The 288,358-nt window shown below is 46.5% G+C and overlaps 5 protein-coding genes and 2 pseudogenes across 6 annotated transcripts; 3 read left to right on the top strand and 4 right to left on the bottom strand.

Moving 5' to 3' along the window:
- Nucleotides 1-22,777: 22,777 nt before the first annotated feature.
- Pank3 (pantothenate kinase 3) lies at nucleotides 22,778-44,069 on the top strand. The gene is made up of 7 exons (XM_041675966.1): nucleotides 22,778-23,231; nucleotides 27,872-28,224; nucleotides 29,601-29,854; nucleotides 31,966-32,142; nucleotides 34,869-34,992; nucleotides 36,687-36,812; nucleotides 38,266-44,069. The coding sequence occupies exons 1-7, from the start codon at nucleotides 23,204-23,206 to the stop codon at nucleotides 38,314-38,316; spliced, it is 1,113 nt and encodes a 370-aa protein (XP_041531900.1). The 5' UTR covers nucleotides 22,778-23,203; the 3' UTR covers nucleotides 38,317-44,069.
- Nucleotides 44,070-51,047: 6,978 nt separating this feature from the next.
- On the bottom strand, nucleotides 51,048-52,861 carry Fbll1 (fibrillarin like 1). Its single transcript, XM_041675851.1, has one exon. The coding sequence runs from the start codon at nucleotides 52,551-52,553 to the stop codon at nucleotides 51,579-51,581; it is 975 nt and encodes a 324-aa protein (XP_041531785.1). The 5' UTR covers nucleotides 52,554-52,861; the 3' UTR covers nucleotides 51,048-51,578.
- Nucleotides 52,862-75,717: 22,856 nt separating this feature from the next.
- Nucleotides 75,718-103,798, bottom strand: Rars1 (arginyl-tRNA synthetase 1). 2 transcript variants are annotated; one of them, XM_041676627.1, is made up of 15 exons: nucleotides 103,721-103,798; nucleotides 102,386-102,520; nucleotides 96,893-97,084; nucleotides 94,972-95,080; nucleotides 94,185-94,285; nucleotides 93,709-93,830; nucleotides 91,929-92,049; nucleotides 89,446-89,575; nucleotides 87,038-87,142; nucleotides 83,029-83,207; nucleotides 81,878-81,987; nucleotides 80,697-80,802; nucleotides 76,719-76,891; nucleotides 76,244-76,491; nucleotides 75,718-75,900 (listed from the first exon to the last, which is right to left on the bottom strand). In XM_041676627.1, exons 1-15 carry the CDS (start codon nucleotides 103,763-103,765, stop codon nucleotides 75,791-75,793), a joined length of 1,986 nt encoding a protein of 661 aa, XP_041532561.1. In that variant the 5' UTR covers nucleotides 103,766-103,798; the 3' UTR covers nucleotides 75,718-75,790. The 2 variants fall into 2 exon arrangements, with proteins under 2 accessions (XP_041532561.1, XP_041532563.1); XM_041676629.1 differs by lacking the exon at nucleotides 103,721-103,798 and adding an exon at nucleotides 103,247-103,687.
- Nucleotides 103,799-106,222: 2,424 nt separating this feature from the next.
- Wwc1 (WW and C2 domain containing 1) lies at nucleotides 106,223-261,699 on the bottom strand. Its single transcript, XM_041676108.1, has 23 exons — nucleotides 260,987-261,699; nucleotides 188,273-188,382; nucleotides 178,147-178,350; nucleotides 164,834-164,910; nucleotides 163,584-163,663; nucleotides 155,970-156,099; nucleotides 153,707-153,853; nucleotides 152,476-152,549; nucleotides 147,359-147,601; nucleotides 140,641-140,730; nucleotides 139,108-139,643; nucleotides 134,962-135,070; nucleotides 134,042-134,122; nucleotides 132,810-132,896; nucleotides 131,524-131,716; nucleotides 126,110-126,250; nucleotides 124,339-124,430; nucleotides 117,301-117,433; nucleotides 115,956-116,120; nucleotides 110,186-110,278; nucleotides 109,093-109,326; nucleotides 108,149-108,270; nucleotides 106,223-107,026 (listed from the first exon to the last, which is right to left on the bottom strand). The coding sequence occupies exons 1-23, from the start codon at nucleotides 261,103-261,105 to the stop codon at nucleotides 106,960-106,962; spliced, it is 3,327 nt and encodes a 1,108-aa protein (XP_041532042.1). The 5' UTR covers nucleotides 261,106-261,699; the 3' UTR covers nucleotides 106,223-106,959.
- A 6,199-nt stretch (nucleotides 261,700-267,898) lies between these two features.
- Nucleotides 267,899-268,495, top strand: LOC121463715 (annotated as a pseudogene).
- Nucleotides 268,496-276,283: 7,788 nt separating this feature from the next.
- On the top strand, nucleotides 276,284-277,388 carry LOC121463982 (annotated as a pseudogene).
- Nucleotides 277,389-282,693: 5,305 nt separating this feature from the next.
- LOC121463923 (60S ribosomal protein L36a) lies at nucleotides 282,694-283,031 on the bottom strand. Its single transcript, XM_041676490.1, has one exon. It carries the CDS (start codon nucleotides 283,012-283,014, stop codon nucleotides 282,694-282,696), a length of 321 nt encoding a protein of 106 aa, XP_041532424.1. The 5' UTR covers nucleotides 283,015-283,031.
- Nucleotides 283,032-288,358: the final 5,327 nt, after the last annotated feature.

The following is a 288,358-nucleotide window of genomic DNA, read 5'->3' as shown; positions in this document are numbered from 1 at the left end:
GTGGCTCAATTGACCAGCTCAAATGAAATCATTGGAGGTAATTAAGAGGGTGTGGCTGGACTTGGCCTCCAGAAGGAAGGAGGGAGGGAGCTGTACGGATTGTCCTTTGCGCAATTCTTGCATTGCGAAATTGGCACTGATCTCCACTTTCCTCTTCGTGCCATCTAGCTTTGGGAATAAAAACCTAGTAGGAAGTCAGGCATGGTGTACCTCCCGACTGTGATCCCAGTACTCCGGGCTTGGAAGCAGGCCGATCTGGAGTTCAAGGCTATTCTTAATGATAGACCTGTCTGGACTGTGGAGACTATCTTAAAAGCCATAACAACAACAAAGGAGCAGAGACATTGGGTGAGCTAAAATGTTAGGCCTGCAATTGCCTAACACTGGCCTTTTATCTAAATTGGTGATTCCCACAAGCTCGAGGCCTTTTTCATATATGTAGAATCATTTTTTCAGTTGTCACAACTCTGAGTGGGGGAGGGCACTGTTATTGCCATCTATTGGGTACAAGCCAGGGTGTTGTTACATCTTACAAAGCACAGGACAGCTCCCCAGCAGAGAATCCCATAACTCCACATCGTAATTCCTACTGAAAACAGGAAAGAGGAGGGAGAAATGGCTCAGTGGGTAAAAGCACTTCCTATGCAAAGCCTGAGTTTGAACTCCCAGAACCCCATGAAGCAAGGTGCCAGAGTGCTCTCCGTCATCCCACTGAGAGATGGGAAGCAGAGATGGGAGAATCTCCACACACTCGCGAGCCTGCTGGCCTGGTGTGAGCAGAAAATAATGAGGAAAAGACTGAGGTGCTGTAGGAAGACCTGCAGCTTGTGATTACCCGCCTACTGGGGCGTGGCCTCTTATACTATGTACACAGACACAGAACCTGCGTCTGCCCCTTTTTTCCTTCCTCCTTTCCGCCGACTGCTCATTTGGATTATGGGATTCAACCGGTCAAGCACAGGATTCTGATTTGTGAGTTTACCCCTAAATAAATATCTATTTCTCATTTCTGAGCTAGTGTGGGATTTCTTTCAAGCGTCCGTTCATCACTTGGTTTGTTCCACACTGTGTTGAATTGGTGGAAGGTGAAGCAACACCCAAGGTTGTCCTTTGACTTCCGCACGTGTGCCCACGTTCACACAAGTGAAATTGAGAGTGTGGACACATGCATGCACATACGCATCCCCAAGAAACCAGGGAAAAGAAATTCAAGTAATTAAGGCTCTTTCATGTGCCATGGGACACACACATACAGGCATGCACACGCATGCGCGCACATGAGTACCACTCAGTCATCTCTCCAACTCTAAAAAATGATATTTCCCAGCCGGATGGTGGTGGCGCACGCCTTTAATCCCAGCACTCAGGAAGCAGTTGCAAGCAGATCTCTGTGAGTTCGAGGCCAGCCTGCTCTACAAGAGCTAGTTCCAGGACAGGCACCAAAGCTACAGAGAAACCTTGTCTCAAAAAAAAAAAAATGATATTTCCTAGATGAAAAACAAAGCACCAATTAAGTAAGGACTTCACTCAACTAGGAACTGAGTCTAGCTGGTTGGCAAGCTCCATGATGACAAGAACTCATAATTTCAGCCACTCCCATTTGCCCTGTTCATCACAGAAGTTACAGCCTAGAGAACTGGGCCAGATGCATTTGAATTAATCATGGGTTAATAAGTGACCACGAGCCACCGTCCCTGACATCCACACTTGTTTCTCCCATAACACCTCCAGAATATAAAACTCCTCCCAACTTCCTTCAAGGGTTGAATCAAGGCAACGTAGCATGGTAGGAGTAGAAGTCTCATCAGGCCAACTTGAGTCAAAATAGGACTTTATGGTAATGCAGAGTTATTCTAGAAACCAATGGGCTTGAAAGGCCACCCGGCAGGCATCCGAGTGACATATGATCTAAGCAGATCTCAACTGCCCTTTTCCCTCCTAACATGTTACTCACGGCCTAAGAAAGCAGCCCTGGCTTCATTTAGAGTCTGAGGCTTATACGGCCCCTCACCTGCGTGCCTCTCCGCGAACTAAGTCTCAATCTTAGTATATTCTTTATTAGCGTCACAGAATAATCAAGTCTGGGGAGATTTATGAAGAGTAGCGACATATGTAGCTTACGGTTCTCGAGGCTTGAAGCCCAGCATGGGGTGGCTCTATCTGGGCTCTATCTGTTCAAGACCTCACTCTGCATCCAAACGCAATTGGAAAGAAGAGCAGTCAGTGGGTCTTGTTGGATGGAAAAGCCAGACAAGAGGACAGCAATGCTCTGTGACAAACCGATTCTTCAGTAACTGATGCTGCGGGAATTAACCCAGTCCCAGGAGAGAGACTTTAACCCTATTCATGATCTGACTACCTCTAGAAGATTCTTGTTACACTGGGATAAACTTAGAAGGGAAATCTCAGAGAGGCCAACCCACACTCAAACCACAGCAATCTGTCAATATCCAGGTGGTGACTTCCGTTTGACTAAATCTGAAAATGAATTTTTTTCAGCCCCAAACGGTGATGCCACCCCGCAGCCCCAAGCTCAGGCCACGGAAGGGTCTGCTCAAGGTCATCTTTGTCTACCTAGCAAGTTCAAGGTCAGCCTCTGCTTTAAAAGAGGAAAGAAAAAGAGAGTCAGGGAAGGGTAAGGAGGGAGATTTTAAAGTAGTGTTCCGTCTCTTCTATTTTTACATCATTTATTTGTGACAGTACATGTGTGGAGATCGGAGGACAACTTCTGGGATTCAGTACTCTCCTTCTACCCTTGGGTCCCAAGAGTTTAAATTTAGAGCTGGGCAGTAGTGGTGCACGCCCTTAATTCCAACACTTGGGAGGCAGAGGCGGGCAGATCTCTGTGAGTTCAAGACCAACTGGTCTACAGAGTGAGTTCCAGGACAGCCAGGACTACACAGAAAATCTTTGTCTCAAAAAAAAAAAACAAAAAACAAAAAAAAAAGTAGATAGATAGATAGATAGATAGATAGATAGATAAGAGAGAGTTTAAACTTAGGTCATCAACTTTGGTAGCAGGTGTCTTTACCTGCTGAGCTATCCTGCCAACTCAAACAGGATTCCTTTTCTTGTTTTTTTTCTTGGGGGGAGGGTATTGGAACAGGGTCTCTCTATGTAGTTCTGGCTGTCCTAGAGCACTGTGCAGACCAGGCTGTCCTCGAACTCACAGAGATCCACCAACTTCTGTCTCCTGATGCTGGGACTAAAGACATGTACAGCCATGCCTAGTTAGGATTCATTTCTGGATTCTAGAACTTCAGGATGATAATTATGACATTTCATTTTCACTTCATTTTCTAAAATCCAGGGTTGTCTCAGGACATGTTCAGTGTGCAGTGTCAACCCTCTGTCTAAACTTTCGCTGTTCGGAGCATCAAGGAAGACTTCATGGAACAGGGTCAGGGGTTGGGGGTATAGCGGTATATTATTTGTCTTTTAAAAAATAAAGCTTGCCTGAAGATCAGAGGGCAAAGCAGCCACACTAGTCAGTCATATAGGCAAGGAAATGATGGCGCACACCTTTATTCCCAGGATTCCGAAGACAGAGGCAGGAGGAGCTCTGTGAGTTCAAAGACACACTGGAATCTGTCTAAAAGAAACAAAGGCTCATATGTTCCCAGCACGTGGGATCACACACCTTTAATCCCAGCACTGGGGAGGTAGAGATGGGAGCGATATAGCTGGGCAGAGAGAAGAATATAAAGAGGAAGAGACAGGAACTCCTTGGAGTGTGGAGCCTGAGGATTCACAGAGACAGGATCCTGCCCCTTTGGTCTGAAGATTTGGGAGAGGTAAAAGGTCTCTCTAGTGGTTGATTGCTTTGCTTTTCTGATCTTCAAGTTGAATCCCAATATCCGTCTCTGGGTTTTTATTATTCATGTTACATGGCTGGGGTGGAGCGATAGCTCAGCACTTAAGAATACTTATTTCTCTTGCAGAGGACCTGGGTTCATTTCCCAGCACCCATATGTTGAGTCAGCACCATTTACAGCTCCAATTTCAGGAGATTCAACAGGCACAAATGTGGTGCACATAGATGCAGCTAAAACATCCATACATGCCAAATAAAGTAAAATGAGTTCATGGGGTTTTATGGTGGCTTTTGCAGTTTGGTTGCTCATCTGAGGAGGGAGTTTGAAAGTTGTGCCCTATTAGTGTTTGTTTATCTCTGCCCTAAAGCTCCATGATTATGAAAGGGGTTTCTCTTGTGTAACTTTGGAGCCTGTCCTGGAACTGGCTCTTGTAGACCAGGCTCGCCTCAAACTCACAGAGATCCGCCTGCCTCTGCCTCCCAAGTGCTGGGATTAAAGATGTGCACCACTACTGCCCAGTCGCAAAGTGTCTTTTTAAAAGATGAATAGTGTTACCTCACTCAGGATGATTTTTTTTCCAGTTCCATCCATTTGCCTGAAAATTTCAAGATGTCATTTTTGTTTTTTTTTTTTTTTTACCACTGAGTAGTACTCCACTGTGTTAATATACCACATTTTCTTTATCCATTCTTTGTTTGAGGAGTATCTAGGTTGTTTCCAGGTTCTGGCTATTACAAATAATGTTGCTATGAACATAGTTGAGCACATGTCCTTGTGGTATGATTGAGCATCCTTTGGGTACATGCCCAAGAATGGTATTGTTGGATCTTGAGGTAGATTGATTCCCAACAGTTCTGAGAAATCATCATATTGATTTCCAAAGTGGGTGTACAAGTTTGCACTCCCCCTTACTCCATATCCTATCCAACATAAACTGTCATCAGTGTTTTGATCTTAGTGTAAGATGGTATCTCAAAGTCATTTTGATTTGCATTTCCCTGATGATTAAGAATGCTGAGCAGTTCTTTCAGTGCCTTTTGGTCATTTGGTTCTTTTGTTGAGAGTTCTCTGTTTACAACTGTACCCATTTTTAATTGGATTATTTGGTATTTTGATGTCTAGTTTCTTGAGCTCTTTATATATTTTGGAGAGCAGCCCTCTGTCAGATGTGGGGTTAGTGAAGATCTTTTCCCATTCTGTAGACTGTCGATTTGTCTTGTTGACCGTGTCCTTTGCCTTACAGAAGCTTCTCAGTTTCAGGATGTCCCATTTATTAATTGTTGCTTTCAATGTCTGTGCTGCTGGGGTTATATTTAGGAAGTGGTCTCCTGTGCAAATACACTCAAGGCTACTTCTCACTTTCTCTTCTATGGAAGTAGAGGTAGAGATTCACAGCCAAGCACTGGGCCAAGCTCCTGGAGTCCAGAAGAAGAGAGGAAGGAAGGATCATATAAGCAGGGGGGTGGGGGCAAGATCATGTTGGGGAAACCGACAGAGACAGCTGACCTGAACTAGTGGGAGCTCATGAACTCTGGACTGACAGCTAGGGAGCCTGCATGGGACCAAACTAGGCCATCTGCATGTGGGTGACAGTTGTGTGACTTGGTCTGTTTGTGGGACTCCTGGCAGTGGTGCAGGAATTGGCTCTTTGGAACCTATTCCCTATGGTGGGATGCCTTGCTCAGCCTTGCTGCAGTGGGGAGGAACTTAGATCTACCTCAACTGGATATGCCAGGTGTAGTTAACTCCCCATGGGAGGCCGTACCCTCTCTGAAGGAGTGAATTGGTTGTGGTGGAGGGAGGTGGAGGCAACAGGAGAGGAGGGAGGGGGAACTGCGGTTAGTATGTAAAATGAATTTTTTTAAAAAGCTGAATTGTGTTGGCCTGGAAAAAGAGGCAACGTGACATTAGAGATAGCCAGGGATGAGGAAGAGCTCTAGGGGGCACAGGGAATGGAAAGTAATGGGGTTTAAAGTATGGAGCGTACATTAAGAAACTGTCACAGTGAAATCTGCTGTTTTGTGTAATTAACAGGCACTAATAAAAGCACTTCAAAAGAGCGTGTTGAGCCAGACTTTATCCCTTTAATCCCTGGACCGGGGAGACAGAGGCAGGTGGATCTCTGTGAGCTGGCGGTCAGCCTGGTCTTTAAAGCAAGCTCCAGGCCAGTAAAGGGGTACAGAGTGAGATCCTGTCTCAAAAAATAAAATAATAAGTCAGGTAAAATTAAAAGGATAACTTGGGAGAGATGGTTCAAAAGTTAAGAGCACTCACGGCTTTAGCAGAGACCTGAGTTTGGTCTCCAGAACCCACATGGCCACTGACAGCCACTTGTAACTGCACTTTCAGGGGCTCTGGCCTCTTCAAGCTCCTGCGTGCATGCGGAGCACATAAACTCACACAAGCAAAACACGCAGAACATAAATCAAATAATAAATAAAAGGAAAAAAAACCTATTGCACATAGCTACGGAAGGCTAAAATTAGAGAATGCATGTAAGACGCCCAGCCCTGTACCCAATATGTAGTATACAGTAGGTGCTCATTAAATTCCTCTCATCATTGTTAGTTGACCTTTGATATTGATACAGTAGGAAGTGACTGGCAAGGCCTCAGATAATGAACAGGACATCCCCTGTGTAAGAGGAATAAGGCTATTTGGCAGACTAGTACACCTTGTGCAACAGTCTTTGGGTAATTCTGAAAGTAGAAATTCCCAACAGGGCTTAGCCATTTGTTTGGTTCCAGATAGGAATCACTCCAAGTCTGTTGGAAATTCATTCATCTGGAGCACCAGCAGACGAGAAGGTAAAAAGCTAAAAAGCAAACAAGACTAGGAAGCCACAGGTCCACACCAGGGCAGCACTCTGGGTGGACAGTCTAGTTTGCATTTAAGCTGGTCAGTTTGCTAGTTAAATGTTAATTTGAAGCACACTTACACCAACGCCTAACGTCTGTGCTGAAGACGTCACCTAGGGAGGCGATGGGAGCTCCTTAATAAGGAAGCAGGCCGTGGCTGCCGAGATTAATGCAATCATTCTTACTTCACCTGGTCATTCCATCACTACCATGTCTTCTCTCTACTTGGTTCTGATCCTCACTCCTGCCAAGCTGCTGTCTTTACCATACCCAGAGTAAGCTTTCCAGCAATGTACTTTTAGTCCCAGCACCCTTTGAAATATTTGCTGGGTTGCTGTTCCTTGGACAAAGTCCAAAGTCTTTTTATGTGGCTTATACGCGCCTTTACAGTCCACTTAAAACCCTCCAGTGGCTTTGAATTGCTTTTACAATGGAATCTAAGTTCCGCTTGGTATCCTCCTAGGCCCTGCGTGAGCTGGATCCCACCAGCCTCTCTGACTCATCTCCCCTTACTCCCTCCACTCAAGCATACAGGCCAGCTTCCCATTTCTCCCAGCATGCCTCAGGGCCTTGGCCCTTGTTCTCCCCCCAGAAAGATTCTGCTGTGCCCTTTCCACAGTTCTCTCAAACTTCTCAAGTCACTCCCTCTCCCCGTCTCTCTAGCGTGCTGACTTTCTTAGCAGCTTTTATCACCTGCCTTTTCTGCAGGTCCCTTTGAAGCAGAAATCCTACCGGTTCCTAAGCTCACACAATAGCACCTGGCAAGTGATAGGCCCATACTCATAAACAAAAAGACAAATCAAGGCTCAGTAGGTGAGAGTACACACTGCTCTTTCAGAGGACCTGACTTATGACGTTCCTGGCACCCATGTAAGGTGGTTCACACACCTGTGGCCTTTGCAGGCACCTGAACTCATGTTTGTTCACATACACACACACACACACACACACACACACACACACACACACACAAAATTAGACAGACAGACAGACAGACAGACAAAATCGGAATTCCCCTTTGCTAGATTTGGATTGCAAAGCCCAGGCACTTGTTTAAGTAGGAGAGCCCAAAGCCCAGACTCTCGGTGCTCCTGAGAGAGACATGCCAGCCAACCGCTTGTTACGGGCCCAGGCCTCGGGCTGTGACATCCTGGGTCAAAATGTCAACTGATATAAAGCTGCAGTCAATCGAGGAAATCTTGGTCTGCCCAGAACCAGCTGAGCTAGAACCAGTTAGCCTAGAGATGGAGTTGGTAATCGTCCTGACTGGGCCAGCAGCTTTCAGGGATCCAGTAAGTCCTGTGTCCCCCCACATGGGTCAGTGTCATTCTAGCCTGACCGGCATGCTGCCCACTCCTCTACTCAGCTGACAGCCTCCTGAGGGGCCCAGACTTCAGTTCTGGTCCCTTCCTGACTGGCAGGACATAGGTTCTGCCCAGGAGGTAGCAGATGGTTGGGGCATAGTTGGAAAGAATTTTGAAAAGGTGGGGTTTTTTCTTTTTAATATCCTGATTTTTAAAAAAGAAAGGAAGAAAGAAAAGAAAGAAAGCAAGAAAGAAAGAAAGAATGTTTCAGAGTTTTCACAAAGCTCTATGCTCCAGAAAGCCATTCTTGCTGACTGGCTGGTTGACCCAGCTCGCTTTTGCTTTCCAAAGCAGAACTGGGCGAAATATTCTCATTAGCCACTCTGGCCTCCCGACCTCAAGGCCCCTACAATGTCCTCATCTGCTCTCAATTCTCCCTTATCCTTGGGTAGCACGCCCTACCAGCGCCATGCTCCACCACTGTCTTCCAGCTGTTCACATCTGGCATCCCTGACCAAATCCCAGAGCACGTATGCACAGGGACGCCTGCACTCAAAACTCGCACATGTCAGCAAGCGTGCACACACGAGCACACCACGTTCAGCTCTCTGGTGTTGGTGGAGTTGGGAAAGCTTTGCTCGCTTCTCCGTTAATTCTTGCACACGTAATTAAGCTTGAGTTATGTGTATCAGGAACTAGACTGAGAATCAAAGATATCAATGGGGAAGAATAAAGGACAGAGTCCTTGGCCTTTTTTGTTTTGTTTGTTTGTTTGTTTTGTTTAACATATGTCCTGAAACTTGCTCCTGTTGACCAGGCTGGACTGGAACTCGCAGAGATCCACCTGCCTCTGTCTCTGGGATTAAAGGTGTGCATCATCACCACCCAGTTGGGAACTTTCTAAACTGAGGAAAGCAGTCAGACTGAGGCAGGCTAGGAAGACAGGGAAATTGTGAAGGCGTGGGAAGAAAAAGGCGTCTCACTGACGCCACTCTCAGCCGAGAAGCAAGGATTTGTTGTGAAGGTTGGCACAGCAAGATAATATTTCTTCCATATATAGATTTATGTTAAAATAATAATAAATCACAGATCCAACACAATGCCCATCAAAATCCCAGAAAAATTCTTCATAGACCTCAAAAGAATGGTACTCAACTTCATATGGAAAAGCAAAAAACCCAGGATAGCCAAAACAATCCTGTACAATAAAAGAACTTCTGGGGGCATCACAATCCCTGACTTCAAACTCTACTACAGAGCTACAGTACTGAAAACAGCCTGGTATTGGCATAAGAACAGACAGGAGGACCAATAGAACCCAATAGAAGACCCGGATATCAATCCATACATCTTTGAACACCTGATTTTTGATAAAGAAGCAAAAAATATCAAATGGGAAAAAAACATATTTAACAAGTGGTGCTGGCATAAATGGATATCAACATGTAGAAAAATGAAAATAGACCCATATCTATCACCATGCACAAAACTCAAGTCCAAATGGATCAAAGACCTCAACATAAAGCCAGCCACACTGAACCTTATAGAATAGAAAGTGGGAAGTACACTTGGATGAATTGGCACAGGAAACCACTTCCTAAATAGAACCCCAGCAGCACAGACACTGAGAGAAACAATTACTAAATAGGACCTCCTGAAACCAAAAAGCTTCTGTAAAGCAAAGGACATGGTCAACAAGACAAAATGACAGCCTACAGAATGGGATAAGATCTTTACTAACCCCACATCAGACAGAGGTCTAATCTCCAAAATATACAAAGAACTCAAGAAATTGGACACCAAAAGATCACATAATCCAATTAAAAAAAGTGGAGTACAGACCAAAACAGAGAACTCTCAACAGAGGAATCTAAAATGGCTGAAAGACACTTAAGGAAAAGTTCAACATCCTTAGTTATCAGAGAAATGCAAATCAAAACAACTCTGAGATTCCATCATACATCTGAAAGAATGGCCAAGATCAAAAACACTAATGACAACTTATGCTGGAGAGGTTGTAGGGAAAAGGGAACACTTCTGCATTGCTGGTGGGAATGCAAGCTGGTACAACCCCTTTGGATGTCAGTGTGGTGATTTTTCAGAAAATTAGGAAACAACCTTCCTCAAGACCCAATAATACCACTTTTGGGTATATATCCAAAGGATGCTCAATCGTGCCACAAGGCCATGTGCTCAACTATGTTCATAGCAGCTTTGTTTGTCATAGCCAGAACCTGGAAACAACCTAAATGTCCCTCGACTGAAGAATGGATAAGAAAAATGTGGTACATTTACACAGCAGAAAAAAGTAATGACAGTTTGAATTTTGCAAGAAAATGGATGGAACTAGAAAACATTATTTTGAGTGAGGTAACCCAGACACAGAAAGACAATTATCCCATGTACTCACTCATAGGTGGTTTTTAAACATAAAGCAAAGAAAGCCAGTCTACAAACCACAATCCCAGAGAATTTAAACAACAATGCAGACACTAAGAGAGACTTACATAGATCTAATCTACATGGGAAGTAGAAAATAGAAAAAGACAAGATCTCCTGAGTAAATTGGGAGCATGGGGTCCTTGGGGGAGGGTTGGAGGGAGAAGGGGAGAGGCAGGGAGGGGAGCAGAGAAAAATGTAGAGCTCAATAAATATCAAAAACAACAATAACAATAATAATAATAATAAATCAAGATTAATCAACCTGAAGGGATATGACACTGGACATCTTGACTATTTTCTGGTGCCTCAAGGAAGACTGTTAACATGTTTACAGTGAAGTTATCCTGTCTTTCTTAACCCTCACGATCTTATCAACCACTGAGGAACCACTCTGACCTCAAGTTTCTTTGTTTTAGTTTTTCCAGACAGTGTGCTGGGATTAAGGGTACATACTACCACATCTGACTACAGCCTTTCTTCCTTCCTTCCGTCTTCCCTCCTTCTCTTCCTCCCTCCTTCTTTTTCTCCCTCCCTTTCTCCCCCTGTCTTTCTCTCTCTTTGGTTTTTTGAAATAGGGTTTCCTCTGTGTGTGTAGAGCTGACTGTCCTGGAACTCACTGTGTAGACCAGGCTGGATTCAAACTCAGAGATCTGCCTTCCTCTGCCTCCCAAGTGCTGGGATTAAGGTGTTCTACCGCTACTACCAGCTTTGATATCAGGTTTCATAACAACTCTTTAAGGATAATAATTTCAAAATTTACCAAAAACCTCTATAAGATTATTGTACCAACAATGAAATATGACTCTCAGAAAAACTCACACCCATGCTCTTGGGTGTGTGTGTGTCTTTTTTCTCCAAGCACCTCTCATTCTCCTAATCCTTGGTCTTAAAATCTAGGCTAAACTGGGTGGACTGGTGTACACCTTTAATCCCAGCATTCTGGAGGTGGAGACAGGAACTCTGAGTTCCAGGTCAACCAGGACTATAATGAGACTTTGTCTCCAAAAGCAAACAAACAGAAAAAAAAATCTGTGTTAATATATCTAACTCCAAGTTGGCTTAATATTGGCTTATTCCAAAATTCCTTTTTGCCTTGAAGTCAAGAATTTGGTTTTATTGGGAACTCCTTAGGCAGTATGTGGTCTATGCCTCTGTCTCTATCATTACTCACAAGGCTAAAAATACTGCAATGAATACTACAGTTAGAACTATTGAAGTCCTTTGAGATCAAGTAGACACCGTGGGTAATCAGACCTGCTTTTGTGTGGTAGTGCGGTTAGAATTGATATCTAAACTGAGGACTGAACACTAGCATGAAAAGCTGGGTCTGGTGCCACAGGCCATTAATCCCATCACTCAGAGGCAGAGGCAGGAGGATCTCTGTGACTTTGAGGCCAACCCTGATGATATAGAGAGCTCCAGGACAGCTAGGACTACAAAGAGACCCTCTCTCAATTTCTCCCTTGCCCCCTAAAATATATATTTAAAAAAGAAAAAAGAAAGAATATCAACATGAATGCCTTGCCTCCCTTTGTTACCACAAAGGCCATCCTTTCATTCCCGGTGCCAGGTCAAGGTCAAGCATTTACACGCAAGGAGTTATTTCACACACACACACACACACACACACACACACTGGCCATTTTATGCCCACTTTATAGATGAGGAAAGTGAAACACAGAAAGACAAAATCCCCAACTCCAAAACGGCACCAGCCATAAGAGATTGCAACCTAACACGGCTTCTTCGTGTCTAATTCCTAACCATCTTGCTCTAGCCAAACTTAGAGGACGTCTTGACGAACACAAGATGAGGATGAGGCAGCCCAGGCCCAGGAAGAGGGTCAACTGTAACTAGAGTTGCCTGTGATCCAACATGATAGGAGGAACTGGATGCCTCGCGGGTCCCACTCCCTTCAATACCACCCTCGTAAAGCGAAGTGACTCACTGAGATCCGAGGGGCTAACCTGCTTTGGTTGTCATTAATCACTGGTTTCCACAAGCTTTTACAAGGATGAGAGCGCCCAGGTTGCATCTAAGAGACTTGGGCTAAACCTGTTCCACTTCATGACTTGCGAGTCTCTAGTATAGGTTAGACCCTATTTGGGGCATGAAGGCAAACAGAATAAATTACAGTCCCAACCTGGTAGTGAAGGTGACAGACAAGTAAACAGGTTACCATCAGGCAGTGAGTGAGAAGAGAAAGACTCATCATGTTCAGAGAGGCAAAAGGTTAACTTACACATTAAAGAGGAAGTTCGAGAAAGCACGGTGGTGGGGTTGGGGAGTTCTAGGTTAGGTTTTTAAGTAGAAGCACGAGAACCCCCTCTTTTTGTTTATTTGTTTTTTTTGAAACAGGGTTTCTCTGTTTAGCCCTGGCTGTCCTAGAACTCACTCTGTAGACCAGGCTTGCTTCAAACTCATATACATCCACCTGCCTCCGCCACCTGAGTGCTGGGATTAAAGATGGGGACCATCACTGCCTGGTCTTTTACCAGGCTCTCTTTTAGAGCCTTCTACTACAAAGGGGGTAAGGGTACCCCACAGTAGCATGTACCTGTGTGCTAGAAGCGATTCCTGCCCCAGTGGGGCATTGTATGCAGGATAAGTAGAGGCAAGCAAAACAGTGCTGGTTACCCACAGACATCACTCATGGTTGGTTTTAGAGCCTAGCTAAGGGCTTGGATTTCTGTTGAAAACATTGTAGCAGAGAGAGATAAGGTCCTGGGTCCTGGAAAGAAACATTTGACTTGTTTTTGGGAAAGTTCTCCAGCATTAGGGAGTGTGGCTCAGATAGGCAGGAAAGGCCTTACGGAGAATGAATGAGAGAGGTGTTAGCTGGCGCTGTGGTGATAGGATGAGGTTGGGCAATGAGGTTGGAGGAGTGGAGAGACAGATGTGCTAATGGCAGCAAGAGGACTCGGGTCCTGGTGAGTGTGTATTGTGAGGAGCCGGAAGAGTGCGGGTTGACTCCCAACCTCCTGTCTTAGGGCGTGGAGTGGCGGCTGGAACCACTGGTGGAGAAATGGCTTTTAGGACCAAGTAGGTGGCGGGGTGGTGGGACCGGATTTGCTGAGATTGAAGAATCAGGAGGTAGGTGAGACCTGGAAAGAGATTCTTCCCTGTCACATAAGGAAGTATCTCATACCTGATGTGTCACCAGGCTAGAGGCCCGTGAGGTGTTGGAGCAAGTTGACATCTACAGCAAAACACGGATGGTATATCCAGCTTGAGGGAAACAGTGGCTCTGGGGTTCAACAGGGACAATGAGAGCCCTGGATTTCCCACCTTCCCCCCCCCAAACCCAAACCCAAACCCTAAACCTGCCCCTCATGCCTCCCTTCCTTGCCTGTCTGTCTCGTCTAGTTCATCTTCCACAGCCATTTGGCATCAGCATAGGCCTGGTCATTCCTAACCTTCCATCTTTCTTGTTTTCATGGCACTCCACACAGTGTGGAGCAAGGCTATAGACATGCATACTTGTTGCCTGTCTTCTTCAGAATGTAAGCTGCAGGAGGGCGAGCCTTTATCCTGTGCGTGACCACATCCCTACCCCCTGACATCCTAGGAACTCAATAGCATTGGCTAAATGATGTTCTTGATCAAAATGCTTCCTTACCGGATGAGGCTGCCACTGGTTCAAGACCTTACATAATTGGCTGTGCTTCTAGGCCCCCAACTGGGGTGACTGGTTCCATACAAGCAGGATCATGCAGGGGACAACCAGATACATGTCATGGCTCTTCTCCAATCCACATTCTTCACCAAGAAGGAACATTGTCCCCATGCTTGAAACCCTTCAGTGGCCTTCGAGGCCCTGCTTGCTCAGCTGTCTGAATTCACCTTCTACCATTTTGCCCCTTACCCTACACTCCCTGCCCATTGGTTCTTCTAGCACCAGGCACACGCTTCTCCAGCATGTTTCGTGGGTCCCAGTTGAAACCCCACAGCCCCAGATCCTCTCCGGCACACACGGGGTTCCCTTCATGTCATTTATTATCGTCCGTTCTTGTTTGTCGATTTGTTAGCTTGGTTGTTGTTTCTCTTTCTTTTATTTTTCTACCCTGAGGAAATGCCCTACAGTGGCACGTGGTCAAAGCTTGATTAACATTTGGCACTGAAAATATTTGTGCTTTCACTATCAAGATGACTGGAGAGATGGCTCAGTGGTAAAAAAGCCTTGGCTGCTTTTCTAGAGATTCCACGTGAGATTCCCAGCACCCGCATCAGGGCTCACAACTCCAGTTCCAGGGGATCTGATTCTCTCTTCTGGCCTCTGTGGACACCAGACACCGCACTGGTACATAGACATACATGCAAAGCACCCATACACACAAAATAAATTTTAAAAAAAAGTGACACTTGATATCTCTTACACTATGATGATGATTTGAGTTTATGCCTCCAAAGGCTGACTGCAGTATGTTCTTGACCTCAGTTTGATCTAGGCCACCTTGAAGTGTGTGTGTGTGTGTGTGTGTGTGTGTGTGTGTGTGGTGTATGTGTGTGGTGTGTGTGTGTGAGGTGTGTGTGTGTGGTGTGTATGTGTGTGTGTGAGGTGTATGTGTGTGGTGTATGTGTGAGGTGTATGTGTGTGGTGTGTATGTGTGTGTGTGTGTGGTGTATATGTGTGGTGTGTGTGTGTGAGGTGTATGTGTGTGGTGTATGTGTGTGGTGTGTGTGTGTGTGTGAGGTGTATGTGTGTGGTTTATGTGTGTGGTGTGTGTGTGTGTGGTGTGTGTGTGGTGTCTGTGTGTGTGTGTGATGTGATGACTTCATAGTCATCAAAAGTCTAATCCACTGCCTACAAATACCCACTCAGCAGAAGCAAAATGAGGATGTACCATACTTCCTCTCTCTTTTTGCCAGATGGACTAGATTTATTATGGTTCCTAGACAAGAAGCATTGAGACAGGAAAACAATCTCTTGGTCCATTTAGGTGCTCTTCCCAGCTCCCACACTCAGTCTGCTGGGAAGAGTTTCGAGGCCATGCTGGAAAAGAGAAGATGCTGGGGGGAGGGGAGGCATGGGGGCTGAGGAAGGACAGAGAAACCAAAACCTAGATGACAAGTCAGACTCAATGGCACTAGTGACATTTTATTTCTTTCGTCTTTGAGATTATAATAGAGTTACATCATTAACCCCTTGTCTCTCCTCCCTCCAAACTCTTCTATATACCCCTCTTTTCTCTTTTTCAAAGTCATTGCCTCTTTTGTCATGAATTACTATTACATGGATATATGTATATACATATATATTCCTAATATCACCCAGTCCGTCTGTATAATGTATACTAGTATGTCGGTTTTCAGGGCTGAACATTTTGCATTAGCGAACCAATTGATGTGCTTTTCCTAAGGGAAAGACTATTTCTCCTGCTTTCAGCCTTCCTTAGTTGCCTGCAGTTCTTTACGTCCGGTTGAGGCCTTGTGAACTTTTCTCCTGTCCACTTTGCAAGTCCATCGTTGTCCTTGTTCAGGTCACGTTAAGCCGTCATGGTGGTGAGACTTTATGGGTCATCTGACACTCCTAGGAGCGCTAGTAAAATCTTAAAGACTGGCCTGAGTGAATAAGTATTACACTGTTCTGGAAAGGCAAAAGTGCACCCAGGGTGTGGTGGTGCACACCATTAATCCCAAAACACTGGAGGCAGAGACAGGCAGATCTCTCTCTGTGCAAGGCCAGCCTAGTCTACAAGAGCTAGTTCCAGGACAGCTAGGACTGTTAGACAGAGAAACCCTGTCTCAAAAAACAAAGAAAATGAAAGAAAAAAACCTTTAACCCCTCATTTTGTACATGGATAATTTTATGCCCAGAGAAGAGAAAGGACTTTCCAGGGGTCTTACAGCAATTCCATGGCTGATCTAAGACGAGGACTCTCAATATTCAAAGATCAGTACTTCCCTTCCATGGCACAGAGCAGAGCCCATCTGGCTGTCCCATATTTAAACAGAGGACTAGTATTTCACATGGTACATGGTTCAAACCTTTAAGTATGAAGTTGTGGGAGCCACAGGTCCACTGTGTCTAGTCACAGGAGCTGGTACTGCTTCTGTCCCGAAGTTGCCCAGGTTCCCTTGGTTTTTTTGTTCCTAACTTTTTCTCTTTTCCCATGACCCATGGCCATCCTATCACAAGGTTTGTGTATCCTCACTTTCCCCTTGGCTTCCAGGCTGATACTATCAAAGAGGCAGCTGGTCACAGCCCAAAGACCTGGGTGGGTGGAGAATCTGTGACTCAGAGAACCAGCCAGGGAATCCTCTTAGATGGTGATATCCTTTGGAGAATGCCAGATCAGAGATCTTGGCTCTCACTCAATAAAATGGCATAATCCATCTAGTGTTGTGTGGGGGCTGGGGTACCAAGAGAATACAGAAGAGAAAGAAAAGGTTCTGCCTACCATTCAAAGTTCTAAGTTGCCAGTTTTACACCTAGAGGCTTAGGAACCTGATTTACACCCCCCCACACACACACACACACACATAAGTAATAAAACTGTACTGAGAATTCCTCTGATGGGTGGTTATCTTCCACTCTGAGGGTGGTAGCTACAACATAGGAAATCTCTGAGAAATCGCAAACTGTCCTACTCCCCCAGGGCCAATCAGGTAGGAAAGCCATTCCCTTCAGAAAGCTTGGTCTTCAGTATATTAGAAAAAAAAAAGTATCTATAAAAATGTAAATAAAAATGGTCTAAAGATCAAATGCAGAATCTCAGGTGAAAATTATTTCAAAAGAACCTTTTGGAGTGGGGTCCCCTCAAATAGATGCTTTGGACAAGCTGTCTAAATCAGTGGTTCTCAACTTTCCAAATGCTTTGACCCTTTAATACAGTTCCTCACATTGTCGGGATCCCAAACATAAAGTTATTTTTGTTTCTACTTCATAACTGTAATTTGTTACTGTCATGAATCATACTGTAACTATCTGATATATGAGATATTTGACCCAAACAGGTCACGACCCAAAGGTCAAGAATCATTGGTCTAAATACTGCAGCTTCCCTCCCTATTATTGCAATAAGCATAGCAATAGAAGTAGCAGTGTAAGCACTTACTGATCTCTATCTACAGGACAGACCGTGTGTCCAGCACTTTGTTTGGTATGTTCTCCTTCAATCTCATCTCAACCCCAGGAAACATGCGTACTGTTCTTCTCAATGAGAGTCAGATATAAAGCAATCTGCCCATATTTATTACTGTGGAAAATGAGGACATGACCACTCAATGGTAGAGGAAGGTTTTATTGCAGATGTGTGTGAGAGAGAACAGCAAGGAGCACCTGGAAGAGTCCAGAGCAGAGAGATAAAGTGGACTGAACACGGCTAGCAGACTGGACAAGGCCAGGGCTACCCGGGAGAGAGGGGAGCAGAGCAGGGGAAGAAGGAAGAAAAGAGAGAAAATCAAGTGAGAACGGCAGGAGCATAGGGAAGAGTGAGACTAGCTGGGTTATAAGTAGAGTTGAAGTGAAGGAGACTGGCCTTGGGGGGACACTGAAACTATAAACAAGGACTTGTATGTAGGGACTGAGCAAGCCTGGAGGCTAGCATGAACCTTGACATGCTGCTAGGCACCACAGGTATGTGGTATTTAAGAGCCATACGTCCCTTTGCCCTAGGTAAGAGAAATGACTTTTTTTGGTGACAGAACTGGCCGCACAAGTTCCTGAGGAATGCTGGCTTTTATCTAACTGCCAGACATCCTCCTACAGTTTGGGGGAATTTGAGTTTCCTTTGGACCTGACAATTACCAAGTGATGGGAATAAGACTTGAATTCAAGTTAGGGCTTCATCGTGTGCGTGGTAGGTGGACACAGATGTCAGGGGTTCTCTTCCTTCTTCCTGTGAGACAAGACCTGGATTAGGCTGGAGGCCAGCATCAGGCATGCTCCTCCTGTCCATCCCTCCTCCAACCACCTGAAGCTATTAGCCCTAAAGGGTTGCTAAGGAACTTAAAGGCAATCACAAGATTTTGCAGATGTTTTGTGGTTTCTTTCTCTCTTCTGTTCTTGTCTGAAACAGGCTTTCACAGTGTAGTCTAAGATGGTGAGATCACACAAATCTACCAGCCTCTGCCTTTTGAGGGCTGGGATGAAAGGCACGGACCACCATGCCTGGTCCTCTGAGGTGCTTCTGAGGCTGTGAAGAAGTTTAATTCTCAAGAAGGACTTTTGAGTTCATCTGGGCAGGGTGTAAAAGACATTTATCTATTCTGGGAAGGATGAGCAAACGTCAGAAAACGTCCTCCTCCTGCCAGGCGGTGGTGGTGCACGCCTTTAATCCCAGCACTCGGGAGGCAGAGGCAGGTGGATCTCTGTGAGTTCGAGGCCAGCCTGGTCTACAAGAGCTAGTTCCAGGACAGGAACCAAAAAAAGCTACAGAGAAACCCTGTCTCGGAAAATCCAAAAACAAAAACAAAAAACCAGAAAACGTCCTCCACAGAGGAATATTTGAGTAAAATCTAATGGGCAGTCATTTCCTTGGAATGCGCTTGTCCTTCACACTAGGTTAAGGAATGGTGGTGGCTTAATTTTATCTCCTGAGTTATTATAGAGCCTGAGCAGGCCTTCACAACTCTTTAGATTCTGAACTTTATAGTCCTTTCTTCCCCCTCCAAAGACATAAATGACTAGAAGAACTGGCATTGGCGTGTTTTCCCAGGTGACATGACTCATGAAGGTTCTTTAATTTAAAAAAAAAAAAACTCTCATGTATTTACTTATTAATTCTGTGTTGGTGTTTGCTGGGAAGAGCTGTTTGTGTCACAGTGGGACAACCTGGGGGATCAGTTCTCTCCTTCTACCTCGTGGGGCCCAGGGAGTTAAACTTGGGTTATCAGGCCTGGCCTTCCTGCCACTGAGTCATCTCACTGGTCCTCTTAAAGGTGCTTAATAATCTAATTTTCAAAAAAAATTTTTTTTTATTTGGGACAACAGAATCTATATGCTCATTGAGTGGTCCATTTCTTCCTGGTTTTTGTACAAGATGGGCTTACACCTTGCTCTGGGAAAGAGGTTTTGGAGCTAGGTCTGTAGACTCCATGCTGCACAACTGTAACCTATTACTACGCCTAAGCATCCTGACTATCACAGTCTGGGCGTGAGCTGGGTAGTGGTGGCACATGCCTTTAATCCCAGCACTCGGAAGGCAGAGGCAGGTGGATCTCTGTGAGTTGGAGGCCAGCCTGCCTGATCTACAGAGTTAGTTTCAGGACAGGCTCCAAAGCTACAGAGAGAAACCTTGTCTTGAAAAACAAAACAAAACAAAAGTGCAAAATATATGCAAAACACAGTCTAGGTGTGTCTTTCAGCTAAAGACTCCCAGTGTTGCTGGGTGTTTATGGCACAAACCTTTAATCCAAGCACTAAAGAAACAGAGGCAGTCAGACCTCTGGAAGTTTGAGGAACAGCAGCCTCTACGGAGCTAGTTCAAAGGTACAAAGCTGGTTCCAAAGGATAGTCAGGGATACACAGAGAAACCCTGTCATGAAAAACAAACAACAAAACAGGGGCTGGAGAGATGGCTCAGCATTTAAGAGCGCTGGTTGCTCTTCCAGAGGACCTTGGTTCAGTTCTCAGCATCCACATGACAGCTCACAACTGTCTGTAGTTTCAGTTCCAGGGGATCTGACACCCTAACACAAACATACAAATAAGCAAAATACCAATAAAATAAATAAATAATAAAAAAAAGAAGAAAGAATCCCAGTATTGTGTCTTTCTGTTACATATAAAGCAAAACTTTTTGTTGTGTGTTTGACACAGGACTCTCTACATAGCCCTGGCTATTCTGGAACTCACTCTGTAGACCAGGTTGGTCTCACAGACATCTGCCTGCCTCTACCTCCCAAACGCTAGGATTAAAGCATATCCAGCAAGCAAAGTTTTGATTTGTTTTGTTTAGTCAGCAATTTCCAGGGCTAAGAGTAAACAATGGCTTTTCTGGTAAGGTTGTATTCCCACCAAAACTGGTTATCACACAAATTTATTTAAAAAAACAAAACAAAAAGTCCTGGGGTATGAACAAAGGCAGAAAACAAGTTTTCTTTCTTTCTCTTTCTTTCTTTCTTTCTTTCTTTCTTTCTTTCTTTCTTTCTATTAAACTGCCAGGCAGTGGTGGTACATGTTTTTACTCCTACAAAGCAGAGGCACAGGAATCTCTGAATTTGAGGACAGCCTGGTCTACAGAGTGAGTTCCAGGATAGTCAAGGCTACACAGGAAAACACTGTCTCAAAAAACCAAAAATGTTCTTTATTTGTTTGAACCCATTATGTCAGGAGGAACTGGAGGCACCAAAACTCATGAGTGGGGCTTAATTCGGCAGGGCCTCTTGGGCAGCTTCTTTAAGGACAGCTACCAATGGAGCTAAAGGCCTATCCACCAAAGTGAATTTCCTCCTCAGCAAAGGGGCACTGCAGAGGGGTTTCCAGTGCTGGTTTCCCCTAGTTGTGGGAAGCACTAAAAACGTTAAAATCCCGGGACTTCAAGTTTGAGTTTAAATATATTGGTTTTTCAAGACAGGGCTTCTCTGGGTAGCCCGGGCTGCTGTCCTGAAACTCCCTCTGTAGACCAGACTGTCTTTGAACTCACAGAGACCCACTTGTCTTTGCCTCCCAAGGGCCAGGATCCTCCCCCCGCCCCTCCCCTGTTTTATCAATTGTTTCAATCTGCCTTGTGTTGCTCATATCAAAATATTTGAGATTTGGTATGGTGTGTGTATGGGGGGGGGGGGGAGTAGCATACAGCTTTGGAGTCAGGGATGTTCTGACAAAACTTCATGGGAGGTGACACCCATGGGAGAAGAACAAGGGAGGGAATGTGAAGAACCCCAGAGCTAGCTTTTATATCCGTCAGTTCTCAGTCATGAAACCAGACCTGCCAGACCCAAGTCACTCCCGTAAGATCTAGCCCAGTCACATGGGGTGGAATGCAGTTTCTAGAGAAAGGCACTAATCCATTCCTCAGGGTTGTTGTCTCCATTACTCAATCACTTCCCCAAGACCCCACCTGCTCACACTACTGCATTGAGAAACGAAGGCTTAATGCGAGCTGTGGCTTAGAGAAACTGTCCCCAAACCATAGCAATCCAGAGACGGGGCAGTAGAGCTCGCCCATTTAAAAAGCTGCTTGGGGGCTGGAGAGATGGCTCAGTGGTTAAGAGCCCTGGCTGCTCTTCCAGAGAATCCTGATTCAATTCCCAGCACCCACATGGCAGCTCACGACTGTTACTCCAGTTTCATCAGATCCGATACCTTCACAACAATACACTAATGCACATAAAATAAAATTAAATATTTTTTTTAAAAAAGTTGTTTGGAATGCTATCTTCCAGGGCCAGCTCCCCGCAAGCACTCTGAAGTACACAACTCCAGCCATTTCAATGCCTACTCTCAAACCAAACCCTATCTTGTCGATCACTGAATTCCGTGCCATCTAATAGATAAGAGGGGAGGAGAGCCCAGGTCCTCGATGATACCATCTCTTCCTTTCCTGGTGGACAGTCTCAAACCACAAGAGGCACAGAGAAAAGGGTGTCCTGAGTTTATTCTAAGAACTGGTGCATCTAATTCTCTTCTCAGAAAGTCCCTTTCCTCTCTGTAAAAAGTGAACTAGAGAGACCCTGCGAGGAACGTGGAACATGGGCAAAGAGGATGTGCTTTCCAAGTTTTGTTTTTTTCTTTAAAATTTTTTTTTTTTAGAGATAGGGTTTCTCTGTGTAGCCCTAGCTGTCCTGGAATTTGCTTTGTAGACCAGGTTAACCTGGAATTTACAGAGCTCTACCCGCCTCTGCCTCCCTGAGAGTTGGGATTAAGGGCGAGCGCCACCACCGCCCTGCAACTTTTAAGTGTTTCAGCTGCCCCGTTCCTGCTGTAACTTCACAATATATAAGAATTGGATGAGGCTCACTCAGAAGGCTGCAAGACTACAGTAAATAATACTCGTGTAGTAAAATGTCACCATCATAACGACATCATACCAACCCCAATATTCAAAGTGTTCCTTTAGTGGGTTCCCTCGTAAATGACTTTAAGTCATCAAACGCACTCAGTGGTTTGGACCTTTGACTTTTGGCACAATAACCCTCAGAGAGAAAGATCGGAGACTGAATGACAGCCATGACAGCGCCTACAGAGTTCACAGCCCCTCTCTTCAGAGACCAGAGCCCGGGAACTGCCCGGACCGCCCACGGCTACCACCATTGGCAGCCTTCTTGCTGGCGTGACTAAAGCCCCGCCTCCTTCCCGCTGGGACCACTCTGAGGCGATCTCCGGAAGCGGAGGGGGGGGGTTTAGAAAAGGGGGTCCCGAGGCATCCTGGGCTTTGTAGTCTGTCTGCGCATCTGCCGCAGGAGAGTAGAGCCTCACGCTGCAGAGAACTACAACTCCTAGCAACCTCGCGGAGAGTGAGGCGAGGGGGCTTGAGTCACGTGGGCGCTGGGCCTGGGCGGGCTATTTCTTAGTACGGCGGCGGCGGCGGTGGCGGTGGTGGCGGCGGCGGCTCGGGGGACCGGGGCCTTTTGTTTGGAGCGGCTGCGGGGGGCCACGGAGCGGAGAGGCCCGCGGCCTTCCCCAGCTCGCTCGGTCCCGGCCGCCCGTTGCGGGGCCGCCCCGTGGGCCGCCCGTCGCCTCAGGCGCCGCCGCCCCGCCCTAGGCCCGCCCCGCCCGGCCTGAGGGGAGGAACCGGCCGGCCGGGCCTCGCCGCGCGGCCCGACCTGCTCCGGAGTGTTCCCTGGTCTTCGCTGCGCTCTGCACCCGAGGCTACTCCTCGCGCCTTAGGCCGACGCCATGAAGATCAAGGATGCCAAAAAACCCTGTAAGATGGGAGCCGGGACCCGCGGGTTGGGAAGGCGGCCCTGGGAGCCTCGGGCGGAGCGGCCTGCTTTGATCTGGGGGTTGTTCGCGGGCGCCCGCCAGGGAGGGAAGGGAAGGATCGCAGCAGCCCCAGGTTGCAGGCGGCGCGCTTCCCTACCCCCATGCACGCCCGCCTGGAGCTTCTGCCGCCCCCCAGCCCTCTGCTCCCACTTGCTCCTGGAGAGGATCTGGGAGGTGCACGGGAGATTTTTGACTCGGGTTTTACCAAACGGGATTGCACATCGGTCCAGTCTTGGTGTCAAGGCGGAAAGGTGGTCGGGGCTCCCAGTTAGGGGTTGGTACCTTTTCATTTTTTTTTTTTTTCCTGATTTCTGCGCGTGTCCTTGAAGTCCAGGTAGGTTCCTGGGAGTTGTCTTCTGTTGCCATTGGACCTTTTCAACGCCTGTGCGTGTGGTCTCCCAATAGGTAAATTGCCTTGGCAATTAGAATAGCAATTGGTTTGTGTTTTCGAAAGCAGATAAGAAGACTTTTTTAAAAAAAAAAACCTATATTTCAACTACCCAGTTCGAAGCACATTAATGTCGTGGTACATACCTTGAGCTTTTTCTGTAATCGTGCATTCATAGACTGCGAAGGCTCTAACCGTGCTGTCAAAGAGCACCTCAAGTTTCACAAGCTGCCTTTTAAAAGTCTTTAATTTCTGCAGTTGCTTTATTCATTGGTTCGGTCCTTGGGACTGTTGCTCCTTCGGTCTCTGCAAGCTAGGGTGTGGGGATCCGTGCTCTGTCTTAGCCCGAGGTTTTATGGTTTCTAGTGTTCCAGGCTATCCTCCCGACTGCTCCCCCCGCCCAGATCAAGTTAGAAAGCGGGCTCTGAACACCTTCCCTGCCTGCTCCCATTGAGGGGTCCTGTAAACCTCACGGAAGCAGCTTCAAAAGCAGTCTAGAAGAAACAGTTACTGAAATGTGAATTTTTATTGTTTAAAGATGAGGGAGACTGAACTTTTCAGTAACTTTTCAGCATTCTCCACGGAGTCGCTCAAAGTTCAGTGTCGTTTCCATCCCACCTACAGGGCATAGTCTAAATAAATACTTGGGAAACACAAGTTTATTATTGTTTTAATTTTAGATTATCTGCCTATGAAATACATTAACAATTTTTTTTAAAAAAAGGTTTGCGTTAGTTCAAGGGACCTGTGATTCTCAAGAGTTCTGAGGCCAGCCAACCTGGTTTACAAAACAAATTCCAGGCCAGCTGGAGTTACATGATGAAACCCTGTCTCAAAAAAGCAAGAACAGAAAAAGCAAAAAGAAAGCCAGAGAAACGGTGAAGGTTTAGGTTTACATTTTCCCGATTAAACTAATGAGCCCTAGGCTAGCATGGAAAAGCACATTTGTCTTCTCGGTTCTTGTATAGCAGGAGACCCTGCTCCAAAAAACTAGTGCATCTGGGAACACGTGACATCTTTCAGCAAACTCATTTTCTCTGCTTTTTTAGTGGTTGCCAGGCAGTGGTGGCTCATGCCTTTATTAATCTCAGCACACAGGAGGCAGAGGCAGGCAGATCTCTGTGAGTTTGAGGCCAGCCTGGTCTGCAGAACCAGTTCCAGGACAGTCAGGGCTACACAGAGAAACCCTATCTCAAAAAAAACAAAGTAAATAAATAAATAAATAAATAAATTTAAAAGTCATAAGTCATATGGGGAAGGCGAGGTGGGGGTGGGCAGCGATGCGCCACCACCATCTGGCTTATACTTAGGTATTGAAAGTAACCAAAAATCTCTTTGTAGCAGAATAATTGATATATGGTTGTCCCTCCTCTGTACATTACAGTTCTGTTTATTTGAACTCTGAAGTACAAGAAAAAAAATAGTTGTGACTACCATTAAAATAATCCAACCTCCAAAAAGGCCAAAAGACAATTTTTAAAACCATGAAGTACAGAAGAATTTGTTCAAGCACTTGATAATAAATGTCTACTGTCACTATATTGCTTTGGAAGCATTAGTGGAGATGGGACAGGAAAATGACCTGTAACTTTATACATGATTTCCCTCTTTAAGCAGGGCTCTTTAGACCATGAATGAATTTCTCAAAGAAGAAATGCTAGATTTTCTGAACTTAAAGCAGCTCTTAGTGATACCACATTCTTTTTACCTAGGATGACAAACCTCTGACCCTTTTGCTTCTACCTACAGAGTACTGGGATTGCAGGTATGCAACTAGCCAATGCTTTATGCAGCACTGCCAACTGAACTGTGCTTGGGAGCCTACCTGTACCATATACATAAATGGTGCCTGCAGGCCAGAAGCAGGTGTCACATTCCCTGGAGCTGGAGTTACTGGCACTTCTGAGCCCCCTGGAGTGGGTGCTGAGAACTGAACTCGAGTCATCTGGAAGAGTAGCAAACACTCCTAATTGCTGAACCATCTCAGCCCAACACCTTGGAGTGAGAGCCCAGAAACCTGTAATTTTCAAATAATACCTAAATAGTTTTGATTTTCTACTTGCCAGGCACCTTAGTTTTTTAAGTGCTTTTTTTTTTTTTCTTTCGAAATGAGGTTTCCTTGTGTAACCCTGGCTGTCCTAGAATTTATCCTGTAGACCAGGCTGGCCTTGAACTCAGATCCATCTGCTTTTTCTGTTTTGTTTTTATTGTTTCTCGAGATAGGGTTTCTTTGTGTAGCTCTGGCTGTCTTGTAGCTCAGGCTGGCCTTGCAGAGTTCTGCCTCTGCCTCTCAACTGCTAGGATTAAAGGCATGGGCCACCACTGCCCTGCTAGTAAGTGCCTCTTAAACTCTATGTTCTGTATATTGCTACTTTATAAAGCTTTCTGATGTTCAGCCAAACTGTATACTTTCTTGTGGCAAAAATAAATGGCGCCTGAAATAGTCTATAGATTCAAGAGTAAGTTTCTTTCCTTACCATGCAGGTTTTTTGTGCTTGGCTATTTTCTCAGCTTAATTCTTTCTCATAGTTGCCTAACTATATATATTAGGACTTTGCCTTTGGGTAGGCTAATTTTTGTTTTTTAGCATTCTCTACATTGAAAGAAGCATCGCATTTTACTCCCAGAGCCACATAGCCCAGTTAGTTGAAGTCCTAAACCTGAATATTACTCTTAGCACATATGTGCTTGTCCTTATATAGGCAGTCCAGTATAGTTAATCATATGTAACAAAGAAAATTAACATGTTGAATGAGCGAAGAAAAATTTCATTTTATTTGTGTGTGTGTAGACAGTGTTGAGTCTCATGGAACTGGTGTTACAGGTGATTGTGAGCTGCAGAACTCTGGAAAAGTAACAAGTGCTTAATCACTGAGCCATTACTCTATTCCTCCAAAGTTTCAATTTAAGAAGATAGTTTTTCCATTGGTTACCTGATGTGATTGTAGGCCAGTCTTTTGTGGTGTTGGTATTTATTTATTTATTTATTTTTTGGAGACAAGGTTCTCTATGTAGCCTTACCCACTTCAGTTTTTGTGTGTGTGCGTGTATGTATGCGTACATTTGTGTTGTATGAACGTAGGCAAGCATACATGGTCATGTAATGCTAGTCCTTTTGCCTTTCTACCTTACTTTGAGACATGTACTTTTATTTTCTTTGGTTTCTTTCTTTCTTTTTTTTTTTTTTTTTTTTTTTTTTTTTGAATTCTCAAGACAGGGTTTCTCTGTAGCCTTAGAGCCTGTCCTGGAACTCTTGTAGACTGAACTTGAACTCACAGAAATCCACCTGCCTCTGCCTCCCAAGTGCTGGGATTAAAGGCGTGTACTTTTCCTATCTTCCTTTGCCACTGGGCTTACAGGTGCTCAGTCGATGTGCTGTGTCCTGTCTTTTACATCTGTTTTGGGAGTTCTGACATCCTTCTGCTTTTACAGCAAGATCTTTTGGCCACTGAGCCCTCTCCTTAGCCCCTAGTTTTAGTACATTAAAATCTTTATAGAGGGACTGTGCAGGACCCAGTTTCAATTTCCAGCACCCATATGACAGCTCACAACCATCTATCTATCTGTACCAGATGCCCTCTTCTGACTTTCTTGGGTACCAACCACATACAAGCACAAAGGCAAAACACTCATACACATAAAAAAATAACTTTTAAAATCAGAACAATAATTTTCAAATCCTAGTGATAACTGATGGGTTTAAATTCTTCTTGTCACCGGAGTCACATGATAAGTAAGCATTTAATGGGTGAATGGAGTGCATACCAGATAAAGAATTTAAAAGTCTTGGGCAATGTCTCAATATCATGTAAGTTTTTAGAAAGTATACAAATAGCTGGGCAGTGATGGTGATGAACACTTTTAATCCCAGGACTTGGGAGGCAGTGACAGATGAATCTCTGTGAGTTTGAGGCCAGCCTGGTGTACAGAGCTAGTTCCAATACAGGCTCCAAAGCTACAGAGAAACCCTGTCTCAAAAAAAAAGAATGAATCCAAGGGGAACAAAAGTATACAAGTACAACTGAAGGAAAAATGAGTTATATGTGGTAGGTAAGTCTTAGCCATTAAGGTTACTACTTAAAGAGTAAATGAAGTTTGTGGCTAATTAACCATTCTAGTTTCCCCACAATCATTATATATATGTGTGTGTGTGTGTGTCTTTTTTTTTTTTTTTTTTTTTTTTTGATTCACAGCTTTCCCATGGTTTGGCATGGACATTGGGGGAACTCTAGTGAAGCTCTCATATTTTGAGCCTATCGATATCACAGCAGAGGAAGAACAGGAGGAAGTTGAGAGCTTAAAAAGCATTCGGAAATATTTGACTTCTAACGTAGCATATGGATCTACTGGCATTCGGGACGTACACCTTGAACTGAAGGACTTAACACTTTTCGGACGAAGAGGGAACTTGCACTTTATCAGATTTCCAACCCAGGACCTGCCTACTTTTATCCAAATGGGGAGAGATAAAAACTTCTCAACCTTACAAACGGTGCTGAGTGCTACAGGAGGCGGTGCTTACAAGTTTGAGAAAGATTTTCGCACAGTAGGTGTCTATTACTTGAAAACCAAAAATTAATGAGAATATTCAATTGTAAATATAATTCTGGGCTTCTAAACAGTGTTTCTCAACCTTCTCAATGCTGATACCCTTTAATACAGTGTCTCATCCTGTGGTAAACCCCAACCATAAAATCATTTCAATTGTTACTTCATAACGGTAATTTTGCTACTGTTATAATTCATGATATAAATATCTGATATGCAACATGTCTGATTCAATCCTTAAAAGGATTCTTTGACCCCTCCCACAAAGGATGGGCCCCACAGGTTGAGAACTGCTGATCTATGGTGTTCCTTAATTTCATTTTCCCTGAAGCATATGTACATGACTAGATTTTTAATTGGAACATTTTAACAACTATGGGCTGTCTACATTCCCCAAATTTCAGTATGTTGGTGGAATGTGGTACATGAGAAAAGCCCAGTGCATCTGGTAGTCTTACTTTGGCTGTTTTACATTTGTTTTCTTTTTGTTGTTGTTTTTGGGGTCAGGGGCTGGTTTTGTTGTTTTTTGGAGACAGGATTTCTCCGTGTAGATCAGGCTGGCCTCAAACTCTGCCCGGCGTTTTTATATTCATATTAGCTATCTCTTAGCCATCTCCTATAATAAGTTATATTAGTATGCACCTCTTGTCCTTTAGGTTATAGTATATATGGCAAGAGAACTATTGAGGGGATATTGTGTTTCCGTATTTGGAGATTTATCACCTGTAATTCACCTGTAATTCAGTATTTTGGAATGTTGGCCTAGCAAATTAATATATACATTAAAACTATGAACAATACCTTATGTTTGTGTGCATTGATAAATAAAATTAATGTGTGTCAGAATAGTCAAGTAACTCAGAGGTGAGGTGATTTTTGAAGTTTGCATAACTGTCCTGTGTATAACAAATATCTACCATTCCATAACCCTGTCCACTAAATTTTTTTCTTTTTTTAATTTTGTGGTGGTTTGTTTTTATTTTATGTACATGGGTGTTTTGCCTGCATGTAAGTCTATATACCATGTGCATGTCTAGTGACAAAGGTGACCAGAAAAAAGTATCAGAGTCCCTGGAGTTGCCATGTGGGTGCTGGAGTTGAACTCCGGTCATCTAGAAGAGTAGTCAGTGTGTCTCTTTTACTCATGCCTCCACTTCATCCACTGAAATCTAAAATACCCAGGTGATGCTGCCTTCACTGAGAACTAGTAGATTAAGTAAAATCCTTGATAGATTTTTGACCCTAAATAAGGAAAAGCTGCAGTACCTTAAAAAATACTGAAGTTTTATAAAATCTATGAAAACTATTCAATATAGTTAAACCAAGTATATTTGTTTGATTTTAAAAATTCTTGATTTTTGTTTTTTCTTCCAGATTGGAAACCTCCACCTGCACAAACTGGATGAACTTGACTGCCTTGTAAAGGGCTTACTGTATATAGATTCTGTCAGTTTCAATGGACAAGCAGAATGCTATTATTTTGCTAATGCCTCAGAACCTGAGCGATGCCAAAAGATGCCTTTTAACCTGGATGATCCTTATCCACTGCTGGTAGTGAATATTGGCTCAGGAGTCAGTATTTTAGCAGTTCATTCCAAAGACAACTATAAAAGAGTGACTGGAACAAGGTAGAAATCTTTTTGGTCTGATTACATTCTTCGTCATGTTTTATGCATAAAAGTTCTGGGATGTATTTTGTTTTATTTATCTGTCCGTCTATTTATTTTTGGTGCTAGAGATCAAACATAGGCCCTTGTACTGTTGCTAGGTAAGTATGCTACACTGAATTGGGCCCCCAGCTGTATCAGTATATCGCTAGTTCCTTTATTTTACCAGAAAAATAAATAAATACATTTTTGTGCAGCAGCAAAATATATAGGGAGCTGGAGAGATAGCTCAGTTGTTAGGAGACCTTGCTATTGCAGAAGACCCAGGTTCAGTTTCAACACCCACATGGCAGCGCACAGCCTTTTTTAAGTCCAGTTCCAGAGGTTGTAACCTTGGCTGGCACTAGCCATACACATGGTACAGAACATGTGTGCAAGCAAAACACTGAAACACATAAAGTAATGTTTTTAAAAAGATGAATAAATTAAAGTGCTGCAGATCTCTTTTTGTAAGATTTATTTTTGGGTTTTTTGTTTTTTTTCTTTTGTGTTGTTTTGTTTATTTCAAGACAGGGTTTCTCTGTAGTTTTGGAGCCTGTCCTGGAACTCACTCCATAGACTCCATAGACCAGGCTGGCCTTGAATCTATCTGCATTTGCCTTCTGAGTGCTGGGATTAAAGGCATCTGCCACCATGTTTTTTCCTGGGTTTAACAGAACTAGCAGTGGTAGTCAGCATTCTGTTGACTTCAGAATTACATTATCTTTATATTTTTGCTTAATTTCTGTAGCATTTTTCCTTTTTAAAAAAAAATTTCAATTTTTATATTTAAGCATAAAACTTGCCTTGTACTATATAGATTTGCATTTAAACTACAATATTAGGTAGTGGGGTAGCTAATTATTTTGTGCTTATTTTTATTTATATGTATGTGAATTTAATGTGCAAGACATTTGTGCATTTGTCTATAGAGGCCAAAGTTGTCAGATCCCCGAAACTGAGGTACAGGTAGTTGTGAGCAGCCCAAAAGGGATGGTGGGAACTGAGTCGAGGGCCTCTGCAAGAGCAGTTAACCTTGGAGCCTCCTCTTGAGCCCTGTAGTTAATTTTTAGGATGAATTTAATGTGAACTCCTTATAGAATATATTGTTTTTAGGTATACCATAACTTTTTAATAATCTGAAATATGAATGTGAAGGGTTTTACAAGACTTTCTCTTATGTATTTCATTAACTTTTGAGGATAGGTGGCAATGCCTGTTTAACTATGTGAGCAAAAATTTTGAGATATTTTAGATGGGTTTATAAAGGGGGAGTTAATTTTAAAGCAGTAGTGCCGTTGAAATACTTAAGTGCATTAGTACTCTAATAGTGGTAGTCCTTTAAAAGCCTACTTTTGTGCTGTCATTAACCAGTAATTGTACAAAACATTTCTTGTTTTTGTTAACTGAAAAAAATAAGAAATTTAGGAGAGTCTAGCAAGCAAAGATTTTGCATTTAAAGACTAGAACTGCACAATTACATTTCCTGGGCATATCCAAAATGATAAGAGAATAGTACCGAATAAATTTATCATTAATGTGATTATCATCTGGATATATACTTTCTCTCTAAGTATTTGTCTGGTTCATGTTAGACTAGCTGAATTGATTTCAGCCCAGTTGGGCAACTAAGTAAGCCTTCACAGAGTCATTTCTTGAGAATTTAAAGCACAGATTTCCCTCCTTGTTTGATATTTTTAGGACGTAGACATCCTTTTTGAGTCTTTCTGTGTTGGACAGACTGACCCAAAACTCCAGCTCTTGTCTCAGCTTCTTTAGTGCTGACAATTGTAGCATGCATTATCTCACCAGACTATTATTAGTATTTCTTTTAATGCACACACAGTAGTATATTTTTAGCAATTACAAAGCCATTAGATTCCAGGTGGGGTTTTTCTTTCCAGCAGACTTAGCCTTTGAGATGGCAGGTCTGGTCTTCCTAAGTAGTTTTTCTTTTTTATTATGTTTACATTTAGTAATTACCATGTTTTCCATCTGTTTTTATTCAATAAATGAATGTTATCTTTTTACGTTGGAAAAAAAATAACATGTAAATGCAATTTAACAAGATTATCTTATTTTGCTTTATTTAGCCTTGGAGGGGGCACCTTTCTTGGTTTATGCAGTTTATTGACTGGCTGTGAAAGTTTTGAGGAGGCTCTTGAAATGGCATCCAAAGGTGACAGCACCCAAGCTGATAGACTGGTCCGAGATATTTATGGAGGAGATTATGAAAGATTTGGTCTGCCAGGTTGGGCTGTGGCATCTAGGTAAGTTATTCACGTTGTCTATTTAGTTTTTGTAAAATAGTATGTCATGGGGTTTAAGGGTGATTTCTTTGTATAGAGCCTAAGTTTTCAACATTGAAGTAGTTTAAAAATAAAAGACTCAAGCCGGGCAGTAGTGTTGCATGCATCAATCCCAGCACTTCGGAGACAGGTGGATCTCTGAGCTTGAGGTCAGACCGAGTTTCAGGACATTCAGCACTACACAGAGAAACCCTGTCTTGAAAACAAATCGCTGGGTAATGGTTGCACACGCCTTTAATCACAGCACTCAGGAAGCAGAGGCAGGCAGATCTCTGTGAATTCAAAGCCAACCTGATCTACAAGAGCTAGTTCCAGGACAGGCTCCAAAGCCACAGAGAAACCCTGTCTCAAAAAAACCAACCAAACAAATTCATTATGAAGTTTACCCTGTGTGCACCCTGTAAAAAAAACTTTCTTGTGCTGATGATATTTCTCAGTGGAGGAACATTTGCCTAGTATGCCCAAATCAGGGTTTGATTCCCTGAGCTGCAGAACAAAAAGAAACTTCTCATCTGACCATGGTGGCACCTGTTGTTAATACCATCATTTAGGAGGCAGGTGAAACTCTTGAGTTCAAGGCCAACCAAGTTCTACAAAAGAACTTCCAGGCCAGACAGGGCCACACCATGAGACACTATCAAAAAACCAAAAACAGGAAGGGAAAATTTCTTTTTAATTCTGAAACATCTTTAACAAAGCTTCTTTGTTAACTTAGGGCAATGACATCCTTGGGCCAATAAGATGGTTCAGTGGGTAAGGGTGCTTCTGCCGTGCCTGTCTACCTTAGATTGAGCCCCAGAACCTACATAGTAAAAGTAGGGAACTAACTTCCTGCAAGTTGTCTTCTAGTCTGTATGCACACACACAGGGAGAGAATAAATAATGGCTGAAAAATGATACTTTATGATGTTACATCTTTCTGTTAGAAAACTTGCCTGATTAAGGCATTTCTGTGCTTTTCAGACATTTAAAAAGTTATATATTTATATTAATATAAAATTTTTCCAAACAATTTAAAATTTTGTTAGTGTGTACTATTTTACACATAATGGGTTTCATTGTGGTGTTTTCATTTGTAAATATAAATTTTGTTTTGGTTTTTTGAGACAGAATTTCTCTGTATTCCTGGTTATCCTGGAGCTCACTTTGAAAGGCATGTGCCATCACCACTGGCTAATATAATTTATTTTTATCATGTTTACCCCTGATACTCTCTCCTGTCCCATTCCTACTTGTATTGATCCTCTTCTAAGTAGCTAGTCAGAGCTGGGCGGTGCTGATGCTAGTCAGTCCCCTTCTACGTTTTGGGTTTCCTTTCATGACCTAATGAGTTTAGTTAGTGTTGCTCATTGGCACATTGGCAACATAGCAGTGGCTCTGTAACTGAAGAAAATGTGTCATTCTCCTGTCCCCATCAGCTTTTAACTGCCTTTAGATCCTCGAGGGATAGAGCTTCATGAATTCCTCTCTGTGTTTATATGTGATTTGCGTTACGTTGTGATTGACTGTTGCTGTCAGGGTATCCAGTGTCCTCTAGAAGTAATAGTGGACTTTGCCTCCTTAGCACGTCTCTGCACTCTTCACATGTGATGCCGCTTGTGATTTCATACATGTTTCATTATTATTGTGTGACATTTATCTTGGTCATTAACCTTGGTTGCTTCTGTCTGTAATATTCCTTCTACTTCTCTCTTTTTAAAGTGGAAAACCTCAGCTTTTTTTTACCTCAAAACGCAATCTTTATTCTTTTTATTGCTCCCTGTAATTTGGTCTGTCTATCTTGTTACACTTACATGGCTCTGCTATATGATCTTTCTTGTCCATAGGATAGCTTCAACAAGATGTGCACAACAAGCCCTTGGAATGTAGTTAATGCATGCCATATAGTCAGGTGACAGCATTTAGATACATTGGCTTTTTAGTAAGATGAACACTTCTAGTTAATTTTACCTTTATTTTTACCCTTTCAAATATGGCTAATAGATAATGTACTATGTGGCACATATTTTTATTGAACAGTGCTGACCTAAGCAATATACTGCTTGAGGTACCTTTTATGTCTAGCATAATGCTTGGTATGTCATAAATACTTGTGTATTGAATGAAAAGGATTTGACATTAGAGCTGAAATCATCTTTAACAATATTTTGACTTTATTTATTTTTTTTTAAACATTTATTTATTTATTTATTATGTATACAATATTCTGTCTGTGTATATGCCTGAAGGCCAGAAGAGGGCGCCAGACCTCTTTATAGATGGTTTTGAGCCACCATGTGGTTGCTGGGAATTGAACTCAGGACCTTTGGAAGAGCAGGCAATGCTCTTAACCACTGAGCCATCTCTCCAGCTCCCAATATTTTGACTTTAAAAGCAAGTCAGTGCACTTTTTTCTGGCTTCCTAAAATGATTTTAATTTTCTTGTGTATATTGGTCTTAATATATAGATGTAATGAAAGTCTTTGCTTCATAGTAACAAGAAAGTCTGCTTTTTTTTAACTTTTAGTTCTTTTTAAAATGTTGCTTATTCCTCATGGATTTTTGTTTTGAGCTTTTCCATATGTGCTCATGCTCTTTTGACCCTAACTGTATAGACTTATCATAGATACGTAAGCTAATATGTGAATTATTAATTGTTATCAATAGATTTGACTTGTCTGTTCCTTTGGGTTTTTTTTTTTTGACAGTTTTGGAAATATGATTTATAAGGAGAAGCGAGAAACGGTTAGTAAAGAGGATCTGGCGAGAGCTACTTTAGTTACTATCACCAATAACATTGGCTCTGTGGCGAGAATGTGTGCTGTTAATGAGGTAAGGAGGTGTCCAAGATCTTCTAATTTTACAAAAAAAAAAAAAAATCTGGGCATAGTGGTGTATGCCTCTAATCTCAGCACTCAGGAGGCAGAACTCTTGAGTTTGGGGCTTATTCACATAGCTGGTTCCAGGCCATTTGGGGTTAGAGAGACCTTGGTTTTTTTGTTTTATTTTCAAATAAAAATAAATTGATTCCTGTGCTTCTAACAGAACACCTTATTTTCCAGGAAGGCCTCTCAGGTTGAGATCCATTTCTTTACACTCTCGGATAAAATGTCTTGTTTATCTAGTTTACCTAAGGTTTGTTTACTCAGGAGGCATAACCAGGTAGATCTCTTTGAGTTCAAAGGCAATTTGATCAACAAAGAAAGTTCCTGGCCAGCCAAGGCTACACAGTCAACTTCCACTTCAAAATAACCAATAAAAAGAAAGGAAGCACTATGTCAAATAGCATAAGTCCCTTATTGTTCAGTCCCCAGCCCTGTAAGACAAAAACAAGCCAACTTGGGACCAGATATAGGACAGTAAGTACTTACTCTCAAATGAATACACAGTCTAAATCTAAATGGGAGTTAAAGATGAGTATAAAACATTTTGAGATAGCTATTGAAAAAAGCAGATTCTTGTTTATATTTAGTGGAGTATTCAGTTACTGAGATACTGGAAAGTTTCTTACTGCCCTCGGCTTCTTTACAGTGCTGCCTTGTTGCATATGGATCAAGCAGCATTGTACAGGGCTATGAAGGCATTGAGACTTGTTCTTCACATGCTGTCTGAGGGAGCTGTGTTGCTTGCCTTAAGAAAAATATGGAGGGTTGGGGATATGGCTCTGACTACTGTGCAGAGGACCTGAATTTGAATCCCTAGCACCCGTGTAAGAAGTCAGGTGTAACTTTGGGCCTATAACCCCAGCAGGTATGCATGGGGAGACAGGAGGGTCCCTGAGGTTTGCCATCAGTAGCAAATATTTTTTAACCGCTGAGCCAGTTCTCCAGCCTAAACTTTTTTTTTTTAAATTTTATGTGTATGGGTGTTTTTCCTGCACGTGTATATGCACCATTTACGTGCAGTGCCTGTAGAGGACAGAAGAGGGCATTGGATTTCCTGAGGCTAGAATGAACAGCCAAGGTGGTGCTGGGAATAGAACTATGGTCCTCTTTCCTAATCACTGAGACATCTCTCCAGCTCCCAAATTACGTTTTAGTTGGTTTATGCCTCTTGTTCCTCTGCCCCACATGTTCCTCCTCTTTAGCAACTTTTATGTTACTCACCCTTCAGGTTCCTCTTCCCCATTCATTCCTACTGTCCAACTCTGGAAGGCCAGGTCGCATTGTATGGTGCCTGGTTACAACAACTAGATAGTACTTTTTAGATCAATGTTAGGTTTGCAGTAAAACTGAAATAGGAAAGTATAGGCTGTTGTCACACCTCCCATACATCTGTGAAGCCTCCCTCACTCCGCATACTCTGGATCTTGGTATATTTAGTTGTAATCCAAGAACATGTAGGACATGACATCAGCCCTAAAGTCCAGAGTTCACATTTGACATTAGAATTCACTCTTTAACTATCTAATTCATGAATAATCAGAAGTGTAGAACTGTATGCCATGTAAGTAGTAATGAATGACACTAACATTCTTACATAAATATTTTAATGCCTTAAAAGTTACCTTTCTTCTTTTTTTCCAGAAAATAAACAGAGTTGTCTTCGTTGGAAACTTTTTACGTGTCAATACTCTCTCTATGAAACTTCTGGCATATGCTTTGGATTACTGGTCAAAAGGTCAATTGAAAGCATTGTTTCTAGAACATGAGGTATGAAAACATCTGGACTTATAAAGATACACCTGGCTTTTTTATTGGTTTAGGGAATTAAGCTTAGTTCCTTGTATTTGCTGATTGATTTATTTTCCGAGGCCTGGGCTGTGTCATAACAAAGAGATTCTTTTTAATTCCCACCCTGAGAAGTAACTATTGTAAATTATTGAAATCTGTAAGATTTGTTTTTCAGTTCTGCTAACTAACGCTATAGTGTTACTACTAACATATAGGAGTCAGGAAACAGAGGCAAGATGTTTTAGCCTAGGTTTGAAGCCAGTCTACTCTGTATAAATTCCAGGCTAGCCAGGATTACATGTCAAGACCCTGTGTTCAAACAAACAAAAAAACCAAACAGCTCACCTCCCAGTCCTTTTTTTCCTAGTTACAATATCCAGTTAAATTCCAAGCTGTGCAGTTAATAAGTCTCATATAATGAAATCTAATGCTTACATTATTTTGGATTATTAACATTCAAAGTATTGCTACAGTGAGTTTCCCTATCTATTGTTGCAGCTTTCTGTACAAATTAGAGTGGAATGTTCTCACCCTTATACAAGGCATACACTAAGAGTGTCAAAGGAGTTTTTTTTTGTTTATTGACTAAAGGGAGGGAGAGGATACAGGGTTGCTATATTAGTTGTGTAAATATTAATATCTAAAAGCCATAGTTTAAAGATAACTTATTTCAAAAGTATATAGAATGCAGCTTAAAGTTTTTTATTGGAGTCTTAGTAATGACATCCTCTGACCTCTAATTTTTTTAATTTATGTCTTTATCAGATTGACTCAAGTTTGTCAGTCTTACTGACTTTTCCAAGAACCAGCTCTTTGGTTGATTTTTGTTGTTGTTGTTATTTAAATCCCAATTTCATTCATTTCTTCCCTGATAGGATTTCTTGCTGTCTGCTCTGTTGAATAATGGCTGTTTTTCAAGCCTTGGAGGTGCATCATTAAATTGTTTATTTGATATCTCTCAGATTTGTTTGTTTTCTTATGACAGGATTTCTCTGTTTAGCCCTGGCTGTCCTGGAACTTGATCTGTGGACCAGACTGGCCTCAAACTCAGAAATCTACCTGCCTCTACATCTGCCCCTTCCTGGTGCTGGGATTAAAAATATGTCTTAACATACCTGGCTAGTTCTTTTTATTTAATTCAGGCCGTTAGTTTGTGTCTTTTCAGTTGGGGCCATTTATTTACATTTAAGGTTGTTAATTAGCAAGGAGAGGGAGTTGCTATTTTCAGAAACCTAAGTGCTGTTTTAATAGATGATTGTTCTCCTTTCCTTCTGTATTAGTTTTGATGGTTTGCTGGGTTCTGTTGGACTTGATGCTTCTTTTCCTGGGTCTAGTTTGTTTTGTGGAATGTATTCTTTGATGTATTCATGCTATATATATGTGTGTGTTCTTAACAAGTTAATTTATTTAAAAGCTACATTGCCTTATGCAGGGATACTTTGGAGCCGTTGGTGCACTTCTTGGACTGCCAAATTTCAGCTAAAACATCAGATACTCACTAAGAAATGTCATCCAGGAGGAACTGGTCCAGAAACTGCGTTCATTGTTTGTCACTGGGAACCAAAGGATGAAAGAGCTACGCTGTATGTGTTGATTTTAAATGTCAGAATGGTGAGCTCAAGAGCTTTGTTGCCTGGGAAGACCTCTGTAATGGGAAGTATTCCTCATTGATTGTCCCCTTGTGTGTATATATAGCCAGCGTTCCATCTTAAATGCAATACAGCCTCTTGATTGTTGAACTTTTCTCAAAAAATGATTTTCTATTTATTTGATGTAGCCAACATTGTAGTACTGTATGCTCAAACACAAATCTTCAAATCTCAGAAATGTTTGCTAATGCAAAATAATTAATACTAAATATTTGTTTGGAGTCTGTTTTATGTATGTTTGGTTACTAGTGAACAGGAAGTAACATCCTCTGTATCATAATTTATTGTACTGGCAATCAAAGATGATCATTTTCTAAGACTTTAGAAACGTTAAGGCAATATTAAGTATTAACTGTGGTAGTAGTTTTATAACATATCCTCCTCAAAAAAGCATGTGTCTATGACTTTTTTCCCCATAAGTACAGTTTTCTCTCAGTTGATGAGTGGAAATACTGTGTTTAAACACGAACCTGAATTTTTCTTTTGAATCTCTGAAATTTTTGCACATATTTGGTGGTGTTACATTTTTTTTATTTCAAGCATTAATCAGTATATGTGTTAAAGATGTTTTAAAATTAAGGGCATAATCGCCTACTTTGGAATCTGTTGTCTAATTAAGTCCTTGGACTATTCAAATTGAATACAGTTAGAGTGAGTGACATTCTGTTCTCTTTCCTTACCTTGTGTATCTCAGGCCCAGACATACATACTTCTTTCTTCCCATTAAGTCTGAACTGTGAAAACTTATTTAATCCTACAAACCAGAGTGATGGACAGAATCAGATGTTGTCTAAAAGGATGTTGTAAAACTGGGACTCGGAGACAGTATTACTGAGTTACAAATGGATCAATATTCATATTTTTTGGCCATAAAAGCATTGAGGATCCAAAATTGATGTTTCCTTCTGCCTTGGAATTCTTGACTTTGAATTTCTGATTTTTATAAAGTTAAATCTCTCAGATTTTACATTTGCAGTAACATTTTGGAGGCTAGTAGTTCCATAAAGTTGAGTCTGTAAAGGCAATGGTCTTGTATTAATTACCAATATCTCTGGAAATAACATTAAAGAGGTTAGAAATGGTTTACATTTCAAAAAATACTTCAGTATGGTTTCTGAGACCCCAGTGTTGAGTAGTGAGAGCTTTCTACCAAATTGTCAAGAGGTGCTTGATAAGACAGTTTTCCATGTAGTATTCAGATTTTATGTGGAGGTATTTAAAGATACGAACATACAAACAGTATCTGCAGAGGGAAGCATATGAAGATGAGTGTTTGCCGAGTAGACTGCTTGGAACTTGGAAATGAGCCCACTCGAGGTTGTCTTTGTCAGTGTTTGTGTAGAAGTGGCCAGTTCCAGCTGGAATGCCACTGACTTCTTTGTTTAAATGGTTTTGACTCAAGTGTTCATGCAGATAAGAGAATAATTAAATGATAGGAAGTGCAGATGTTCTACCTGTGGAAATTCTATAAATCAGCAACTATAGGTTTAGGACTAAGAAAAGAATAGTGTTCATATTCACTTGATCACTATACTTTGATTAATGTGGAACTAACATTTTATCATTTGGAACTGAAATTACCTACTAAGATCCATGTAACATGAACCAACTAGCTCACTGGTTTACCTTTTTCCAAGTGTAATCTGTAATTATGAATTAATAACACAGAATCATGATTGATACAGGCTGCCAAGATTCTAATCTGCTTTACATTGCTCTTGAGAAATTCCCTATAAACTTGTTGTTATAAATAGGTTTGCTTTTAATATCAGTCAGCCTGATTGAAGGTCTGTGGTTTGGTTTTTGTTGTTTGTTTGTTTGGGTTTTGTTTTTTTTTTTTTTAGGGTTTTTTTTGTGTTCTTTGTTTGTTTGTTTTTGTGTTTTAGTTTTTCAAGACAGGGTTTTTTGTGTAACAGTCCTAGCTGTCCTGGAACTCACTGTGTAAACCAGGCTGGCCTCAAACTCTGATCCACCTCCCTTTGACTCCCGAGTACTAGGATTTGTGTGCCACCACCACCCAACTAAGGTCTGTGTTCTTAAGCAGTGCTGTTTAATAGAAATAAAGTGTAAACCATGTATAATTTTATATTGTTCAGTAACATTAAAAACTAAGAAGAAATAGATTACAGTCATTTTAGTACATGTGGGTTTTATGTTTTTTTTTCTTTTTAACCGATGTATCTAATGTGTTATTTCAGTGTGAAATCAGTGCAAAAAGTATATTGGGAGATATATTTTGACCTCTTGGTTTTTTTTTGTTTTGAATTATTTAGTCTTTGTCGATGTACATTTTAAATGGCACATCTCAATTTGAACTGACTACATTTAAGATTTCATAACCAAATATATAAATAGTGCCCACTGTGTTAGTGTTTTTCTAGAACTTCTGTTTTTATTTTTGAGACAGAGTCTCAGCTAGTCTAGCCCTGGCTGGCCTGGAACTGGCTATGTAGACCAGGTAAACCTTGAATTCAAGAAATCCACCTGCCTCCTGGCTACTGAGATTAAAGGTGTGCTAAAATTACTTAAAAGAGAAGACTGTTGTGTGTCCATGAGAACTTTATTAATATGAGCTTTTAAATGAATGAGATGGGGGGGGTGCTTTTTTAAATATAAAGAAGATCATTTATTTGAGCCAGTTTATTTTGCACAGACAAGCTGTTACTATTCCAAAAATACTATGTGTTGGCATCGTGTCCTCTCTAATATCTGATACTGATAAAACTGCCTGTGATAACCCTAGTAGTTAACAATCTCCAAACTAATGGATTTCCTTCATGGAAGCAAAATTAATTTCAGGGACTTAGTTTCTAAAGTTTCTGAGTTTTGTGCAGTTAGTTGTGAAAGATTACCCAGAAACACTTTTTAACTCATTGCTGTTTTTTATATGTACAGAGAATCTTTATAAAAATTCTGATTAATTTCAAATGCTAAGAGCATTGTCAGCCATGGTTTTGGTGGTAAAATACACATAGAGATCTAAAGCACCACCACTCCTCCAGAGTGTTGCCTTTTAACTAGCCGAATCCCAGGCTTCTAATACACAGGTCACATAGGTTAGCACAACCTTTCCCTCTGTTACTCTAAGTAGGTGGGGAAGTAGTGGGCCCCTCCTTTGGATAAAGTCATTGCCAGGTCAGTAATGTGCATGATAATTGAAAGCCAGCCTCTCGAGGTTCTCATTATTTCCAAAACTTGGACTCTTGAAAAACTCTTAATTGATGTTGCCCCTGAGAATGCATATGGGCTGTGTTTGAGGAACCGTTCCTAAAAGGTAATGCTGTTTGGGGGTTATATTCTTGGGTGAAAAGCTTGGCCTGGCCATAGTTTCCAAATGTCCCCTATAAAACCACTTTGTTAGAAACAAAGTTTTTTCATATTAGTTTATTTGTATCTTTCTTTTGTTGAGCACTTTATCTTTGTTAATGTGTTGCATTTGCGAATATAATTCAGAAATTCTAAGTTATGTTAAAAATTGATGAAGCTTAATGAAAATGAATGTCCATTACTTTGCATTCAACTTTTGTGCTATATGTAAACAAAATAATCAAAATATATTCTTTTTGAAAATACTCTGATTTTAAGATGATTGCTTCAAAATGTCAATGTTTTCTTTTCCCAGCCAAGCCCCTGTTCACTGAGTGTTATGTTCTGACAGTGACGCAGACAGGCTGACTTGTCATTTGTGTCATCAGACAATCTTTGGTTTGGTTTTTCTGGGTTGTGGGGTTTTTGTTGTTTGGTTTTGTTTTGACAGTTTCTCTGTGCAACAGTCCTGGCTGTCCTGGAACTCATTTTGTGCTGGTCTAAAACTCACAAGAGATCCTGTCTTTCTCTGCCTCCCAGGTGCTGGTAAGAAAGGCATATGCCACCACATCTGGCCTGCATCCCATAATCTTACAAAATTACTTTTTGTTAGCAGTTTGTAACAAGAATTATCTTTTCTGGTGAGTCTCATAATGTGATTTTCTTCTTTGAAGATTATGATGCTGATTTAAAACATCAGCGTGAAAAGATATTGTCCCAGGTTTTCTGCTGTCTTATTTCTACTTAACAAAAGGTTAAACTGTTTTGGACAGCAGCTCCCTATTGGCTACACTGTGCTGTCTTGTATCTATATTCAATACATGTGGAATTGAGATCTGATAATGTTTTATGGTGTGCTGGTCATTGGCCCAGCTTTGAATGTCACTGTCTTTATTTGTAAACTGGGAATTCAGTGGCTACTATGGAAATGACATGTCAGGAGCCTGAGAACAACTGCTTCATTCCTGGCAGTGCTTCTTTCTGGCTTTTATTAGTTTGTGCTAATAAGTACTTACAAAACCAGAAAAATACTATTCTCCCCGGTTACCATCTATGATAGCTGTTGGAAAGTGTGTGCATACATTAATCTATGAAGTACCTTGAATTTTTTTACAGTTATCCTAAAAATTATATAGGAATTATTAGTACTTTTCATTTGTACAAGAAGAAACTACACCTTTAAATTCAGAGAGTTAAAGCCCGTCTGAAAGTTTTGTATATGTCCAACGCATAGTTCCCAGCCACATTTACAAAACGAAAAAGGAGTTATGTGCAAGTAAGTTGAGATGGGTGGACCTAATGAGGCAGACAGAAGGCCTAAAATCTCTTTACTGATCTTAGTGCGACAGACCTGTGCCCGGCAGCAATGTCCTTACTTCTAAAAGTCAGTGTGAGTTAATGCTGGAATTTTGCTGCTGGCTTCCAGCACTGTGCTTGGGAATCTGATCTTTATTCACAAACTAGTTTGGGTTTTGGGGAGTGTTTGTTTGTTTGGTTTGGTTTTTCAAGACTGGGAATAAAGGTGTATGTCACCACCGCCTGGCTACTGGTTTGTTCTCTAAACGAAGGTTTTGGTTCTGTATAGCTGAGTGTCATGGTCCTAATCGTGCATGTAAATCACTCCTGCAGTAAGTGAGGTTCAGATACGTGGTCACTCGTGCCTACTGTTTGAGCTAAGCGCATTTCTGTCATTTTAACTGAAGTCGAAAGGCATTCTTTTCAGTTCTGCCCAGTTCTGATGAAATCAATCCTAGGTATTTTCTGTCCCATTTTTGAGTATTTTTAAATTGGGGATTATTTTACTTATACATGTCACTTCAATGTAAGCTGCCTTACTATATTGGTGGCATTATTTTTGTTAGTCCAAGCTTTGTTATGTTTAGATTCTTCTAATATTAAATCTTATGTAAAAATGTATGATGTGCTACAAACTTTATGCATAATAAAAACTAAGTTATAGCCTATTGTAACCTATAAAACATTTCTTGTAAATTACCTAATTTATTTTTCCATTTATGTACAGTATCTTAATGTAAAAATTTAAAATATTTGTTGTGGCCTGCTCTGTAAAAACATTCCCACACTTTTTCCTTTAATGCTTATTTGCATGATAGAATCTTAGATTCTACTTGTTTGTCCCATGTGGCCAGCCATTAAGCCAGCTTCAGGGTGTCTACCTTTTGTGTAGTTTCTAACTTTTTCTAATTTGTTAATATTCTAAATAAATGTTAGAATCATGCTTTTTATACCCTACTTTCCAAATAAATTCTCTTATTTACTACATGTGTCTCTTGGTTGTTTCATCTTGTAGTACTGAGCAGCTGCGTTTCCACTCTGATTCAGCATAAGGTTTGATCTCATGGTGGTTAACTGCTACAGGGTAAACTCCATGGGAATAAGGACATTGTAAAGATTTGTTCACTCCTGTATCTCCAATATCTGGTACTGAGAAAGTAACCAATAAATGATGTTTAATGAACTGACTGTAAAGTGTTCTTGTGTATCTAGACTGCTTGAGTAATTAATGTACTTCAAAGACTCACTCGCAGATATAAAAAACTTTTCTTATTCTGGGGAATGAGACCATTTTTCTATGCCGTGTGTACATTTGACAGGACATCTGATACCTTGGTGACACAATTTGAGAAAGTTTATTCTAAAGTAGATCTTATTTTTTTAAAAAATCTTTAGTTTTATTTTTGTGTACATATTTTGCCTGCATGTAAATTTATGTGTACTGTGTGCATGCCTAATAGCTAGGGAGGCCAGAAACTGTTGGAACCCCTAGAACTGGAATTAGAGGTGGATGTGAGTACTGTGAGCTGAACCCCTTGTCCTGCAAGAGCAGTAACAGATCTTAACCTCCAAACCGTCTCCAGTCCAGCTGCTGTTTAGTAGTCAATGCCTGTTTGAGAGGGAAGAGTACAAACTGATGGCATTGTCTTGACTCCAGGTGTATAGTAACAATGGATATGATGTAAAACAGCTTTCCTCTTAGACTCCTGTGAGCAGGAAGTTGGGTGGGTAAGGATGGTGGGATGTGGATATGCTGCATTTGAGGGATAATTCAGCTTCCACATACAAAGCACAACTTGCATTTGGAAGTAGCTGTTCAACACTTCACTGAAGTGTAATTGCTTTGTTCAAAGTCAGCATTACATCTGGGAAAGAAAGTTGATATTCTGTGGGTGCTGTGTAAGTTGTGGAAACAAGCTGGTTTTTGACATTTCTCAATTGAGGGCAGTGTGTTTTAAGTAACTGCTGATGCCTTATGTTAAATAACTATTCAAACTATGACCCTTAGTAGCCAGCCTCTTCTTCCCTTAGCCTCTAGGCAACAACCTGGAGCTTTTGAGTGTGAGTAGCTACACTTAGGTGACCTGCTGTCAACCTTTTTTAAGACTACAGCATTTCACTAACTTCATATGTACGTGTTATGTATTTGGATCATACTCATCCACCTCACACTTCTCTCCCAACTCCAGTATCCACCCCCACTTGCTGCCTGTTGTCTTGATGTGAGTTCTAGTCTACACTACTGTTTCATTTCAAAAGTTTTCTCCCTGCTTTGCAGTCTAGGGTTTTCATTCTTTTTTTTTTAATATTTATTTATTTATTATGCATACAATATTCTGTCTGTCTGCAGGCCAGAAGAGGGCACCAGACCTCATTCCAGATGGTTGTGAGCCACCATGTGGTTGCCGGGAATTGAACTCAGGACCTCTGGAAGAGCAGGCAGTGCTCTTAACCACTGAACCATCTCTCCAGCCCTAGGGTTTTCATTCTTGAATGATGTCAAGAACCTGGGAACTTCCAGTCTAAACTCCAGCCCCCAAGAGCAGCAAAACCGGGACTGGGGTGTGTTCTTGCTTTGAGCTATAAAACACCAGGCATGTCTGTGAACCTTGTTTTCATTGCATAGCAATCCATCAAGTTCAGTGTTAGTTTTCAGCATTTAAAACTTCTAATTTAAAAATCATACTTTTAAAATTCAAATAGCAGGGTGAGGGTGACAAAGTACTTTAATCCCAGCACTGGGGAGGCAGAGGCAGGACTGGTCTAGAGTTCCAGGCCAGCCTGGTCTACATAGTGAGTTCCAGGACAGTCAGGACTACACAGAAAAACTGGAAATTTTCGAGTTAATGCTTTACTTTGTCCCTGAGATAACAAGCGCATCATGCGAAGAATTTATGGAGGTATTTAAATGCACTCACCAGTGTTTGATGAGCTCAGGACTGGAGAGGAAAGTACCAATTTTATGGACTGGTTTCCCCTAGGCTTTTTCATGACACACAGGCAAGGGCAATGTCATCTCCATTGTCATCACAGTGATGGTAAGGGCCATGTACAGAGCCTTCATTGTTTTGCTTTTCCTTTTGATGCACAGTCCACCTTGTGAGACCCTTTGAGCCGCAGCCTCCAGCCCCCCTCTAGTGCTTGGCACTCGCTGATGCCTGGACTGGCTCCTCTGTGGCTGTAGGTGGAGCAGCTGACTCTGAAACTTAGCAAGTTCTGCCTAGTCCAGCTTGGACCACACTCAATGGAAACCATGCTAAAAAGTTTCCCTACACTCCGAGGCAATCCCTGACACCGAGTTCTCAATATTCTGTCGTGGATCTTACTCTGTAGAACAGGCTGGCCTCGAACTCAGATCCACCTGCTTCTGCCTCCCAGGTGCTGGGAGTAAAGGTGTGCGTTGCCACCCAGCTTTTTGAGCTCTGGTGCTAATCTGCCTTGTTGATTTCATCTGTTGACAGTAGGAAAAGATAAAGGCACACAGCATCAAGCATGCCCCAGCTCCTCGACGGACTTGGTGTCCTCAGCCAATTCTCACAGTGCAGTAAGGATGTCATTTTAGCTGAATGTTCTTCCCTGTTTCTAGCCTTACACATTAAAATGTGTTCCTCCAAGTCTGTAAGACAGTCTGGCTCCCAATGCAACTCCCAATGAGAAAGAACCTCAAGGAGGCAATAACAGATCAAAAAGTTATGAGGGTGGGGCTCTAATTCTGTAAGAAGAGGAAGAAATACCAAAAAAGCTCTCTTACTGTGAGAAACAGTAAGAAGGTGCACCACCCTTAGTGGAGTAGAGCCAAATTTGACACACGGTGCACCTGGATTTGTAGCCTCCGGAACTAATAAAATAAGGACCTGTTTAAGCCACCAGGTCTGTGTGTTATTGCAAACAAAGCTTGTATTCATGACTTTCCTGTAGCTGTGATAAAAACACCATGACCAAAAGTGGCTACATGGAAGGGTTTATTTTGGCTAACAGTTCCAGAGGGAGAGTTCCCATGGGGCAGGGAGTGGGGGTGCAGGGAGGGAGAGGCATGGCAGCAGAGAGCCAGAGCAGGGAGCCAAGAGGTCACATCCTTAGGAAGTAATGCCTCAAGCCTTTAATCCCAGCACTCAGGAGGCAGAGGCAGGCAGATCTCTGTGAGTTCGAGGCCAGCCTGGTCTACAAGAGCTAGTTCCAGGACAGGCTTCAAAGCTACAGAGAAATTCTGTCTCGAATAACCAAAACAAATAAAATAAATAAAGAAGAAAAAGTCACAGCTCAGCCACAAACACCCAGCACAGAGGATGATCTCTGTGGAATGAGGCTAGGAACTCTCAGGACCTGTCCCCAGTGATGCTCTTCTTCCAACAAGATTGGGACATCTCCCTAGACAGTACTCCCAACTGGGGACCAAGCATTTAAATACTATGGGTGCATTTCTCACCCAAACCACAAAGATATCTCCCACTTAGACCCCCAAAACCAGAGGTCAGGCAGTGTGTCAGAAACACTGACCCATCCTAACAAATCTCCCTCTTGGTGTTAAGGAGAGGGATAAAAAAAACCTACAGAAACTCTAGCTTCACCGCTCCTAATTGTCCTAAAACTGATCAAATTGAGGGAGGGGAGGAGATGGCTCAGTGGTTAAGTTTGTACTGCTCTTGCAAGGGATCCTAGTTCAATTCCCAGCATCCTTGGCAAGTACCTCCCAACCTTTTGTAACCCCAGCTCCTCTGACTCCTGTGAGCCCCTGCACTCACGTGCATATAGCGGCATACAGAAACACACACATACATGAGGTTTTAAATCGTTTAAGATTTGTTTGGTTTGGAAATCATATAGCCTGGTGAAACATTATATATAGCTTCTACCTTTTCTGTGTGGGTTATGGTAACAATAACTGGGCTGTCTTTTATGGACTCTGGGTGACTTGCAGAAAACATGAACTCTTCACTTGGGCCCGCAGGTGTCTTGCATGTCTACTGGGATTGGCTGAGAAGGGTTGTCACCTGTCCTCATACTCTGTCCCCTTTGCTGCCTTAAGCTTGGTGTTACAGTCTGCTCAGCTCTGTCTGTGGAGGTGGTGATCATTTGGGAAAACTTACCTTGGCATAGACTTGGCTTGTACTCTCCCCCCTCCCCCATTTTTCTCCCTCCTCTTCTTCCTCCCTACCCCGCAGTCCCATCGAAGCTAAATATACCCACAGCTACTAAGACTCAGGACCAGACCGTGACAAGAGTGAAGAGGTGGCCTCCAAGTCCCTGAGTGGTCCCTGCCCATTCCCAAGGAGTGATGAATGATAACCTCTGTCCTGCCCATGTCTCCTCATCACTTCTACCCTGTATCGGGAGCCCTCCAGCCCTGGGAGCAGAGTCTGGCCACCAAATAAAGCCTTTCTTTATCCCCGACACACATTTCTTTAATGCTGGTTGTCCTAGGCCTGGGTCTTGTGAGTTGAGGTATTTTTGTCAACTATGGCTTGAGTAGAAAAATACACTGAGGGACCCAAACATGACTTTTCTGGAAAAGCAAGTGGATGTAGCTCTGAGTAAATCTGGTGCCAGAGTCTCTGTTACCTCTAGGATGCCTCAGGATTTTACTTCCCACTGGTGTGAGTCTCATCTTGTCCCTGCCCTCCTCCCAAACCTCCTGCCGCCCTCTGTCCTTATTCCTGCGTGTCTCATGGTTCTCACCATGCCCTTCCTTTGAATCACAATCCCTCTGAACTTTGTGAGGATGCTTCTTTTTCTTTTTAGAGACAGTGTCTCCTTCTGTTACCCAAGCTGACCTTGAACTCCTAGATACAAGTGATTCTCCTGCCTCAGCTTTTAGAATAATAGGCTACTGGAGCAAGCCCTCCATCTGGATTCAAAGGGATCCTTGAGAAGATGGTTGTCATGCTCTTTGTTCTCAATGGGCTCCATTTTAGCATCTTCAGATGTAGCCCGTGTGATGGTTTGTCTGGAGTAGGGAAGAACCCACTGTCAGGATGGCAGCTGAGTCCCTGCTCTATGCCCTGTTCTGGGGGAAATGCATGCCCTGTAAGGAACAATCCAGAGTTTATTAGCCAGACTGGGCTGGCTCTGATGAAGGCCGGGCCCGGCAGTCTCTTTCTTTCCTTCCATCTTCCCCGATGCCCTGAGATCCCATTCCCAGCCTCCACACCTTACCCCAGCTACTCATTCCTTGTGGTGGGACTGGAGATGGGGCTTTGCAAAGCAACAGGATCTGCATAGACCTTAGCGGAAATAACATCGATTTGGGAGTCAAGACTGCTAGGGTTTGATTTCAGGCTGTGAGTCTTTTGGGGGGAGAGTAGGAGATGTCTTGAGTGAGATTTCTCACCTGGAACTTCAGCTCTCTCAGCTGATAAGGAGAGGACTAGTCCTATGCCTGTCCCTGGGCTTTAGTGTAGGGATGAGGACATGATGCTTTATCCTTTTGTTGTTCAGGGAGTTGCACCCTGGAGCAGAGCAGGCCAGGCCAGGTCTCTCCCTGAGCACATATTCAAAAGTGTCTTTTTTAAATTACATTTAAAATTTCACTGTATATGTGCTTGCATGTGCCGCGTCCACCCTCGACCAGCAAGGAAAAACGCAACACCCGGAGCTCTTCTTACAGCAGTTTTCAGGACTTTATTCACAGCAATCTATCTCCTTCTCCTTCTCTTTCTCTCTCTCCTCTCTCTCTCTCTGGGCAAACCTCTCCCAGCCCTTAAGTAGGCATGGGCTGCCAACCCCGACTGCCAGGTGGGCACTGCCCATAGATTCACGCATATGCAGGCAGCTGATAATCATTGCATTATCAGGCCCCAGCCAATATTAGGAGCTGATTATCAGGTGTGGCTCCATGCTGCTCGCTACATGCAGGCACATGACCATGCACGCATGTGGAGATCAGAGGGCATTCTGGGGGAGTTGGTTCATGGCTTCTCCCATAGGGGTTCTGGAGACTGATCTCATCATCAGGGTTAAGCAGCAAGCCCCTTTACCTGCTGACCCATTTTGCCAGCCCCACCCTGGACACATTAAGAAGTCAAACCTCTCCAAATGTTGCACACCCAGATTACACACTGATGACTTTGCCAGTTGGCAGTGGGGCTTAGGGTGTGAATGAAAGCATTGAAAGTCTGCTTGGGGCTTGAGAATGGGGTACTAGGCTTTAGGAAATCCTGAGCTCTGCCACTGCTCATTCTCCTGCTCCTTTGTATTTGTCTTTATCTTTGACAAATCTTACTGTGTAACCCAGATTAGCCTTTCTGCTTCAGCCTCCCAAGCCTAGGATGGGTTAGTTCTGAGAGCCAGAGTCCAGTGTGCTGAGCCCAGTGTTACCTTCCGAGAGGAATAGTTCCCGAAACTGTCTTTGCTGGCTGTTCTGTAGACCTTTGGTGATGTCACCTTGGGTGTGTCAGACCCAACACTCTATCTGCTTCCCTGCCTCCCTTTGCTACTGTGAAACCTTAGAAAGGGATAGCCCAAGGACATGGTGAGAGGACACCACAGGCCTCAGAGCCCGGCTTTGTGTGTGCTGGAGGAAAGGGGCAGAGTCAAGACAGCACAGTGGATGCCCAAAGTGGCATCAAGATTTTCCCACCTGCGTAAGTTTGGACAATAGGTATTCACCCATTGCGTCAAATGGAACATGGCATGGAAACCAAGCCAATGGAGCCGCGGGAGACGATGACACGCTACAGTACTGGAAAAAGAGTGAAAAAACGTACGGCTAAAATTCTGTGTTTGGGTTGCCTTTCGTGGTACACTTCTGTAATTCCCATTTGCTCAGGAAGCAGAGGCAGGAGGATTGAAGTGCAAGCTCAGCCAGGGTTACAAAGGAAGATTGTGTTTCAGAAAACACAACACAGCTGGGCCTTTTAATCCCAGCACTCAGGAGGCAGAGGCAGATGGATCTTTGAGTTTGAGGCCAGCATGGTCTACAGACGAGTTCCAGGACAGCGAGGGATACACAGAGAAACCCTGTCTCGAAGAGAGAGAAGGGGGAGGCAACAGATGGTGGGAGGGAGGAGGGAGGGAGAAGAGAGTACGCTCACAGGAAGAGTCTGGATTTGAGTCAGACAGCTTGAATAGGTAGATGAGCCTCCAGTACCCTCCCCTGTAATCAGCCTTGGTCATGTGACCTGACCAGTGGGAACAGACAGTGCCTTCTCACTTCCCTAGGAAATATTTCAAAGATCATCAGCAACCCCAGGCTCTTTTTTTCCTGATCCTATGATTAGAAGATGCGTGTATGAAAATGGGACCCCCAAGGAGCTAAGGTCTGCGGTTATTAGAATAGACACCACTCTCAAGTTTTTCCTTGAAGGGGCCTGTACAATTAGTCCACCAAGACTGGGCCGTGAATTAACGTGCAGCTGCAAACGCCAGCCTGGTCTCACAGTAGTACACTTGGGAATTGTTTATTTCATTTAATAGAAAAGCAACACAATAGGACAGGCACAAAGACACAACTGAGTCTCGTGGCAGTGCAGGGCACCTTCCCTGTCTTCTGTTGCTGCTACTTGCTGCTGCTCTTGGGAGGGGGCCGGTAGACTCCGACGACCACAGCGTGATCCCTCTCATAGGGCTCCAGGGTTAGCTGCTCCTGTGGCTTCAAGTTCTCCTGTTGCAACTTCTTCACCTCGGAAGCAAACACAGCCTCCGCGGACGCTGTGGAGTCGATGCAGTTGGCCTTGATGGAAATGAGAAAGTGGCCTCCGTTGCGCAGAAAGGTGTGGGCGTTCAGCGCCACGATGCGGGACTGGTCCGGCTGGGCCACGTCGGCAAAGATCACGTCTACCATTCCGATGAGCATGCGGTACTTGAGCGGGTGCCGGGCATCTTCCAGTACCGGGATGATGTTGGTGCGTTTCTTGGCCACGTTGACCAGATCTCGGCCGGCGCGGTGGGAAAATTCAACCGCGTAGACCAGGCCGTCTGGGCCTATGATGTCGGAGACGTGAGAGACAGTGGTTCCCGAAGCGGCGCCCAGATACAGTACTTTGGACTTGGGCTTGATGTGAATCTGGTCCACGCCACCCAGGATGGCAGCGGCCAGTTTGGAGCGGAAGGGGTTCCAAGTGCGGTACTCCTGCTTCTCGCCGTTCTCCGTCACGGTGACGCGCTTCTCTCCGTACACCGAGACTCCCGGTACCATGTTCAGGGTGACCAGCGCGTCCTCCGCGCCGCGGTAAATGAACACGCCCTCGTGCCGATGCGGCTCCACCGACACGGCAATGGCCTTCCTGCGGCGGTTCTTGTTCTTGGCCTGCCCGCCGCGCCGCTGCCCGCCGCCGCCGCGGTCCCTGCCGTCGCCGCCGCCACCGCCGCCGCGCCCCCGGCCCCGGCCCCGGCCGCCGCCGCCGAAGCCGCGCGTGCGCGCCCCAAAGCCTCCTTTGCCCCCCGAACCAGAGTCACCTCCCTTGCCGCCTCCCTTGCCGCCTCCCTTGCCGCCACCCCAGCCCCAGCCGCCGCGGCCGCCCGCCGGTGTCATGGCCTCGGCAGATCTCGGAAATTGCCGCGATGGTCGGGGATCGCCAGGGACCCTGGGCGGTTGCTGCGGAGGGGGGACAAGTGGGTGGCGGCGGCCGCCCTCAGGATTAACCGCAGCTGGATGCAGGGGTCTGGGGTGTGCGCATCCTGGGATCCACGCGTTGACGCGGTGACTTGCGTGATTGCATCACAGCCGTTTTGCCGACCCTGTAGCCCCGGAAGCCCCCCTATTCCACCTGTGCGCAGACGCAGCCTTCTCATTTGTAACCCCTTGTCTTCTCTCTTTGCCTGGGTGCTCTGCTCTCCTGGGGACTCTGGGTTCTTCTCCCAGACCCCTCCCCTATACCTCCCACCTCTGCCAGTGGCCTGAGTCTCTGTGGCAGGAGAGCGGAAGCCCGCATTTGATCAGTCCTTGTGTCCCTTGCTTGCCTGCCTATGTGGCTGCAGGAAATTTATCTGGCTCTGAGGATTTGTTTGAATTGGCAAATTTCTTGAACGGTTTGAACCTTGTCATTCCATCTGTAAAAATAGAACCCACCTGTACAGTTCCTCATCCACTTACAGTTTGACACAGCCTCGGCGCTCCTCTATAGACTTAACTTGTTTCCAATTTTATATTGCTCTTGATTAACCTTTATAACGGGAATAAATGCATTAGCTTTTGGTCTCTTTAAAATAAAAGCACTGCGCTGGGCGGTAGTGGCACACTCCTTTAATCCCAGCATTTGGGAGACAGAGTTGGGTCTCTGAGTTTGAGGCCAGCCTGGTCTACAGAGTGAGTGAGTTCCAGGACAGTCAGGACTGTTACATAGAGAAACCCTGTCTCAAAAAAAACAATAAACAAACAAACAAGCAAGTAAGCAAAATAAAATAAAATAAAAGCATTGCCCTTGAACGTCTGCTTTTTGAGATGGCATAGATCTCCAAACTGGTAATATATTATGACAAGGCATTTAAACAGCATACCTATATTCTGGCATAATTATTATATGCCAGAATTATTCCTCTTTGAACAATATCCCAGAGACATAATTCTTTTTTGTTGTTTTTGTTTTTGGAGACAGGGTTTCTTTGTAGCTTTGGAGCCTGTCCTGGAACTAGATCTTGTAGACCAGGCTGGTATTGAACTCACAAAGATCCATCTGCCTCTGCCTCCCAAGTGCTGGGATTAAAGGCGTGTGCCACCACTGCCCGATGAGACATAATTCTTGCACGACACGATGACAATTGGGCACATAGGATGAAATCGGTGACGATGGCCTTTGTGATCACTGTGGAAGTCCTGAAGGAGGTGAGGAGTGGACCAACCCAAGAGATAATTAGAAAACAGAATACATAGGAATTGCTATCATAATTGGCTATTGGAAATTAGAAGGAAAGAATTTTCTGATTGTTATTAATTATTGTTGTGCTATCGTGTGACTAACCTGAGGCCTTTTGAAAGCTAAGCAAGAACTTTCCCTGAACCACACCTCCAACCTGAGAAAAATTTCTATTCTGAGGATTGCCGAAGCATCATCCCCTCCTTGCTGGCTAAGTGCCAGCAAGTGCAAGCTTCAGTAGTTACCTGCTTAGTTTTTCTCTATCAACTGTGTTAAATTTCTTGCACAAGAAAGTGAGTGCTCAGTGTGAATGGGGGCACACAGATCAGAAACCTAAACCTTACAACACTTCAGGGCAAAGGAAACGGCATGTTTACCTTTCATCTTTGCTTCAAAAACCCACTCTTTCAATCAAACCTTGAGGAAAGAGAGGCATCAACGGGCAGCACCAAGGACAGAAACATGCTTGTTGGCACAGGCTTTAGGTTCCAGTCAGCACCAGGGACAGCGATCACAAAGCCAGGAGCTTTGGTGGCTTTGGGGGCACCCCTATGCTGGACTACCCTGTAGGATGTAAACACCCGTCTGGCCTCCCGGTTAGTGGGATTAACCGTCAGCTCCAGAGAAGCGGAGTGTACCTGAGGATCAGAACATGAGCCAGGACGATGTTGAATCTCCAGATGTGCACACCATTAAAGTCTGTCCTTCACCCCCTCCTGTCCTGTCTCACAACCACAGACAGCAATGGCAGGGCTGTTTTGTCCTGAGGGTTGTAAGCCTTCTTGATGGGAACCACAAGTCTACGTTAGGATGCAGATAAGGTGGCAGAAGGAGAAATACACAATTTTTGGTTCACGGAAAACACTTATTACAAAGTGAAGAATATTCTCTAAAATGAGAAGCTGCATTTGTTGTTTTGGTTGTGTTTTCTCCAATCAGACCTCATGGTAATTAATTTCTGTGTCTACTTGACTTGGTCATGCAGTGCCCAAATAATCCAATAATATTAGTCAAATATTATCCTGGGTGTTTCTGAGCTGGTTTTTGGATGAAGTTAACATTAAAATCGGTTGCATGAAACAGTTGTCCTGCATTGTGTGGGTGAGTTTCATTTAATCAGCTGATGGCATGAATAAAATAAAAGGCTGACTCTTCCCAAGGGAGAGAGAATTATGCTACCAAGTAGCCTTTGACCTGGCATATGAGTTCTTCTTCTCCAACAACTGTTGACTGAGGTTTCTGTCCTGCCTGGTTCCTGCAGTCGTTAAGTCCCAAAGAAATCACACAGAGGTCTACATTACTTATAAACTGATTGGCTTAACTCTAATAACTTATATTAACCCATTATTCTTTTTTTTTTTGGATTTTTGAGACAGGGTTTCTCTGTAGCTTTTTTGGTTCCTGTCCTGGAACTAGCTCTTGTAGACCAGGCTGGCCTCAAACTCACAGATATCCTCCTGCCTCTGCCTCCTGAGTGCTGGGATTAAAGGTGTGCGCCACCACTGCCTGGGTCTTAACCCATTATTCTTGTCTATATTAGCCACATGGCTCAGTACCTTATTCGGCAAGGCAGTCACATCTTGCTTCTTCTGTGGCTGGGTCATGACTGCAGACCAAGCTTTATTCTTTCCAGAGTTCTCCTGTCTTGTTGCCCTGCCTCTACTTCCTGCCTGGTTGTCCTGCCTATACTTCCTGCCTTGCTATTGGCCAATCAGCATTTTATTAAAATATGACTGACAGGGTACAAACCACTGTTCCACAGCAAACAACTTTTGAAGAAGGATGTTAATTTTGAAGATTTAGAATTTTTCCAGAACCCATAATTGCATGAAAAATATATTCATGCATGCACACACATTTGTGTGTGTGCACGTGCAGGCATGCGTGTGTGTGTGTGTGTGATTATTTCCCTGCAGATTCTATTTTTCAGAAAAATCTACAGATCCTGAGTGGAAGACTTGAGTCCACACAATCCCAACGGAGGTGATGCCAAGAGGCACACACAGGGCTAGGAGAAAGAAGACAGGGCAGCTAGGAAGAACATACTGATGATAAGCAGATAAACACTGTGGGAGGCTGAGGTCAACTGGTCCTCTTAGGAATGGTGTGGGAAGCATCCATGGAAAGGATGTGCTGGGGGCTGCAGGGCTGGGAGGTTAATCCACCATTTTCCCCTTCCTCTCCTTGGGAGCAGTTTTGGGGCCTTATTTGCCACCCTTCAGATTGATCTCATAGCCTCTGCCTATAAAACTACAATGTACCTCAGGCACTGTCCACCTTGTTTGTCTGACACTCACTGTTTAGTTCAGGTTGACTGGCTCATCAGCCCTGGGTGTCTAATCGTCTCCATCTCCTCAGTCATGGGATTACAAGTGCACACACCATACTTGGCTCTTTGCATGGGCTTGGGGATTGAACTCGGGTCCTACTGCTTGCATGGGCAAGCCCTCATGTCTTCTGCTCAATTAGATTGCAGTCATGTGTTCTTGTTACCATGGCTCTGTAATATAATTTGGGTTTGGGTTTTACACCCCTCCCCCAGCATTGCTCCTTATGCTGAGGACTGCTTTTGATATTCAGAGGTTTTTCTTTTTCTTTGCACTAAATTTAGAATTGGTTTTTCTAGTTTCGTGAAGAATAACATGGGAGTTTGGTGAGGACTGCATTGACTCTGAAGTTTATTTCACAATACTAACATCACTTCCACAAAACTAGTTCTCCCAATTCAATAGCACGGGAGATCGTTCTAGTGTCATCTCCAACTTCTCTCTTCAGTGTCTTAAAGTTGTCACAGTAGAGCTCGTCCACAACATTGATTAGATAATCCTAGGGTATTTGTTGTTTGTGTTTGTTTTTTGAGACAGGGTTTCTCTGTGTCCTGGCTGATCTGGAACTTGTTCTGTAGATTGGACTGGCCTGGAACTCACAGAGATCTGCCTGCCTTTAGCTCCTGAGTGCTGGGATTAAAGGCATATGCCATCATGCTTGGTTATATATAATTGTTATCTTCACTTCCTCCTATGATCCTCTCTTGTCCCCCTCTTGCTATGGCTGCCATATGGCAGCATGGAGTGGGGAAAAATGATCCCCCTCCTGCCCATCACCACCTAAGGCAAGTGGGAGAGTGGACTTTGGGGTAACAAGAGTGGAAGAACAGTCCCTGCCCACCATGGGGTGCAGCACTTGGGAGAGCAGGCCCTGCACCTCACCAGGTCGGCTCAATAGAGCCAACCCAGTTAGCGGAGATGTGGGGGAGCCGACCCTGAAGCTGTGAGCATAGACGAGCTGTCTCCATGACTCATCTGTCTTGTGACAGCACAGGTGAGTGGAAAGATGCCCTCCCCCACTCATCAGTACCTGAGGCGGGTGGGACAACTGGCCCCGAGGTCATCAGAGCAGAAGAACGGGCCTTGCACCCAGCCTGGATAGCACAATAGTGTCAATCCTCTAAGTGCAGGTGGTGGTCAGCTATGTAGTCGTCAGCATGGGAGAGCTGTCTCTGTCACCCATCTGTCTTGTGGCAGCAGGAGCAGGGGAAGTATGCCCTCGCCTTCCTGCCACCAATGCCTTGAGGCAAGGGGGACAACTGGCCCTGAGGTCACCAGAGTGGGAGGGCTGCCCCTGGCCCCCACCAACTCAGGAGAGCAGGCCCTGTAACCTACCTGGACAACATAATAGGGCCAACCCTGTTAGCAGAGGTGTGGGCGAGGCAGCCCTGAAGTTGAGAGTGTGGAAGAGCTGTCCCCACTACTCACCTGTCATGTAGCAGTGGGGGTGGGGAGATAATCTCCCCATATCTGCAACATACCACCTGCAACCGAGAAGAGAGCTGACCTTTCCCCTTGCCAACTGCAGCACTCAGGAAAGCAGGTCCTGCTCTTGGCCTGGGATGCACAGCAGAGCTGACCCTCTTTCCAGAAGTGAGGGTGACCCAGCCCTGATGTTTTGAGCAAGGGAGAGCTGTCCCCGTTACTCATCTAACATGTGGTAATGTGAGCAGAGAAGAGATGCTCTTCCATCCCATCCTCTGCCCATTAATACCTGAGACAGGTGACAGAGCTTGCCCTGGGGTCACATGAGCGGGAGAGCTGTCTGCCCCTCACCATCTACAGCACTTAGGAGAGTGGCCCCTGAACCTCGCCTGGGTAACACGCTAGAACTGGCCCTGATGGTGTAGAGGTGGGGGGGCGACCCTGAGGGTGGGAAGGCAGGAGAACTGGACCCGCCCTTCACTAATTGCTGCAAAGGTGAATTAGCCAAGGCAATGCTACAGAGCTCGCCCTGGTGGTGAGGACAGGGGAGAACTGGAGAGCTCCCCCTCATGGTGAGGACAGGGGAGAACTAGAGAGCTCCCCCTATTGGTGAGGACTGGGGAGAACTGGAGGGCTGACCAACCCTGCAGCTGCCTAGGCCCCAAACCAGGGTTATGAATTGGCCCATTTCAACATCTATCCCATCTATGATCTCCTGGAGCATGTAAGGGGGCCTGACCTACAGACCCAAAGCTGTAGGATCTCCATGACACAGGTAACAACAGGATATCTGAGAGGAGTCTGAGTTAAGGCTCAGCATTAATAGTGTAGCAGACACCAGAGGCCTTGAATCAGACCAATGACTCTTTGCAATAAACATTTGCAAGTAAAGATATATGGACAAAGGGGTTTACTATGCGACTCACTGTGTCACATTACAGCTTCCATGATGAGAATTTTATTTTTTTCCTTTTTTATTTTTTTCTCTTAAATTTTGTTTTATTTTTTGTGGAGGGAGGGCTTGCAGGGGGACAGGGTAGATGCAAAGAGATGGGAAAATGAGTAGAATCAAGATGCATGATATGAAAGATATAAAATAAATAAAAAGTTTTAAAAATATCTTCTGGGGGCTAGAGAGATGTCTCAGAGGTTAAGATGAGTCACAACCAGAAGTCAGTATCCCACAATATGCCACTCTGTCTCCAGTGCTCAAATTGTTTCTGCCCTCTCTTTCATAGTGTTTCCATAGCCTTTGAGGGGGTGATATAAGTGTCCCATTTAGGGCCCAGCATTCAACAGTCACTTATTCTCAATGTTACAAGTCTTTGCAGTAAGGGTCACCCACTGCAAAAAGCAGCTTCTCTGACCAACAGGAATAATAATAAATGGCAACAAAAGTAACTATTTGGAAAACCACAGCAGACAGGAGTAATAATACATGGCAACAAATGTAGCTACTTAAAAAATAGCTTGAGGGACGCATTATGTCCATTTAGAAAACAGCAGTAGCTGCTGTGAAACAAACCTTCCTTTTTAAACAGACAAAAAGGGGGAAATGTTGTGGAACAATCCTTTTGTACACTATGAATATGTATTCCTCTCATTCCCTAATAAAAGCTGATTGGCCAATAGCCAGGCAAAAAGTATAGGCAGGATGATCAAATGAGGATACAGGGAGAAAAAGGGTGGAGTGAGAGAGTCAGCTGGGAGGAGATGCGGGGAAACAAGAAGAATGTGCCATGCTAATAAACGAACCCTGCACGTGGAAGGGTGTAAAAAAGGAATATGGGTTAATTTAAAGTGTAGGAGCTAGTTAGTGAAGCATGATTAAATGAAGCAAGATTAATTTAGGGGCAGAAATTGGGATTCAACCTGAAGATCTGAAAAGCAAAACAGCTAGCCATTGATTCTTAATTCTACCTCAGTCCAAAAATGGCCATCCTGCCTCCAAGAATCTCAGAGACTGTGTGTTGAGAGCTGTTTCCTCCCATTTTATAATCCTCTCTAGGGCTGAGATTAAAGGCATGCATCACTGTGATTTAAAGGCATGCATCACCGATTTCTATGGCAACTAATGTGGCTACTGGGATTAAAGGTACATGTCATTATGCCTACTGGGATTAGTGTGTGTTACCATAACCTGGTCTGTAAGTCTGAACAGTGGGGCTGTTTTACTCTCAAATCTTCAAGCAGTCTTTATTTATTAAAAGGCAATTAAAATTCCACTACAAGTTAGTAATAAGCCTGAGCTATTCGTCAATTATTTACAATTAATGTAAGTCTCTGTATGGTAATTTGGAAGTGGCTCCTGGGATGGGAAAACTCTGCCTACAAGTAGCTTCCCCACTAAGGGCCGGTTACCCTCTACAGTCATGGGTTTTTGATCAGATTAACAGTATCAGATGTGAATTCCCTCCCATGGAGCAGGCATCCAATTCAACCAGAAAACAGTAGGTGACCCGATAACAGACTTGCCACTATTGCACCAGTGGGCGCATTTTGACTCATTGATTGATAGTGTTGTATATAGGCCTTTTCTGCACTGATTGAGATGATTGTATGTTTTCTATTCTTAAGTCTATTTGTGTAGTGAAATAGACATGGATTTGCATATGTTAAACCAACTTTGCTTTCCTAGAATGAAATGAACTTGGTTGTGTATATGTACTTCCTAATATATTCCTGAATTGAATTTATTATTTTTTTTCCAAGATAGGTTTTCTCTGTGTCGCCTGACTGTCTTGGAACTTGCTCTGTAGACCAGGCTGGCCTCAGAGATCTGCTTGGCTGCCTCGAAAGTGCCAGGATTAAAGGCTTGCTTGCACCACTGTCCAGCAAATTGGTAAGATTTACTGGGAAATTTCCCAACTGTTTTCATCCAGGAAATTGTATATAATTGCACTGGATGGTTTTATATCTACTCAACTCAAACTAGCATCATCTCAAGAAGGAAACTTCAGTTGAGAAATTTTTCTCTCTAAGATCAGGTTGTAGGCAAGCCTGTGGGGTATTTTCTTAATTAGTGGTTGATGTGGATGGGTCCAGCCCATTGTGGGTGGTGCCAACCCTGAGCTTGTGGTCCTGGGTGCTATAAGAAAGCAGGCTGAGCAAGCTATGAGGAGCAAGCCAGTAAGCAGCACTTGGCCTCCGCATCAGCTCCTGTCTTCAGGTTCCTGCTGTGTTTGAGTTCCTGCCCTGACTGCCTTTGATGATAGATTATAATGTTTGTTTTTGTCACGGTGTTTCACTAACTAGGAGAGAAATTGGTACCAGGCTCACGATGTCTTACTGTGGCAGACCTGATGTGTATTTTTGGAAGGATTGTGGGAGGACTTTGGAACTTTGGTCTAGAAACTCAGTGGTCCAAACCTCGTGAGCTGTTCTGAGGTTATGGAATATTAGATGAAAATGCTGAATGATAGGCAGAGAACGGAGGCCTGGCTTGTGATGTTTTAGAGGGAAAAAAAGTTTATTTTCAGGGCCGCTTAATATTTTGAATTAAGAAGCTGTGGTTCTGGTTATCTGAGGTTGAAAAATCAGCCACCATTATCAGGAGACCAGCCACCACCAAAGAAAAACCTTTGCTTTGCTGTGACAATGGACATTGGTTGTCTGGGGCTGAAGGACCAGCTGTGGTTAAGAAGACCAGCATCCTTGAGGTGAAATCTGGAAAGTTTGTTCTCAGGGTCAGGACACAGAAGCTGTGTTCCAGAGACGGCCAAGGCCGAACTTGGTACTGTAAGAGTCACCGAGGTGGTACTGGTTTTGAATGCATAAGGGTCTTGGAGGGCAGCTGACAGGCATGTCAGGGCTGGAGTGCCTAAAGAGAGCCCAGGAGAGGCTCTAGAAGAAAATGCAATCTAATTACAGAAGGCCCCAGCATTTGGAGATGCCAGTACCATCAGGAACAGTGGCAGTCACAAGGTGGAGCTAGCCTGAGCCCAGAACGCAAGCTATGGAGGTATGGAGGGTGAAGGTGTTGGAAAGGGTGGATCAAGAGAAGAGACACAATGCTCTTTTGGTCCCTGGTCTCTTTAAGAGACAAGCCACGCCCACTCCCTCCCCCCCCTCCCCTTCAGCTTCCGGCCTGAGCGCTCTCTCTCTCTCTCTCTCTCTCTCTCTCTCTCTCTCTCTCTCTCTCTCGCTCTCTCTCTCGCTCTCTCTCTCGCTCTCTCTCTCGCTCTCTCCCTCTCCCTCTCCCTCTCTCTCTCCCTCTCTCCCTCTCTCCCTCTCTCCCCCTCCCTCCCTCCCTCCCTCCCTCCCTCTCCCTCTCCCCTCTCCCCTCTCTCTCTCCTCTCTCTGTCTCTGTCTGTCTCTGTCTCTCTCTGTCTCTCACATAAAAATGTCTACTTTTATGTCTTCCTACCGTGTCTATATGCCTTTTACCCGCTGCACGTCCACACCCGCCGCGGCTCTCCCAAACGCTCTGGGACCCGCAGCCGTCTCTGCCTTGGGACCGGCTGTTCGCAGAGTCCGCTGCCTGCCTACAGCTGCCGCCTGGGACTTTATAGCATTTAGAAAAAGAACAACACCCAAGCTCTCTGGAGGAGCCCAGACTTGTTTTTTCTTTTTGAGACAGCTGTTTCTCTGTTTTGGAACTCGACTCGCCCTGTAGACCTGCCTCTGCCTCCGGAGTGCTGGGATCAAGGCATGCACCACCAAGACTCATTTACACTGTTAGAGTTGGTTTTGCTTTGTTCAGATTGTGACTGTGCCCTGGCTCTTCCCTCTCGGAACAAGAAAGTTCTTATTTAGCTCATTTTTGATTTTACAGGAGCCCACAGTGGAGAGACTGAATTTTTAAAGAGACTTTGGATTTTTAAGTCTTAGAAAAAAAATTTAAAGACTGTGGGACTTTTAAGTTAGGAATGTTTCATATTGTGATGTTTGTTAATATGTGGTCTTGGGGATGAATAAGAAAGGAAAAGTTTGACTAAATAGTGATGCGTTTGTGTGTCAAATGGACAAGGGGTTAATTGTGTTGGATGATTTTCTGTTAACGTGACACAAGCTAGAATCAGCTGAGGGGAAGGAATCTCAATGAGATATTATCTCTGTAAGACTGCGCCGTAGGCAAGCCTGTAGGGTATTTCCTAATTAGTGTTTGATGCGTGTAAATGTTAACTTGATTCGTGAAGTAAGCAGGCCAGCTTAAAGATAAACAACTATATTTTTACTTATTATAAGGGGAAACTTATGCCATGAGAATGGGAAGTCCAAGCTCCACTGTGTCCCGTAGGAATCACCCAGAGAGTGAGCACCTGGTCCGTCCCACCCTGGGCTGGTGGTCCTGGGTTCTGTAAGAAAGCAGGCTGAGCAATCCATGAGGAGCAAGCCAACCAAGCAGCACCCCTCCATGGCCTCCGTATCAGCTTCTGTCTCCAGGTTCCTGCCCTGACTTGCCTCAGTAAAGGACTGTGATATAGAAGTGTAAGCCACATAAATCCTCTCCTCTCCAACTTGCTTTTGGTCATGGTGCTTCATCACAGTAATAGAAATACAGCTAGGACTGTCACACAGAGAAACCCTGACTAAGAGCAGTTTTCTTCCTTTGTTACTGCCTTGTCTAGTTCTGGTGTCTGGGTCAAACTGCCTTTTCAGAATGACTCTGGTCATGTTCCTTCCATGTCTATTTCATGGAACAGACTGAAGCACACTGGTGTTCACTTTGAAAGTGTGGCAGAGGGACCAGGTGGTGGTAGTGCACGCCTTTAATTTTCAGCACGCGGGAGGCAGAGGAAGGCGGGTTTCTGTGAGTTTGAGGCCAACCTGGTCTTCCAAGACAGATAAGACTGTAACACAGAGAAACCCTGTCTCAAAAAACCAGGGGAAAAAAGTGTGGCAGAACCAGGTGTGGTAGATCAAGTGTGGAAGGACCAGGTGTGGTGGAAGACACCTTTAATATCTGCACTGAGAAGGCAGAGGCAGGTGGAGTTGAAGCCAACCTGATTTACATAGAGGATTATATCTCAAAAATAGTTTGGTGGAATTAGATTGATTGACATTGAATACATCTGGACCTGGACTTGTCTTCTTAAATTATAACTTATACTCATGTTTAATGTGTGTATGTGTGGGTATGTGTTGCAACTCAACAGGGATCGGTGCTGAGGCGTTGAAGTTAAACTCAGTATTCAACAGAATGTGGTTTTTGCTAATTACAAGGTCTAAGGGAGTAGAGTTCACACTGTAGGACAGACTAGGAAAGTCTATATATATGTAGGTCACTTATATGTTTGCACTTATGTGCCTCGGCATGCAAGTTGAGTAATAGATCAACTTGTGGGAGCCAGTTGTTTCCTTGCCTTCTCTGGGTTCTGGGATCCAACTCTGGTCATCAGACTTGGATGCTAGGAACCTCCTGCCTCTGAGCCATGTCTACAGGCCCGGGGCTTTTCTTTGTTAGAAAACATTTTATTGCTGTTTCAATCTTACTGGTTTTCTTGTTTTTGTTTTGAGAGTCGGAGTCTCACTATGTAGTTTGGCTGTTCTGGAACTCACCATTTAGGGATCCAGCCGCCTCTGTCTCCCAAGTGCTGGAATTAAAGGTCTGAGGCAATCTTTCCTGACTTGTTATTATTTTTTAATTTGTTTTTAATTTTATCTTTTAATGAGTACTAGTGTTTTGCTTCATACTGGTTTGCCTGGTGCTCATGGAGGCCAGAAGAGGGTGTTGGATCCCATAGAAATGAAGTTAAAAACAGTAGTGAGCTGGTGGGACTCAAATCCAGACCCTCTGGAAGAGCAGCTTGTGCTCTTAACCACTGAGATTTAGTTTCATTGCTTGTTGGGAATGCTTGCTATTTTAATCTTCTTGATTTTAGGGATAAAGTATCTAAAAGTTTATCCATTTCTACTAGATTGACCAGGTTTTTGAAATTTAAGTTCTCAAACTACTCTCTAATGATTCTCTGTAGCTATTGGAATAGGATGCAATGCTTCCCTGCTTCCCACACTTTTCTTTTCTTTCTTTATTTTTGAGAACAGGTTTCTCTGTAGCCTTGGAGTAGTGTAGGAGTTCCTTCTGTTTGTGTGTTTCATTGGTTAATGAATAAAGAAACTGCCTTGGCCTAGTTGGTAGGGCAGAACTTAGGTAGGCGGGGAAGACAGAACTGAATGCTGGAAGAAAGGTGGAGTATGAGAAAGACACCATGGAGCTGCCAGAAACAGACATGCCGAATCTTTCCCAGTAAGCCACTGCCACGTGGAGACACACAGATGAATAGAAATGGGTTAAACTGAGATTTAAGAGTTTAACAAGCTAGAGCTAATGGGCCAAGCCCTGTTTTAATTAATACAGTTTCTGTGTGGTTATTTCAGGTGTAAGCTAGCTGGGTGGCCAGGATGAACAAGTGGCCTAGCTCCCTCCTTACAACATTGGAGTGTTGGACTCTAGTGTCCAAACACTGGGGAGGAGTCGCCCCCAGAGACCACCTCACACACCACAGCCGATGCAAAAGCATGAGGATTTTGTTAATTCTGACATGACAGGGTCCCCCAGCATTTGGGAAGCCGAGGGACCTCGAATAGCTGGTACAGTCTACTTTTAAAGGGGCCACAGAAGCAAGGGGGGTTGTTCTTTGACTATTCTGATTGGCTTATTTAAAAGGGCTATTACCAATAATTGACTGGAGAGCTGTTGCCAGATCAGATGAGGTAAGAGGTCATTTTGACCCTGTTTCCTAGAGGACAGAACCAAAACAAACTCAGTTCAGGAACTGAGTACGTGCGAGTGTAGCTGTTAGGTCCTTGGTTCCCAGGGGAGGAGGGGAAGCACTATGGCACAGAGGCTGAGAGGATTCAGAATTGTCAAAAATGGCTTCAGGATTGTCTTAAAGTCTTACAGGAGCCTGTTCTAGAACTCACTCTGTAGACCAGGCTGGCCTCAAACTCAGAGATCCACCTGCCTCTGCCTCCCGAGTGCTGGGAGTAAAGGCATGTGCCACCCTCGCTGGCTATCCCACACTGTTCACATCTAATTTTATCCATTTTGATCTTACTTCCTTTCAGTTATTTTGGTTAGGAATTGTCAATCTTGTTCATTTATTCAAAGAGCCAAACTTTGATTGGTATCTATGTGTATTATTCTTTTTTCTCTAGTTCATTCATTTCTACCCTGGTCTTTATTATTTCCTGCCATTTGCTGCTCTGGAGTTGCTTTTCAGGACCCTGAAATGCATTGTGGCGGGCGAGTGTGTACTCGTGGCTGCAAACCTTCCTCTTAGAACGGTTTCATCCTTATCCCAAAGGTTCCTGTAGGTCACGCTTGCATTTTCGTCCAATTCTAGGAACTTTTACATCTCCCCCAACCTGCCCCTGGTTTTTGTGGACTGCAGGGCATCAGACCATATTGTTTAGGCTCTGTGTTTGTATAGTTCCTGTAGGGTTGGTTTATTTATTTTTTATTATTGATTTCCATTTATGTTATGGTCTCATAAGATAGATAAGATCATTTCCATTTTTTTCCCCTCGAGGCAGGGTTCCTAGTAGCCTTGGCTATCCTGGAACTCACTATATAGACCATGCTGGCCTTGAACTCACAAAGATCTGCCTGCCTCTGCCTCCCCAGTGCTGGGATTAAAGGTGTGTGTCACCACGACCTGGCCCCAGCCCCAATTCTTTTATACTTGGTAAGATTTGATTTGTAGCCTAGAATATGACTTGTTTTAGAGACGATTTCCATGGTCTCTTGCCTATTCAGCAACAACATCAAAGCATACAAGATGTGGACATGCACTGAGAATCAGTTATAGCCCCTTGATATGCCACCATGGATCACACAACCAAGAACAGCCAAACTGTTGAGGAATGAACTATAAACTTAAAAATTACTTAGGTTCCCTATGAAAATTGTAAATGGGCGAGATAATGGAAGAAGGCAGGAAAGAGGAGGAGGAGTTGGAGCAGAGACATGAGGAGGAAGGAGGGGGTAGAGGATGAGAGGAGGAGGAGTTGGAGCAGAGACATGAGGAGGAAGGAGGGGGTAGAGGATGAGAGGTGGAGGAGTTGGAGCAGAGACATGAGGAGGAAGGAGGGGGTAGAGGATGAGAGGAGGAGGAGTTGGAGCAGAGACATGAGGAGGAAGGAGGGGGTAGAGGATGAGAGGAGGAGGAGTTGGAGCAGAGACATGAGGAGGAAGGAGGGGGTAGAGGATGAGAGGAGGAGGAGTTGGAGCAGAGACATGAGGAGGAAGGAGGGGGTAGAGGATGAGAGGAGGAGGAGTTGGAGCAGAGACATGAGGAGGAAGGAGGGGGTAGAGGATGAGAGGAGGAGGAGTTGGAGCAGAGACATGAGGAGGAAGGAGGGGGTAGAGGATGAGAGGAGGAGGAGTTGGAGCAGAGACATGAGGAGGAAGGAGGGGGTAGAGGATGAGAGGAGGAGGAGTTGGAGCAGAGACATGAGGAGGAAGGAGGGGGTAGAGGATGAGAGGAGGAGGAGCAAGAGACTAGAAAGCAGGACAAAAGAAAACCAACCAAAGGGCCTTCCTGCAGGGGAAAAGCTTCCAAAAACTTCAGACAAATGTAAGGGAATAAAAAATACAAGATTTTAAAGCTAGTCAGACATGGTGGCACACGGTTTTAACGTCAGCACTCTCGGGAGGCAGAGGCAGGCGGATCTTTGTGAATTCAAGGCCAACCTGGACTACCGAGAGTGAGCGAGTGAGTACCGGGGTGGCCAGGACTACACAGTGAAACCCTGTTCTGAAAAAAGTTAACTTAATAAAGCAGAGTAAGCACACTGCTAACACTGTGGGGTGACGTGGAGGAAACATGGGGGCAAAAGGGACTCGAGGAAAAACCGTTACCCCTGCGCACAAGATTACATTAACCACACTGGATGAGTGCATGAAAGGGAACAACAAAAACGTTGATGAGTTTTAAGAGCTATGGTGATTAGGTGCTAGAAAAACTTCCTGGATTCCCCAAACTTGCAGACTGCTAGTTGCATGCACGAAGTGGGAGGAACTAGTTGAGCTGTGGAGCCTTCTTAGTGGATGCTGATGCTGAATCCGCAGTCGGCAGCCAGATGTCCGATTCTTTCAGGCCTGGCTTCACAGGGCTCTCTTTTGTTCTCTGCACATCAGGGCCTCTCCTGGGCACCCTTGTGTGGTGTGGGCAGACTCTCACTCTGCAGAGACTCCTTGAGCATACCCCTTGGGGTGGCCACTTTCGCTGTGGGCTGTCTCTCAAGTGCTGGGAGTATGGGAAGCGATCACTGTAGGGAGATCAGTAGCATGAAGACCATGAAGACCGATCTGCCTCTGTCTTCCCAAGTCTCCTGAGGACTAGTCCCCTTGCTGGAGGTATGAAGCTGTGGGTGTCAAGGGAGCCTCTAGCTCACTGTTACCAGGTTCTGCAGCAACGAAAGGCAGCTCGGCTGTCCCAGGGTCTGATCCATGCTCCATCTTGGGCTTAGAGCTCTCAGACTCCAGTGCACTTCTCAGTTGCTGAGATCTGCTTCCGGCCATTGAAAGTGAAGTTCTCTAAGCTCTCATCAGCCTGAGCCAGGTTCTGGTTGCCTGCACCCTTGATCCCACCAAGGTCCAGCCTTCCTGCTCTCCACAACAGCTTCTCTGGGCCTTCCATCACCAAGGGGCTATGGCAGGCCAAATTGAGGCTCCCCAGCCTGGGAATGTTCCCCTCCTCTCATCCCCCTGTGGCAGCTTAGAGTTTGGTTTTATTTTCAAGTTTTTGCTTTGCTTACAAGATAACAAGTTTCTTAGAGTCCATACTTACTGGTTTAATTGACCTTTCCTCACCCCACCCCTAGCATCTCCCCATCTCCTCCCCACTTAAACCCTTCCTCCTCCAATGTTCCTCCCTCTACTTTCATGTGATATGTGTTGTGTGTTCTTTTCTACTCCATTTTCTGAAAGTTTCCCTACCTCCATGGGCACTTCTCTAGTTTCCTGGCTATTTCACACACCCACTTCTTCATAAACACACATAACCAAAGTTAGACTCTAGGATCCTCATATGAGACAGAGCGTGCAGTTTTCGTCTCTCTGAGCCTGGATTACCTTGTTACAATAGCTTCCAGTCCCATTCATTTTTCTGTAGGTTTTATTTTTCTTTATGACTAAATAACATTCAGGATGTGTCTAGCCACATTTTCATTATCCGTTCAACATCTGGGCTGGTTCTGTTTCCTTGTACGTGCAGCACTAAACACGAATGAGCAAGTGTGTCTGTGGCAGAATGAGGTCCTCTGGGCATCTGGTCTGGAACCCTGCTTACAAGAGATGCTCTTTCATGATGGTGTCTTGCTTCTACTGTCAAGTGATGCAGTGTGACGAGACAGGATTCCTCGCTACCACAAACCTGTCCTTTGGAGACTGTCTCAGCAAAACCTGCCACTGGATTTGAGGCTCATGAGGGCTATAGCTTGTTCTGAGGATAGGACTGCCCAGGTTTCCTAAGGGCCTCCTATTGATTGATTATATGTATATATGCACATACATATATGCACATATGTTTGTTTTGTTTTTTTGAGACAGGGGTTCTCTCTGTAACCCTAGCTGTCCTGGAACTAGCTCTTGTAGACCAGGCTGGCCTCAAACTCACAGAGACTCGCCTGCCTCTGCCTCCCAAGTGCTGGGATTAAAGACGTGCACCACCACCACTCGACTTGGCTATGGTTTTTACATCCCCTGACCCTACTAAGAACTGTTGGTCTGAGGCTGTGCTTGTATGTGGTGGTGCCTCTTTCCTATTCTTCCTTCATGGGTTTCTGGGAACTTCCTCTGCTTTTTTATTTTTTAGGGTAAGATTTTACTTTTAGGAGTCTGTTTGCCTACATGCCATGTACCATGTGCATGCAGTGCTTGCTCAACGAGGTCAGAAAGTGTCAGGGCCCTTCGCACCAGAGTTATGGAGGGTTGGAAGCTGCCCTGTAAGTGCTGGGACTTGAACTCCTGTGCTCCGAAGAGCAGCCAGTGCTCTTAACTGCTGAGCCATCTCACCAGCCCTTTCATTGTAGGATCAAGACAGGGTCTCACTATGTAGCCCTGGCTAGCCTGAGATTCCCTATGTAAACCAGGCTTGCTCTTTAGTCAGAGGTCTGCCTGCCTCTGCTACTCATGGGATTAAAGGCATGTACCACCACACTTTTTGTTCCTTATGTCTATTTTTTCCTAATATTTCTTTTTAAAAATATTTATTTATTTATTATGTATACAATGTTCTGTCTCTGTGTACGCCTGAAGGCCAGAAGAGGGCACAAGACCTCATTACAGATGGTTGTGAGCCACCATGTGGATGCCGGGAATTGAACTCGGGACCTTTGGAAGAGCAGGCAGTGCTCTTAACCACTGAGCCATCTCTCCAGCACCTTTTCATAATATTTCTGTCACAAATCTCACAGAAGCAGCCTCTAGCCTGCCATCTGATACCACTAATCAATGTCTATCGAAGTACCTGTATATGCAAATAGATTTAGATTACGTATTGACCAGCTAATGAAAATGAGGCTCACAGGGATGTGACCTTGTAGATCATCATGGAGAATTATTACAACATCCATTAGCTGGGCATTCATAATGACCTTATGGCCTCATAGCTATGTGGCTGACGATGAACAGCTTTGTAACAGTTATGAACTTCTCTAAGTCTGCTACACCCTCAAAATACACAAAGCAAAGCTGCTCACAGCTAAACGGAGAACAGCCAAACTTGAGAAGCCCAGTGAGAAAACTTGATGCACTTCTTCCACCACCTGGATGAAAGTCGGACAGAACACAGTGTGACATGCGAGAATAGAAAAGATATTAAAGGTCAGTGAAAAATTCCCACAGTGGACATTTGGCTCGTTGCTGGTCCATTGTGGGTAGGGCAGCTGCGGTCGGGTGCTCTGGGCTCTCCTCCTCCTCCCTTAGGCTTATTCATTTATTTGCAGCGCTGTGTGGCACCTGTGATTGCCATCTCAGTACCTGTGAGAAGGCATTCCCATCTCCACTCCAGCTGCCCCAGGACTGATAAAAGCGTCTTTCCTTGTGCTTATTGGTAATGCCTGCATCTTGTCTGGAAATGTTATTCTTCAAGCCCTTTGTGTGTGTGTGTGTGGGGGGGGGGGAGTGAAGGCGTGGGGTTCAGGTTCCAAAGAGGGATGTGTGGAGTGGGGGAGAGGGGAAGGAGATGGACGAGATGGACACGAACTGAATTGGGGGGACTGCCAGGGACTCACTGCCCCTTGTAGCCTGGGACTTGCTGCCGTTACTACCTGCCTAGGACCTGCTGGCCCTCATGGTCTGCAGGCCACTTGGGGGCTCCCTGCCTGGAAGGGTTGCCTTTATGGCCTGCCATGGTCTTGTGCCCACTGGCCACTGCCACCGCTTGGGGACCTGTGGTGTTTTACTTTTACCATTACTCATACAAATTTTCTCAGAAGGAAAGGCATTAATATTGAGAATCATTAAAAATGAAAGTAACAAGGTTCTGGAGGACTGTGGTCTGCAGTGTGGAAATACTACAACTTTGTCAAGCAGCAATGGTCGCCATGCGGTTCACACCATAAAATATCAAAGATTCACACTTAAATTTCTCCCTAATGGTTCAAACTTTTAGATTTTCTTTATTTCTTCAATGCAGGGTCTCATCATACAGCTCTGGCTGTCCTGGAACTTGCTCTGTAGACCAGGCTGGCTTTGAACTTACAGAGATCCCCCTTCTTTTCCCTCCTGAGTGCTAGGATTAAAGACTTGCCAAATATATTTTGAAAGATCCAACTTCAACCTCAGAGATCCTTCTCAATCTAGTCTGTGGTTGAGGCTTCCAACTATATTTTTGATTTACTGAGGTCTTCTTTTAATTGTGTGTGCATGCGCAGAGCGTATGTGGGTGTGTATGAGTCTGCACATCTGGAGGTCACAACAGCTATCACTGCCTTAATGCCTCGAGAGTCAGTCTCTCACTGAATACTTGTCATTTCAGCTGGGCTGTGATGCAGATATTAGGATGCTCCTAGGCTAAGCTTCTTGACTGTAGCTAAGTCACCAGATCTGTGGTGATGGACTTGCTAAGAACCCTCAGTTACACAGGGAGCCAAGGTCACAGTTGTCAGTGGGCTTTTGTTTGTGGTTTCAGCTGGCAGGTGATTTCCAGAAGACAGTGTTTCCCAGCACACCTCCCTGTCCTAGACTCTGAACTCTTAATGACCCTCCTCTGAGAAGCTCCCTGTGTATTTATGGGGGACATTGATTCTTTTCTGTTTTGGTGCTTCAGGCTTTAATAAACAAGGAACTAATGGGCTTCAGAAATTAAGTTGTTAAATAACCTGCCTGGAGTATGTGTGTGCTGGGGATTGAACCCAGGGAACTATGCCAATGAGCCATGTCAAATAGGCTAGTTGTTAAAAGCCGAAAAAGCCATCAGGGAATCCATTTAATTCTGGACATATTCCTTATGAATTCCTCTTGCAAGAAACTTGAGTTTTTTTGAGCAATAATTCAATTCTTTGTTATGTAGATCAGTTTTGGTAGTTTTATGTTTCTAGGATTCTGTTCATTTGTTCTAGAATGTCATTCTTATTTTTGTAAACATTTGTTTAGGCTATTTCTGAAAAGTCCCCACTTTTTCAGTCTTTTCCCTTCTTGGCTTAAGTATTTGTCAATTAGATCTTTTTAGGGAAAGAACTTTTAGTTTGATTTTTAATGTTATATAACCTGTACTTCACTCATATCTCAACTTTTTTATTCCCTTTTGTAAAAAAGGTAGTATTTGAGTGCGCACACTCGGGGTTTTAGAACAGTGGATTGTAAAAGAGTCATGTGCTCAACCTTAAGTCGCCAGCCCCTTAACAAGAATTGGTCTTGTCTTTTGAAGACATTGCTGACCTTCTTCTGCAATGGAACACCAAGGTTATTTTTTTATTTTTATTTTTTTTTGGTTTTTTGAGACAGGGAAGGTTATTTTTTTATACTAAAGTTTTTCCTGCATCTGTTTACCTAATCCCACGAAGGCCAGAAGAATGTGTCAAACGCTGAGACTAGAGTCCCAGTGGACTGTGAGCTGCCATGTGGGTGCTCGGAATCGAACCCTGGCCCTCTGGAAGGCCAGTCAGTGCTGAACCATCTCTCCAGTCCCTAGGGCTATTTTGTGTACATCAAAAGCAAAACAAAAACAAACAAAACAAACCCCCATGGTTGACTAGGTGGTGCATGCCTGTCTCAGCACTTGGGAAGTAGAGGCAGGAGGATTAGTACTTCAGAGCCACCTTTGGTTACATGAAACCGTTTAAGAGGATGTACTGTGTGAAACTGGCCTCCTAATAGTTCTCCACAGATCCCTATGCTGTGGATTCATTTTTAAGAAAAAATTTCCAATGGGAACGGATGGCCCAGATGATCCAAATTTTCATAGTACCTCTGTTGCAGTTTCTTCTGAGTTCTGCAACCAGAACAGCTTCAACGCTGCTGGCTGAGATGATCAACCCTCACAGAATACTCCAGTCAGAACTTGAAGATAATCCTAAATCTCACTCTGTAGACCAGGATGGCCTCAAATTCAGAGATCCACCTGCCTCTGCCTTCCAAGTGCTTGGATTTAAGACGTGCACCACCACACAATACTTGATAGTTGACTGTTTCTGTGTAACTTCAAAAATACTGCACTAGCATCACATCTTGGAATTAAGGGGGATCTGGCTCGTACTGGGCTTTGTCTTAGTACAGCTGGGTTGGATCTTTACACATCAATGATGGGGTTATTGGCTTCCTCTCCATTTGGGTTCAGTGGTCTTAGCACTTTTAATTTCCAACTCTTCCTTTGCATTTAAAACATAAATGCTGCTTGGAATCATGTGGGCCTATTTTGGTTTCCAATATGCTTTTCTCACCAAGTGTAAACATCTTCAGGTATTGTTTAGAGTGAGACATGCAACAATCCCTTTCCCTTAAACAAGTACGACCCACTGTAGACTGTTAGCTGTCTTTGTCAATTCTGTTCAGGGAATAGTGAGGCCCAGAGACCGTTCTCACAGATGGGCAATAGCTGGTCTGTTGGTGGGGATGTCAGAACACAGGCTGATCACGCAAGTCTGTTATAGCACACAGACATGGTTGTGGTACCCTAATTACAACTATCAATACTAAAGATGATGGATACCATCACAGATTAGGTCTGAATAGTTAATTCCCAGCTGGTGGGACTGTTAGGGAAGGACTGGGTGTGTGTGTATTTGGAGGTCTCACTGTGGTGCTCTGAGGTTTCAAGACTGTGCCCTTCCCAGCAGTCTTTCTCACCATCCCACTTTCCGTCGACTTCCTGGCCTGTGAGGACCAGGACGTCAGCTCGATCTGTGAGTTCAAGGCCCAGTCTACATAGTGAGTTCTAGGACAGCCAAAGATACAGGGGGGAAAAAAAGTCTTGAAAAGCAGAAAAAATGTGTTCTGTCTACCATCATAGATGCTAACCCTCTGGAGATATAAGCTCAATTAAATTCTTTCTTGTATAAGTTGCCTTGCCCTTGGTGCTATTTATTTATTTATTTATTTATTTATTTATTTATTTCATTTCACGGTGTTTAGCAAGCATATGTGCCTAGTTAAGTTCTTTCTTGTATAAGTTGCCTTGACCTTAGTGTCTTTTATTTGTTTATTTATTTATTATGTATACACTGTTTCACAAGCATGTGTACCTACAGGCCAGAAGAGAGCACCAGATCTCATTACGGATGGTTGTGAGCCACCATATGGTTGCTGGGGATTGAACTCAGGACCTCTGGAAGAAGAGTCAGTGCTCTTAACCACTGAGCCATCAATCCAGTCCCAATCATGGTGTCTTATCACTAATAGAAACCAATATAGAAGCATTAATTATGAGAACTACCAAAATGTGACATGCAGAAGTGCAAACACAACATGATATTTATCTTTAATGAATGTTGCAAAAAGGGGAAGGGGGATGGGATGGGAGTGAATCCCGTAAGAAGTGCCCTGAAGTATGTGATACCTATACTATAACCACCTATAAGGCAGAGGTTAAGCTTAGTGTCACAGAGATAATTTTGTTAGGATTCATGGGATTTCTTTTTCTGTTATCCAATGAGGATAAAATCACACAATGGCCTTTATGTTTAAATGCCAAAGCTTAAAGCTTTTTTTGAAGGCAATATGGTATTGTTGTCTCCAAGACTAGTCAGTGTACTAAAAACAGGCTAGCTCGAGTTTTACTGCTTAAGGAAAATCATGTGAACTAATGTTTGCATTTCTCTAAGCTGTGCTACAGTATCTAGCAAAGCTGAACATAGTTGTTTGGGAAATGCAAAGACTAGCCTGCATCTAAAGTGACTATGCTGGCTAAATCCACACTCCTGTACTGCTCCCCCTATGTGCCACTGAATGAAGAGCCGAGGTCTGCACTTGAGGGCCAGAATGGCTGTTCATCAGCATACTAAGAAAACTGCAAGGCTGCCCCATGGTTCCTGGAGAAACAGCTGCTGTCTCCATCATTCAAGTTCTTTTGAACTTGAAACTCTTAGTCTTGACAGTAACATTTACCAAGCCTTGGCATGTTACTGGCCCACATGTCATGGCAATGGTCCTCCCCTGACTGTCCTCCTCTGACTGTCCTCCTTACCACCACTACCAGTCTCTACTTGTTTTGCTAAAAGAACTTCAATGTTATTCCATAGAAAATAATGCTGAGCCCAGGGACGACTTTTTCTTACATTGAACACTAGACAAATGGGACATTTGGAGTTGATCTGGGGCCAACTGTTGTCACCTTAACCAAGATCTGTTGTACCAATGCCATCTTTTACTAACACGGAATTTGAGGATGAGCCATCCATAGTGTTGTTCTAGAACAATCTGAACAACTTATTGACCTCTGCGGAGCCTCAGTTTTATAACATGTAAAATTGAGGTAAATGTCAATCAAAGAAGAGTGGGAACAGATAGGATAAGTCCTGAGGGCTCAATAACCTTGTCTAACAAAAATTATTGAAAACACATCTCTGTCAAACCACTTTCTCTCCAACTCTGGTACCTGACGATTTCTACACCATGTTAGTTTAATGCTCAAACAAAATTTATCAAAGTAATTTTCTTTTTAGAATCAATTCTGTTAGAGACAAAGAAACCCAGTTTGTTGTATAGATAATTGTGAAAATTTCTTTACTGTGAAGTTGTGTTCTCATGATTAGTAAACAGTCTCCAAACCTAAGGATTACATCCTTTGGACGGCTTTTAGTCCCAGTATCTCGAACCCTTTGGCCATGACAGCAGCTACTGCTTCACACAGGAGCATCCGCCACATGTTCACCTTCACTACTTTCCCTGAGAAAGACAAGACAGCACATTTCCACAGTGGTTTCTAGAAAACCTGACAATTCCCAGTGCTTTCCTAAGCCCCCATGAAATAATTACACACCACAGTGGGGAGGGACACCACCCCATAGACTGATTCTGTTCTCAGGCTTGCCTCGATTAACACACAGCCATCAATGATATTGGCTGCTTCCAATACCAACCAACACGACTTAGACCCATTTTCTGCTTTGATTGGCCCCATCTCAAACTGTTACATATGCCACAGCTTCTGTGAGATTTCTTAGTTTCTGTGCACATGTCCTGGTGGTACCCTTCCCTAAGATGGATAGCGGATGGATGAGACACTTACCTGTCTGCCGATCTTTCTCCACACAGTAACAGCTATCGTAAAACTCTGTGAAAGTAGTTGCCAGCTCATATATATAGTCGCAGAGAGTATGGAGAAATAAGTCATCTAAAATCTTTTGTAAAATCTCAGGGAATCGTAAGATGCACCGGCCAAGTTTCCATTCCTTCTCATGGTCTAAAACAATCTTGGTTTCCCGAGCAGCTTTCTGAAGCATCTCATCATCGATATTGGCCAGACGTGCAATAGACCTGAAATACAGAAGTACCTTTAGGTCAGGCACAGGCTCTTTCACAGAAGAACGTCATCTAGTATGACCAGGGTAAATTAGAAAACATTAGCAATTAGAACAGCCCCAGGGCTGTAGAGCCGACCTGTAGCCTCAGCACTTGAGAGGCAGACGATCAGAAACTAGCCTGGGACACGGACACACATACCACATGATCCAGACCCTGATTCCCTGAGTCTGAGTAGTTACCTGATCCTAGTGAAGGCATACAGTAAGTACGCAGCGGTGTTTCCTCTGTCATCCAGCATCTTGTCAAAGGAGAAGATGTAGTCATTCAACCGGTTATGGGACAGGTCGGCGTATTTGATACAGCCATACGCAACAGATCTCTGAGCAGCTGTCAGCTCCTCCTCGGTTAAGACCTTTTTGGGAAAACAAACACTTCAGAGCTTGCTCACTACTGTCTCAGCCCTGTGGCCTCACCCATGGAGTTATTGTTTTCTGTTTTTCAAGATAGGGTTTCTTGTAGCCCTGGATGTTATGGAACTTCATCTGTAGGTCAGGCTGGCCTTGAATTCAGAGATTTGCCCGCCTCTACCTCCTGAGTTCTGGGCATTTTAATTTATAAAAAGATAATTTTGAATACTACCTAATCATAACTGATCGACATGAAATACCTAAAAATAAATTAACTAATATGCCAATTTTATTATTGTTTAAACAGGACTTCAAGTAACTCAGGTTTATTCGAGAGTCATGTGATCTTGAACTCATCCTACTGCTTCTAGTGACTAAATGCTGGGGGACTGCAGGTATGTGCCATGTGGTATTGGGGATCACACCCAGGGATTCACTCATGCTAGACAAGCAATCTATTGACAGAATCATATCTGTGTTTTCTTTAAACACTGTGTCTAAGGAAGGAATAAAAACCAGTGGGAAGCCGGGCGGTGGTGGCCCACGCCTTTAATCCCAGCACTTGGGAGGCAGAAGCAGGCGGATCTCTGTGAGTTTGAGGCCAGCCTGGTCTACAAGAGCTAGTTCCAGGACAGGCTCCAAAACCACAGAGAAACCCTGTCTCGAAAAACCAAAAACCAAAAACAACAACAAAAAAAAAAAACAAAAACAAACAAAAAAAAAACAGTGGGAAGGAGCTAGCGTGAGGAAGGATTTCAATGTGGTAGAAACAAATTATTGGATAGTTTAAACGTTTAAGCAAGCTACAAAGGACCTGAATAAACTGAACAAGGCACAGAAAGGATGTCTGTTCCCCTCCTATCTTTTGAAATAAGCTATGTACATAGACCTGGTATGTCTCCAACTGCTGTAATCCTCTTGCCTCCCACAGTTACAGCTAATGTCCCACCATGACTGACAGATTCTAAGAAAAATCTACATCAAGGAAGGAATAACTGAAATGCTGGTAGAGTTCTGAGACAGAATCATCCTATGTAGCTCAGGCCAGCCTTGAAATCAAGGTCCTCAGGCTCCTGAATGTTAGACTTACAGATGTAGGCTCCCACACCCAGCCTGAGATGTCTTTACCTCTGCTGCATAATCACAAGCTGAGTCCAGGTTACCCAAACAGCCCTCCTTTCCATTTCCATAAGGAAAGTGCCTACTGACATGTATGCCTTTATTTGGTTTACTTAGGAACAGACTTCAAAGACTTAGAAAGTGAAATGTTTTAAAACTAAAACCTTCCAATTGCTTCTAACTCTGCCTAACAGATGACTATTACTTCTCAATGGTTGGTCTATGATCAGATTTTAATCAAGTATTTTATATGGCAAGCTTATTCAAAAGAATCCCCTTTCTTGTACCAATAAGAGCCTAATAAAGTTGAGTTCAATTCCCAGCAACCTCATGGTAGCTCACAACCACGCATAATGAGATCTGGTGCCCTCTTCTGGCCTGCAGGGATATATGCAGGCAGGACACTATACATAATGCCTATCTTAAGAATTTTGATGTGTCTTTAACTCTTAATAGAATATTCTTGTTTGTTGCTGAACTCTCATCAAAAAAATCTGAACCAAGTCTTCATATTTCTTAATCAATGGAAGTAAATTTGCAGACCTTAATAACAATTTGGGGGCTGCAGAGATGGGTCAGTGGGAGAGATGGGTCAGTGGTTAAGAGCATTAACCAAAGGTCCCGAGTTCAATTCCCAGCAACCACATGGTGGCTCACAACCATCTGTAATGAGGTCTGGTGCCCTCTTCTGGCTTGCAGGCATACACACAGACAGACACATAATAAATAAAAAAAAATTAAAAATAACAATATGGTATATTCTTCTACATTAAAACCCATGGAACTGCAGTTCAGCTGGTGCTTGTCTAGTGCACAGAGGGCCCTGGGTTTCATCACTATAGCACTGTATAAACTGGGAGTGGTGGCACAGGACTATTGAGGATCAGGAGTTTGTCGCCAGCCTAGGTCACATAAAAGGCTACCTCATAGTTTTGCTTTGTTTCTTTAGTCTATGCTCTTATTATGTAAATTAGGCTGGCTTCCAACCTGTGCTTTGCTGCCTCAGCCTCCTGAGCAAGTGCTGGGGATTATAGGCCTATGCATGGATACTTCGCTAAAAATATTAATACTTCTGTTCACATATTGAGCAAGATCCTGACTTCTTTAACAGCCTATGCTCATACACACTGAGTTCACAGCCTGTTTGGGCTACAGAGCAGGCTTCTGCTTCAGAAGACAAGCTATGCGTGGGATGCCTGCTTTACAGTGACATTAGCTACAGCTGCAAGAAAGACTATGTAGCTGTCACTGTCCCATTGCTCTTACACTATACAAACAAGCTAGTATATAACTCAAACACAATTCATTTGTATGATGAGTCATGCCTGTAACCTTCAGAGTTCAAGGCCTGTCTAGGTTACAGTGAGCCCCACCTCACCTTCCCCAGCAAACAAAACCCTGAAATACACACACTATGTGTGTGGAGAAGGATCTCACCATTGCCTAGATGGGTTTTGAACTCCTACACCAACTCTATTACTTCCACCTCCTGAGCATTGGTATTACAGGTGTACATATCACATCTCGCTTTGCTTACTGTTTTATCCACCATTATCGCATCCTAAATTCTTCTGTGTTCATCCAATCTAAAGTTTCACAGTAAACAACAAATGTTTAAGTTGGACAACACAATAAAGACCTATCTAAAGAGACAAGTCTCATGACACCTAGAGGGGCAACCCAGACATTCAAACTGCAAGAACACTGTAAGACACCAGAGTCACACTGCAGACGCACACGAACCTCATGTCAGAGCAGCATTCTACATCATAAGACTCATGCCAGAGCCTTCCACACTGTACTTAATTTCAATGCAGTTGTGGGATGCAAAATGCTAACCACTATAATAAACATGTTTCTGCTAACATAAGATCAGTTGTGTCAGTGAAGTTAGGAATGCAGACATTGCTAGCTTACAAAATTCCCAAAGACACAGAGCTAGCTGCCTCAAGTCTGCCCCTCAGCATTGCCTTCACACCTACACTCAAGAGCCCTGCACCGCCTTGTGCAGAACCTCCGACAGAATTCACATTCTACAGGGGCTCAACCTAATTATCTGAAACCACTTACAAGAGTCACAAAAACAAGCCTAAGGATGATTACATGAAGAAGTAAAAGGGTGGCTGTGGCAGTTTATGGTCAGCGTCAGTTCGTGTTAACAAAACTACAAATGCAAAGGTCTTCAGAGACGCAAGGGCTTGCCTACCACGCCAAAACTGACACTGATGAATGAAACCAAAAGACACCGTATGTTATAGATTATGACAAAAGGTCCATTGTAGCTAGAGGAGCATACACCAATAAAGCCAGTGCTTGGGAAACAGGCTGAACATGAGGTTTAGGGTGAATCTTGGCTAACAAGGGAGAACCTGTTGCAAAACCTCAACAAACCCACACTACTGTCTGGAGAGCAAAGGAGGAGGAAGTGGTGGAGAGAGGGCCTGAAAAACTGAGTGCTGGACATTACTTTATAAATGGATCTTGATAAGGTCTTGAACACTGTGAGATAGTCTTAATACATAGCATGAAAACATACACACCTATAATCCAGTGTTTGGGAGGCAGGAGCAGGAACACCAGGAGTTGGCTATATGAGACCTCATCTCACAAGTCACACGGCTTCTGTACTTTCATAAAAGCAGAGCCACACGCGACATTACACAAAGGGGGACCTAAGAACTCCTGTCCTACCTTGTCTCTCTCCTTCTCCTTTAACTTGTCCATGGACCGTTTCAGTCCTTCTTCTAGCAGGTCCACAAGGCGCACAGTTTCACCTGAACGTGTTTTAAACTTCTTCCTAAAAGACATTTAAAGTCCTGTAAAAAATTCTGAATTAGACTGTTCAATTTAAAAAATCCTTGAAAGCGAAGGTTTGAGGGGTCCAGTCACATACGGCGACCTATGCCAAGGTAACACAGCCATAGTCCAGCGGCTACCAGGGATGAGCACCAAAAAAACCAGTTTTCCAGTGTCTCTCAACTCAACATATTTTTGTTTTTAAGCCCCTGGAACTCTATCCTTGCTACATTTTAACAGTGAAATAAAGAATAGCATCCACAGGGCTGGAGTCCCCTCACATTGATGGCACTGGCTACTCTTCCAGAGCTCGGTTCCTAGCACTCGTGTGGGCAGCACACAACTAACCACCTGTAGCCACAGCTCCACCCTACTCTGGACTTCCCAGGTACCTGAACGTACAAAACAAAAAGCCTAATAAACTCACTTTCCTAGAATCCAAGATGCTGTTTAAATGTTTTGCCCTTTCAAAAAAATAACTAAATCAAAAAATCCACTGCACTTGCACTACACTGGACTAACAATAAAATCCTACCTGACAGGAAGAAAGCCCACCACATTAAGTTCAAGTTGGTAAATACCGAATATAAACATCCCATTATATTTACCTTTTGTCTCAAAGACTGAACAGAACAGAGGGAGATGATGGGGAAACAGAAAAAGTGAAAGCATGAACACCATTAATTTAGAACTGATAAGCTTCATACTTTGTACAAAAATGAAAGGAGTGAATCTTAAATTCAACTGGACTCTCAATAACTCACACTTTCTCAATATTGTAACCAAAGGTAAATGCACCAAGGGCTTTGAGTATGCTGCCAAGCATGCTGTGTGAAATGGGCACAGTCTAGATGGGGATGTGCGAAGGCGGTCCAGTGCTCTTTCCACAGCATACGCATCCTTAGGCTGCATCCTCTGCAAGCGCTAACTCACAGGAGAAGCGGCTTTGCTGAGTTTCCACGACAGTGTAGTAGACGCTCAATTTCTCAGTGCTACTGGGGACTCAGGAACAGGAAGCCTTTTCTGAAGCTCTGGGGACCGGAGCCATCATTGCCAGCTCCTGCCTGTCCACTTACTTGTCTTCTCCTAGCACCACGCCAAATCCAACATGTGCCACTTGAGTTACTTTCGGGTCATACCAGCCAATCATTTGAGCAGCAGCAAAAATTGTCTGGAAATGTACAGCCTGCGAAGAGCAGAAGCAGACAGTGCTTGTTAGTTTTCTAATACTAATTAAAAAAGACACAACTGAGCTGGTCAGTAGTGGCGCACGCCTTTAATACCAGCACTCGGGAGGCGGAGGCAGAGGCCAGCCTGATTTACAAGAGCTAGTTTCAGGACAGGGTGCTCAGAGATCACATGACAGTCTCATTAGGCAAACATCATTGTAAAGTTCTACTCTCCAGATGTGATCACCAAAACAAACAAACAAGCAAGCAAGACTACAACGACATTTTCTACACTCAGGTCTTAAAAGAGGCCAGGCAGTTGATGCCTGCCTGTGATCTCAGTGCCTCAGAGCTGGAGAATCGGGACTTAAGGGCATATTCAGCTGTGCAGCCAGTGTTGAGACCAACAAGACTCATAAAACAAAACATGTTTAAAGAGCAATGCGGAGAGTGGGGATACCGCTCAGTGTCCTAGCACTCGCTACCACATACAGAGCACAGGCTCTGATCCTCACCACAGCAAAGACAAAGTGACTAAGGACAAATTCACAAAATGGTTTCTTCCTACTAAATCTTAAGTTTTCATCCAGAAAGGTAGGATTTCAAATTTGAGGACAAATGGGTTACTTGAGACTTTATCCCACAACAAAAGTCACATGGCTTTTCCATGAAGTAAAATTTCTATGTGTCTATATGTTAAAATTAATTTTAAGTAAAAGCAGAGTCACAATGCCACATTAACAAAGGGGAAACCTATGGCTTTTTGTAATAACCAAAAATAAAATATTACACAGAAGGACCTGTTTGCAAAAACAAAACCAAATATTAGGCTGCACCACCATCACCCTGTGTAGCCATGGCTGTCCTGAATTTCGAATCTACCTGCCTCTGCCTCCCCAGGCTAGGAATAATCTGTATGTTCAGAAAGTAGCTACAAAGCATGCTCCAACCCATTTCTTTCTCCAGTGATGCACCAGTGTTCCAAACTGTACGTTTCTAGTAAATTTTAAAAAATTTTTAAGTGTCAAATGCAAGCAGGCCCGGCAAATTCAACTTACTTGTCCATTGTCCACCACATAGATAAGCTTATCTGCTTTCTCCTCAAATAGTCTCTGTTTGATAGCAGCTAGGTCAGATGTATCATAAGTAAAGCCACCATCTGACTTCACTATGGTTAACGGTATGGAACACCCAGGCACAAAGACAATTTTTCTGCCATCATCCACTTGTACAAATCCTAGCAAAAAAGGAGAAAAAAAAACCACATAAAAATAAAATTAAAAAAGCCTTCGTCATTGATGTGGGAATCTCCTCTGTTATGTGAATGTTTTATTACCATTGGTTAATAAAGAAGCTTCTTTGGCCTATGGCAGGGCAGAATATAGCAAAGTGGGAAATCCAAGCAGAGATAAGGGAGGAAAGAAGGTGGAGTCAGGGAGATGCCACGTAGCAAGAGGTAAACCACAAGCCTTGTGGTAAAATATAAAATAACAGAAATAGGCTAATTCAAGATATAAGAGTTAGTTGATAAGAAGCCTGAGCTAATAGGCCAAACAATGTTGTAATTAATATAGTTTCTGTGTGATTATTCGGGTCTGGGTGGCTGGGAATGAAAAAGCAGTCTCTGTCTACACATTACCAAAGCTAGAAGAGCCCTCCTGAAACCAGAACCCTAGTTTATTCTAGGACCACCATAAATACTTGGCCATTATATGAACATTGTAATTTTAAAAAGTAAGCTTCTATTTTTGTGTGTGTCAGAAAATGAGGGTGTGAGTGTGGAGGTCAGAAGACACCTTCTGGGAACTGGTACCCTCCTCCTCCTCCTGTGTGGGTCTCAGGACACCAGGCTTGGGCAGCAATTCCTCTCTACCTGCAGAACTCTCTCACCAGCCCTGAGTATTTTAAAAGGCGATGATAGAGCTGAGGAATGAATGATTACTCCCACATGATCTACTGCCGAGACTGATGTCAGGGCTCTGCACCCACAGCACACCTGGTCAAACTCTGCCACCACACCCTGTGGAAGCATGCACTCAGCAGACAAAATATGAACATATGTGCTTTCTTTTCTGGGTGGAATCATGACCTTCCTCTGGATATGTTCGAACACAGCAAGATTTGGAATCTAGAATATGGAGCAGGAAGAAATAAAACTGTGTACAGTTATATAAAAAAGCAATGTTCTCAGACCCAAGAAAAGACAGGAATAGGAATGAACTTTCTAACAGCTATATTTGATTTATGTCATTTATAATATTGAGTCCCAAATTTATTGTTTATAGTAGCTACAGTCACTATGCAGATTATGTTACGGTACTACTTACAGTTTAGGAAACAGACTCATAGGTAGGGTTAAAACTACAGTCCATGAAGGAAGACTGCCTGTGTGTAAATATTAGGTTCGTTGCTTTTGGGCCCTGACTTCTCTGTGCTGATCAGGCTGAGCACAGAACTAGGAGTTATGTATGACAGCCTATCTAGGGCTGGAGAGACAGCTTAGTGATTAAGAGCACTGCCTGCTCTTCTAGAGGGCCTGAGTTCAATTCCCAGCAACCACATGGTGGCTCACAACCATCTGTAATGAGATCTGGCCTTCAGGTCTACACACAGCCAACAGAACACTGTGCACATAATAAATAAGTAAATCTTAAAAAAAAAAAAAAGACAGCATATCTAAGACCCTCTGTTCAATCTTTAGTTCCACAATGCCAACAAAACCCCACGAATATTGTTTTATTATCTTCAAAGTGTGGTTCCAAGTCTCCACTTCTACATTCAGGCTTCAGGGCTGAAGGATTGAAGGATGGCTCAGTGGTTAAGTTAAGAACACTTGTTCTCTTGCAGAAGACTGACCTGGGCTCAGTAACTTACAGTCACAGGACAGACAACTCACAACTGACTCTAACCCTAGTTCCAGGGAATCTGATGCCCTCTTCTGGCCTCCATGGGTGTGCACATAGTGTGCACTCTCGCTCACAATCACGTGCAGGTAAACACACTCATGAATATAAAATAAAGCTATATACATTTTTTATTTATCAAGACAGGGTTTTTCTGTGTAGCCCTGGATGTCCTGGAACTCAGAGATCTGCTTGTCTCCCAAGTGCTGGGATTAAAGGTCAGCACCACTATGCCTGGCAAAATATATAAGCCTTTAAAGAAAAGATCATGAACCATGGTAAATTTGAGACCAGACTGGAGTATGCAGTGAAACCCTGTCACAAAACTCCGAAATCATGGGGCAAACTTTTGCACAGAATTCCAGTTAAAAAACGGAGAGGGAATGATAACATACGACCAAAGTCACAGTCATCAACAGCTATTGAAACTACAGGGCAAAGTGTGACAGATGTACAGTTGACCCAGAGTGAGTCAGTCACAGTATCTAAACCAAGACAACTAGACATTGCTTGTATTCTTGAAAGAAAAAGCAAACCAGACTGAATGAATCCTCTTTAAAAATAAAGGCAGATGCTGGGTGGTGGTGCGCATGCCTTTAAGCTCAGGCAGAGAGAGGAGGTTCTGAGTTCAAGGCCAGCCTGATCTACCGAACGAGTTCCTGGACAGCCAGGACTGTTACACAGAGAAATAGAGGCAGAGGCAGGCGGATCTCTGTGAGTTCGAGGCCAGCCTGGTCTACAGAGCTAGTTCCGGGACCGGCACCAAAGCTACAGAGAAACCCTGTCTCGAAAAACCAAAAAAAAAAAAAAAAAAAAAAAGAGAAATACTATCTCAAAAAACAATAAAACTCAGATAGAACCAAGTATTGTGGTTCATGCCTGTAATCCCAGCATTTAGGAAGCTGAGGCAAGAGAATCATTAAGTTGAGGCCAGCCTGGTGTACAAAGTGAGACTGTTATGACAACAGGATGAATTCTATAAGCCCTCTTTCTTTAACAATAAAAGAAATACATCCAGGCATAGTACTGCAATGCCTGCAATCCCAGTACTCTGGAGGCAGAAAGGGGAGGAGTGCCACAAATTTGAGGTCAGCGCGGTCTATAAAGCAAGTTCCAGACAAGCCAGGGTTCCTTACAAAGCAAGAAAAAAAAGTACACAGGAAAAGGAGGGCTACTATGTATTAACAGACCACAAATAAATGTACTATTCAGACTCTGAGAAAAAACCCTATGATTAAAAAATTATAAAGCTGGACATAGTTCAAACATACATTTGGGAAGCTGAGGTAGTGAATTCTAAGCCAGCTTGTGGATTCAGAGAGACCCTGCATTTGAATATCAAATTAAAATAAGTCCCATTGGGACATCTGAATTGCCTACTGAATGGCATTAAGACATTATTGCCGTGCGGTGGTGGCGCATGCCTTTAATCTCTGCACTCGGGAGGCAGAGGCAGGTGGACCTCTGTGAGTTCGAGGCCAGCCTGGTCTACAAGAGCTAGTTCCAGGACAAGCTTCAAAGCTACAGAGAAAGCTTGTCTTGAAAAACCAAAAACAAACAAACCAACAAACAAACAAAAAACCCCCAAAAACCCAACAACAACAACAGCAACAACAAAAAACCATTCTTGCCCAGACTGATGCACAGCAGCACAAGCTTGCCTAGCATGCACACGTCTTTGGGGTCCATCAGATTGGGGACGAGAAATTATTACCAAACATAAAGGTTTACACTTGTCATCTCAGCATGGGGAGACAGAGGCAGAACAATTTTTGAGTTCAAGGTCACCTTATTTAATTTGAAGCCTCCATCACACACAGAGAAGAAAATTTAGGGAGATAACGACACCAGAGTTTTAGGAGGAGTAGACACAAAGCGGTAGACGGAATGGTGTAAAAGTGTGTGGGTAGAACAGGGTGTGGTCTAGCTTTACTATTTATAACTTGACATTGTGTTTGTCTTCAGTAATCATAAATTTCATTCTGTTTTTGTCTGCTTGCAAGTTCCAGTGATAATGAAGGACCCAGGATCGATACCCAGCACCCACAATGGTTAGCAACCATCCACAGCTCCAGTACTAAAAAATCTGGCTGCTCTCATCTGACCTTTGCTCATATACATGCACACAAAATAAATCTAAAATGTAAAAGGATGTAATGCCTACCTTTATCTTCAAATTCCTTTACAATATCATTCATCCTATCTTGATAGAAGGATTCTCCTCTCTCTATTAAAGTGATGTCCAATGCATCATAGATCTTCTGAAACTCTAGAAAATATCAATATAGTAAGTGAATACACATTTAAGCAAAGGGGGGAAAACCCACACCATTTAGAAAGCTTTATAACTGGATGTAACACAAACAGAAATTAGTAACACTGAATATGTACAACACAGAAGAGTATATGTGTGCCACCACTGGGGAAGAGAACATGGTGCCATATATGAAAACACTAGGCCGTAGATACAGCTCAGAGGCTCAGCACGGGCTTAGCCAGCAGGAGACCCTGGGTTTGATATGTAGCAGCCAGCCCCTCACCCAAAACATCATTACTAATTTTTTTTTTTTCTGTCTACCTATAAGAAAAACACCCTTTCTAAAAATTTAAGTGAGGGTTACAGGTGCAGCATTTATGGGGCTCTGGTTCAATCTTCAGAACCAAATAAAGAAGCGTGCTTAAACATGCCCATGATCCTAGCCCAGATAAAGGGAGAAAGAAGACCAGAGCAGCTATTTTGAAGACAGGCTGGACTATATGAGAACACTTCTCTAAATAGATAAGAACTCAAATATGGTATTCTGGATTTCCAGCCCAACTAAGGAAATCTAGTAGAGGGATGTTTCAGGCCAGGAATTCAAGATTATCTTTGACAAACCAGGAAGACCCTATTTCAAAATCAACCTGGACACAGTAGAATACTCTCATAATTCTAGCATTAAGCAGGAGGACGGTGAGCTCAAGGTGAGCTTAGGCTATACAGAAAATACCTACTCAGAAGCAAAAGACAACAATAGTATATATTTAAAAAAGAAAAACCAGGCTACACATAGTAGCGCATGCCTTTAATCCCAGCACTCAGGAGGTAGAGGCAGGCTGATTACTGTGAGTTCAAGGCCAACCTGGTAGTGAGTTCCAGGACAGTCAGGGTTATGCAAAGAGAAGACCTCAAAACAAACATCACCTAGCTGGTGATGAAAACATTTATTCATCTTTCTGTTTGGTACCCCTGACTAGTTGGTAAAGAAAACATTTATTCAGTTTTCTGTTTGGTATTCTGACTTGTTTCTCATTTATCAACGACACAGCATTTCCTAAGTGCAACACTTTCATACCTTAAAATCTAGGTTACAAAGCAATCATCAATAATCTTTACAAAAGGCCTGATGGCGATATTCATTCATTTACCACTCAAAGTGGTCTTTTAAATTGATTTTGCGAAACCAAACATGGTGGCAAATGCCTGCAATCTAAAGTACACGAGAGGCAGAGGTGCTGTGAATTCAAAGCCAGCCTGGGATTGAACTAAGACAAAGACATAGACAACCTTGTCTCAAAGACTGGCATTTGATTTTGATCTTTGGAACCCATGTGATGGAGAAGCCTTGTTAGCCAATCATCTTTAAGAGGTGGGTTCAAGTTAAGGCGCCCCACCCCATGATTTCTTTGGGGCACAGCTGAGCTTGGACTTCTCATTCCTGTTTCATGAGTTTTCCCCTTATAATAAATAAAAATATAATTGTTTTATCCTTTAGCTAGCCTGGTTATTTCCTGAATCAAGCTAGTTTCTACACCCATGTAAAAACCTGGATGTATGGGCTGAGATGGCTTAGCAACTAAGAGTATATATTGCTTTTGTAGGACCTAAGCTCAGTTCCCAACACCCATGTCAGTAGATTCACAATGACCTGTACCCCAGTTCCCAGGGATCCAACACCTTCCTGTGGTTACTACAGCCACCAACACTAATGGGCACAAACACATCCATAATTTAAAATAAATTGTATGCTGGGAATGGTGGCATATACTTTTAATTCCAGCATTCTGGAGGAAGATGGGTCTCTGAGTTTGAGGTCAGCGGGTGTATACAGTAAATTCTTAGATGTGATGGTATGCATCTATAATCCCAGTATCCTACAATGAGATGGATTTGGATTTGTTTTTCAGGGTTTCTCTGTGTAACTGCCTTGGATGTCCTGGAACTCACTTGTAGACCAAACTGGCCTGGAATACAGAGATCTACCTGACTCTGCCTCCCAAGTGCACCACCACCACCTGGCTTGCTACAATGATATAGGATAATTGAGGACATGATAGCCTGGAGCATAGCATGAAGCACAGCAGAAACAATACAATAAATCCTGCCCCTATAAAGAATAAGGAAAACAGATTCCCCAAAGTAGCCCTTGTCCTCTGATTGTCAGGTGGGCTATGTGTCAAAGCACACACCCGAATTCACACAATTAATTCAGAGAAGTATATAGGAGGTTTGAAGAAACAGGCAAACAAGCAAAAACACACAAAGACCCCAATTACAAAAACCTAATATCAACCCTGAATAAAAACACTCACCTGCACGGGAGACATCACAGATGAGGTTCCAGGCCTTTATGAAATCTGGGTTTTTACTCTGCAGTGAAACAACACATTGATAGGCTCGCTTCTTAAATTCCTCCTCAGTATCAAACCTCTTCTTAGATTCCTGTTAAGAGATTTGTAAGATCCAATCATGTTGCTCAAGATAAAGAATGTACTCATTTCTGTACATACGCACCAAAAGAAATAGACAGCTGAGAATATAAGTGCTCTACACCAAAGACAAGAAGAATACGAGTTCCTAAAAACAAATACGAAAACCAAAATAAACCAGAGTGGCCAAGTGTGGTGGAGCACTTTTAATCCTAGCACTAAGGGGTTCGAGGCAGGTGGACCTCTATGCAGTAGGTTCCAGAGAGGTAGGGACACAGTTGTTCTCTAAAACAAAACACCCAAGCCAACCAACAGAAAAGCACATCCTGCAAGGAGTTCAAGAATTGGCAACAGCTGAACTGGGAAGATGCCCTAACCTCGAGAGAACAATAGTTCCATCTCCAAAATCTAAGTACAGCTGTGCCGTCTTGACAGCCACCTATAATTCTGGCAGGGATTGGTGTGTGTATGTGTGTGTGTGTGTGGGGGGGGGTAGCTAGACTAGACAGAACTCAAGAGATCCCGATCTTACTAAAAAGTGATCAAGAAAGATACCAGATGTTAACTCAAGCCCACACACACTCAAGTGTGCATGACAAATAGCCTACCTTTTTTTAACAATGAAATTATTTTTTTCTTAAATATACAAAACTCAGCTGAGCATGTGGCTCCTGCTTTGTAACCCTAACATTCAAGAGGCAGCCAGAACACCAACTTTACAGGCCAGTCTAGTCTCAAACTGTCTCAAAATCAAACCCACATGTTTCATTTTTATTTTGGTAGCACAGCTTTCTCATTTTAGGGTATGCTTCCTAGTGTTTCTCTGCAAATTGTTCAAGAACAACTGGGGCTGCTAAGCTGGTTTAGTTCTAAAGGTGCTTGCTGCCCAGCCTAAGTACGTGAATTCAATTCCCAGGACCCACATGGTAGGAGAAAACTGACTCTCCTGAGCTGTCTTTTGGCATCAGTGCTCACTCTAGGCATTCAAACAAAACAAAACAAAAAACAAAAACAAACTAAGAAACACTGGAAAACTGATTCATTACCAAATCAGTAAATTTTAGTAATGTACTGCAAAATCATTTATATTAGCAAATCTGTTTCACTATATCCAAAAGCAATTTAACATGATTAGTTATTTTTAAATTTTTACTAGAAAACATCAAAACTCAAGTGTTTGCTTTTTAATCCATTAGTCTAATTCTTGGTTCATTTATCACAAGAAAAATGATTTTGAAAATACAAGACTGTATGTACAATACTGCTTTGTGAGAAAGAGTCACTGAAAACTTTCAGTAGATGAATAAAAACTGCAGTGTGCCAATTCAGAACGCTGACCAAAGTCACCACACAATTAAGATAGGGCTGGACTCACTGTTACAGCTGAGGTTAATTTTGAACTCTAGATCCTCCTGTTCCCACCTCCCGGTGCGGAGATTACAGGCATTTGCCCCCACACCCAGGCATATGTTTGTCTTTTAAAAACTACTCTGGAAGATGGCACAGTGGATCAAGGTGCTTGGCTGATGAGTCAGACAGAGTTCAAGCCTAGGACCCACAGGGTGAGAACTGATTCTTACAGGGTGTGCCTGGACCTCCACACACTGACAGTGATGTACAACCTACCCTAAGATACAAGTACAATAAAATCAAAATACTCAAAAACACTACCACCACTTGGTTTCAGCCAGGTGTATAGTCAAGCTCCGGAGAGGCTGAGGCAGGAAAATGCCATGAGGCTAAGGGAGTGAGGGAGTCAGGTCCCTGGAAGAACAGCTGAGCCATCTCTCTAGCCTATCAAATTTAATATAGATCAATAAACAAAACAAAGACACACAATGGGGTGTAGGGCAGCTATTTCTATGATTACACCCAAAAGTAAATGGATGTTAGTGTGGTTGTTTCTAAGCACAGAAGTTATCTATGAGTGAAAAATGAATTCGGGTTTTCAAGTAAGTGAACTTCATGAATCAGCTTTTACCTTCACCCAGGCAATGCAGCGTTACCAAGTATGTGGTACCACTGTATGTGGAAAGTATTATTGGTAAGCATTTGTCTTTTCTTTAGAAATTATATGTGTGTTCCTGTGTGGGGGTTGTGCACCTGAGGGCAGTGCCACTGGAAGCCACAGAAGGCACCAGGTGCCTACAGCTAGAGTCACAGAAGCAATTCTGAGCCACCTGCTGTGGGTGTTGGGAACAGATCTCAGGTCTAAACACGAAACCATCTCTCCAGCCCCATCTCTTAAATAACATTTGACCAGGTTCCACCTTATTCTTTTCAGTATACAGTAACTTCCACTATGGTTCTGAACTTCCTTTGGGAAAAGGGTAGCAGACATACAATTATACAACAATCGTGCAAACCTTATAAAAGGCCTGAAGATCCCCAATAGGAGGTGAAACCGTCAGATAATCTGGAAACTGATCCTGTAGGTGAGCGATGAGCATGCCAAACTGGGTCCCCCAGTCTCCTACATGGTTTATCCTAATACCAACCAGAAAACAAGAAGTTAAAAAACCAAAAAAAAAAAAAAAAAAAAAAAAAACCAACCTAGCAATTAAATGAAACGTATACTCCATCAGACGTCATGACATCTAAGTGTCAATCTGCCACTCTAGTAAGAGTTGTTTGCGTAGCTGTTTCTTCAGTGGGGTTGCTAACTGCCAGCTCGTGGAACTAGGAACAGCTGAATAGGGTGAGAATTAGGATTTACTGATTTATAACTAATGGGCTATAAACTGCGTATTATGTAGCTAGCTAGAACATTACAGCCAAGGCTAGTCACTGCCACTTAAGGAGGCAACCAACTCTCATAAGTTGCTTGCTGACCTTTTTAGGTATCATTCCCCCAAAAAGAAATGTGTAATAAAAGAAAAAAAGGAAGAAAATGTAACTTCTAATTAATTACTGTAGGGGACTTAAAATAAATGGCTCCAAAATGCCAAAAGGTAACATCCTTCCATTTCTGCCTTTAGCAACTGCTCAATCACGTTTCCTTACTCACCTGCTTCTTTTAGCGCCAGAGCAATCTTTGGGATCACATGGTTCTAGTTAGAACAGAATCCCAGTTATACCATGGCCTACAGCGCTCAATACATAGACTTCTGGACCACCAGGAGGTGAGCTCTTGTTATGTATGAGGCACTCAAGAAGTATCTGGGAAGGCTGGAGAGATGGCTCGGCAGTTAAGAGCACCCACTGCTCTTGCAGGGGACCTGATTTGGTTCCCAGCTGCCTTTTTCTATAGTGCCAGGTAAATACAATGCCCTCTTCTGGCCTCTATGGGTTCTGCATGCACAAGGTATACAAACTAATGCAGGGACATAGACATAATTTTTTTTAAATAATTTATTCTTATAATTTTATATGTATTTGTGTTCTGCCTGTGTATATCTGTATGAGAGTATCAGATCTTGGAGTTGCAGACAGTGGTGAGCTGCCATGTGGGTGCTAGGAATTGAACCCAGGTCCTCTGGAAGAGCAGTCAGTGCTCTTAATCATTTAATCATTGAGCCATCTCTCCAGGCTCACATAAATTTTAAATAAATAAATAATAAAATCAGTGGAATGAATGAATGCATATACCCTTGGTTCCATAGGAAGTCTACAAAAAGGATGTACAAAGTTCAGACACGGGATAGGGACCAGGATATTTATAAGATTAAGATGTGTTTTTATTTATGTATATGATATTGAGTCTGTATATACGCAGGCAAGCCCCCTGAAAGCCAGGAAAAAACATTGGTTCCCTGGCGCAGGAGTTACAGGCAATTGTGAGCCACATGATGTGGACATTAGGAACTGAGCTTGGGTTCTCAGAAAGAGGAATGTCTCTCAGAAAGAGCTGTCTCCCCTGCTTAAAAGATTACTTGGTGGGCTGGAGTGATGGCTCAGAGGTTAAGATCACTGACTGTTCTTCCAAAGGTCCTGAGTTCAATTCCCAGCAACCACATGGTGGCTCACAACCATCTGCAATGAGATCTGATGCCCTCTTTGGCTTGCAGTTGTACATGCAGACAGAATACTGTATACTTAATAAATAATAAAGAAAACATTAAAAAAAATCATTACTTGGCAAGTGAGTACAAAACAGAATTGAGCTTTTAAGGCTGGGTGTCAAAGATACTTAGCAAGAGAACACACCTTAGCACATCATATCCAGCAAATTCAAAGAGCCGGCTTGTACTTTCACCTATGATAGTCGACCTGAGGTGGCCAACATGCATCTCTTTAGCTATGTTAGGAGACGAAAAGTCAATGACAACCTGAAACAGAAACAAGATTTTAAAAGGGGGCACAAGTATTTTATCATGCTACCATCTAAAATTAAGTCTTAACTATTATTCTAGATTCTAATTCATGCATATTTGATTATCTGTGGCTCTAATTGCATATTAACTGATAAAGAATCCAATTAACTTATACAAATTACTATTCAACAATACTGTATTCAGCAATAGTTGCATTAAGTTCCAGTTATAAATCTTAAATGCCTATGGAATGAGACTAAAAAATTATAAAACACCAGAAACCTACTTCCCAATTACACTCATGATCTCAATATAAAGTGACGGCATTCGCCAAGCAAGTCTAAAATACCGAAGGATTAGCACACATACCTTCTTTCTCTCTCCAAGAACAGGCAGTTGAACTCCATTTATTAGGAGACTGGTCAACTGTTCTGACACAAAATCCTTCCTCAGGTGGACATTAATGAAACCTAAAAGAGTAGTAAAAAATGATCAGTCTTCCATTTTGGACGACTGTGTACTCTGAAGGGTTTTCTCCATTTCACTTATGCTGGCTCCAGAAAGAGCTGTGGCAAAACTCTTCGGAGTCTAACAGCAGTCAAGACAATCACCCAAGCCCTGAAAACACCCGTCTCGGCATCTACTTCCAACCATCACCCCTTGTCCCCTCCAAACTGCTGCATATTACACCAGCCCATCCACGTTCACAAATGGTTGGCTCATCTGAGCAAACAGAAAAGGCCCTTCTGCTGCAGGTTAAGCCGTTCCCTAGCCCTTTGCTGAGGAAAACTTGACTCAGTGGAAGGCAAAGTAACCCAACCAAGACAGTTACCAAAATGGTAGCTCTTAATTTATAATCCAGGTTATTTTAACCAGCTGGCTCACAACATATTAAATGCCTGGGACGGCCTGTACGTATCATGCTGCCTCCTGAGTAGATGTGATCACAGGCATGTGCTACCATGCCTGGCAACTTTTTTTTTTTTTTAAATTTTGGTGGCCACACTAAGGTAAAGCTCAAAGATCTTGTTATACATGTTAGGAAAGCACTTTACTACTGACTTACATCCCCAGACCCAGCGTTCAAACTTTAACCCTTTTCAAAGCTCAAAAAGCACTCATCAATACAGTAATTAAGAAAGCTAGCATATCATACCAGGACCCGCAATTTCAACTTTGTCAATATAGTCATTGTTCGGCAGGTGTTTGGTAATGTTTTCTGCAATTTCTCTAGGGTTTACTTTCTGCTCCTTTGCTTTGAGCATCTACAACACAATGTGAGACAATTCATTAGCACCAGGGAGCAAGTTCCTAGGGAATGTGCTGACCAAGCATGAGCTATATTTGTAAAACACTCAGGAAGCAGAAGCAAAGCCCAACCACCTGTGAATGGATAAACTAGAGCATCACCAGTGCCCAGAGGAACCAACATACCCAAACCATACGTCTGAACTAAAGCCAGCTCCCTGCCTCCCACCTCTTAAAGACACAACAAAGTCTAGAGTCACAAAGCCTGAGCCAGCAAATCTACACCCCTTTTCTTTCTTTCTTTCTTTCTTTCTTTCTTTCTTTCTTTCTTTCGTTTTTCGAGACAGGGTTGTTTGTCTGTAGTTTTGGAGCCTGTCCTGGAACCAGCTCTTGGTAGAGCGGACTGGCCTCGAACTCAGAGAGATCTGTCTGCCTCTGCCTCCCAAGTGCTGGCATTAAAAGCACACACCATCATTTACACTCTTAATTCCAAGTCATGAAACTGTCCACTATTGGTGTGGGAGGTCCTTCTGTCTATGTGTTACTTGCATTGGTTAATGAATAAAGAAACTGCCTTGGCCTGATTGGGCAAAACTTAGGAAGGCAGGGAAAACTGACTGAATGCTGGGAGGAAGAAGGCGGAGTGAGGGGATGCTATGGATCCACCACCGGAGATAGACATGCTGGACCTTTGCTGGTAGGCCACAACCTTATGGTGATACACAGATTAATGGAGATGGGTTAAATTAATTTGTAAGAGTTAGCCAATAAGAAGTTAGAGCTAATACGCCATGCAGTGATACAGTTTCTGTGTGATTATTTTGGTTCTGGGTGGCCGGGACAGACAAGCAGCTCCTTCCCTTGCAACACACTATTCAAAGCAGCACTTTTGGGCTGGGAATGTGGCTGAGTGGTGGTGACTCTCTGGGTTGGAAGCCCAGCATCAAAAAGAAAGTTAGAAAAAGCTCACAGTAGTATTAGAGAAAAGTCTGCTCAAGAGCAAACCCTTTCCAACCAACACAGAAAGTGAAGGAAACAGACACAGGTCATGTGTAGTTAGATAATGTAGCTACTGCAAATAAAGAATTCCTCAGCTTAAAAATGAATGTGGCCGTTCGGAGCAGCACACGCCAGAAATCCCAGTACCTGAGGACTGAGGCAAAGAGATCTGGCAAAGTGACCGTGTCTCAAGAAACCAAAACAGAAAAGGAAACCAGGTGGTGGTGGCACACAACTTTATTCCCAGCACTTGGGAGGCAGAGGCAGGTGGATCTCTGTGAGCTCGAGGCCAGCCTGGTCTACAAAGCAAGTTCCAGGACAGCCAAAGCTACAAAGAGAAAATCTGCCTCAAAAACCAAAACAAACAAAAAGAAAAACAGTCTATAAAGTCTGCTTTTAAACATCCTAGCTCTAACAAGTAATTGATGGTGGTGATCTTCAGTCATATGCTCCTTTAAAAACAAACAAACAAACAAAAAACCCAGGGTCATCTGTGAAACCTAGACTGCCCTTTACTTGCAGCAAGTCTCCTGCCCCAGCCCCTGGAGTGCTGAGATCACAGGCATCTGTCACCATGCCCAGCAATAATGTGCTAACTTTATTTCACTTTCCAAATGTCATTAGCCACACACACACACCAATCCAGAACACAGCAAGAAACACCAAAACAATACAAATATGGCTCTCTCTGAGCTACACCCTGGTCCCATGTGGAAGTGTCCCTTTTCTTGAAGATAAAAGAGTTTACTGTTATTTATGTTCATAGGCATGATGATGATATATAAGAGAATCAAGTCAACCAAAGCCAGGCAAAACAAATGATACTTCACCTGAGAAATACCCATTGCGCTATTGCACTGATAGTCTCCAAACTTGGGCTGCTGACTCGGGGTTACGACCAGAGGAGGGTTGTCCAGGTCTGGATACGCAGCCTTAATGGCATAGCCAAAGACATCCTGCAGGCAGCTATTGATGTTAATCATATTTTTAGTTGGTCTTCTTTTCCTTTCTGACTGAAGACTCTGCAGGCAAAGAACAGCAGTGTCTTAATGAGGTAGTATAACATCACACAAAACTCCAAATACGTTGAGAAAAGCCAGGATGGGAATGCTCAGACTGGAAGAGGGTTCTAAGAAATTTCATGAGAATCAAAGCTGTCCAATCTGTATGCCTTAACAAAACACAAACAATAAAAAGCAGTGATCGAATATAGAAGAGAAGCTGGGCAGTGATGGCACACGCCTTTAATCCCAGCACTTGGGAGGCAGAGACAGGCAGATCTCTGTGAATCTGAGGCCAGCCTGGTCTACAAGAGCCAGTTCCAGGACAGGTTCCGAAGCTATAAAGAAACCCTGTCTCAAAAAACCAAAACCCAAACCAAACAACAAAAAAGAATATAGAAGAGAAGTGAGGCCCAGCATCAGAAGGCAGAGACAGGCAGGCCTCTGTGAGTCGAGGCAAAGCTGGTCTACACAGTGAGTTCCAGGACAGCCAGGGCTCTGCAGAGAGACTCTTGCCCAAAGAAAAAGAAAACAGAAGTGAGTCATAAGCTGCCTCACCCCAACACTGGAAGGGAAAACTCAATGGGCAAAACAACTGCCAGATCTCCAGAAACAGCCTCTCAGGACAAGAGAGGAGCCAGAGCGACAGCTTTGCCCACTATAAATAACCCCTGGGTCAAGTCCTATTTGTTCTTTCTCAACAACTTTTAAGTGGGGCATATTCATTTAAGATAGACTATAATTACTCCTATCATCACTCATTACACAGCCACAGAATTGTCTACAAGGAGACAGCTGAATGCAGAGAAGTACTTCGTCCACAGTGCGATCCGGTATGCCCACATCACACCTGCCATATAAGATGTTATCAAAACAGATGACAGAACAGACTCCAGAAAGTCAAAGGCCAGCTTGAGCTACCTACTAATCACCAGGCCAACTAGGGCTACACAATGAAACCTCATCTCAAAAAAGGGAAAAGGGCAGGCTGTGACCTGTCAGCAGAGCACTGGCCTAGCAGAGGCCTGGATTCGACCTCTAGAGCCCTCTCCACAGGAGCAGGTAAACATGCTTTCCGTGGAGCATGACGAAAACGCTTCTAAGATGTGAACCTAGGGCCTCAAGTGTTCTACCACTGAGCCACTCATAGTCCAACTATAACTTACAGTACTCAGCCAGGCGGTGGTGGCGCACACCTTTAATCCCAGCACCTGGGAGGCAGAGGCAGGTAGATCTGTGAGTTCATGGCCAGCTTGGACTACAGAGCGAGTTCCAGGACAGGTTCCATGGCTGAGAAACCTTTTCTTGAAAAAAAAAAAAAAAAAAATCAAAGCGAGGCCCAGAAGATCACATCTAAAATCCCAGCAGTTAGGAGGTAGAGACAGGAGGAGCAGTCAGCTTGGGCTACATAGTAATAACCTGTCTCAAAATAACAACGGAAACACTAACAGTGTAAATATTAGTGGCAACAGTAGGATATAAATAGTGCTAAATTCTGTACGATGTGTTTTGTTTGCATGCTTTTCTTTTTACTTTACATATCAAAAGTTATTGCTACTATCATTACTGTCACAAGGACTAGTGATTGACAGATTACAAAGCAGGTAGTCAGGAATTGAGAGGTCAAGTTTACCCTCCCCATGACTGCTACCAAATGAAAAATTTCATACAGGCACTATCTTTTTCTTTCTTTTTGAGAAAGGGTCACTTTGTAGCCCAGGCTAGCTTCAAACTTGAAACAATCTTCCTCCTTCAATCTACCAAGTTATATCCCCCCCCCCCCCCCCCCGGGTTTCTATTTGTAGCTCTGATTGTCCAGGAACTCTTTGTTGACCAGGTTATGGTCTGATTGTCTCTTTCTCCACAGTGATAGGATTAAACTCGTGAAAAAAAACACACCTGGCAATGTTGTATTCTTAAAATCATCAAAAAGTCTTTTGATAAATAGGGTGGTGGCGGCACACAACTTTAATCCCAGCACTAGGGAGGCAGAGGCAGGTGGATCTCTGTGAGTTCCAGGAAAGCCAGTACTAGGACTGCACAGAGGAATTTTGCTAAGATGTTAGGTCAAACACTGAAAAGGGGAAGGAATGACTGATTATTAAAGGGCTCACAGTGGCCTGAGATAAACTGCAATTGTGTTCTGCACTCGCAACACCCCAATCTCTTCCCAAAAGTCTAATCGGTCAATCAGCCTTGAAGAAGGCTCAATCTAAGGTGTGGGTCTTTCTGGGAACATTTGTTCTCAATAGTATAATTCCATCCATGTTTACAAAAACACTGATAACATACAGAGGCAAAATAACTTTGTAAAAATAAAGCTTGTACTTTGGCTGACATCTTCCATACTAGAAAATTAAAACTATTAACTCAGGAAACAAATAAACAAGAGCTGGTTTAAGGCTTTTCCCCTCTTCAGTTCGTTGTAACAGAGTCAGGCTACTGAAGCTGGCTTAGAAATCCTGATCCTCCAACCTCAAGTGCTGGGATAAAGATATCAGCTCCCAAACTAGACCAACTTTAAGTTTTTACGAATACTCTTAGGTTCCCAAAATCAGTAATGCTAACTTTTTTTAAACTGTAAAGATATTGGTATGTATCTTTTGTATTAAGCATTTACACATAAACATAAAATCCACTGTACTTGATCTCATCCAAATTAATATGTATGTATAATCAATTTTAAACACTTTCACTTTCTCCTCCCTGCTCCTCCTGCCTCCACTACTACCAAGTGCTGGAATTATGGGCATGCACCACCACACCCAATTTTATCTGGTGCCAGGGACTGAATCCAGGGCCTTGACCTGTACTAAGCAATCTAGCAGTGAGCTTCATAGCACTTTTTTGGTTTTGAGACAGGGTCTTGTTCCATAGCCCTAGAACTCCTGCCCTTGCCTTTCACAAGAGAGCATCACAGAGGTGAGCCAGCACATCAAGATCATCTTCCTTGCTGGCCATGGTGCCATACGCCTTTAATTCCAGCTCTTGGGAGGCTGGAAGCAGGAGGATTGCCACAAGTCTGAGGGAGATAGGCTGCACACCACATACGAGGACAGTCAGGACTATATAAGGCCAAGACCCCAAATCAAATAAAACCAAAAGAAACACATCTTAGTACAATCACCTTTTACTGTAGCTTGATTGTATGCATTTTGTAAAACCTCATGTTATGCAAATTAGTAAAAAACGCTCTTGAGAAAATTAAGATTATGAGATTTCTGAAAGTCTATGGGATTCTCTAATAGGAGTACTATCATACTATAGCAATCTTAAAACTGCCAGTGTGAAAAGCTTTCTGTGAATACCTAATTAATAAGTACTATGCAGCCAGACTCTGGAGGTGGAGGCAGAGAGGCAGGTGGATGTATATGAGTTCAAGACCAGCTTAGTCTACATAAAGACCCTATCTCAAAAAAAAAAAAAAAAAAAAGTACTAAGTAACTAGGTTTTTGTCTCTGAAACACATAAAGACAAGCCGGGCGATGGTGGCGCACGCCTTTAATCCCAGCACTCGGGAGGCAGAGGCAGGCGGATCTCTGTGAGTTCGAGACCAGCCTGGTCTACAGAGCTAGTTCCAGGACAGGCTCCAAAGCCACAGAGAAACCCTGTCTCGAAAAAAAAAAAAAATGAAATACATAAAGACAATTTAATGAAAAGGAGTAAGAGAAAACTGAGACTGTCTTGCTCGTGAGAATAAGGGTACAATCCCTTGCAGCTAGAACCATCTGGTATGTGCTTTCAAGTTGGGAGTATGTAGCCGCCAAAAGAGGAACAGGCAGGATGAATGGCTACTGTAGGCAATACTTTATCCCTGTGGTTTTTCTCTCTTCTCTCTTTTTTCAAGACAGGGTTTCTCTGTGTAGCCCTGATGGTACTGAGACTGGCTTTGTAGACCAGGCTGGCCTCAACTCAGATCTGCCTTCCTCTGCCTCCCAGTGCTGGGGTTAGAAGCACCACCTCCATGCTCCCTCGTTAGCCTTTGTGTTACCTCCCGAGTGCTGGGGTTAGAAGCACCACCTCCATGCTCCCTCGTTAGTCTTTGTGTTATCTCCTTTACTGCCCTTAGCAGCACGGAAGCATTGAAAAATGCATCTGAATTTTAAAAAGTAAACACAACAGAGAATTCAGTATAGATAAATGCAGACCAAATGCATTTAACAAACCAAACTGTATTTCTTTAGTGAGGCATCCACGAAAAAGGAATTCTGGGTTAGAAGACATAAATACAAAGTAATTTGAGAACAGCTGATCCCAAACAGGTAATAAAAACTCCCAGGGAATGGCTCGGGCGGCCTAAGGAGTCAATGAAGTACCGCAGGGCAATCCAAAGAGTAGCACGCACCGTGGAGAACAGCTATGAATGAGAATGATGTAATACTCTGGGCTGTGTCATCAGCAAACCGGAAAGGCAGGCCAAAAGACTGAAGGTAAGCTCTTTCTCTCCTACACTGATAACCATCGCTGGACTACACTGCCATTAAAATGGGGGCATGGCAGTACACGCCTGTAAACCCATCACTAGAGACACAGAGCAGAAAGACACTGCAAGATGGAGGTGAGCCTGGAAGCCCATCTGGGCTGTAGTGAGACACTTTAGAGAAAGGGGGGATGGAAGGATAGAGACAGAAAGTTTCGCAACATTAAATAAAAAGAAAGCTAAGAGATGCTATAAAACGTAATGAAATTGTGGAATAGCCAACTCAATAGCATAGAAGTTATGTATGAGTGCGTCTATTTTAAAACATCCCCCCTAGTTTGTTCCTAGACTTCAGTACCAAACCAAATAAACGAAAATTTTTTTTTCTGATAGTGGTAATGATTCTTCAAAAACCATTTCTTTGAAAGCATGGGTATAACCCACAGAAGAAATCTCAACTCCCAAGTCAGTCTTTTTTTTTATGGTTTTTTTTTGGGGTTTTTTTTTGTTTTGTTTTGTTTTGTTTTTTTTTTTTTTTGGTTTTTTGAGACAGGGTTTCTCTGTGGCTTTGGAGCCTGTCCTGGCACTAGCTCTTGTAGACCAGGCTGGTCTCGAACTCACAGAGATCCGCCTGCCTCTGCCTCCCGAGTGCTGGGATTAAAGGCGTGCCCCACCACCGCCCGGCTCCAAGTCAGTCTTTAAGCCTGCATGATGAACCACTGCCAAGGGTTCTGGAAGCCACAGGCCTCACCAATTTCTCCATCATGAGCTGAATGAGTCTTAATTTGCCTTAGGCAGGAAAACAGATTTTTAAGTAAACCCCTCTTTTCAGTTTCTGTAGTGCATACTTTTAGAATCTTCAATAACAAAACATTTTATTTGAAGATACCCAGAGTACTCACCCTTTGAAGAATATTCAGTCTGTACTTCAATTTTAAATTTTCTTCTCGTAACTGTTCCAAACTTGGAGAATCTTCTAAGTGACCACAGTTCTTCAGCCGGTCGATCTCAGCAGTCAGGGACTTGATCTCCTTTTCCTGTAAAGGGAAGGGCACTTTCCCAGTCAGCTCAAAGGAACACTCCCAAGATAATGGCAAACTGGACCGGAGACTCACTTCCTCATTTCAGTTCTCCACAATTTGTGCCTCAGGTGGTGAGAACGGGGCTTTCCTTTTGAGGTCAGTGGTTTGACTAATATCAGCAATCATCCTTTATAAAGGAAACGTGTGTCTAATGAGTGCTGGAATAAGGGGCAGCAGCGCTGAGAAAATAACCCGAGAAAGTGTGCACTGCAGCACGCACCTAAGTCCTAGCACTTGGGAGGCTGAAGCAGGAGGGACCAGTCTACCACAGATATAGCAAGACCCTTGCTCAAACACATTAGTTTCTCCCTCAGCTCAACAATGTACCCGACATCGTCAGAGTACAGGGTTCTGGCTTTACAAATTGTCTACGCTCCCAAATTTTACGTCTAGGACTACAAAAAAAGCCAAACAAACAAAAATTAAAAAAAAAATACCAACAACAAAAAACAAAGCGGTGAGAGCCAGGGAACCTATCTCAGCGGTGCTTGCCTACCATAGGAATGGCACTGGGTTAGATCCCCAGAGGGACAAAAGGTGACAGCATCCATATTCAAACCACTCAAGTGTCTTTGCTTTTTCTAGGTCAAAGAAAAATTCCCACATATTCCCCCCCTATCTCCAGTAGCGTATACTATAAACAGCTCTCAGCAGTAAAGCGCTTGCCCCTTTAACTTGTACCTTGGAGCTGCGGATTTGCACAGAGCAGTTGCTGTTGCAGGGCAGGTTTAGGCAAACGGTGTCCCTACTACAATCAGGCCCGGAAAAGAAATGAAGTTGGTCCCACTTTCGCTTTCTAAAGATGTGACGTTGTCCTGGACCAAGGCTGGCGGCTTCTTGGGAAGTTTCTGGCCGGGTTCCCGCAGCACACGTCGGTCCCACCTGGCCTTGGCCACAGCCTGCACACGTGCGCGGGCTGAAGGGTGAGCCTGGCTCTCCACACGCTAGGCCCTGCGACACCCTCTCATCTCCGTGTGACGGTCGCACGACCCAGCCAATGATGGCATTTTCTTCTCCCAGCTAAGAGAAAACGGCCGCCAGGGAAGCGTGAGCCACGCAAGCCCCTGCGGACGTCGCCACCGCCTACGGAAGCCACTGTTGACCCGGCACCGCTTCCGCCGGGTCCGAGCCCTCCGGCCCACCCAGAGGACTAACCTGCTGCAGCAGCCTCGCTGAGCACTGAGCAACCAGCCCGTCCATCCTCAAGTCCGCGACTCACACGCCAAGTGTCCGGAAGCGGAAGTGGCTAGTGATGGCCGGAAACGGAAATTCCTACCCGGGTACTTTCCTATTTCCAGTCCTTCAGAGTGCGCGCTCCGCTGCCCCCAGGCGGGATCCAGGAGGCACTGCGAGAGAGGCGGGAGCTGTGTGCTCCACTACTAGACCAGGGAGGATGACTTATAGGAGCCTGCATTAGTCAGGGTGCTGTAGAGTCACCGAACTAACAGAATGAATCAATCTTTCTCTCTCTTTCTCTGTCTGCCTCTCTCTCTCTCCGCACGCATGCACACACACAAACACACAAATTTATTGGAATGACTTACAGGCTACAGTCCCACAAGGGCTAGTTGTGAATCTAATAGAAAGTCCAAGAATCTAGTAGCTGCTTGATCCCAAGCGGATGGATGTGTCAGCTGGAATGGATGTGCTGACAAGGCAAGGGCAGACAGGCAACAAACAAACTTTTCCTTCTTCCATTATACTTATATAGACTTCCAGTAGAAGGTGTAGCCTTCTTTTAATCTAAAAGTGTGCCTTCCTGGCTCAAGGTCTGGATTGAAGGCATGTGTATTCCTGTAGCAGGAGGCCGCTAGTTCGTTCCTGTCCGCTTAGCCCCGAAATAATCACACAGAAACTGTATTAATTAAATCACTGCTTGGCCCATTAGCTCTAGTTTCTTATTGGCTAACTCTTACATATTAATCAATTCAAACCATTTCTAGTAATCTGTGTATTGCCACAAGGCTGTAAAGTTCAGGTGTCTGTCTCTGGTGGGGATACATGGCATCTCTCTGACCCCACCTCCTTTCTCTCAGCATTCACTTTAGTTTCCCTCCCTCCCTCCCTCCCTTCCTTCCTTCCTTCCTTCCTTTCTTCCTTTTTGTGTGTGTTTTTCAAGACAGGGTTTCTCTGTAGCTTTAGAGTCTGTCCTGGAACTAGCTCTTGTAGACCAGGCTGGCCTCGAACTCAGAGATAAGCCTGCCTCTGCTTCCCTAATGTTGAGATTAAAGGCATGCGCCACCACCATCCAGTGATTCTCCATTTCTTTACTTAGGATATATTTTAGCCATAGAAGTATGCATAGCACAAAGTATTATCTGCTTGCTTACCATTAGCTAATTGCTAATGAACTCTCTTGACAGAAACCTGGCTCAAAGACACAGAGCCCAGTACTTTCTCCTTAACCTTTTGTTTATGGAGGTCAGCAGTCAAGGATGGGTTTTGACCCTTTTTCTCCCTAGGTGCCTAAGACATGGACTTGCATGAATTAGAATGCATGTTCCAAAGACAGGTAAGACAGAAATGGAAAAGTGTTCATCCCAAGGCAGACGCTATCATCTGTCCTGTTGCAGAAGCACAGGCTTTATAAAACTTAATAAAAATTCCCTCCCGATACTATCCTATATGTTTCTGCATTTTATTATTTTCATTTGCATCTTCATATTCTTTACTATATTTCTAAATTATCATGCCTCTACTCTGGAGAAAGGTATTTTTGTCGAGGCTGGCCCCCGACAGTTCACCAGTCTTCAGTCTTCTGTGAAGAGCAGCAAGCATTCTTAACTGCTGGGCCATCTCTCCAGCCCCATTAATCATTTATTTATTTTGGGTGTATGGGTGTTATATGTGCATGTATGTCTGTGCACCATGCACATGCTTGGTGTGCCTAGAGACCAGAAGAGGGTGTCAAGTCCCTGGTACTGGAGTTACATATATTGTGAGCCACCGTGTGGGTGCTGGGAATCAAACATTGGTCACCTGGAAGAGCTTGAACTCCTGCCTCTATTCCTCAGGTGCTGGGACCACAGGCATATACCACCAGACCTTAGGTTCCCAAAGAGCTGAGCAGCCATATTAATCTAGTGAAGAAATGAATGGAACTGAAAGACCCAGATAAATCCAGACCCCTCTAGCAGGAAAAATAGAGCCAAAAATTCTAGCAGGAAGAGAAGAGCCAAAAATCTAGGTTAGCCGGTTCAGTGTGACTCTGTTTCAGGAAGTAGCTGAATAGAAAGTTAGATTATAATCTTGAGAAACAGGGAGTTACCCCCTTGTGATTATCACTGATATTTTCAGAATTTTTCAGTGATCACTGGTATTTTCGGAATTTTCCAATGACGCCCTCCCTATCCCCTTTGGATTACTGGGTTGTGGTTTCTTCCCCTAAATACCCCTTCTCCCAGCTACTTGGGGTCGAACTCTCTACCCCTATGTGGGAAATGAGCTTTGGCACCAGTGCACTGGCTCCTGTCCTGTCAATAAACCTTGTGTGATTGCAGCAAGGACAGTCTCTCATGAGTTCCTGGGGGGTCGTGTTATCCCGAGACTTGAGTGAGGGTCTCCCCGCTCCAGAGGTAACAAACACTGCAGGATTGGGACGTGAGTGAAGCCAGAGGGATACACGTGAAGGATGCCGGGAAACAAGGGACAAGGAGCTCTTCAAAGGCCACTTTATTGATAGAAATGAATCGAAATGCCGATCTCCGCAGCCCTCCCCTCACTCCGTTAGCGGCTTCACTGGGCGTCCGAGTTGGGTGTAGCCTGTCACCGGTTTGGGCTGGCCTTACACAGCCAGCTTCACGCAGCCTGCTTCAGGTCAGGCGGCCACATTCAAAAACACATCACAGCTCACAAAGATCCGTGGACAATCTTGGAATCCCCCCGACGGTTTCTGTACACCCTCCTCTTTGTAATATTGTACAAAATACGTTAACTAGGGCAGGTTAGCTGTGCTGTGCTGGCTGCAGCACTTCTTGAGGATCACCGTTCCTCAAACATGACCTTTTATTGCAGGGAAATCTCTAAAAGTTGTTGCTGTACAAAAAGAAAACTCTAGACAATTTGAAGAGGAGCAGTCGCTTAACACTGCTTCAGTTCATTTAAATTTTCTTTCCCAAAAATACATTCCTAAATATACAAACTATACAATCTTGTCATTTTAATGCTGGTTTTTTTGTTTTTGTTTGGTTTTGTTGTTGTTGTTGTTATGGTTGCTTTGTCATTGTTTAAATATAACAAGAAAACCTGAACTAAAAAGTCTGTCAGTCTTCAAACCAACAAGAGCGCTCGGGGACTTGTGACTGGGTACCTTCATATACTGCCTCATAAATAACTGTAGCCACAGTCAACCTTCACAGCATGGTCCGTGCAACAAAGAAATACTTTTCTGGTGGTTAGACGTCATCTGCAGAGAGAGCTGGGATGTTCATCCGGGGCCGGGTGAAAAATGCCATCTTCTCTCTGTGACGGAGAACAGGTATCTCAAGCTCACTTGGAATATACATGGACAGGAGACTTTCTGCTTTGGGTCTGAAACTCAGAGCATCATATATGCCAAGCATACAGTCTGCTGCTGAGCCAGTCCCTGGGCTGGGCCATTCTTTGTTTAGATACTGTAGGATATTTAGTGACAACCCTGACTACGAGTAAATGCTCTTAGCATGTCTGAATTCTGGCTGTGAAATCTGAAACCCAGCACTTGGGAGGCAGAGACAGGTAGATACCTGTGAGTTCGAGGCCAGCCTGGTCTACACAGCGAGTTCTAGGACAGGCTCCAAAAAACTATAAAGTCAAAACAAAAACAAAACAAACAAAAAAGCAAAAACAAAACGAAAAAAGAGAATACATTTAAATAATTGAATACATAAATAAATGACTCAATCAATCAATCACCAATCAATCAAAAATCTGTGGACTCTAAGCATGGTGGTACATGTCTCTGGTCCCAGGAACATGAGAGGATGATGGAGAAACATATCTTGAGTTCATGATTTTGAGGTCTTAGCCACATAGACCCATCTTAAAAAAAAATTAAAAAAAAAATCAACATTGTCAAAAAACCCAGGTTGGCCTTGAACTCACAATGTGGTGGACGGAGAGTGACTCTAAACGCCTTTGTTTTGGGAGGCCCAGGCCAGATGGCATTTGTGACCCTCCTCTGACATGTGTGGGCCCAGCAAGGCAAGGACGCAGCTGTGATCCTATCAGGCAGGCAGGCAGGCAGGCAAAGCCAGGAAATTAGGTGAGCATCCATAGCACTCCACTCTCCCCAGTTGCTTTATCACCAGCCAGGCCTCTGCAATTACCAGTACTGGAAAGGCTAAGATGAAAGGATGAAGCAGGTGGCTCATTCATTAAACAACAGGATCTCACAAATTAGGCTGAGTTGTGCGGGGACCGGTAATGGCAGCACAGTGGTCACAGCACTAAGGGAGCCTGGCAGAGACGGAACAGCTGTTCCAGCACAGGCTACAGCTCTATTAGCAACAGAGGCAGTGCCCGGAGCAGGGCCTAGGAAGGGAGAGGCAGCAAAGACGGGCTGGCTGGGGAGAGGAAGCCATCCGTCTAGGATCATCGGCTCACCTGAAAGACTGCACTTCTGGTGGCTCCTTGCAGCTCTGGCCGCGAAGCCTGTGCACGTCCTTGGCAGCCGCCCTCATCATCTTGTCTGTTTGCAGCTCGCTCTTGTGCTCTGCACGATCCACCTGTGAGGCAAAGCAGACAAGGGTTGGGCACGGGAGAGCGTCCTCTGGTCTGTAGGGCTTCCTACTGGCCAACGGAGACAGGACCGTGGGATCTGCTTAATGGAGAAGGATAACGGGCTGTGCTCACATTATCTGCCTATGAGGCCCTGATGAGGGGCCAGGGAACAGAGTCCTGTGTGTGCCTGCAGGAAATGAGATGAGAGATGCCCAGTGTAGTGTACTTTGGTACCTACTCCTCAGGCGTCTGGAAGGGGAGATTTTACAGTTGTTTCAGTTTTACAGACCAAGTCTCAGATTGGGTTGTTTGTCTTGGAGGCAGGGTTTCACTTTAGCTTAGTCTCGACTAGAACTCACTATATGGTCTAGGAAGGTGTTGAACTCCTAGTCATTTTTCTTCTGTTAAGTGCATGGCCCACCTGGATGAGGTACTTGCAACATCCGATGATGTTGGATTAATGGTGAGGGGTACTGAATCATAAGCACTCACACAAAAACGTCGATTATAGGGATGGAGAGATGGCTAAGTGGTTAGGAGCACTGGGCTGCCCTTCCAGAGGGCCTGAGTTCGATTCCCAGCACTCACATGTCACACGGCAGCTCTCAGCTGTCCGTAACTTACTGTTCAAAGGGATCCGGCACCCTCACACAGACAAAACACCAATGCATGTAAAGTAAAATAAATAAATCTTAAAAAACAAACAAAACATCAAGGGTAAACACCTGTAGAGCCAAGTCAAGGGCTTCCTGGTTCCCTGAATCCCCTCAGGGGGCCTGCAGAGGCATCACAGGGCTGTGTAAAGGCCGCCATCCAGTGGCACTTACCCTCTTCTCCAGCATCCTCAGCAGCAGGCGGAAGCGCTCGTCCCCACGCAACCATTGTGGTAGCTCCTTCTCCCCGTGGTTCTTGGCTTGCTCCAAATGCTCCTTTAGCTCCTTCAGCACTGAGATCTCCTGAGTCAGCTGGCTATGCCAGGTCCTCGTTGCCTGTAGGTCTAGTTCCAGGTCCAGCGAGGTGCGGATCAGGCGCTCTGTGCGCACGGACTTGACAGATGAAGGCTGCAGGGGTGGAGATGATGCCCACATCCACCAGAGGGCTCAGCCCAGAAATCCCACAGATCCTCGTCCCCTGGTCCCCAAGATCCACCTTCCTTTATGTGAAGGCACGCCCGTCTTACAGGACATACTCTCACAGTCATACAGCCTGCGTCTGATGTATAAGGTACGCTACTTCAGTTACCCCGTTTCACAACAGCCCTCCGAGGGCCTAGTTGTTACTGTCTCTTACCTACTGAGTCATTTCCCCATCCCCACCCCCAAGCAGAAAACAGTTGAATAAAGAAGTTCTAGAAATAACTACTCAAGCTTGGAAGAATCAAACACAATGTCATCTTCTACCTGGTCCACAGCCTAAGCAGAAAACATTGGTGAAGCCAAGTGGATCAGCCCTTTTTAAAGTGACGCAATGAACGGGGTGGGGGAAATTTTGGGATACGTTCATAATAATGAAGGTAAAAATCATTTCTATTAAAAATGATCTCAATATCTGGAGAGGATGGTGATTGAAAAAAAAAGTTCTAGAATATTCTTCCAGATTGAATACCTGTCTACCTGTCTTGCTATTATGGTGCATGTGCAGGCGCACCCAAGGATGCATGTATGTGTTCACATGGTGCACATGTAGAGGTGAAAGGACAATTTTGTGAAGTTGGTTCTCTCCTTAGTCATCACACGGGTTCCCAGGATTGAACTCAGTCATCACATGGAGTCGTGCCACAAGCACCTTTACATGCAGACCCATTCCGCCCACCCTGGCCCACGCCCTCTCCTTTCCTCCTGACACGCCAGTCCTCGGCTACCCACAGACTTTCCAGAAACGAAGAGCACCAGGCACACAGAGCTCCAAGGTGAATCTTACCCGCTTCATCCGGACGCTTCGACGCTCCAGGGAGTTCCGAACAAAAGGTGGCTTCTTGGATAGAGTGGAACTATCACTGTCGCTTCGATTCAGCTGCAAGAGAGAAACCAAACCAGGCGTGGTAACAGGGTGCTCTGGAAGGTTCAGCAGGAGCAGGAAGGGGATCATCTTCTTAAACTCGAGCCGGGGTCATTGAGCTTCCTATTCCAGACTGTGATTTGAACTTCCCAACCTTTTAGAGTGACCGGTCACTAAACACACACTAGGTTTGGAGTGTGTTGTTCTAGCTCACAGTTGTCGCTACATGGTACTAAACGAGATGGGACATCTTGTTGCATCCTCATAGCGCCGTGTGGGGACTGTCCCCATGTTCCACACAGGGCACAGAAGCTCACGAGTTCTGGAAGCCCTCCAAAGCTGTTAAGGAGCTGCTCAGCAGAGTTTGATGATAGAATGTCACCAGAGCATATACTGTCCCTCTGTCCTACCATACGAAGGGATGCTTACAGCCACTACTCCTTGTCACCCAGAGAGCCTACCTTTAGTGTCTCAAATAGAACCACTTTTGAGACAGGTACTTGAGCCAGAGATGTAGCTCAGTGGTACAGCACGTGTTTAGCATATGCCAGGTCTGCAGTACTGCAAGCGAAGGGATGCAGGGGGAGAAAGAGGATGCTCCAAGGCCAAGGAGCCACATCTTTACAGAGAAGGCACGTATAGGCTCTGCAAGCGTTGAGCTCAGCCGTTCTCCCCATTCAAATCCCTCTAAGGGCACATTTTTCAAGCTTCCCCAGAGGACCCCATTCTTATCTATGACAGTCTTTCTTTCCCCATCCGGTGAGGACAGGGTGATTTCTTGATTGGGACTTATTTCCTAAAGGGGCAAGGTTGACATGGGCCCCACCACTGCACCGGCCCGGCAGCTGTCAGTTCACCGCGGTGGGACTCTACAGAGAAGCTATTAGTGTCATTATTTTCGTGACTATTTATCATGATTAAAGATAATGACATTAACAGTCCCGTGCCAGGCAGAGACTGAACCATACCAGGAACGGGGGGGACAGTGATGCAAGCGGTGACCACATGGGTGGAGCCCCTGCCTCCATGTTTGGCACCTTAGTAATTGTTTTATTCAAACATTACAGAGAGGAAAAGATGGTTTCACAGTTCACAAGCAGAGATCCCAAATGGAGACATCAAGGTCCAGTGTGTTACTACAGGCCCAGGCTGTGCATTGTGCTGTGAAATTAATGCAGAGGAACCTACCAGTGGCAGGAGAGGCCAGAAGAGGGCCTCACACTTTATTGTTTCTACTAAAGGTGGCTTTCTTAAAAAAAAAAAAAGTGTCACAGTCTACCCCCTCTCCCCCCAGTTATCAGAACAATTGATCCTTAAGACCTGGATGCTTTTCTGTTATTAGATAGCAGGAGAAAGAACATTCTTGAACTTCACTTTTTGTTTGTTTTTATTTTTGGAGATGGTCTCATGCAGCCCATGTTGGCCCTGCACCCTCTATGCAGCTGAAGCTGGGCTTGAATCTTCTACCTCCGCCTCCTAAATGCTGGGATTACATGACTACACTACCAAACCAGTTTTGACATCACTTCCTCCTATTTCCAAACAGCCCAATAGGTTTAATCTCACACATGAAAGAGAATCATGACTTTATTACTGCTTCTATTTAACAAACTAGAAGAAATGAGGCAGAGAGCATAGTAATTTCATGTCCCAGGAAACATGTGTCCCTGTAAGCCCGGGGCTCTTGGACATAGAGACAGGAGAATTACTGCGAGCCTAGCTCTAGGTTCAGTCAGAGACTTCGTCTCAAGGGAACGGGGTGAAGAGTGATAGAATGAATGTCCTCCTCTGGCTTCTGCGTGTGTGCCCGGAAGCATGGTGTGTGCTATGCACACACACACGGGTGCACATGCATCCCAACTATACACACATACGTTCACACACTCACAAACACATCAAATCCCAACTACACACACGCACGCTCACGCACTCACAAATACATCATATTCCAACCACACACATGCACATCCACTCACTCACACACCGAAAAATAAAAATAATGAAAATTATTAAAAAAACAAAACAAAACAAAATAAAAAACCCCCAAAATAAAAAAAAAACCAAAAAACAAAAACCATTTCGTTCTGTTGTAGCTGAAGGTGCAAGCCCACCACAGGACAGAAAAACCCCATTTTGTGAAACTTGGTCAGAAACAATGCCCATCTCCTGGTATGGAAGCTGATGGGCCTTGTGTCTCACTTTCCTGGCCCTCCTTACAGCTAGGGTCAGGTCATCAGGTCAGGACTAGGCTGTCAATTGCGTCCGATTGTCCTAGGCTTTGAATCCCAATCCAACTCAGCTTTCTACTACTAGGTCTTCACATTCAGGCCTGCTACTCACCGTGCTGCACGAATGTACCACGTTTGCCCATATCTCAGAGAGAAGCTACCAATGAACGGCAAGCGGAGCAAACAGCAGTAGCAACCAGATTTTATACGGCCAATGGTGGCATGAAGCTGTTAGAGGCACCAGTGTAGCAGTGCCCTTGCAAGACACAGCTCCATATGGCATCAGATGCCTGAAGCCACAGATGGCACCTACCCGAGTTACGAGTTTCCTCTATGCACACATATAAAATAATGTTTTGATTCATAAAATAAACACAATTAGAGACTGACAATAACTTCTTATAGATCTTAGAAATTCTGCATATGATAGGTTTTCTTTCCTCAAGTCAGAACGTTTGCCTTTTCACCGAGGAAAGACTTACAGCTTCTGAGGCGCATCTCAACGGCAGGCTTCCCTGCTCTTGTTCTTTGCGTCACTATTAAGTAAAATAAAGATTACTGAACATAAGCATTTTGATAGCATGAAAGTCAGTCTGATAACAGATGGCTGTTGTGCCTGGATGGATGGGTCAGTAGTTAAGAGCAATTGCTGTTCCTGCAGAGGACCCAAGTTCGGTTCTGAGCACCCACAGTAGGGAGCTCACAGCTCCAGGAGATCCAATAGCCCGTCTGGCTTCCGCAGACACCTGCACTCAGGTGGTACACACTCACACAGATACGTACATGTCCATTAAAGGAGAGCTGGCTACTAAGACTGCTGGTCTGGCTGCATGAATGAGTAACACTTCTCTGATGTGTTGATGCATTCCATCTTAACAAAATCACTACTGTACTCTAATCCTGATGGAAAATGAGTCGATCAGTCATTTCCCCTGCCATAGCCAGCCACCGATTTCCCTTGGTGTAACTTCTGATGAGTGGTACCATTTATTTGTATTTGATTTTCACTGCACGTTCAAATCAGTCTGCAAAAACTGAGGTCTTAGCTGTTACCCTAAAGCCTTCTCTAAATCGCCCTGGTTGGGTTTGCCTCTCTACAGTCGTGAGCTGACTTAACTGTAGCACCCTTCAGTGGAAGGCAGGGTCTCCCACATCAGTATCCTGTGACTTCAGGAAATCCCACATCTCCTACAAGCTTTGTGCCCCATATGAGCTTGGCCTGCATTACTCCCACAGATGCTGATCCGCCTGAGTGATTAGCTTGAGACATTAATCCAGAAGAGAAAGAAAGTCTCCATTTTCACTGGGAAGGGCTTTGGGAAGGTTTTCTGGGGGAAACAAAACTGAGAGGCACCCAGTGAGTTGAATTTGTGTAGTTTGAAATAATGAGAAGATGAACTTCTCTCATTCGGTCTCATAACTTTAGGCCTTGAAGATGGGCTTCTGGGACCCCGAGAAATTCCCTTTCTCTCTCCATAAGCTAGGGTAAGTGGCAGAATCAGAGTGTGGTGGCTTCTCAATTAGAAGAATAGGCAGGAAGGCTGTGTTTTCTGATCCTCATGACTCTATGGGTCTGCAAGGTTCCAGACAGGGGAAGGTACTGCAAGCATTACAGAACTCAGGGCAGGCACACACTTGTCTTAGATGCGCTACCCTCATGGCTAGATGGGAGCAGCCGCTGGTTCCAGAGCCCAAGCAACCAGAATGACCCCTGGGACTTGGTAGGTGCTCAGACCCTCAATGCACAGCCGCATGAAAGAAAGTAGGCTCCTCCAGACAGGATTCAAAGAGTTGGATAACCAGGAAAGAGGTGAGAACCCTATCACCGGGGGGCAGCCAGAAGAGAGAGAGCGGGGGAAGTGACCAGCAAAGCCCAGCCCTAGGCCATCTGCTGCCATCAGAGAACGTGTGGCCTGGGGGTCCCCCAGAGTCTCTTCTTCCACTTTTTCCACCTCCACCAAAGAACTGGAATTTAATGTCAAACTTTATTGCTTTTTAATTTCTTAAACTAAAATGCTAGCAAGAGGCTCAAGAGCAGCCTGAAACTGGACTGAAGTAGAGCTGTTGCCTAGCATGGGAGCGGCCTAGGTTCAGCCTTAGTAACTCAAAACTACAACAGCCGGTGGTCGAGCACCTGGAGAGGTCTGTGCGGGATTCTGAGAGATTCTAAAGTGCTGACATTTTAACTCCTTCTATGGGCTGCAGAAATGGTCCAGTGGTTAAGAGCACTAGCTGTTCTTACAGAGGACCTAGGTGACACCCAGCACCCTTCTGACAGCTCACACCTGTCTCTGACTCCAGTCCCAGATGATCTGATACCTCCTTTGACCTCTCTAGGCCCCAGACATGCATGTGATGTATAGACACACAGGCAGGCAAAACATTCATAGATGTTGGATTAAAAGCAAAACAAAACAAAACAATCAAAAAGAATGAAAAACATCCTTCTAGGACCTTTGGTTTGTTTAAAAATAAATCAGGCCGGGTGGTTGTGGTGCACACCTTTAATCCCAGCACTTGGGAGGCAGAGGCAGGAGGATCTCTGTGAGTTTGAGGCCAGCCTGGTCTACAAGAACTAGTTCCAGGACAGGCTCCAAAACCACAGAGAAATCCTGTCTTGAAAAACAAAAACAAACAAACAAACAAACAGATCACACTGAAAAATCTATACTAAAGAAAAGGGAAGAATATTGGACAACCAAAAGTGAAGGAAATCCTGCACATATCTTGGTAAAGTTGCTTCCAGTGTTTGCTTTTACACAGTTTCTCTAGGAAAGCCTAGGCTGACCTTGAACTCTCAAACTCTGGGTCCTCCTGCCCTAGCCACCCGGATGATGAGATCACAGCTGTGCTGGGTTGTGATTTTTAAATCATAACCCTCTTCCTTTTGACTGCAACTACATTGTTTCATGGCATAGTCTTTTTTCTTTAAGAAGCGTACTTTCTATGTATGTGGTATTGAATAGGTGCACATGGAGGCTAGAGGATTATACGCGGTGTCTTCCTTTCCCACCCTGTGTTTTATTCCCTTGAGACAAGGTCTTTTCATTGAACCCAAAGCTTTGGCTAGGTTGACTGGTATCGAGGTCCTGGGATCCAAGTGTTTCCGGGCGCTAAAGCTGAGGCGGTAGGCCCATGTGGCCATGTCTGGCTTTCACATGCTGCTAGGGGATTCTAACTCAAGTTCACATGACTGTCCAGCAAGGGTTCATACCCACTAAGCCCCGCGTGCAGCTTAGTATCTTATATCAATCAATCAATCAATCAATGAAGAGTAAAAGTATCCCATGAAGTGGGTCCGTGTGCTCCACATGAGGGAAACTGAGGTCCACGGAGTTAAACCTACCAGAGATGCCTACGACACACTGTGAGAGTCAGGCTATGAGAGGGACACCTATTTATATCTAAGCCGGATCAGAGCCTCACTGCTCCCAGGGGAGAGGAAGGCACCATCGCTTGCTTACCCGGCACACATACTGGCTCTGGGGTCCAGGTGAGAAGGTCTTGGAGCGGATGATGGTGTTCCCTCGAAGAAATGGCCCTGCGGAAGGGGCACCCACCCGCCGGTCCTTGGGCCGCACCACTGTGGGGGATGGGGCCACGCTCTCGGTATTGGTCTCTCTGTCCACCTGAGGAAGAAGTCAGTCTTGACACGAGCGTCCACTGAGTCTCTGGGCCCTCTCTTGGTCTACTTGGCAACTCCCACTTCTGGTGCCTTACTTTTGGCTACAGGCCAAACTTCTTTGGCTTTCACCATGCTGGCTTAGTCAGCTGAGCCTACCAGAAAGGCAACCCAGGCCAGAGCTCCTGTTCTCCTGTTCCCACTCTTCTACTGCATGTACTGCTGGGAGCTTGAGCAGGCACCAGCTCCTGTAAGCCATGGTGGCACTCAGGTTCTGGTGTGCTGACCATCCACCCCACGTACTGAAGCTACAAACAAGACCTTCAAGGTCCTAGTCATAACTCGAATGTTTTCTTCTGAAATCATGGAGGCAACTAGCAAACCTCCTTTTGGTTACAAGACTATGATAGAGCCAAGCATGGTAGTATACGCTAAAAATCCCTGCACTAAGAAAACTGAGTTCAAGGCCAGCCTAGGTTATATAGTGAGACGCCATCACAAATCAAAAAAGTAAAAGAGCAAACTAACACTACCACCACCCCAGACCATCATTTTCTCTACCTGCACACATCAGTCACCAGCAAAAGATGGACATAGACACTAACTTAGCCCAGAAACTCTTAGCAGAAACTCTCAGTACCTGTTCAAGTGTGACAAGAGCGCCCCCTGGTGGGGGAAACTGCAGAGACACTCCTTGGTGTATACAAGGCAGAAAAAAAAGTCCTTGGGTTTTGCTCTAGGACTCTCTCCTTCGCCAGGCTCTGGAGACTCTGTCCCAGGGCTCTGTTCAAGAACACCATGTGCCTTAGCCACAGCATCCTGTGGACTCTGAGATAAGAGATCTCCATTCCAGGCCTATGAGCAAGGCTCGTGTTCCCATGTGAATTTAAAGATGAAGAAATGGAGGCTGGGTGGGAATGAAGTCATCCACCCAAGACTACACAGGGAGGGGCAGAACTAAGACCATGTGACTGCAAGGCTTGAGATCTGGTTAGAGAAATAGGGAAGCCACAAAGGGCAGAAGAAAAGATCGGGACCCATCAGTCCCTTCTGGTGCACTGTGTCTCCAAATACGATTCAAAGTGCAGGGACACACTATCCACTTAGCTATCCCTGACACTGAGAGCCTTTTCTGATGGCCCAGACATTGTGATGGAATATTATCTCCCCAGACCAGTTCTTTTTACCTTTAGTGTTGGGTGCTCCTCTGCCTCTGGGGAGACCTTTTCAGCGAAGACATCTTCCTCTCCCTCCTCCTCCCCTCTCTCTTCCTCCTCCTCAGCTACTGCTTCATTTTCGCTGGTCTCTTCCTCATACGTCCTGTGGTGACATAATGCTGTGGTCAGTCCCTCAGACACCGTTCCATCTTCACTCACCTGCTCCAGAGTGAATCCAGGCAGGGCTCCTGAGACTTATGATGGTAAGGGTATTTATCAAAAGGACCTCAGTATAGGGCTGGGCTGTGGCTCAGAAGCACAGTATGTTCCTGGAATGTCTGATGGCCCAGATTCCACCTCTAGAACCCCAACAAAACCAATTTTCCCTCCCTCCCTCCCTCCCTCCCTCCCTCCCTTCCTTCCTCCCTGTGTGTCTGAATGTGCATCATAAGGATGGAAGTCCCCATGAAAGCCAGAAGGGGGCATCAAGATCCAGAATATTCTACATCAGAAAGGGGCTACCCTTTCCACTCAGTCTCCCTGGTGGCTAGCAGTGAAGCTTTCCGGTGTAACAGACCAAATTTGATTTCTCTCGAGTTTCATATAAGCAGTCAAACAGTACATGCTCCTGCATCTTTGGCTTCTGTTAGTATGCTTTTGAAGTTCAGCCAGGTCCTACAGGCACCAGTAGCTCACTTCCTTTTTATTACTGAGTAGTATTCCCCAGGATGTAGTGTGTTCAGCACTTCATCCATCCGTGTGCTCTGAACTGCAACCATCTCACCAAACGGTCACCGTGACTGACGTTTCTATGAACCCAGGGACAAGTCTTTGCTATGGAGCCGGGGGTCACTTCTGTTAGATATTGTGTTATTGGTTGAGGCCACCAAAGTGAAATACCACAGAACTATATTTCCCACAGTTCTGGAGGCTGGCATCCAAGACCGAGGTTCCAATACATAGCTTTCTCCTGAGGCTCCTGTCCTTGGCTTGCAGGTGGCTCCTTGCTGCTGTCCGTGCTTCATCTTTCCCATAAGTGCTTGGTGTCTCTGTGCGTGTCACAATTCTCTCTTTTTATAAAGATACCTATCAGGCTGGATCAGGTCCGCCCTACTTTAATTGCCACTGCAAGGCACCATCTCCTGAGGCAGTCACATTCTGAGGTACAGGCCCTCAGTACGGTTTCACCATAAGAATTTGGAGGGGGCTGGAGAGATGGCTCTGCAGGTAAGAGCACTGGTTGCTCTTTCAGAGGTCCTGAGTTCAGTTCTCAGTAACCACATGGTGGCTCACAACCATCTGTAGTGAGATCTGGCGCCCTCTTCTGGCCTGCAGGCACACATACAGCAGAACAACGTATACATAATAAATAAATAAATTTTTTTTTTTTAAAGAATCTGGAGGGGTGTACAATTCAGCTCATAGAATTCAGGGATTTACTGAATTAATGACTATACATTTGCCTTTTAATAGAACCGGCAGAGTGAGTCTCTGGAGTCATGCCGTCACTACGGTTCCAGCAGCAACACAGCAAGTGAGCGTTCCAGCTCCCTGGCGACACTCGCGACTGGCAGCCATTGCATTGGGAACAGCCTTGCATCTTATTGTGGATTTTTTTTTAATTATTATTTTTGAGACAGGGCTTCATGTAGCTGAGGCTGCTCTGAACTCCTGGTTGACGCCTGCCTTATTCCAGCTCTAGTTGGGGCTTTTTGTGTCCTAGGAAGCCTTTGTAAAACATTTCCCGTACACTTATTTATTATTTATTTGTCCATGGCTATCCTGGGGATGGAATTCAGGACCTCATGCACACTTAGGCAACCGCTCTCTGACCGAGCTGTGTCACAGATAACGGAATTTCCTATATTCTCAGCTAAAGCTTTATCCTTTCAGTTTTGATGTTTTTAGCTCTATGATCCAAAACAGATTCATTTCTGATTGAGGGGAAATATGAATAAAAATTAATTTTTCCATACGTATAGCTAACTGTCCCAGCACCATTTCCTGAACAGCCTCTGCCCTGTTGCTCTCTGTCCCCTGGGCTCCAGGGCTGGAAGGACTCGTGAGGCTAATAGATTACACATGTTGGGTGTAATTTACATCTTGACTTCTCAAAGATGTTCACTGCTGCCAGGCCATGGCCTGTGTGAAACACTGTCACCATGCTGAGCCACCAGAAACCCAGCCAAAGCAGAGCCTGTGACACAGAATTTTCTGTGAGGCACTGTGGGGGAAACGCAGCGTCTCCCTGAGGGTTCCCCAATGGGGAGAGACAACCCCCGTTTCTCATCACAGCCCTGCGACGGAGACTCCTCTCCACTGTGAGGGAGTTTGCGATAAGGGGAGTCTTGTTCTCCTCTGTAGCCCCAGACACACAGACCCACAGTTGTGTGGACACAGAGCAATCTGTAGGATTCACTCACCAGCCCTGCTGGGCTGCTTCAGAAAGTCAACAGTACTGAGGGAGGGCGTGCTCACTTCACAGGTTCAGTGTGAGGCGTGCAGGCTGATAGCCTCATCCACTATCACAGGGGAGCTAAGTGGCTTAGCCTAACAGAGCGCTTGACCACTGGGCTGGTCTCTGATATTTCACTGTAAATCTGATTGGAATGTCCCAGGACAGGAAAAAAGACCCCACTCGATCTCAATGGTGCAGAGAAACAAAACACACATGGCATCCTTCACCCAATGCAGCTCAAACAAAGCAACCAACACAAAATGCCAGCTGATGTTATCCCGTGTTGGTGAAGGGCTGGAAAACAGACACGTCCCCGTGCAGAGCGAGGATGTGAGCAAGCGATGCTCGCTTTGTATGCAGGTTGATTAGTGGTAGTATCTGTCAGATCATAAACAGGGACTTCATCAGTTTCTATTTCAGCCATGCTGGAGACTGAACTCTGGACCTCTTTCATGCTAGGCAAGCACTATATCCCCAGCCCTAAATGTACATATTCTAGGTCAGTGTAGTCGTTCAGTGAAGTGTTGGAGAGTAAGTATAGTTTTAGGGTATTTTAGTCACTGTTGGTGACAGTGTTTCTGGCTAACAATCCTACCCAAGAAACACGTTGCCTTGTGTGTTGAGATGTGACATGCTCAGGCTCAGGGACACAGCAGTGCCACCTGTAGCCATCACCCCAGACAGACACACATCAGGGCCTCTCCCTTGTGTGTGTATGATGAATGCAGGTGAGTGAGGGCGTTAGGAGGCCATGGCATACACATGGGGGTCGGGGGTCAGAGGTCAGAGGACAACTTTCAGGAGTTGGTTCTCTCCCTCTACTGTGTGAGTCCTGGGATTGCACTCAAGTCTTGGTGGCAAGTGTCTTTGCATACTGAGATAGTTCACTGGCTCCTCTATGTTTCCTAATAACCAGGGTCTTGTTTTGCTCGTGACCCTTCAGCGGAATGAATGCATTTTTCTCCTGAGGTGTGGACGTCCTCTGTGCTTGGGAGGCAGAGGACGGAACTGAGAATTTGAGGCCAGTGTTGCTACAGAACAGAGCAAGAGAGAGAAATGTTCCTCTGATACTTGCAGTAGAGGCATCAAAATATTTTGAAAAAAGAAAAGGGGGGGGGGGATAGCTGAGATCCATTGGGCCTTAATACTGTAGGTCAGTGCCCGAGTGCTGGGGGCTGGTCTCGCTCTGAAGCTGAGCAGGTGCACCGAAGCTAGTGACCGCCCGACGATCAAAAGCCACCTTCAGGCCTGGGGGAGGGGGTTGCAGCTCTGAGAGGCCTGGCCCTTTTTGTAAGCTGGCATCTGGGAAGTGTGAATGGCAGGGGGTGGGGAGAGAGGGGGCCACAAGGGGAGCAAGAACAGAGGTGGTTGCTAGGAGACGGTTTGAAAAGTTTCAGCACTAGCTTGGAATTCAGTAGCAACCACTGATCTCATGCCAGGCTGTGGGGAGAGGGGACCTGGGCTGATTCTGGCATCAGACCTGAGCCTGGGTGACTGTCAGTATCAGGGTTGCCAGGGACAGGGAGCGGGAGATAGACACTGTGACCAACTGAGAAACAAAGGAATACAGAATTCCAGGGGTCCGGTACGCTCTTCATCACATGGAAAGATGGTTAAAGAGGAGTGTGTATGTCAGCAACTATTTCCAGTGGGCTCCATCCAGCCTGCTGCCTTGTTTCTTTTTGGTTGCTGTTGTTGGTTTTGTTTTTTTTTTTATTCCCCTGGGGATTTTAAGCTGAGAAATGCTTTTCCATTTATATTTATTTTCATGTGGAGACAGGGTCTCAAAGTATCCCAGGCTAGCCTTGCACTCACTATGTAGCCAGCTGGAAATCTGATTCCCCTGCCTCCACCTCCAGAGTACAATGACCGGAATCACAGGCAATGTGGCATCACAGCCGGTTTAGGGAGTGCTGGGGAATTGAACCCAGGACTTTGTGCATGCTAGGCAAGTAAGTACCAATTGAGCTACACCCTCAGCCCATTATTAAATGACTGAAAATAAATAAATAAATTAAATAAATGGCGGTGATCATTGTGGCAGGTACAAATGCTAAGAAATGTCAATTCCAGTGTCCACACATGGCGTGTCAATGGAACACAGACGTAGCCACTGGTTACTCATGGCCCACGCTGCGTTCACACTGTAGAGGCAACTTGAGGAGACGTAGCGGAAGCTGTGTGGCCACAGCAGATGGTATCTGCCATCTGTTCCTGACCAGGAAACATATGGTGACCCCAGGAGTCAAAGACTGTAATGGAAGGCTCCCTCCACGAGCAATTACAGAATCTGGGACTACAACAATGGTAATACAAAAGAGTTATTGAGCGTGTCCTCTAGGTTGGTGACTGCAATAGAAAGGCTGGTCTCTCTCCTCTCTCTCTCTGTGCACTGCAGTTCTGTTCCCAGCAGCCAAGGTATGGGGGGGGCGGGGGGAGCCAAGCGTCCACCAGCAAGCATGGTCTGTGTATACGGCACGCGAGTCAGCCATAGTAGCTGTCACCTGTGACAACACAGAAGGACCTGAAGGACATTAGGCTAAGGGAAAGGAGCCAGGCACAGAAAGACACACACTGCCCAGTCTCCCTTATGTGTGGAATAAAGAAGTTGACCTCACAGCAAGGAGGCTAGAGTCAGGAGGGGAAGAAAGGTCTCGCGGTGAGTACCACGGGACTCAGAGAGGAGACCGCGTTCTGCCTTGCTACAGCACACTTTGGCTACAGTTCAGAGCAGGTTATGTGAAAGAATGGCTAGAAGAAACTGGACCTAGGGCAGGCTGGGGCTAGAGGATTATGCATGAATTTGAGGCTAGCCTGGTCTGCGTGGTGACTGTCAGGCTAGCCAGGGCTCCATGGCCAGACCCCATCTGAGACAAAACAGCAGAACCAGCCAACAGCCAACAGAATGGCAGACGAGCAGAGTCTGCATGGTGCTCTTTGACAGTGGCTCTTGGCCTTCCTAGCACTGTGACCCTCTGGTACAGTTCCTCATCTTGGGGTGGCCCCCAACCACACAGTTGTTTTCATTACTACTTCATAACTGTAATTTTGCTACTGTTATGAATTGTAGTTTAAATATATGTGCTTTTTGAGGGTCTGAGGTGACTCCTACGAAATTGACATTTGACCTCCACAGGAGTCACAACCCACAAATACAAAATATACTGGTGTATGAAGTAGATATGTCAGCCATTAATTAGCATCTGTGACCACGACACACTGCATAGCTACCTACATATGATTCTGTCACCTGTATGAGTCCAATTGACTACGCGTCAATTTTTTTAAAAAGTATAAGTGCGTAGTGGCACACCTTTAATCCCAGCACTCTGAAGGCAGAGGCAGGTGGGTCTCTGGGAGTTCAAGGCCAGCCTGGCCTACAGTGTGAGATCTGGGAGAGCAAGTGAGACCCTGTCTCAAACAACAACAAACAACAAACAGGAAGAACTAGCTTGCTGAGGTTACAGAGACAGGACTGACACCCTAGCAGAGGTCACGGCTGCTGAAGTGTGTACTGCTATCCTGTTGTCCGCGGGAAAGAATCCAGTGCAAAGCTGTGTCCCGTGCTCTTGTCTAGACATTCTGATTGGCTCAGCAAGAAGGCCTCCCTTCCTGTCCGGAGTAAGTCTTCAGCATTGCTGGACAGCTCTGTCCTTCTTTTATATATGGGGAGACGGCTGGCTGAGCCAGCAGTTTTGAAGCTCGCTACCCTCGAAGGCAGAGAGAGTTCACTTGACTCAGATCCATTCCGACCTCTTGGCTTCAGAGGCAGAAACTTGATTTTCCCAGCTAAGCAATAGTGCTCACTCCTCAATCTCCCTCTCAGGGGGAGCGGGATAGGCAAGGAGAAGCAAGAGGAAGCTGCTGAATGTGACTTGAAGAAGAATTCCTGGCTGTGAGATACACAAGCATATTCATCTCTAATCCTTCCGGATGGACGGTTGCCTCAATGGTGAGGTCTCAGTAAAGACAGCAAACCAGAGAGAGAGAGAAGGAGCCTGAGTTTCCAGTAACACCATGGAGTTTGGGGATTGGATTTTTTCCTCCTGTTCTTAAGCAACAAAGGGACAACTTCAACAATTTCCTCTTCCTCCTTCTTGTCATGCTGGGAATTGAACTTAGGACCTGTGTGTGCTTGGCAAACCAGGACTTTCTCATTCCTATCATTTCTTCCATCTCTTCCTAGTAACAAAGTGCAATTCTTACTGTACAATACACAATTTATAGCAAATGATTCAAATTTAAAATCTATAGTAGGGCTTAAATTTTTTTTTCTCTGTAACTTAGACTTTCCTCGAACTCACAGCAGTCCTTCTAGCATCCCAAGTGCTGGGATCACAGATGTGAGCCACCATGCCTAGTTTTAATTTTTTTTTTTAGCCCAAATACATGTCAGCACACCAAAACAAACAATAACATCAGGCAGGAACAACGCATGGGAGATTTATGGAACATAAACTGTGAAAGGGTTTTAGGTACCACTGTGCCAAATGAGCCTTGTTGCCTGCAGAGACTGTAAGCACAGGTCCTTGATGCTCCCAGCGGGACCTTCGCTCGACTGCCCTGAGATCAGGGATCTCCGTACTAACCCCGAGGGTGCATTCACTTACCAGCTGCCCTCCAGGGTCTGGGAGCCACTTCTCCCCTCCTGCCTCTTCTCCAGCTCCACAGCTGTCTGTTCCAGCAAGGCAGACACAGTATCCTGAGAGACAGAGGCCACCAGGTCAGCAGGGGCTCCGGGTGCCACCTTACCTACCTCTCAGACATGTACCCCTCCTAGAGAACACAGGGTAAAGCCCGAAGGTTGGAGCAGTCAAGCATCTGGCCCATGGTCACCCACACGTGGGAACTATTGTTTTGGTTTCACTGGCCAGTCTGCGTCTCTCTCTGTGTGTGGATCTACTTAGCAGAATTAGCTTAGCAGTGAAGGGAAAACATTAGGGCTCTGATTGGAGGAGATCAGAAAGCTGTGTGCCAGAGTCTTTGTGTCCCATGAACCATCAATGACACAGCAGTGCAGTAAGGGTCTAGAGAGAGGTAAGCACTGTGTGCTGTGTGTCTGGGGACAATGACTCAGTGGCAAATGGGAGACTGAAGACGTGGAGGGCTTCCAGGAGAAGGAACTGAGTGGTGCCATTACTGAGGAGGAGGGTGTGACTTGAGAGAATTATCGAATCTCTCCGGCCCTCATTTTCTCCCAGCGAGCACTAGGAAAGTCTTTATGGAGATCATTTCTGATGATCTAGGCACAGAAGAGTCGCCTAGCAAACAGTATTCAGTAGACAGCCCCTGACATCTGAGCAAAGACAAGCCGTGGCTTTCTGATCACATGGTTAATTTACCACCATCCTCAGCCAGGGGTCGGGGTGGAGGTCGCAAGGCTAGAAAACTCCTGATGAGTTCTTTGGGGAAGGAAAGAAAGAGCTAAAGGCAAGGACCATGGCAGGTGGTTTGCTCACATATAGCAGCTCACTGAACCACACAGCCGTCACGCTCTGCAGAGAGAAGCCAGGAGCTGGGGGCGGCTTTTTGGATGCATGTCTTTTTTTGGTTTTGGTTTAGAGACAGGGTCTCTTTGCATAACCCTGGTTGGCCTAGAACCTGCTTTGTAGAGCAGGCTGGCCTCAAACTTTCAATGATCTTCCTGTTTCTGCCTCCTCATGCTGGATTATAGGCATGCCAGAGATGGTATAGGGATGTTTTCCAACAATTAGCGCTAAAACATATTTTCAAACCAAAGCAAGGAGAACATTTTCAAGTAACTCAAAACCAGCTGCCATTTACCCAGCCCTTGCAAGAAGCACTCACTAGGTCCATTTCTTTAAAGTTTCTCAACAACCTATCTCAAACTCCTTATTAGACACAACAAAACAAAACAAAACAAAACAGACAAACAAAATGGAGGCTCAAAGAGGTGATGTGCTATCGCCCAGCCGGAAAGAGCCAATTCTGAACAGCCTTCCTTAAACTTCCTCCGGTCTCAGGTTCTCCAGAAAGAACTATGGTCTCAATCTCCCAGCTTTCTCCTTCCTTCTGTATTTCTTTTATTCAGGATCTCACTTGTGTTAGTCTGGCCTCATCACTGAACCACAAACCACTCATATAGCCCTCTACATCACTTTGAAAAAACTTCAAGTTTTGTTGTTGTTTTTTAAATCAGAGAAGCAATATAAGGCAAAGCAGAATATAGAAGAAGAAAATAAAAGCCCTCAAGGAACTGGGTCGTGACCACTCAGGGAAGATCGTTCCTGGATGGTCATCTCTTCCCCCTGTTTCTATTTCCTCCTACCCAGGGCTCCTCTCCTCCACCACTGCAAGCTGGGATCTGGTTCATCAGGCGCTGCAGGGGTGGGGCTGGAAGTGCCCACTTAGCCCACTCACCATGTGGTCAGGCCCTGTAGCTCCTGCTGGTTGAGGTTCCCTGCACTGTTTCTTCAAGTATTTGTAGCTCAGTAGGTTGTACCAGCGTGTTGACCTCTCCCCAGACCGGCAGACCTCAGCCAGGCTGATCTGAGCGCCTCCCTGTTAGGGACAAACAATGAGAAACGTATGAATATGCCAGCTAGTGGAGACAACACGGAAAACAGCAGTCCCTGTGAGATAGGGGCGGAGCCTCCTAACAGGATTTCACTATGCTGCCCCGGCAGGTCTCATGTGAACTTAAACCCCTCACATAGCTGGGACTAGGGGTATGTCACCATACCTATTTATACATCCCATCCCCTCCCTTTTTAAGAGACCTTGAATTCACTTCGTCCCCTACCCTAGTCCTGAACTCAGCCTCCTGAGTGCTAATTTTACAGCCACTATGCCACCACATTCAGCTTCTATGAATGTATATATCTAATGTCTTCTGACACACTCTTCACATGGCCGAGGCTGGCCTCAAACTTGCTGTACAGCTCAAGATGACTTTGAACTTCTGATCCTTCTGTCTCCACACCCCCTAGAGTTGGGACTATGGGTATGTGCTACCAGACTCACACGCGGCCCATTTTTAAAAACTGGTTATTTCAATTTTGATTGTTGATCCTTCTCCCGCCCTGAGCTGGGTTAGGTTCTGGCTTGAATACTAAGGATGACGAGGGCCCCTACACAGCCCCATTTCCTAGCAGTTAAGAGTCCCAAGGAGCAAAACACTGAACAGTCAATTACAAAAGAGGTTGTTTTACAATCCTTATGGGAGGACTTTGCCAGCATCTCGCAAAATATGGATACATTTTACCCCGCGGCTTGGGAATCACACGTGTAGACATCTATCATGTACTAAACGACCCATGAACAGAAACCTTCATTTTGGCTTTCTTTGTAAGAGTACAAAAAGTTGCTATGTAGTTGAGACTGGCCTTGAATTACTAATCCTCCTGACCCCAACTTTCTGGGATTATAGGTGCTCATACAGATGCAAAACCAACCAACCAACCACACACACACACACACACACACACACACACACACACACACACAGATTTGCACTATGTCTGAGGTACAAAAGGTGGAATAACAAATCTAAACGGCTACTGAAAGAAGGTACATGGTAAGATGGGGTCGGTGACAAAGAGTGGCAGCTTTTCCTGCACCCTTCTTTGAAACACACAAATGCCCTCCTTAAGTGAAAAATGAAGAGCAGTACACTGACCTACCTCGCCAAGAAGGGACCTGTTCAAGTCCAGCACCCTCCGATACAGCCCCAACCGGAAGCCCTGCAGGCTAACCATACTCTTCCTTAGGCGTTTAAGAGTTCTACCCAGCCCTCTTCAGAAGAGCTCAGGACAGGTTTGGGGTTCGGCTCGCCCCCTTTCCCCTTTGTCTTCACATAGCAGTAGCTGGGTCAACGGATGGCAGGTGTATCGGAAGCCAGCATGTAAAGCAGGCCTCTAGTGGGGAGTGGGCTCACCTGACCTAGAGGCTCGTCAACCCACCTGAGAGCCCATTTCTCCTTCTACAGGATGGGCAGCTCTAATGCCAACCTGAGCACAAAGACTGAGCACCAATGGGATGCCACAGGTAAAAAATGCCATGCCATACCTTTTCCTCATGCACAAAGTTACTTAAAATATTCTATAATTACCTTCAGGCTAGGAATACAAGGTATATCTGAAACAAACAAATTTCCTATTTAGACTTCAATTCCAGCTCCAGAATATCTCATTATATATGAAAATATTATAAACAAGTAAAACAAACAAACAAACAAATACCCAAATAAACACCCCCCCCCCCCTCCCCAAATCTGAAACCGTTCTGGTCATGTGTTTCTGACAGGCAGGGATATTCAACCTAAAAGAGGAGGAACCAGATCATGGCGCAGACTGCTAAGCCTGGGTGACCAACAGCAGCTTCTGGGAAAAGAGTGTTGTGTAGGGAGAGGAAGTAAGCAGGCACTTTGCTATTTTGACATCAGTCTCCTCAGTAGGGGAACGAGGAGAATCGTTGCTCTATGCAGGGCTAGGGGGCGGTGGGTTATTTCAGGAGTTAAGTGGCTGGCACGCTCCAGGCACCAGAATAAATGTAAGTATATACAAGAATATGTATATTACTCCTTTATTCATTCAACAAGTATTCCCTGCAGCCAGAGAAGTGTCTAGAACACGATTCCTCCCCAAGGGATGACAGTTTCCTGGGGAGACATACAAACATACTGGATATTGCAGTTCGGAACATGACAGGCTGTGTCTGAGGGACAAGCTGGGGAGGGATCGTGAGAACGGCTGGGAAGCGTGACACTTTCATCAGGTTATTCTAAATTGATAACGAGATGTGCTGCCTGCCGGCCTAGGCTCACAGGCATGAATATCCCTCACCTTCCCAAGCTGGAAGCATTTGGAGGGCATTTACACACTCACGGATTCAATAGACACGATTTACTGAATAGCCTGTAAGCGCTGGCGTTTGCAAACCCTCCAAGCAGCCAGACTGTGGGGGTGAGGGGCACTCGGGGTTTGGGGGAAACCAGTGATGGGCGGTAACTTCAAAGGATGCCACACGGCACAGCTTAGGTGTATTTTCTGTCCGGTCGCACATCAGCAGAGATAGGCTTTGCCAGGCCAGTGACATCAAGTGAAAAAGGAACAAGGACTCTATTGTAAGGGCCACACACTGGCGTCTGCCCTGGCAGGACCCGAACTGAGGGACACTGGCCTTAGTGGCTGGGTGGAGGCAGTGTGATACCACACTAGCACAGGAGGTAGCAGTACCGAAGACAATCTTAGCGAAGGCAGGCTATGTGTTCCCCTAAACCTGGGGTGCGTGGAGGTGAGAGTCTCTAGTCACCCTGAAATGTAACACGGTGTGTGACAGGAACATATAAAGAAGGTGAGCGTGTTCATGCCGGTCCTCGGTCATTTCACTGGATGAAGTGGTCAGGTAACTTAGTCTGTTTGAGTCTTGCTCATTCCCTAAAACGAAGATCACCCGGATACCTCTTCCTGGGGCTGTGCTGAAGGTTAAATAAGGGGTTCTTGGCCCAGTGACGAACTCGCAGATGCTGCTTGTAAGACTGAAGAACTGAACACAGGCTGGCGATTCCGCAGCCCCGGCAAGACAGGGAAACACCTAGTAGAACAGAGAAGCTCTTTCCCCCTTCTGTCTCATGGCTTGTCCTCCTCAGCCACCCAAACCAACACTTCATGTTCCTAAAGTAGCCAGGCAAGGAGGTTTCCCATTGGTCATGGGCAGCAATAAGCCACTGTAAGATCAGCGGGGGTTTTTTTTTTTCTTTTTTGGCTGTAGACTTCAATTAGGAAGGTAGAATAAAAGGCACCCACTTAGGAGAAGAAAACAGGATTTAGTTTCTTCCCAGGGCTGAGGGAAAGACTCGCCAGAGGAGCCTGGGTCTGGAAATGCTTCTCAGTATCCACCATGTTCCTGAAACCATTTTTGCCACCATTTGTGGTCTTCAGGGAGCCCTGAACTAGCTAAAAAAGGACACTGAAGGGCTCAAATGTACACCCTGCAGAGAAGGGGCCCAAATAGAGCTCTGCTACTGTGTTAACTCTGTGACCCAAAGCAAGATCTTCATCTCTGTGACTCAGTTTCCCACTGGTACAAATTACCTATTTTTATAAGACAAATGAAATCAATGGTGTCTGTCAGAAAATGTCACCCAACTGAGATTCACTGCTGTATTTGTGTCCATGGTAACATCATCATAAGAGGTGTGTGTGTGTTTTTTTTTAAAGATTTATTTTTTATTTATTTTTACAGTATTCTGTCTGCATGTATGCCTGCAGGCCAGCAGAGGGCACCAGATTTCATTAAAGATGGTTGTGAGCCATCATGTGGTTGCTGGGAATTGAACTCAGGACCTCTGGAAGAACAACCAGTGCTCTTAACCTCTGAGCCATCTCTCCAGCCCCAAGAGGTATGGTTTCTGTCGTGGGCCGAGTAGAAAAATGGCTGAGGCTCATGCACACTGAGTACTTAGCAGGTTCCCAAATTTGCTGAATCTCTATCTACTGTTGGACCAGAGCACCAGGTGACACAACACTTACCACGGGCACTGAGTGGGGGCAGCACTGCAGGGATGCTTCATTGGACACGAGACCAGACGGGATGGTTGGCAGTAAGGGCCACATTATAGATTTGGGAACTGAGCCTGGCATTGGAGACTCTCGGATGGCGGGGCTGGGAAGGGCCAGCTGGGTGACTTGTCCTTATATCCTGAGGGGGCGGTCCCTAAATTCCCCAGCACAAAGGATTCTCCACCACAAGCAGATCCAAGTGAAGCTGGATAGCTAAGAGTCTCCCACTCTGGGCAAAGACCCACTGCTGCCACCAGGAGAAAGAGCAGCCTGCAGGCGAGGCAGCAACTGCCACGGTTACTTTCTCAGCTTCCAGACGTGGATGCAGAGAGAAGGCTCAGTGCCATGGACAAATCCCTGGCCTATCCTCTACACAAGTTCCACATTTTCTTCTGCCACTTGAATCCATCTACTTCCAAAACAACCCGCACCGCAGTTCGTCTGTGTGTTAGCTGCCTTGTGTAGGGGGCTCTGTCGCCAGATCTGCAGTGCCCAACACAGGCGCAATCGCCTAATAGGCTCCCAGCAGAGACCAGGGGGAGCAGAGCTCTCTTTTAACTCTAAAGCCCACACTGATTTAAAGACACTGGAGCTGTCATTTAAACACTCAGAAATGGCACCAGAGTTAAGAAAGTCTTTCATTTGGTTCAGTTCATTTTATCCCTGAAGCCCCTGGGGAGGGGTTATTCAAGGTTGAACACCCGTACTCTGCTTGTATTTAAGTGCATGGCTTTCACAGGGCTGTAGCATCTCCAGTCCCGGCTCCCGTCAATGCAGGGAGGGGGAGGAAGCTGGAGGAGCAGGAGAGGGTCCATTAACTGAGAACCTGTGTCAGACTCATTGGTAGGTGCTTTGTATGCACGCTTGCAAACCTCAAGACACTCCCCAGTGGGCAATCAGGGGGCATTTTGTAGACAAAGAAAGTGAAAAGCGGAGGTGTTTAGGAACTTGCCCATGATCCCTCAGCTCAGGGGGTAAAGGTGGGATTTGAACGTCAGGCTGTTTTTGCGACTCAGTGCTTCTTGTCTGATCTCTATGCTGCACGGTGAAGCTGAGGCCGAAGGCATGCACTTCCAGGTCCTCTCAGGCCTGCTGCTCCCCTCACACCAAGGGGCTCTCACACACCACAAGACTGAGACCACGCTTCTCTGGGGAGGCATCTCTGCCTGAAATCCAGGCCGTATATGACACATACCCAACCTGTTATGACCTTCATGCCCTAAGGACTGAAGGTCAGGTGGACAGACAGACAGAGACAGACTCAGCTCTCACCAGGCACTCCTCTGCATGGCTCCTGTCTGTGGTACAGACATCTACGCGTAAGGTCTTCTGGTGAAGGGCTGGGTAGGACATGGACACCCAGAATGCCTCATTGAACACGAGGGTATCCGCAGAGTCCAGAGGCCGGGTTCGGAACAGGCAGGTGCTGCTTTCAGAGCAAGGCAGGATGGCTACACGGATGTTCCTGGGGGAGACAGAACCGTCAGAGAGCTGGGTCAGCTGTGTGGGGGTGACGTACTGCAGAAATCCCCAGGGAGACAGCTGTCAAGGAGAGAATGCAGAATGTCTTATGTGAGGGATCCAGGAAGGGCTCTGGGGTACCAACTGCTCTTCCTGCCATGGGTCTCCAAATTCCTAAGGGTCCCAAAGGCTGTGGAGGCTGAGGTAAACTGGGTGCAAGCACTTGATAGGCAGCAATTCCCTAGAACTGAGCAATGGTGGGAACAGGGGCGCTCATGCACTGAAGGCAGATGCTCGAATCTCTGCAGGCAGGAGTTGAACATTCTGTTTGGTGCGTGCACGTGAGTCGAGGCCAGAGGTCAACCTTGTGTGTCAGTCCTCACATGCCTTTTAGCTTGGCTTTTAAAACAGAGTCTCTCATTGGCTTGGAGCTTGCCAAATAGGCTAGGCTGGCTGGCAACCAAGCCCCAGGGTTTTGCCTATCTATGCCTCCCCATTTCTGGCCCTGGCATTGTCTGAGGGGCAGAAAGGAGACAATCTAGAGCTCTGGTCTGTGCTAGATTTCTCTTCTCCTCCCACATCCTATCCCAGGACACTGTCTGAATACAGTAACAGTTGTCTCCAGGCCTTGTGGTCTAGTTATGGGAGGAAATGTCTAGGTAGATGAATACAATGTAACATACACCCAGGCTACAGCAAGAATGCATGCAGACAGTGCAGGTGCCTGCTCTTGCAACCTCTAAGGTAACACACCAGTCACGTCTAGAACCAGAGAGTTGTTTCTGCACAGAGAAGACAACAAGGACCTGACTGTTCTCATGAGGTCACAGACCAGGAGATTTCCATGCAGGAAGGACCGGCTTGACCAGCATTCCTTGAGCAGTGGGTGGTGGGCATCCAGGCTGTACCAGGAAGTGGGGAAGCTGTCTACTGTGCCAGTCTCCAAAGCCGGTAAATGTACCATTGTGTGTGGGGGGACACAGGCAGCACTAGCATGCTCGCTTGCATTAAATGCCTGCAGTGGTCTCTGCAGTTAGAGCTTTCCCAGGAGAGCGCAGGTGAGAGAGAGACACACAAATGCAGGGCTCCGTACTCACACTTTCTGCTCTTGTTGCAGTAACAGAGCGGAGAGGTTACTCAGCTGGATTACTAATATTGCAAATTGCCTGTTCTTCTCATCATACCTGAAATGAAGGGGTGGGTAGAACACCAATCAGCAAATCATTTATTTCCTCCCCCCCCCGTCCTTTCTACTCCCCCCTCCCATCTTTCAAACAGGGTTTCACTACTTAGCCATGGGTAGCCTATGTAGTAGACCGGACTGGCCTTGAACTCACGGAAATCCTTCGGCTTCTGTTTCCCCCGTGTCAGGAGTAAGGGTATGTGCCACCATGCCCAACCTTTTCATTCTTAAGAGTCATTAGTCAGGGCTGCTGGCTGCTCTGTCCAGTGCGATAAGCTGAAAGCACTCACCCTCAGCTTTGCTGCCACGACCAGATACAGGTCCAGAACTGGCAGCCATCTGATTTTTCATTTGTTTGTTTGTTTGTTATTGAAACATAGCCTGGAACTTGCTATGTAGACCAGGCTGGTCTCCAACTCAGAGAGATCCACCTGCCTCTGACTCCTCAGTGCTGGGATTAAAGATGTGCACTGCCGTGCCTGGTTCTGGGGACTGAACTCAGGCTTTCACGGTAAGTATCTTCACTGGGTAAGCCATCCAACTGGCCCATTCATTTCAATTTTAAAGAGTTACCAGAAGTATTGAGGACCGGCCTCAACAAAATCACCTCTTACCAGTGTAGGGGCGTGGGAACTGAAGACAGAAACCACAAGACAGTATCGGGAGGGAGTTTCATGGATTACTCAGATCCTGAAATCACCTGCTTTTATTTTTCCGTGGCTTTTATACCCAACGTAGACTGGGGTATGAAATTATCTGTTATTAACATTTTTGCATAAGAAGACGTGGAAGTCATTCCCCAGGAAGAGAAGGCAGCAGCAACAGCAGTGCTGTGCTCTCCAGGGTCAACAACCCTGAGTTAGGATCGTTGGAACCTGGATGGGGATGCAAAGGCAACCACCATAAGAGCAGATACTCAGCAAGCAGAAAGTCTGTGTGCTCAGCCTCTGTCCACATCTGTACCAGTCACAAGAAGCTTGGCATTGCTCATCTATGGTGAAGGGGCCAGTACTCAGGAACCCACTAAGGCTGGTGGGTCCTGCTTCTTCCGTGGATAGCCATGGAGGTACAATATTGTCAATGAAGAGGCCCTATATAAACCCTTCTTCTGTCCTTGTCCCCCCCGCCCCGCCCCCCATCACTTACTTCAGGGCAATTTGAACCCGGGTGGCTCCCATGGCTTCTGATTCTTCACTGTCGAATGTAGCAACTTCAGAAGTGCCCAGTCTATTATAAGACACCAGGGGAAGGGGTTAGTGTCCCATAGCTGCCCACGAACAAAAGCCTTTTCTGGACTCAGGGTCCCTGCTGTGAGACTAGACTGCTGGCTGTGTGCTCAGTGTGTCCCTGGACCCTCATTTTCCCAGGGGCTTAGAACCCTTCTCCAGAATATACTTCCTTTCTCTAGCTAGCATCTCTTTCCCTAGCACACACTTTACAGCTGTCACCCCAGAACCCACATTTTGCCCCTAGCCTTGGATACCACCTGCATCTCTGCTGCCTGCGTGTTGGGTGCGGCTCCAAAAAGGGCTACCTGGGGAAAGGCTAGATTGTAGTAATTGGAGCGGCGGGTCTGCGTCCCCAGCACCCCGGCTGCCTGCTCGGCTAGCTTATGCCCCGAAATAACAACACACAAACTGTATTCATTTAATCACTGCTTGGCTCTTTAGCTCTAGCCCTTACTGGCTAATTCTGATATCCCGATCAACCCATCTCTAATAATCTGTGAGAACCGGTCTTACCGGGAAGATTCTAGCCTAGTCCATCCTGGGTCGAGCTTCATGGCGTGTGTCTGCCTGGGAGCTGGGAGTATGGCGTCTCTCTCAGGCGTCTGCTCCAGAGAGCAGAGCTGTGGAGACTGAGCTCACTTCCTCTTCCTCCCAGCGTCCTGTTCTGCCTACTCCTCCCACCTATCTTCCAACCAATAAAATGGGCCAAGGCAGTTCCTTTATTAGCCAATGACCTTCCTCCATCACTAGATGACCGGAAATGCCCTTCTGCAGCTCCACCACATCCTTTGGAGGCTCCCACGCTCCCCAGGAATGGAACAACAGCCAGGGACCCACCTCTGCGCAGAAGGCTCGTACACACCACTGTCCCCAGCCACAGACTCATCAGACACTGCAGCCGATACACAGGCCACTTTCAGGCCACACCCCGGGGTCACACCTGCAGCTGTTTGAAAGAAGGGGAAGAAGAAAGAAAGTCAAGTTCAGAAATCACACAATTTTGACCCGCTCTCCAGTGAACTCGAATACACCTCTGAACACTCTAGTAAGGTCCTTCTTGACTTGGGACAAGGGAAGGGGTCATATGTGATTTCATGGCTGTGATGGCTATTTTTGCTTGTCAACTTGACCACATCTAGAATTAACTAAAACTCAAATAGCTGGGCACATATATGAGGGACTTTTTACCTTAATTAAATTATTTGACATGAAAGATCCATTTTAAATCCAGATCTTTGGGGTGGACAGATCCACCTTTAATCTGGGCCATACCTTCTGCGGGAAGCCTATATAAGGACACGGGAGAAGGAAACTTGCTCTTTCTTTGCCTGTTTGTTTTTGCTTTTGGTGGCAAGTTCATTCCCCATGCCTGGCATTAGAGCCTACTTATTTGTCATTTTGGGGAATACTGAAGACCAGTTGAGACATCCAGCGTCGTGGAGTGAACAACCGCTGGATTTTAGGAACCGCTGGTCATAGGCAGCCATATTGGATTAGTTGGACCACAGCTTGTAAGTCATTCTAATACATCCTCTCTCTCTCTCTCTCTCTCTCTCTCTCTCTCTCTCTCTCCACACACACACACACACACACACACACACACACACACACACACACACACACACCACACATCCAGGGGATCTGCCTCCCTCTTCTGACTTTCAAAGGTATGGGCACAAATGTGGTGCATATAAGTACAAGCAGGCTAAACACTCATTCACGTAAGATATAAAACTGCCTGGTTTTAAACACGGTTCTACCATAGGCTGCTTTATGACCATGGGACACTGACTGAACCCCAGTAAGTCCCAGGTTCCGCCTACTTTATAGGCTTCTGGGGGGACTGAATGTGGGAACGTCCATAGTAATGGAGACTTCAGTTCCTCTGTATGAGGTTTAGGGTGTGTGTGTGTGGGGGGGGGTGTGCATGCGTGCACACACAAGTGTATAGGTGCTTGTGTGATGTCTACATACATGTTCAGTCCAGAGGTCAACTCAAGTGCTATTGCTCAGGAGCCACACCCCTTGTTTCTTTGAGACAGGGTCTCCCTGTCCAAGGCTCACCATTAGGATGGAGTAGCTGGCTAGTAAGCCCCAGGGATCCCCATCTCTGCTTCTAGTGCCAGGATTATAAGCACACACTACCAATACTGGCTTCTTATCACCTTTTAAACATGAATTCTGGGGGTTTAACTCAGGCCCTCATGTTTGTGAAGCAAACACTTGACTAGCTCTCCGGACCTGACAGGTGTGGGTTTTTAAGACTGGATTTTAGGATGTATCCAAGGCTAGCTTCAAACTCCTGATCTTTCCGCCCAAACCTCCTCAGTGCTGGGATTACAAGACAGAGTCATCCTGCGCAGAGAGTGGTATTGTTTTATAGGTCTTCCCTACAGACCCGGGACAAATTAACAACCCTTTGCCTATTAAAGGAAAGCAAGGGAGGATGCATTCATAGTCAGCTCCTCCTTCTCTCCCCCTCTCTCCCCTTAGCAGAAGTCTCTGGCTGGGGTCATAACTGGGCTCTTTGTATATGGTCCACATTTCCTCCAGGCCCAAATAATGGCGCGCAGGACCCACTGCCAGGCCCTGAGCTACAGATGGGAAGAAATTGTCCATGAAGGCTAGCTCCAGGTATTTCACCCTACAGCCAAATGCTCCTATAAGCACCAGTGCAAGCCCAGCCCTGGGGTAGACAGAGACACCCCAGGGGCTGGATGTATGGTGGTGCACTGAGATTGGGGTTTTAGCAGGCTGGGGAAACAAGCCATTTTGGTGAGGAGAGCCTGGGACGCATCTGGTGCTGGAGATGCAGGAAAAAAGCTTTTCCAGCCTTGTGCCACACCTGCTGAGCCCTGGGGGAGACTTCCCACCTTCAGCCCCGCTCTCTGCTCTCCGCTAAACCACTTAAGGAGATTAATTTGTCTGCTGACTGAACAGCAGCACTAATCGCATAACCTGCTTAATGGCTGAGCCCTGCCTGGCACAGCTCACAGCAGGGCAAGGTTGCTGGAGATGGCGTGAAAGAAACAGGTTGTCACCTAGCTGTCTCTATACCACTGTTGGGAGGGGGATGGAGAGGGTCTCTTTCCAGGACCAGGTTGGAGTCTGAATGTCCTGATGTGGCCCTGCATCCTGAACAAAGACTTCTTAAGCCAAGGAAGAGCTTTTACCCACACCCCCTTCTCCCTGGGGATCAATTTGCTGAGGCTTGCCACCTGCAATAGGAGGCTTGTTTTTATTTTTGTTCGAGAGAACTCAGCGAGATTCCCTTCCTGATGAGGGAACCCCAGGGATCTCTCAGTCCCTCTTTAAAGAAATGGCTGACACCAGGAGCCTTCAGTTAACTGCGAAACCTCACTCCCCCGCTACTGACTCCTATGCACAGACTGGCAGCTCCAGGCATAGCAGCCATGCTACTGCCCATTCTAAAAAAGACAATGCACACTTCGCAGAGGGATGAGGCTTAAATGAATAGACACATGCTCCCAGACCTGAGTGAGCCTTGTATGCCTCGACCCAAGCACAAAAGCCAATACTGTGGGTGCAAGGTGGGGCCCGCAGATGAGCTTACTGGGCACTCTGCTGCGTCATGTCCAGGTGGGGCAAGTACCAAGAGAGTCACACATCTGTGGGACACTGAGCCCATCCAGGGATTGGGCTCTGAGATCAGAAAGACCTAGCTTCCTCATTTGCTGCTAGGACAACCCTGGCCAACAGATGTTACCTCTTTGAACCTCAGCTTCCTCATCTATGAAATGGGCAGAGAAGAAACAACCCATTTTCCTCCCTCCTCCTCTCTCTCTCTCTCTCTCTCTCTCTCTCTCTCTCTCTCTCTCTCCCCCTCTCTCTCCAGTACATCTCAATCTCTGATAAGAGAACTGCAGTTCATTCTGTGGCAGCGGCTACGGTTTTCCTTCTCTCTAAACCTAGGCCATCAATTTCACCAGCAGCATCTAATCTGAAGATTCCCATCTGACTCCTAATCAGAATGTTCTCTTTGATTTCATGAAGAAATGCAAGACATTCCCAGGGTTCCCAAGGTCCTTGCTATAATTGGTATACAATCCACATCCCACTACCAGGTCCTGTGTGATCAGGACGCTGCCACTGACCATAGCTTTTCTCGGTCCCAAGTTATGAGCACTGCTGTGGCCCCAGAGATTTTACTCACTCCTTCCTTTCTCTCCCCCCTCCTTTTAAATTAAATTTATTATCATTGTGTATATTTATGTGCATGTGTGCACATACGGAGGTCAGAGGACAACTTTTGGGAGTCAGCGCTCCTTTTACCATGGGTTCCGGGTATTGAACTCAGGCTGTCAAGCTTGTGCAGCCAGCACCTCTACCCATTGCTTTTGTATTTTGAGATACGATTTCAAAGCTTCCAACTGAAGAGGCCACATAGTGGAGGATGACTTTGTGCTCCTAATCCTCACACCCCTTCCTCCTAAATTCTGGGATTAGAGTTGAATGCTACCACACTTTCTTATACCCTGGCCCCCAACCAAGCCCTTCTCATCGTTTAAGCCTCTATCCATTCTGAACCAGCCACCTCACCCCCACCCAAAGGCTTTCCCACATGCCCTGCTGGGTTTACTTCACATGCTTTTGTCTGGTGCACGTGGCTCCAGATGAACCTGGGCTTTTTAAGAGCGGTGTCTGTCATCTACACGGGTCCTTAGCAACTAAGTTTGCCATATGACATGTCTGTGGAAAGCTTAGCTGAATTAATCCAAGTATATTCAATTAGCCCAGGATCTGAGATTCATGTTGGTAGGTGCTAAATAGCTATTGAATGAAATCTGCCAAAACAAAGCAAAACCCTAGCCCAGGACCTAGCACATTCTGCATTTGTCAGTATCTACTGAATAAATAAACAGCCACAGAAAGACCCAGCCATCGACAGTAGTCAGGAATTATCACAGGAACCCCCTGCCTCCTGGTTCCAAATAAGCCCCAGCCTCCCCCCGTGCTCCGTACCTTGGCCCAGTGGCTTGCCCTCAGGTCCTGGTTCCTCTAGCTGGTATCTTTCCCGGGTGCTGCTGCCGAGGCTCAGCTCACAGAGAGCCATACTCAGCTCTGCGTCTTCAAACTCCAGCGGGGTCAGAAAGGCATCTCCAGCAAGGAGGGGATCAGCGATGAGAGGGGAACAGGGAGGGGATGGGGAGGAGAGAGAGGAGCGTGGTGACAGGGAAGTCATGGACTTTGGAGTGCCAGACAGGGAGCGTAAGGCCTGCAGGCGGCTGCCTCCCTCTGCCTTCTGAGTCTTGGCCACCTCATCCTCGTGGATGGTGGTGATGCAGCCCGAGGGCCGGAAGCCTGTGCTGCCCTCCAGGAACAGCAGTTCCACCTTGCTCTGGAGCTCCGGGTCGAGCTGCTCGAACGGGTCATAATAGAGGTCAGTGAAGCTGGCTGAGGTGGAGGAGTCCAGGCTGGAGGCAGCCAGGGAGCCCCGGCTGGATGTGAGTGACCCAGGGCTGCTGCCTGAAGACAGGGACTGCATGCTACTTGAGAGGCTAGGGGCAGGGAGAGGAAGAGATAGACGGCGATGCAGTGAGTCGGCTTCAGGGAACTCCACCAGGTCTGGGAAACACTAAGGGTACTGGGTACGCATCTGTCTTCCTAGCCTACTTGACAACGTAAGCTGGGCCATGTACCCGATTCCACTCAGAAAAAAATAAGAGATCCTGAGAAAGTCATGTACCCAAAGTAGCAGAGCTGGGCTGTGGGCCCAAGTTCAGACTCTTGCTTTGTAGGTCAGGCTGGCTTCAAACTTATGATGCCCTTGTTTGCAGCTCTGAGTGCTGGGATGATAGTCGGAAGTCACACACGTGACTTCCACAGTTTCCTTCTACCCCTCTTTCCTATTGCTCACATTGAAACTTTATTGAAGTATTTTTGCTTCTTCATTTTTTTTTATTTATTGGTTGATTGAGATGGGGTTTCACTGTGTAGCTCTGGCAGGCCTAAAATTTGCTATGTAGACCAGGCTGGCCTCAGAAATCCAAAGGCCGTACCTCCCGAGTCTGGGATTAAAGGCGCGGGACACCATGCCCAGTCCCAACTCACTTTTTTTAATATGTTCAAATATTTAACTTAAAAGGAGACCTCACATCCTAAATGTCAACTGAAAAGCAGTATCTATTGATAAAAACAGGAAGAAACCACTTTTGCTGGGGAGGGAGAGAAACTTGACAAAAAGCTACTATGAGATTCCAGTAATATACTTCAGCCCTTGAGGCCTGAGATTATGGAAGCCTACTATATGCTGAAAAAGTGGGCTGGCAGGCGGAAGTGACAGGCTTTCACACACATGGGCATCTTCTTGGGGCCATCTCTGTGTGTATAGTCCCAAGGGATGAAGGACAACAGCCAGCCATCCTGGCCAAGCTCCTATCTGCTAGAATAACCTCCTTCTCTGCGTCTCATAGTTAAGGGGGATCGTGAAGGGCATCACGGAGCTGGGCCACCTCCCGGCCATCCCTATGGGGACAGTCACCACCCACCACTCACCTTTTCAGCTGCGAGTGCAGAGAGGCGACCTGCCGAGTGGCTTCCTCCAGTTCTCTCACCAGCTGGTTCCTCTTGCTGTTTAACTTCAACCTGAAGGAAGAGAAGGCATGACGATGATGCCCCAAAGGGATGCCGTGCTCCAGGTCCCCTCTGGATCTCCGAAAAAGAAAATGAGGTCTGTGCCCTGACAGATGGACATGACAACCGCACAGGGACGACTGTAAAAACATCTCACTAGGGTGTTGTGAAGACATACAGTCAATTCATACACAAATTCTGTCGGAATCGTGTTGCTACCTGCCATACCTTACGGACTACACTAGGAACCTAAAGACAATGCACTGATTTGTTTTATGATATGTGCGCGTGAAGAGTGGTCTTTAACCATTTTACAGATGAGGAAATTGAGGCTCTTGGTTACATAGTTTACTCAAAACTATGGATGTAGTGGGGGAATTAGGATTCCACCAAAGTGCCATTCCCTCCCTCTCTTCCTTCCATCTCTCTCTTCCCTTCCTCTCTTTCAACTGCTCTCTCCTCTCCTGCCCTCCCTTCTTCTTTCCATCAACCACGATTTGTTGAGTGCCCAGGTTACCCTAGATGCTGTCCCTGGGAAAGAGAACTCGCTGCCACTCTTACAGAGCACGGAGGGTGGAGGACAATGGGCATCTAATTAGAGGAGGGTGTGGCAAGGTCCAGAAGAATTGAAAAGAGCAGAGGATGGGATCCTTAATTTAGACTTTGAGCAAATGGCTTTGTGGCCAGATTTCTGGCACCCACTCTTGCCTGTGTCCTGGGTTCCCAGGCTCAACGTTAGATCACTTTCCCAGGCTCTCTTATAACTGGCTGAGACGCGCGAACAACTTCTAGACAACAAGATCTGGGCAGATGGCACGAGTATCAGCCTGAAGTGTTTAAGGGAAGTGTCTTCCTCAGATCCTTGTGGCCTTAAAGGAGAGGCAGAAAGGCTGTGGGCTCTTCAGTGACAAGGGAGGCTGGCAGTTACTGGGAATATTAAGATATTATATGGGTAAGAATCAAACCTCAAGAGTGTTTATCCACAAGATCTGGGATTATTTCTTACAGTCGGCTATCCCCTACTAATAGGGAAATCGAAGTGGCTCTGTAGACAGGAGGTAGGGAGGAAGGGGGGGGTCACTCTTTTCCAGGCGAAACGGCTGAGTTCATTCACTCTACTGTGGGGTCTGGATGATAAATTTCCATGTCAAGGTGACTCACTCCTACTCCCTGCCACTCTGCTAGAGAAGGAGCTTGACTGGCCCTTGCTCTCTGGTCCCAGGAAGGCACCAAGAGCTCAGTGCCTGAGGATAAGGGCTAGTTTCACACAAAATCAAACCAAGCCAGGCCATCTCTCTACCACAACATGAGACCGGAGGTGGCCCTTGACACAAGCCTGCAGAAGCTGTGCTTGCTCCTGGGCAAGAGAACCTGTGAAATCACTGACAAGACAGAACAGTAAGCCAACGGTAGGCTGACTGGCCTTGGCATCAGTCTTGGCCAACTCAATCTCCAGAGCTTTCCTCCCAGATTCTTGCCTGGTCTGATGGGGACAGAGAAGAGGCTGGCAGATGGGGCCTTTAATGAACAAATCCCAGATTTCTCAAGGGAATGAATGAGGCTGTGCAATATTCCGACCCTCTAAGAGCAAAGCTCACAAAGGAGAATACGTCTGAGGTCAAGAAGTGGAGCTCGCGGTTTCTATAGCGCAAGCCTGAGTATGCTGGGAGCAAATGCAGGTCCCCACTGGAGCCTGAGCAGGACAGTGAAGGAACTGTCCTCAGGCTGACTTGACTTCCTGAGCAGGCAAGGACAGCCACAGACAGTAACACACAGGTGCTGCGGTCCCCTCCCAGCGGCAGCAGGCTTAGCAGGCCAGATGGTGCTGTGAGTGATGTGCACATGCTGGGAGGCCGTGAATACATCAATTGTGGAAACAGGCAGAAGATCCAGGGGGTGGGGCCTGAATACCCACAAGCTGTAACTAGGCACCTGGGGTGCTGGTTAAAAATGCAATCGCCTGGGCTGCATCTCAGGCCTGAAGAACTGGTCCCCGGGGTGGGGCTGTGGTGCCCATGATCTAACAAGCATCCTGTGTGACCACACACTGGCTCTGATGCATGCATGATGCATGGTTCGCAGAGAGAGTGAATCACAGGGAATGCAAAGAATGTGAAGACAGACCTGAAGGAGAAAGAAAAGGCGGGAGGTGGGGAGGAATGCAAAAAGGGCACTGGGGGCGCTAAAGGGAAGAGAACAGAGAAAAAGGGACACAGAGGGGGAGAGAGGAGGGAGAGACTTACAGAAAAAGAAAGCAGGAAGCTAGAGGCCCAGCACTGAATACAGACAACAGGGATCAGAATCAAGTGGACTGAGATCCATCAGCACTTTCCCTGCCATTCCCTTGGCTTCTCTCTTCAGAACTTTCTTAGGGCACAGAGGCATCTTGCCCTGTGCCCACTGCCTTCCTGACTGCTGCATGCACCCAGGGACCTTGTCCTCCAGAACCCTCGTGTGGCCCAATCAGCGGAGGAGTGGAGAGTCTTGATTCCCTAGACTGGCTGTGTGGATTCACTGTTCCACTGGAGCTCCTGGACCTTCGACAGATGGGGTTGAAAGCAATATTGAAAGGCCTTCTGAGCAGGCAGCTGCCTAAATGAAGTAGGTGCTTGAACTGCAAGCCTGGACCCAGCTCTGTCACTTGGTGATGTCAAGTGAGTCTCAATTTCCTCATTTGTAAAGCATGCTCTCAAGTTACTAGACAAAACATAGGGTCTGGCCCATGACCAGTGCACCTTTGGGGTGCCTGAAGGATCTTCTAGTTCTAACTTCAGGAAACGAAAACTTTCACGGCAATGAAATATCTCCGTTCACAATCTGGTCCAAAATGCCTGCTCGTAGACTTCCGGTACTTGGTGTCTGTGCCTTCTTTTTTTCTCTATGAGGCAAATGACCTCATATTGGTCAATAGTGAGGGTTAACAGATCAGCAAGATTCAAGTAGGGCTGTGATCAGTGTGTCCTCTCCAGCTTCTGGCAGAAAAGATTGATGGCCGACCAACAGCTCCCAGGGACAGTCACTGGGTCTAGTACTAGGCGAAAGCCCAGGCACTGGCACAAAGGTCCAGTAAGCCCCTGCCCGGGCCTCCCATCCATTTATACTTTCAATAAACACAAAAGGCACAGGGCATATGACAGAACCCTTATCATCACAGGATATGGTTCCCGGAAAACCAGCATGGTGCCCTCAGGCAAGTGCCGGTGTGGACTATAAAACACCAGCTATTTAAGGTTTGCTGTTCTCCTTATAGTAAAATTGCTGATGGGTCAAAGCTGGCCAGCCATTCCTGCCAGCAGAGGATAGAAGGGAAGGTGATAGACTTTGGATGTCTCAGTTAGTAGTTCTGAGAATCTGCTTGGTTGGAAAGATTGGTCCAGTTCGCAATCAAGGGATCCTTGGCCCCCAGGGTCAGGGCAGGGCCTGGATGAGCATCAGATGCTAGTGAAAACAGAGCTTACTCAGTTGCTAGGATGCTGCTGTGAGCTGGGTGTTTTAGAGATGAAGGGCTACGGGCCGTGTATATGCAGAATACATACAGATACACACAGGTGCCCGGACTTCCCAGACTGCTCCCCATGAGGTGCATGCATGTTCCTCTGCTTTACAAACTAGACGTACGCCTGGCATTGCTGGGAAAACGAATCCCCTCGCTTATTCCTGAGCAATTACACACATTTGAAAATCACAGTGTGGCTGTGTGTGTGGGTGTATATCTGCTTGTGCAAATATTATTAAATCATAAAAAAGAGAATGAAATACTGTCATTTGGAGTAAGATAGATGGATCTGGAAGACGCTTTGTTAAATGAAATAAACCGAGTACAGATAAACACTGCATGTTTCTCATTTTAGAAGATACAGAAATCAATCTCCTAGGAGCAGAGAAGAACCATGGTCACTGGGAAGGCTAGAGGGAGGTCGGATAATGAGTTCTGAAATACATTCTCATGGGAGAAATTAGTTCTGGGGCTCTGCGTTGCGGTCTCATAGTGGCAGTGGACAGGTTATTTCAAAACAGCAAGAAGATTCTGAAAGCTCCGAAAACAGAAACGAGAAATGTTGACAATGGGAACGCCAATTATCCTGGTGTCGTCATTATTCAGGGTGGACATATGCTGAAATAGCACCCTGCTTTGTAAATACTTACAAGCACTGTCTATGTTAATATAAAAAAATTAAAACGAAAAATCCCTAGCTTCAATTCTGCATCCCTTCAGTGGTAGGCGGGGAGATGTTGCTCCAAATCTGCTACGGACAGAATGAAAAGAGCCAGAAGAGACTTGCAGGTTATTAGAACAACGCTCCACTCTTCCGCGTTGTGTGCTCAATCTATCCTGCTTTGTGTCTCACACACACATACACACAATCCTAGAAACTGGGAGGCCTGAGGTCCTGTTTCCAGCAGATCTGGTTGCTATGGAGGAATCCCTTTGTGACTGTGGCAGCTTGTATGAGCATGTCCTCCATAGGTTCATCTATCTGGATATTTGGTCCCCAACTGGTAGAGCTATCTGGGGACATTTAGGAGGTATGGCCTCACTAGAGGAAGTATATCACCGGGGACAGGATTTGAGAGCTCCAGGCCTTGCCCTATTTGTAGTTTGCTCTCTCTCTCTCTCTCCACTCTCTGCTTGTGTTTAAGATATGACCCCTCAGTCTGTTGCTCCGTTGCTTGCTGCCACACTCCCCTGCCAGGATCAACTCCAACCCTCTTGAACCATAAGCCAAAATAAACTCTTCTTCTTGAAGTTGCCTTGGTCACACTGCTTCCTTACAGCAACAAAGAGTAACCAATACACTGATTCACCGACAGCAGGCTTCTCACTTTGACCTCAGATAACAGTCCTCTTAACTTCTGAATGCTCCAGATTGCCACACACAGATGTCATGCTACAGGACAGCCTTTGCAGAGTGAATGACGGTGGGTATGACTGAGTGAGTGACTGGATGGACGGGTGAATGTCTGCGAACTATAAGACCTCCTTTAAGCACAATTCTCTATTGTTTTTTGATTTGCTTTTCAAGACAGAGTTTCTCTGTGTTGCTTTGGAGCCCATCCTGTAACTACTTCTTGTAGACCAGGCTGGCCTCAAACTCACAGAGATCCACCCGCCTCTGCCTCCTGAGTGCTGGGATTAAAGGCATGTGCCACCACTGCTCAGCAATAATTTTCTATTTTCTAATTTGGGAGAAGGGGTTGCAAGGAGCACCAAAGGAAATACAGAGTCTGAAACAGGTCTCAACGTCCCAGATGAGGCTGGCTCATAGTCTTTACAGTTTACATTAATTGTCAGTATTTGAAAATTAAAAATCCAGCTGATAACCCTTTAAAGTTCCACTGTGGTGTACAGTTCAGTAGTAGAGCACTTGCCTAGCATGTGTGAGGCCCTGGGTTGCATCCCTAAGCGCTACAAAAAAGGAACATAAGGACCACGGGCCACACAGAGCCCTAGAGCCTGCTCACTGGATCTAGGAGGCAGTGCCCACATCAGACAAGCAGGGTCAAAGTCCCCCAGACTGATGGGTCTACAGCTAGGTGCGCCGTAAGCATCTCCATCACATGCTTAGCCCGTAAGCATTTCAGTCTGCAACCCCTAGGCCACTGGCCTTCAAACATCGGCCCCTCGGGACATGCTGAAAACAGTACAGTGGGTCGTGAAGAAAAAAAGAAGATAATGGCATATTCTGGCTACGACACCAAATACCCCCATCAGTAACAAAGCATACAGATATTTCAGACTGCTTATAACTAAAACCATGTCTGTATACATATTCTCCTGTATGATTTATTATTATTTTAGTGTGTGTGTGTATGTGTGTCTGTGTGTACACTTGTGCACAGTTTTTCCTCTCCTTCCCCCATGTAGATCCTAGGAATTAAACTTGGGTTGTCAGGCTGGGTGGCAACCACCTTTACCTAGTAAGTCATCTCAGCTGCCCTCCTGTATGCTTTAAATCATCTCTATACAGTGCATCCCAATACAGTGCAAGTACTACAAATTAGTTGTTAAGATAATACATCAAATATTTGTATTTTTTGTTATATTAATTTTTAATCTACTTTTCAAACATTTTCAATCTGTGATTGATTTCCAGGATCAGGAACCCTTGAGTACCAAGGGCTGACTGTCTAACAGAAGAGAGGAAACATCAGAGGACATCCCCTGCCCCAGACACCCACACAGTGAATCCAAAGGTGTGTATGTGTTTAGGAGCAGAAATAAGCAAGGGAAATCATTTCCCCGGCGACACCAGGTACAAGCCTAGTTGGTAAAGCAGAGATGTTCACTGTGTGAAACCTGCGAATTTCCTGTCACCTAAGAGACCGAGAGTCACCGTTACAACACTGGAAAGCCACTCTCCCAGGTGATCAGGTGCTATGGGGCTTGCTTCAGGGAGCAGACACCCTCCTGAGAGCCTCCTGTGTGAAGTACTAGGCTCCTGGTGCACAGGAACATAAGCCATCATTTCTGATGTACCACTCCGGAAGGCTAACAACTCTACATGAGAGCACTCACCAGTCTACTCAGGCATCCCCACTATGACCCTGACTCCTGGCTCCTATAGGGCTGCCAGGCCAGATTGGCATGTTTTCCTTTTCCCCTGAGCCCCTGGGCCCCATCTGCTCAGCCCAGACCCACCTCTCGGTCAGTGCCTTGCTCTGGGTGTCCCGGGCTGCCTGCAGGTCCTTCTCCAGTCGCCTCCGGGCCATCTCTAGCTGTTCCACCTCTCCCTGGGTCCACTTCCGGGGGCTGATGAAGCGCATCTCCTTCAGCAGTTCCTCCTTCTCGTTGATAAGGATCAGTCGGTCCCTCTCTGAGTCTAGCACCCCAGGCCAGGCCTCACTGTCAAGTTTGGCCAGCTGGATTTTGAGGTTGGCGATCCTGGGGATTGAGAAGGTGAGTATGATAGATGAACAATGACGTTATAGAAACTGGAACATGGGTGGTTCTTCTAAGGACATGAAGTACCAGGATCCAGGATGTCCTCAGAGCAGAAAGCTACTGTTTCCTTTTTTGCTCAGCTCCCAGGCCGGTGCAGTAGAGTTGGACACCATGGCAGACAACAGTTTCTTACCAGGAGCTCTGGGACCCTGGGTGAGGTGCTTACATCTCTGAAGGGAATTATAAGAACTCCTTCCCAGGGTGGTGGCACATGCATGCACACACATAGACACACTCAAAGCACAGTATTTGGCATATAGTAAGCCCTCAATAAATGTTTCTATGCTACTGCCGTCACGGGTTGGACCACTAGTATTAGTTATGTAACACTGGGAAGATGTCCTGAGCCTTGGAGATGAGACAAGCAATAACTCATCCTCCAGAGTGGGTATGAAAACCAGTGATGACGTACACAGTGTATGAACAGGGCTGAGTCATCGGCAAGGGGAACCACTGGGCTGTGGCTACCTGTGTGCTCTCAGTTCTGAGTGTAGTAATGGTGAAAACAGTCATGAACTTGAGCTTCAGAGACCTGAGTTAGGAGTTCTGACCTTGAGTTTTATGATGGAAAGAATCGTCTCTTGGGGAAAAATCATTTGAGGGGCTGGGAACATTTGGGGCCTCTGTGCTTTCACCTACACACGACCTTGGGTTCGATTCCCAGAAGCAACAAGGAAAATCGTTTTGGTATCATAGCTTCTAGCACAAAGCCTGGTCAATTGTAGGCAGTTATTGAATACTAAGGAAAGCAGCCAGTAGCCCTGAATCTTCACTTTTCTAAGACCTAGCATCCTCCACTGTAAGGTGGGGACAATGATGGTAACCAAAGAGACAGCCCATGAGCACCACATGGAAAATTGGCAACAAGAACTCTACATATTGTCAGGCATTGTACAGACAATGGCAATTATTCCCATGCTACTTAAAGAGTATTGTTATAAACACCCAAGAGCAAGCACACCACTATCTTTTAGGATCTGGCCTCTGCAAAGTGCTCTGGGGTCTTGGGCCCTAGTGTTACTGCATCGCTAAGGGGCAGACACAAAAGACTCACTGATCTCATTGGACAGGCAGGCACTCTATGGCTCATTTGAGATCAAAAATTACCACACATGGCCAGTCCTTGTAGTGAGCCCAGACCTATGGACTTGACATTCCAGCTCACTTACGTGAAATGTGACCAAACTTTCTTTACCAAATACTGTTGGATTTGAGATGCCTTGTGATATGTAGCCAAGGTTCTATATAGACAAATCCATCTAATTCTTTCTCCAACCAAGAGTCCTAGCAGGAATTCTTTTTTTTTAATTTTTTTAAAAAATTTATTTATTTATTAAAGATTTCTGTCTCTTCCCCGCCACTGCCTCCCATTTCCTTCCCCCTCCCCCAATCAAGACCCCCTCCCTCGTCAGCCCAAAGAGCAATCAGGGTTCCCTGCCCTGTGGGAAGTCCAAGGACCACCCACCTCCATCCAGGTCTAGTAAGGTGAGCATCCAAACTGCCTAGGCTCCCACAAAGCCAGTACGTGCAGGAGGATCAAAAACCCATTGCCATTGTTCTTGAGTTCTCAGTAGTCCTCATTGTCCGCTATGTTCAGCGAGTCCGGTTTTATCCCAGGCTTTTTCAGACCCAGGCCAGCTGGCCTTGGTGAGCAGGAATTCTAAGTGAATTATTTGATTTTGTATTCATGTACACAGCAATGGATGAATATGCCTGTGGTTGCTGACTCCCAGTGCTCAAAGGCTAGAATGGTACGATAAGCGCTGGTGGGACTTAGCTACAAGCAGGACATCGAGGAGTGACTGATGTCTTCCTGTGTGTACTTTCCAGGGTGGCTTTCCCATGCCACTGTATTTTAACCTTTAGGTCGTTCATCCTTTGGAGAATCAGATGTAACTACTAGTCCCCCTCTCAGGCATGCACAGGGGACAAAACCTGGAAGGCGCCAGCCAGCCAAGGGAGGTCTCCATGAACTACTGCTCCGTCTCTCCCCTTCTTTAAGACCTGCGCTCTGTTTCTCCATCCCATAAAGAGCTGTCTTCTCTCTCAAATCCAGCTTTCGGTGGTAGTGAGACATTTAATGTCTCAGTCCCGGGGGGGGGGGGGGTACAGTTCACTCCTCCAGTCTCTGTAGGACTGGTTATCTAAGATATAGGCATTGCCTCCCACAGGTAGGAAGACATCAGAAGGTCAAGGATGGGAGGCACAAATACACAACTGTTGCTGACTTGCTAAGCCCCTAGGGGGAGCTGAAACAGTGCACACAAAAGAAAACTCTTCCCACCAGATCATCATCCAATTCCTTCCTTGTTATTAGCTCAGCTTCTCCTGAGAAAATGATAGGTCCTCAAGTTACTTGGTGAGCTGACCTCAATCCTCATCCCAGCATGAGCACAAGACCCATGCCTAGATCTTCTGGCATTCCCTTATCCTCTAGCCCTGCAACAACGACAGGCCATTCAAATCTACCAGTGACTCTCTCTCAGACCCAATATTTATCAAACCGATTAGGAACACGGCTTGGGAGGACAATAATATCGAGACCAACCTGGGAGTCATAGCAAGACCCTGTCTCAAAAACAGAGAACACAGTTATACACCAACCCCAAATCAGACAAACAAGAGTCCCTAGTAAAAGATCCATCTGTTGGGAAAGAAAGGTGGTCTATCTGTGGAGGCTGGAAACCTGGAGGTAGGTAAGCATAATAGACCTGCTGGATATCCATCTTGCTGTTTTGATGAGGAAAGCCTGCTTGAGGATGAAGCCAACACAGACGGCAAGTCAACAAGCAGGACAGAGAAGAAATGAAATTTAAGCTGTACCATCCGAACCCTGGATCTAGCTGAGCCTGATGCCAAAAATCCCCCTGCTGGGGGAGGGGTGGGTTAGCCTGCTGAATTCTGTTTTCTTTCATTCCTTTTGTTTCTACTCAATTTCTGACGCTATTGCCAGGAGCTATGCTGCTCAGTGGGAATGGGCAGAGCCTCAGGCTGGGCAACATCCTAGCTGGCTCCATGGAGATGCTTCACAGACCGGAGAGTTGGTCTAGAAAGCAATGAATGCCACTAAGTTTAGTCACCACCAAAATGGCCAGTTAGTTCTTTCCAATAAGGCTGGTACATCATGTAGAAAGAATACCATGAACTCAAAGCCGAAACATCCAGGGTTCAGTCAAATACTGTATGTATCACCTGGGAGAGTCACGGAACATCCTGGGTCAAACTTTTCTCCCCTTTAACAGATAGATAGCAAGATAGGAACTCCTTCCTTCCTCCTTTCTTCCTTCCTTCCTTCCTTCCTTCCTTTCTTTTTTCCTTCCTTCCTTTTTAGTTTTATGAGCCAGGGTTTCTCTGTGTAGCTTTGGAGCCTTCCTGGAACTCCCTTTGTAGACTAGGTTGGCCTTTAAGTCCATCCACCTCTGCCTCCTGAGTGCTGGAATTGAAGACATGCACCACCACCACTCTGGCTTTTTATTTTCTTAAGTTACCGCATTTTGTGTGTTTGTTTATGCAGGTGTGTGGGGTTGCATGCTATGACACATGCCACATGTGTACGGAGATCAGAGAATAACTTGCCGGAGTCACTTCTCTCTCCCGCATGGATCCCTGGGATTGAACTCAGGTTGTTAGGCTCGTTAGCAAGCGCCCTTACCCAGTAAGCCATCTCCTCAGCTCTGCTGGAAGTTTTTAAAACTGGATAAGCCGGTCAGTGCACAACTCTTTTTAGTACAATACGCAATCTTCCTATGCTTTTCCACAAATGCAGTAGAAACCCTGGCTTTATGATGCTATCATTGGAATGGCGAAACCCAGCTGCTTACGAGTCCATGCAGCCACAGAACATCCGAATCCCCAGAGCCCGAGCTGCTGAAAAGCACCAGCTATTGAAGCAGGAGGTGCTACTTCCGGATTTTAAGACTGATTTCATAATTAAGTTCATTTTCATTCACAAGGACATCTGTGGGGCTGGTGAAATGGCTCAGCAGGTAGAGGCAATTGCCACTCAGGGATCTGAATTTAGTCCCCAGAACCCACCTTAGTATGGAAGGAGTGAAGAGACTCCACAAAGTTGTCCTCGGACGTGTGCACAGTAACATGTGTGCATCCCTACACTGTCCCTGCACACACATCATAATGCATAATAACAAGCAGTCAGGTAGGAGTCCTGGCTCATTAGTAGAATATAAGTGCCTACCATGGACAAGGCCCTGGATTCAATCCCCAGGACCCCACCCTGACCCCCAAAAGTTTAAAAAGCCTGAACTACGGATCAGTTCAGGGTCAGTCGGCCTGGATAACATGGGGAAACCTTGTCTAAAAACAAACAAGCAACATATCTAGAGAAACAACTGGAGATGCAGTTGTTGCACCTGCTTGGCACGCACAGGGCCCTGGGTTCAATCCCCGTTATAACAACACTAAAGATGACCACAAATAACGTGTGTTCTTTGTGAAGTGAGAAATGCCCGTAGTCTTCTTTCTCCTGTTGCTGAGCCAAATCAAACAAATATACTGCTCCTTCAAACCAAGCTGATTCCAAGACTATCAGAAAGCATGGACTATCGAATCCAAGCCAGGTAAATAGAAAAATTACTAGGCTCTGACCTAGTAATCTAAACAGACCTGGTTTCAAATGTAGTTCAACTCTGTCTAGCACAGCATCCTGGGCCAGTCGTTTCCTCTCCAAAACATAAAAGGATGCTCGCACCTATCTTTATAATCTATGTGAAGATTAAGCAGGAGGCATGTCCACAGGGCCCTCACCACCCATGGGAGTTACAAATACGACCTTCCCAGCTCTGGCCCTGATTTACCTTCTCTTGGCCTCTTCGTACCGCAGGCGCAATCTGACCTTCTCCGCCAACTGGTTGTTGCTGCTGGTGCCGAACTAGAGGAACAAGATAAGAACAGAGACGGGGATTACATAGTTACCACAGCGAGGCCACTGCTGAGCGAGGTTTCCATAGCTCATGCGAGACATGACAGCCTCGTGGGTAGAGCCAAGAATAGTTCCAGTCACTGGGCTGGCTGTGTGGACTGTGGAGGAAGACAGCTAAACAAAAACACTTTTCTTCCTTCGGGCCATAAGAATCGTCTCAAACTTAAGCACTTTGGGAAAAGAAACAAAACCCCCCTCCTCCCATACCATCTTACAGGAAAAAAATAAATCAGGGCCAAGGCGGATAAGAAGCGCAGACTGTAAGTGAGAGGAGTAGGAACAGATAATACATAAGAACCAACCTGGGCACAGCCGAAAACTCAGAGAGGCTACAGTGAGATCAGAAGCCAGGCAGAGTCAGAAAAAAAGACCCAGAGAGCAGAAAGCACACCTAGTCTGGCTCTCGGGGTGGGGGCCTGTGGCTGGATGAATGACTGGAACAGGGAAGGGGGAATAGCCTGTTTCTACACTTGCCTATCGAAAACAAAACTTCAGGCTCACAGAACTACACTTGGACAGAGTGTCCCCTCATTAGAGGGGAAAGAGTTACAGAACTCAGTCGGGGACAGCATTTCACCAGAGGAGGCTAGGGGGTGGTCACCCAGTGTTCTGTGCTCCCGGAGAGGATAGCAAAGGCTCTCTGAAGACCACACTCACTGTGGGTTGGTCCTACTTGGCCACTTTCATGACTGGCAGCATTTTCACTACCCACGGCTGGGACCAGGCTGAACCTTGGCACCAAGGGTCAGCAGCTGTCTGAGAGCTGTAAGCATTGTGTGGAGAATAATGAGACAAAGACACTCTGCTTTCCAGATGGAAAGAGATCCAGAATGGAGCTACAAAACAGTATGAAAGAAACGGGACGAAGGCGCTTCACCCGTTAAAAACACATTGCATGCAGGGCCTACAGGCATACGCTCTTGGCCAGGCAGTACTTAGGACGGTGGAAGCCAACACCAGGCTTTTTTCATATCATCATGCCACTTTTGGGGTTCACTGAGCTCCACCAGGCTGAGTTAACAGCCACAGATCAGCTCCTCTGATGATGAAGGATAAGCAGTTACCCTGCTAGGGCGGCTACCCAGATACCACCCTGGGCTACTCACACTCCCAGAGATGTCCGTCTGTGAGCTCACGTCCAGGAACTGCTTTGGCATCGGGAAGCTGGAACTTTCCAGGGAGCTGCTGCTGGACCACAGGTCAGAGTGAGACCCTCTGTCTGTGCGGAAGCCATCCTTCAGCATGGCAAGGCTCTGCAGTGTAGGGAGGAGTGGGGGGAGCAGTGAGTGTTGTGGCTCCTTGGCAGTGCCCTCAGACTCCGGAGAAGGACATTGAAGCCCCTGCTACTGGAGATATGGGTGGTTGTAAGCCACCACATGAATGCTGAGAATTGAACACAGGACCCCTGGAGAAGAGTCAGTGCTCTTAACAGCTGAGCCATCTCTCCAGGCCCCTAAGGTGGAACTCTTGCTGTTTCTTTATCACGGCATGATCTGAGATAGCTGATTACCTCCCTAGGCATCCACCTACTTTTCTGTGAAGTGGGAAAATTCCAGTCCTTACTGTGTTGGCTAATTTTGTGTCAACCTGACACAAGCTAGAACCATCTGACAGGAGGGAGCCTCAGTAAAGACACTGCCTCCAGAAGGCAAGCCTATAGGTCCTTTCTTAATTGGTGATTGATGGGGGAGGGCCCAGCTAGGGTCCACCCACTGAGGGTCATGCCACTCTTGCTGGTGGTCCTGGGTTCTATAAGAAAGCAGGCTGAGGATGGCATGAGGAGCAAGCCAGTAAGCACTACTCCTCCATGGCCTCTGCATCAGCTCCTGCCTCCAGGTTCCTGCCCCGTTTGAGTTCCTGTCTGACTTCCGTCAGTGGAGGACTAGAGGTAGAAATACAAGCAGAATAAACCCTTTCCTCCCCAATTTGCTTTTGGTAATGCAGTTTCATCTTATCGATTGTAACCCTAGGACAATTATTTTACAGGCGTGTCAATTAAAGGTGTAATCAAATAAAAGACAATGCAATGTGATGCCAACACTCACCAGCACTGCAAATTTACTGCATCAAACAGGTTCTCTGAGAAATCTTTCAATGGTCTTCACTGTACCAATGAGAAGCTGGGAGTGACAGCTCAGGGCTCTTAGCCACTAATCACAAGCAGGACTACCCTTTGCTATCCACGCACGCCCTTGTGCTCACTGGACCACAGCTGTCTTGTTAATCAATGTTTCCTCCCGTAGTTAGCAGTGGCAATTCTCAGTCTTGGCCTCCTGAAGTGTCAGTGAAGCAAGGGGAAGGTGTCTTCAGGGTTAGGTGGTTCTGGCAGGGATTACATTCAGTAGTGAAGCAATGGGCTTGTGAATCACGTATTCTAGGGTCTGATTGATGGCTCTGCCACTTACTGCCTGAGCCAGACTGTCCTTATCTGTAGAATGGAGATAACCTGAGCCACATAGGCAGAGCCCTTAGCCCCATCACCATGTTGTGGAATCGATCTCCGTGGTTCAGTTCCCAGCACAGAGAACACAGGAGAGTGATTCAAAGACGATGTTCAGGGTTAAATGGCTCCATCATTTGGTCCATTAAAAAAACAAGCTAAAGGGGGCTGGAGAGATGGCTCAGGGGTTAAGAGCACTGGCTGCCTTCCAGAGGTCCTGAGTTCAATTCCCAGCAACCACATGGTGGCTCACAACCACCTACGATGAGATCTGGTGCCCTCTTCTATTGTGCAGGCAGAACACTTAATGGATAATAAATAAGTCTTTAAAAAAAAACCAATCAAACAAACAGAAAAACAAACAAACCAAGATGTGTAGTAAGAGCTAGTGGTAGGGACCTGACTATGGCGGTGCCACCAGGCAAAGCTTCCATTCTAGCTTTGCCACTGGCAGAGACCATATGGCCTTTGGCAAGTAACTCAGTGCTTCTGAGCCTCCATTCTCCCCTTTATAAAAGGGGAGGGGAGTAGACAATCTCAAGAAGCCTGCTAGAGGGTAAATCTACCTCATTCTAAATGCCTGTGATTCTTTCTTTTTAATTTTGGTCTATTGGCATTACATAATAAATTATGTTAGGGAATGGGACCAAAGTCTAAATGCAAAACTGATGTTTCATGCACACAGCAAAAAGGTATCTTGATATTTTTGATGCACCCATATTGTGTCTGTGTCTGTGCCTGCCACACAAAGTCAGGTATAGAATTTTCCATGGAAGTATCATGTGAATGCTCAAAACAAATATTTGGACTAGGGAAGCTCATCCTGTCATGAGAACTGAGAGGTCTGTGTGGTGTGTGAAAGTAGCCAGTGTGAAGTCCTTATACACACACAGGGTACCGGGGACTCGCATCCCTGGGGCCCTCATCACCTTGATCAGGTCCTGCTTCTCTTTTTCTCCGCAGGTGATGGCTCTCTTGATTGCTTTGGTTTCCCTCAACACAGCCTGGGCCTCATCCAGTTTGTAGCCACCCTGAGCATCGGACATTTTCTTGTCAATCCTAGGGGTCAGGAAACGAGAGCCATCAGACGTGAGAGGAGGGGGAAAGCACGGGCGCTCTTAAGTGTCCCGTCTCCATCCTTCACAGCCGTGTCCAGGCCCTGCTGGGGGTGGGGGTGGGGACAGAAGGACCATGTCAAGCTGCAGAATGTGTGTGACTGCAGAATGGAGAAGCACTAGGCTTTTCTAAGTATGAACTCTTAGTGAAAATCTTCCATGATTCCCTCCTGAGTCCGCCAGGCTGGGGAGGGGTTTCTCTGCAACATGTCTCTAAGAGCTGAGCAACTTCGCTTGTGCTGTGACCATCCCTAACTTAGATTCTAACTGTGGTATCCTGGGAACAGAGCTGAACATGAATGGTATTAGAATCTGGCATAGGCTGCAAGAGTCGGGGGCGAGGAGATGGTGTGTCTCCTGTCCTATGTCACAGGCTGCTTAGCAGTGTCCCCGACGCTGATCCACAAATTGTTAATAATACCCCAGTCTTGAGTTGTGACCGCTTCCTGCCAGGTGTGATGGCCCGTGCCTTTAAATCCCAGCACTGGGAGTCAGAGGCAGGCAGACCTCTGTGTGTTCCAGGTTGCTAAGGCTACACAGTCTCAAAAATAAAAAAAGTTTCTATATATTGTCCAAATAGACGGTACCAAATCACCCTTGGTGGAGAATCACTGTGTCTAACTTTGTGGGGTTCTCTTTTTCATCTCTCTGTGGGTTCTGGGGGTTGAACTCAGGTTCATGCCTGGCAAGCACTTTTACCCGGTGAGCCATCTCACCGCCTGAGAACCCTGTCGGCAACAAACACGTGCAGAATTACAGGACACAATGAGGGCAAGGTGAGAAGGACAAAAGACTCTCAGCTGTCACAATGATCTGCTGTGCAGCCTCAGACATAGCTCATAACCACACACACCTTGGTGTTCTAACTAAGCTACTGCTCAGCCTCGGACATGGCCCACAAAAAACACACATCCTTGGTGTTTTAACCAAACTACTCCATAACCTCAGACATGGCTCCCAAAGCACACACATCCTCGATGTTCTAACAACGCTACTGCGCAGCCTCAGACACGGCTACCAACCACACACATCCTCAGTGTTCTAACGAAGCCTAGATTGTGGTATTTGCCTGGCCCTGTTCAGAGTTGTTCTCGCCGTCAACTGGGATAAAGAACTTAAACCCTATGGCGAACTAGGAAGTAGTGTATAAATGTAAGGGATTAAACACCGCTAGCCTGGAGATTATTGGCTTATCCAGGCCCTATGTATAGGTCTGTTTTGATGAAAGGAAAGGTTGAAGGAAAAAAGCAAAGTGTCTCCCTGCTCGTTTCAGAAGTGCTGACATCACATTAGGGCTGTACCCACGGGTGGCAAGCCCTCCGCCACTGAGCTATGACTTAAGGAACCAGAGACGGCTGAGGGGTGGGGACCCTTGGAGGACTAGGCTGTGGAGGAGGTTCTGAGAGCCAATACACTTAGGACTCCATGCTTTCATCAAAGGCTGGCCCGAGGCATCCATGGAGGGTGGAAAAAGGGAACTTTAACAGTCAAGGGAAACCCGTTATTCCAGGACAGAAACCCTCACAGGCATTCCTCTTTGGCTTCCTGCTACAGCCCAAACTGTGCCACGCTAAATCACTTGGAAAGGAGGAAAGGGGAAATAGGAGCAGGTTCCCACCCTGCCCTGGCTCCGGAGGAGGGGAAAGGACAGAAGGGAGGGGTCCCCACGCTGCTGACCCCTGAAGTTACTTCAGCTTCCGTGGAGACAAAACAAAGCCCCAATTGTGTTTCCACTAAAAATAGCCCGTCTATCCTTAGGCCTGGGCAAGCCTGCCAGGTTGGCTATTATCTCTCTCAGAGTTAGTCTGAAAACGTCTGCATCGCTTCATAGTTCTATAGGTGATATTCCAGAGAAACACCCCCAGAGTTCGGGTAGGATGTGAGTCCCCCCCCCCCCCCGCCAAACTATTGGGGGATAGTGCGTGCAGGGGAGAGCTGTATGCCTCAACAGGTCTGAAGGCTGGGCAGCACTCTCCTCTGCCAACAGGGCAAGAATGGTTTTACATCCCCAGAAGGGTAGACAGAGCTGTTTGTGTGCTGGGCTGCAAAGAGCTTTTACTTGATTTCTCCAGGCCCTTACCGACCTGGGCTCTAGAACTGGGCTGCAGAGAGCAGCTCTGAGCAGAACACTTGGAATAGAGCTAGATGGAGCCAGAGGGGTCGGGGAGAACAAAGGGTCACCATTATATACCCAATAAAAGAATTTCTTGGGGTAGGGGGTGAAAGGAAAGAAACGTATGTGTCGGGCAGTAGAGAGATGTGTTTTAGGATTCCCAAATTATGCAGCTGTTCTTTCCGGCACGCCTTTCGGGACTCAGAAGCCAGGCATAGCCTCTGACAGTAGCTGGTTCATCCCGTCTTGTCCAGACAACTCTGGCACAGGGGCTCTGTGGAGTGCAGAAAGAGCTCCTGCCATGCCCTTCCCCTGCTAAAGCAACAGCCTCTCAACTCCCTCCGGCTCACAAGGGGTCAAGCCAAAGCCCCACACTCTGGTTTTGACTTTTCTTTTTCCTTGCCCTTGAGGTTTTCTTTAGTCTTCATCTACCTTCCTCTTTCCTTTTCTTTCTAATTTAAACAAAACAGAACAGAACAGAAACTCTTGTTGCTGACTATGGATCAAGCTCATGAGTGCTTAGACATAGCTGCTCAACAACTCTTGGCTGGTGTCATGGAGGCAAACACATAAGCTCTTGGGAAGCAGAACTTCATGTTGGTCTCTCACAGTGATCCTGACATGTCATCAAAGTCCCTCTGGAAACTCCCTAAATTACTCCTGAAGAATGAGGTTCCCAGGCTCTGCAAACATGGGAGGCTGCAGGAATGCTTGAGTTGTCTCCCACTACACAAAAGCAATTCCAAGGGAGCTTGAAGGGGCCGTATACTTTTTGGGTCTGGGGAGAGGGTTATCTGGGCAGTGTCTAGAGAGGACTAAGAAGTAAACTTCAAAATCCTGTAAGTCTCCAAGCATCTCAGTAATAATAATTGATAGTAACCCCACAGTTCTAGACTGGAAGTGTAGTGGAACAGACTGTGTGCTTACCATTGATGGGGTTCGATTCTTGGGTACCTGATGGAGGAAGGTCATTGGCTAATAAAGGCACTGCCCTGGCCCATTTTATTGGTTAGAGGATAGGTGGGAGGAGTAAACAGAACAAAACGCTGGGAGAAAGAGGAAGTGAGCTCAGAGACTCCACAGCTCTCTCGGGAGCAGACGCCTCAGAGAGAGACGCCATGCCCCGCTCCCGGGATGAAGCTCCGACCCAGGATGGACTAGGCTAGAATCTCCCCGGTAAGCGCACCTTGGGGTGCTACACACAGATGATTAGAAATGGGCTAAATTAATATGTGAGAATTAGCCTAGAAGAGAATGGGCCAAGCAGTGTTTAAATGAATACAGTTTCCGTGTAATTATTTCGGGGCATAAGCTAGCCGAGCAGGCAGCCGGGGTGCTGGGGACGCAGTCCCACCGCCCTTATTACTTCAGGTACCACCCCCAAAACAAGCAAGCAAGCAAGCAAACAAACAAACAGAAAAGCAAGGAACAAGACAAAGGCTAGATGTCTCTCACTGGCCAGAATGCATGTCCAGCATGTGGAAGGCCCTTGGGTTTCCATCCCTAGTCCCAAAACAACAAATAAGTAAATAACAGAAATGAACAGTGTTAGGTCCCAGGTAGTCCATCCATCTCTCTAGAAATGAGCTCAAGCTGGAACATAGGAGGATTTCTGATAGATAAAACCAGCCTTCCTCGGGCACTTGTGAAACCAGTTCTCATCTGCCAAAAGGAATCATTTCCCTTCCCTGTGGCAGCAGGGACACAGGTTACCCCTGGGGTCCACCAGCATATGGAAGCTCACATTACCACTGGCCTCCAGGCTCCCTCAGTATCACAAGTACCTGTCCTATATCAGGCTCTTTCTTTCCCCAGCGACCCATGCCCCCTACCATCCACATGATTTGTCCGCCCACTTTGTCTCTCTCTAGTTATCCTCTCTATTTCTTGCACCCTGTCTGTCTGTCTATTCTATATTTCTGACTATCTATCCTCTTGCTCTTTTACCATCTCTTGTTATCTTGCCATCTCAACTGTCCTCCCCCTGTGTCTGGCTTCCCTAGCCCTAGCCGTGTCCACGCTTTTCTTTCTCGCTACTCTCAGCTTTTCCAGGTGCTTCCGGATGCTCTCTCTCTTATTCATAAGAGAAACCTTCCCCTAAGAATGGAGAGGTCATGTCAGCAGTTTCTTTCCTCTGCCCCCTTGCATACAAATACGAAGCCCCAAAAGTTCTTGGGTTCCAGTCCTAGTTCTGATCCTTGCTGGTTGAGTGGCCTTGGACTTTTTTTCCCTACGTTTTCATTAGCAACATGGGGCACAACAAAAACTCTTCTGAATGAGGTAAAGAGCATGGCATGAGGCAGCTGATATAACAGGGCTCTCCAGCAAGCAGCAAGCTCAGGTTAGATGGAGAGTCTCTCTTCCCATAACTAACTAATGGTCCGCTCCCATCCCCCTCATTGAGCGCCTAATCTGCACCAGGCTCTGTTACATCCTAGACAGGGATTTTTCTAGCTCAGTCTTGACAACCATGGACTTTTCATACAGAGACATCAAAACTTAGAAGGATAGGTTATTTTTCCAGAGTCCCAGGTCCGCTGCCTCGTAAAGTTACATTCCTAAACCACTCTGTGTGTTAGGACTGATATCTTTCTCCACCCTCGTCTACTTCTAACTGAGGACTGTGAGAGCCAGGGCTGCAAAGGAATCTCATCTGGGCCAGCTATCAACCTGGGAGGAGAGGGGGAGGGAGGGCAGGGTTGTCTTAGGGTTTCATTGTCAGTTTGCCAAAGGACAAGGATTTTCAATGCTGTTACAGGGTGACAATGTGGTAAAACAGGTTTGTGGAGGTCCTGAGAATAATGGGAAGTGTTTTAAGTCTAGCTCTTGAGGTGGGGAATAAGCCTTAAACCATGCTTCAAAGCTTCTGGAGCCACATGCAGAGAATGGAGCTTTCACAAGTCAAATTAGGAACATCTGCGCTCACACTGGTGCTCTGAATTGTCTCTGATGTTCACTAAAAATTACCAAGGAGCATAAAGCACAACCCTTGGCAGGAATGAAGTTAGAATCTGGTTTGAAAGATATGATTGACATATATACATATGTAACTTATGTAAATTACACATATAAAACATAAAAAGCTATAAAAGCCAAAATTTTAAATTAAAAAAGAAAAACATTCCACACAATCTAATATATATCTATATTAATATATATCTGTATATCTAATATATCTATAATCTATATCTAATATATCTATATATCTATATTAATATATATATATAATATATATCTATAATCTAAATCCCCCCACCCCAGGACTAGGGGCTGAATTTAAGGCAGTGGTGGTCCTCAGACTTCCTTGTGCTGCGACCCTTTAATACAGTTCTTCATGGTGTGGTGACCCCACCAACCATAAAATTATTTTTCTCGCACTTCATAACTGCACATTTGCTACTGTTATGAATGGTAATGTAAATACATCTGATATGTAGATGGTCTTGGGGGTCCCCAAAGGGGTGGAGACCCACAGCTAGGAGGTACTCTCCATTGAGCTACACCCTCAGGCGGGTTATATTTTTCTTTTGTTGTTGCTTGATTTTGAGACAGGTCTTGCTGTGTAGCCAGCCTGGCTTTGAACTCTTCACCTTCCTGTCTCAGTCTAGCATTGGGATTATAGGTGAGTGCCACCCTCTGCAGCTCACACTTGCTGAGATCATGTGTTGTGCTGTATTCCTGGAGGCTCCCTTAGGTGGTGATGGCTTGTGGGATAAAGGCTGATAGAGGAGAACCAACGTCTGGGTACGGTGACACAAGCCTTTAATCCCAGCACTGGGGAGGCAGAGGTAGGTGGGTCTCTGTGAGTTCCAGGCCAGCCTGGTCTACATAATGAGTTCCAGGACACTCAGAGGTATATAATAGAGAAACTTTCAATGAAGAAAAAGAAGAGGAGGAGGAGGAGGAGGAGCAACAACCATCACCAACTGGCCCTCAACTAGGGGTTACATACGTAACTATGTTATCTACATAACACTTTGAACTACAGTGACAACAGGACTCACTGATATATCCCAGGATTCGGTACTCAGGGAATGATGAAGATAGACTTGAGGCTTACGGGTATGTGTGGGGGGTGGTGGGGTGGGGTGGCAGATTATGAAATGGTATGGGGTGGGGTTGGGGGTGGGGAGAGAAAGCAAATGACTATCAGAATAGCTGTCCATACACGCACAGCCTCCTCAAGGCTGAAAGTCTCTGGAAGCTAGGAATCCTGGTAACCTGCCTGGTGTTTCTGTGAGGGTTGCTAGGTTACCTGTGCAGTGCTCACCATGGGAGCCACCAGATAGGCTGAACACAATTTAGTAAACAAGGAGCCGTAGCAACCCATCTAATTCCAGTGCTTGAGAGTCTCAGGTAGGAGGACGGCTATGAGTCTGAGGCCAACATGAGCAAAATGAGAACCAATTTCAAAAAACAAAGCAAACAACCCCTCCCCGAGCATGACAAAAAGCCTGTTACATGTGTGTAACAATAGGCTGATATTTACTGAGCATTTAGTCTGTGACTCGGTTTCCTCAACTATATAATGGGGTTATAGCTAAAGACAAAACAAAACAAACCATTCATTTGGGATTGCCACAAGGACCAGATGAACACCCTCATGCAGGAACACTTGAAGGCGTTTCCCGGCACACTGCAAAAGCTCTCCAAATCTTCATGGCCATAGTCAATAAGACAACCGTAAACACAGTGTAACACAGTGCATAAGAAAAAAAGAAGCTGTATCCCTTACTTAGCTGTAAGCCCACTTCTGCACAGCGAAATGACATCTATCTGTTTATTGTGGAAGCTCTTTGTGCCACCCACAGGGAACTCTGCACGTAGTCCGGTGCATGATTCTCTAGGAATGCGCTCAATGCTGGACGAGACTGTTAGCGCAGTGGGGAGGCAGAGAAGTGGCAGCTTACTTTAGGGGCCATAGGGCTAAAGGGTTTGCTTGGTCTGTGACTGACAGTCTAGCTGTCAATTAGCAGAGCCAAGATGTGCACAAAAATGCTTGCAACTTGCTTCTAGGACTGTGGAGTAAGAAGACTTCGCTTGACACTTGCTTCTAGGACTGCAGAATAAGACTCTGCTGACCTTAACGGGCTTACAAGTTCAGAGGCCAACAACAGCTCCATGGTTTGAAATGACTGTTTATCTCCACCCCTGAGTGATGACATCTTCAGTGAGTGACAGGGGGAAAGAAGTTAAGTAGAATTCTGAGAGGCATCTTGAGAAGGGAGGAAAAGGACTAATGGAGAGAGGGGCAGAGAGGGCAGAGGGGACCCATGGTGGAGGCTGCCCCTTGCCATCCACTGCGGGATACTTACTTCTTCAGGGTCTGAAAGCCACGCTCTTTGAACTGTAGTTCATGCTGCAGGTGGACCATCTCTCTCTTCAACTTGTTGACCTGAATGGCAGAGGACCACACAGAAGATGGGGTCAGAGGCGGATGTGGAGGTGTAGGCTGGGAAGGGGAGCCCAGAAGCTCCTGATGATGATACTGCTGTTGCCTAAAAGGCCACCCACATCCCTTGGGCACCATATGTTATAGCACCCTCCCTTCACCAGTGTGGGTCTGGGAGTCAGCCTCCCAGGCAGTGTCTCTGTCGGTCCTGCCAGGCAGTCTCTACATTGGGGAAACAGGAAGAAATCAGACACTGACTGGGATAGTCAGGCCTCCCCATATCTTTGTTATGGGATACCTCTTGTAGGACCCCATCTCACCTCTTCTTGCCTGTTGTGATGAGTGGGGGCGATAGCAATTACCTGGGCCACACACAGTTTAAAGCTGGGGATGGTCTGAGAGCAATTTGCACGGAGGTGGTGGCGAGACACCACCAAAAGCTAGATCCTCCTTAGGCCTGCAGAGTTCTGCAGCCTTCCAGTGAGAGCTTCTGATTAAGTTCTAAGAGACTTCATGCACTAAACCCTGACATACAATTCTTTCCAAAAAATGCCTGACATCTAAAAACACAGGGCTCGCCTTCCAGTATGGGCGTGGTGTTCTAGAACTAAACTTTAGCCACTCAGACAAGGTACACCAGACTATTAGCCCCCAGCATTTTATCCTCAGGCCACTTCCCCTATTTATGTTTTCGTATGTGGAAATCATTCAGATCTAAATGAAACCAGTGTTCAAAAGACCCAGTGTACTGCGAACAAGCCACTTAACCACTCTGCCTTAGTTTCCAACAGTAAAATGGGGGTAACAACACTACCCTCCTAAAGTCATCAAGAATGAAGAGGATGTAAAGCGGGGGACAGCTAGGAGGAGGAAGAGGACACCAAACTCCAGTGAGGACTCTGGTTTCCTCAGGCCAGGTTCTTGGTCTCTGCTTACTCATCTTTAAAGTGCAGAAGATGGCAGGAACTACTCTCAAGGGCTGAAGCAATGGCACAAGATGAAGTATCCAATACTACACCGGGTACAAGGTGAACGCCTCTGAATAGCAACTGTGGTACCATTGTTAATACAACAACCACAGCTACTATTATCTCGGGGCCTTGCTAGCCCCGGCTGTCATGGCCTGGAGGATTGGCCAGTGAGGGGCAGAGAGGATGCCGTGAAGATCCTTACCCGGGATTTTGCAGTGGCAATTTCGGCTTTCAGGATCTCAGGGTCATACTTGGAGCTGGATGACGATCCAGAGACCACTGCAGGGAAGAAAGAAGAGAATCTCAGTCGAGGAAACACAGCAAAAGTGGCTTATCTAGTCATCTAAATGAACCCAGAAGGAAAAGAACTAAAAACATGAACAACCTACAAGTCCAACAAAGGGGGATTCGTTAAATAAATATGGTACACAGAAAATGAAGATGCTGTTGTTAAGGAAAATGAAGATGCTGTTGCTAGGTCTCCAACTCCAAAGGGTGGTGCATGTGTGCAGAAACGACAGTCTCGGCTCCGCTCATATTGGACTGAGGATGCTAGTGGCTGCTCACAGCTTTTCCTCAGGAACCTGTGAAATGGTAAGGCCCACTCCCCTCTCTTCCCTTCCTTTGGCATCTGGCTCCTTCTCTACACATACCTATGGCGTATACCAAGCCAACACTAGCCTCCAGACTCCTCCTTCCTATCCTCATGTACTCATTCTGTATCTCTTTTTTTGTTTGTTTTATTTATTTATTTATTAAAGATTTGTCTCTTCCCTGCCACCACCTCCCATTTCCCTCCCCCTCCCCCAATCAAGTCCCCCTCCCTCATCAGCCCAAAGAGCAATCAGGGTTCCCTGCCCTGTGGGAAGTCCAAGGACCACCCACCTCCATCCAGGTCTAGTAAGGTGAGCATCCAAACTGCCTAGGCTCCCACAAAGCCAGTACGTGCAGTAGGATCAAAAACCCATTGCCATTGTTCTTGAGTTCTCAGTAGTCCTCATTGTCCGCTATGTTCAGCGAGTCCGGTTTTATCCCAGGCTTTTTCAGACCCAGGCCAGCTGGCCTTGGTGAGTTCCCGATAGAACATCCCCATTGTCTCAGTGTGTGCCCTCGCTAGCCTCCTGGTCCTTCTCACTTCCTGCGCTAGCTTCCAGGCGGTTCCAGATTGCAGCTTATGTCCCATTCTCTTTATAACAGCAAGGCTTTCCCCTTGCCCTTGCTGTTCTCTCTCTTGCTATTCTCGCTTCTCTCCTAGAGAACCCTGGCCGTGTCCAGTCTAGTTCTTTTTTTCCCCCTGGACTCTTTCAGATGCTTCTGGATGATCTCTCTCTCTTATCTACAATAAAAAACCTTCCTCCCAACACATGGAGTGTCCATCTTGCTGGTTTCTTTACCGCACCCTCGCTTACAGATATAACTTGCACGATTTAAAACCACGATGTAGAAAACTGCAGAGGGAAATGAGAAAATGTCTGACACCTACGGTTTCATGATACCCAGCTGAGAAAATGTATAGAAAAGCTAAATGAGGGAAATGTAGTTTGTAAACTGATACACACACATGCCTCTACAAAGACTGCACGCTGGGGGCATAGGTCAGCTGCTTGCCTGGCCTGGGTGAGACCCTCGGTTAACACTGCTATCTAGAGGGGTGGATGATAAATGAGACTAATTTTCACCTTTGCATGTTTTGGTCTTTTTCATATTTTCTAACATGAACATCTACTTTCCTAATAAGGATGCTAAAAAGTTCATTTTTTATACTAATGTACATTTGAGAAGAAAATAAAGTACCCATAGCTATACCACCCTACAACAATTATCTTTGTCCTAAGTCATCTCCTACTGCGTAGCTATAGTTCTTTGACATTAAAATTTCATTGCCTTTTAATAGCATTTATGCCGTTGTTGCTTATGGAAATGAACGCAATACAGTGTGAAATATTTCAAGGAAGAAAACGAGACAAAGGGAAACCAGCACTGGCCACAGGCTCCCTAGCTGAACCAGAGTCACCACTGACCTGGCTCTGAGCATCCAGGCTGGGGAGGTGAAAAGGGAAATGTGTCTAGATATGAGACTCAATCATGTCCTAAATCAACACTCTCTCCCATCGTTGAACAGGGTTTCGTGGTAAGGAAGGTATTTCTCCAGTGTCCTGAATCATCCCGGATGGGTCAGCTCATCTTCCCTCCTACTCTTGGTGGCCTGAACACTGCGGTGAGAACCAAAGCTGCGATCAGGCTTTCCCGGAAGACGTCAATGGTATCGCTGCTAATTTTCAGCATCTGACCGTGACATTGGGAGAAGCTGCTGTTTGGGCTTAGTTAAAATAGTTTAGCGGGTTTTGAATTATGCACAAAGAAGGTTCAAGTTTGGGGAATAAGAAAAACTACTCCATATAATGGCAGATGAGGCACCAGTGGGGAGCAGAGTATTTCAGCAAAGCTCATGGTGATGACCAGGGTGACGAGGTCCGGGCTTTACCAGAAGAGACAAGCAGGGTCAGAGTGGGGACAAGAGGGCTTCGCAGCCTTTGTCTGGAGCATGGGACAAGGACTCCGGTGCTCAGGGCGTTTCACTGACAGTGTGAGGTTGTCAACTCCTGCTTTCTAATTCTTCTAGTCATCAGTGTGGTGAGCGTCTCTGGGATAAACCTGGCTGGATACAGAGCTGGAACATGGCTTAAGCGTATTCTCCAAAGAAGCACTTTCGGGCATTTTAAAGTGGTTCACACAGTCTGTTACCCATGGTGGATGGTAAGAACATGATGAGAAGCCTAGAGAAGTTGTCAGTGTGGGAAATAAAATAGAGATGTATGCGGAAAGGTCACCATCTCCTGCCACTCCCCACCCCCCTGCCACAGATCATGGACCAGTGATGCTGAGAACAGCACTTCCCTATGGGGGAGACATTAAGGAGAGTGGGAATGGCCTTCAGACCTGTCAGGAGTGATTTCTAACCCAGGCTGGGTAAAGATTCTGGAGTAAGTCCTTGTGAGATGCATGAGCACTCCTTGGGCATGCTCAGAAATTCTGGAAGCAAAGGAAGCCAGAAAAAGAACATATTCCTACCAATGGGGCTGTCAGAGACTTGAATTCCTACTCATTGGAGAATTCTTGGGAAATGCACGATTTATACACAAAGCTGCTGAAAGAGAATACAGCCGGGTGCATATTTTTTAGGGAAACTTTTTACTGAAGTTTTTTTTTTTATTTTTTTTTGCATCAGTGTTTTGCCTGCCCGATGTGTTCATGAGGGCGTCAGATCTTAGAGTTACAGACAGCTGTGAGCTGCCTGTGGGTGCTGGGAACTGAACCCAGGTCCTCTGGAAGAGCAGTTAGTGCTCTTAACCACTGAGCCATCTCTCCAGCCCCTAAAGTTTCTTTTTCTTTTTCTTTTTAAAAGAAACTTCTAGGTGAACTCCAAGGGAGCAGGAGCACATCCAGACCAGGGACATTTGCGGAGGCAGGACTGAGCCAGTGACCTACGCCAGAACTGGCTCGAGACAGTGACTCCGTGTGAATGGGAGCAGAAAATTAGGAAACAACCTTCCTCAGGACCCAGCAATACCACTTGGGCATATATCCAAAGGATGCTCAATCGTGCCACAAGGACATGTGCTCAACTATGTTCATAGCAGCATTGTTTGTCATAGCCAGAAGCTGGAAACAAACTAATGCCCCTCGACCAAAGAATGGACAAGGATGATGTGGTACATTTGCACAATGGAGTACAGTAGAAAAAAATAACAACATTTTGAAATTTGCAGACAAATGGATGGAGCTAGAAAACACCATATATTGAGTGAGGTAACCCAGACCCAGAAAGACAGTTATCATATGTATTCACTCATAAGTGGTTTTTAAACATAAAGCAAAGAAAACCAGCCTAGAAATCACAATCCCAGCGAACCTAGACAACAATGAGGACCCTAAGAGAGAGTTACATAGACCTAATCTACATGAGACATAAAAAAAAAAGACAAGATCTCCTGAGTAAATTAGAAGCATGGGGACCTTGGGAGAGGGTTGAAGGGGAGGGGAGAGGTAGGGAAGGAAGCAGAGAAAAATGTAGAGCTCAATAAAAATCAATTTAAAAAACAGGAAGTAAAAAAAAAAAAGAAAAGAAACTTCTATAAACCAGGTATGGTAAAAACCTATATAATCTCAGCACTCAGGAGGCTAAGGCAAGAGAACTTTGAGAGTTCAGGGCCATCCTGAGCTATATTCTGCATTCTCCAAACCCTTTGCCAAACCCTTTGCTCGGAGTACAGGTACTATACTTTCTGCCAGTAAGCAATTCTGCTTCCTTGGGACCTGGGAGGGGGTGCGCACAGTCAGCACCCGCTTCATGCTACTCCAGCCTTCCTCACTTCGTTCCATTCTCCCTCATTTCAGGTCTTTCTGCGCCACCCCCATTATGTTGCTAGAACTTCACTTCTAGTGGCTTCCTGGGAAAGGAGACGGGAAGGAAGCAAAACTTTTGAAATCCCACCTGTCTCGGAATATCTTTGTTCTATGCTATACTTAAAGATAGCCTCACAGTGATGGAGTTTAAGGCCGGAGCTGACTTTTCAGAGAAAGGAAAAGGCATTGCGACAGTCTAGTTCTGTGTGACCGGTGACAAGTCTGGAGTATGCAGAGTCCTGACCATTTCCACGTGACCTGGTCTTGTTCTCTGAATGCCTACAGGATGCTGCCTTGGTCCCAGGGTTTGAAACTTCCCAATGGTGGATACATGTATGTTGACTTTTATTCGCCGTGTTGAGCACTTGGTGAAGCTTTCCAGTGTAAACCCCTCCCCGCTCCGATTCTGGGAAACTCTGCTGAGATTTTTCATGGAGCCTTCTTCCTGTTTCCTCAGTTTCCTCGCTCTGTTTTGATCTGGAAGAGGCTGTCTGCACCATTGCTCTGTTTTCCCCTCTCGCTGCCAATCTCACTGTATCTTGGCTCTGCTTCCTAGAAGGTTTCCTTGGTTATATCTTCCAATCTTCCGATATAACTGTTATTTCACATGTTTTGATTTCTGAGACATCACGTGGTGGCTTGGAAGTCTCCTTGGTTTGGCATCTAGCTCACTAGGCTTGTCTCGTGGCTGTGTAGCCTCTGCCGAGATTTTCTTCTCATGAATACTTTCTACCCCCAAGCCTCTCCATGTGGGGGCAGTCTCTCTTACAGGATACCTGGAGTCTCAGCGGCTGCGTGTGCAAAGGATAGAAGCCAATCCACTTGCTTGTGACCTGCGTGGTCGGTGATTTTGTTGGCTGTCTCACTCAGGAGCCCTCGATGTCTATGTCTTTTAATTTTTTTTTTCTCTTTACTTCTCACTTCTGCCCAGGTCTCCCAGAGACCCAGCCTGGTGGGTGATGACCTGCCACCAAATGAAACATGAGGGCTGAATTCTCCAAAGCCTGTGCCCATGTTCAATTAATAATTATGCTTTAGCAGGGCATGTCCTGGCTTTGAACTCGCCTGGTATCTCTAATCTTCTGGTCCTGAGACTCCAGCACAGATCTTTAGTCTTTTGCCAGGTTAGAGATGGGTAATCACTTGGCTGGACCAATATGGGATGTGGTCTGTTCAGCCTGGGATAATCCTTTGAGATACTCTTCTCTTCATTTCAGAGAGAGCTGCTGCTGTGCCAAAGCTATAACCAACCTAAGTGTAGAGCTACCAGCTTCCCTGTTTTCTGTCCATTTTTTTCTTTTCTGAGGCTTTCCAAGTAGGTGTCCATTTGCCTTGTAGCCTCCAGCTCTTATTGTGGCAGTTACAAAACGAAACAAAACCAAACCATAACAAAACCTACCATGACGGAGAAACCTGGGGAAGAAAACACTTGCTTCCTCTCACAACTTAGAAGGCATCCAGCAAAGTCAGGACTGGAGCACAAGGGCTGATGCAGAGGCCACGGAGAAAGGATCCTTTCTGCCTTGCTCCTCAAGGCTTGCTCAGCCTGCTTTCTTGCAGAACCTGGGACCACCAGCCCAGGGTGGCACTAACCACTCATTAGAGAAATGCCCTACAGGCTTGCCTGCAGCCTGATCTTAAGGAGGCATTTTCTCAAGTGAGGCTCCCTCCTCTCAGCTGACTCTAGCTCGTGTCAGGTTGACATAAAACTACCAGGCACACTCAGCCTGTTAAGCACGGCAGCAGGTACTTTTACATGTGGAGGCCTCTCAGCCCGCCTGCTGGTATTCTTTTTTAAACCACAGGGTGCCAATGATTTTATTTTTCAGTTGGGACATCAAAGTCTGGAGAGGGGATGGAGCATAGCAAGGCTCCAAAGGACCCAGATCTTCCGAGTCTTCACCTGTTTCAAGCGGGGAGGAACCAGATGTAGGCCAGGAACTTTGACATGTGACTTGTCAACTTGGAGTCAATGAAGGGAATAAAGGTTTTGAGATCAGAGCTGCCTGGGTATCAAGGCACCTGCTATTTTTTCAGGGCTGTGATTCAGGAGGAGGCCTCTTGCCATCCTGGGGACTTGGATTCCTTGCCTGTAGAACAGTAACAACATTGTCTTATAGGAGGGTGTGGGTAAGTGGGTAACTGCTATAGAGGGGCTAACGTACTGCTCTGTAGGCATACAGTAGGTGCACATTAAATGTTGGTTTCTTTCTCCTTCCCATGGGATGAGAGACTATACCAGAGAGTTCATGTTAAAGTCTACCCCAGGGTATAGCCCCACCTGTGACTGGTTCTCACAACAGTCAAGGTCAAATGACGAAATCCTCACAAGCCCCAGCAGGCCATCTGAGCTAGAGGACAGGCATGTGGCCTCGCTACTCTGTCACCCAAGAAAAGTGGACTTGGAAAGCACACTTGGCTCCCCACACCGAAAAGAATATCAAGAGGAGGCCTTGGCCACTCCCCCTTTAACTGGGCTTCTGAATCTCAATTCTAGTTGCCTGCCTGACCCCATGGAGGTGGCCTGAGGCTGATGCAGCTTGTGGGGATTGGTGAAAGATACATTAAGGGCTGAAGAGCTGCGCCGCATATTTCCCGTCCTTTGCCGAGTATTTACAGACAGAGCATCCCTATTTGAAATGAGTGGCGCTGGCTCAGTTTCAGGTTTTCGGCATTTTTGAATTTTGAAATGCTTGTATATACATAATGAGGTATCTTGGGGATAGGGCTCAAGGCAAAAAATAGGAAATTTATTCATGTTTGATATGAACTCAAAGTAACTTCATTTATTTACTTATTTTGAGTTAGAGTCTCACTATGTAACTTAGACTGACCTGAAGTTCACTATGTGGACCAGGCTGGCCTTAAAACCACAGAGATGCACCTGCCTCCGCCTATGTGCTAGGACTGAAGGCATGGGCCATAACACCGTGCTTGAAAGTAATGCAGACAGTATTTTAACTACCTGCGTGCATGCCAGCATCTCTCACCTATGGCATCGCAATGCCACTTAAACAATTCTAGATTTTGGGCTGGAGAGATGGCTCAGTGGTTAAGAGCATTGCCTGCTCTTCCAAAGGTCCTGAGTTCAATTCCCTGCAACCACATGGTGGCTCACAACCATCTGTAATGAGGTCTGGTGCCCTCTTCTGGCCTGCAGACATACACACAGACAGAATATTGTATACATAATAAATAAATAAATAAATATAATTTTTAAGGATCCATGGCCTCTTTTTCTTTAACAATTCTAGATTTTGAAACATTTTAGATTTCATGGTTTTGTAGATTAGGGAAGCTCAGCTTATATTCTTGGTGCCAGGGATCTGTTAAAATTCTTTCAAAATACCAATAAATACTAATAATTTTACTGATAGATGAACAATGTGATATGTATCATTCCATGCCCTCATTGACCAGTTTAAATCTCATAAAGACCCACAAGAGGCAGATTTAATGCTATTATTAGATCAATTTTGTACACATACAAAAAAATAAGACCAAGAAGTTACAACATTACAACATTACATAGCTGGCAGACCACATATCATGCATTTGAAGCCAGCACCGACTCTGAAAACATTATATAGGCTCACGCCTTTAATCCTAGCAGAAACAGCTATATCTCTGTGAGGCAGAGACCAGCCTGGTCTACACAGTGAGTTCCAGGCTAGCCAGGGCTACATAGTGAGAGCATGTCTTTAAACACATATAAAACACATCTCATATAATAGGTGTGCATATAATAGGCTAGACATCCCTTGGGCTGGAGAGATGGCTCAGCAGTTAAGAGAACTGGCTATTCTCCTAGAGGACCCAAGTTCAATTCCCAGCATCCACATGGCAGCTTGCAACTGTCTGTATCTTTAAGATCTGACACCCTCACACAGACATACATGTATACCAATGCACATAAAAATAAAAATCAATAAATTATTTTAAAAAAATAAGCTAGGGGATGGAGAGATGGCTCAGAGGTTAAGAGCACTGGCTGCTCTCCCAAAGGTCCTGAGTTCAATTCCCAGCAACCACATGGTGGCTCACAACAAACTATAATGAGATCTCTTGCCATCTTCTGGCATGCAGGCAGAACACTGTATACATAATAAATAAATAATTTTTTTTAAAAAAATAAGCTAGCCAGCCCACAAATGTCTGTAACTCCAGCTCTGAGGTATCTAAAGCCCTCTTCTGGCTTCTGCACACACAGGCATACCCCTTCCCCTGTTCACACACATGCATACACTTTCATGGACACATACAGACAAATTAATTGGCTTTAAAAAAAAATGCTAGCTATCTGGGCAGATAAAATGGCCTGGCAGATAAAGACACTTGCTGTCAAGTCTGTTGAGCTGTTCTTTGGCCCTCAGGGTGCACCGCGGCACATGGGTATCCATACTTCACATGTACATAAATAAGTGAATCTTCTCAAACTAGCTTGGGACTTCAAGTGAAGTCTCATTTTAACTATGGAGTTCTATGTCAACGAGGACGTTTACTTACCCATTAACATGTTCCTAATGAAATTGTGCTAGGTGCTTTCCCTAGACCAGTGGCTTTTGATTGGAGCCAATTTTGTCTTCTATGGCACCCTGAAATGTCTGGAAACATTTGTTTGTTGCAGCTTGCAGGGAAGGGACACTGATGGTAGCAGCTGAACGGAGACCAGAAGGATGTGGAACATCCTTCCATATGCAGGGCATCCTCAGTGCTTCTCTGAATGTCAATGACCCTGCGACTAAAGGTCTTGATGTGGATTATCAGAAAAATGCACTGTTAACTTCTTCACAGTGAGATGTAAGAATCTGAGTCTGGTTCTCCCGTGGTCAGTGTTGTGGCGACAGGCATGCACCCAGGCCTTCTGAGAACAGCTTCCCATGGCTGCCATCACCACAGTTTTTCTCATGAGACCCTTTAGTCTTACTGCATTTGACTCTTTTTCCCATATGACCTTTAATTGTATCAAGCTTCTATCCACAAATTCAAGAATGAGGCGATAGATACTGATACGTCCTTTACCTGTATCACCCAGGGTTTTGTCTATTTTGTAATACTGGGGATGGAACCTAGGACTCACACATTAGACAAGCACTCTTTCAATGAGTTCTATGTATCCCTACTCTTCCTTTAAAAATTAGTTCTGGCTGGAGCTATGGCTCAGCAGATATGAGCACTGGCTTCTCTACCAGAGGTCCTGAGTTCAATTCCCAGTACCCACATGGTGGCTCACAACCTTCTAGAATAGGATCTGAGGCCCTCTTCCGGCCTGCAGGTGTACATGCAGAGCACAGATACTTAAAATATAAATAAATAAAAATTAGTTCTTAGAAAGAAAGGAAAAAAGAAAGAAAGAAAGAAAGAAAGAAAGAAAGGAAGGAAGGAAGGAAGAAAGAAAGAATTATTTGAGGCCCAGACCAGCCTCAAACTTGCAATCCCTAGCTTAGCCTTTGGAGTACCTAGGGTCCTGGGCATGCTCCGCCATCTGTGACTAGATCCTCCTAACACTTCCTCACTCCTTCTGCCTGCTTATGAGTGTCCTTGGTTTACACAAACTCTTCAACACTGCTAGGGATGCAGAATGTGTCTACAGTACACATGGACCGAGGTTTGATCCCCAGCACCCCTCAGCCCCACTCCCACTCCCCTAAAAGATAACAAAAAAGAATTCAACAAATGATGTTTAGAAACACTAGCAAAAGCTGAAACACACACACACACACACACACACACACACACACACACACCCCAATGTCATCAATAGCTATTGACAGTCTGCTTGACACCATAGTTTTTTTCCACGCCTTCTTGCCCACTCCAAGCAGCTTCTTTGGCCTTTTAAAATCTGGACCAATTACCTTGCAGACTAGTCTACATTATGGGCTTATCTGGCTGTGTTCATGATTAGCGAAATTTGGATGAAATATTATTGTGCAGGAACCTCTATGAAGCACCCACCTCATAGGGCTTTTGAGGCAAACTGGCAATTTACTGGTAATGTTAATTCCATCTCATACAGAAAGGCCTCAAAGATCTCCAATAAAAAGGATCATTTGACAGTCTAAAATTACCAAGTGATTTGTGGGTTATTATTCTGGTACCATATAAGCATCCTACCTTCCCCACTCCCAAAGAGAAAAGTATATTTGCCATCTTTCAAACTATGGAGCTTTAGAGAGAGGAAAAACATCAACTTCACCTTCTCCAGCCTGAGTTTCACCAGCAGCAATAGTATCTCCATTTTAGGACTGTGGCAACGATAGTGCCAAACCCCCAAATTCCTATATAAAACTCTAACCTACAAAATGATGGGGGTCTGGAGGCAGGACCTTTGGAAGGTAAGCAAGCTTAAGTGAGGCGCTGAGAACTGGGCTACTGAGCTGGGATTAGGGATGCTAGAGACAAGGCAGCAGCCTCTCTCTGCCGTGTGTAAGTCAAGAGTGCTCGCACTGGCACCTGCGGTAGCACGCCATCTCTGATGTCCAGCCTCCACAACTGTGGGAGAACACGGTGGAAGAAGCCATCTAGTCTATGGTACTACACTGGCTCCCACCGACTAACTAAATCAGACTCGGGGTTAGAAGTTCTTTTAAAAGATTCTAGCCCATCATTGGGTCCATAGATGGTAGAGATCTTGGGGGAGCTCCTGAGTGGCTAAGGAGGACAGGACTGAGATATTAGGTGGTCCAGCAGGGCTGATTCCAGCCTTCTAGATGAATGAACCTCACAATCAAGGGCATCACAACCAAGCCACAGATGCCCAGACACCATGATCACATGCTTATTCCCACTGTCTAGCCCATGCTCAAAAGTGGCAGAGATGACAGATGGGTTTGCATGTTACAATTGTCTCTCACCAGCTGTAAGACCGTGGGCACATTATTGATTCTGAACCTTAGTTTCCTTATCTGTTAAGGTGGCTATTAACAGTTGAGTTGAACAGAAGTGCCATGGGGATTGTTGGAAATACCATATACAGACTGTAAAAATGTTTAATAAACACAGGGAAGATTTGGTTAAATATAAAGGAGTTGCATACCAGATGTGATAGCATAGATCTATAATCCCAGGAATTAGGAATTAGAAGCAGGAGGACTCCAGTTCAAGACTAGCTTGGACTTTATCCCTCAACAACAACAGCTTGGTTTGCTCCTGTGACATCAGGGTAAACAAGAAAGGAAGGAGCCCTGCCTATATGAATCTATAGATACCACTAAGCTATAGGGTAACCAGATGTGTTGTGAAATGTGCAGTGACAAACATCTACAGAGCGGAGGCTGGGGCCAAAGCTGGGGAAGGGGCTTCTGACAGAGCCGCAGAGCAGACCTTTGGTGGTGACGGCCCAAGAGATAAGGCTTGAAGGATGAGGTATTTGTCTCGAATGCAAGAAGTATGACTACAAAGGTCCTATGGTAGGAAATTGAGGGGAGAGCTGGAGAATGGGGTGGGAGAGACACGAGATGAGGCAAGGGTAGCCTGCAGGGACTGGTCACACAGAGCTCTGAAGACCTCACAGAGAGTGACAGGAAGCTTTTGAAGGTTGCTGACTCATTTCAAGGCTGTAGTAAGATGTGTATAACACAGGGCTGGAGATAGCTCACCTGGTAGAATGATTTCTCAGCACACACGAAGCCCTGGGTCTATCCTTAGCACCATATTGATCAGGCATAGAAACGGCGCACACAGCCAGTGGTGGTGGCACACACCCATAATCCCTTATATTCTTGGGAAGTAGAAGCAGAAGGCTGAGGAGTTCAAGGCAAGTCTTGGCTACGGAGTCAATTAGAGGCCACTCTCTGTTACAGAGGCCACCCACTCTGTCTCAAAATGGTGAAGGCCACTAGCAAGATTGTTCAGCAGGTGAAGATGCCTGCTACCAAGCCTGATAGCCTGATTTCGATCCTTGAGATTCGCATGGTGGAAAGAGAGAGCCATGTTTTATAAATTGTCCTCTGACTTCCCCACACAAATCATAGCATGTGTGTGCTTACATACATACACATACACAATATAAAATATAATTTTAAACCATACATATGCCAAGCGTGGTGGTGTATGCCTTTAATACCAGGGGGCAGTGGCAGAGCTCTGTGAGTTGAAGGGCAGTCTGGTCTATATAGCGAGTTCCAGGCCAGCCTGGCTTACATAATGAGACCCTGTTCCAAAACCAAATAGAGAGACGGCTTAGTAGTTAAGAGCACTTGCTGCTCTTTCAGAGAACCCAGGTTTATTCTCAGTACCCATTTGGTGGATCACAACTATCTGTAACTCCAGTTCCTGGGTATTCGATGCCCTCTTTTGACCTCTGCAGGCACCAGGCATACATGTGGGGCACAAACATACATGCAAGCTAAACACTCACATACACAAAAACAAACTTTAAAGAAGAAAACAGAAACTTTAAAATAACAACAATAGAAACAAAAAGCCACAAACACACAACCTAAGATTACGATTATAATTATTTCAAGGCATACTGTTCACAGTATCAAGTAAATTCTTGCTGTTGTGAAGGCGTTATTGCCCATCATTATCAGCCATTTCTAGGACTTTTTTTTCCTCCCCCAAGAAAAATTTATACCCGTTAAACAACTTCCTGCTCCCCATAGCCATGGATCAGTTTAAACGAAGAGATATGGAATCTGGTCAACATTCCAACATGATTATAAATGAACTGGAATGAAACAAGGTGTAAGAATACTTGCTGTGCAATCATGAGGACCTGAGTTCGGATCCTCAGCACTCATGTAAAAAGCCAGGGACGGATGTGTGTAGCTGTGTATAACTACAACAATGTGGGCGTGAAGGGAAGGAAGACAGGAAGATCTCTGGGGCTTTCTGGCCACCAGCCTAACTCTAGTGAGAGACCCAGCATCCTCCTCTGGCCTCCACACCTACGCATGGGCACAAGCATCAGTGGCACACATGTGCACACAATGCACACATGAGCACACATGTAGAGAACAAAAGGAAGAAAAAAGTAACAGGAAGAACAACAGAGAGTATGGTGGTTTGTACAAGGAATGGAGGAGGAGAGAGGACAGATTTAAGCACTAAAGTTACTGTAGCACTCAGCGGACAGCAGCCCCAGCAGTGGGAGGTACTCACAGCTGACCTGGGAGCCCAGCTTATGCTCCCAGACGGCGTGTAATTGCTGATACTCCTGCTGTGCCAGCTCCAGGCGCTGCTGCTTCACCTGGTAGATCTCCTTTTGTGCACTGAGAGCCTCCTGGGCCACTACCAGGTAATCCTTCAGCATGTGCTCTTGCTCCCGCCGCCATTGCACCCTCGGATCCTCGATCTGAGTGGTTTCTGAAACAGAACCCAAGGCAGTATGTCAGCACTGTACAGGTATTTACTGGCTCGGTTGGTGGACTAAAGGATCCACCACTGGAAATCAAAAGCACGATGTGCAGAACTCCTAATAAATGTAAATGGGTTAAACTTACTACATGGAAATGCAGTTCCACCTGAATTAGTCACACAACCAAAAAATAAATCAAGAGCAGGTTTTAACTGAACTTCAAGTTCTGCCTGATAACAACCAAGAAGGAATTGGTTACAAACATAATAGAGGTTCAAGGTCATCTGCTATGACTCAGTATAATCAGTGTTAAAGGATATGAATAGGTACCCTGTACTGTTCGCAACATAGACTACAATAGTATAATAATATAAATTAGAAGGAGCCTTAAAATATGGATACCCATGACCAATAGTTCCTCCTATAGTAATTTATCATGAAAATAATATTTAAAATTCAGGGGGAGATAGATTACAAAAAACCATGATAAAGAGCAGGCAAATATTAAATGTTTATTCTGAGCCAATAGCTGCTCTAGGTACTTTATATGTACTCAATTCTTCAGCGTTTGCATTAACTTTACACAGTAGATTCTGATCCTACTTTCATTGTGCATAATATAGAATTAAGACACAGAAAGGTTAAGCAACTGCTTCAAGGTCACACAGGAAGTTTTTTGCCTGAAAATAATATGCATTTAAATCCATATTCTTATCTGCTGGCTTTTAAAGATTTATTTTTAGTGACACATATGTGTGTATATCTATGCGTGGGTCCATGCACATTCGTGTGAAAATCTGCACAGATCAGAGGTGTAAGATCCCCTGAAGCTGGAGTTATAAGTAGTCATGAGTCACTTGGTTCATAATGAGTGCTGGAAACCAAGTTTAGATTCTCTGCAAGAGCAGAACATGCTCTTAGTGGCTCGGCCATCTTTCTAGCTGTTGTTGGGCTTCTTGGGTCCTTGATACATTCTGAATGTGGGTGCTGTGCAAGTATTTTCCCCTTTTCTCTGGTGTGTGAGTTTCAAAACCTTTCAGATTTTCTCCCACTTCATTCTTCCTCCCTTTCTCCCCAACCCTGCAATTGGTCTTGAGTTCCTGGTCTCAAGCTATTCCCTGTCTAGTGTCTCTAGTGTGAAACTCTTACTTTAGCTAAGATCAAGAAGAGTATCTAGTGCTGAGACCAGACGTCTGCTATCATGCCAGGCTCAGGTTTTTGCCTGTGTTTTCTTTTAGGTGTTCTCTAATTTTAGCTTTTAGGTTTAGGGCTGTGGCCCATTTAGAATTTGCTTTCCCGTATCGGGTGAAGTAAGGATAGAGATAAAGAGTGCTCTCCCTTACCACATGTCCGTATGGAAAGCAATTATACCAGCAACTCTTGAGGTCTACTCTTCGTGGCACCAGGTACTCAGAAGATTCCTTGAGGGAATCATGTTAAACGTTGTTGGTTCTGAACTGGTCACTCTGTACAGTGGCTTTCCCACACCCCAGGCCTCCTGCTGCCCTGGTTGTGTCTCACAATGCTGTCCTCCTGGGGCAGGCTCTGCAAGATCATCTTGGCTGGCTAATTTTCTCAGTTCTTGTTGTCACTAAAGTTAGACATGTTGATGACATGTATAAAGTTATGACATAGTTGGACAGTTAAGCATGCTACAGTGTGTGCAACTGAAAACATCAACCCCTGTCCTCTCTTCTACACACACCTCCCCACAGGAAGGTAGCCACCTCACCAATCTTTCAGTGTATTGCAGTCATCATGAGGACCCCTCACTCCCACTGCATACATTCCAGATCTCTATCTATAAACACATTCTCTATGCAAGGGTATACAACTACTGCACTCAGGAACTTTGCATAGCCTCTTCTCTCCTCGCCTCCCCACTTTTAATTGTAGGCAGATTTGCAGTACACGCCCACCACCGACCTTGAACTCACTATGCAAATCAGGCTAGCCTGGAACACAGAGATTCTCCCACCTCTGCCTCCAGAGTGGTTGGACCTAAGGTGTACGCTGCCACACTCATTCTCTCCTGTTTCTTGTTTTTTTTTGTTTTTTTTTTTTTTTTATGTTTTTCGAGACAGGGTTTCTCTGTAGTTTTTGGTGCCTGTCCTGGAACTAGCTCTTATAGACCAGGCTGGCCTCGAACTCACAGAGATCCGCCTGCCTCAGCCTCCCGAGTGCTGGGATTAAAGGCGTGCGCCACCACCTCCCGGCTTCTCTCCTGTTTCTTATACACACACCACACACCTGCTTTCCACACACAACAAACACATCCGCAATGTTAACAACATAGTATTTCCTTATTGCGTAACAACATAAAGAGCACTAAAAACAGTTGAATACGTGGGGAATATGTAACAGTTATGATGCAAAGAACTACCAAATTAAAACCAACCAAGTAATAGTCTAAACTTTTGTAAGCAGCAGACTGTGTGTTGTGCTTTCCTGTCACTTTAAGGGACAGGCCACGCCCACTCCCATTACCTCTGACCTGCCCGCCGCCATCTTGGGCCCTTCCTTTTCTGCTTCCTTGATGTGCGTGCTTTTTATTATAAGGAAGACCTGGGAATGTTATGGTTTTGGTCCCTTTAAGAGACAAGCCACACCCACTCCCCTCCCCATCCGATGAGGCAGGCTGATCTTCAGCTTCCAGCCTGAGCTCGCTCTCTTTTCCATCTTCCTCTCACTTCTCTGCTTCCCCACTTCTCTGTCTCTGTCTCTTTCTCCTCTTCTCTCTCTCTCTCTCTCTCTCTTTCTCTCTCTGTCCCCCCCTTCACCCTTCCTCCTCCATAACCCCCTGAATAAACATTCAACCTCACCCTGCATGTCGTGTCTATCCATGTTTCTGTCTTCTGCCCGCCTGCCATGTGTCTCCCTGCCTGCAACCAGCCATTGCTCGGGGACCAGCAGCCTACTCTGCCTGGGTCCCACTGCCTGCTGCCACATGGCCCGCCACCACCGCTCAGGCCACCGCTCTGGGACCGGCAGCCATTTCTGCCTGGGACTGGCTGCTCCCAGAGCCCGCTGCCTGCCACCACATGGCCTGCTACCACCATTTGGGACCTACAGCATTTCTGCTGCCTACTACCGCAGGGATCTTGCAGCATTTTTAAAAAAGAACAACACTGTGCTTTTATTCCCGGGTGCCCAGACCCGAATAGTCACACAGAAACTATATTAATTACAATACTGTTTGGCCAATAGCTTAGGCGTATTCCTAGTTAGCTCTTACATCTTAAATTAGCCCATTTTTATTAATCTGTGTATCACCACAAGGCCGTGGCCTACTGGTATAAGATCCCGGCGTCTTTCTCCTTTGGCAGCTATATGGCGTCTGCATTCTTTCTCCTTGTATTCAGTTTAGTTTTCCTGCCTGGCTTTACTCTGCTAAACCATTGGCCAAAACAGCTGTATTCATTAGCCAATAAAAGCAACACAGATACAGAAGGACATCCTACATCAAACCTATGAAAAATGAACTAAAAAAAAAAAAATAAGACGTCTGAGCTGGATTGACTTGAATGTGCTCTCCCTGAGGACTAGCTTTAATGGTACCAGAAGGCACACTAGAGCTTCCAGGAGGGAGGCGATCAACAGTCCTACCCAGCAACGACGCCTATGAAGCACATCAATGGCCAGCATAGCATGATAACCCTGAGGGTGTAGTAGTGGCACATACCTGTGGTAACCAACAGCTCTCTAATGGCTTTAAGACCCAATCAACAAGATAGAAACCACAGCCAACTACTTCATGCTAACGAAATCATGGTTACCTGAGGAGAATCTACCATCACGAATTCACTAAACCAGCACAATCCTTCACAACAATGTATAAGTGTTTGTCTTTATACCTGAAGAAAAGTGTAGTCTTCACTCCTTATAGAGGAAATTTCTCTTTGCAACACTACAGAAGACCACAGCTGTTGGGGAATATTATTTTAAGATGTGTTGCTTTTGTTTATGCTGCGTTTATTTAAACTCTCTGAAGCTGTGATTCTTTGCCTGTCTAAAACACCTGATGGTCTAAAAAGAGCTGAACAGCCAATAGCAAGGCAGGAACAAGAATGGGGTGGGGGCTGGCAGGCAGAGAGGATAAATAGAAGGAGAAACAAGGAGAGAAGGACATCAGGGGCCACCCACCCAGCTACACAGTTAGCCATGAAAAAGAAGTAAAGAAAGGTATACAGAAATAGAGAGAGATTAAAAACCCAGACGCAAAAGGTAGTTGGGATAATTTAAGATAGTAAAGCTGACAAGAAACAAGCCAAGCTTAAGACTGGGCATTCAAAACTAAGAATAAGCCTCCAAGTGTGATTTATTTGGGAGCTGGGTGGTGAGCTCCCCCGAAAAGAGTAAAAGAGTAAAACATTGCACAACACACACCAATCAAAATATAGAGTTGTGGAGCCCAATCCCAATGAATCTACAAAACACTCCTGCACCTAAGGCTCAGATGCAGGGAACATTGGGGAAGAGGGGGTGGAAAGACTGTAAAAGGCAGAGAGAAGGTCAGGGAATAGTTTACTGTGAGATTGTGTCTCCTAGTATGAGAAGTCACATCCATAAAGTCTTGCCAACGTGACTGGCCAGACGTGCGCTGTACAAAGATGGTACCAATGAATATGCAAATAGGAAGAAGAGAAGGCCTCAACCCTATACAAACAACTACAGGCAACGAGGAATGCCGGGTGTGGAAGGCGTGGTCTTCTCCAGAGCACACTAACTGGATGTCCAGTACCAAACGGTCAACCTTGAAAACATACAAAGAACAGGATATGGGCTGAACAGATTATATTTAAGTGTATGTATATATCTAAACATACACACACACACACACACACACACACACACACACATATGCAATTAACAATTAGTCAAAAAGAGGCCTTGAAATTGAAGGAGAATGGGGAGGGTACATAGGAGGGCTTGAAGGTAGGAAAGAAAAGAGGAAAATGATATAATTAAATTATAATTTCAAAAAAAGGAAAAGAAAAAGAAACAAAATAGCCTTATAGTGCAGAAGGATGAAGAAAAGAGGACCTAATGGCTGGTGGAAAAATAGATTGATATAGACCTTTGAGGATACTTATCAATCTAATAATATACACCTAAAGTTCCCAAAGGGTTTTTAATCTTTTAAAAAATGCTTCTATTTAATGTGTTTTGCCTGCATGTATGACTGTGCACCACATGTGTGCAATGCTCAAGGAGGCCAGAAGAGGGTGCCAGATGCCCTGCAATTGGAGTTATCTGATTGTGAGCTGCCATGGGGATGCTGGGAATTGAACATGTGTCCTCTGGAAGAGCAGCCAGTACTCAACCACTGAGCCATCCTTCAGTCCCCGTTTCCATTTCACAATGTCATATAGTTTATGTCTAGGTATTCATGAGAAGTGCTCCTCAAATGACCCATAAATGCAAAATCTACTGATGTCCAAGTCCCTTATACGACATAACATTTATGATTCTCATGTGCTCGAAATCATCTCTAGATGGCCCATAACACCTAACCAGCACCTATCCTCTGCCAAAAGTTGTTATCATGTGTTGTGTAGGGAATGGCAAAGGAAAAGCCACGCCATTCATTATGTATACAATCTTCTCCGAATATTTTCAACTTGAGTTTGGTTGAATCCATGGATGTAGGATTCATGGGTACAGTGCTGATGCCAGTAAGACACAGATACCTTTAGAAAATTATCACAGAGAAAAGCAAATAATGAGTCTCCCTCTGTGTACAATACAAATAAGTAGGGGGAAAGCCCAAAGGGTTAGCAACAGGGGTATTGCGATACCTTTGTCTTATGTGTTAGGATGTATTATATGTCGTCGTAGAATGTACTGGTATATTTAAAATGGTTGGTGTGAGCATCCTTCAAATACTCAGGAGAGACTGAAGAGGAAACATCAAAGACTGTAACTTGATCCCAGATTCTAATCGCCTAGGCAGGATGTACATAGTCAGAGGGAGACCCAGTGCTGACACAAAACAATTTGGAGTTCCTTGCTCCTTATGTTCAATTTCTCCATCTTCTCTCAGACCAAATCTAGTCAGGCTTTTGTCCCAATTGTTATCCAAAGTTGTTCTCCAAAGTCAAGGTCACCTGTAGCACCTGAATAGCCAAATCCATCAGCCGATTCCCAGTTCTCTGTGTGTGACACCACCGGGAGCTTTTTCTGTAAGCTGTCTCCCCGGACTTCTCTTGGTTTTCCCTCCCACTTTGTGGCCACTCCCTAGTCAATCCTGATTGTTCTCTCCCCACCCTGCAGCCTGCAGCCCCCATGTCATTCTGTGGTCCTTCCCTTTCACGATCTCATCTGTCCTCATGCCTTGCCCACTATCTATATGCCGACATCTCCCAAATGGTCATCTTTATCTTCGGCCCATGTCCTTTTCCTAGAGTGCAGGTTGCTACACTAAACTGCTGATCCACCTACTCCGGGTGTGTGAAGGTACCCGAGGGCTCATTATTTCCAAATGAAGCCTTTTCTTCCTTTCTAAACTGACTCCACCTTGCCGCCCTGCAGTCAGTGGATGGCAACTGTATCCCTTCCTGGTTCAGGTCCGAGGAGGGTCCTTCCAACCTTTTTCTTTCCACTCTATATGTAAGCAATCAGGAAGTTCTGACTACTTCCTATTATCTCTGCCCTGGTCTGGAGCTCTGGCTTGTTCCAAGCACTTGCACAGGGCTCTCCACTTTGATGCTTGCTTCAGGAAGGTCTGTTTTCTAAGAGCAGTCAGACTGGCCCTTGATGACATAAGTCACCTCAAGCAGGTCCCATGTTGACAGCTCCATCGGCTCCCACCTCAAGGGTCAGCTTTTCAGTCACACCTGCCTCCCGCTGCTCCCCACCTCCTTCCCTTCCTCATTCTTTGTGCTCTGGGCATTCCTAGTGCTTTGTCACCCCCTCCCCCACCCCGAACAAATGGATCGAATGTGATCAGGCCTCATAGGTTTTGTTCTCTGTGCCCTCTGAAACAGTTCCTTCCCATCCCTCAAATCTTATGTTGCCCATAAGATAGCCTTCCCTGAAGACTGGTTTTATGACGGTCATCATCATTGTCCTTCCCTAACTCTCTGAGATCTGTCCCAGCATGCCTCAGTTCCCAAAGTCTGCTCTTCCCCCATGGGACAGAACATTTTCTCACATACAACATCATCTACCAATGATGTTTACTTTCTGTCTCTCTTGCCTGCATGAAATTTCCGTAAGGGCAAAGAGCTCAGTCAGTTTGCGCTCTTGGGTTTCCTCAGCTCCCAGAACAGGCAGTCGATAAATGTTTCTGAAGGAATGCAAGCTGGATTGTGAGTGATGAGCAAACTGCTCAGCTATATGGAGTCTATAATTCTTTGCTGTTGTCTTTTGCTTGTTGGAGGCAGGGTCTTTGATGCATTGCTGGCTGGCTTCAGCCCCGAGACCCTCCTGTCTCAGCTTCCCTTGTCTGGGCTTACAGGCACGTAGCATTATGTCAGTCTCACGACTCTGTGTTGGTTTGGTTTATGACAACTTAACACAGACTGTAGTCATCTGGGAAGAAGGAACCTCACTTGAGGAATTGCTTCCATGGATTAACCTATGGGTATTTTCTTGATAAAGGATTGATGTGTAAGGGTCCAAGTCACTGTGAGTGGTACCATCCCTGGGCAGGTGGTCCTATGTTGTATAAGCAATTCTCCGAACGAGCCATGAGAAACAAGCCAGTAAACAGTATTCCTTCATGGCCTCTGCCTTAGGTCCTGCCTTGAGTTCCTTTTCTGGTTTCACTTCACAAGGCACTTGTAGGCTATCAGCTGCAATACCCTCTGCCCTGCAAGTTGGTTTCAGTAGTGGTATTTGTCACAATAACAGAAAGCAAACTAAGACAGACTTGGAGAAGAACTTTGCCCAAGAATGACATATACAAGCAAATTTGCTCCCATTCCACGGCTCTGAATAATTAAGCCTCCGTAGTCACCCGCCACCCTCATATTTGTCTCGATTTTGCCCTCTACAGATAGGGTATCTTCCATTCAACAAGACTACTTCCAAACCATAGGGAAACCCATAGTCTGTCAGCTGGTTGAATGCCCAGATAACATTTTTCCTGCTTGGTACCCTTTTATTGCCCCTTTGTGTGTGTGCGTGTGTGTGCGTACGTGTGTGTGCGCGCACACACACACACACCCCACACAACTTGTCTTCATCCCCTGGAGAATTAAGTCTGCCACAGCCTGTTAGTCCCTCCTCCCTTCTGTTCTTCCAGCAGTTCCCAGAAGAAGCACCTTAAAGATCTCACTCCTACCATGAGATTTTAATGAGGGGGACGCTCTCAGCAATTAGAAAGAGGAAAGGACTGATTAGGGCTCCAGCACATCGCCGTTTAACCCAGCGTCTGATACGGCCCTCCAAGCATTAACCTCATTCTCCATACACACTCAATTAGGCATATTTACTTCTCATTATCCAGTGCGCAATCATGAGTGCTAATAAAAACCTTTGCTATCCCCAACAATGCCATTAATGCCATTAGCTGTCTCTCCAATACTCTCCTACGCTTTGTTGCCAACAACAAGCTGTTCATTCATCCAGCTACTCATGCATTCATGCACAAACACACCCTTCTCTACTTAGCAAGGGTTAAGTGCACACCTACTGCGTACCTTGGTGGGCAAAGGCTTGGAACGAGATAGAATTAGACACAGTAACTTCCCCAGAAGACATAGCAGTAACAGGCAAAGAGCATTTAGAAGAGGAAGTGGATGGATAGGAGTACGACTCCATCCTTCGGTGTCAGTTCAAATCCCAGCTCAACCGTGTTTACTCCTTTCCCCCTTGCTTGACATGGGTCCAAGGCTGTCCTGGAAAAAAAACCTCTGTGTAGTCCAATTGGCCTCAAATCCACAATCTTCTTGCTCAACCTCCCTAGTGCTGGGATTAGAGGTATCACCATCATGCTCACCTTTGGCCCTGTTTCATCTCTGAGTACTGAGCCTCCAATTGCTATCTCTACATCTCCATGAGATGAAGATAGTCACTGTAATACCCCTCAGGGTCCTGGGAACACTGAGTAGGACACGGCCTATTGAGCATCTGCCACAGCACATGGAACAGAATGCATAACCAAAATGCAGGGGCAGTTGGTTGCCCTGATCTCAGCCTCCAGAGGTTGCCAGGCATATCCCAATCCCTGTCATCTTTCTCTGGTCTGAAAGGATAAGAGGATCTTACGGTTCTAAAAACATACTAAGAGGAAAGCCCTGTCCCTCTGCACACTATTTCAGAGGACAGGGATTGTCTTGGCTAAGAGAGTGCACACACCACTGTGCTGTGTGCATCTCTTGTCTTCCTCCACTTGATAGACAACATGCTTTTTCCCAAATAGTTCCTCTATCATGGTCCCAGAAGGAGAGAGAGGCAGTAGGTATATTCATCTTGGATCAGAATACTGTGGTCACAAGAAACAAGAGTGGGCTAATCTACTAAGGACATATGTGCGTCTACATTGCTAGAGGCTCGGTAGGACTTCAGATGCTTGAATATGACAATGTGCATTTATTTTTTAATGGGAAGGCAGCCATCCATGAACATACACATATGAAAAAAATGTGCATACAGACACATATGCAAACACATGATTGGAAATATTTGAAATGATACAGAGGAAATCGTCAGCAATATTGCCTCTAAAATCAGGGAACTGGATGGTGCTGGATCGTGGTAGAAGTTTCAGATTCTATTAAAAACCCTCTGAACTGTTGTTTTCACATGAGCATACATTATCTATCTATAACCACACTGACATCTCTAAATCTACATTAAACAAAACACAATCTGCCTTCAAGACTCTACTGGGGCTTCTTCCAGACTGTGGGGGTGGGCATGAGAAACGGAGGGAATAGGCACAGGGGTGGGGTCTCGGGACGGGAAGAGCAACAAAGAACTTACTGGTATTGTGGTCTATGAAGTAATCGCCAACCTGTGGGTCATATGCTTCTTCCCATCCTAGCGGCAACTCATTGCTAATGCAGTCAGCAAAGGTAAGTGGCTTGGTGTACCTGGCAAGGAAGACAAGAAACACATTCTGTCAGCCTACGGTCCCCAACACTCCTGCAATGTGCCGCTTCTTCTGGACTCCCTGCTTCTCCTGACTGTTCAACAGGTCCGGACATTTTACACTATAGCATTACACCTGCTGGGCCCCGAGCCCCTGGGAAGGTGAAGGCATCCTGCAGTAGCATCCATGTAAGGCTACCCCAGGAGGGAGGCAAAGAACGTATTCTGGTCCTAACACTGCGCCTAGCTTGTTACTGACTTCAGAAAGTCATCTCTCTGTCTGGGCCTTGGGTTTTTGCATCTCCAACTGATAGTTGCCACAACAGCTCTAAGGCCAAGCCTTGGCTTCATGACTTGGATTCCAGCCCCCTCTGGCTTTTCCACCTGCGGTTGGCTGGCCCACCCCACTCTGGTCTTTGTCCTGGCTCTGTCTTGTATTTGTCATGCCCATTTGTCCTTCGAAAAGCTGGCCTCCTGCAGGCTCTAGAGGAACAGACGCCCCAGCCCCAGGAGTCTGGCCAGAGAGCCATATTTATTTGCTGATTGAGTTGGTTCCCAAACGCCTGCACCCACTGCTGGCTCTTCCCAGCCGGTCCTGGCCAAACTGATTATTTGGCAATAATAACCCCCTAAGGCCCCATCTCGCAGGGTGTGAACTGGCGGTAATCACCGAGTCTTAGTGGCTAAATCAGACAGATAAACAAATCATGTCAAGGCTGGAAAACTGCATATGCACCATTTGTCCAGGGTTTCATCCAGAGAAGAGGAAGCCAGGAAACTAACACGTGGGGCCAGTGGTTCCCCAAGACAGTCACTTCCAAGTAGTCCCATTGCAGTCTTTGTCTAGGATAACCACACGCTATCATGCCCATGTGGAGGTCAGAGGACAACTTTGGGTTGTCGGTTCTAGTCTAAGACAGGGTCTTTCTTGTTTTCTGCTACTGTGTGACCCTCCTGTCTCTGCCTCCCAACTTGCAGTAGGGGATTGCAGATTTGTGCCACTCCTGGATTCCAGAGAAAGAACTCAGGCCATTGGTGTGCAGCTAGCACTTTCCATGGAGCCATCTTTCTGACCCTCAGACACTCATTCTAATATTCCTTTGTTGGGAAATATTATTTTAAGGTGTGTAACTTTTGTTTATGCTGCATTTGTTTAACTCTGTGAAGCTGTGATTCTTTGCCTGTCTAAAACACCTGATGATCCTAATAAAGAGCTGACTAACAGCCCAGTCTAAACCAGTCTTAAAACGATATGGGGACAAAAAGACACTGAGACATTGGAAAAGCTCCTGGCTGTCAGCACAGTGATGTGCTCACCTGCCTGCTTCATACTCAAGGCTTCAGAGGCCGTGAATTGTATCTACATTGGCTTTGGTTAATAATTCACTGCTGCATTGTGGGAGACTGTGGTTCGGTGAGACTGGGGCCAGGGGTATGTTTTTATACGCAACAAACTAAGAACTAGCAAATAAGAATCCAATAAGCATTGTTCTTTAGTTGAGTGAGCTGGACAAGAACTTAATCTCCCGGAGCCTCAGAATTTTTCATCTGTGAAGTAGAGCCTAATATAACTCTTTGAGATGCTGAGTAGATTAAACATGATCATGTTTGGAGCTAAAATATGTAGTCCAAAGGCTGTTGGGGGGGCAGCATAGCAGTTAAAGCATTTGCAAGATGATCAGAGTTTAGCTAACCAGAACCCACAAAATGCAAGGTAGGGGAGGCAGTCTACCAATAATTTCAGCTTTGGAAGGTGGAGGCAGGGGATTCCTGGAGCTAGACAGCTAGTAAGACCATCTATACTGGCAAATTTTGGATTTGATTGACAGTCTCTCTCAAAGAATAAGGTAGAAGAGTGATCGAGGACAAGTCCTGCTATCAGTCAACCTTGGACAGGTGTACGCATGTGTGCCCATACACATGTGAACACACAGAAAGGGACAGGGTTTAAAAGGTTATACTAATCTGTTCTTTATTGTTTGTTTGTGTGTTTTGATACAGGGCTCACTATGTAACCCAGGCTGGCCTCAAACTCTTGGTATCTCTGCCCCCAGCCTCCTGAGTGCTAAGATTATAGGTTTACAACAGTACTTCTGGTTAGAAGGCTATAATGATCTCAAGAGAGCTGGAAAGGAAGAGGAAGAGAGAAGAGGGAAAGGAAGTGGGGTAGTTTGAATGTAATTGGTCTTCATAATCTCAGGGATTGGCACTATTATGAGGTGTGGCTTTGTTGGAGTGGGTGTGGCCTTGCTGAAGGAAGTGAGACCCTGTGGGGGCGGGCTTTGAGGTTTCCTATGCTCAGGGTATCAGTGTATCAGTCAACTTCCTGTTCCTTGCAAGCCAAGATGCAGCCAGCACCACGTCTGCCTGCCAACACCATGTCTGCCTGCATACCGCCATGCTCTCTGCCATGACGATAATGGACTGAACCTCTGAAACTGTAAGCAAGCCACCTCAATTAAATGTTTTCCTTTGTAAGAGTTGCTGTGGTCATAGTGTCTTGTCACAGCAATAAAAACCCTAATTAAGTCAGGAAGAAAGAGAAGAGGAGAGGAGAGGAGAGGAGAGGAGAGGAGAGGAGAGAGGAGAATCTGAAAGATATGAGTTAAAATATCTTGAGATTAGAGATTTAACTTGGTAGGTAGAGGACTTGCGTAGTAGGCTTAAAGCTCTAAGTCCGACCCCTAGCACCACATAAAACTGAGTCTGGGTACACACATCTGTAATTCCAGAAGTGAAGGCAGGAAGAGCTAAAGTTCAAGGCCAAGCTTGGCTATTCTGCAAGTTGGGAGCTAGCCTAGGCTACATGAGACTGGAGTTATAAAAAAAAAAAGCTAGTCAGGTGTGGTAGCACACGCCTTTAATGCCAGCACTCAGGAGACAGAGGCAGAGCTCTGTAGGTTTAAGGCCAACCTGGTAACCTGGTCTACATCATAAGTTCCAGGCCAGCCATGGCTACAAAGTAGTAACCTAACTTAAAACAAATAAAAACTAGGTATATGAACTTTAATATAGTGTCAGTTTCCTTTTTCTTTCATTTTAAACTAAGCTTGCTGTAACAGTTCTATAGTAAGCATAATTAAATATTGAACAATGATCCTATCTGAGCCTACGACGTGTGCTATGAAAATCATGTTCCCTCTCTGGGTAGTAGGTGTTCTTGTTCGATTTTACAAATGAAAGCATATTCTTAACAATGCATAGTTAATACACCAGAGGCTCAGTCTCCGGAGGCTCCCAGGGCTAGATCCCAGAGATGAAGCCTCGGCAATGAAAATTAACAAGACCCAGCGGGTCTCAAAACAATGTGGAGCTGAGCTAGGAGTACTGGAGAGGAGACTGAATACGGAGGTGCAGTGCAGACAAGAGGCACTGGGGTTTCATGGGCTGACTGCTTTTGGTCCTTGGGGTCTTGGTACCAAGCTGCTCAGTAACCCTAGAAAGTCCGCGGCTCCTACACACAAGGATGGTTAAACGTTTCCAAGCCACCAGCACAAATTCAGGCTGTCAAGGTAACAGGGATGGGAATGTGGATAGGAGAACAGGACCCAAACTTCATGAAGTTTCCAGAAACTCGTGAACTCCACATACTACTCCACCCTTGCAGGAAGAAGGTGAAGCTCTCTGGTTATTAGCTGTAGCATCAATGATGTGATGGACATGGGAGAAAAGATACTGATTCCTACGGGCAGTGACTGCAGACATTTTACCCACCAGGAAGGAATGCACAGCAAGAGGGCTCACCCAAAAGAGCAGCCAGAAGAGGAAAGAAAGGCTTTGGGCTTTGTATTTGGGTTCCCCCTGGATGCAGCCATGGGGGAGCAGCCAGCTGATGCTCAGTGCGCTTCTATGGGAAGCAGGAAAGTTGCTATGGGGAAGCACTATACAACTTACAGAAATCTGGACAGAAAGTTCTCTGGCACAAATGCCAAGAGGGAGATGAATTATTCAGTGTGCAGAGAGGTGTCATTCAGAGAATCAGTATGAAGAGAAGTGTTTTAGCGTTGCAGACACACACACACACACACACACACACACACACACACACACACACAGAGAGAGAGAGAGAGAGAGAGAGAGAGAGACATACACATACGCACGTCCCCAGTGAGAGGCAGAGCTGTCTGTGGACCCTGTTTATCCCCCAGGAGCTGTGGTGCTCCCTGGCCTTCCATGTTAACCTTGGGAAGGGGTGCCTGCTTTCGGATGAGGCCAGGATCTGGAACTCCCAGCCACAACCCCTCCAGCCCCGGTGTCTTGGGCTGCCTGAAACCCCCAGTCACACAGTCAGATGACCCAGCTGCTGGAGGAGCAGGAGGGAAGCAGGGCGAGGTGCCAGGCGAGAGCCAGTTCCGCCCCCTTTTAATGACAAATCGCTGAATGAGCGCAGACATTCCTGAATGTTTCACAACTGGCCTTCCTGGAAAAGCAACCCAGATGTGTTGCCGTGGAGACAGGTAAGGTTCTGCCAGGTGCACTCTACAAGGGGGGCATGGGCACACCTGTCAAGAAACATGGCAAGCAGCTGGAGAGCACCAACAGGTCCCTCACTTTCCCCACACAGCAAGCTGTAGCTTTCCTAGAGGATAAGGTCCGGGGGGTGGGGGGGAGCGCATGGTCAAAGCTACACTGGGTATTCTGCGTCTTTTCTAGGGAGGCAGGAAGCAGGGGGAGCGGGCAACGTTTTGCCAAGTGTTAACACTGGGTTGTGATTCTCTGGGGATGAAATTCAGAATGGGTAAGTAATCTTCCACATTCCCTGTGACGCCTAGCAAGGCCCATGACCATCCAGGAGAACACTGCCCTCTCTACTCTGGCTCTCTCCTTCCAAGGGCTAGTGGGAGGGGTCACAGTCTAGAGCCCCTATCCCTGCCCCAAGCCAAGAACAATCTATCCTCAGCAGTAGCTCTCTCCCCTCCACCCTGGCATGATGGCCAGGCTGGTTTTTCCTGCCCCGGGCCATTTCACATACATAGTTTTCATTTCGTAGTTTAGCCGGCTAGGCTCCTGAAAACACTCTCCCCTCTAGCCAGTTGCTCAGCAGGCTCTGCCCTCAACTTTGAAAGTCTTCCTCCTCCCTTTCCTTAATTTGGTTCAGTGCTGACACCTTTTCTGATTCCTCTAAGAAACACAGGGATGGCAAAAATAGGCATTTCACAAAACTCGCTAAGAAAGCTAAGTGTGGCTGTTGGAAGGACACTGTCCTTCTAGAGTATGGTAGAAGACACTCCAATCGTAAGCAAAGTTTCAGGGATGAACAGCATTCAGAAAAAAAAATCAAGGTGCTGGTTTGGAGAATAAAGAGCAGCTGGTGGTCATAGGAAGCCTCTGAGAAGGTGACTTTCTCAGGAGCTCAGGGGGTAGGAGCAGCAGAGGTAGCCAGAATCTGAGGGAAAGGCATAGATAGGAATAGCAAACTCCGAGGCTGTGCGTAAAGATGGTGCTGGCGCATTGATGAGCACCAGAGCCCACTGGGGGGCTCCGGGCTGCTGGTGGGGACATCGGCTCACACCCCTCTGCTCTCTGCCCGTGCGTTAAGCTCCCCCTCTCATTTCAGCAACCTCCCCCCCCCCCCCCCCGCAAGCAAGAGAAGGCCCCAACAGTCCATTGCCAGTGGCGAGGCAAAATGAAGAAGGCTTGTTTCTGTTCTCCAGAGAATTGTGTGGCTATGGAGACAGATAAGGTTGACACTTCAAATGGGGAACGATCCCCTGTGACATTCCACCACAGGCGATGTGGCTGCAAGGCTCCCTAAGACCGTGAACCACAGGTAACTAAAGGATGTGGGGGATACAGGGCAAGGTAAAGCCAGAAAGATGTGAGAAGCCAAACAGTTGGGGGACAGACGGTAATAGGGTGTGAACGGGAGTGGGGGTGGGGGGCAGAGGACCAAGTAGAGAACGGGAAAGGACAAAGACAGGCAGCTTCATGGTCTAGGAGGATTCAAGGTAGGTGTCACCCACGGAGGGTCAAGAATTAAACCGCTGGCCCGAACCCAGGTTCCACCTCGCTAAAGCAGCAGCCGTGTTGGGTAACCTTGTGAAAAGGTATTTCCTTTTATGCAACACATGACAAGCCCTTGGAAACGTGGTGTGGCCGTACAATAAGACAATCCGTAGAAAAAGTGCTGAGTACAGGCTTTGCAGGTAACAGGCCCTAGATTGTGTACATTGCTGATGCGCTCCCTGGAGACCTGTGCACGGTGGGAATTATGTCACCCGGCAGCTTGCATCCTTAACTCACGAGCCTCCACCATCACCGCCCTACCGACATTCTTCGTTCCTTCCCTGGGTGATCTGCAGCAACACTTAAAACCCCGACAACGGCCGCCCGGGTTCTACACCTGTCTGCACAGGCGTCAGCTCACACCTCCTGACTTTGCTCCCTTTTGCACTTGAGGAGGCTGCTCAGAGCAGTGATCTCTATAGAGAAGGCTGTGTCTCGCACACGAACACTCTCAGCTTCTGTGCGTTGGCTTATATACCCTGATTCCCACTATGGCAAAATAACTGCTCAGGCTTAAACGGCTATAAGAAGCCTCGTAGAGCACCCCAGGGCCTTCCTTCCTGGGGACTGGGGACTGAAAAGTCTCCTTGATACCCTTAATTAAAAGGGCTGGCAAAACCGTACTGCGGGCACAAGCACTTGCACACAGTTCTGATGACCCGAGATTGATTCCTGGATCCCACAAGGTGGCAGGAGAGAACCGACTCCTGGGAATTACACTCTGACCTCTGCACACTGCAGGATCTACACATGCTGTCTCCCCCCATCTCACCCCCTTCATAGAAATTAAAGCAGACAAGCTGGGAGTTGGCAGGTGTTCGGACTCGGCGCTCTGTATTTGCTCTCTGAAGGTGATGACATTTGCTCTGGGAAGACTGGGGTCCCTGCTTCTCTGAAACACCCCTCTCCCTTTCTCCTGCTCTCTACTCTCCAAACACCTGTGTCCACATTCGTCTTCCCGCACCCCAGAGTCTCCCAGGGGTCCTGCTTTGGTTTGGCTGGTTTATCCAGGCGCCTCTTGGTTCCGTCACTCCCACACCTGAAGTTCTTTGCGAGGATAGCAAGAGGAAAAAGAGCTCCGGAGTCCAGGCTGTCCTTCCACCATTCTGCCTCTGACTTCAGACTGGACCCCCACAAACTACTGGCTCACCTCCTGCCAAATCAACCCCGCTCTGCCCAGCCTAGTTCCCTAAATCCCATGGGGATTCCCTTCCTTCTCCACCATGTCCATGTTAATCCGGCTGCGTTCCTTTCTGGGTGCCCTACAAAGCGACAGGTGAATCTGGGCATGGATCCTTTCTGTGTATCCTCTGCTGGAACTTCAGACTACAGTTGTGGCAATCAGGAGTGACAAGAGGCATGGACCACATGGGAGCCCAATACCACCTGCAGGTTATGACTTCACTATGGTACTGTGTCTTAAATATGGGAGCAGCAAGCTGTGGGGAGCAGGTACTTCTGCGGTCCTCGGTCCCCCCCACTGCTATTCTTTAACGCATTGATCAAGCATCTTAACATATCAAGAAACACGGTAAAAAGTCAGCTAAGAACACAGGACTCTGAACCCGCACTCCCTGGGTTTGAATCCCCAGGCTGTCATTTTCTAGCTCTCTGACCGTGGGCAAAACACGTAAAAGCATATCAGCAGTATAAGAGAGAAAAATGCATTTACCGAACCCTCGCTGTGCACCAGCAGCTGCTAAGCACTTCATAGGCACTTCCTCATTTCCATAACGACCCTTGTAGGTAAGTGCCATTCAGAACTACACAGGGGGTCTTCATGGGCCAAACAGACAGCGAATCCAACAGCATTTGAGTGCACAGCGAGTGGTCAATAAATGTGAGTTATTTGCTTTTTATTTATCCCACTGATGTCTAAGTTAGGTCACCGAAGTAGCCTTATTAGAGAAAGTTAGAACTGAAATGGATTTGACAGATGAATGGCCCAGCTTTTACTAAAAACCAGGGAGAGAGAGAGAGAGAGAGAGAGAGAGAGAGAGAGAGAGAGATTTCCCCAGAGCCACCCAAAGGTCCAGAGGCAGAACTGAGATTAACACTCATCACACCCATGACACGAAGAGACCAAGCTTGGTGCTGTGTTCGGCTTCAGCACAGTTTCCAGGAAATGGTGCTAGCAGGATTTTCCTAGTCACTCTGACACGTACACAGAGGGAAGACCTGTGGCTGGCTGGGAACCAAAAGGAAATTTTAGCCAAATCTCTTTGGGGAATCGCCTCCTGAAGGCCCCACTGACGCCAAAGCAGACTGTGATCCTGACACCCCTGCCCTGTTGGCCCTCACAGCTGGATCCTCATCCTCAGTTGGGGAGTTAGGTTACAGAAGTTCTATACAGAACCACCCAGGCTCATCCTCCCCTGCTGTGTAATCTTGGTCCATTTCGTCCCCACCTTGGAGCCTCAGTACCCACAAAGCTATATAGTTCAATCTAGAAAACTTGCTTCTCATAATAATTTCACTCCCGGATATGACTCACCAGAGCACCTGATGTTACAGCCCCCGGCACGACCTGCCATCACCTTCTTTTCTGAACAAAAAATTCAAGGACACTTGGCTCCCATTTTTGATGATTTGGGTGCCATGTACTCAGTTTCTAAGGATCCAGCTATCCAGATCTCCCCCCCCCCCCCCCCGCCAGCGGTAAGAGCAGAGCCCCTACCCTAGCCCTCCATTAGTCCCTGAAATAGAGCCACTCCAGAATCTTATCAGATTGCTAGCTCACTCTAGCATCACCACCTGGGAAACAGATCCTCTATGAAGAAAACTGGTCCCTGCTTCCCTCCCTGGGACCCATCTGCCCAGGGCCTCTCTCATGCTGGTGTGACTCAGATGGAGCCCTGGGAGAGGAGTGACATCTGAATCCGAATCCTGTCTTTAGTCAAACACCCACTTTTTCTGGGCAGTGAGGAAGCTGGAATGTGACATCTCTATGGCCCTCTTTGTGGGCATCAGCTCTAACGCTAGTAACTGCCTCTCCCAAAGGTCGAGGGCATTGTGAGGCAGAAAAGGAGTAAGCTATAATTAAAACATTTTAAGGCCTGGTGTGGTGGTGCATTCCTGTAGTTCCAGTATTTGGGAGGTTGAGGCAGGAGGATTGACATAAATTCTAGGCCAACATGTGCTGCACAGTTACGACCCTACTTCCAAGTGAGAACAAGGGCTGGAGAGATGGTTGCATGGGTAAGAACGCTTTCTGAGCGAGCATGAGAACCTGCGTGTGTGTCCCCATGGCTCATGTGGCTGCACAGGCCTGTAAGAACTCAGTGTTGAGGGAGAGGGCAAACAGGAGGAGCTATTGCCGGGACTTGGGGCTGAGTGGCTGTCAGCCTAGCTATGAAATGGTTAGCTCCAGGTGAGGCGAGAGACGCTAACTAGCTCAAGAGAAAAAGACAGCGAGTAACAGAAGAGGGGATCTTTTATCCCTCCTCCATCAGGAGCTCATACCTGCACATGCACATGTACACACATGCACCCTCCCCCCCCACACACACCTGACCACAACGTATTCTCAAGGCCAATTAAGTCCAAACATTGGACTGTATACAGTGTACAGAAAGCAAATCATGTCCTTCATCTTCATGGTGATTTGATGAGCCAGACACCTGCCCCCCTGCATATTAGCCAATGGGAAAGCAGTGAAAAGACGAGCTGAATTTCATAAAGTTCATTAAGGACCAGGCCTTGCCCATGGTCCGTCCACAGTCTTCCATGTCATTGACTCTGAGATGCCCATGTTAAAGCACGTCCAGCATCTCTGGAACTGCGTATGACTAACGCTGGCACCGCGCCACCACTGTCACCCAGGCTGCACCCTCAAAGAAACACCCGCCCGTGTGAGCACAGGTACCATGACACCAGCGTAGCCCCTGGTGGAATGGATGTCACAGGCTTGGGATAACATGCCACAGGTAAGAGTGGAGCTCTTTCAACTCCCAGGAGCCGCGTGCTGGGAGAGGGCGGAGGAGGCAGTGAGCAGACCTGTCAAGCGACATTCCTAACGCTGGCCTGAAAGTAGGTTAACACCCCACAAGTGCCAAGCAGCCACTGGAACCCAGCAGCCGGAGCTCAAGTTCCTGTAAGGGGCCAGATAACAAGGCCGTGCCAGTACCACAAAGGACAAGGTCAAAAGCACAGATATCAGCAACTCAGTGAAAAGATCAGCGAAAAGAATCGGTTCTGAACATGTCTTAGGGCCACGGGAGCTTGATTTCACACATGTGTTCCTTTGTGTTTCTCTACATATTGGTGTGTTAATTAAAACAAACACCTCAGTTTAACTCCACACAGTTGCACATACCTGTAACCCCAGGACTTAGGAGGCTACCCTCTGCTACACAGCGAGTTCAAGGCTAGCCTGGAGGACATGAGACCCTACACCCCCTCCTCCTCCCCTTAAATAATAAATATCCAAGTTTGAAAGGTTTCGTTCTTCTCCTTCTTTTAGCAAGTATGATACAAACAGGGTGATTAATCTAAAAACAGTGGTTCATAGCTTTATGGTTGCAATGTAAGTACTGCCTTATATACTCTATACTGTACTGTGTATTCTGTGTGTAAATACCGAGTTCCCAATAGGACTCATAAGCATCTGTTCTTTGTCTTTTCCTGTTGCTATGGTAAAATATCCCAACGAAAGCAACTTAAAGGAGAAAGGGCATATTTAGCTCACGACTCCAGGTTCCTATGCATCATGGTAGCAAAATCACAGCGGCAGAAGCTTGAGAGAGCTGATCACGTGACCCCCTCAGAGCAGACAGCTGTGAGTTAAAGCACGCTTGCTGGTATTCAGCTGGCTCTCCCTTTCACCGGTCCAGCCACCAGCCCAGGAAATGGTGCTGCCTGTGTTCAGGGCGGGTCTTTTCACTTCATGAAGAGAATTAAGAAAATGGCGGCTGGAGAACAGCTCAGAGCACACATATCGCTCTTCCAGAGGACCCAAGTTTTATTCCTGGCACCCATATTCGACAGCTCAAAACCACCTGTAACTCCAGCTCCATGGAGATCCAATACCTCTGGCCTTTCAGGGTACCTGTTCTCGTGTGCACATACCCACCCCTTACCCCATAAACTCTCATAATTACAAAAAATAAAAAATATTTTGATAAAAGGAAATTCCTCATAAAGCACCCATACAGGACAACCTAATCTAAACAACTCCTCATTGAGAGGCTCTTCTCAAGAGTGTCAATACACAGTATCAAGTTGGCAATTAAAACTATTTAATTGGTGGTGGTGGTGACATGTTGCCGCTCCCAATGCCACTAGGATGATTGAAGAGGTGTTGGAAAGAGGGAGGAGAGAGGTAATTTTTTTTTTGCTTAGTTTTTAATTAACTTTGGGGGGGCATGCTGCCGGGATGAGAGGAAGATATAGAGGGGCTAGGAGGTGAGCAGAATTGGGGTGCAAGATAAAAATTCCCCAAAAATATCAATAAAGAATTATGTAAAAAAGAAAGAAAAACCAAAAACAAACAAAAAGTAGCTACCACAACTCCATCTTTTGTTAACTTGACACTCAAACCCATCAATTTAAAGCCATAGCCTTCTGTTCATTGTCCCCAAAGTCTCAGGCTTATCTCATAACATAAACTACAATCCAACTTTAAAAGTTCCCAAATCCATTGACAGTTCTGACTTTAAAAGGGCAAAGTCTCTTAACTGTGAACTATAAAACCTATAAAATCAGAACTAAGTGACACACTTCTAACATACAATGGCACAGAGTAAGCATTCCTAATCCAAAAGGGAAGGATCAGGGAATACAATAATCACACAGTTCTGTTTGCTTCTTTGTTGCTATGATAAAACGCTAACCAAAAGCAACTTGAGGGATGGGTTTATTTGGCTTACACTTCCAGGTCACAAGTCATCAACGATGAAAGTGAGAACAGGAACTCAAGGTAGAAACCTAGCAGCAGGAACCTTTGGAGGAATCCTGCTTACTGGCTTGCTCACTGATGTATGTTCAACCTGCTTTCTTATATATCCCAGACCCACCGGCCTAAGGATGGTGACACCAACAGTGGGCTGGGCCAACCCACATCAATCATCAATCAAGCTAATCTTTCACAGACGTGGTCACAGTCCAGTCTGATCTGGGCAATTCTTCAATTGAGGTTCCCTCTTCTCATGAGACTCTGACAATTAAACCTAGCCAGGACATACTAAAGCAAAACCAAAATCCATCAGGGAGACATCAAACCCTGCAGTACCATGTCTGGCACCTGGAGCTTGTAATGTAATCTACTGGGCTCCCAAAGGCTTAGATAGCCCCACTCTCCTAGCTCTGCCTCTTACAGCACACATGGCTCCTCTCATGGGCTTGAGCCAGCTCCAGTGGGAAAAAAACAGTAGTCTGTAGATTCCCAAGTGTTTGCTGACCACACCACAGAGCATAGACTGATGGGGGCCAGGAAATCTATATGACCTACCTATCCAGTTCCTTCTTAATTAATTTTTAGGACCATAGAGGTCAATGGGAACAGGTTAAAGAGGAGATTAACAGAACAATCGAAAAGAAAATGGTTTTTCCTTCTAAAAAGTATGATTTTAATTCCCCCATCATTTCTTTCTAAAGAAGAAAATGAATAGGAGGTTACTTCCGAAGGGAAGCCTGACCGACCGTTAAGTCAACATGAAACACCAAAGTGTTCTGAGCTGAAGGCAACTCCATTAAAGTCAGCAGCGCAGCACATGAACAATTAAAATGGCTATTTTGGGAAGCCCTGGAAAGAGGTAGATACAGTATGAATTATTCATTCTCACTGCAAGGATGACTTTAGGGCATTGTCCTCTCGGTGGGTGCTTGCTCAAGCGCAGACAGGGAACACAATACCCTGGCCTGTGCACTCATGAGTGCACGTACACACACGCACATGCACACGACCACAAGGAAGGCAGGATGCCACTCCAGATGGTGAGCCCCACGGAAAAAAAGACCTGCACACGGTTGGCAGACTCATATAGCTCCAGTGCCAGGAGAGAATGTCTGCATTTCCAATTGGCCTAGGAAGGGCAGGGGGAAGAAAGAGGGAGACCACACAATGGCTGTGGAGATCTCGAATACACAGGAGAGACCGCATGGCATTTCTCATATTCCATGAGCTTCCAGCTGGGATTCATTTGGGTAGGACAGAGACCAGCTGATCCCAGTGTTCCCTCTGAGATCTCCTGAGCATGGCAGAGGCACCATGGAGCCATCTGTGAACCTACCTAGGGTCTGGGCATGATAGGGTATGTCTGACAGGCTTGATGCAGGCATGCAATCCCAAGTCTCAAACACTGCCCTTTACTAATGATGGGAGCGGCACTGTGACATGATTGCTTGTCTTCACCTAGGAGACCTTGGTCCGGTCCTTCCCCCAGGACAGGTATTCACGATGTCCTTTTGTCATATGCAATCATGGAGAGTTGGCTTCCATGTTTCTTTCTCCTTGGGGACACAGACACAGCACTAACAGTTGCTCAGGACTTTATATGTGCTGTGCTGTGAAGTTCATGCGACAGTCTTGTCCCACGGTTCCTTTTACAGTTGCCTGGTACAGATGGCGCCTTCCTGAAGCCGTGTTAGGCTGATTGAGGTCACTTGGCTATTTAGAGGCGATTGCAGATTTGAATTTGGGTCTTCGCGGCTGCTCAGAGAGTGAATGGAACAGCTGACTCGATAGAACGGGGTGACCAGAAAGAGGGGGTTTGTAAAATACCATGCAATTAGGAATAATTCCTCGAAGGGGCCTCCCTTTATAATGTCTGGAAAGAAGGAAAAATAAAGGGGTGACTTTTGCAGGGAAGGGAGCTGGCTGAGGGAGACTAGAAAGCAGGAAAAGTTCATTAGCTAAGTAGGAGACGCTCAGTTTCAAAAGCCAACTTAGGAGTAGCACTCACTACTGATGACCAATAAAAGAAAAGTCAGAGAAGGATCTAGAAGGGGTGGGTTCTAAAGAACCTCACTTGCATCAGTGAATTGCTATTGAGATATGGTTCAGGGATAGAAGCCTTGCCTAGCATGCATGAGGTCCTGGGTTCAATTCTCAGTTATACATTCCCCCCCCCGTACTTTCTTACTACTTAGGTGGAAAGATTTATATACACACAAAAAAAAATTCAACATAACATTACTTATCATAGGAACAGGGTCTGGGGATACCGCTCAGTGGTAGAGAATTGCCTGGCATGGGTGAGGCCCAAGATTCAGTTCCAGCTGCAAACCTGCCCTTCCAAGCCTTACATTTTATCATGGGGAGATAATGAAACCAGCCTCAATATTTAGAGAACGTAGGGTTGATAATGGCTATTATCAGACATTTGACTGTTTGGAATAAGGTTTTCTGAGTGGCATAGGAAACCCTTACAGTATAGGATTTTACAAGAAACTTAAGAAACAGGAGACAAGTGATCAGACCTTCCTGCCAGAAAAATGCCCCAAATGCTGATGGTTTAGAAGCAAAAACGTCAACATGCTGATTAGATTTGCTTTTCAGTGAGTGGGGATAAGATTTAGGGGTTTTGTTTGCTTGCTTTTGTGTATGTGCGTTTATAACCAGAATTATGAAAAATAAATAAACTTGAAAAGGTTGAAAATAGTTCTCTACCCAATTTTAGTCCTTCTATTCAGAATCTCTTACTGTAATCTCTTCATGCAAAAAAATCATTCCAGGGGCTGAAGAGCTGGCTCGATTAAGAGCATGGGCTGCCTGAGTTCAGTTCCCAGCGCCCACACCGGGCAGCTCAACCACCTGAAAAATCTAATCCAAGGGTATATGATATCCTCTATTGTCCCCTACAAGTACCTTCAGACATGTGGTACACGTGAACACACACACAAATAAACAAAATTTTAAAATTCATTCAATTTTTTTTCCACAAAAATCCACCCATAATTGAGAGGTTGGAAAGAAACCAAAATCTGCAGCTAATTCTTTTCTTCTTTCCACCAAAACAGGGGCTTGCTATCATAGCCCAGACTATCCTTGTAACTCTATATTGTCTTTCCTCAGTTTCCCCCGGTGCTGGGATCACAGGTGTGTGCCTCTGTACCTGGCTGAAACTTGTTGACCATCAACATGACACCAAACACTGAAAAAAATCCACTCCCGGCCTTATGTGGCAAGTTGGGGTCTAAAGGAGTTATAATAAAAATACCAAGCAAGGTTCTGCTCTTCCTGGACATGTAAAGAGCACAGGAAACATGTAAATTTTATATTTAGGCTTGTTCTAAATCGAAAATCCCTGGTCCTCAGGCTGCTCATTAATGTGTATACAAATATTTACAGATCTACAAAAATCTAAAATTTGGAACACTTCTGGTATCAAATATTTTAGGAAAGCACTAACTCTACTTAAGTAGGAAAGAAGAAACGGTAGAAGTACTGTGGCGGTTTGAATAAGAAATATTCCCTCTAGGCTCGGGTACTTGGTTCCCAGTTGGCGGTACTGTTTGGGGTGCATTGCTGGAGGAAGCACATCACTGAGGGGTGGCCTTTGGGGGTTTATATCCTGACCCCACTTTCGGTTTTGCTCTTTGCTTCCTGTTTGTGGCCGAGATGTGATTGCTCAGCTTCCTGCTCCACGTGCTCCTACCTATATGGATTGTCCCTCTGGAACCATAAACCAAAATAAACCTTATCCTCCATAAGTTGCTTTCGGCCGTGGTGTTTTATTACAGTAAAAAAACAGTAACTAATTCAACCATGGTGAAAATAAACTTTATTTCAGAGAAAGAACTACCTCCTGAACAATAGTTACTTGGCCCTGCCGAGAAGGGGTCACCAGGCAGCGGGAACCCTGGTGTTGCTCCTGCTCTCCTACCCTGCAGCATGCCTGGCCTGATGGGAGAGGAAACCTGGGAATCATTTCTGCATGCTTTTCCTTGGACACCTGCGTGTAAAGAACATAGAAAATAGACAAAGAAACCAATAGCAATGTCCCCAGATCACGAACCGTCTGGCTCTGCTGGGAGAGAGCTGGGGGAGGGAAACACAGTGGGAGCAGCCAGCCTGTATGACTGTGTGTCAAACAGCTGACAAAGATCTGCTCAGCCTGTGACAATAATAATTGGTGAGGCCATGGCTAGGAATATGTGGTATTGGGGACATTTGCACCCACTCGCATGAACCACTCAGCCCTTGGAATAATGGTGACTCAGGACAGCTCAAATTTATCTTGATGTCCAGATACCCTTTCTTTCCCTGCCTGGACACCTGTTTACTTGGGTTTGGAAGGCTTTTTTCTTTTCTTTTCTTCTTTTTTTTTTTAGGGGGGGGGGTTGAGACAGGGTTTCTCTGTGTAACAGTCTTGGCTGTTCTGGAATTCACTTTGTAGACCAGGCTGGCATTGAACTCACAGAGATCCACCTGCCTCTGTCTCCTGAGTGCTGGGATTAAAGGTGTGTGCCACCACGGCCCAGCTGAATATTTATTTTCTTGATATTTAGATTTTTGTTCTTCTTTTGTTCTTTTCTCCTACATTACACCCTGAAATCTCCCCTCCCTCTACTCTCTCCACTCTTTCTGGTCCTCTCCACACCTCCCCTCTTCCCCAGACCCATTCTTCTTATGTTTCTCTTCGAAGAAGAAGAAGAGGAGGAGGAGGAGGAGGAGGAGGAGGAGGAGGAGGAAGAAGAGAGAGAGAGAGAGAGAGAGAGAGAAAGAAAGAAAGGAAAAGAAAAAGAACAGGCCTCCTAGGAATATGAACCGATCACAGTGTAACAAGTTATAATAGAACTAGGCAAAACTCATCAGATCAAGGCTGGATAAGACAATCCAGTAGGAGGAAAAGGGTCCCAAGAACAGGCAAACGAGTCAGACACCACCCCAACTCTCACTGTTAGAAGTCCCACAAGATCACCCAGCTACAACCATAACATATATGCAGAGGACCTAGGTCAGACAGACCAAGTATGGACAGGGTCTGTGGTTGTTGTTTTATCAGAGAGGTGTCCTTCAGCAACTGATGGGAGCAGATGCAGAGACCCACAGCCAAAAGCCAGGCGGAGCCAGGGGAGCCATGCAGAAGAGGGGTGAGGAAGGATGGCAGGAACCAGAGGATCAAGGACACCAGAAGAACACTGCTCACACAATCAACTCAGCAGGGCTCAGCGGGTCCCAGAGACTAAAGGAAAGTGAATTTTTTACAACACATTTGCTTCGCTTTTACTGTCTGCCCATATGTTGTCAACTCCAGAAGATTCTCATGACACAACCTAAGTATCTGAGCATCTGCTGAGGGAATAAATAAATTCTTAAAGAAAGTAAGAGACATTTCATTGGAACTCCCAGCAATGTTCTCAGGTCCTAACAAAGGCAAGTCCAAGTGTTTCTGCCTTCTATCATTATCTGATTCTCAAATAATCATCACGGCAGCCACATTGTGACCCTCCTTATCATCTCTCCATCTTGCAGACAGCCAAGAGACATCCAGAGACCCTCCTATGCGACATGGCTCCTGGCTGCCTGTTTTGTACCAGGGTTGGATGTGGGTCGCTTGAACTCTGGCCCTACTGCTCAGTCCCCTCCCAATCTCCTTCCCCATGAATTATCCCCAAGGGCCTCTCCCCCTTTCCCAGCTGGTAACTAGAGAAGCATGCTTCCCCCAGGAGCCACTAGCCCCTAGGGAGCTTACAGAGCTTCTGTCTGTCCTCCTGTTTCATTTGCATCAGTGAAATCATCCTCGGGCAGAAGTAACAAACCCATCTTGGCACCTGGTCTCTAGCCCTTGGATGGCTGTGCTCAAGCGTCTTGAGGGAAGGGGCGGGATGTGGAAAGGATCCTGGAGATTGAATGTAGGTGTCAATTACATTGGAGTCAAGGCTGATTCTGCCCCCACATGGGATCCTTGGATTGGCATAGGATGTGGGGCAGGGAGCTCATGCAGCCTGGCTGACTTGGGTGACCCTCACCTGACACTGATGTCCCTGGCTCCTCTCCTGGACACCCACAACACACAAGAGCCCAGAGGCCAGGGGAACAAGTGTAGGTTTTGGAACCACAGGGCCCTGCTTCCCCAGCTTGGGTCAGGCCCGTTGCCTACACAGCACATCCCTGCAAAGAACAGCCCTGGCTCAAGCAATGTGCAAGACTTTCTCTCCATGCCTAAGGTAGAGCACACATGCAAGATTTCACGGTGGAAAAGAAGAAATCTGATATAGTGCCAGTGTATGGGTCCACAGTCTCCCTCTGCTCCTGCTCCTTCTGCCCTGCTCCCCTCCCCCACCTCTTCATCCTACAGGGGTGCAGGACCAATCCCTGTGCTCCCTTTTCTAGACTTCACCTGGACTGTCACCTAGCGGATTCTCAAGAGCACCCTAGATTGTCTTCACGGGTTCCTTCCCCCAAGAGCACCTTTGACACCTGTCTCCCCCTGCTCACTCTGCCCCCAGCCCCTAGCTGTTGATATTTTCCAGATCTTCCACTCCCTTCATCCTGTTCGCTCCCTCTGCCCTCTCCACAATAAAGAAAACCAGGTAACTACTCTATCTTGGCATCATCTCGCTCTCCATCCTTCGATGTTTTCCCGCCCATACTAGATGAGACTCAAGATTCCTTGCTTGGGTCTGTGCCGTCTCCCTGCCTAAGCCTTTCCTCCCCTCCTAGGACACGCCCCTCACTTCTCAGACCACAGTAAGAACACTTGAAACTCTCAGCTTTCACTCACACAGGTCTCCACGCACTGGGTGCTGCTGTGGACTGTCCACGAATTCATCCACCTTTTACAAGAGCCTTTCCTTCTGCTCGTTAGCTCACAGCTGAAAGGCCTCTTCCTACAAGGCCTTCGCTAGGCAGCCCCTAAGTGGGCCTCCCCTTTCCTTTGGCTGTCTGTCTGTCATCGTGTTTATTGCTATATTGACTGTCTTTCCCTCGGAGGCACATCTATATTTCACCACAGCCTTAGTGTGGTCCAGCTTAAGTCCCGGCATGGAGCTTGCCCACTGACAGGCATGAGCAGAGAAACAGCAGAAGACATGCGTGCATCCTTCTCCAAGAGGGAAATCTTAGACTTCAGGGGCTCCACTTTCTCTCTTTTCTCTTCAAATATCTCACACTTGTAGGATCATTTCTACAGAGGCTTCCAGAGACATGAAGGACACAGCTTCACTCCTGGGCCTGCTACAGGCCACAGAATGGTTCACTCTGGAATCTCATTCTTCTCCATGTCCCCCAGCAAACTGGAAAACACCTGCCCTTTGCAAAGACTGTCAGGGGAAGGGTGGCAGCCAATGGAGTAAGGCTGGAGTCTAGGGGCATAGTCCTGCAGCAGCCTGACCCAGGGGCAGGGCTGTGGGCTGTTGTTTGCCCATAGGAGAGTCTTGTTTCTTTACTTAGGAACCTTCACTTGCAAAGGGCAAGAATTACCTCAGGGTCACAGGGCCTCTCAGAAAACATGTAAGTGCGTGTATGTGTGCGTGCGTGTGTGTGTGTGTGGTCTGGGAGGTCAAGGATAAGAAGCATCAGCATGAGAAGAATGTCCTGGGCCCCTGGACGGGGTCTCAGAGCCACGGAGGCTGCCAATGAAAAGAACGTAGGCTTCGGGACACGGAGGTCTGGCTTCAAGTTTCAGTTCACTCAATTGCTTGTGAGATGGTGACTTCACTTGACCGGTCAGGTGACAGCAAAGCTTCCTCCTGGACGGCATCACCATGTGCTACTATACATCCTGACTCATGTTCACCATCATCCCTGTGAGAAGACACCAGCCTGCATGACTAAACATCATCCACATGGCAGATACACAGGGCACTCCAGCTGGAACAGGGCAGAGCTGGGGTGGGCATCCGTCAGGTAGCTTCTGAAACACTGTGTGTGGGTCACATAGTGAAACAGGAATCAATGCAAACACATTCCAAGACCCCAGGGGATGCCTAAAACCAACAGTAAAGAACCCCACATATGCTGCTATACACACACACACACACACACACACGTAAGTGCACACACACATATGCACAATGTAGTCTAGGATGACTTCAAACTCCTGATCCTCCTGTCTCCACTCCTGAGAAGTGAGTCTCTGAAATCTGGACCCAAATCTGCCTGACTCCAGAACTCCAGCTCCTTCTTCCACAGTCGCCTCTGTGGAAGTCACTCACTGCACAGAGTGTGGGAGCTCGGCAGAGTGTCTCAAGGGCCAGGCCAGGTCACTGCGCACACAGATTTTATAGCTGGGCACAATTACCAAACAGCAGTAATAAGATTTAGGTATACATAGGCTAGGGAGAGTGGGCCGGTGGGACTGGGCACAGAAACAGTGCAGACGCTCTGCACGTTGGGGTGCAGAAAAACAGAACACTGCTAAAAAGCTGTGAAGAGACACCAACTTTTGCACATTCCTTGAATCCCAGAAGACTACATAGACAAAGTGGACCAGTACAGCAGCAGGCAGAGAGAAGAGAGGGAGAAAGGAGGGTGCTCTTGGAGATAGTAACAGAATCCTGCTTTAAAGTGATGTCTCTTAGACTTGTCCAGGGTGTGAACCAATGTACTCCTCTAGCATTTAATATCCTCCTTGGCTGAGGCTCCTGTATGAGATTTCAGAGGAAGGACCTGGGCTTGGGTGGTGAATCAGGTGGAGGAGAGCAGGCATCTGGGGGGCCCAGGAAAGTATGTCTGTCTGGATCACCATCCTGTCTGCCGGACAAAAGACTACTTTGAGGTAACCAAAAGCTACCAAGGATGATGGCCACAGACTTGGGACTGATGGTCCAGGCTAACCCTTGCAAAAATAAAAGCAGCAGTGAAGTTTGCCGCTAGCCTTGCTCTTCCTCCTCCTGAAGACACAACAAGACAGAATGAAATGGGCCAATGAGACAGCTCAGCGGAAATGTCTGCCACACGCACATGACGACCTGAGTTCAGATTCCCAGTGCCCAGAAAGCTGGGCCTGGGTCTGAGAATCCCTGAAGCTGGCAAATGAGCTGACCTGATACCAGCAACCAGAAACTGTTAGCTATCTGGTCTCAAACAAGGGAGAAGGTGGGTACCGAAACCTGTGCTTGCCCACTGACCTGCACGTGTGTGCAATGGTATGCTCACATTCACAGTCTAACCTGCACGTATACACACACACACACACACACACACACACACACACACACACAGCAAAGGGCGGGGGGGGGGTTGAAACAAAGAGACTGAGGTTCAAATAAGAAGAGCCGCGTCAGGGTTCTGAAAAGGAAGACAGTGGTGGTCCTACAATGTGTTGCAAAGCAGACTAGGTAGAAGTCTCAGCCTGGTACCCTCTCTCACAGTGTGTCCTTGGGCAATCCTTGCCAGGTGGTGAGAACTTTAAGTGTCACTAAGGCAACCGGGCAGGGCTGAGTTCAAGGAGAGGCCAAGGCTGTGTAGCCATCTGCTGGGACACAGTTGTGAAAACCTAGTACTGACAAGGCTTTTAGAAAGAAGTGTCAATCATCCCACTGTGGACAGCGCCAGCATGAACAATTCTAGAGCCTTGGGCGTATCAGTAAACCCCGCTTTGCTTCATTTTCTCCTAGGTAGAATGGGAATACTAACAGCGTGGCAGGGAGGTATAGGACGGCATGCAATACCAGCTGGGACAACTGGCACATGCAGCAATCCAGGTAGATTAGCAGGGCATTTTCACACCACTCAGCAATTTCATCTCCGGGAGAGAAAACCCCTTCTTCACATTTCCCCCAAGCAAAAGATCCAGACCACAGTTTTGGGGGCTTGCTACCTTAAGCCCCACCCCAACCAAATTCCTGCTAGGCCACATTCAGGAAGAGCTTTCCTGGGTTGATCATTTTCTCCTTTGTGTTTCTCCAGCGGACCCTGACCAGACAGCTACACTTCGGACCTCCTCATCCCAGCCCTCCGGATGGAGCCTTTGTATTTCCTCCTTGGAGAAGCTCTTGTTTGTGATGGCCATCACCCCCAGCTGGCAAGATGTGTAGGTCTCGTCTGGCTTGTTGAAGTGGCATAATGGCTGGCCTGTGTTTGCAGCCAAGCTCCCGCCCCAACCCGGAACTTCTTGAGAGGTGTGCTTCAGTGAAAGGGACAATGATGTGTGGCCCTTCTCTCTGCCAGCAGCAGTCCCCATCCGGCTGTGGATTAAAGAAGCCTGGGTAACTGCCCAGGCGGAATAAGCCTGCAAACATCCTGGGGATATGCCCCTCGCTGGGAGGAAGACAGGAGAGGGGGTTAGGGTGATGGCCTTGATCTATGAGCTTTTGCTACCCAGTCTTATATCCATATACACACACATTCACATGCACGAGCAAGTGCGCACGCACGTGCACACACACACACACATGCATGTCATGTCCTAAACACAGAAGCCAGGGCTGCCACTTGCCAGCTGTGTGTCCTGTGTACTGTGGCGGAGTGACCTCAGGGACGGGAAGAATATGACAGTTCAAGACTCTTGGGGATTTGCGTAGCATTTGCATGAAGTGGTATTCAGTGCTCCTTTACGTGGTAGATATATTTGTTGAACAATTAAATGGCTGTCACCTGATCAAGACACCACTGCCCACCCAGATCCAGTTAGGACTCATGTTCGTATGTAAAGGCAGAGATTAAGACCAGACACTGCCATGCCCGCCACTGGCCAGTGGCCAGAATTATTCTTGATCTATAATAAGGATAGCAAGTACATACGGTGTGGTGGTACATGCCTGTCATCCCAGCGTTAGGAGGTTGATGTTGGAAATAGCAAATTCCAAGACAGTCTGATGTACAGGGTGAGACTCTGTCTCAGAGAATGAAAAACGCTTAGAACAAACGTCACCAGATATCCCCAGGCTGGTAATGAAACAGCCCTGACACCAACAGCTGCAGAGGGAAAAGAGAAGGCTCACGGGGCATGAGCTACCTGAATGGTAAAGGAGGGATGTGGCGCTACTTCAGTGGGCGACCCAAAGACAGTCCCCAAGGGAAGGAGCAAACCTCACTCTCGATGGCATATCGGAGGAGGTGCAACAAGATGCTGGGGCTGCCAAGCTCCATATTCCAGCGTGGTTGAGTGGAGCGTGGGGAACACTGGGATATGGACCTCTCCTAGTCTGTTGGGTAAACTGAGGAGCAGCCCCAGAGGAGCTCTGTATTACTTTCCATATTTCCACAACAAAATACTCCCACAAAAGCAACAAGGGAGAAAAGGTTTACTTTGGTTTATGTCTGGAGGGGCCATAGTGGTAAGGGAGGCATGGCGGCAGGAGCAGAAGGTTAGCTAGTCGCGGGCAGGAAGCTAGTAGTGTTCAACTTGCTTTCACCTTTTATTTAGTCCAGGGCCCCAGTTAAGGAGGGTCTCCCACCTCAGTGAACCAAGTCTCAATAAGTCATACAGGTACAGCCAGAGGTTTGTATCCCAGGCGATCCTAAATTCTGTCAAGCTGATATTAACCACAAAAGCCCTTCCTTCTGCGGTTGACCCAGGAGGGCCAGTGATCTTACTCCACTAAGTCAAGAGCTCCAGCTGTCTACAATAGCATAGCTGCAGCACACCAACATCAGTGTAGTTGACCTGGACAGACCCTGACCTTGGCTTCTGGGGAGGATCTGGTGCTCAGTGGGTAGGGTTTGGCCGATGCCTGGAGGTGGTTTCCAAGGACCACACCCTGAACCCCCATGCCAGGAGAAGGAGGTAGAGTCCAGACTGCATGCAAATCCAGTGTCAGACTTAGATTAACTTTGTGGGGATAAGGGAAACCACGACTGTCAAAGGAGAACCTATCCCCTCTGCTTTACTCCGCTCTTCCTACCTGCCTGGTCCCTGAGACTGAAATTATCTCTAGAATGTCTGCCTGGTGCTCCCGTGTCCAAGAGGAAGAACCTTGGGAGATGATTAGATGAAACACAGGACCTGGCACAAACCAAGCAGCATACCTCAAAATACATAGAACCAAATGTCTGTGTCACCTTACAAAGGCACAGCCAACAATCACTTCTAAGCTGCCACCCATCTCACTGGGACAGCATACCAAACTTGAGCCCCGGGAGGTCACTGATTTTTACTCTTTAACTAATGCTAATTCTTTGGAGAGGTTTCTCCACAGTGGCTTGTTGGAATTTCTCAGCTCAGAGCCAAACAGGATATTCAGACACATCAGGCATCTGCCATATGTTTGATCTCCAGGTAAGCATTTCAGGGGAGCCTACTAAGTGCAGGGTGTGTGCAAGTATCTTGTTACCAGGTTTTTCTACCTGCAAAATTCAGATTCTTAGCCCAGCACATCTGAAGGAGCCTGCCCCTCCCACATCCTTCTCCTTTGTCCTTTTTATATCAGATGCACGGTCCTAATACAGGAGCAGTGGCTGCAGGTGGCAAAATAGCCAGGACCGTGGCATTCCCAACATACCTGCAGGCTAGCTCATCATCTGTGTGGTTGCCACGAGACAGGGCTATCATTCCCCCCTGCACACCGGATCCTGGAGAGACAGGGCCTCTCAACACACAGTACTCTAATCATGGCTGTAGTATGGTCTTCAATCCCTTCTACCTGCTGTACAAATCTTAGTCTACAAAATACTACAGAATTCACGAACTGCAGCACCACAGAAAAACTGGGCCACACATAAGTCCTTTTTGTTTTGCTTTAATTAGGAATGACCATATTTAGCCTTTGTGGGAAGTGTGCATGAAGATCAGGTGAAATTCGTTGCAACTACTTCATAGACCCTTTATGGAAACTCCCCACATTAGTGAACAACACTGTTCCCTTTATTCAGGTGGCTAATTGAAGCTATCTTATCAAGAACTACTGATATTATGTAAATAGAGGCTTAGGTTCAAATCTAGACTGTTCCCATCATGAGGAACTTGGAAACTGGTTATTTGGGTTTTTGATATTGTTGTTTGTTTGTTTCACCCCCATACTTAGAAGATTACTTGGTAAAGTGATAGTCATCAAAATATGAAAGTTTGACCCATAAAACGTGAGCTTATGAAGCCAGTGCCTGTTCAAGCATCGTTCCCCCTCTGACAACACTGTCTGGACCATCAGCAGTGCCAGCCGAAGCCCGTACAGGTTAGCCAGATGTCTAAGCAGTGCAAATACAGTGTACATCACTGGTACTCGGAGAGCCGGGGTTTCACAAAGTTGCTGAAAGGGAAGTTGAAGAACTACTCAAATCACATCCAAGGAGAGAGGAGGTTAACAGTTGAGGAGATGAAGCCAGCATGCTGAGATAACAGGTCCGTATGAATGGAAGGGTATCAGTGACACTAAAGGGTTAAAAGAGGCTATCAGGAAAACAGTGGTCCCTTCTAATATTTCACAAAGGAAAGCAGTCTTCCCTAGGAGCTACTGAAAAGTCAAATGAGAAGAGCTGTCAGGTTTTGCCCTTGTGTCAAAATACTTCTGCAGTAAATAAACACTGCCGTAGGCCTTATCAATAATCAGATCATAGGGCTGGAGAGATGGCTCAGAGGTTAAGAGCATTGCCTGCTCTTCCAAAGGTCCTGAGTTCAATTCCCAGCAACAACATGGTGGCTCACAACCATCTGTAATGGGGTCTGGTGCCCTCTTCTGGCCTGCAGGCATACACACAGACAGAGTATTGTATACATAATAAATAAATATTTAAAAAAAAATCAGATCATAGCTGCAACCTCCACTTCAGTTCTGCTCAATATAGCCGTGTGCTGTGTGGCATCGCTACAGTCAGCGAGGGGCTGGACCCATTCCTACACAGACGGCCTTGCAGCCATGCCACACAGCCGTGTGACACACCCCTCAGGTGTCTGTGGGCTACAATATTTGGTCATGCCAATAAGCAGCTCTGACCGGTTTACGAGCTGACCGCACTGCAGTACTGTATTATAGAGCTTACACATTCTTTCTTTTGAATAAGAAAGTTTACTGTAAAACAGTAGATCACGTCACAAGGGCGGCAGTCCCATCTCACTGTTTACTGTGTCTCTTGGACACAAGAGGCCATGTCAAGTGACTGCCTTGGACTGTCTACGCAGAAGAGCATACTGTGGCGCTCACACAATGATGACATTGTCTTACAATGCACTTTTCGTAATGTATCCCTCCATGAAGGAAACACCTGCTATATTACTCTGACCTATAGGCCAATTGTGCAGGACATAAGCCACCCTCATAATTTACAGATGAGAAAATCAAAGTTCAGATGACATAGCCCAGCAAGGCTTCTTAACCCACCAGTGAACATTTTAGGGATAGAACCTAGAATTTTTCCCCCACCTACAGTTTCCTTCCTTTGGGATTTTACTTGACATATAGTAATTGTACAAATTCACTGGGTACCATGTGAAATCAATGCATATATAGGATATAGTGTAATGTAAATAACATAAGACCAGAGTGATTGGCATGCCTCTTGCTTTATGTATATTGTCCCTTTGTTGAACTCAGACTTTGTTGTTTGCTAAGAAACAAGGTCTTGGGATGAAGCCAGGTTGGCCTTGAACTTGAGACCTTCCCACTCCAGCGTCTGGAATGCTGGCATTATAGACGCGATCCCATTTTAACCAACGATTCTTCCCCTTGGGATACCCACCTCTCTCAAGATTGGGGAAGACAACTCAAAAAGTTTTGAAGACTAGTAGTGTATTTTCAGATGGATGCATTCTTTTTTAAAAAGTTAGATGCAAAGCTACCTCCAGCTATTCAACACATCTCCTTTGCTGACACAGAAAACCCGAGAGAGAGACAATGAGAACATTGTCACCACTGCCCTATTGCGGCCACTCTAGGTGGAAAATAAGTCTAGGAAGAGTTCTGTTTAAACAATCAGAAGGACAGGCCTCACGAGCTGCCCTTTGCTGGGTTGTGTAAGAGCCAGGAGTTAGTTACAGGGGGTGGGGGTGGGGAGAACCATACCGAGCAGGGTTCTTTAATGCCTAGCTGGGCAAGGAAGCAGAGCATGAACTATTAAGAAATTCCATCCATGAATGACTGGGTGGGGGGAGAGCTTCTAAGAGACTAAGTCCCTGAGAACCAGGAAATAATGCCCGTGGAAAGAAGCATTCAACCCTTGAAGTGTAAGTCAGTGACTCTTTTGCCATCTACACTGCCGCTGGCAAGCGGGGAGAGGGTGGTGGAGGAAGAGGTATTCTAGAGTCAGGGGGGTCTGCGCTCTGTGACCCTGTGAAGTTACCCTCTCTTGGTGGGGCTCAGTGTTCCTCATCTGTAAAATGGGTGATGATCATGTTTGTTATGAAAGTATATAGGGAAATGGGGGGCACAGCAGAAAGCCTGTTTCATGGTTAACATTCAGATCAGCAGGGGTGTCACAAATCTTCAAGGGCAGACATGTGGTAACATCCAATCAAATGAGGTCCCTTCATTCCGCCCCTGAAACAAAGGAACTCACGACTTTCAAAACAATGACTATCATTCACGTCAGTGGAAAGGGAAGGAAAGTCGGGTAAATTCTGGGTAGGGGGCTCAATCTGTACAATGGAAATAAATGCTGAACCCTGGGGTCTTAGGGTTGGGGTGGTAGTCCCAGGGTTGAACCCCAAGGTTTCAGGAGCCTAAGCGTTTTGGGAAGGCAATTGCAGAAAGAACGCCTCTTGCTCGCTGCTGGTGCTGACGTTGGCACTGGTGGTGGACACATGGTCAAGCCCCACTGCCCTGTGGGTGGAAATGCCTAGAGGCTTTACCCAGGGCCCTCAGTCATGTCCAGTATGAGCCTCCAGTACTTTCCTAAGCTCGATTTTTACTCAGGAATCTGTGAGGAGGGGTTAGAGAGATGGCAGAAGACTCAGGTTCGATTCCCAGTAGACACATGATGGCCCACAACTACCTGTAGCTCCAGTTCTGGGGGACTGATGGCCTCTTCTGACTTCCAAGGGTACCAGAAACACATATAGTGCACATACATTCATATAGGCAGTCATTCATACCCATAAAATAAAAATAAATAAACCCTTTAAAAGAAAGAATGAATCCAGAATGGTTTCCTTCTCTGAACCTCTCGGGCTCTCCTCCTTTACTCTTTGGGGATTCTCTCTCCGCAGGAACCCCATCTGTCATGTAGTGTGTCTTGTCTACTCACTGTGTCCCGCTCCACCTTGATGTATGTCTACGAGAGTCTTCTGAAAGCATTTAACCCACTCCGAATTGGTCCATTTCGCCTTTCTTGGCCCTAGTATTCATTCTGTTTGACTTTTGCTGGTGTGCACTCAATCCAATGTCACTGCTTACAGCTCCTGGGGATGCTTCCCTGAGTGAACTCCTAGATGGGGCGCATGTCCCATAATTCCTTTATTCACCCACAGCATGCAACACATAACAAAACCTGGATCTTCTATTGGCCCTCCTCTGTTTGGCTCCATCGGCTTCTAGAGTTTCCATTGACCCGGGGCTGTGTGTCTCTCCTCCACCTTCCTGTCTGCACACAACTCAGAATCAAAGGTCTTAGCTGCTCAGGAGCTGGGGAGAATCTTTCCCACACCTGGAAACAGGTCCAGAAGTGCCAGCACCGCTCCGCATCTGTGCACACCGGGGTTCCCCACGACGGAACATCTCACTGTCTGCTGAAGCATTCTATCCCAGTATCCTACACCATCACACCCCACATGATGGCCCTGGAGTTGACGGGGAGCAAGTGCAGCATGAGCCTAAGCCTTAGAGTCTAAGGGGACAGGTGATCCCAGTAGCTCTGTACCTAATACAGACCTGCTCCAGGATGAGGATGGCTTTTACGGCTGGAACCAAGGCTTCCTTCTACTGACCTTCAATGAGCCACCAAGTCCTCTGTATGGCTCAGAAGGGGATAAGGAAGGGCCATTTGCCAAAACAGCAGCCAGTTTTGCATCTGATGACTGAAACCTTTACTTTTTCCAAAATACATTTAAAAAAAAAAAAAAAACAGCAAAAGACACCCACAATCCCTCTGAAGTGCAGCAGATCTTCCTCACCATTTGAAAGGCCAAGTGCCCAGAGGGCAGGAGATGAAAAGCACCAGCCCGGTTCTGATCTGAAGCATGCCAGCCTTTTGATGTTAAAGATGAGAAGAAGGATCAAAACCCGTTTTTCTGACAGAAAATGGCAATGCCCAACAGTCAGATATATTCCTGCCTGGAGCCTGAACTGGAGAGACTTTTCTCAGGCAGCCTGTGCCCGAGATGGGGGCTAAGGAAGTGCTTGGCTTCTCAAAGGACAGAGGCCATCCAGCCCTTCTCCCAAGGGCTTGAGCCCCATTGAGGGGGCTGTTTTCCTTCACTTCATCTCTGCCTGGGTAACAGGAATCCTGCAGATCTCCTCCCCTGAAAGGCCCACAACCCCCATCCCCCGGTCTTATCTGACGATGACAAGCTCCAGACCCCACCTGTTGAATCTTGGAACTCTCCACTGTCCTCACCCTTCATACAGTTGTCTTTGAGTACTGCATCCTAGAAGCTTAGCCACGCAGGGGCATGTCTGCCCTGACTTCCCTGGTCTGTCTGGCCCCCGGCATGATAACTGCTGGGTAGAAAGTGCCCAAGAGGGCACACAGAAGAAGGGCACATGCTGAACAGTGTGTTCCTATAACCTCGGTAATGCAGGATAGAATATGGACGGATCTTGGGCTCTGCCTGGCCCGACAGTCTAACCAATCTGTGAGCTCCAGGTCAGTAAGAGACCCTGTCTTAAAATGTAAGGTCAGCTGGACCTGGAGTGATATCTCACTTGCTGTTCTTGCAAAGGGACCAAGGTTCAGTTCCCAGCACCTACACTATGACTCACATCGACCGATAACTCCAGGTCTAGGGAATCTAATGTCTTCTCTCATCTGAGTTCAAAGGCACTAGACATCCATGTGGGCAAAACACTCATACCCATAGAAGAAGTGAATACTTTTTACAAGGCCATCAAGATGGCTCAGAATGCAAAGGTGCTTACTGAACAACCCTGACTGTCTAAATTCAATCCCCATAAGCTCCACAGGGAGAGAAGTGACTCCCAAAATTTGTTCTTTGACTTCTACATGTGTGCCACGGCATGTGCATGCCTACACACACACAGACACACACACACACACACACACAGAGAGAGAGAGAGAGAGAGAGAGAGAGAGAGAGAGAGATCTAAAAAAGTTAAATTGGAAAGAATTAGGGGAAGACTCTCTAGCCTCTTCATGTACACACACACACACGTACACACAAACACACACATATACCATACTCCAAAACAAGAAATAAAATTTAAGAAAACAAAACAGAAATGCATATGAATGAGCTTTTAGAAAGGAAGAAGAAGAGAAGTTCAGAAGAGGAAATGTCCAGTAGCAGACAGTGGGTTATCACTTGCCCACGGCTAGGCAGGAGAACCTGGAGATAAAAACTAAGGAATGCAGGCTTCCCAAGGTAAGTGTCAAGATGGTTGCAGAATGCTGTGAACATACTAAAAGTCACTGGACTATGAGATTGAAATGAATGAATTAACAATACCGATGACTAAAAACAGAAAGACTCCAGGGTGGGGATATAGCTCTATGACACACACACACACTGGCTGTTTTAGTTTGGGTATCTATTGCAGTGAAGAGACACCATGACCACCGCAACTCATATAAAAGAAAACCATTTAATTGGGGTGGCTTATAGTTTCAGAGGTTTAGTCCATTATCATCATGGCGGGAAACATGGTGGCATGCAGGCAGACATGGTGCTGAAGAAGGAACTGAGGGTTCTACCTCTTGATCCGCAGGCAGCAGAAGGACCCTGACTGTGTGCCACACTGGCTGTAGCTTGAACATTTGAGACCTCAAAGCCTGCAAGAAGGCTACACCTACTCCAACCAGCCACACCTCCTGACAGCGCCACTCCCTGTGGATCAAACATTCAAACACATGAGTCTATAGGGGCCATACCTATTCAAACCACCACACTGACCTAGTGTGGGCAGGGCCTCAGTTCCATGTCCAGCATAGGAAAAAAAAGAAAGTCCTTGATAGAGCTGTTTAAGAATTCAGTTAAACGTGCTAGCGTCTGTTACCTAGGCTAACGACACCATGAGGTATGCCCCCATGTTCCTGATGGGTAACTCGAAATAGCATCTCCAACACAAAATGGGATTCTATTTTTCCCACTCTATAGAAGAAGAAGCTAAGGTGACATACATTCCCTAAGGTGACACAGCTAATAAGCAGCAGAACCAGGCAAGTCACTAGCTACCCTGAGCCTTCACATCCACAGAACAAGGTCTCCAACACAGAGGACCCAGGACTTGAAGCAGGAACTACTTAGCAAAACCACAAACCAAATAACAGTCTCTTGAACCTCAAATGACCTCCTTACCCAGGTCCTCCAAACTGTCTGCCCGCTTTCTCTCTTCCTATGCAACCAGCAGTGCGGCAGCTCCACCACCACCCTCTCCCCGTCTCAGGACGCTCCCACAGACAGAGGTTATAACTGGTTTTCATGAAGGGCACAGTTGATAAGTTCTAGTTATATCATTCTAGCTGTCCCCACACCTTCTAAGGAGCCAATGGCTTCCCTGGTGCTTCTAATGTCTAGGCCTGGTTTCCTAACACCTCCTAGCATGTTCTCCCTCCCTTTTTGGTTGTTGTTTGAGACAGCATCTCGCTATATAGCCTTTAGTGTTCTGGAACTTGCTATGTAGACCAGGTTGGCCTCAAACTCACAGAATTCTGCCTGCCTCTGCTTCCGAATGTCTGACTTTATGCTAGCCCCCTGCCACCACTGAAACAGGGGTTCTCTGTGTAACACAGCCCTAACTCACAGAGATACACCTGCCTCTGGAGCGCTGGGATTAACAGTGTGTGCCACCACAGTCTGGTTATCCTAGCATTTTTAATATTGTAAAATCCCTTCTAATTCATAATATCCTTGTCTTTGCTTCCCCAGTCCATGTGTGTGTGTGTATGTGTGTGTGTGTGTGTGTGTGTGTGTGTACACACGCGCGTGCGTGCGCTATCTGTTTTTCTTTGAAACTGGGCTACTGTGTTCTGAAATTGGGTGCTCTTCTCAAACTCAGCCCCATCCTGCCTGTCTCTGAAGTGCTGAGATCAGAGGCAAGCACTACCACACACCCTCTTTCTCTCTAGCCTGGTTAACTCCAGAGCTCTGGGATCCCAGGTTAAGGGTCAAGTTCTTATCTGAATGAGCCATCTTAATTGGTCCCTAGTTCCTTCCCACTATGACATCATTTACTTCCTTCATGAACTTGTGACAATTGGCAATTGTTATTTCTTTGTTTCCCTGACCCAGTAATTCACTTAAGTATTCATCATGCCCTCTAGACTTCACAAGATCCACACAAGCCAAGTCTATCCCGTTGATCACTGTGCGTCTGGGCAGAGGGTACTCGGCCTGTATCTCAGGGCTTTTCGAACTTGGTCTTCATCATGAAACATTATTGACCATAGACCTGGATCTATTTGTTGTGGGGGGGCTGCCCTATGCACAGTAGGACTGCCCTATGCACAATAGGGTGTTTATCCTCATTCCTTGCCTTTAATCAAGGCGAACCACCTGGTTATGACAACAAAAGATGTTTCCAGACAATGCTACCTGTGCCAGATGGAGGAGGGGTACAGGGGAGAAAATGGCAGTTTCTTTAGATAAAAGGCACCGAGGGTTGTTCAAAGGTTGAGTAGAAGACTTCGTCCTGAGGTCCCTCACAGCCTAAGAGAGAAGAAACACAACGATATTTCTTCCTTCAACTGTGGGGCTGGGCTCAGGAAACCAGGACAGCGTGGGAAGAGCTGTCCATCAGCAGTGGGTACAGATGGCCAGAGTGGCCAGGGCAGCCAGAGGGAGGAACATGAGGCCACCTTCCTACCTTAGGAGGCCACTCTAGTTACTCTGTTTAACCCAGGGCTGGTCAATTCAGTGTTCTTTTTTAGCTGTGGCCGTATGTGAAAGACCACAGATTCTCCACAATCAAGGTTAACACGAGGATTCTTGTATTCTGAAATTCTTGAGACCAAAGGTGTTTCAGATTTCACAACCATCTTAGGGAATGAACCCAGGTCTAAGCTTAAAATGAATCTTATGTTTCACAGAAAAAAAAAATCCTCTATTCGGTCAGTGATGCAGCTCAGCAGGTAAAGGTGTTTGTGGTATAAACCTGGTGACCTCGGTTTGATCTCCAGAACCTAAATAAAGATACAAAGAGAAAAATATCTCTGTAGGGTTTTAGATTCTGACCTCCATATGTGTGCCCCTACGTCATGCACACACATACACCAATAAACAAATAAGTCTATTTCATGTATACCTTCTATATATAGCTTACACGTAATTTTATATATATTATATTTATATTAATATAGAGATATTAATCTCTAGTGCCTGTGTTTCTCCTATTACCCTCTTTGTCACATGAAGTCACCTGTAGAAGTTGCAACTTGAGATCATGTATTGGTGTTCAAAAAATTTTGCGTTTTGGATCATTCTGGATTTCAGATGCTATTGATATCTGTAGCAGGTTTTCTTTCTCTTTTTCCTTTTCTGCACAACTCTCATTATATAGCCCCAGCTGACCCTAGAGTTGGTATTCTTCTGCCTCAACCTCCCACGTACTGAGATGACTGACAGGTGCCTTAGCGAGGCTGGTGGAAAGAGTAGAAGAGCTAGTGTTGGGGGCTGGAGAATTGCTCCCAGTTAACAAGTACTGTTCTTGCAGAGGACCTGGATTTCAGTTCCCCGCACCCTTGTCAGGCAGCTCAGAACTGCCTGTAACTCCAGCTCCAGGGGATCCACACCCTCTTTCTGGTTTCCTCGGGTGTTACACTCACATGTGAACATAAGTGTGCACATGTACTCAGATAAACACCTAAACATATAAGCAAATAATGAAACAACTATTTTTTTTTCTTAATAGCTAGTATCTTTCTCATTGAAAACTGGGATCTGGGGCTGGAGAAATGGCTCAGTGGTTAAGAGCAGCACTGGTTGCTCTTCCAGAGGACCTAGGTTCAATTCCCAACAACCACATGGCAGCTCACAAATGTCTATAACTCCAGTTCCAGGGGATCTGACACCCTCATAAAGACATCCATGCAAGCAAAACAGCCAATGCACATAAAACAAGAACAAATAAGACATTAAAGAAAAAGGAAAGAAAGCTGGGGTCTGAGGTAGTCATCACTACTCTTCCCACATGGGAGAAACAAAGGCACAGCCAGGCTGGGTATCCCGCCCAGCTATAGGGTGCAGAGCCAAGACACAGAGATGTGAAGAATGGGGCTTAGCAGTAGCTCTGCTCCACCAACTACTAACTCATAGAGATATCCTGTACATCAGAACACCAACGTGTGTTCTGCACACGTGAAATGATGTGTCCCTTCTGGGTTCAGGAAATGTCCTCCACACATAAGAAGCTTGGATCCTTCTGTTGGGGTCCTGAAGAGGCCAGAGTTCACCAGATAACTATGTTTTGCTTCTGTTGATGTTTTGTGGGGGTTATGATTTTGTTGAAATAATGCCCCCCCCCCTTTTTTAGCCCAGGCTGGCGTGTAATTTACTTCGGCACTTAGGCTAGCATTAACTTCCCAGTGATCCTACTGCCCCGGCCTCAGGTATCACAGGATTACAGACATGCATGACCATACATGGGATTACAGATGTACGTGACCACACAAGGCTAGTGCTATGCTTAAAAGTGACAACACACATACTCCTTGGCTCCTTCACTGGACCGAGAAATAACAGAAACAAAGAGAGCCGCTCCGGTGGCCAATTTTCCTCATTGGTTTGACTGAATGTAGAGTTACCTCTTCCCAAGGCTTTGGTGGTCAGACCTAGACTGGGTGTGAGTGGTGTCATTCCCTGGGCTGGGGTCTTAGACTGAATAAAAAGGACAGGACAAAGAGCACTCATGTCTGTCAGTCTGTCTGTCTGCAGATACAGTGTGACCAGCCACCATATGCTCCTGCCCCCATGCCTTCCTTACCTACTATGAGTCCCACTGGGAGCCAAATACACCCTTCCTTCCTTAAGTTGTTTTTAATCGCGTATTTTGTCAGACAAGCGACCGACAGAGCTGCTCACACGGGGCAGGCTTTGGGAAGTCACAGACAGCTGAGACGCACAAATGGGATCCACCCACTTCCCAAGGTGGGCTGAGGCAGCAGGGACCAGGAATCAGGAGCATGCGCGGCTGGCATGCTGCGTTCAGCACGGATCCCAACTGAAGACACAGCTCTGAACCCATCCGCGAGTCAGCGCCTTCATTCAACAGACAAGGAGATAGAGGGGCAGAGAGGAAAGCGATCTGTCCCGGGCAACACAGGCTTCCCTCTTCCCAGAGGCAGGAAAGCTGATGGCTGCCTGCGGGTAGATGGAGCTGTGGCTGAACTCGGTCCTGCTGTAAGACGCATTGCTCTAAACATCAGTCGTGCATTAGCAAGAACCAGACTAACCCTCTCTTCCTCAACGGGCTTTATACACAAAAGTGGGCCAAAGAGCATGAAGTCCAGAAAGACGAAAAGTAACTGTGCTGCTTGGCCAGGTAAGTAGTACAGATGGGGAAGGTCGCCCAGTGGTTAGAGCTGAGGCTTGGGTGTTGTGCGAGGGATCCCAGTTCAAACACCAGCGCTTCCACCCCGAGCCGTGTGACAGCAATTCTTTGAGCTCTAATTCCCCCTTTGTCTAACGGCATAATAATTCCTTGTATACAAGGATGCTGGGAGGTCCAGAATGTCTGCGACTAGTAAAGGGGACAGTTAACACTCCCATCTTCTAACCATCCCATTATAGGACCTGTCTGGGAAGGCTCCTACAAGAGCTTCGGAAACATCCACCAGGAACCTCTGCATCTCCTTGGAGGTCAGAGACAGAGTGTCTTGAGGCTGCTGCCCTGCACCAGCAAGAGGAGGACCGGGATGACAGTGGAGTGGTGTGACTGGGAACCAGCTGCTAGGCCCCCCACTCAAAGAATGTGTTGTGCGATTACACCCTTTATCTTGATTTTTCTTTTCTTTTCAAGTGGGGGTGGAGAATAAAGGCAAGAACTTCAAGGTCAGGTTCACTTCCCTTCAGTCTCCTTCAAGGCTGCAGGGAAATTTCAAGAATGCAGCCTCTCGGCCCAGTTTACATTCCCACCCTCTCAGTATCCAGGATACCAGAGGGACCTGCGGCATTCCATCTTGCCAATCAGCCTCCTTGCTGGTCTGGTGGTCTGGGTCTCAGAAGCTTTCAACGCCAGCCTAAGCCAGCCGCCCTCCTACAGAGTAGGGTCTGCCCCTGGTTCATGGGAAAAAGCATCAATGCTTGCCAGCAGGGTCATTCATTCATTCACTGGCCCAACACACATGCTCCAGGCTCCCTGATGCAAAGCATGCTGCACTGGGGAAAACGGACACAACAGTAAGCCGAGTGATGCTGCGAGGTGGCAGCACGCAGTGGCATGATGTGGGGTGGTGATGTTCAAGATGAAGGACGGCTTCCCCAGAAAGAGAGGCTGTTAAACGCTGACTGAAGGATGTGTAGGCAGACACAGGTGGAGGGGAGAGGAAGAAGATTCAAGATGGAGGGACCAGCATTTGCAAGGCTCTCTATATGGCAAAGGTTGCCACGCTGGTGCCTTGGCAGACCCCTGGCCAGCCTGGGGTAGAGACTGAAGACAGGAGCAGAGATAGGCTTCCATGAGAATCCTGTGCACACGGGCATGATCGTCATTATACCAGGAGCCACAGCAGAGGGTTGAAAGCATTGTATGCAAAGGGACTATTTCTGTAAGAATTTCCTAATAATAGAGAGATGGCCCAGTGGTTAAGAGTGCTTGCTTCTCTAACAGAGGATGCAAATTCTGTTCCTAGCACCCACATCAGGTAGCTCACAACTGCCTGTAACTTCAGTTCCAGGGCATCGGATGCTGTCTTCTGGCCTCTCTAAACACTTGTACACTTGTGGGGGTGCATACCACACACACACACACACACACACACACACACACATACACACACACAGAGAGAGAGAGAGAGAGAGAGCAAATATACATTCACACACTCACTAAGAAAGCATCACATATGCACAATATTATATGCACAACTAAAAAAGAAAACATTGCAGCACTCTATAAACTCAATGATTTAAAACACGCACACGCCCTTTTGCTACATACTTATTTATATTTAGTGTGTGTGTATACCAGGGTTTATGTGTGGAATTCACAGAACAACTTGCAGAACTCACTTCTCTCCTTCCACCATGAGAGTCCCGGGCCTCAAACTCAGGTCAGGCGGGGAGTGAGAGCTTTACCCACTGAGCCATCTTGCCACCCCCTCGATGCTCTCTTTATGATACTGTATTTTTGTGTACTCAAGAGATAAAGACACAAACCAAGCAAGCTGAAGTACTGATCTCTGTGTCATAGCGGTAAAGTGTCACGCTAGCACCTGCAAAGCCTGGGGTCCATCCTCACATCCTCAGCTCTGGACAAAGTCCCCAGCCACCAGAGACTGTGCGGTTCAGTGGTACAGAGACTGAAGCACTTCTTTCTCTCTTTGTTCCTCTTTTGTTTGCTTGTTTGGTTTTGGAGATAGGATCTCTAAGGCCAGAGATGGTCTAGCGGTTGAGAGCACGTGCTGTTCTTGCAGAGGACCTGAGTTCAATTCCCAGCCCCCCACATTAGGCAGCTCACAACTGCCTGTAACGCCTTTCCAGGGGACCTGAGAAAAGATCTCTAGCCCACTTTCTTCCAAGCCACTGAAAACTACTTTGAGCTTGAATTCAGGAGTTTGATTTTACTAGGAAATATAGAAGAACTATTACCCCGCCCTAAACCCCTCCCCAAGTACCTACACTAGTGGAGATTGCCCTATACATGATACCTACGTCTTCTACCACTGACCTGCATTTCAATCCCATAAATAAATAAATAAATAAATAAATAAATAATAAGCATTTATTTTAGGCAAAGTCTCATTAAGTTGTTCATGCCGGTCTTCAACCTGCAAATCCTCCTGCCTCCATTTCCTGGGGAGCTGGCACTACAGGGCCACCAGGCCCAGGAGAAAGGTGTTCCAACAAGAGGTTTGTCTGCAATGATCTTGAAGTGAATCTTCCCGGAGAACGGAAGAGCTACGGCTCTCTGGATTCATCACAAGCACAGTGGAATTCATCCATGTGAAGTTAGTAACGACAGCCAGTGGGCATTTGTGAGACTCACCCTGATACAAAAACGTTCACGGACTAGAAGAAAAGCTAATCTTGAAACTGATGGACGGCACCATAGTGCACATGCACTTTCCTGGCTGCGGATGTAGCTCAGTTGGTAAGAGTGCCTGCTTAAGGAGAGATAGAGCCCTGCTTTCAGTCAGAAGTTCAAGGTCATCCTTGGCTACACACCAGGTTTGAGGCCAGTCCGGGATACATGAAACCTTGTCTCCAAACAAACACAAAACTCCAGGGTCTCAGCTGACTTAGAGTGCAAATTCAAATCCGGGCATGAGCCAAGGAAGCAGAGTGCAGTAGCAGAGCGGGCCATGCTGATCAGGACCCGCGCTGGGTCAGGCTGGGCCAGCAGCACTGTGGGCCAAGCATTACTGTGAACTTGCTAAGTCTTGTTCTAGCAGAGCTCTCTCTCTCTCTCTCTCTCTCTCTCTCTCTCTCTCTCTCTCTTTCTCTCCCCTCCCCCAAGAGCATTTTAAAATTTCTTTCCTTTAGCATTTAGCATATTATTCTCAGGCCTGCCAGGTCTTGGAACTCTTAGTATTTTGCCTCACCATTCAGTTGTGCTTGAGTAGCCCAGACTATCCTTGAAGCCTCATATTGCTCAGGCTAGCCTGAAGTCTTTATCCTCCTGCCTCTGCTTCCTGAAGGTCATTGAATGCACACACCAGGCCGAGCTCGCCTCACACTTGTCAACTTCGAACCTCCACAGCACATTCTCACGCAACCTCTCAGCCTCCAGTGGGAGAGGTGCAGGCTGGCTGCTGGCTTCCCTGCTCTCAAATGCTGAGGTCGCAAAAAAGCTGTAGTTCTGAGTCAGAACTCCCATGGACGGGCAAGGTGCACGCTGTGATGGCCCCAAATTGGAGAAAGGCTGGAGTCACCCAGCTACTTCTTGGCCCTCTGTCTCATGAGTGAGGCCTCAGGAGAGGTGAGGAGGGAGTGGTGGCATGAACTCAAATGGTATTAGCTGTTATCCACAGAAGATAACGATAGTGAAGGGGAACTAACTCCTCCACATAACATAGAGCCTTAGGACTCCCAAACCCTGCTGCTCCTGCCAGTGGCCCCAGACAACTACATTGCACCCCTTCGCTTGTACCCTGCACTTCTCCTCTCTGTCTCCCCAGCTCCTTCCAGGTGAACAGAGGAAAGAGAAAAGTCAGAGAGGCTTCTGTGAATGTGGGGGGCCAGAAGACAGGCTTAGTGTTTATCCGAGGGTCACTTCCTAGGCTCTCATTCTCTGGCACTTCCCATGCTGAGTGCCATACGGTGGGACCAACAAGACTGACCTCATAAACAATGGCCGAACTCTGTGCTGAGTGAACACAAGAAATAATACTAATTTCTGAAGGTGCTGGTGTTCACTCCGGTTTATTAATGAGAAACCCGAGCCTTGGAGAAGGTCAAGGGTACAGCCTGTCAGTGGCCTCCCTCCAAAGAATGTCTGACTTGCTCTTGGATTCTTTCCAAGGGGTGTCTTGCAGGCCCTCTTCTGAAGTTCACCGTATTTCTTTCTGCAAGCCTGGGCCCTAAGCAGTAGCCGGGGTCCTCTACTCTCCGGGCTGCCCTGGGCCATTCTGAGTGCCGCGGGGCCTGGAACCTTTCTTGCACTCCTTCAGAAAATGGACATTTTCGGCGGCCCTGCGCTTGTGATCGGCGTTATTTCACTTTCCCTTTGTTTACCTTTCCACCCTTTCAACGACTGGCAGGCTCTGGTCCTCCCACTTTCCACGGACTGACTTCCCCGCCGAGGGAGGAAGCAAAGGGGGCAGTCTGCTTCTCCAGGGGCCCAAGAAGCTGCGGAGCATGCTGGGAAGATCCAACTCCAGGTGCACTGGCTGAGTTATAAACACCGTGCGCTCCTCCTCCCAGCCCTCTCCCCAAACATCCCAAACAGCAGATTAAGTTTTAACTCTGGCTGACAGAACACCTGCTTTTGAAATCTCTCCTCCCCACCCCTACCCTCGGAGGGTTTACAACACGCAGGTAAACATTGACACTGGTTAAGAGTTACTGAAAGGAACCAGGGCCTGGAATGCTGCTGGCTCTGAAGGCCCTATCCAAAGAGGTGAGAGTCCTCTCCAAACACCCAAAACGAGAAAACAAGGGCTGCAGAGAGCACTAGCAGGGGACGGGACCAGGCAGGTGGCTCATAAACACCTGTAACTCCAGCTCCAGGGGCTCTAAAGCCTAAACAGTCACACAAACACATGTGGATGGACACACACACACACACACACACACACACACCACACACACACACACACACACACACACGTATATACATAAATAATAAAATTAAATAGAGAAAGAGAAGAAGCTCAGGGTGGAAGAAGAGACTTCTTAGTCTTGGTGCTGCTCAGCCAGGTTCAGCATAATCAAGGCTTTTAGGCCAGTGGACAGGAAACCGAAGGTCTCTGCCCCAGGTAAATAAGGTTATCCGTCAACAGCGCATTCAAAGAGCCTCCTGGAAACTCTTACAGAAGAACTTTTTTCTTGGTTGAGATCCTCCTGAGGGAGGGAGGCAGGAGCATGCTACAAAGGGGACCCAAAGCGTTAGACCAACTCACTCGTGGGGGGAAAAAAAGCCCGGTATCTGTCCATCTGCTCATGCCAGACAAAGCTAGTCCTCTCAACAACAAGGCATGGGTGTTTGAGTAGCAGTGACGTGGTGGGGGCACAACCGGCGCACGGTGCAGGCTGACACGACAGAGTGACAGATGTCACACAGATGGAGTCACCATCTGAGGGGGTGTAAGTGCTTTACTGCGGGAAGATGAAAGGTGTGGTGAAAGGTGACCGTCAAGCAAGCGCTCTACTGAGAGCCTTGTTCAGGTGGGCTGAGTGGGCTTAGCCATAAGGACTTCCAGGAAACAGTGTCGCTTATAGCCAACCTCGTTCTAGGTCCCTGCTGACGCTGGAGGAGCTGGGTGAGGGAGACTAACCCAGCCACGGCTGCGAGGCTGCCCAAGCCTAGGCTCTTTCCACCGTCCCTTTCAGATGAAGATGCTCATCAGAGCAGTCAGCATGTCTGTGGTTCCAAGCGCTGGAGCTGAGGTCTCTTATTGTGAGACCCAGCTCAGTCTTGAGACACCGAGTCTCACCGAGCAAATCATTTTGCCCTCTGCAGCGGCATTGATCCTACTTCTGTCTTCGGTAGCTGCGTCTCATGGACTGCCCACTGTGGGAAGTCGTCTGAGTCCACCCATTTGCTCTGACTTCAAGGGCAGTCGAACACCCTGGGTCGATCAGCCTGACCACAGCATGTTTTGATTGGAGCTTCCCTACTTCCTGGGTTCTTTAGAAAGTGACAGGCATCTTCTTCATAGCCTGGCGGAATCATTACATACTCTGGAGCCGGGAAAAGCTGCCAACTTAAGGCTCTCCCAGCATCATTTCCACACTTAAGGCCAAGCCCTGTTTTCTTTATGCAAATATCTAAAGCTCTGGCTGTTCATTCTTCAGCCAATCCCAGGCTCCTAAGCCATCCCCCTCATTGATAAAAAGAAGCAGCAGATGCTCTGAACATTGATCCCTGCCACCTCCAGCTCCCTGAGATCTCAGAGAAACTGCTTCGGAATTCAACAGAAGGACAAGATCACAAACCCATTTCTCTAAAGTTCTGAAGTGCAGTTCGCTAGGTTGTCAGCCGGGGAAAGGAGGACTCACCTTGCTAGGATTTGGGTAGCAATGAGGAGAGGCTCGATGGAGGAGTCAGGGGTGAGCCTTCCTTATGCTCTGGGCCCTGAAGTACAGAGCCGGTAAGAAACACGCATGTCAGAGTGGATTCAAACACACAGAACCAGGGGAAGCAAATAATCCAACTGCAGAGTGAAGGCACTGACTGAAGGGATGGGGAGGGGTCCGGAAGGCCAATGGCCACTCTGAGTTATGTGACCATCTACAAGGGCTTTCTATGTATACTGGAGAACAAGGTTTTTCTGGGAAGGGCAGCAACTTGCTCTTGAATTCCTGGAAGAAAATTCCAAAAGTAGGGGCTGGGGATGTAGCTCAGTTTGTAGAGCATTTGCCTAGCGTGTTCAAAGCCCTGGGTTCGATTCCTAGCACTTCATAAATCAGGTGTGGTGGGATACACCTGTAATCGCAGCACCCAGAGGATGGAAGCAGGAGGCTATCCTTGGCTATGTAGTAAGCAAGCTCAGGTTATCCTCGGCTACATAGTAAACTTGACACCAGTCTTGGATTAGGTAGTGAGACCATCTCAAGGAAGAAAATTCCAGAAGCAGTCTGCTCCCCGTGCCGGCTAATGATCACTGCAGCTGAAACAAATAATGACAGCCCAGCCAGTGACCATGGCCAGAAAGTGAATCGGGTCAAAAGACCACAACCATTCCATGTCTGTCAGTCCGTATCCTTAGAACTGCAGATGCACAGGATAAACTTGACCAGTAAGCTGCTATTGCATCAACAAACATGACATAAAAACCATCACACCCCAGCAATCTAAACACTAATTCCCATCTCATTGAAAGGACGAAAGAAAGAAATCTGCCCACATCATGATCATAATACTATACCAGCATTGATTGCAATAGCCAAAAGATGGAAGTAACCCAAGTGTGTCCATCAATACATGAATGGAAAACCACAATGGACTCCGACTGTACTCTAGAAGTATAGTCAGCCTTAAAATGGAAGGAAATTCTGACACAGGCTGAACCCTAAGGACACTGTGTGAAGTGAAGTAAGCCAGTCACAGAATAGATGGATGTGGTGCAATTCCACCCTGTACCTCGAGCCGCAGGTTTGCGGAGCTGGAAAGTAGAGTGGTTGTGGTTACAAACGGGGAGGGGATGAAGAACGGGGAGTTGACGATCTGGTAGGTACAGCATTTCAGCGTCCCCAGATGACTAGAGACAGATGGCAGGGTGATGGCAATAGGTGTACAATGTGAAGGTACTTGACGCCACTAGAATAACTAAAAATGGTCAAAATTAATAAACCCTATTATTATATGTAATTAAATAAAAATACTTAAAATGCAAACAGTTAAAATGGTAAGTTACAGCTCCAGTTCCATTCTGACCAAAAGCAGCTAAGGGAGGGAAAACGCCTTCTAGCTCCCAGTCCATCTCAGAGGGGAGTCAGGGCAGGAACCTAAACAGGAACTTGAAGCTCATGCTTGGCTTGCTTTCTTACACAGCCCAAAGGAATGGTGCCACCCAGGGTGGGCTAGACCCTCCTACATCATCCCAGAGGCCAAGCGGATCCCAGCACTTCCTCAATGAAGACTCACTTCTCAGCCAACTCTGGCTATGTCAAGCTGATGGTGAAAGCTCACTCGTGCATGTGCTATGCATAGCAGCTATTATTTTGTTTTAAGGAAGGAAAGGAGGAGATAAAGAGAGAAAGGACAGGAAGGAAGAAGTAAAAAGGAGAGAGGGGGGAAGAAGGGAAGGTAGGCAGGCGGGCACACAGACTTGGCCAGCATGGTTCACAGGGCTTGTGGGCACACAGGGTTGCCTGAAGCACAGTGCTCTCTGCCAGACACACTTTCTCCCTGGGAAGCTCCTCTTCCTCTTCCAGAACCTCTTCGTTATTACTGAAAAGTCCCCTTACCTTCTCTTGCTCTACCTAGGCTCCCTTCAACATCTTAAATATGAAAAACCAAGGGTGCCCGTCACTTCCCTCTCTGATGTTGTAGGTCCTCCGCTCAGAGTTCCTGATGGCCATGATGCCACCTGCCACTCCAGCACCCCACCTAGCTTTCTCCAACACCAACAGATATGGTCCTAGGTCCCAGCTGGCATCCCATGTGAGCTTGGAAGTTTCTAGAAAACTGTTCATGGCAAGAAAGGCTAGGGGTGGAATATCCTTAGTTGTTATTTAGGGCAGGCCTCCTATCGGGGCCTATCTGTTACAAAACAGCTGGTCTTCATGCTGAGCACAGAATGAAGCCTCTGAGTTGGGCTCTTCTACCCACTTCTGTCCTTTTCATGGCTCACGAAGTCCATGACTGGAATGAGGAAGTGGATCCATGGGTCCATCTTCTGCTCAGAGCCACCAAACTTGCTCTACCGGATCCCTCTTCATGCATTTGAACTCAGCTATCAGGTATTTGAACAAGTGGCCCTGCCTTGTCTTCTTGATGGATCTGTCTGTAATTAGTAAAACTCCATTTGGAGCCTGCTGATGGCAGTTCTAGCTCTTGTCTCGTAACTGTGATATAGCATTCCCGTCCTCTTTTAACCTGCCACTGACCTGAGTTAGCGTGAATCTCCCGTAGGCAGCCTATACAGTTGAGTCCTACCTTTCTTCCCAACCTGATAGTTATTTCCCTTTGATTTCTTTCATTTTTATTACAGTGCTGGAGATTGAAGCAGGGCATTTACACATCTTAGGCAAATCCCCTAACACTAAGCTATAGCCCCAGCCCAAAGGCCACTTTTAAATTGAAGTGTTCTATCTATTAATTGATTGATTATTTGAGACAGGGTCTTACTATATAAACTAGGTTGGCCTTGAACTCAGAGATCCACCTGCCTCTGCCTCAGAGTACCAGGGTTAGAGGTGTGCACCACTATGCTTACCCAGTCCATATTTAGATTTTTACTTATTTTTATTTGTTTGTTTGTTTGCTTGTGACAGGGTTTCTCTGTGTAGCCCAGACTGTCCTGGAACTCACTTTGTAGACTAGGCTGGCCTCAGACTCAGAAATCTGCCTGCCTCTGCCTCCGGATGCTGGGATTAAAAGCGTGAGTTACCACGTCCTGGGCAAGACCATTTATTTTTAATGAATCACTGACATGGTTAGCTTTAAGTCAAGCTTCTTCCTCTTTGTTTTATATGTTTCTCATCTCTGCCTTGATTTCTTGTACCTACTTTTCAGCTTTTAAGGACTTTATCCACAATGCATCATTATGTGTGTGCTTTAGTTTAAATAGTTAAATCTCTTAAAGAAATAAAGAAAAATTTAAGTCTTTTAAAGCTGGGCAGGCTGGTGCCAATGGGGGGAACTGAGGCAGGAGGTGGGAAGACTGCAAGTTCAAGGACAGCCTAGACTACATTGTGAGACTCTAACTTAAAACCAAAGCCAAACAACCCTCCCTGTGTTTCTGGCGCCCTTAATCTCTTGTACAGCCAAGCTTGTCTGCTAAGAATTTAACATCTTCTCTTACATAGCTCTACTGGTGGTAGAGCGTATACTCAACCTTATTCTTCCTTTGAAAATGTCTGCATTTTTGGCTCATTTCTAAAAGGATATTGCTCCATAGGTCATGGAAGTATAGGCTGGCATTCCTTTCCTGTGTCAGCGCCTTCAGAACTTAGCTCCATCATCCGCTGACTAGCATTGCCCTCATCTAGATGTCAGCAGCATTTCCTACTGTTCTCCACTGGCCAACCCTTCTTATTTTCCTGCATGTTATTCTCCAGAATCTATCAGATTCTTACCCGCTTCCCGGTTTTCCTCAGTTCAAATCGATGTATCTAGATGTGTTTCTGCCCATGTGTCTAGATGTGATTGCCCATGCTGCCTGGACTCCGTTGTGTTTTTTGGGTCTTTGGATTGGTATTTTTATCAATTTTGGAAGCTTTTGGTCTTTATGCCCCACAAACATTCTTCTACTTTTCCTTTATGAATCCTAATACACATTTCTTTTTACGATTTATTGCTTTAAATGTGTGTATACGTATGTGTATATGTGTGCTGTGCTTGGGTAGGGATGGGGGTACCCTCTGAGGCCAAGGGTGTCAGATCCTTAGGAATTAAATAGTTACAAAAGCAGTTGTGAGCTGCCTGGCCTAGATGCTAGGAACCAAACTCTAGTCCATTGCCAAAGAGTGAGGGTTCTTAACCACGGAACCATCCCTCCAGCCCCTAGACATACGTTCTCTTTCTTTCTTTTCTCTTGAAGTTTTTTGAGACAGGGTCTATGTAGCTTTGCCTGGTCATGTTCAGCAAATACACATTTCTTAACTGCTTTAAAATGCTCTATATACCACTAAGGTTCTAACTACCCCTCCCCTCCAGCTTTCTTCTTATTCCATTCTAGTCTGACACTTTCCTAGTCCTCATTCATGCTCCCTAGTCTTTTCCCTACAAAATCTAGTTTAGCAGAGTTAAATTCCTCTAGCACATTTCCTGTTGTGGAATATTAATTTAAAATGTGTTACATTTGTTTATGCTGTGGAACGTTTGTTTTAATGATGCAAAGGATGTGCTGCATTCTTTTGTGTCGCAATTGTTTAACTCTGGGAAGCTGTGTCACTTTGCCTGTCTAAATTACCTAACTTACTTAATAAAGAGCTGAATGTCTAATAGCTAGGCAGGAGAAAGGGGTAGGTGGGGCGGGAGGACAGAGAGAATCAATAGGAGGAGAAATCTGAGAGGAGAGGATCTAGGAGTGAGAGGAGGAGGATGCCGGGGGGGCCTCACAACTACCCAGCAAGCCAGAGAGTAAGAAGTAAAGAAAGTTGTACAGATACAGGGTAAAGATAAAAGCCCAGCGGCAAAAGGTAGACAGGATAATTTAAGAAAAGCTGGCTAGAAACAAGCCAAGCTAAGGCCAGGCATTCGTAAGAAAGAATATGAACTCCATGTGATTTATTTGGGAGCTGGGTATCGGGCCCCCAAAGAGTAAATGAGCAAAGAGTGAAAAAACAACCAACAATTTCCCATTTCAGATACGGCAGTTTCTTCCGGACCTCTTATGGATTTCATCTGTCTTGACTTCCTCTCCTCTGAAACGTCAAGCCTACCTATGACAATTGTTTTTAAAGTCATTTCCAGCTAATTCGGCCATGCCTGGCATCTCTGTCTATTGCCATCCTTGCAAACCAATTGCTTTCCCATTATACATTGCATATGAGGAATGCCCAGTTGGGGTTTAAAGAGTGTCACTTTTTTCTGGTGCATGATTAATTGACTAACTTGTCAGTGAGGCTTGTTGTCAAACTAAGGGATAAGTTTAAGGATTTAAAAGAACGACAATATAGAGTAGAATGGCCTAGGCAGCTTGGATCTCTGAAGACAATATAGAGTAGAATGGCATAGATAGCTTGGGTCTCTGATGAAAACACAGGGCCAGTATCCCAGCCCTAATTGGCTGAAGGTCATAGGGAAGGGGAGAAGATTACAATGTAGCTCTGGCTGCCCTCAATCTTCAGATCCCCCTCGCAATGTGCTACAATTACAGGTATATTCTATCATCTTCATCTTTTTAAAAATATAACAAGAAAGCCAACATCTATTTTTGAGAGTGAGACACTATTTGACCTATACCATGAGCAACTAAACCACTGTTTCTACTGGAATTATTGGCATTCACTAAGTAAATGACAGACAGGGCTCCCGCTCTCTTCAGAAAACGGGTGGCAAAGCATCGCCTGCAGGCCAAATCTGCCATTATTGCTGAGACACAACCCTGCCTCTTTGTTCACATCCTGTCTTTAGCTGCTCTGAGGCTTCACGACTGAATATTTAAGACAAAGATGGTGTTGAACACAAAGCATCAAAGATTGACAGCCTGGGTTTTGATTGAAAGACTCCTCCCAGGCAAAGATGGTGTTGTACACAAAGCATCAAAGATTGACAGTCTGGGTTTTTATTGAAAGACTCCTCCCAGTCCTCATCAAATACAACAGCTCTTGAACCTTCTGGTCTCAGGACCCCTTCACATTCTTCAATGAAGGCCCCAAGAACTGTTGCTCATGAAGATTTTTACTGATAATAGTTATCATATCAGAAATGAAGACTGAAGGCTAGAGAGGTAGCTACAGTTAAGAGCACTTCCTGCTCTTCCAGAGGATGTGAGTTTGGTTCCCAGCACCCACAATGGGTGGCTTACACCCCACCTGTAACTCCAGTTCCAGAGGATCTGGCATCCCCTTCTGGTATCCACACACGTGTTGCATACACTCACTCACACATATGCACACAAAATAAATAAATCTTGAAACAAATAAAAATCCCCCAAACTGGAACCACTTAAATATATTCCCTGGGCTGCAAGATGGCATAGTGGGAAAAGACACATGCAGCTAAAGCTAATGACCTGAGTTCCATCCCTGGGACCCATATACTGGAAGAGAACAGACTGCTGAAGGCAAGACTACATGGCTGCTCATGCAAGCACATATGCATATGTATACACACAGACACACACAAATAAATGTCATAAAAAACAAAAAACCAAAAACAGAGTAGGTGGTGCACGCCTTTAATCCCAGCACTTGGGAGGCAGAGGCAGGTGGATCTCTGTGAGTTTGAGGTCAGTCTGGTTTACAGAGTGAGTCCAGGACAGCCAAGGCTATACAAAGAAACCCTGTCTCAAAAACACAGGAAAAAAAAAAGTTTTTTTAGGCTGACATGACAAGGAAACAACATGAGCTATCAACCAGTTGCAAGTAAATACTTGATTGAGGGGGAAAAGTACTGTCAGTGAGAGCACGTCTCTCCAACCGTGGCTCCATTCGGAAGCTCCCTGCCCCACCCTGTTCTGGGACATCAGATGGGCACTAAGAGGAGAGACTCAGGAGGCGTGGCATGTGGCCAGGGTCACAGTACCCAATGAAAACACGTTGCTTTTCATATCCGTGAGCACCAACTCCCTAGCTGGTAGTGTTACTGTCTGAAAGGACATGGCAGCTAGTGTCCCACTTCACTCTCAGACGTCCTCCTGGCAGCTGCCCGCTCTACACATGCTCGCTCAGGCACCGCCCATCCAGGAGGCCTCCAGGATTCTCCCCGGGGTGTGCTCACCCTATCAGGTTCTAGCTCTCATCTCACTTCTTCCAAGCGAGGCCTTTCCCGCCCTTGAAAAAGACAAGGTGGAGAAGAAAGCATGCCCAGGTGGTGGAAGGCAGCTGTTGGCGCTCTGTTCAGGCCCAGCACTCAGAGAACACATGCATTGCCGTATGGCAGGCTTTCTTAAACGTCTGCTTGCTGGGGCTGTGGAAATGGCTCAGCCGTTAAAAATGCATACTGTACTCGGGAGGCAGAGGCAGGTGGATCTCTGGAGTTCGAGGTCAGCATGGTCTCCAGAGTGAGTTCCAGGAAAGCCAGAGCTACACAGAGAAACCCTGTCTTGGGGGAAGGGGAGGAAAATGTATATTGCTCTTGCAGAGGATCTGAGTTCATCTTCCAACATCCGTGTCACACAACTCACAGCTCCAGGGGAGTCTAATGCACCCAAAAACACGTGTGCATACCTACACACAGATACACAGATACACACCTACATATAATAAAAATAAGTCTAATGGCACATGCCTTTAATCCCATCACTTGGGATTGTGTGCTTGTGTCCAACCTGGTCTACAGAGCGAGTTCCAGGACAGCCAGGGGTACACAAAGAAACCCTGTCTTGAAAAATCAAACAATAACAAAATTTTTTCACTTATAGCCCCTTTTTGCTTTATAAAGTTTTATAAGACCATGGCATATAAGTAACAGACATATAAAACCAAACGCTTTTTGATAATAAATCACAAACAATTATTTTAGGTATGGAGAGGTGGCTTCAGCGGTTAAGGGCAGTTGCTGCTCTTGCAGAGAACCAGGATTCAGTTCTCAGCACGCACACGACTATGCCTTTTCCTACAGTTTTCCTGTGTAGCCTATTTCGCAGATGGGAAGGTAGAGAGAGCGGCAAATGACCCAGCAGAGAATAGCAGGCGAATGACTCAAAGAACAAACTGAGGAACGGAGCCGGGATGAACACCAGATATCATGGCTAAGAGTCTACCACCCGAGCATTTTTCACAAAACATCTCTGTCATCATTGTAGACATAATCCAAGTCAAAACCACAAGGAGACACCACCTTACACCCATCAGGATGGCTGCTAAAACCGCAGGGCGTAAGTGTTGGCAGGGTCCTGAAGAAACAGGGTCCTGATGGTGACTGCTGGCAGGAGCACGGAATGATGCAGACCCTCGGGGAAAGCCCCCAAAAAGCAAACATAAAGTGAACATGGGGGTCCCGGCTTCTACTTCCGAGTCTATGCCCACAGCAACCAACAGCACAGCCCCGGCAGGTATTAGACCCATGTGAGCAGCACAGCATTAGTCATAATGACTAGAAGGAGAAAGCAACCCAGGGCCACAAACGAGCGCACAAACACAATGTGGTTGGTGTACAGGTGAAAGGGAATTCGACACAGCCCACTAGCTGGGCGTATTTTGAGGGCAGTATGCTACGTGAAACAGCCAGGCCCAGAGACAGATGCTGTGTGTCCACTTATACGACATCTATCGAGAAAGTTCACAGAGGCAAAAGGTTTGGAATGGTAGCTGCCATGGACGGCGGGGAGTGGGGATAGGGATTGCCATTTAATGGGTGAACAGTTTAGGAGTTAGGGTGGTCAATCCTAGAACCTCCCTAGGGCTAAGTGGACACTCTGCCTCTGATCGTAGCTCCCTGCTTCCAACCTCAGAGTGGCAGCTTTGCGGGATGAAGACTGTCCTGGAGTTGTGCAATAGTGAGGATGTCTTCATGCTACTCAGTTGTGCAACTTTAAATGGTTAAAATAGGGGCTGGAGGGGTGGCGCAGCGCTTGCCAGCACACTCTGCTCTTGCAGAGGACAGAGGTTCACTTCTCAGCGCCCACGTCAGGTGGCTCACAAAGGCCTGTAACCTCTGCTTCAAGGGATCCAATGCTTCTGCTGGTCTCCAAGGGCACACACACGCACGCACACAAATATTTAAAAAACAAATCATTAAAATCATTAAAATGACAAACTTTCTATTATATTTTTTTTTTCCAAGACAGGGTTTCTCTGTATTGTCCTGGCTGTACTGGAACTCACTCTGTAGACCAGGCTGGCCTCGAACTCACAGAGATCCTCCTGCCTCTGCTTCCTGAGTGCTAGGATTAAAAGCGTGCACCACCACTACCCAGTCTATCTATCTTTAAAGTAAAGGATAATTTAGTTTGAAGACTGGTGATGTAGCTCAGTTGGTAGGAATGCTTGCCTAGAATGCAGGAGACACCACATACATCAGGCAAGGAAGTACAGGCCTGAAATGCCATCACTCAACCCTGAGAGGCAGGAGGACCAGAAATTCAAGGTCATTCATGGCTATGCGGTAAGTCTGAGGTCAGCTGGTGAACCCTAAGACCTGGCTTTGTTTTCAATATGATAATAACCAAGTTTCCCTTAATGTAAACTATAAAAGCTTTTACATAATAAGGCTGAGGACCTTTATCCGTAATTATGGTCAGGATCATCCTGAGTAACAATCTAATAAAAAATATAATGGGCTGATTCCTCTTCTGAACTTTGGGGACTGAGAAAACACTGTGAATAGATCAAATACTGTGGACTTCTCGGGATCTATATGACAATTTAAAGCAGTGAAGAACAGTCAGTCTACTGATTCATTGACTCATTTGTTCGTCCATCCATCCATCCATCCATCCATCCATCCCTTTAATTTTTTTTATTTTTAAATTTGAGACAGGATCCTCAAGGCTGGCCTCACACCTGCAGTGATCTTGTCTCTGCCTCCGAAGTGCTGGATTTAGGGTGTGAGTCACCAGGTCCATCTTAACTACAGATTTTTAATCGGATTCTAAAAACCATCTTTTGACAAAGGGAACAGTAACAAGGCTGGTCGGCCTAGGGGTTGTTCCGTGAAAGCTGGCTTCCACAGAGCACAGGGCCTAAAGAGGCATTTTCACGAGTGGGGAATTTTTTCACATCACCTGGTCACCGCCTTGCAGAATGGCCTCTGGATGAAGATGGGGACATCTGAGAGGACCGCTTCCCTGAGCTGCCATCAGAGCTGTCAGCAGCACCGGCTTTTCCTCCCCAAGCATCCTGTCTGACAGTAGGAAGCAAGGAAGGAGACTCTGCACGCTTACTCATTCCCACACAGCTAGAGACCAAGCAGGTAGGAGGCACAAAGGGACTTGTGGCAAGTGGCCTGAACAGAGGAAGCCCAAGGTCCATCTCTGCCACCTACTACACTGCCTGCCTCTGGGCCCCTCTTGTCCTCAGAGCAGGATCTGTGGACTCCAGGAATGAGGCAAGAACTTCCTACAAGACCCAAACTCCAGCCACTGCACCCCTGGAGAGTGTGAGGGCTGAACTAATTCTCTGGTTAGAACATGCGGAGGAAGGTTCTGTGAAATGGCAGCAAACTCCCGCGCCAACAACCTGAAGAGGCAATGCAGTGTGGGCAGGGACAGAAACCCCAGCATTCTTGCCAACTTGCTGTGTGACTGTAGAAAGTTTCTATACCTCTCTGGACCTCAGCCGCCAGTCTGGCCTGCTCTAAAAGATGCGGACAAGAGAAAAGTCAAGGTATAGATGATCCCAATAAATGGTACTCCTGCCAGGAGTCAGGAAAGTTTATTTTTCCTTTGCTATTTGTATGAATTTTTAAAGTAACTTATTTTTATGTACATTTGTGTTTTGCCTGCATGCATGTCTGTGTGAGGGTGTCAGATCCCCTGGAAGAGGTGGTACAGACAGTTCTGAGCTGCCATTTGGTTGCTGGGAATTGAACCCGGGTCCTCTGGAAAAACAGCCAGTGCTCTTAACTGGCCATCTCTCCAGATATATATATATATATACACATATATACATATATACATATATACATATATACATATATACGTACGTATATACATACATATATATATATACATATATATATATTATAATATATAGCCTTGACTCACCAGCTCCATTCTTAAAGCATTCACTCCTGGGGCCCTTAGTAACCCTGAGGCCCTTCAGCCAATTTTCTCCTCCTTTCAAGGCAGTTCTAAGCCTGCTACAGAGGGGGGCCCCTTCCCCCAACCTCCTGGCTGTGGTCAGCATGCTGAGCCTCCCTAGGTCAGACATGCCCTTTCCAAGTCTGTCTACCATGAGCCAGCTCAGAGGAGGCAGGCACCAGGACTGGTAAGGCAGGTTTGAGATGGGGGGGAGGGGGTGGTCAAGCATCAAAGAACAAGGAGAGAATTTTGTTTTTCAGAACTGGGTGACAGACACCAATCTTGGATCCCAGGAACCTAGCTCTCCCCACAACCAACACAACAGAGACAGCCAGTCTAGGGCACTGGCAGCTTAGTCTGGTGTCTGTTGATTGGGATAACAGTTATTGGACTGGGCCAATAGTAATGATGAACCTCTCAGGCAGACCACGCCAGTGAGCTCTAAGAGAGCTGTGGGAAACTCTGAGCTTCATGAGTTTTCACTCCTCCCATCTAAAATAAAGGAGAGCAGGGGGCCTGAGCACTGCACTCAGGCAAGGCGTAGACTCTGGCCTGGTGCTAGAATGTGACAGGGTCCCCCCCCCCCCCACACACACACACACAGCAGAAAGACTTTCGGACAACTGCATCTTCCCCAGACACAGACTGAAGAGCCAGGGGTGGTGGCACACTCCTATAATATTAGCGTTTCGGAGAGAGAAACATGAAGACTAGCCTCACTACATAAAGCAGTCTCAACACACACACACACACACACACACACACACACACACACACACGGGCTAGCCATGAAGCTCATTTGCTAGAGCGCTTATTAGCATGCATGAAGCCTTGAGGGGGGGATCCCCAGCAGGGCATAAGCCCAGCATGGTGTGTATACCTGCAATCCCCGTACCCGAAGGGAGAGGTAGAAGGATCAGAAATTTACGGTCATCTTCAGTTACTCACTTCAAAGCAAATTTGAGGTTTTGCTAGACTACAGGAGACCCTGTCTCACACACACACACACTCACATATGCACACATATGTGCCCCCCCACACATATACAGGCATGCACGTGCACACAAGGCTGTCCCCTCAGCTCCCAACAGGTAAGCAAGGCCTCCTGCCAGTCTCAGCTTGGACTCTCCTTGGCTCTAGTGCTCAGGCCTTTGGCAGGAGGCAGAAGACAGACTGTGGATAGGAAACAGTGTTCCTGGCCCCACTCTGCAGGGATCCCCAGCCTGCCAGCCCCCCTTCACAGGCATCCTCTCTCACTGAGGAATGCCAAACCTTAACCAAGCCTGGGGAGACCCCGTAGGAATATTTCACCACTGAGTGGAGCAGTCAGGAGACAGTGGAAGCGATGGGGGAAGGTTCTCAATAGGAGAACACAGGTGGGCGCCACACAAGCAGGTCAAATGGGGCACCTTCTAGGGAAAGACAGCCACACCGGACCTGAGAGTGATGTCTCACGGCAGCCAGACTTGAACCAATTAGGAAGCATATTGGAAATGCAGATTCCCTGGGGGGGGCGGGGAGGGCTGGGAGGAGTGGAGGGAGGGGAACTGTAGTCTGAATGTAATGTATGAGAGGAAGAAAGAAAGACGGGAGGAAGGAAGGGAGAAAGAAGGGAAGGAAGAAGAGAGAGGAGGGGGAGGAAATGTAAACCCCCAGGAGTTCTGAGATTTTTTTCTACTCAGCTCACACAGCTGTGTGGGGGTGGCTAACACAGCAGGTCTGGGGACCACACTCTAAGAAATCCTGCTTTGAAGGGACGGAAGGGGGAAAAGCTCTTCGCAGCTTTGACAGAATATTGGTTTATTTTCCTGGGATGTTCCTAAGGGGTCTTTGGGCAGATTGCTAATGGCTCATTCTTTGGTCATTGACACAGACGCACATCAATGTGAATCACACTGGAAATGAACCCAGGAAGGGTGTCAGTCTCTCTCCCACACACTACAGGATTTCTAGGGAGGTGGAGGGGAAGGCAGTGGCAGGGCCTTGGCATATTATCTCAGGAATGTGTGGGGCAAGGTCCTTGCTCACCCCGAAATACAGTTCACAGGTGAGCCCTGCCAGGAAGGGCAGTGTCCCAATCTGGAATGGAGAAACTTCTGGAATCTGGCCACACTTCCTTGCCACCTTCATGCTAGAAGCCAACCAGCACTCTGCTGCCTGTGGCTAGTTCTTTACCCTCTGGTTGAAATCCCCAGAGTAGGAGCCAACCTGTGGAGCCTCAGGCTCAGGCCAGGGTTCACACGTAGAGCCCTGGCTTGGTCAATCCAAGCCTTGGCCACCTTCATGTCTACTTCCTGTTAGTCCCTTGTTCCCGGGAAACTGGCCCACATGTTCCTGCCTGGGAAGCTTTCTGGGAACCTCAGTGCCTTCTCATCTTGCCCCTGCCCATGGTCTGCAATCCTGCCTCTGTGATGTGTTAGGTACCTCAGCATCTCCTCATGCCCAACAGCCAATAAACACAACGCTCCCGTGAGGATCATGTCACTGGCCCTGTGTTCCCCAGACACGGAGTTCTACGGCTTGGCCTGATCCACTCTAACCTTTGGCACCCAGCCCTGCCGGTCACTATCATGTGGCCTCATGGCCTTGCATTTTCTTAGCAGGTGTGAACCCCTAATCAGGGGAGCTCCACCACCCCACCGCACCCTGCTTCAATACCTTAGCCCATGCTGGGCTTTGAGAATAGCCAAGAAGGTCCTTTCTGATAGCATTTATAGCTGGCTGTAAAAGTGACACCAGACCGTGCGGCACATCCCAGATCGGAGCTCACAGGAGGCTCTGGCTGCACAACCTGGAATGCTCAACACTCAAGACCCGTGCGTGCATCCCATGCACTGCTGGGACCTGCTAAAAGTGCAGACTGTTCCACAGCACACGCATGTCACTGAAACCCCTCGCTGCAGCAGTAAATAACGTACAATGAATATGTCACTTAAACATTTTTTAAATATTGATGCAGATGCTGATTCAGTGGGTGCCTATCAAAATCTCTGAGGCGCTTGTCCTGAGCTGGCCTAGAGCTCACACCCTCAGGAAGAAGAGTGGAAGATACAGAGAAATAGGAGTTTGCCATGAGGGATGATATGGAACAAAACAAATACTCAGAGCCACCTGAGCCTGGACATTGCCGTGAGCTTTAGGCAATTGCTCCTCTGGGAAGGACTACCCTCCAGATGCCCCTGGAGGGTGACACGGCCCTAGTGAATAGCCGCTATGGTCAGTATTGGACTATATACCACAAGACTTCAGTTCAAGGCCAGTCCCATAGCTTTTTAATCGGCATCTCTGGTTGCTTGTGTCTAGACTGAGGGCCTGAGGTTAGCCAGCGCCTCACACACCAACCAGTTGGGTAACAAGCATAAGTCAGCTGAGTTGAATATTAACTACTGGTATTTCTGAGTATTTAAGATTTCACCAATGTCACATTTGGCAAAAGATAGATTCATACACGGGGATTCAGGAAGGACAGAGGGAAGAGTAGGGGGACTACTGTACCTCAGTTGCTCCCGGACTCTTGTTGGAGCTCCTATCTGCCTCATCTGGTTATCTTTGACTTCCTAAGAACCAACAGCCACCCGCCCTGCCCACCCCCACCACCCCAGTCCTTGTCCAGTTCTGGTTTTCCAGGCCTGGCCTTCACAGCCCACTGTGGTTTTGGACCAGAATGGAGATTTTGGTTCTTGGTTTTTGAGACAGGGTCTCATGTAGCCCAGGCTGATTTTCAAGCTTATTATGTATATGAAGATGACTTTGAACTTCTGCTCCTTCTGCCTCAACATCTAAACGCTGGAATGACAGGAATGCACCATCTAGCTTGCTCAGCCTGGGTTATGCTAGACAAGCACTATCCTAAGTGACCTACAGCCTCCTTAACTAGAACAGACTTAACTCAGGCAGGAGCAGCAGAAGCAGGGGAAGGCGGGAAAGGCTGGGCTCAGGGATCGGTGTGCGGAAAGGCAGTGGAGTCCCAGAGGTTATAACGGGGGGCGGGGGGGGGGGAACCATGCAAGGGGAAACAGCTGAGTGCAGGGTAGGCTCGGGACTATCCTGATCCACATAAGCTAGAAGCAGAGGACCAGCGCTGAGAACTTGGTAACTCCATCTACTGAGTATTGGCCCTGTGCGGGTGGGGACAATTGGTAAAATTAAAAATTAAACGAAAAGACTCCAACTTACTCTAAATAAGATGGTTTTCCGAATACTGAAAGTTGACCATCCCTAGCCCTCAACTTCTCCGAAATCTGAAAATTTTGATCATCAACATAACATGCAAACGGAAAGTTCCACCCCAAAGATCCACACCACAGGAGCAACATCACTGGAACGTGTAAAATAACCCTCTCCCTGTGCGTGCAGGGTGTCCGTGAAACACCTGTGTATATTGTGTTTGGACTAGGCCCCCAGCCCCAAGGTGTTGTACGATGAGCATGCAAACACACCCAAGCCGGAAGAAACTGGAAGCACCTCTGGATCTCTAGTTGCAGGCATTTATACTTCATACAGAGCCTTTAAGCTGGATGTTATGTGTGTGTGTGTGTCTGTGTGTGTGTGTGTGTGTGTGAGAGAGAGAGAGAGAGAGAGAGAGAGAGAGAGAGAGAGAACACAGAAAACACAGGCGAGCTGACGTGCCAAACAGTAAATCAAGGTAAAGGAAGCACAGGAATTTTGCATAGAAGTTTTACAACTTGCTATCTTTGCTATTTTTGGAATCGTCCCCAACACAAGATATCTAAGTATGTGTGAGAGAGCCGGGGAGTTTTGTGTGTTTCTCATTTTTGTGGTGCTAAGGATAAACTATGAACGCCAAGCAAGTGCTCTGCCCCTGAGCTATACACCCAGCCCACAAAGGGCTATTCATCTGCTTGTGTGTTTTGTGGGTACGACTGTGTATATGTATGTTTGTGTGGGAAAAGGGGGAAGGCACATTGTGAGTGTGTAGGCCAGGGGCTCACACTGAGCATCTCCCTTACTCACTTTCCACCTTATAGAGTCTCTCAGGGTACCTGGAGTTCCCAATTCAGCTAGACCAGCAAACGTTAGAGACACTTCTGTCTCCATTACCCACATCTGGCTTTTATGTCGGGTACTGACGCTCAAACTCACCTACACAGCAAGTACTTTACCAAACGGAGCCATCTCGCCAGCCCAAAAGAGCTTTCAAAAATGCTCTTTTTTTTCAAGTGATAGTTCATAGCTGGGTGTGGTGGCACATACCTTTAGTCCCAGCACTTGGGAAGCAGAGGCAGGCTGATCTCTGTGAGGCCAGCCTGGTCTACAGAGCGAGTTCCAGGACAGCCAGAGCTACATAATCATACCCTGTCTCAAAAAACCAACCAAACAAACAAACAAAAAAGTAATAGTCCATATTTTTAGTCTCAGCACTTGAAAGGCTAAGGTGGGAAGATTGCCAACAGTTTAAGGTCAGCCTGAGGTGCGGAGTAAGAACAGGTTTCAGAACACCACCAAAATCATAAAAAATCAACAGTAAATCCAGCACTACTATTATTATTGTCTTAAAGTGAGGAAAATGAGGCTTAGAAAAGGGGCACGGGCAGCTTCCAAAGGGGGTAATCAGCACTGGACTGTGATACAGGAACTTCAAGCTGAGCACAGGCTGGCCAACAGGGAGAGTCCTCTCATTTGGTTTCTACAGTTACCTTGACCCCTGTAAAAACACAGGAGAAGGAATGAGGCATCAAAACCTGGGGAAAAAAAGGACAGAATTTGGCAGCTTGGTGGAGGGAGGGGAGACTTAAGATGGATGCTTTTGGAAGCAGCAATTGCCTATGGGTAGGGGTGATGGGAACCAGGCAAAAGGAAGGCCCACACGGCACTGTACCCCACATGGACCTTTAGAATCTGAGCAACTGGGGCTGGGGAGATGGCTCAGCGATTAAGAGCACTGGTTGCTCTTCCAGAGGACCCAAGTTCAATTCCCAGGACCCACATAACAGCTCACAATGGTCTCTAATTCCAGTTCCAGGGGATCTGACACTCTCACACAGACATGTACGCAAGCAAAACACTAATAAACATAAAAAAAAAATCTGAATAACATGCTTCAACACATTTGAGACCAAGAGGAGACCTGAAGGGTGGTGAAACTCACATACAGTGCCTAGCCCAAGGAGCTCCCGAGAGCAGGACGCCTGATGACTGGGAGATTTAGGACAGGAGGGAGAAGAATGCAAAATTCCCCACACTTCCCTGTCAGTGGAAGACCATCGGTCACAGGTGAATCACTGACTGCTACAGGAAGGGCAAGATCATACCTCTGCGCAGTCTCTCGGGATGCCTCTGGGACTTCACTCCACCGGTAGCGGAAGAGAGGACAGGCGCAAGGGCTGAGGCGTGGGGAGCTGTAGGTGGAGGTCAGGGACCTCCTGTTCTTCAGGTAAGCAGGGACGGGACAAGGTACACAGGCTGAAAGCCAGTTCTGGAGTGGAGTCTGGACAGACACAAGAATAGTACAGGAAGCCTGAGAGAGAAAGAGGGCCTCAGCAAAAGAGCCAAGAAGGGATCGTGAGTTGTCGGCTGAGGGAATGATAGTTCTCTTGGAATCTGTTCTGTGACATGCAGATTGGGGAGTAGTGAGACACCCTAAGATTCCATCTAAGCACTTGGAGGTCTTTTTTCCAGCATTGGGTCATCTCGAGATCTGGACTAGGTTGAATCGCTTTGGGAATCTGCATCTCAGTGCCTCTCCAGAGTGACAGGCAGGTCAACAGATCATACTGCCTTGCGGGAGAGAAAGTTCCCTGGCTAAAGTCAGGAATACTATTTACCGCCAGTATGGACTCATGGTTGTGATGAAGAAAGGCTAAAGAGGTGTAGAGGTGGTCAATATAAAGGAGTTATTTAAACAACAACAACAAAAAAACCCTCACGTTTCCACCTAGGAATCTTTCCAACTGTGCACCTTTGACCTTGGGTGTCATTGACGTGGTACGCTATTTTCTAACGCATTATTCTGTGTTCTCCTAGTCGGTAGTCATTTTGTTTGATCACTGTGAGCACTGGCAGGATGTCTATCTCTGTTCACTGCTGTACCCAGTCCTTGCACCGTGCCCATCTGGAATCACACACACACACACACACACACACCTCATGGAATTCTCTCTCTTTCTTTCTTTTTTTCAAGGCAGGGTTTCATGATCTAGCCCAGGCTGGCCTCAAACTTGCGACTCTCCTGTCTCAGCAGCCTCCCAAGTGCTGGAATTACAGGTGTGTGCCACCCCACTTGGCTTAGAATTGTAGTTACAGTTCTACCTGATGAGTACAAGCGGAAGGTAATCCACGCATGGCCAGCCCCATTTCCTGCTCATAAACCTAAGTCCGAGATGACCCACTTGACCTCTAACAAACTCAAAACAAACACCCTGAGGGATGTCCCAATGGCTGAGCAAAAACGCTCCAGACCAAGCCCACTAGCTATCCTTGCCCCTAAAACCCACGGCAAGGCTTGGTTCTAGTCAAGCAAGGGTCATTAGCACCAAATCACCTGACTGAGCTCCAATAAGCAGAACAGGGTCTCTAAGAAGGAGGACGTCTACACCATGGATGGGTTCTTTGGCCAAGGAAACCATTACCAGGAAGGATGCTGACAGACTAAGTAGACTCAGAAGAGCTCACCCACCCTGCGGACTGAGCAAGCAGAAAGTCCAAAGTGACTTCAAGTGGCTGTCTTCAAAGGATCTCAAGAAGCTGTGGAGGGAGCCATAGATGAAATGGCCTGACTCAGTATTGCTCTCCTTAACAGCTAGCCTAGCCTGACCTCCAGAATGGAGAAGAATGAGAAGGGGGTGAGGTGGTTCACACGACAACTTTGCCACTTATTAGCTTTGCAGCCAAAGGCAAGTGTTCAATCCCCAGTACCCCAGTTTCCCCATCAGCAGGATGGAGATGGCAAGAGTTCTTGCCCCAGCCAATGTAAAGTCTTAATAAGCATTAGATAGGATCAGTTCTGGTCAACAAGCTTTGGTGCACAAGGGGTGAAAACCAGCACCCGCTCTCCAAGAGACTGGTGGATGCAGGGGCATGGGTGGAAGCCAGAGCCAGTCCTGCTGGTGGAGATGGAGCTGAGCCTCGCTCTCAGGCTCACAACACGAAACAGCTTAGAACAATTCATTTCAAAATGTCACAAACACAATGGGAATGGAAGATTTTTGCATCTAGCCGAAAAGGAGCCTTTGATTTTCTACACATCGGAAAAATAACACCAAGATGGGTTTAGAGGAGGGAAAATTATGAAAAGCAAAGTACCTGATGTTCCCTAGATACCCACTTCTCCTCTGGCAACTATTTTTGAACACTTCCCGAATCACCTCAGTTTTTCCAAGCAGAACTGTATAACGATGAGTTTTGCAATGATGCTCACTCTCGCACCATCTCATTCAAGTTTGGCCAGAAAGCAGATATTTAACTATAGCTGTGATTCTCCAATCTAGACGAATCCCAGAGTCAACTGGGAATTTTCTGTTCTATTTTTCTTTTTGAGGCGGGGCCTTGCATGCACTGAAGGCTGAACTGAAACTTGCCATGTAGCCCAGAGTGACCTCAAACACTCCACCCGCCTTTCTCTACTTTCTGAGTCAGCATTTCTCAACTGGTGCATCTTGACCTCTCTGGGGTCAAACAACCCTTTCACAAGGGTCACCAAAGACCATCAGAAAAGCACAGGTATTTACATTACAATTAATAACAGTAGCAAAATTACAGTTATGAAGTAGCAATGAAAATAATTTTATGGTTGGGGGTCACTGCAACATGAGGGACTGTATTAAAAGGTCACAGCATTAGGAAGGTTGAGAGCCACTGTCCTGAGTGCTGAGGTTACAAGTGTGCACCACCACACCCTTTTCTCAATGGGAAATTTTCTAGAAATCCCAGTCAGGCTGTACCCTTGACCAACTAAGCCAAAATCTCCAGGAGAGGGCTCTGTGGGCAGATTTTAAAGATTCCCATCAGTGATGGATGGCTCTAATATGTAGCATTAGGGGAACGACTATCCTTTCTCTATTGTTTCCTAGCTTCAACAACATCCCCCATTCTCTATTATGCAAAGAAATCAAACGTCCTTGATTCCCTGTTGGGGAGTTATAGAGATCCAGTCACAAGAAGAGCAACAGACTTGCTAAAAGGATGGACCAGAAACAGTACACTCTAGGTGGTGGTGGTGCACACCTTTAATCCCAGCATCCGGAGGCAGAGGCAGGTGGAGGATCTCTATGAGTTTGAGGCCAGCATGGTCTACATAGAGAGTTCTAGGCCAGTCAAGGCTACCAAAGAAACCCTATTTCGAAAGAGGGGGGAAAGACAGACACTGAGAGAGAGAGAGAGAGAGAGAGAGAGAGAGAGAGAGAGACAGAGACAGAGAGAGAGACAGACAGACAGACACACACACACAGCATGCACCTTCTGGCTCAAGTACTCCTGCTACATGCTAGCCACTGAACTAACCAATAACTAGAACTGAGAAGATCCAGGTGATCCTGCTTTTCTGATAGCTCACAAGGTGGCGTGGGGACAAGGCAAGGAAGGTGGGAGAGATTTTTCAATTCATTTGAGAGCTAGAGCAACGACAGTGGGGGTATCTAAAGAAGGGCTTGAGGGCTGGAGAAATGGCTCAGAGGCTAAGAGCACTGCCTGATTTTCCAAAGGCAACCCCAGCAACCACATGGTGGCTCACAACCATCTATATTGAAATCTGGTGCCCTGCAGGCATACATGCAGACAGAACACTGTATACAAAATAAACAAATAAATAATTTTTTAAAAAAAGAAGGGCTTGAACAGTCAATGCAGGGACGTGATATTAAAATGTTCATACATTGATGAAGATCAATTCAACTGGCCACACAGAACTGGTCCAAAGACCATGCAGTACTGGCCAGTGCAGTGAAGAAGGTATGGTCTCCTAGAGGACCAGGCTGAGGACTCTGTAGCGAAAGGCATTGGCTTTCTCCCAACATGATGCCCCTGCACTTTCCTCCGGAGTGAGAGTGATGAGAGTTTCCAGGGGTGAGGAAGCTCTGAGTTCCTCAGTGCACAGCTCAGCAGGGAGCACAGTCACAGACAGATCGATTCTATACAAAAGATTTTACCTTCGGGCTTCTAGAACCTTCTCAGCTTGTATGCTTTGTTTCAACAGGTACCAGAAAATCCTACAGGTCTAGGTATCTGGTTGTCATGGTGTGGGCCTACACTCTCAGTACTCAGTAGGCGGAAGCAGGATCAGAGGTTCAAAGCCAGCCTAGGCTTCATAGTTTAAAAAGTAAACACATGATTCGGTTATTGAAACCGAAACAAGAATGCTCCAAACGATCACGGAAGTGTAATGAAACTGCTTCCTTAGGCCCACCCATGAATGGAGTAGCACCACTATTCATGACCTATACTCATTTCACCACGGTACCGACTCTTAGCTTATGGCCGTGACCGGATGAGTCAAGACCTCGGTTCTCAAGGTGTAGGGCACAAACTAACAGCCTGACCGGGAGACCTGGTGGTCACAAATATTCTCGAGCCAGAACCAGACGTTTCCGTATCTCCTACGAGCTTTTGATCTCTTCTAAAGATTGGCAATCAATGCTCCAAAAGGCAAACCTCAAAGGGCAACAACAACAACAACGTTCGTAGTCATTGTACTCAATGCTGAATCACCAGTGTGGAATGCAGGCTGGCATATTCCAGGCGCACCGTCCAATAAATATTTGTTAAATGACTGGATGTGTCGAGATGAGACAGGGGAGATAGGAAATGGGCTCAAAGGGCCTGGCACCTCTAGCTGTATTTGCATAGTTTCGAGACTGCTATGTCGCTCACAAACCTATAGTAAATCCCACGAACTGAGAATTTGCATTTCACAACTTACTTTCCCAGCACCCAAACCGGCTCGCCACAGCAAGTTCTCAGTAACACCCTATGGCGGGCGCAAAGGTCTCTAGTTTCCAAATCCAGATTCATACCACCAGCATGGCCTGTCTGTTTTCCTCACGTGGGTAAAGGAATTCAAGAGAACCAAGTCTCAGGTCATAATGCAAGTATCTGTTTAACCATTGGCTAGTCTTCCTCAACCGAGTGTCCACCCCACTGCAGTGGGACTTTGCTCTGATCCCCGGTACCGCAAGCGCTCCATAAATACCTGTGAAGTGAATGGCCAACACCTGGCTGGGTGGGACTGATAAACGCCAGGGCCCTTCTGCACCTCCAAAAAAATGCCCAAATCCCCAGATTCCCCAACAGCTAAAGGGAAAGATAGGAAGGGAAGTGACCCGCAGACAGAGAAGTGACAGGAGAATGCTATGTAAAGTCTTCTGAGCCCTGCCATGACAACCACAATTCATTACTCCCGGCTTCATACACAGTCCTGGTGCCAGCTCACCCGCAAGCCACTCCACTCAAGAAATTCCAAAGAAGGGCTTGCCTCTCTGATAAGACCCAGGAGGAAAAGTTTATTGATTTATTCATATTATGAGTGCTGCCAAGATGGTTGGCAGGCACTAATGTCAGCATGGCTCAGGTGAGCTATGGCCTTCAAGAGAGAGACTTCAGCGGTGGGGTTAGCGCCTCTACTGATGCGCAGGTGGATTAAGTTAGTCGAACTGGTAGTGGCCTAACTTGTAAAGCATGTTATTTATTAGGCAGTGTGCTGTGATCTTGCACACTGATATCAATCATCTTAACCCCAATTAAACCTTTGGGGTAGGCATGGCCTATTTTACGTCTCCCTAGTTTACAGTTGAGGAGGAGGAGCTGGTTCAATGTCACTTGCTAGAGGCGGGAGTGCTAGACCAGACTTACTGCTCTCCAGCGATTTCAGTGACGTATAGGACTAATGGGATGGGCCATCCTATGGTAAGCTACACCCTACATGTATTGTTCTCTATGGTGACATAGTACGTGCACTGACAGCTACGTCTATTTCTTTTGCTGTAGTTACGAAGGCCCCTGTTTTTTGGTTTCCCTTTTTATCAGAACCCAAAGGGAGAGTCTGCAGGGATGGAAGGAGTTTAACACCCCTTGCGCTGGCGTGACCTTGGAATTGTGTTTGGCCTCTTTCTACCTCAGTTTCCCTATTTGCAAAATGCCAGAAACGATGGCACACAATAGAGCCTAGCACATGATAGATGCTGGATAAACATCATGAAAAATAATCATTTTTCTTGAGCATCCCTATTGTTCCAGTTATGGCTCCAGTACTGCTTCCTGACCCAAAGGCAAGGCAGATACTCGCAGGCAATTCCTGGAGTACTCAGGGAAATGCTCAGAGAGCTTGATAATATAGCACCCGCAGAGGCAGGGTGGGAAGGCTGTCCCAGCCACCTCACCGGAGCAGACACCCAATGCCTGTCTCTTGACATTCTATCCTTCCAAGTCAGTTGCCAGTTGGTGAATCCCAGGGATCCCCTCAATGATGGCCCAAGAACAGGAGAAGCCAAGGTGTTGGGGTGAGGGTGGGGGAATGGGGAGACTGCTACCAAACCAGGGAGGGACAACAGCAGGCAGCCGACTGGGGAAAGTCAGCAGCTGCCGCTGGCCTGGTGTCCCTGCTGCCAGCAAGTGATGAATGGAGACCAGGGAAAAGAAAAAGCCAACAAAGGTATCCCTAATCTTGATGCAGCTTCATTTCCCCCCTCCCTGGCTGACCATTGAGCGAGAATTTAAGCCTCCGTCCCTTTTCTTTGGCAGAAATTTGAAACTGAAAGATCCCGTTTCTTCCCAACTGGGAGATGTCACGGGTAGAAGCATCTGGGAGGTACTGGGGGGGGGGGGGGGGGGCAGGGGGAGCACGTGACCCCACACACTTGTCCTTTTTGTTCTCTCCTCCTCATTCTCTCTGCCCATCTACTCTTCCCAGACCAGCATTTTTACAGAATGTTCTCCTTGCCCAATCCCAGTGAATGCCTACCCCATCCTCCCATCCCACTGCATTATTTTGGTAAGAGGTTTTTCCACCTCGGAGCTAGAGGCTTAAATGGCTAGTACGAAGAGGTTAATTAATAAAATCTTAGTCTTCTCTCCCGCTATCACATTCTGAAACAAGGATCTAAGACCAGGAGAGGCACAGTGTGATATTTTCATGTAGATTCAGCTCTGGTCCAGCTCTTGGTCCTCCTAACCAAGTAGACATGTTCCCTCATCAAAGAGCCCTTTGCTGGTGACAGAAATGCTACTGAGGCCACTTGAAAGTGAAGTTGATTCCACTTATCTGGGCCCCTTGCTGAGACAGTGGGGAAGGGGGAGCTGAGAAGCTGCCACGTGTCTTCGGGAAGCTCTTGCCGCTCACCATAGAGACAGCCTCTGGCCATGAGGTTATCATTCCCGAAAGATGTCATCAAAATCCTGCCCATGGATTCTCCCTGAAGCAACACGCTGGCCACCTCCTGATCTCACACAGCCAAGTCTATCCCTCCTTCTGTGCACCTGTATTTGACATGCCAGCCTTCCTGGTAACTAAGGCAACTTGATTCTCTCTCTTCAAAAGAGCAGTGTTTCTCTCACGGCTACCTGGGACCCTAGGGGATTGCAAAACCAGGTCAGTTTGGCTAAGCCCTCTCCTAGAAGGGGGAGGGATGGGGACAGAGAAGAGGGGCCTCCTCTTATCACTCATTTCCTGGATGGCAGCAGATTTGCCCAAGTGACTTGGAAACAAACCCTGACCTCGCCGCACACCTTCGCCTCTTTCAGAGTCTCTGCCTCCTTTTGTGGCCTCTCAACCCCACTGCTTCTGTGCCCAGGAGGTAGAATAGATTCTAAACAGTCTTCTAAGCTGCCACGGGGCCCCACTGGCTTCTTCCCTTGAGATCAATGTCAGATTTGCTCATTCCGAGAGTATGTAGTAACGAAAGCCTAACTTGTCCAAAGGGCTGGTTGTAAGCCTGACATGGGTGGATGAGCTGGAGCAGGGTACGGCTAATAGATAGGGGTATTGATAGAGAGGCCCACCTCGCTGGGTATTAATTATTACTTACCCTTTCTAAGTTTCCCCATCTGAACACAGGAAGGGTAACAGTACTGACTGTGTACTGTTGAGAGGATTAAATGATATCCCACTACAAAAGCTAAACCCATAGTGCTGCTCAGAATGAAAAATCAACACATGCTTTAGACACTTGCGGACTTCCACACCTCTCTGTTCTTGTTTATCTCAAGTAGTGCTTGTAATTGACACAAGATGTTCCCTTGCATAGTAGATGTTCTACAGAACATGTAGGGATGTCATGTGATTATATAACCCAGGCTAGCCTCAAACTCATTATCCTTTCGCCTCAGCTTCCTGAGTGCTGGGAATACAGGGGTGTTCCATCATGTCTGGCTAGTCTCAAGCCTGGATACTGGCAGCAAACCTCTCAAGTAACCTGCACGCAGGTATCAGTGTTGCAAGTGTAAATGTAATGGGACCTCAGGAGTGTAAGCATGGAACACACGCCTCTGGGCAAATTCTCCAGCAGGCCTGCGACACCCGCCATGGAAGCAAGCATGTCACAATGGAAACTTGGGAAGTGACAACAGTCAGACAGTGTCCCTAGATCCACTGTAACCAGTAAACACGGTGATTCTCATGGGACCACTGGCGTTTTCACCGCTCCACACATTGCAGATTCCCTTGACGCAACACACAAATGACTTAACACGAATGAGACTTGCTTGTCCAGCACAGACCGAAATGCTAACGAAGAACAGCTAGCTCACCAAATAAATCACCACGGGTTAGGAGAACCTGGAGCTGGTGTTTAGGGGGTAAAGTTTCCATAAGAGAAGGAAGGACATGACCTTTACTCAAGGCTGAAATCGACTGGCTGTGTGACCTTGGGTAAGTCTCTCGTCTGAGTTCCCTCAGTGAAATCAGAAGCCTGGATTACATCATCAGCAGGGCCCATTCCAACTGACAGGTTGACTTAGGTGTTTCTCAGGTACTTTTCCTAGTGAAAGCTGAAGAACGGACACTCTCCTGTGCCTCTTGCACACCAGGCTTCATGCTGGCCGGCCCACCTAACTGCTTCTGCTTATTCAAAGCGCATGGCCTCCGTGGATGGTTTACGTGGAACTCTTCATGCAGACACACACAGACAAGCAAATAAAAAAAAAAAAAGCAAGCAAAACCAAGGTGCCGAGAGGATCTGTAAGCTTGCCAAGGTCACTAGAGGGCAAGTGGCAGAACCGAGATTCCAGGCTCCAAAGGCTCGCCCCTCTTTCCATTATCCGTACTTGCCCCCTCCCCCACCCCGTTGACCACGGCCACACCAGAATGGCCACAGGTAAGTGAAACCATCCTTGGTTCAGTTCCATTTCCCAAGGCCCAATTCCTGCCATGGTGGAGCAGAGATCCTGAGTCAGCAACTTGGTGGGCTGGAGCTGGAGGCTCAACAGTTCAATCATTAGAGATGGGGCTCTACCCCAATACAGACAGATAGATAGATAGATAGATAGATAGATAGATAGATAGATAGATAAATGCGTAAAATAGAATATGCAGGCTCTTTCTAGACTCAGTCTGTCTAACACTTGTACAGTTTTTGTACAAAAGTTGGGTGACTCCACCTGGGGTAGTAGCTCAGTGGTAGAGCATTTGCTTAGCAAGCCAGAGGCCTGAGGTCCAATCCCCAGTGATCTGAAAATTAATAAGTAAGTAAAGTTGGTGTGGCTTCACTGCGTTTAGTCTCCCAGAACCTCAGATAATTCAAGTCCTGGGGCTGATGGGAGGATTTACAGAGCTAATGACCCATGTAAAGCTCTCAGCAGACCTCCCGAATACAGCGAAGGCTCAATCATTACCTGTTCTCCACCACACAGAAAGTCGAGAGAGGGCGGTGGCAAGCTAGCAGTTTTCAAGTTTGTCTACAGCAGGAGTTGTGAACCTGGAGTTCACAGGGCCCAGGATTGTATGCAGAAAACCTCGTCTGCACAGGGCCTAGAACACGAAGGCCTTTAACTACTCAAGCCCTTTCAACAGAACTTATTTCTGAACACGTTGACAGCAGTTGGCGGTTTGGTGGAGGGAGAGATCGCCAAGTCCTGATCTACCTGGGTCTGCAGGACTTGTTGCTCAAACACAGAAAATGCTGAGTTCTCAGGGAGCTCCTGCAAGATCTAAGCACAAAGCCTTCAGGAATCTCCTCTGTAGAGCCAGTCCCCATATCCACTCGTCCTCAGCCAACAATTGGGGCATTTGTTTCTATATATCACAAAGCTGAACACACGCAGGAGGCTGATCCTTGGCTGGCAGCTTCCAGAAGCACCTATGTTCAACTGCAAAAGGCACCCAGCTCGAAGGGGGTGTTCCAGGAATGGCCTGTGGTGGCACCTGGTTCACTAGGGACCTGCCCCTCCCCTGATTGGCCTTGACTTGGGTAAAGCCTGGGTGCTACTGCAGCCTTTGGCCCAGTGGGCAGGGTCCAAGCTGCCCACTGGACCCTCTCCCGTTGTTGGGACAACCGTCCTCAGGAATTCCAGCCTCCCGGTCTTCGCTGGGTGAAAAGGGGAGAGAGCTGGCAAAGCTGGCAGCTTGGCTGCTCCTCCACTCCCCTGGTGAAAGGGGGAACTGAAAACTGGATTCTCTGCCCCCAGCAGCTCCCCGGACAGCACACAAAACAGCTTAGTCCCAGAGGGTGGAATGTGCCAAGACATTCTTTAGGGTTGGTAACCGGAGACACTACTTTGTCCTTGGTGGCTGAGAAATCCCTTTTCCAACTGAAGGACCATTTGACTGACTTCTTTGAAATTCGGGGGAATGGGCGGGCATGGCTGTGATGTGGGCTCAGATACACACAATCTTAAGAGAGTGGGATTTCCTTAAATGTGATTTCTCGCTTGTTTCCCACCACTAACTAGTTGTGGAGATGGAACTAACCACTCTGGGGGAATCTGCCTTCCTTCCCTACCCTCCCCACAAAACAAAGTCGGCTCTTTTCAGCCTTGTTCAGCTGCCCCCTGCTCATGCTCCTAGACAATCCCCATCATAGCTCCTTCTCCTCAGAATCAGCTAGGGTAAGGAGAGACGGGAGGGCTGAAACCAAAGCTCTGGGCAGCCGGTGGAGAACACTTAGCCAGCCTCTTCCATCACCCAGGCAGACTCAGACCTTACAGAGGGTAAGCAATGAGCCCATGCCCACACAGGCAGAACCCCTAACCAGGCATTTCAAAGACAGAAAAGCAAACATCCTTTGCACAGCTCCATCCCAAAACTCACAGGGGTCTGGAGAAACCCTGAGCAGGTGGGATGAGCAGAGAGTACAAGAATAAAGAATAAAGAATGCAAGAGTCTCCATCAAGCACCGGTCATGGGTGTGACTTCTCACCAAGCCAATCTGCCTAAAAACAGGTTGCTTGGGCCTGGCTTGGTGCAGAAAGTAAGACATACTATCTAGTCAAAGTAGAATTTTTTTTTTAAAGATTCTTTTCTATTAATGGCAATGTATATTAATAGTTTCTCATTTGTTAAAATGATACAAAAATTTTTAAGTGAGTTGAGGTAAAGCTGAGCATTAAGCCACAGTTCAGGTGGATATATCAAAAAGTTATGAATATGGCACACAACTCTATAACCTGGGATATTATGTTCCAGCTAGGTCAGTTCTTGGAAAGCTGTTCACTTGCCCTCTTCCAAGGGCAAAGGATTACTTGTATTTTCGAGAAGTTTTCTATGTTGACTTATTCCCTCAGAGGCATGCTCATCGAGGCTGGCAGGGTAGTCCTTACCCACAAACATGACATCCTCCTATTAACAACACCCATGCTCAACTGCTGGGACTTACAGTGTAGGACACACAAGTCTGAAGTTGTCTGTTCTAAGGAGAAGACAAGGGAAAGGTGTTGCCAAGCTCACCAACACCGCTCTAGATCCCCTGGGATACCTTGACCTGAGAGGCGTGGGGAAGAATGGAGGACACCAGTAGAGGTTACGAAGTCAGAGACTATAACAACTTAGTAAAAGTGGAAAGAGCCAAACAGTAGAGCAAATTACATCCCTGAGTTTCCGACTTTCTCTTGTGTTTAAAAATAGGAAAATGGGCTAGATGCAGTGGCACGAACTTTTAATCCCAGCCGTCTGGAGGCAGAGACAGGCAGATCCCCTTTAGTTCCAGGACAGTCAAGCATACACGGGAAGCTCTTATCCAAAAAAACAAAACAAAAACAAACAGAAAATGAACAAGCAAACAAAAAATAAAATATAAGCCGGGCAGTGGTTGCTCACGCTTTTATTCCCAGCTCTCAGGAGGCAGAGACAAGGCAGATGGAGGCCAGCCTGGTCTACAGAGTGAGTTCCAGGACAGTCAGAACTGTTACACAGAGAAACCGTGTCTCAAAAAGAAAGAAAGGAAGGAAGAAAGAAAGAGAGAGAGAGAGAGAGACAAAAGCAACAATAAAAGAAAGCCCTCAACCAACAACAACAAAAAACAAAACCCCAAATCTCACCAAAATATATAAATAATAAATAAATAAGGGAAAATAGGAATTAGGAGTTGGTGAAATGGCTCAGAGGGAAAGGCATTTGATCACGGGAGGCTGCCAGATGGAAGGAACAAACCTGACTCTTACAAGTTGTCCACTGACCTCCACATGCGCACACACATATAAACATACACACCATTAGTAACCACTGAAAGAGCCAGAGGGGTTAAGTCAGGGGAGTATGGGGAAGAATTGGGCTTGCATTTTCTGTATCCTTTGCAACTTTGTGTTTTGATACAAGGTCTCACTCTGTAGCCCTGGTTGGTCTGTCTTTTTGAGTTCTCATTACTACTCCTTCCCTTCCAAGAAAACTATCAACCAGACAAAAAAGGAAACTGAGGCCAAAAGATGAAAGCAGCCTGCCTAACATTCTGGAGCGTTAGATTTTTTTTTCTTTTCCAAATTACACAAGGACCAGAGTTGAGCTAATAGTAGCATTCATGAAATGATGAATGAATGGATGGATGTACTCAAGAGAAACTGAATTCACGCTGTGTGGCTTTTTTGTTTTTGTTTTTTCTTTAATCTTGATATACAGGGTCCTTCATCTTCTGGTGCTTCACTGGCACCTAATCCCCAAGGTCACAGACCAGGTGAAAAGTCAACATTCCTGGGGCAGTCTACCTGCCTCAGTCAAAACTACACCCAGCGAGGTGCCCACCAAGGTCAGGACTGGCTGAGGAGCCTCGGCCCCACGAAGGAAAAAGGGAGGAGAAGAGGCTACCGGCAGAGCTTTGCCAGAGGCCTCTCACCTCCATCTGCATCCTAGCAGCTTCCAGCTTGCTGTGAGATTCCTGGAGAACCAGTCTCCCTCTCTCGCCCTCCCCCGCTCCCTCCTTCCCCTCCCACCTCCGGCTTCCCCAGACTTGTTTCAAAGCTCTTCTCAGCAGCTAACGAAGCACCTGTCAAAAAGCTGCTTTCTTTTCGCCAAGCAGAATGTCCTTCCTCCAGGAGTCTCCTAATGACCCTTGGGCTCCCTACCACCCCTAGATACCAGAACCACCTCCTCTCAGACAGGGGAGTCCCTCCTCTCAGACAGGGGAGTCCCCAGGGATGATTCGCTTCACCTGACTTGGTCTTTGCCTTCATCCTGGCCAGACCCCTCTTTCTAAAGGGGTCGGGGACTCCTCTAGAGCTTAAGGTCAAAACTCTGGGCAGGTGCCACTGGGGCCTAAGTCCTCCACCTGGTGCTGGCTGTGGGCGGCCCGCTTGGCGTCCACCCTTCTCTGCAGCTCTTAGGGCAGAAGTGCAACCCAAGAAGGGGTGAGGGTGTGGAGGGGGCAAACTAAGACCTTCTAAGAGGCACGCAGAGTTGCCCTGCACACCAAGGGCAGGTGCGGCCCAGGCGCGGTGCCGGGTCCGGATCGGAGCTCCCCGGGTCCTACCTGTCCCGTGGGTCGATCCAGCTGGTGGTGCGGTTCCTGTGGTCTATGTAGTAGACCTTGCCGTCGAAGTCGCGCGCCTCCTCCCAGCCCTCCGGCAGGGGTAACTCCGGCCGGGGCATCTTCCCGAGCGCGGCCCGCGCTCCCCCATGCAGCTCACGGCCGCCGCGGGGCTCAGCGGCTCGGGCCGGCCGCTTTGGGTCCAGGCGGCCGCCGGGGCAGCATGATCGGGGGGTGGCGCCCGCGGATCGGGGGCCCTAACGGGGGCCGGCCGGAGTGGCGCCGCTGTCCATGCGGCCCTGCGGCCCCAGCCCCGCGCCGCCCGCCTCTCACGCTGCCATGTGCGCCCGCCGCGGCGCCCAGCCGGCCCGAGTGTGTGGCCAGCCGGCCGGGAGAGCGGCCCGAGCAGCCGCCTGTCGCCTGCCTCCACCGCCGTGCGCCGCGCTCCACGCCGCCGCCTCCCGCAGTCGCTGCCGGCGCCCCGCCGTGTGCCCCGAGACTTCTGCCTCCGCCAGGTGTGGCTCCGGCGGTGCAGGTAACTGCGCTGCCCCGGAAACGGGAGGCGGAGCGCCGGGCTCCGGGGTTCCCGGGTCTCCTCCCCGCGCCCAGCGCCGCGAGGGCGGGTCCTAGAGCCCCAGACGCGCCCCCTCGTGGGACAGTCCCAATCGCCGACCACCCCTGCGCTGCCCCAGGAGGCTAGGCTCTCTCCACGCCGAGTGGCCAGACTCTGCACAGGTGCCCCCAAATCTCGACACACCCTGTTTTCTGTGACATAGAATCAGGAGTCAGGCAAGAAGTGGTTAAGTGAAAACATTCTTGCAAATCGGGGAACATAAGTTTTCCAGGATCTCTCGTCCCTTCCCCCAGCGCTCACACCATCTGTCTCCCTCCTATTCAATTCTCCCCACGTTGTTTCAACCCTCCCCTCCGTAATTTGCAAATGTAGCTGGCTTTCCTCAGGGTCCCTAAAATTAGGAATGCTATGGATCTGACTAAGAGAATTTCCAGCGGATGGCAAGGGAGGAGAAGGAAGGACATACCTTGCTAGTCAGTTATAGTGAAGTGCACCTGTCTCTCAGCTACACAGGAAGCTGAGGCAGAAGGATTGTTTGAATCCAAAAGTTCCAACCTAAGTCAAAACAGCAAACACAGAAAAAAAAGAAATGAAAAAACAAACAGCAAACCCTAAAGCAAGAATAAATAAATGTCCCGAGAAGCTAAAAATACTGAATTAAATACGAAAAGAAGATGGAGTCTTCCAGTTAAGAAACCTCTGGCTTTGCCCTTGTCTGTTCCCTCTTAGGTCTGGTGTTTCCCTAGTTTGAATTTAACCACACCTGAGACAGGAAGCTGGACAGGAAGCATGAAGTCCAGTACCTGGGTATCCCCTCGTCAGAATCCCTTGGTTTGGGGAATAGCCAGTCAATTTCCTGTACTGTATTGGAATCCCCGTTTTGGGCTTCAACTCCTTTTGATAGACAAGGCCTTTCAGGGTGCAAGCCTCCCATCTAAATGTCCTGAGGCCTGACCTAGGGGATTAATGGAGCTCTTCTTCTCTTCCTCATTCTATAAACACTAAGCTTCAAAGTCAGGAATCTGAGACCTCACTGGGGGTCCTCATCACCCAAAGGCTGGAGTTCTCCCTTCCTCTACAGTTCCTCTGATGGGTCAAAGCCCTCACTATAAACTCTAGCTGTTTTTATTTGTGCTGTCAGGGACAAACCCACGGTGTCACGCCCTGAATTGTAACTCCAGCAAAACCATCCAGTTTGTTTTGATTCTTTCACCTTTTGAGACACAGCTCTGGGTGGCCTGGAATTCACTATATAGAGCAAGCTGCCTTTCCTACCTCTGCCTCCCAAGTGTTGCGATTACAAGCGTGAGCCACCACACCACGTCCAACAGTTTCCAATTGTGAGTTAGAATAATAACCCCGGAATAAAGGTGACGCAGGGCTGCATGCTTCCATACACAATCTCAGTTAATCTTCACGAGAAAGCTTTGGAGAAGGTGGGTATATATTTGTACCCATTCTGGAGATGAGGAAACTGAGGCCTCAAGATGGCCAGGGATAGAGCTAAGAAGATATGCAAGCCTTTCTCATTCTAGCACCAGCTAAACCACCAGGCAAACATTCATCCTGCATTGGTTTTTGTCTGAGTTTGGGGTGTTTTTGAAAGAGTCTTGTGATTCAGCCCAGGGTAGCCTTGAACTCACCATCCTCTTGCCTCCCCCTCTGAGAAATGTAATAACTTAAGACCCCTTCCGCCTGGTTGGGACAAGCAAAATGACGTGAGAAAAATAAAGGCTTAAGCCATTACCCCAGAAATCTCATGAGGGTCCGTTTGGAGCACCCTGGCTGGTGACCAGCACATGTCTACGAAGTGTGGGTCAACTGAACAACTTTCTGCTCAAAAAACCCTTGTCTTTTCCTTCCTGAAAACTACATGTGGCTGCTATGACAAGTCTAATCGGTGTGAGTGAGTGTGTGTGTGTGTGTGTGTGTGTGTGTGTGTGTGCGCGCGCGCGTCTTACTTTCCAAGCTTCCTCACTGGATATGCTGTATCCCAGATCCCCACAGCCTGACATTTTCGAGGGACTGGCTCCTCTGAGCCTTTACACCAGGCCTCAGGAGCAAGAATTGGTTCTTTAAAGACTAGGCCTTCCTGCCCCAACAAAAGGTTCCCAGGTTATCGTCCAGAAGCTGCAAACAGGGTGATGTCATCTACAGATGGTGGCCTGCCCCCCTGCAAGGCCTGGTGAATCATCTCCAGGCATTCAGAGGCCCAGGGCAAGCATGGAAGAGATTAAAGGTAAAACCTGCTGAGCCTTGTTATAGGTTGAATTGGTTGTTGTTCTACAGGTGACTGAACCACAGGAATTCAAACCGAAGACAGCCCCAGCCTTCTTGGCCTTCCTCTGAGGACTCTCTGGCTTACAATGTGCTGAGTTCAAGAGTCTGGATATCATAGCGTTGGGGCTGGGCAGAGGGGACTACCAGCCACACCAAGGCTGTCTTTACTTTTATAGGCTGGTGGGAGATGACAACACAGGTTGTTTTGGTTTTAAAGTCAGTGTTCAACGAAAACAAAGACCATTTTCCACCCACGTCTTTTTTTAAAATTGATTTTATTGAGCTCTACATTTTTCTCTGCTCCCCTCCCTTCGTCTCCCCTCCCCTCAACCCTCTCCAATGGTCACCATGCTCCCAATTTACTCAGGAGATCCTGACTTTTTCTACTTCCCATGTAGATTAGATCTATGTATGTCTCTCTTAGGGTCCTCATTTTTTTTTTTTTTTTTTTTTTTTTTTTGCTTTTTCGAGACAGGGTTTCTCTGTGGCTTTGGAGCCTACCCTGGAACTAGCTTTGTAGACCAGGCTGGTCTCGAACTCACAGAGATCCGCCTGCCTCTGCCTCCCGAGTGCTGGGATTAAAGGCGTGCGCCACCATCGCCCGGCTAGGGTCCTCATTGTTGTCTAGGTTCTCTGGGATTGTGATTTGTAGACTGGTTTTCTTTGCTTTATGTTTAAAAACCACTTACAAGTGAGTACGTATGATAATTGTCTTTCTGGGTCTGGGTTACCTCACTCGATATCGTGTTTTCTAGCTCCATCCATTTGCCTGCAAATTTCAAGACGTCATTATTTTTTTCTGCTATGCAGTACTCCATTGTCTATACACATGTCTTAAGAGATTTCATGAGAATGAGGAGGGAAAAATTAGGTATGAAAAGAAGAAAGGGGAAAGGAAAGGGAGGGAGAGAGGGAGGCTGAAGAGATACTCTCTGGGCAAGAGCAGGCATTCCTTTCTAACAGGACAGGGATTTGATTGCCAGCACCCATACCAGGCTGCTCATAACTGTACCTCCTGCTCCAGGGATCTGACACACCTCTGGCCTGTAGGCACTAGCAATTATATATACATATATATCACAAAATAATAAAGTAAATCTTAGAGAAGGAGAGTGATGGAGAGACAGAGAGAGGGGGGAGAGAGAGAACGGCTATATCAGAAGTGGTCTCTGGGGCTGGTGAGATGGCTCAGTGGTTAGGAGCACTGACTGGTCCTCCAGAGGACCAGGGTTCAATTCCCAGCACCCACATGGCAGCTCACAGCTGTCTGTAGCTCCAATTCAAGAGAATCTAACATCATTATACCAATGTGCATGAAATAAAGTTAAATAAAGTTTTTTTTAGTGGTTTCTGACTGGCAGCTGCATGCTTTAAGGGGCTGAAGGCTTGGAGAACCTTTCCTAGAATTTGTCTCCCCACTCTGTCTCCCTACCTCATGCACACTGTGGAGAATGCACACTGTGACGTTCTGTGCCTAAGCCAAGTCCCCTTTCTTTAGTCATGCATTACTTGAGATTCGTAATTATGCCCCGGATTGGTGGTTTGAATGATAGGAAAATACATCCTTAGCCAGAGAGAAAGTCTGAGTAGAGGAAACCTTGGCAACGGGAGAGTCCAGCCAGAGGACATTTCCAATTTACCTCTGGGTACTCAGGACTTAAGACAGTGCTGCGGAACAAATTGGGCAGAGTCTAAGATAGCCTTTTCCTTTTCCAGTGGAGAAACAGTTTCTGTGCCTAATGAATTGAGCCCTTGTTCTTACCGGTTCCCCTCTAAAGAACCGAACTGACATTCTGAAAGGCAAAACGACTTTCCTACAGTAACAGAGCCCAGATTCCAAAAGTGGCTTCCAGTGACATAAATATATATATATGTGTGTGTGTGTGTGTGTGTGTGTGTGTGTGTGTGTTTGAGATGGGATCTCATGTAGCCCAGGCTGGCTTCAAACTCACTTTGTAAGAGAGGAAGACGCTGAACTTCTGATCCTCCTGCCTCTACACCCTGAATGCTGGGATCCCTGGCACATTTTATTACACCCAAGAAAGCGAAACTTTAGGGCCACAGTCTGGTTGGAAGGAGTAGGGTAGTGTTTTCAGCATAGACCACCCTTGAACTCTGGCTTTTAACTGGTTGTGGGTCAATTTGGAGGGAGAGGAGAAAGCCCTGGAGATCTGGGAGGACAGCCAAAGTCAGACCATGGTAGAGTCTGTGTGAGCCGAGAGCTCCCGATTCTGAGCTGAGGTTATGCACACCTACCTCCTCCACCACTTGCCCAGAGCTGTCATCAAAACCCACTTTAGGGGCAGAAGGGGCATTTAGCAAGTGGGGAAGCAGGGCATTTTCTCTCTGTGGTGCCCGCCTCCCTTCCCAGCTCCTTCCCTTCCGGCTTTATTCATTAACTGAACTGGATTTCTCCCACACCAGTGGCTATCCCGGAGCTGGCTGGACAGGTTGCATCCATCCTATTTCCAACTCTCTCATCAAAGAGTCCTCGGGGGCCTGGGAGCTGTTGTGTCTTTCACCCAGGAGGAAATGAATTATGCACTGTAGGAGGTGGAGATGAAATCGCGGTTTCAAGCGTGGGGGGAGTACAAGGAGAAAGCAAGCCTGCGAGCCGAGGGCGGGAACCGGAGCACAGAGCGCAAGCGTGGTCTCCTCCACTCCTACCCCTGCAGCTCGAGCGAGCGGAGCCCTGGTGGGAAATGGGGGTGGCGCGCGCGAGAGAGAGCGCGCGCAATAACTAGCAGGCTGGCTGCAAGTCCCCAGGGTATTTATAGCACTTCATCGCCATGGTACCCAGAAGCTTAAATTAAACTCTAGCCCAACCACTAGAGATGCTGAAGGTGGGATGCTCTTTATCCGTACACTGTGCAGGTCTGACCCCGAAGCCTCAGAAATTTAATCACGTGAAGATGAGCAAAGCACGTGAATTTTATAAACCACCCCTCAAAGAAGGATGTAGGGGCGTGGCTTAACCCCAGATAACCTGCCTCCACTAGGTGGCTGGTTAGAGAAGGCAGAAAACCAACAAACCAAGGCTGAAAATTGCTTCTTTATCTTGGTGGATGTGCGATTTGGTATGTATGTGACGCTGTGCCCCTCTGAGCTTCAGTTTCCCCAAGAGTAAAAATGCCCACTGGAACTCGTTATGCAGACCAAGCTAGACTCGAACTCACAGAAACACTGGTGCTTTTGCCTCCCAAGCACTGACGTTAAAAGCATGGGCCATTACCCCCTTCTGGCTTGCCTATGCTCTTTAACAACTAAGTGAACCGATGCGACTTTTGGCTCTAATTGTCCACGAACTCTAGAACCACCCAGAAAGAGAGTCTCAAGGAGGAATCTTCTAGATCAGGTTGAGTTTTTTGATCATCTTAGTTGAGGTGGGAAGGTCTGCCTATTGTGGAATGCAGCATTCCCTGGGGTTGGGTACTGGATGAGGTTAGCAGAGGTCGCTTGTTTGTTTGGTTTGGTTTTTTGAGATAGGGTTTCTCAGTAGTTATGGAGTCAGTTCTGGAACTCACTCTGTAGACCAGGTTGGTCTCGAACTCACAGAGATCTGCCTGCCTCTGCCTCCCAAGTGCTGGGATTAATGACCTGGGCCACCACCGCTTGTCTTCCCTCTGCAGTAATATCAGTCTGTCACTTGGAGTTTGAAGCAGGCAAATAAATCCTTTCCCCCTTAAAGTTGTTTTGTAAGTGGTATTTTTGTCAAAGCAACAGTAATGAACCACGAATGGAAACAAAGGCTTGCCTCAGCCCTGAGACTCGAAGTTCTTTTAAGGGCAGGAATTATGGTCTGAATATAAAGTATTCAAGCCAGGTGTGATGGCACACATCTTTGATCCATGCACTTCCTAGGTAGAGGCTGGGGGATGCCAGCGAGTTCAAGGGTAGTCTGGTCTACATAGTGAGTTCCAGATGAGCCAGGGTCACACAGTGAGACCCTGTTTCAAGAATGAATGAATGATGAGAGTGAGTATGGCGGCGGGGTCCTGGCTCTGAAATCCAGCGCCATCCTCTCCGGGTGCGGGGCGGGCCGGCTTGGGGGATTTGTTCCGCGCTGACCGGAGGCTCAGCGATCCCGGGCGATGGCTCCTACAAAGAAGGGTGGCGAGAAGAAGAAGGGCCGTTCTGCCATCAACGAGGTGGTGACCCGAGAATACACCATCAACATTCACAGGCGCATCCATGGCGTGGGCTTTAAGAAGCGTGCTCCTAGAACACTTAAAGAAATCCGGAAATTTGCCATGAAGGAGATGGGGACTCCAGATGTGCGGATTGATACCAGGCTCAATAAAGCCGTCTGGGCCAAAGGAATAAGGAATGTTCCATATCGTATCCGGGTACGTTTGTCCAGAAAACGTAATGAGGGTACGTTTGTCCAGAAAACCAAACAAACTCTACACATTGGTAACTTACGTGCCTGTTACCACATTCAAAAATCTACAGACAAGCCGGGCGATGGTGGCGCACGCCTTTAATCCCAGCACTCGGGAGGCAGAGGCAGGTGGATCTCTGTGGATTCGAGACCAGCCTGGTCTACAGAGCTAGTTCCAGGACAGGCTCCAAAGCCACAGCGAAACCCTGTCTCGAAAAACAAACAAACAAACAAACAAACAAAAAATCTACAGACAGTCAATGTGGATGAGAACTAACCTACTGAATCTCAAATAAAGTTGGAGAACAGCCAAAAAAAAAAAAAAGAATGAATGAATGAATGAATGAATAAATAAATAAATAAATGAGGCATTCTCCCCAAAGGCTTCGTCCGGACCTGGGGGTGCCGTCAAAGGAAACTGGAGCAAAGACAGTGCTTACATCATTAACGTTCATCCACTGATGAGTTCGTATTAAATGTGCTTGGTTGGAAGAAATGGGCCATGTGAGGGAAAGAAGAGGACCTAAATAATTGCTGGAGGTTGTAAACTGCCTAGCGTGTGTACGCTGGGAACTGAGCTTGGATTACCTGAGTGAGCAGCAGGTGCTCTCAGCCGCTGAGCCATCTTCCCAGATCTCTCAGTTACAGGCCACCACTCCCTGCATCTCTGAGACCCTCACAGCTGAGACGCTGCAGTTGTGCTGAGACCTCCATTCTGAAGCGGCCATCAGCTAAGCACCTCACGTGCTATAGGTGAGATGGCCTGGCCATCATAACTTTATGTGTCCTTCCCTCTCACCATATCGTGAGGCTGTGTGTCCTTCAGGCTGAGACTTCTCCAGCTTAGATGTGGCTTCCTGCTATGCTTCTCAAAATTGGTCTGTAATCCCTTCGACCTTCAAGAAAAAAAAATCCCTCCCACACATCCTCTCCAGGACCACAGGCCTCAGTGAGGACAGATTTCTTGGTTCTTCAGTTTTTCTTTCCTACTTCCCCCATCTCCAATGCCCAAGTCAGTGCCCCCACAGATAACCCCTGAGGACAGAATTATTGTTATTAAGCTGGGGGACTGTGCCCTGGTCAGGACCCAGGGCCTATTGTCACTACTTTTTTTTTGCCCATTTTCCCTGCTCGTAGGGAGCAGATGGCTTTAGTCTGTTGGAATAATTAGGAGCCCATATGCCCCTCAGAGCAATAATTTGCCCATCTGTAGTAAGGAATGAGAATTATGCAGTACCAAAGCGTCCTGCATGAACGAAGTTCTGCCTTTGAGTCTGAGTCTGAAGTGTCTTCCACGGCTCTTTATCTATCCAGAGCCTTCTGACTATGAAGATGCTAGAAAGAAACCAAATAACAATACGGATGCACTGATTCACTAGGGATCCTGGAGTACTTCACAAATGAACGAACACCCTAGCAGCAGCATTCTGGAGATTGCTGGAGAGACGGGGATGTGGCTTGCATCTTAGGCGGCCGGCATCGTGTCAGCGTTAAGTGTCTGGGGATTTACAGTGGTATGGTTGTTATGCAGGAGAATAATTCTTGTGCTTAGGCGCTCTCTGATGGCACACTTAGGAGTGCCAGGTCGTCTGTAATGTACCTTCAGACGTGCCAGTCACCACTGGGCCATTTCAGAGGGAAGGGGAGAGTGTAAATTGTGACCAGGATGTTAACAGTTAGCAAATAGTCACAAAAGATTGTATTCGGTGTTTTATTAAACTCCTGCCTGGTTTCTCACAGGGTCTCCTATGGAATATTTCTCCATCAATACTGGCTGAACTACAATAATTAATTACTAGGTTGTCTAAAAATGCACGCTGGATTGTTTAAGATGAACTCCTGACTTCCTATCTACTAACTTTTGATCTGGAGCCTGGAGCAACTTTCTAAACGATGAACCCAGCAAACCGCGATCACAGTCTGGTGAGCCATATGGCCTGAGTTCAAAATATATTTCACGGAGCTTTTATTTCACAGATCTTCATATTTTGTAGCAGATGCGTGGGTGAAGAATAGGAAGGGTGGGGAGGAACTTGGGGTAGCCCAAGCAAATCAAATTAGTTCTGTGTAGCTGTGACCACATGCCACAGGTCCTGGTCGGATGCTAAGAAGGATGGACTCCTCTCCTGTCCACCTTCCTGGACAGATCCTTCTGTGACCCTGGAGTAGCTCAGCTGCAGGTGGCCGATATCTGCTCCACCAGCCAGCATAAGGCCAAAACTTCTCTGAAGACTGAAGGCACACACGTTCCTAAAATTAGGGATTTGTGAGCAGGCAGAATCTTGGAGCTTTCATTTCCTTATGACCATGTGGGAATCCCTATGTTTGGCCTAAATACAGAAGCTTTCATATCCTACAGCCCTTGAAGTGGAGGATTAGACCTTCAGAAAAGGGCCTGCCCTGTGACATGGGCTGGGTACATGATGGAGCAGACGTTTGGTGGCCTTCAAAGTCTGTTAAGCAGGGGCTTCCTTGAGGGGCGGCACTGACCACAGCCATGAAGAAAGGGTCTGTTCGGCCAACCGCCACACCATTCTGCACATACCTGATCTCATCTGATCGTCAAAACTAAGCAGAATGACTGCGCACACACTCCGAACCAGGGATTTGTCGCTTTTCATCTCCCAAACACATTCCAGCCTCCAGGCTGGGGCTCCAGACTCAGGCCTGCTTGGCGTCAACATGCTAAGTATCTGGTGTAATTTAACCCTGGGCATGTAGAAGATTGCATCAGTCTGTGAGATCTTGCCCCTGAGAACTTGGTAGCGTTCTAGATTAATCTAAGCAGGGATCTGTAGGCTGCTATTTTCAGAGCCTGAGCCCTGCACTGCAAGTTCTCACACTCGTCTCTCACGACCACCTCAGAAGAGAAGTTAATGTCCAGTCAGCAGGTTAACAGGTCATGAGGTCGCCCCAGGCAAGGGGTACTTTCATTAGAGCAGGGGAGAGCCTGGATCAGCATGGAAGCAAATCTCACCTCCCCTTGGGACCACCTGGCATGCACACAGCCACTGCCTGGAGAGTGTGCCTCAGAGTCCTCCCACCACGGGCCCGGGAACTCCCTTCCTCCAGGTGGCGGGGAAGCTGCCATCTGTGCCGTATCCTCTGGCGCTGAGGGAGCCAGGCTGGGTTTCACTATTGAAGCTTAGTTGCCAGAAAGCTGGCAAAGGGAGGGCTGGTGTCTGTTGGGGCTGGAAGCCAACAAGTTCTTCCATCTAGGGCCCCAGCTCAACCCTCTAGAACCCATAACAAGGTTGGGCTGAGCCAGAGGGAACTTGAGGTTAGAAGATAGGCTTCGTGGAGTCTGACTTAGCACAATGAATATGTGCCCTGACCTCCCTGGTGACCCTCTGATGAATGTATGCAACTGTGTACTCTCAACAATCTCCCCGGTGACCCTCTGAATGTATATGTGCAACTCATGTGCGCTCAAGTATTGAACGCAGGTGAGTGGCAGAGACCAGATGAGATCTGGCTCTGACACCAGGGGCTGACTCTGCCTCATCAATATCTTTCCCAGCAGAGCAAGATTCTTCCCACTCTATGGTTCTTTTACAGCAGTGTGTGTCTGTAGTCCCCTCCACTCAGAAATCCTCCACTCAGGAGGATTTCTTGTAGCCAGGAGCTTTGGGTCAGCCTCAGAAACACAGTGACAGACCTCACTTCAAAAATAAACTAACCAATCAGATAAACAAATGAACCTTTAATGTGGATTGTGTGTATTATTACAGTGCGTGCTGTGCTTGTCTGGCTTTGTTGCTGTTACTGTTTTTTTTTTTTTTTTTTTTTTTTGAGACAGGGTTTCTCTGTGGCTTTGGAGCCTGTCCTGGAACTCGCTCTGTAGACCAGGCTGGTCTCGAACTCACAGAGATCCGCCTGCCTCTGCCTCCCGAGTGCTGGGATTAAAGGCGTGCGCCACCATCGCCCAGCTGCTGTTACTGTTAATTACATTCTAATTAATCGTGTGTGTGTGTGTGTGTGTGTGTACACATGCCACGACATGTGTGGAGGTCAGAGAAGAACCTGTGAGAATAATGATTGCCCTCTGTCCTGTGGGTCCCAGGGGTCAAACTCATGTTGTCAGGCAAGCTGGAGGGTATCTTTACCCACTAAGCCATCTTACTAGCCCAGATGTTAATTTTGTGGGGGACAAGATCTCCCTGTTCAGTCCAGGTTGACCTTACAGTCATGATCCTCCTGCCTCGGTCCCTCAAATGTTGGGATCACATGAGTGAGTCACCATGCGCAGGACAGAGAGGGTGTCAATGTCTTCATGCTCAGATCTCTGTGTGGGACACCAAGCTTGCCACCACACAGGTCCTAGGGAAAGCAAAACCCTTTGGTCCCCCTCCTCTGGCTGCGTCAGTTTTGAGCACAAACACCAGCTTATGGGACCGTGTTCTCCATCGCGACAGCTCAGTTTGAACTGTCTACAGTAATGCCAACAGCAGCCTCTGCTCTGAGACAGCACCCTGCCGTGACTCCCTGCAGAGCCCGGGGACAGCACACCACATTTTCATGCTCCCACTGGTGGGGATGGGAGGAGGAGAATAACCTGAAATAGTTTCCAACCTCTTTTCAGGACCGGTGATTTCAGCTCCCTGGGTGACGGACTGTGGGCTCCACTGTGTGCAATAAATCTCTCTGCTCTCTCAAGAGTAGTACTTGGGAGGGTACGAGGGGGACTGGGGCCTAGGGATGGGCAGAAGGGGCCTCAGCCTGGATGCTGATGCAGCTATGCCCTGGCTGATCCTACTGGAGCTGGGGTAACACCAGAGGCTCTCTTCACTGCTTATGGAGGCAGCCAGCCAGGCGTTTGCCCCTGGACTGACCAATCAGGGCTTCCTCACAGACAAGCCAGCAGGTAACTGAGCATCTGGGTTTTGAATTGGGATCTATAGCCACACTGTAAGGACAGACCATACTATGGAATGGTCCTGCTGTGAGAAGGAAAAAATACCCCCCACATTCTCTTCTTGTCCTTCCATTGGGGGTAGTGTAAACAGCAGCATATGGGTAGGTACATGTGCACTTGTGTATAAACACACATGGAGATCAGAGGTCCACCTCAAGATGTTATTTGTAGGGGCTGGAGAGATGGCTCAGTGGTTAAGAGCATTGCCTGCTCTTCCAAAGGGCCTGAGTTCAATTCCCGGCAACCACATGGTGGCTCACAACCATCTGTAAAGAGGTCTGGTACCCTCTTCTGGCCTGCAGACATGCACACAGACAGAATATTGTATACTAAATAAATAAATTTTTTTTTAAAAAAAGATGTTATTTGTAATGATCTGTTCTGTCTCTTTAAGAGACAAGCCACACCCACTCCCTCCCCTGTCTGCTGAGGCAGGCTGATCTTCAGCTTCCAGCTTGAGTCTCTTTTTTTTCCATCTCCCTCTCAGAAGAGGCAGCTTCTGCCTCTCCCCACTTCTCCCCTTTCCCATCCTGTGTTTCTCTCTCTCCCTCTCTCTGCTCTTCTCTCCTTCTCTACCTCCATAACTCACTAAATAAAATATTCAACCTCACTCTGCATGACATGCCTATTGGTCTGTCTCTAGCCTGCCCCCCCCACCCCACCGCCCCACCACACCCCACCCCTGCCTGAGACCAACCACCTTCACAGACCTGTGCCGTGGTCTCATGTGCTGTCTCTGCCTGGGGCTGGCTGCTCTGGGACCCATTGCCTGTCCCTGCTGGGCGACCTTTGGTGTGGTCTCTGCCAGCTGCAGCCACTTAGGATCCGCAGCATTTTTATTAATCCATTTCATTATTCCTTGGGTTACTGTTTTGCCAGGTTCTCCAGCAGATAGAGTTGAGGCAGAGCCGATCCAGTCTCCCTGGGGCTGAGCAGGATGGTGAGTGTCGATGACCCATACCTCGCCACTGGGGAGAAACACACACCAAGCAGGACACTGTCGAAGCAGGAACTTATATAGGGCTGAGGTAGTGGGCTGAAGTCTTGGGGTGGGGTGAGGTGGAGTGGGGAATAAGGGCCAATAATATTCTGCTACATCAGCGGTGGGTGGGCAGAGGCGGGCCTAGGTCAGGTGTGCTGAAAAGCTCCTCTCCAAACTCAAGTTAGGCTCAGGAAGTTACACTGGGCCTCACCAAGCTCAAGTTAGGCTTAGGAAGTTACACTGGGCTTCACCAAGCTCAAGTTAGGTTTAGGAAGTTACACTGGACCTTATCAGACTCAAGTTAGGCTCTGGAAGTTACTCCGGGCCTTTTGAGGCAGGGTCTCTCCCTGGTCTGGAGCTTTCTGAGTAGGTGAAGCTGGCCAGCCAGCCCCAGGGATCTGCTTGTCCCTGTGTCCCCAGCACTGAGATTACAAGCACTACCATGCCTAGTGGGGAACTCGGGATCAAACTTGGATCCTCATATTCCGGATCATAATTTACCCGAAGTACCCACCAGACTTTCTACAGTTTTATGTCCATTTTTTATTTACTTGTGCCTGATCTTTCTTGACCCGTGAGTGTCAAAGTGCCTGCATCCTTGAGGTCAACAGAGAAAGCTCTCACCCCCGGCCATCCTTTCTCTTCTTTGTGCAGCGGGATCTATTGCATTTATTCATTCTTGTATCCAGGCTGCCCTGCCCGTCTCAGGAGACTATGCCGGCTTCCATAGTGTGGATGGTTCCATCAATGACTTTGGAGTCCTAGTGTGATGTCAGTGATGAGCTGCATATGTGCCCATTTAAGCAGGTGCCAGCACGCCTGAGTGTAGGCAGGTGTGAACATCAGCAGGGAACACGTGGTGAGCTTGTGTGTAGTCGGTGACACTTACACTGGTTTCTGGGAAGGGCTTGCCTACCTTCCACCCGTGTTTAGGGCCTGGGGTATTGAGTAGCTGCAGCTATGTCTCTGTCCTGCTTGTCTCAAGCATTTGAGGACTTCTCGATATGAACCTTGGGCTGGAGAGATGGCTCAGCGGTTAAGAGCACTGACTGCTCTTCCAGAGATCCTGAGTTCAATTCCCAGTAACTCCATGTTGGTTCACAACCATCTGTAATGAGATCTGGTGCCCTCTTCTGGCCTGCAAGCATGCATGCAGACAGACTACTGTATACATAATAATATATAAAATTTAAATTTTGTTTTGTTTTCCCAGACAGGGTCTCACTATGTAGCTCTGGCTGTCCTGGAATTCACTACGTAGACCAGGTTGGCCTTGAACTCACAGAGATCCACTTGATTCTGCCTCCCGAGTGCTGGGATTAAAGGTGTGCACCACCACATTAGGCCCCTGGACCTCATTTCTTGATGTGCTGACCCTTAGTTCCTCCCTTCTGCCAGATTCCCTGCAGGCTAATGCCAGGGTTTCAACAGAGGGCTTACAAAGATGGGACAAAGAACTGTCCTGGCAAGTAGTCTGCATTCTGGGTAAGACAGCTGGGCCTGGAAGAGCCTGCTTCTTTGTCTACAGGAATCTCAGATGACCCTGGAAACCCAAGGCTCTCAGAGAGAAGATGGCCCAGGTGATGTCTGAAGCCTCCCTCCAACACCCCAGCCAAGTACGCGGTGCTGTCTCTGTGTTTCTTGTCCTTAGGCTAAGCAGAACTCACCCTGGGGAGTGCGCCCCCTGGAGGAAGTGCTTTGCCCTTGCACCTTGTTCAGCTTTCATAACTTCCACAGTAGGTGGGAAGTTTCCCTTCTTCCTATTTTGGTAATAAGTAAACCTGTGTATGGGAGTTGTCAAATTTTCTCAAGGTTTGTAGCAAGTATGATCAAACACAGTTCAGACTAAAATCATTGATCCCGGGGGCTGTGGAGAGATGACACAGTGGTTAGAAGCACCGACTGCTCTTTCAGAGAACTTGGGTTCAGTTCCCAGCACCCACATTAGTTTATAGTCATCTATAACTTCAGTTCCAGAGGATCAAAAGTCCTCTCCTGACCTCTGAGGATACCAGACATACATGGTACACAGACATACACACAAGCAAAACACTTACACACATATTTTGTACATCTTGTACAAAATAAAGGGAGGGTCTCTCTTTCTGCCACTAGTCTACTCTGCACATCTTTTCGCTGCACTGTTGCCCGGTCTCCCGTTCATCACAATGGAAGAATAAATTGCAGGGAACGTCACTGACAATGGCTACGGCATATGCAAAGCTGGCTTTGCTGGCAACTATCCGTCTCCCCCACCCCCGCCATGGCCATGTTCCTTTCCATCATCAGATGCCCCTACACCAGGACTATCATGGTGGGCATAGCCAGAAAAGCTTCGTGTGGGGGACGAGGACTAGCACAAGAGGGGTATCCTGACCCTGAAGTACCCTACTAGGTACAGCATTGTCACCAACTGGGATGACACGGAGATGATCAGGCACTACACCTTCTACGGTGAACTGTGCATGATCCCTGAGGAGCACCTGGTACTTTTGACCAAAGCCCCGTGAACCCCCAGACTATCAGAGGGAAGATGACCCCGGTAGTGTTTGAAGCCTCCAACACCCCAGCCAAGTATGTGGCCCTTCAGGTGGTGTTGTCTCTATAAGCCCCTGGGTGCACCGTTAGCACTGTTAATGGGCTCTGGTAACAGCATCACACATGTGGTACCCACTGATGAGGGCTATGCCCCTCCCGAAGCCATCTTGCATCTACACCTGACCTGATAGGTTACCTTAGGGAGATCCTGACTGTGTGGAGCTTCACCACTGTGACTGACTGGGAGAGCGTGGGTAACTTTAAGGAGAAACTATGTTATGTTGGCCTAGATTTTAAGCAAGAAATGGCCATTGCTGCATCCTCCTTTTCCTTGGAGAAGAGCTAGGAAATGCCTGAGGGGCAGGCAATCACCATCAACAATGAGTAAATCTGGTATCAGGGGTGTTCTTCCGTGGAATCCCGTGGCATCTGTGAAACCACCTTTACCACCACCATAAAGTACGAGGCGGGCATCCCCAAGGACCTGTGTGCCAACACAGTGCCGTCTGGTGGTACCACTATGTACCCAGACATTGGTGACAGGATGCAGAAGGAGATCACAGCCAAGGCACACAGCGTAACAAAGATCACGATCATTGCTCCCCTCCGCTCAAGTTCTCAGACTGGATTGGTGACTCTATCCAGGCCTCACCATCCACCTTCCAGCAGATGTGGATCAGCAAGCAGGAAGATGGCCAGTCGGTCCCCTCTGTCATCCTCCGCAAATGCTTGTAGGTGGACCGTGCAGGTGCCAGGCATCTGCTGCAGGAGCAGATTCTGAAGTATCAGTTTGCCCTGGCAAATGGACACACTTCACGCTAGCCTCCTGAAACTGGAATAAGCCCTTTCTGGGAATAAGCCATTGAAAAGGAATTTGTCCTTGAAGCTTGCATAGATCTCAGCACTCTGATAGCACTCTGAGATGAGAAGGCTCGCTGTTGGTTTTTGACCTTGTATTCAAGCTAACTGTTTCTTTGGTAGGCTTTTAACACCCCGCGCATATCTTATCTTGATTTGGACCTTAGTCTCCACAGCACAGTCACCTGGTGGCTGGAGAGCAAGCGAAGGTACAGAAATTCCTGGCCTGAAAGATCTGTGTAGGCACCATGCATTGATCTGAGCAGAGTATTAACCAGCATCTCAGTGTCCCAGGATTTCTGGCAAGGGCTCCTGAACCAGTTACCGCTACCCCCTTGCTGTCTTACAGGGAAAGCAAAGCCCAAGCCTTAGGCCCAGGTTTTCATTCTGGTGTTTGCCCTCCTGACCGCTGTGGGTTGTTACTTGCCTTGGGTTGGGAACATTTGGATTGACACTTGTGAATTTATTCATCCTTTTAATTTATGTAAGTTTGTTTTCATATTCAGTTATTTCAGAAGTGAACAATTTTGGTTTTCTATGGTCCAGTGAGAACATTAGGTCCCAGCAATGTGTCATAGGGTAAAGAAAAATAAAATTTGCTACCGAAATCAGCAAAATAAAATATAAAATAAAGGGAAAAACAGTTTAAAAAATCATTGAGGGAGCCGGGCGATGGTGGCGCACGCCTTTAATCCCAGCACTCGGGAGGCAGAGGTAGGCGGATCTCTGTGAGTTCGAGACCAGCCTAGTCTACAGAGCTAGTTCCAGGACAGGCTCCAAAGCCACAGAGAAACCCTGTCTCGAAAAACCAAAAAAAAAAAAAAAAAAAAAAAAAAAATCATTGAGGGGTTGGAGAGATGGCTCAGTGGTTGAGAGCACTGGCTGCTCTTCCAGAGGTCCTGAGTTCAATTCCCAGCAACCATATGGTGGCTCACAGCCATCTATACTGGGATTGGATGCTCTCTTCTGGCACGCAGGCATACATGCAGATAGAACCTCATATATATAAAATAAATTAATTAAAAAAATCATTGAGTCTAAAATGGAATTTCACTCTATTTCCAGTTTTAGAACAGGTCTGGCCTTACCTGAAAGCGGGAAGAAGGAAAGGCGCCCTAGGCTTCCCTTTTCTCTTTCTTTCTTTCTTTCTTTCTTTCTCTCTCTTCTCATGATTTTTTTGATACAGGGTTTCTCTGCATAGCTCTGGCTGCCCTGAAATTTGCTTTGTAGACCAGGCTGGCCTTGAACTCACAGAGCTCCGTCTTCCTCTGCCTCCCGAGTGTTGGGATTAGAGGTGTGCACCACCACCATCTGACCTCCCTTTTCACTCTTATATGTGTGCAGAAGCCTTGTGCATCCTACTCCAATTTCCTGTCTGCTCTTGGTGCACAAAGACATGTGTCCGAGCACCAGAGAATGAACCCCCCTCGCCTCACTTGGCGTGCGCTGCACCCCATACACCTTTGTTGTACACGTTCCAATAGTTACACAGCACAAACTCCCTCCAACTCCCGTGTGTCTCTCCTCACACTCGGATACACTCCCAATTGCACCTGGAGGCTTTGTGCCTGCATCCATCTCCCCAAACCTGTGCCACACATCCCCCCTGGTGCTTGCCATGTGTTCTCAAATAGACACAGGTGTTCTTCCTCCACGCTGCCCACATTCTGAATCCACGCATGTGCATGCACAAAGACACAGATGCTAGCTGAGGCTCCCTGGGCACTCAACATATGCTCCTTGTACATGGGCAGGCACACAACGTATGCTGGAATTCTCCGGTGCTAGAAGGATGTTGCCCCTGCTGTCGGCCCCAGGTGGCACACACTGGCCTGTTCAATGACGTCTGCATTCCTTTCCTGAGTCCACTTAGCAGGCCAGACCTTCTGTTTGTCCATTCTCCTTTCAATAGCATTGGAATTGGGATGGTCACCCCCTTGCCTCACAAGCTGCAAGGACCAAGACACACTCAGGCAGGTTGTGGGAAGGAGGGAAAGTGGTGTTACAGACCTGTGGTCCTGAGATTGTCATCTCCTCAAGGCAGTGCCCTGAAGACTTACCAGCTGAGGATGGTGGACACCAACTCCCAGTCTCTCTGGAAGTGTTATGACTGCATCTATGATTTCATCCTCAGGACTTGCCCAGAGACCATTATTGAAGCATCATAGACATATCGGTACACCCAGGTGATGGTGGCCCATGCCTTTAGTCCCAACATTCGGGAGGCAGAGGCAGGTGGATCTCTGGGAGTTCAAAGCCAGCCTGACTGGTCTACAGGGTGAGTTCCAGGACAGCTAGGGTTGTTACTCAGAGAAACTTGTCTTGAAAAACCAACCAACCAGCCAACCAACCATATAATCAACCAACCAAGCAACCAAACAAACAAACATGAAAAACATACCATTATATGGGACTCTAGGGGGCTGTATGGTCCTTGGTGTGGGACATGATAGGATGAGGAAATGAAACACTGCCCTGTCTATCACCCCAGGCCCAACAACCCTTTGTCTGCTTCTGGGCCAAGGTGCATGGAAAACCTTAGGTTCCTCTTCTCTGGTCATCTTCTCATGTCTGTTGCTCTGGTAACCAGCAGTGCAATACACTCATGGGGCTATACCTGGCTGTAGACAGAGTCCAGCCATCCTGGCTTCCAAGCATTCAGCTCTGCCCACTCTACACTGGACACAGCCCCTGAGGCCAGCTGCTGGTAGAGGAGGAGCTGGAGGGAGCACCAGTAGCTTTTCCTTCCGCAATGGGATGGTCAGCCATTGAAGGTCCTGGAGCCCTATAATCCCAGTACCTGAGGGTCCTAGATCCTCTAATCCAAGTGCTTGTGATTGCCATTGCTCAAGGCTAGCTTGGTCTACATAGTGAGATTTAGGCCAGCCTAAGGTATAATGTGGGACTCCGTCTCAAACATAGATAGATGATAGATAGATAGATAGATAGATAGATGATAGATAGATAGATGATAGATAGATACAGACAGACAGACAGACAGACAGACAGAGCGAGCTCCTGGGTGTTGTAGCCTAGAAGAGGGAAAGTGGGGAAAATTCCAGAACATGGAAAAGTATGGCCTCTATGATCAGAGGACTGAGGCTTCTCCCTTCTGACATCTGAACCTTGCAGGAATGAGAGAAGGGAAAAGGGGGGCGGGAATAGAGTGCAGGGGGCAATGGTTCTTCAGTGGGGAAGATTATACCATCCCAGGGGACATTTGGCAGTGTCAGAAGGGCTGCCCCAGCAGGGAGGGGTAGAGGCTATTACTGACATGTAGTAGATAGAGGCCAGGGATGCCTACCCCCCTCCCCCGCCGTGTGTGTTAGAAGTGCTGAATCTCTTACCTGTCACATGACAGTCCCCCAGAAATGAAAAGCCACCTGACCCCAAGAGTCACTATCTCAGAGACTGAGAAAGATTAGTATAGAATATAGGATGGACTAATGAGCAGAATCTCCACCGACAGCTGCCCACAGTGACGGCAGACTATGTCCCTCAGGAGAGGGAAGGAGAACAAGATTCAGAGCAAAAGAATAGAGGAATTCTTGAACCACCAAGATGTCATGGTCTTGCCTTTCCAGAGGATGAAGAGGAAGGGCCTTGGCATGCTAAGGGTGCGTGGGTTGAACTTTGCTGCAAAGCTCTGGCAGGTGCCTCTTGGGCTCTTCCAGTTTGGTGCAACTTATGCCCCATCCCTCTCTTTCTCAGTCTAGGCCCAGCAAGGCGGAGCCAGTGTCCTGCCTCTTTTTCTTAGCACCCCCATTATTGTGCAGGCTGTTGGCAGTGCCCCGTTCTCAAATGGCTGGTTAATTTGTCACCCCCGACCCCCACAGCACTCAGCTTCTTTTCCTGAGCACCCCAAATGTGCCCAGGCCTATTAGGGACAGAATAGACAAAGATATGTTTCTGGGGCTCCCCTTCCACTTCTCACCACTCATAGTGTTTCAATTAGAGTTCTTCTGAGCAAAAAGGGAGGAGCCGGGTCTCTCTGCTGTTGCCATGGTTGCTACAAGGACACAGGCTTGGGCTGCAAGCAGCAAACCTCTCAGGAGAAAGGCCACATCCCAAGGGAAGCAGAACTGAGTGTTGGAATCAAGGGCACCTTATGGACATCCTTTAAGCCCAAATCCGTTAGCTTGTGGGTTCCCAGTGTTGCTTTATTTATTTTTTATTTTATGCTCATTGGTGTTACACCTACATGTATGTCTGTGTGAGGATGTCTGATTCCCTGGAGTTATAGACCAGTGTGAGTTGCTACGTAGGTGCTGAGAATTGAACCTTTGTCCTCTGGAAGAGCAGCCAGTGTTCTTAACCCCTGAGCCGTCTCTCCAGTCTCTCCCAGGGTTGCTTTAAATTCGGGTTCAGTCACTGATGAAGACAAATCTCGCGGCTCTCACTGCAGAACAAAGCTGCATGCTTTTGGTGAAGAGGAGGCTGAGATAAGGGCTTGTGGAGAGAGTGGCCAGCCTTGGGGTCAGAGGTAGTTACTGACTTCAGGAAGACACTTGTCCAGTCACCTCAGAGGGGTCTACTCTGCTGTGGGACTTGACCTATGCAGCCTCTCTGGGCCTGTTTCCCCATCTGCCCCCTGTGTGTGTGAGCTTCAGATGAGGCCAACTCTTTTGAATGACAGGGTCTGTGTTAGCATGAGATTGCTTTTGCTTCCCCTGGGTTTGGGCTCAGAGGGAGAAGAGGCCAGGGTGGAAGATGAGGGGAAGGTTAGAAGAGGGGAGGGCAGAGGTAGGAGATAGCGTCTCACACACTCTAAGGTGAGGGGTGGGTCAGGGACGCTTTTGCTGAAGACTGAGAAAGCCCTACTACTGACTCCTGTGAAGTCAGTGGCCTGCCCTGCGCATGCTTATTATACTAGCTGGGGGCGGCGGGGGGGGGGGGGGGGGGGGGGGGGGGGGGGGGGGGGGGGGGGGGGGGGGAGGTTCTGTTCTCATGCCCACTTCAGAGAGAGGAGGTCAGGGAAGGTGCACAGACTTAGCAGGAAACCGGTGCAGTAGGGATTTCAACTGAAATTTTCTTTTGAGACTGTCTCTCATAGCCCAGGTAGGCCTTGAACTTCTGGCCTCTACGTGCCGTTTCTAGTCTTCTTTTTTTTTTTTTTTTTTTTTTTTTTTTTTTTTTTTTGAGTGAAAGCTCATGATTTTATTGTCTTCATAACAAGGTCAGCTTAGAACTGGATCACTTGTCCCTTTCTCTTCTTATCACCACCCAGTTCAAAATGCTTGCATCTCTTAATAGCCAGCATCCTCTTAGATCTGCAGTTGGGCTCCACACATTCCAGTCTCAGCACAATCTTCTTTGTAGTTTTTGCCTTTTTGCGGAAAATAGGCTTAGTCTGCCCACCATAGCCACTCTGTTTCCTGTCGTAACGCCGCTTTCCCTGGGCATACAAAGAATCTTTGCCCTTCTTGTACTGGGTCACTTTGTGGGGTTGGTGTTTGCCACATTTCTTGCAGAATGTACGGCGGGTCTTAGGAACGTTCACCATGTTGGCGGGTGCGATATCGGCACCTCTAGTCTTCTTTTAGGAAAGTCACGACTAGAGACTGAAGGACGTCTGGAAATGTACCCGGGTCGTGCATGAGGAGCTGCAATGAGACTCGGTCTGTCTGTTCGCAGGACTGCTCTGCAATTGGGCTTCTTGGTAATCTAAGGTCTCCAGGGCCAGGTCTGGTAGCCCCTCTGGAGACGCAAAACCTCTTCGCGCCAAACCCAGAGCCTAGCAAGATTTACAGGGAAAGGCTGCCACCTGGTGGCTAAAGGGCAAGCGGTACACGCTGGGCGGAGACGAAGGGATCGGAAAACGGGTCTTTGGAGAATAGACGGCACCGGGTGGAGGAGGGTGAGGGGTTAGACAGTCTTGGTTTTGAAGGGCGGCCCCGCAGAGTGCCAGAGGAGAGAGGGTGGAACGGAACAGGGCTGCTTAGCTGTCTCAGGACTCGACATGGGATCTGGATGTGCGCGCGGAGGGGAGGCGGGCAGAGCAGAATCTCAGAGCGGCTCCCTCTCTCTCCCTCCTGCACCCCCTCCCCGTAGTGTAGTGTCATTTTGCCCGAGGGCTGGAGGAGGTGAAGGACCTGGAGCAAGGCCTTGGCGGGATTCCTTCTTTAATTCAATCCAATCAGACACTGTCACCAACTCCAAGAAGTTACAGACCCTTCCTTCCTTGAGCAGGCTGGGGGGCCCCAGGACGCCCTGCCTCTCCAGCCCTTTCGACCCTCTTCTTGCTCTCTTCTGATAGCACCCATTCGCTGTCATTTCTAGGCACTGACAAGAACACCGCACACTCACCTCACAAAGGTGAACCGAGACGCTTCGGTTCCCTGGCTGAGTCTCAGGCTTGTCCTTTCTGCCCGCTGGGTGGGGAGGGGCTCATCTCAGGCCACGCCCCTCCCGCCTTAAATTGCTTTCACGTGCAGCCTGTAAGTGAAGATGCCCAGGGCCCTCAACACCTGGCTCCTAATTTAGCTCACAGTCTAGGAGAGGTCCTGATTGTACGGGCTTGTGGCTTCTGCCTAGGAGGCTTCCAGGTGATTCCTCCACCTCGATTCCTAGTGATGCGGTGAAACCCAGCAGGGCCTTTGCGCTTGCCAAACAAGCCTCTATCTCTGAGTTACATCTCCCTCATTCACCAGGCAGCCCCCCCTGTCACCAACTCCAAGAAGTTACAGATCCTTCCTTCCTTGACCTTCTGACGATCTGTTTGAACACGAACTCTGGCTCCGTTTAGCACCAGATCATCCCCTGGTCTCTTGCCTGCTGGTGTCCAGCTTAGATGTTCATGGAGACAGCAGGGTCTTCTCCTTGCTTCCTGTTCTAGTTTATCAGCGCGCACCAGCTCTGACCTCACTGTGTGAGCCTCACACCGACCGGCTGGAGAGGGTTCTGAGCAGTTCTGAGGGTTAGTCGTCTTTGTTTGCACTGCCCACTTTTGACAGGTGCCAGGGACTGACTGTGCCTGGCGACTGGGAATGTTGATACACGGATGAATGCCCGAATGGAGGTCCCACTCAGACAGCCAGACTTCATGTTGCTGAGACCCTTAACCTCCAAATGTCACTCTTTCTGAAAACCTCTTAAGGCCATGAACAAGGGTGGAGGGCTGAAGGCGCTTGCCGGAACTCCCTGGACCTGAGAGGGTGGCTGGGAGGAACTCTTTTTTTTTTTTAATTTATTTATTTATTAAAGATTTCTGTCTCTTCCCCGCCACCGCCTCCCATTTCCCTCCCCCTCCCCCAATTGAGTCCCCCCCCCCCCCCAGCCCGAAAAGCAATCAGGGTTCCCTGTCCTGTGGGAAGTCCAAGGAACTCCCACCTCCATCCAGGTCTAGTAAGTTGAGCATCCAAACTGCCTAGGCTCCCACTTGACAAAGTGACAGTAGAGTGTCCTACCTAGCTGCCTGATGAGAACTCCCTCCCATGCCCTCCCAATGATCTCTTTAAAAAAACAAAAAAACAGGGGCTGGAGAGATGGCTCGGCTGTTAAGAGCATTGCCTGCTCTTCCAAAGGTCCTGAGTGCAATTTCCGGCAACCACTTGGTGGCTCACAACCATCTGTAATGAGGTCTGGTGCCCTCTTCTGGCCTGCAGGCATACACACAGACAGAATATTGTATGCATAATAAATAAATAAATAAATAAATAAATAAATAAATAAAATAAAAAAATAAAAAAACCCAAACAAAACAAAAACAAACCAAACAAAACCAAAAACCAACCCGTGCTTGGGACAAAGGTTTAAACATGACAGAAAACAATATTAAGCCCTTGCCATGTCTCGTTTAATGGTCACCTGGCTTACCCCGAGACACAGCGCACTACTGTATAAGTGAGACGGGCTTTCTGAGGAGATGTTATCTTGTGTTGAGTTTATCTCTTTAAGTAACCAATAATTATTTTTTATCCAATTGGTACGTGTAACTTCTAGTTTCCACAATTTTAAGTTTTAATTTTGTGTGGATGGGTGTTTTGCCTGCATATGTGGGCATAGTGTGCATGCAGTCCCTGTCCTGCAGTGGCCAGAAGAGGGCAATGCAACCCCTGGAATTAGAATTACAGCCTGTTGTGAGTTGCCATGTAGATGCTAGGAATTGAACCTGGGTTCTCTGGAAGAGCTGTCAGTGTTCTCTAACCACTGAGCTATCCTTCCAGGCCTCCCTCACACATTTTTTTTTTAATAACATAGTCTCACCATGTAGCCCTGGTTGGCCTGGAACTTGCTATATAGGCCAGGCTGGGTTTGAACTCAGAGATTTGTCTGCCTCTGCGGTCTGGAATGCTGGGATTAAGTGTGTGCTACTTTCCAGCATCTTTGTTTCTTTTTGCCTGCTAGGGATGGAGCCCAGGCCCTTGCACAGGTTAAGCAGGTGTTGTACTACTGAGCCACATCTCCTGCCCCATTCCCCCATTTAGTGGGTAGCTGAGTCAGAACTGGTTCCCAGAAGCCGGCCAGTGGTGGCACACGCCTTTAATCCCAACACTCAGGAGGCAGAGGCAGGTGCATCTCTGTGAGTTCGAGGTCAGTCTGGTCTACACAGTGAGTTCCAGGACAGTCAGGATTGTTACACAGAAAAACCCTGTCTCGGAAAACAAAAAGAAAACAAAGAGGACTGGTTCTCAGGCGTGCTGTTAGAGTGCGCACTCTTAAAGAACCCTTTCGAGAACTCTCCGCCTGTCATTGTCCTGGCTTGAGGAGAGCTGAGGGGTTCTTCAGCCAAAGCTGTTTTCCTGCTATAGTTGATCTCTGTGGGGTACCATGTGGGGTTGGATTGGCTGGGATTTAATAGGGACATTTCAAAGATTGCAGACCTCAAAGAGAAGATGCTTTCCTGCTTGTCCAATCTTTCTCCCATGTGCTTCTCAAGAGGCTGCAGGCACACAGAAGTCTTGGACTGAATGAGTGTCCTCTGGCCCCTCGCCTGTCCCTGCTTTCTCGGGTACAGCTACATGGTGAGACATCACCCTGTCTCAGCCCACAGAAGGTTCTACCACCAGCATCTGAGGCTGCTCTGTGATCGTGTCTCCAGGTCCCAAAGCCCACAGAAGGAGCCATCTCGACCTGCCTCTGCCTGAGGATGTCAGCTCCGTCTCCGTACATTCCCCATCTGTGGAATCAGGCCACTTGCACAGAAAGGGGTGCTCCTGGAGCCATGTTCCTTTTCGGGCTTGCCTTCTTAATCACAGCTTGTTCTGCTGGTAGCTCCTAAGGCCTGGTTTAAGTCAGGCTAACCCCAGCTCCCTTTCTTTCTGTTGTGGAGGCCACTTGAAAAGTGCCTGGATGACCCGCAAGGCAGAGGACTGCAGCTCTCAGGAGGGTCTCAGGGAGACAGGCCCGTTAGTCAGATTTCCAGGAGAAGTCACGGACACAGGAGCGTTGAGTCTGATTTCTCCACATACCAGATAGAGACTGTCCATTAGCATTTTCCACCTGCAAAGCAGATGACTCGGAAGAGCAGTCTTGAATTCCATCTGCTCGGCATATCCCCAGATTCTCCTCTGGAGTGGTGTGTTACCTCTGCCTGAGGTTGATAGTGACCTCAGCCTTCTCCTCACCTCACTTGTGAGACTATATCAGCTGCTTCTCCTTGTCCTGCACACCATCCCCACGGCATTTGCTTATGCCACTGAAATGAACGTCTTCTTGTTGTTACAGAACTTTCTGTTCCTGCTGTTGCTTCATGGTCTTCTTTCTCAGCACGGACACATCCCACCATTTTCATGTCTAGAGCCATCCTTGGTCTACTGTCTCCCCATTCATTGCCTGGAAGTTTATGGGGTGTGAGTTCCTGGTTGTGTCTACTTCTCTTCTGCACCCCAGTCCTTAACCTGGCCGCTTGTGATGAGTTCTCTATAAGATGCTGTTCAGTGAATGGAGAGACTGCATGGCAGAGCCCTCGGTATCAAGAATGGCAACTCAAAAAGCACAGGTTCATGCTTGCTGTTGATGCTATTTTAATGGTAGAAGTGGTATGAAATAAAAGTTAAATTAAAACCCCAAAGGGCTCCTGTCACTCGATTAGCCCAAAGGGTTTAAGTCTGGGGGCACGTTGGTCTAGCTGGGAAGAATATGTGAGCACACAAACAGCGTGCAAACTTCCAAAGGGGTGAGTGTGGTCACCCTGGGTTTTCTGCTACTGATTTGCTTAACTAGAAAGTGGTGACAGAAGCTGGGTGGTGGCGGCACACGCCTTTAATCCCAGCTCTTGGGAGGCAGTGGCAGACGGATCTCAAGGCCAATCTGGTCCTCAGAGTGAGTTCCAGGACAACCAGGATTGTTACACAGAGAAACCCTGTCTCAAAACACATACATAATCACAAAGTTGTGACAGAAAGGGGTCCAGGTGTCCCAGGAGGCCTTCAGGCATCAATCCATGTACAGGCAGGCCCAAGGGTCCTAATAGCCCCATACATCAAGGCCAGATTCTCCTGCCCACCACAAAGATCTGCAGATACAGGTGGAGAAGTCTCAGAGCCGCCAGAGCATTTTGGGGGTGCACACTAAGATGCTCCAGAGCTGGGTGAGGGGCCACACATCTGTCATTTCAGCACTTGTGTGGTGGAGACAGGAGGATCAGGAGGATACATAGCAAGTTTGAGACGAGCTTGGACTACACGGGACCCTGTCTCAGTGTCCCCTACCCCACACCATAAAACAAAACACAAACACAAACAAAAGGATCCTTTCATCCCAAATAAAACCCCAAACCACAACAAAACAAAAGGCTTTCCCAAGTGGTCCAAGTCCAGGCTGATCATCCCTAATCCAAACACCTCAGATCTAAAGTTGTCGAACACAGGTCCAAGGAAGAATCTATGAAGATTCCTAACCATGAA

The sequence above is a fragment of the Microtus oregoni genome, unplaced genomic scaffold, assembly GCF_018167655.1.
Source record: "Microtus oregoni isolate MIOR12 unplaced genomic scaffold, Mior012 000027F_ref0000203, whole genome shotgun sequence".
NCBI classification, from domain to species: Eukaryota; Metazoa; Chordata; class Mammalia; order Rodentia; family Cricetidae; genus Microtus; species Microtus oregoni.
This window is presented reverse-complemented; position numbering and strand designations above follow the sequence as displayed.

Bases quoted from the DNA above. Each gene is read 5' to 3' on its own strand.
- Pank3 (XM_041675966.1), top strand. From the start codon at position 23,204: ATGAAGATCAAGGATGCCAAAAAACCCT. The intron at 28,225-29,600 runs GTAGGTGTCTAT...TTTTTCTTCCAG, and splicing joins TTGAGAAAGATTTTCGCACA to ATTGGAAACCTCCACCTGCA. The intron at 36,813-38,265 runs GTATGAAAACAT...TGCCTTATGCAG, and splicing joins CATTGTTTCTAGAACATGAG to GGATACTTTGGAGCCGTTGG.
- Fbll1 (XM_041675851.1), bottom strand. From the start codon at position 52,553: ATGACACCGGCGGGCGGCCGCGGCGGCTGGGGCTGGGGTGGCGGCAAG.
- Rars1 (XM_041676627.1), bottom strand. From the start codon at position 103,765: ATGGACGGGCTGGTTGCTCAGTGCTCAGCGAGGCTGCTGCAGCAG. The intron at 83,208-87,037 runs GTAGGCATTACA...CTTTTTTGCTAG, and splicing joins AAAGGAATTTGAAGATAAAG to GATTTGTACAAGTGGATGAT. The intron at 76,492-76,718 runs GTAACTACTCAG...TCTGTATTTCAG, and splicing joins TATGCCTTCACTAGGATCAG to GTCTATTGCACGTCTGGCCA.
- Wwc1 (XM_041676108.1), bottom strand. From the start codon at position 261,105: ATGCCCCGGCCGGAGTTACCCCTGCCGGAGGGCTGGGAGGAGGCGCGC. The intron at 131,717-132,809 runs GTGAGTACGGAG...TGTCTCCCCCAG, and splicing joins CTGCAACAAGAGCAGAAAGT to GAACATCCGTGTAGCCATCC. The intron at 110,279-115,955 runs GTAAGCAAGCGA...TCTCTCTTGCAG, and splicing joins AGAGCCAGTATGTGTGCCGG to CTGAATCGAAGCGACAGTGA.
- LOC121463923 (XM_041676490.1), bottom strand. From the start codon at position 283,014: ATGGTGAACGTTCCTAAGACCCGCCGTACATTCTGCAAGAAATGTGGC.